The following is a 205752-nucleotide window of genomic DNA, read 5'->3' as shown; positions in this document are numbered from 1 at the left end:
GAGAAAAACAGAGACAGAGACAAACAGAGGAGAGGCAGACACAGGGAGACAGAGAGAGAAAGAGAGAGATACAGAGAGAGACAGAGACAAAGAGACTGAGGAGAGATATACAGAGAGAGAGACAGAGGAGAGAAAGAGACAGAGACAAAGGAGAGAGACAGAAAGAGAGAGAGATCATGTGCGAACTCACTCCCAGAATAGCACCAGCAGAAAAGATGGTCAAAGAAGACTGCCAACCAGAATTCCTCGCGGTCCTGAGAAACTTGGTCACTTATAGATGAGGAAACAATAGCCTCGCTTTCTGCAAGTCTGAGTGAAGTGACTTTTCAAGGTCCAGGGGCTCCTCTGCGCTCCTCCTGACGCTCTACCAACTTCACCACCAATGTGTGTGTGCTTTTTGTTTTGTTTTTAATTATGTGTTTGTCTAGGTGAGTGCAGGTATCCCCAGAGGCCAGAGGCATCCGATCCCTTGAAGCTGGTTACCTCGGTTGTGAGCCACCCAACGTGGGTGCTTGGAGCTGAACTCTGTCTTCTGCAGGGGCAGTAAGCTCTCTTAGTGCTGAGCCATCTCCAGCCTGGTGTCTGCTCTCTGGGCTCTAAATTCATTTCTCCTCAGGCCGCACCTCAACCCCACCAGGAGCACCCTGTTAACATCGTTGTTTTGCAAAGGAGAAAACTAAAGCCAGACACACGAATCAGCTGGTCAATAAGCCGTACCAATTGCTTTTTACTCTACTTTTTCCATCCTCCGTCTACCTATCTCTTTCAAAATGCAAATTCATGAGGCTTCCTTCTATCCTCCACACAGCCCTCCGTTCCTAGTATTGACATTTGTAAGTGTAAACTCTAAGTCTACCCTTCAATGAGTAGGGATCAAAGTGTGGCTTTGGGGGCTGGAGAGCTGGCTCAACAGCTAAGAGTACTTGCAGAGGACCAGGGGACTTGATTCCCAGGACTTGCATGGTGGTGGCTAGCAGCAGTCTGTGACTCCCGTTCCAGGTGAACTGACACCCTCTTTTGGCCTCCAGGGGCAGCAGGTGCACACGTGGTACACACACCTACATGTAGGTAATATATTCATACACATGAAAAATTAAATAAACCAATCTTTTAAAGGTAGTTGTTCAAAGCCCCTAGGAGTTAGTCTGCATCTGCCTGGTTACCTCAGTGGGAGAAGCTAATGGTTAATGTCGTTTTTGTTATTTTTGCCCCAAGGAGATAGGAAATGGGCTATTTTTGCAGACACAGTCAAAACAACCTGGCATCAGTAATGTTTACTTTTATCATGGCAACCACCCAAGTGACCATCCAAACTAGGCTCAGCATGGAAAGAGAGGGCATTTGCATGCCTACAGTTTGTACATTGTGCTGGTTAGGTTGTTTCTTGTTTGTTTCGTCAACTTGACATAGCTAGAGTCCTCTGGTAAGAGGGACCCTCACCCAAAAACATGCTTCCATCATATTGGCCCGTATGCAAGTACACAGGGCATTTTGTTATCTTGATATGCAAGTGGCGAGCTCACTGTGGGTGTAGTCAGCCCTGGGCAGGTGTATAAGAAAGCCCTACAGAACAAGCCAATAAGTAGCATTCTTCCGTGGTATGAGCTTCAGTTCCTGCCTCCAGGTTCCTGCTCTGTTCTCCCTCAGTAAACAGTAAGTGATATGCTTCAACAACCTATTTCATCCCCCAGGTTGCTTTTGGTTATGGTGTCTTATCATCATGACAGAGCCCTAACCAAGTCACTTGTCCATCCAGGTCTTTTCCACTGTACTATAATGGTTCGGTTAGTAACAAAGCAGCAAATTGCTCACCAATTTGTGACTCGGGTTACAAACTCGATCCTGTTCACATCCCTGCCCCACAGCCAAAATACATCACTGGAATGCACTAAGTGCTCGGTGATTTTGAATGGGTGGGGAAACATTACAGAGTAACATGGCAGTTTATTTGTGATCAAGCCAAACAAACGAGATCTTTGCCAGCCCAACTTCAAAGGTGGCCCAGGGCTTCCCAGCAAGTTGTCACTGTAAGTAGCCAAAGTCCCAGGATGGTCCCAGCCAGGGTGATTGCCAGCATCACAGAGTGTTGTGGGTGGTGATAAGGCAGGCACAGGCTGACCAACATGAGAAAGATGAGACCACAGGAGATGGGTGGATCCCCAGAAAGAGAGAAAGAGGAGGAAGGAGGAAAGTGGGGAGGTGACCTAAATCATTGGAAAGGGGGTACAGGCTGGTGGGGGGTTAAAAATCAAAGCCAGGTTTCTGTAAATAGTTCTGGAAGATGCACAGATGAAGACTGACTCCTTTCACATGAGGAGCTGGGGCTTGAGAGACGGCTCAGCCACTAAGAGCACATCCTGCCCTTGTAGAGGAGGCACGTTTAGGTCTGAGCACCCTAGTAGGATAGCTCACAACCACCTGTGACTCCAGCTCCAGGGGATCCAACGCTCTCTTCTGGGCTCCACAGGCACCTGCTATCACGTACACACACACACACACACACACACACACACACACACACACACACACATATACACATTGCACACTTAAAAATAAATTTTTTAAAATAAAAAGAAGAACCAAAGGCTGAGAACTCTAAGGTCTACAGAAGGGATAGTAGGAAAGAGAATAAAGGGGACAGGGCTCTCTCTGGTGCAGGAGCCATCAAGCAATCTCCCAACATGCTGGGGCCTTCCTATCCCCTCCTTGTGCATTGATGGTGGGTGGACGTCATCATCTGTACTGGGAGGGAGCGGGAGTTCTGACAATACTGTCTTAGCTGCCGTTGTTTTCCATCCATGGTAGTAGCCATGTGTGCCTAAGTCCTGCCCTAACTGCCGCATAGGTGTGCAGAAAATTCTAGATGCTTGCATAAATGACTTTCCTTTTCTTAGGATCAGTTTCTTAACTGAATCGCCTTCTCTCATAACCTCCAGGCCTCTGCTTGGTGAAGTCTTAGGGTGGGATCTGTTTCTCTAGCAAAGTCTTAAGAAGAAAAGATTGTCTTTGTAAAGACCAAGAACCGAATCACTCACCAGACACCAGAGCACACAACAGGGGAGTCCAGGGCATGCGAGGCCTGCTGGTATTTGTGCCTCTTCACTTTTGAGTCCCTGAAGAATCCCTTTCTTCCTTTTATTGGACTGTGACAACATCCCAAAGTCCTGGCACATTCTCCTCTTCTGAATGCCACAGAGACCAAATGTTCACAATAGGAAAGGACACATTTCCAGCCCTGGGCAAGAGTACTGAAATACAAAGCCCCTTTACATAAGCAGAATAAGTAACAGCTATATTGACCGGCCTCTGAAAGGCAGGGAGCAGGGCCCAGAGATAAGGAAGGCAGACCGAGAGGAACCCAATTCCCAGACAACTGGCTCCCTCAGATCCTCAGGCTTTATAAGCCCGTCTAGACATGGGTTGGACCTGCTGCTGACCTACTCTAGGGGACAGAAACTCATTGAAGCAATGCTGTGACCTCACAGCTAGCCCCGTAAACAAATGGTGCATTCATCAAGCTAATCTGCACTGTTTGGGTTTGAGTGTGCCATGTTCTGCATGGACCGCAGTGTCTGCATCTTGGTCCCCAGGCAGTGGCTTTGCTTTTATGAGACTGTGTAACCTTTAGGAAGTGGGGTCTGATTGAAGGAAGTGGATCACGACAGGCAGGCCTTTGAGCATTGTAGCCTGACCAGACTTCTGGTCCCATTCTTTTGCCTCCTTTTTGGCCAAGCTGTGAACAGCTGCTCTGTCACAAGCTCCTTCGGACGTAGACTAAGCCACTCCTGTCACCATGCTTTCTGTGCCTTGATGGACAGAAATCCCCTGAAACTGTGAACCAAAGTGAGTTCCTTCTCCCTTAGGTTGCTTCTGTCACAGGAACGAGAGAAGTTACTGATCAAATAGTAGTTACTGGGCCCTGAACATACAGAGACAGGAAAAGGAGCCCCTTCTTTCTAGGGTTTCCTTAAATAATGGGGAGAGAGCACTTAGGAAAGAAATGTTGGCTAGGACTCACACAGTGCTACATGAAGAGAAACACGTTGGTGCGTTGGATACTTTTGAACATGGCAGGGTAAGGAAGATGCTACTATGTGTCCCTTCTCTGCAGGTGAAGAAATGGAATGGCAGCTGGCAGAGTGTAATTATTCCGGGTAAAGCTAGCCTTGTGGAGCTGGGTGGGAATGCAGCCCATCGCAGCTCCTAGCCATGTGGGCGGCCAGGTGCCGGGGACGCAGCCCTGCCGCTCTTATTACTACAGCAGAGTGACTTGCCGGTGGTACCAACACTAGGAAGTGGTGCAACCCAGCTCCGACCTGCGGCTAGATGGCTCCAGAGTCTGTGACGTTGGCAACTCGCCTTCTGCTCCAGGATAAAGGGCAGATTTGAGGCATGCTTGAGTCCAGAGAAGCAGGGAAAAGATGCCCTGGGAGGTGGCCCATGGGCCGGCCCTGAAGAGTGAGAAGGTACAGAAAAGAGCACGCTGGAGGAGAGGGGAAAGAGAGGCTAGTGGGGCTGGGAAGTACATGGTTCTAGGGAACACAGAAAGCCCTGAGGGAGTGACTTTGTTGGGACCATTTGGAGTCCTGGCCTCCAGCTGCTCTTCCCTGCTAGAGATCTTTACTTTCCTTCTGATTTGAGTTACTGAAAGCTGTGTCAAAGTTGTTTACCAGCTCTGCTTCACGAGCACGTGTTGCCTTGCACTTGAGGATCAGAGGATAAGGTTTTCACTTGTTGGCCCACCTGACTGTTGGGTTTATAAGACTCCGTGAGCTTCTTACCAGTGACTAGAGGTCCGTATCTCCGTCTCTCTGTCTGTGTGTATTTGTGTGTTTCAACCTCCAGCCTCTTGCCCGAAGTTTGTGAACTGTATGGTAGCGCATAGAGCTCAGACAAGCGTTGTGTGCTGCAGACTTCCTGAGTGAATGTGTGTTTTTAACATAGGCACAAACGTGTCAAGGACCCTAGAGCCTCAGACTTGGAAGGATGGCAAAGCCTTCCTTTGGGGACAGCGTGAGTGTTAACAGTGTGTGCAGAAAACTCTCCCCTAGCTTCCTCCTCCCTGGAGATTTACAGTCTGAAGACTGCTCCCCCACAGAGATCATGCTACCAAGATTAGCTCAGCCTGTCCCTTTGATCTAGCTGCACACCATAAACCTGGCCTCCTTGTTTATCTGTGTGCAATAGGCCTGCCTCTCTGTTCAGCTCTATAAAACCATTGTGTGGCCTTCTTTCCAGGGCACCGTGCTTTCTCCGGCAGAGAACCCACAGCATCTGATCCTAGCTTTCTGTGTCTTTCTGTCTGTCGTTTCTTCCCTTATAGCTCCTACTCGGGTCAAGTCCCTGAGACTGTGCATGGACATGGCTTAGGGTTGTCAATTTAACTATAACTGTAGGGCAGAGGGACTGTCCAGAGAGGAAATAGAATATAAAGGTCCCCAGAGGGAGTCTCAAACTTTGATGGGATTGCACTTGCACTGAGAAAGACGCAAACTGTTGGTACCATTTGGAGTCCTGGCCTCCAGCTGCTCTTCCCTGCTAGAGATCTTTACTTTTCTTCTGATTTGAGTTACTGAAAGCTGTGTCAAAGTTGTTTACCAGCTCTGCTTCATGAGCATGTGTTGCCTTGGCCTTGAGGATCAGAGGATAAGGTTTTCACCTGTCGGCACATTTGACTGTTGAGTATATAAGCCTTCAGAGTGCTATTGAATAAAGAGCTTCTTACCAGTGACTAGAGGTCCATGTCTCTGTGTGCCTTTGTGTGTTTCAACCTCCAGCCCCTTGCCCGAAGCTCGCTAACTGTATGGTAATGCATAGAGCACAGACAGGCGTTGTGTGCTGCAGCGGAGGCCACAGGGAGCATCGTGAAGTGATGCAGAGACGTTTTGAGCTGCGAGGCCTGTAGCAGTCAAAACTCTAAAAGTTCACAGAATTTAGCAGCCAAAAGCCGAGGTTTTGTTAATTGTAGGTCACCCTAGTGGGTAGCAACTACTATATCATGGGGAAAAAACCAGTTGAAATGAAATAAATGAGGGCCTGGGGTGCAGCTCAGTTGGTAGAAAACCGTGTTCATCTAGCATGCACGAAGCCCCAGATTTAGTCCCAGCGCTGAATAAGCCAGATGCAATGACTCACATCTAGTCTTGGCACTTGGAAGGGAGAGGCAGGAATGTCACTAGTTCGAGGTCATCCTCTATACATACTGAGTTAGGAGTCAACCTGGGCTACATGAGACCCTGTCCCAATATAATAAACCTCAGATTCTAGAAGAACATGTTAGTCCAACCTTTTCCAGTAGCCCCTACTATGGGATTGTAACAGAAACCCTGGATGCAGAGGTAGACAAAGGCATCCTGGTGACTGTCTTTAAAAGGAAACAGGCTCAGACCAGACAGTGGTGGCCCATGCCTTTAATCTCAGCATTCGGGAGGCAGAAGCAAGCAGGTCTCTGTGGGTTTGAGGCTAGCCTGGTCTACAAAGTGAGCTCCAGGACAGTCTGTTACACAGAGAAATCCTATCTTGAAGAAAAAGAGAAAGAGACTCCACCCAGCCAGTGTCACAGATAATAAAGGCAGCAAGAGGCCTACAGGTGAGAAATGCTGGGATTAGGGCTTTACCGAGCCATGTGGCACAAAGCCCACACGTGTCCTTAAGCTATGGGAGAGATCTGCCTTAAAGCTGCTCAGCTGGTGACTATTTGGATGAATTAATATGTGAGCCATTCCTGTAATTCAACCTATACCGGAACTGAAATAGTTAATCTAGTAAGGAAGTGAGCTCTCCACCTTGCTTTTGAAATCGGGTTTCCCATAACCCTGGAGCGTGCTGATTCGGCTAGTCTGACTGTTCCAGAGATCCTCCTGTCCCCACCTCCGCAACACTGGAATTGCAGGCATGCACTACTATGCCAGACTTTTTTTTATATGGGTTCTGGGGCATTGAACTAGGGCCTTCATGACTATGCAATAAACTTTACAGACTGAGCCATCTCCCCAGCCCAGGAATTTTTCCCCCTGCAAATATTTTCATGAAGAACACCTGCTGCAGCCATGATCTCAGGCCTGCTAATTAAGAAGCCCATGTCAGGAGAACCCAGGAGGGAGTGGAAGTTGGAGGAGGAGAGGGGAGTGGAGGATGGAGGAGGGGAGGGTGAAGATGAGAGGATGGAAGAGGGGAGGGAAGGGTGAGAATGGGAGGATGAAGGAGGGTAGGGAGGGGAGGGTGGGGGGATGATGAATTGGGGGGAGATGCAAGTGAAGGTGCAGTCTTGGGTGACAATCTACATTCAACCCGACCCCATGGGTAGCTCTGGAATAAATGGCACCTCAGAACTAGTCCTTCCTCAATACTGGGTATTCCCATACTGGTCCACCATTGACTCGGGCTCCTAGAGACATGGAGAGTATGGAGGAGATGCATGAATTCACAGAAAAACCCTCTGGAGGTCACAAGAGCAGAGAAGTTACCATCAAAGGACACAGAAGCTGGGAACGAAACACTCAGAACCAGTTAGAAAGGAATGATGAGCTTTGAGTGGGGTGGTGCCTTCTATATCTCTATTAGCGCTATCTAGAAACCCAGTGGACAATATGAAAGAGCTGGGGAGAGAACGTTTAATTCAGAAGAAGCAAGATTGAAAAGTTAAAGAGGCTACAGCAAAGTGCAAAATCTTATGAAACAAAATCTTGGGTCCCAGGCTTGAGACCACAGTCAACAACAACACAGGAGAGCCAGCTGCAAAGCATTGTGGGCTAAGACCCCTGCGAGACCCGGCATGATGGCAAACACCTGTAATCTCAGCACTTTGGGGTGGAGGCAGGTGGGTCAGGGGTTTGACATCATCCTCCACTACACAGCAACTTGGAGTTTGTCTCAACAAAGTCAAACAAAGGTACGGTGAAGTTCAGTTTGCCGCACAGTTTCGGAGTAGCTCGTCCCTCTGTGGTCCAGAAAACCTGATAAACTAGAAAGGCAAGAGTCCCCGGTGTGGTGCTGACCCAGCCATGCCTGGAACTCGGCCTTCAGGTTATGATGCTGTGGCTCAAAGGCACATAGAACCCCGGAGTGATTTCAGAAGAACATGGACCGCATGTAATGGGATGTGTGAGTGAAGAAACTGGCGATTTTGTCCGGAGAAGAAAAAGGGTTAAACAACCTCCACAGTCAGGGTAAGAGGAGAAAAGAGAGGTTGGGAAGGTGGGGGTGGGAGGCATGGTTAGTCCCAGGATGGGACTGGGACTTTAACAGTGGTCCCCAAGCCAACTGAATAATAGCAAAGTCACCTGGCGTCCTGCTAATAGAACATGTGTGCTCCTTGACTACAGACATCCTGACTCTGTCAGCACACAGAAATCAATGCCCAAAAAGCCCTCTGAGTTTTTCCTTAGGCATTCTCCATCATTTGTAGAGTATTGCCGGGATCTAGACAGCTGGAGACATCGATTGCATCAAGAACCAGAGAGGGCTCAGCCTCAGGGAGACAACGAGACAGAACGGATACAGTCACTCTTTTCAACTTCTTGACACCCATCGTCCCAAAGCTGTAGGACTCTAGGGCTCAGGTCAGAACAACAACATCAGCTGTTTATCTACTTTTTCCTTCGGGTTTGTTGTTTGTTTGCTTTAACCTGTGTTTGTTTAGTGTGCAGGTCAGAGGACAACCAAAGGAGTCCGTGTGGGTCCCAGTGATCAAACTCAGTTCATCAGTCTTGACGGCCAAGTGCCTTTAGCAGCTGAGCCATGTCCCTGGCCCTCGCTGATTCATTTATTCACTGTGGGAGGTGGGCTATGTGTGCGTTTGTGCACAGGTGTTAAGGCCTGTGCTCAACCTTAGGTCATTTTCTACCTTGTTTGAGACAAGGTCTCTCACTGAACCTGCAATTTGCCAGTTTAGCTGGCCTAGCTGGCCAGGGCTCCTGCCTCAGAGGCCTTCCCTGCATGGCACCATGTGGCTGGTCTGCTTGTTCAAGAAGCCCTTCACTGGCTGAGCATCTCCCTGGCCTCAGAGCACCACCAAACAGGAAGCTTCCCCTCAGTCCAGAGCCAAACTCACGCAGGGTTCTGTTTTTGCCGTTGTTTGCTCTGTTTGGGGGATAGGGTCTTACGCAACCAAGGCTGGCTTTGAATTCCTGGTCTTCCTCCCTCTGCCTGCCCAGTGCTGGGTTTACAGGTGTGTGGACCACCGTGCTCGGCTGATGCAGGTTTCTCTCAGCCCCACCACTCGTTAACTAGAGTCCGGATCGTCACCACCACTCTCCAAGTCTTAATCTTCTCTGTGAGATGACAGTCCTCTTGATGCGCCACTGAACTGATACCATCTAATATAAGCTATGTCAGACTGTGCCGCAGCCCTGTGAAGTCCTTGTGAGGAAACTAGGAGAGCCAGCTCATTTCGTGGGCAGCACTGAGCGTGAAGGAGAACAGAATGACTCTTTAGATTTGGAGTGATTTTTTTTTTTTAAGCAAAAATACTGAGTGTTCCATGTCGGTGCCAATGGACGGCACTTGGGAAAGACTATTATAGGCACTTACTTTTCCAGTCTGCTTTGCTGTAGTAAAGAGCTCTCTATGCAGAAAATATATTTGCTCTCAGCCTGTGAGAAGAGAACCAAAATAACTTCAAAACACAGAGGCATTCATCTTTTTATCCGAAGAAGACCAGCAATAGTCCTTAGTGTTATTATTTTCTGCTTTTCAGTTCCTTATGAATTTACAGAGGCAGGCTTGTATTAAAGCTGTGAGGCAGGTGTAAAACTCACTACAGAGCGTGGGGTATGAACAGACGTTTCCTGTTTGATTTCTTCTGCCTTGGATACCCACCAGGCAGCTCCCTTTTCTACCTGAAGGGCTTTCTGAGGTGCCAGTTGTCACTGTGTGTGTGTCATGAGGGTTGTTCACAGCACAGGACTATGAGCTGGCAAGGGATTACACCCTGACATGCTGTACCCTAATGTGGGGCTGTGTCCACCAAAGGAAAGGATGCCATTTCTACCCACACAAAGCCATGTGAGCTGGTGGGTGCTCTACCCTGAATGTTGAGGGTCTCTTATTTGTTTAGCATGATCCTTCTCTCAAAAATATTGTTGCTGTCAAAGCTTTCCCACCTTGATTGACAAGGACTCCTGTTCTCTGTTCACCAGTCATGATCCCAGGGGCCATTCTTGCTCCCTCCTTGCACTCTCTCACACCCAATATTCGATGTCTGCCTCTACCTTAAGTAGAATCTAAGTACTTTCCATCACCAGGTCTTAAGCTACTATCACCTTGCCTCTTGATCCTCCAAGGATCCTCTTGAAAGATCCCTTCTGTCCTTAGCAGTGGAGTGTTCATAGCACAGGTCTCAGCTGCCCTTTTTATCCACACTACTCTGCTTAGCTCTGTAATGGCTTCCCAGGTCTTCAGACAGAGGCCCAAGTCTTGTACATTTGACCGACAACTTAAAGACCCTATCAGAAGAAGTGGGCCCCACAATAGTACCTGGTACACAATCACACCCAGAAGTCATTCCTGAATGAGTGAGTGGTCCTTCATCATACTCCTGGGGTTGTGAGCATGTCCAAGTCGGCCCTTCAGGATGCTAAATGCTCTGGGCAGCACTGTAGAGGCCTTGGAAGAAGTCTACCTCTGGTCCCAACCTCCCTCCGACCTGGCCATTCGGCCTCCCACATTCTGCAGCCAGTCGCCTCATCCCCTCCTCTTCACAGACAAATGTTGCCTGCCTTAGGAATTTATAAAACCAAAGGAAAGCTAGACATGGTAATAATCCCAGGGGCTGAGGCAGCAGCCCTAAGAACTCAAGGCCAGCCTAGTCTCCATAATGAGTTCCAGGCCAGTAAGGACCACATAGTAAGATTCTGTCTTGAAAAACAGTTGAATTATAACTCTATGAAAAACTCTGAAGTACAGGAACAGAAAGTCCTAGAAAAAGAGGAGGGGTAGAGAAAATCTGAAAAGGCCACCCCAATTGTGTGGGGACTGTCCACACTCTCGCACATCTATGCCCTCCTGTATCTCCACGGCTCTCTTCGCCTAAGTGTACACCTTTGATGTCAGGCACTAATCCCACATCAGTGCAGACATCTGTGTGGTCCTGAGTCTCTGGCATCAGTCACAGGTGTCAGTCCCACAAGCCCTGCTTATCTGCAACCTTGGGGCAGGGATGGGAGGGAAGAGGGGAGGCTGCGTGCTGTTGCTAAACCAACAAACACAGGCGTCTGGTCCTATCAGCACCCATCAGCTGGGGTCATATCACCAGGATCTCTCTTGGTGACTGCTCGGCTCCCTGATGCAGCTAAGAGAGCAGGAAGACACCCCAGGCAGTGGTTACTGAGGTCCACTGGGGTAGATTGGATATGGATCCGTGCCTCTCGGTGGTGGTGGGAAACGACCATGGCAGTATACCTCAGCTGCCTGGATTTAGAGAAGATGGAGTTCAGCTGAAATGGGAGGGACCAGCATGTAAGCCGTGTCCCATGACAGCCTACTCCATCAAGCCGAAATGGGGAGTCTGAGATTAAACAGCTGCGAGCTGACAGGTGGCTGAGTCCAGCCACAGGGAGTCCCGAAGAGAGGTCACCCAGCACAGGGTGAGCTGACAGAGTACCTTGGCCATCCTGAGAAGGGGCTCTATCCAGATGGCCTTTACAAGGAGCTGAGCATCTGTCCCTCCTTGGTAACAGGTTCCTGAATTCAAGATTGCCCTGAAGAAAGGACCTGATATTGGGTGAGGCGGTTCCCTCCAGTCCAGGATAGTTTGTGGGAGCCCCTGATATCCTCCACTCCTTGCAGCTAAGAATGAAGAGGACCTAGGCAGTGCCTTGTGGCCTCTGCAACTGAACCCTCACACAGTTCCTCCCTCTATGGCTGTGATGGTCTTTGCTGAAGGGCCCCTTCCTCCCCTCCCATCACTGCTGCTGAAGTGCATCTCCCAGCATGCCATTGTTTCTGTTTGTCTATCTCCTTTACGACAGGAATGCCGTATGCTTCTGTTACACGAAACAAATAGCAAGAAATGAACACAATGTGCTAAATAAGAGGTCCCCCTGCATCAGACTATGAGTTCAAATACTGTGACTACTCATTTATAAAAGTAATCAATCACTTTTCTTCCTTGATCCTCAGTGTCTCAATCTGTAAGATGAGAGGTGGTCATTCTTGCCTTTTAGGGTTATTAGGGTAGAGTAAACGGTGCCAAAAAGATGCCCAGTCGGTACTGGGTAAGGTGAGAGGTTGTTTCCTGTGCCCTTTACTCAACTGTAATCGACAAAGATGTGATTATTCGGTAACCGGAGAGAATGTAGGGATAAAGAGTCAAAGAGGAAGCAATGGAGGCATTCTGGGAAAGCCTTGTCTCTGAGAGGTGTGGAGCATTGGAGGTAAATGAGACCAGAAACTCTGGAGCCTGAGATGGGAGGGAGGAAGTTGAGGGGAAGAACATGACCGAGCTTAAGCCGTGTCTCAGAGCCTGTGTCCTATTTCAGAGCGGCCCAGCTTCGGTCTACCCTCTGTGACTTAGTGTCTTGTCACAAACATCTCCGCACACACTGTCTTGACTGTGTTTATCTCCCCCAGCAACATTCTCCATGGACAAGCAGCAGGGCATATCATAAATACCAGGCGTTTCCTCCCTCTCGGTGAGATCTCAGGACAATGTATTTATCGCTGGCTCATCATATGGGCCACAACACATGCTACAGAAGATAGGAAACAGTCTGTATTAACAGGGAACTGGGGAGCCTGGCTCTCTGGCATCCTGTCTCCCATGGGCTGGGCCAGGCCGGATACCCCACAGCGAGCCCACTTCCGGTTGCCTCCATTCCCCTCCCTCAGCAAAATTGTTCAGTGCTTTCCTGTCCTGGCTAGAGAGGGACCTTTGTCCTGTCTGCATCTACATTGGGGTGAAAGGGGAAGGTGTGTCGGACTGAGGGTTCCTCCTCCACTACTGTTCTCGCAATTTCAGCACCGCCTCCCTAGCAGGACTGTGAGTCACAGAGTCCATATTCAGACAGTGGGTTTTATGTTAGGTTATTTTGTTTAAAACCCAAAGGAATCAAGCAGTTGTAAATGTGCCATGAGTTAAAACTTAAAAGGCTAGTAGCGTTTGTTTTGAATACTTGACTAAGCTCATCTCAGCTGGCTCAGTACACTGTGGTGACTGGGCGATTTGAAATGGGCATCAGAACACAGCCTCACTTTGATCAACTAACCTAACTTACATCACCTTGTAGAGCTATACAGTCTTGCATTCATTCCTTTCGCTAGCCACCCTTTCACCTGCTAGCTCAGCGTGCATCCTTTTATTGTGACTTTTCACTGGCCAAGTGTTCTAGGGCTGTAGGAAATGCAGGAGTATTAAGAGTCATCCCTTGCCTTGGAGAAGCATGAGGGAGTAGTAGGAAAGAGAGGTGGGGCGGCCTGAAAGGGTTGGTGACTTGGAGACCTCACCCTGCAGTAGGGACAGAGACGGAGCTGGCCTAATACTCATATATACACATGGTGTCCACAGTTGTCCTGAATTTCACCGTTAAATTTTATCCTGAAGGCCCTGGGAAGTTCCTGATGCCTTTTAAGGAGAATAGTTCTACAAGACCAGACAATGAATAGCTTCTCTAGACTGTTACACAAATAAGGGGGCACAGGATAAAGGCTATGGCTTTCCTTACTCAGGTGTCTGCTTCGGATGAATGCATAGACTACTTGAAAGAAGTTCAACAAATCATCCTTCACGACTAAATGCAAGATGTTTCAGAATAGCAGAGATAAGTGGGGGCAGGGGAAGAGAATTGGGACCTTTTGAAGTCTAGAAAAAGTTTGGGAAACCCAAAATGGGAATCCAAGCAAAAAGGAAGCATGGGATGGAGAAATGACTGACAACATCCTGTCATTGAGGTTGTGCAAATTCAAACCACAGAAAGATAGCTTCATACATATGACAAAATAAAGAAAACCCTTCACTTTTCCTGTGCTGCCAGCAGGGAGCAGAGTATAAAGTGGCGCAACTGCTTTGGGGAATATCAGTTCCTCAGATGGATAAATATAGACAGAGCACTGGCCTAACATATCACTCCCAAGCATACAAACAAGAGAAATAAAAGTGCATGTCCACTCAAAAGTCTAGCCACCGGCACCCACAGCATTATTCATAGTAGTTAAAAAGTAAAGACAGGGCTGAGCGGGCACCTCAGCCCTTAAATGTGCTTGCTTGCTTTACAAGCACGAGGACCTAAGTTCAATCCCCAGAACCCATGTGAAAAAGCCAGGCATTATGGTGTGAGCTTGTCACAAGCACGAGGACCTAAGTTCAATCCCCAGAACCCATGTGAAAAAGCCAGGCATTATGGTGAGAGCTTGTCACAAGCACGAGGACCTAAGTTCAATCCCCAGAACCCATGTGAAAAAGCCAGGCATTATGGTGAGAGCTTGTCATCCTGGCACTGGGAGACTAAGACAAGCAAGTCTCCAGGGTCCCTCGTCCGTCAGCTAAGCCTACTTGGTGAGGACTGATGGGGGAAGAGTCTTCTGTTGTGTGTTAATTTCATTGGTTAAATAAAGAGACTGCCTTGGCCCTTTAATAGGACAGAGAATTAGGTAGGCAGAGTAGTCAGAACAGAATGCTGGGAGAAAGAAGCCGAGTCAGTCAGTCACCATGATTCTCCCACCCGACACAGACGCAGGTTAAGATCTTTTCTGGTAAGCCATACTTCGTGGTGCTACACAGATTATTAAATATGGGTTAAGGCAAGATGTGAGAATTAGCCAATAAGAGGCTGGAACTAATGGGCCAGGCAGTGTTTAAAAGAGTAGTTTCCGTGTAATTATTTCTGGTAAAGCTAGCCGGGTGGTGGGATGCAGCCCACCGCTCCATTACTACAGAGGACCAGACTAGTGAGAGACCTTGTCCCATGCCCCACCACCCCCAATTTACCAGAGACATGACAGCCGAGGTTGTCTTCTGGCCTCCACACACATGGGTTTACTCATTTCCCAACCCCATGTAAGTAAAGGCAACCCAGATGCCCATCAGCTAATAAATGGGTGAAATGTGGCCAACAGCCCAGGTGATTGATCTGACTGATGTCTTCTGAGCACCCCAATAACAAAGGCAAGAAGGCAGAAGAAAGGAAAGAGCCCATGTAAATAGCAGGGGTTGTGTTGCTCAGGGCATCTGTGGGTCCCCTATAGAAAGTTTCCCATATTATCTCATTATGTGCTATATATGTTTATGTGCATGTTAACATATAACAATACGTACATTGTGCTGCATCCTCCCTGTGAAGGCGATGCTCTCATAAACTTCAGCTTCCAGGTGGGAAAACTGACGTCTAGAAAGATTACATAATTAGCCTATGGTCTGACAACCGAAAAGGATGGAGTAGAAACATAAACCAGGCTGCTGACCACACTTATCCGTGGAGGTGATGCTGCCTCCCTGAGGGTCAGGACCGAAGACAGGTGCAGGTGGAGGTCATGAGCTGTTGCTGCCTTGGGAGGGGCCCTCGTGGCTGTGGTCTCAGCGAGGGCGAACTGGTTCTATGAGTGTGGCAATGGCATGCAGAACTGCGCATGGATGGAGGAATCTGTGGTTATGACTCAGGGCTTTTGGAGATGGGCTCATTTACACCTTGGCTCGTTTACAGCTTGATGCATTCCAAGGTGTGGAGGAAGTGAGGCTGGACAAAGTATGGCAGTTGCCTGTGGGGCTTTGACAACCAAGGCGGGTTGCATATAATCCTGGGTGGTGGAATGTAGACATAGTCCGTGTCTGGAAATCCTATGAATTTCAGAGAGATGAGCATGCCCAACACATGTCTCTGGGGGATTCCTGCCACCTACCAGCCCAACGTGGCGAGGAGCAGACTCCAGAGGAGCAAAATAGTTTGTCAGTGGTTTCCAAACTTTCTGTTATGGATAGTGCCTCTCAGCAACACTACGAACAGTGTTTAATATACAATTGTATGTTAAAGAGTAATTAACCTATTTTCAACATTTCCATTAATCAAGGAGATTTACAACAGGCAATCAGAGCCTCTGCTGGGTGGAGTACCAGTTCTCCCTGGCTGGAATGCTGTGAGCCCTAAACTAAGAAACAGCCACCTCACTGGCCAACGCAGCTCCCTGTGGGAGCCATGTGGTCTCTTCCTGTGAGTTTTTCAGAGTAATAGAATGTCTTCGGGTCCCTGTGGACACATCTCCAGGCCCTGAGGAGTGCCTGGGTCCTGTGCCGGAAGTCACCGTCCTCATTCTGTCCTCTGTGGTAAGGGACGGCACGGTAGGAAGCAGTGCAGAGTGCAAGCGGCTGGGGCTGGGGCTGGGGCTGGGGCTGAGGCTGAGGCCGAGGCCAGCGCTTGGGCCGCTGGAGGATGGAATGGCAATAGCAGAGGAGGAGACAGTGCTGAGATTGCGCACGCTTCTCTCTCTGGCTTTCTCAAAAGTTGTTCAGCATGTGGGGTTTTGTTTTTTCAAAAAAGGCAATCCAACAGGTGTGGAGGCTACGCTACAATAAGTATAACGTGAACCGGTTTTGTGTTTTTAACTTTTCTAATAGCCATTTTTTCCTTTTCTTTTATTCCATTGAAACTAGGACCTCATTCACGCTAGGCAAGTGCTCTACCACTGAGGTGTATCCACTCCCCTTTTAGCCACAGTTGCGAGAGAGAGAGAGAGAGAGAGAGAGAGAGAGAGAGAGAGAGAGAGAGAGAGAGAGAGAAAGAGAGAGAAAGAAAGAGAGAGAGAGAGAACCAGGTGTGGTGTTTAATGCCTTTAAGCCCTGCACTTGGGAGGCAGAAGCAGACAGGTTTCTGTGTTCAAGGCCAGCCTGGTCTACTGTGCTTGGACCTTTTCTCTCCTGCCTGCCAGCTCCTGAATAACCACACGGAGACTTCTTGTTGACTATAAAACCTTGGCCAATAGCTTAGGTTTGTTTTTAACTAGTTCTTATAACTTAACCCATATCTTTTAATTTACATTCCTTTACACGGTTCAGTTACCTTTACTTTGTAAAGCCCATGTTGCTTGCTCTGCATCCCTGGCATCTTCTCACAACTTCGCCCTTCTTCTTCCCAGCATCCTCTGTGCCCAGAAATCCTGCCTAGCACCTGGCCGTTCTGCTCTTTATTAAACCAAAGTGAATAACATGTTTTCACAGGGTAGAAAAAAGATTATTCCACAATAGTCTACATAGTGAATTCCAGGATTACATAGAGAGATCCTGTTTTAAACATTTCATTTCATTTTTAAAGTTTATTACTTGGGGGACTGGAGAGCTGGCTCAGTGTTCAAGAGCACTGACTATTTTGGCAGATAACCTAGGTTCAAATATTAGCAAGTATAGAGGCCACATAGAAGCCACAAACAGACAACAGTCTACAAATCCTGTTCCAAGAAACCTCTCACCTCCATGGCTGCTACATGCACACCGTGCACATGCCTATACATATACTCAGGCAAGCACACAGACACGTATAGTAACTAAATATTTAATAAAATAGAATTTTTATTTGCATATGTGGAGGGGTACGCGCATGTGAGTACAGGTACCCCTAAAGCTGGAGTTGTGAGCTGCTCAACACGGGTGCTTGGAACTGAACTCAGCCCTGCAAGAGCAGCAAGCATCCTTAACATGCCCTCTACCACTGAGCTGTTCTCCCAACAGCCCTTTTAGCCCATTTTGGAGAAAAAAAAAACAAGCAAAAATGAATTATACTAGTATATTTTATTTAATCTGTACACCCAAACAGTATAATTTCATCATTGACATCCATGTCACAGTTAATGCTACAATAGTAAAGACTAAGGTTTGGAGGTCCACTTTGGATGAGCCCACCATCTGTTGTGACTAGCTCTACCCAGAGTGCTCAGGAGCCATGGTGATTAGTGGTTACACAGCTAGTCAGAGGAGGGTCTTCAGTTGAGGGCATCTTGGGACCATCTCCAGACTCCAGGCCAGCGCTGGCCCTGCTGTAGTACAAACCATGCTTTGTTTCAACCCAAAGATACCCTTAAAAGGTCTTCCAGTGCCGGGCAGTGGTGGCATGCACCTTTAATCTCAGCACTCGGGAGGCAGAGACAGGCAGATTTCTGTAAGTTCGAGGCCAGCCTGACTGCAGAGTGAGTTCCAGGGCAGGCTCCAAAGCTACACAGAGAAACCCTGTCTTGAGAAAAACAAACAATAACAATAAAAGGCTTCCCAGCCTGTGACCTATTTCCCAGCACAGTTGCCTGGGACTGGACCCTACCGAGTCTACAAGGTTTCAGGAACCTAAACTCTATTTAGTTAGATGGGTTCCCAGCTTTCTTGACCTTTGAACTTTCTCTTACCACATCTCCCTCCTAGTCTTTACCAAGTGGCCAGTTCAGTGGCTATTTTCTGGTTATGCTGACTGGGATTTAGAACAAGGCTAATTGCAGGAGAAGCTGAGAAGCCATGAGAGAAAGGCCTCCCAGAGCAAGCTCCCTACAATGCCCCAGTCTCTGGTTCAAGTCCTCTGCCTGTGGGCTCTGGGAGAGACTCCTCAAACTGCAGAGCAAGCTCCCCTTGGCACTCACTGCAATCTGTGTTTTCAGATGTTTGCAGCCAACTGATCCTGACAGCCCCAGCTCACCTTGAGGCCTGGGCCACCTTCCTGGGTTCAGATTGGGCTGGAGCCTGTGCCTTATCTCTGTGGTTGCTTCTAGATGGCAATGCCACCATTTTGTCACAAAGGCCCATTAGCATTTTAAGACAAATGGTCTAGGGACAAGGGTCAACAATAGATGCAGTCACATGCTCTGGGCTTTGGGGTCCTCCTGTGTCCTCTGTCTAGCAGAGAGGACTGGTGGCCCCTGTGACCCTATGTCCTGTCCATTTCATATCCTGTTTCTCTTGCTGGAAGCTCCAAGCTGCCCATAAATTTCTCCCAGTGCCCAGGTGACATTGCATGGTTCCTTCCTGTCCAGCTCACACCAATTTGCCAGGTGTGTGTGTAGCTGTTCGGTTCTTCTCTCTGCTTGGTTCTGTTGTGGAATATTGTTTTAAGATGTGTTACATTTGTTTATGCTCTGGAACATTTGTTTTAATGATGCAAAGATGTGTTGCATTCTTTTATGTTGCATTTGTTTAACTCTGTGAAGCTGGGTTACTATACCTGATAGTATACTAAAGAGCTGAATGGCCAATAGCGAGGCAGGAGAAAGGATAGGTGGGGCTGGCAGCCAGAGAGAATAAATAGAAGGAGAAAAGGAGAGAAAAAGAGAAGAGGAGGAGCACACCAGGGGCCAATCATCCAGCTACACAGTGAGCCTTGGAGTAAGAGAGAAAGGAAGATTACAGAAGGAAGGGGGGAAATAAAGCCCAGAGGCAAAGGTATATTTTAAGATAAGAAAAGCTGGCTAGAAACAAGCCAAACTAAGGCCAGATGTTTATAAGTAAGCAAAGTCTTCTTATGCAATTATTTAGGAGCCAGGTGGCAGACCCCTCAAAGAGCAGAGAACAAAGAGCCATAGTGCTAAGAATAAAAACAACAACATTTTGGCGTTCCAACATGGGGCTAGGGTAAAAGAAAATCCAACAACAGGGAATCTGACACCTAGCTCCCTTCCTGGATGGTCGGCCTCTTGGCAGCAGAGACAGGGTTCGTTGCCAATTCTCTACTCTGGTTTCTTCTCATCTGTTTTCTTCCTGTGTCTAGAAAGTAAGGGAGGTGGTGTGTCAGGAGAATAAGGCATAGGGAGGTGGCATGTCAGGAGAACGAGGCATAAGAGGGGGCATCTTATAAGAGCAGGGAAGTTGGTGGGAGCACTGGAGACCCCTCCCCACCAGGGTCACATGAAAGGGACAGAGCATGGATCTCCAAATGCAGAGAAGGTAGGTGCTGCGCTAGTGACCTGTCATTTTCTTCTCCATGACTGCCCCTGGAGCATCTAGCCTTTCCCAGATCCCGGACCCATCTCCATGCTCTGGAATGTTCTCTTTCTTAATCAGCTGCCTCTAATTCTATCACATGACTGCCCCTGGAGCATCTAGCCTTTCCCAGATCCCAGACCCATCTCCATGCTCTGGAATGTTCTCTTTCTTAATCAGCTGCCTCTAATTCTATCACATGTGCCCCTATCCAGTCCTTCATTCCCAGGACCCAAGAACCTGGGAATCTCAGTAGGTGCCCTCCAGACTACACCTACATAGCAGGGCAGGAGGGAAGCAGAAAGGGGGTAAGAAAGAAGGAAATAGGGGATATTGTGCCAGATATTGAGAGCAAAGGATAGTATGTAGTTTCTGCTGAAGAAATGGCTGACAGTTAAGACCTCTCACTGCTTAAGTTCCATTCCCAGCACCCACAAAGCAGTTCTCAGCCATTTGTAACACCAGCTCCAAGGGATCTGATGCCCTCTTCTGGCCTCCCTAGGGAACTACACCTCAGGTGAGTGTACACACACACACACACACACACACACACACACACACACCATTAAAAACTAAATAAGAAAGGTAATATGCAGTCAAATTAAACACTAGGCCAGACATGGACAGTCCACTAGCAACTGAGTCTTAGCATGGTGCTGCCAGGGCAGGGCAGGAATGGTATCTCTGGGGAGAAAGTCGAGAGGGTTTGTGTTAATCGCTCCTTTTACTGTTATTGAAGAGTACCTTACAATAGCTACTTAAGGAAGATAAGGTTCATTTTGGCTCACAGTTTAAGGGCATACAGCTCATCGTGGTGGCAGGAGTCTGAGGAGGCTCGTCACATGTGTCCAGTGTCATGAAGGACAGCAATGAATGCTGGTACCAGCTCTGTCTCCTTTTTGCTCAGTCTGGTTCTGCGTCCAAAGAATGGTGTCCCGGGGCTGGAGAGATGGCTCAGTGGTTAAGAGCATTGCCTGCTCTTCCAAAGGTCCTGAGTTCAATTCCCGGCAACCACATGGTAGCTCACAACCATCTGGAGTGAGGTCTGGTGCCCTCTTCTGGCCTGCAGACATACACACAGACAGAATATTGTATACATAATAAATAAATAAATATTTTTTTAAGAAAAGAATGGTGTCCCCTACCTTCAAGATGTGTTTCCCAATTCATTCAGTCCTACCTGGAAGCATTTTCACAGACATGCACAAGAGTCTGTTTCCAGGGTGGCTGGAAAACACAGTGGGCAATGAAGAGGAGTCATCACAAAATGTGAGCGGACCAGCATCCTTCTCCCGAACTCCTCAGGGGAATCAGAGATACAAGTTCCTCTGCATGTGCCCCTGCTCGCACATCTGTGAGCCTGCTTGCACATCCTCAAGAGGGACTAAGTTCTCCAGGAATTAAAACCAACTCATGGAGATTTTGAAAAACGAATCTAAGAACAAACAAATGTTTCTTGCAGTCCTATGTGTTTCAGAAACTTCTCTTGACTCTGGGAAATTATATCTCGAGTCGGACATGTATGGTGTTTGTGATTGTTAATTAATCCAAGTCTAAGAGAAATAAACATTGAGGCACACTGTTCTGAGTGCTACCCAGCCCACTGCACCCTATGGTGCACTAATCAACTCTTCTTCCTAAAACTAAATAAACGACTATTGGATATTTATTTAAGAGACAAAACTTTAGATAAAAGGAAAGTCTGACTTCAGACAAGATTCATGTTCAAATACCAATTATGCAATTCTAGGTGTTATATTTATGTAAGTGGGCCAGTATAATAGCACATGCCTATAATTCAAGCTAGTTAAAAACCTGAGACAGGAGGATCACAAGTTTGAGTACTGCCTAACTATATAGCAAGTTGAAGGCCAAACCAGACAAGTTACCAAGATCTGCCTCAAAATATAAAATTATAAAAATAAAGAGTCAAGGATACACCTCAGTAATAGAGCACTCAGCACCAGATCTACCTCCACCCTCTGGCTCCACAAATAATCATCTCATGAATTAAATAATAAAAGGAATAGAAGTTGGCTTAGTGGTTAGGAGCACTCGTTGCTCTTGCAGAAGAGCTGGGATTTGGTTCCTAGCATCCACGTGGCAGCTCACAATCTTTAGTAACTCCAGTTCCTGACATTCAAGCCCCTTTCTGGCCTCTGCTGGCATTGCTCACACATGGTGCACACAAATAGATGCATGTAAAATACTAACAGAAAAATCTAAAAGATGGTTTTAAAAGTTCTCCCTCCTTCCCCCTTCTCTTTCCTCCTCCTCTTTTCTTTCCTGCTGGCCCTCCTCCTTTCCTCATCACCTCCTCCTCTCTGGTTTCTCCTTTCTTTCTTTCCTTCCTTTCTTTCTTTTTTTTTCTTTTTTCTTCTTTTTTGAGACAGGGTTTCTCTGTAGCTTTGGAGCCTGTCCTGGAACTAGTTCTTGTAGACCAGGCTGGCCTCGAACTCACAGAGACCCGCCTGCCTCTGCCTCCCGAGTGCTGGGATTAAAGACGTGTGCCACCACCGCCTGGCTTTCTTCCCTCTTTCTTCTTCCTGTGTCTTTCCTTTGAGATAAGCTCTCCTTCCGTAGCCCAGGCTGGCCTTGAAATCAAAAGTCTGCCTTAACCTCCTGAGTACTGTGACACCTTATCCAGCTCATAGAGGTCTTTTTCAATAAAGAGCCTCCACGAGGGAGGGAGAAGGTTTGATTAATGCCACCCACCCAGGAAGCAGGGTACAGTCACAGGTAATAACATGTACAGCTCAGAAACACACTGGGGACTTTTCAAAGGGAGCTCAGGGTGAAACTACAAGTCAAGCCGGCCCAAGGAAACAGATTAACCCGGGGAGCTGGAGAAAGAGGACTGGCCTAGAGAAGCAAGGGCTGTGACTCTGCTCACTGTGGATCAATTAGCAAACACAGATAGGAGAGCAGACGTCCACACCGTACCGCGATGGCCTTGGACAGAGGGCAGGGGTGAGTCCTGGGTGACAGACTGGGCACTGCAGATGCCTGATGAATGTGGAAGAATATTATTTCACATAGGATGACGCCTAGCTGAAGGGGAAAGTCCTTCCGTATTTGTGTTGCTTTTATTGGTTGATGAATAAAGCTGTTTCGGCCAATGGCTTAGCAGAGCAAAACCAGGTGGGCAACGCAAGAGAAATACAGAGAGTAGGCAGAGCCATGGAGATGCTGAAAGAGAAGGACACCAGAACCTTACCAATATGCTACAGCCTTGTGGCAATACATAGATGAATAGAAATGGGTTAATTTAAGATGTAAGAGTTAGTTAATAAGAAGCCTGAGCTAATAGGCCAAACAGTGTTGTAATTAATATAGTCTCTGTGTGATTATTCAGGTCTGGGCAACTGGGAAATAAGCGCAGTCTCCTTTACACCTGGCTAACTGTAGTACTGTCACCTTGAGAACTGGTCTCTGCTGAGACATGGTTGCCCCCACCCCCCAAAAGTCCCCATGACCCCAGCCTAGCCTGTCCCTTTTGGACCCCATTTCCAAACTCTAACTCTCCTCACCGCATCAGTACTTGGGGTTTTGAACCTCCACCCCATTGCCCATGTGAGAATTTTTTATCCCAAAATAATCACCCGGATTCAGCTTCCTCTTTTTTGCTAGGGAAATTTGCCTGTCGCTTCCTAATTGTCCTGATCAATCTGTCAGTGGTATAGTTTCCTGCCATCTTCATAGCCCTGACCCTTTTCTGATGGAAACCTTTTCCTATGTGGCCTTGGAAGTTGTCAGATCTGCCGTCTTCCTACAGGAGGGACTTGTAGAAAGTTCGGGAGCCTGGCAGAGGGTGTTTGGATTGGGAATGAGAGTGAACAGCCTGCTACATTCATCAGGCATCTACAGTGCCCAGTCTGTCACCCAGGACTCACCCTGCCCTCTGTCCAGGGCCATCGCGTTAAGGTGTGGACGTCTGCCCTCCTATGCATGTTTGCTAATTGACCCCTGGTGAGAAGAGTCACGGCCCATGCTTCTCTAGGCCAGTCCTCTTCCTCCAGCTTCCCAGGTTAACCTGAGAAAATAAAAGAGACAAACCCCTAATAGCTCTGTCCACTCTGCCCTTTGGATTCTGGGAAGCCTGATGTTGTGGTTTGACTGGCCTTGATTGGGATGAAAGACCTGAAACAGAAAACAGCCTTATTCTCTGCTTGCCTTTGGGTTGTACACCACGTAATACCTTCTGTGCTCCCTGCTGCCACCCAGTGGCTATTTTGACAAAGGTCAGCTGAGAAATTTAATTCAGGGGCTCTTAATAGTCGTCCATGGGACCAGCAGACTGGCTTAAATCCTCGAGATTATTCTGATGCACATTCAGAGTTTAGGAGAAGGCAAAAGGGCTTGCTGACAAGTCTCATGACCTGAGTTCAATTCCAGACCCACATAGTGGAAGGATAGCGCACCTTCCCACACAAGTGGTCCTCAGACCTCCACATAAGAACTCTGTCACGTGTGGATCCTCACACATGCCATGAACAAGTGTAATCTTAAAAAAAATTATGAAAAGAACTAAAACTCTTCAGTAGTTGTATAAAAGTACTCATCTCCTTTCCAGGGAAGACAAAACTTGAGAACGGTATTTAAGCCTCTAAAACAGTATAGCACCAGGAGTTGGGGAGATGGCTCCGTCCATGAGTACCTTGGGGAGAAGCATACAGACCAGAGTTCTGATCCAGAGCCCATATCAAAAGCTAGACACTGCAGCGCATATGTGTACCTCTGGCCTCCGCAGGCATGCACACCCACTCACACGCATGTGCACGCACAGGCATGACTTCCAATCTGTTTTCTAACTATCTTCAATCATCATTTACCCTAGGCTCTAAGGCAACTCAAAATGCCTGGGGTCCACCCTTCATCCCTGTGTTCACTTTCCCTAAAGTGAACTCATTGGAATGATGGTTATTTCAAAATAAAAGCCTCCAAGCCTTCACCTGTTGTCAGGCCCTCTCAGACACAGCGTCCTTTAGGAAGCCTTCTCTGATTGCCCTAGCAGACAATGGTCATTCCTGTTTTGAACCTCGCACTTCGTTTTTCAGTGCTTCAAATTTTAATTCTTCCTTAATGAGTTCTTAGTGGACTTTTCCGATCCAACGGAGCCTGAGGTCTGAGCCCTCCTCGTTTCAGCATTGGCTGATGCAAAGCAAGGACACAGCAATCTCTCTTTAAAGAAACTGTCAAACAGGGACACATGGCAAACGCTGGGATCAAAATCGTTAGAACAGAAAAGAGGAGCATGACGCGACCCTGGCAAATGAAACCGTGAAGGGTCTACAGCTCTCCTTGGGACTCTGCCTCTGACTGGTGAGGCCGCTTTCACAACACCCAGGAACTGCTCTAGCTCTACGAGAAGCCATTAGCGCCCTCTGCTGGCTATTGCATGTATTACACCAGAACTCGGTTTAACAGGTAACCCGGAAAGCCTTATGCCTCCATCCTGTTTTTTGTTGTTGTTGTTGTTGTTTCTGTTTTGCTTTGTTTTGTTTGTTTTTCGAGATCCATCTGCTTCTTAAAGAGCCCATGGGAAACCCTGGAGCCTGCAGAAAACTTGAGCGCCACAGCTACCATTGATGCTTAGTGATTACGGATTCTGTCTCCCACAGACTACACGGCTTTGATCCAAGCCTGTGGTCACGCAGCAGATGAGGCCACCACCGGACAGTAATTTACGCAGTTACCCTCCCCGTTAGTCTCCACCCTCCTTGCATTTTCTCTCTAGAGTCTCTTTGGTCTCAACACTGTGAACTTTGGGGGCAGAGATACCTCAGGTCTCATTTGAGACTTGGGGCAAGAGAGGAACTTGAAACAGCACGAGAGACTGTGTGCTGGAAGCTTTCATGCCAACTTGACACAAACTAGGGTCATCTGAGAGGAGGAAACCTTAACTGAGGAGCTGTCTCTTTAAGACCAGGCTGTAGGCAAGCCTGCAGGGCATTTTCTTGATTAGTGATTAATGTGGGCAGGTGGTCCCGGGTTCTATAAGAAAGCAGCTGAACAAGCCAGTAAGCAGCCTTCTCCGTGGTCTCTGTATCAGCCCCTACCTCCGGGTTCCTGCCCTTAACTGCCTTTCCTCCCCAAATTGGGGAGATGGGAAACGGCAGTGGATGAGCAAGAGGACTGGAGCTCCCAGAGGGAAGCAGAAGAGCGGGGGAGAGGAAGGTAAGTGGAAAGGCCAGTGGCTTGGGTTCACACATGGGGATTTGGCTTTTGCAGGCCTCGGCCTCTGCCACCTCACCCTTCTCAGAGGTACCCCCTTTGTGTCGCTGTTGCTACAGTCACTGGCAAAAGCAAACCCTGTGAACAGCCTTTCTTGAGGCCACTCCCTGGAGCATGAGTCCTGAGGCCTAGTTACTGCCGTCCTTTCGGTGAGCCGTCTAGCAAGCTTCCTGAGAGGCTCCAGGGGGAGACGTCAGCCGGAGGGTTCCCAGTCCCCAGACCCACACTTTCTCCTTTATCTTGTGAAAATCCTCTCAGGTCTTTCTGTTGCTGCTGGTGGTGAAAGTCTCAGGTAGCTCAGGCTGGCCTGGAATTCACTGTGTACCCAAAATGACCCTGAACACCTGACCCTCCTGCCTCTACCTCCCAAACACTCAGGTTACAGGAGTATGCCACTGACTGGCTACAATTGGCTTTACTTTTTTTGCTTTATTTTTTAACTTTTGTTTTTGTTTTGGGATTTTTGTTTGTTTTTCAAAACAAGTTGTTTTTTTTTTCTGTGTAACCCTGGCTGTCCTAGAACTCGCTCAGTAAAAGCTGTCCATGAACTCAGAGATCCGCCTGCCTCTGCCTCCCGAGCGCTGGGATTGAAGAAGGCATACGCCACCACTGCCCAGCTCGTTGTTTTTTCGAAGAGTTAGTTTATTTTATATATAAGAGTGTTGTGCCTACATGGGTGTATGTGCACCATGTGTGTGCAGGGCCTGTGGAGGCCAGAGTGGGTATTGGATCCCCTCGACCAGGAATTCTAGATGGTTCTGAGCTGCCGTGTGGGTGCTGAGAACTGAACCGGGCTCTGGAACAGCACCAGCGTTCTCACCTCCGGAGCCACCGCTCCAGCCCCTGCCTTTGCTTTTTTATGGCCACCCAGGAACTCTGAGGACATGAAAAGGTTAGGTTGGAAGACATAGAAACTAAAAACATTTGGGCCTCATTTTTCACTTCTGGGAGACTTATTTTTCACTGTTTAACGTATTGTGGTATTTACATGTTCTATGAGATGCCACTTAAAAATTACACAGACCTAATGTATAAAATTAAAAGATAGAGAATAGAAAAATCATACTTTATAAAATATACCTCCATTGGGGCTGGAGAGATGACTCAGCGCTTAAGCGCACTGACTACTCTTCCAAAGGTCCTGAGTTCAATTCCCAGCACCCATATGGTGGCTCACAACCATCTGCAATGAGATTTGGTGCCCTCTTCTAGCCTGCAGACATATATGCAGGCAAAACACTGTATACATATTAAATAAATCTAAAAATATATACCTTCACAACAGCACATAAAGGAAACTGTCGCATGTGGTGGGGGCTTTGTCAAGGAAGTGTCTCAGTGAGGTTGTGTCTACGTTGGGTTGGCCTATGTCTGTGAGGGACTGTCTGAATTAACTGATGTGGGAAGACCAGACCAGTGTGGGTGGCACCATTCCCTAGGCATGGAGTCCTAAACCGTGGAAGAGTCAAGAAATGGAGCTGATATGAAACATGTGATGTATGCATTTATTCTCCCTGCATGACGTGAGTGGCTGTTTGGAATTCCCATCTTGACTTCCTCACAATAGTGGATTATAACCTAGAATCGTAAGCTGAAAAATCCCATTCTTTCCTAAGTTTCTTTTTATCACGGTGTCCCATGATGGCAACCGGAATGACAGGTAGACATCCTGACCAAAGAGCCGAGTAGAGGGAACAAAGAGTCTGTCCGTGTGTGTGTGTGTGTGTGAGTGAGTGTGAGTGACAGAGAGAGAACAGCTTGTAGGAATTGGTTCTCTCCTACCATGTGGGTCCTGTGGACCACACTCAGGTCAGGAGATTTGGCAGCAAGTGCCTTTCCCAGCTGAGCCGTTTCCCTGGCTCTTTTGTGTTGTTTGCCACAGCGTGCTCACTTCTGCTCTGATCCTCACTACCCCGTTCCTCCTGCTTTGGGCTTTGCTTTGCTCTCTGAGTGTCGTTATTAGGCTGCTATTCCCATGCTCTAATTTAGGCACAATTACTATAAACTTCCTCTACTACTGTCTACTTACCCAGAAATTTTGCTACACCATATTTCATTTTAATTTATTTCAAGAAAATTAAAATTTTTTTTTGTTTCTTCATTGACCCAATGGTAATTTTGGGAGTATATTTAATTTCCCCGTATTTACAAAATTTCTGCTATTTGTCTTCTTCATTTTTCTAGTTTTTCTCATTGTGCTCATAGAAATAGGCCTGGTATGATTTTTTTGAATTTGTTGAGAGTTGGGATGTAGTCTGAGACTGTTGCATGGGTTGAGGTAAAGAATGTAAATCCTGGGGCTGGGGAGATGGCTCGATGGTTAAGAATACCTGTTGATCTGATCTTGCGGAGACCTGGAGTTTAGTTCCCAGCACCCACATCCAGCAGCTCACAACCAGCTGTAACTACAGCTCCAGGAGATCCTAGGCCATCTTTTGGCTTCTGTTGGCAATGAGCTCATGTGCACATTCAAACACACACACGGATATACTTAAAAGAAGGGATATATTTTATTTTTAATTTTATGTATTTTTATTTTTATTTTATGTGCATTGGTGTTTTTCCTGCATGTATATCTTCATGATAGTGTTGGGTCCCCTGGAACTAGAGTTACAGAGAGTTGTGAGCTGCCATGTGGGTGCTGGGAATTAAACCTGGGTCCTCTGGAAGGGCAGCCAGTGTTCCTAACCTCTGAGCCATCTCTCTATCCCCCAAATAAATCATTTCTAAATATGGAAATTCTGAAGTTGTTGGTCGAATTGTCTGTAAATCACTGGTCGATCCACTTGTTCTATTGCCTAGTCTGTGTATTTATTTACTTGGTCTGCAGAGCTCCATTGGTAAACGTGGAGTGTTGAATTACCTGTTGTTGTATTAGAGCCTCTGCCCAGATGTAATGACGTTTGCTGTATAGAATCCAGGGCTTCAGAACTACATGCATTTGTCTGTTGTCTCCTCTTCTGTTTTCTGTCCTGCCCGATTCCCACAATCGTTAAGTCCCAAAGAAATCACACAGAGGTCTACATTAACTATAAACTGATTGGACCATTAGCTCAGGCTTCTTATTAACTTTTATATTAGCCCATTATTCTTGTCTGTTAGCCACATGGCTTGGTACCTTTTTTTTTTTCTGTGAGGTAGTCACATCTTGCTTCTTCTGTGGATGAATCAGGACTGCAGAGGAATGGGCTTCCTCCTTCCCAGAATTTTCTTGTTCTCCTTGATCTGCCTCTACTTCCTGTCTGCTTGTCCTGCCTATACTTCCTACCTGGCTGCTGGCCAATCAATGTCTATTTTCCCCCTTGTCAAACTGATCCCTTCATCGCTACATAGAGGGCCTCTTTGTCTTTTTTTTTTTTCAACAGCTTTTTACTTAGTCTGTGTTGTCTGATAAAAAAACAGAGCTGCCATGGTTCACTTTGGGTTTTCTTTTCCATGTCCCATCCTTTCTGACCCTGCACTTTTAGTTCGTCTTTCACAGTGAAACAAGTTTCTTGTAGGTAACATATAGGTGGGTTTTGGTTCCTAAATCTATTTAGTTGTTCTATATCTTTGGATCAGGAATTTTAATCCGTGTACCTCCAAGATTAATATGTTTTTGTTTCTGCAAATTTGATTGTCTGCTGGTTGTTTTGTAGATTTTTTTCACGCTATTACATTTTTGTGGTTTGGATTATATTATATAGATATTACATATTTTGTCTTTGTAGGGATGCGGGTTGATCCCTTTCTCTTCGAGTCGCAAATGTGCTTTGCCTGTCAGTTTCAATCTTTCAAGGCCTGCTATAACCATTTCTTATAGGATGAACCTAATGATGATTAACTCCACATTTTTGCTTGCTTTGGAAAGTCATTATTTCTGTTTGTACCTGGATCATACTTGATTTGGAACCCCCAGTTTCTGGAGTGCAGGTCCATGCCGCCTTCCCCAGCTTAGCAACTGTCAAGAAAATGAACTAAAACCCTTACTTAGAAGTTCTCAGTGATCTGCTGTAACAGTGTTATGGTACCTATTTCTGTCTGCCTCGTATTTGGAGCCCAAAAAGTCTGTTCCTGAGGTTGAAGCAAAGTCACTGGGACTCTTAATGTGCTAGAAGCAAGCTCTAGATATACACTCAAAAGCACACACCCCCCACACCAGAGATGACTGGGGGAGGCTTCCAGCCTCCATATCACTGGCTCTTACAAGTGATGAAAGCCCTGATAGTTATCCTGGATGTGCTTGACCTTTTCACATGACCTTGAGGAGGTCACTGGACTTTAGTAAGCACCAAAGAATTCAGAAGCAATGAAGCACAGAGACGTAAGATAACAGGGTGTTCTGTTGTCCAGATAGGAAATGTTTAGACCACAAACACACTTCTATGTCTCAACTAAAACTATATGTTTAAAATACCATAAGGAAAAAAGATAACAGGTTGTTTTGGAGTCTAGGAGACTGTGGAGCGACTGATTCCTCTATAGCCCAGTTTCAGAACGTGAATGACTAAGGAGCTATCCCTGTGTAAATCAGGAACCCGCATTCAGGGGTCTACACCATTCTTATACCAAAGGAGGGGAGTGCAGACAGGGTGCGGGTGACAGCAGAACCATCTTCTAGTTTCTTAGAAACCAAGAGAATCTTCTCTGGATAGAGAAGTCAGGGACGTGAGGGGCCAAGAGTCCCAGAGCGAGCTTGGCTGGTTTCACAGAGCTCTTCCCTGACTTCAGGGAACTTGTACCTGTCTCCGAAGATTTGCAGGATGCATGTCCAATAATGGAAAGGGACAGATGAAACATAAGGTAGTCTAAGTCACCAAGCTAAAACCAAGCTGACCAAAGAGCTGGGTTGGCCATTTTATCAGCCAGTCCCCTCAAACAGGCTTCATGTTTATCTCACTGTCCAAGCCCTTTCCTAGAAAACAAGTCTGGCCTAGACAGGCCAAACAGAACATAGTGAGTAAGGCAGGCTGGGAGCATGCAGGGGTGCAGGGAGGGGGTTTGCAGAGAGAAAAGCAGGCTTATCTGCCTTATACTCAAAACCCTCAGGCTCCAAATACAGACTTCCATCCAGAGGTCAGGGGCTAGAGGTCTCAGACAAACCACCCAGCCTTTTTGCGTAGGGAAGACAGCAGAGCCACTTAGGAAGGACAAGGAGCACAGGCCCCGTACAGGGATGTTCTAGGCTGCTAAGAGCAACAGATCTGCAATTTCACCCCCTGTGTTTGCCTCGGGCAAACTTTCCCTCTGCTCCCGTTCCCTGGCACCTGAAAGGAAATCTAGGCTTTGCCTAACTGAAGCTCCGTCCCTGCTAAGAGAGTTTAGCTGTCCATAAAGAATCATTCCCAGGCTGGAAATGCATCTCACTTGGTAGAGCATTTGTCCACCATGCAAACCTACCATGCATGAGATGCTGGCTTCTATCTAGTGTCTCATAAAAACAGGACATCACGGCATATATCTATAATCCTAGCACCTGGGAAGTAGAGGTAGGAGGGTCAGAAGTTCAAGGTCATCCTTGGCTATCTTGTAAGTCCAAGACCAGCCTGGGCTGCCTGAGACCCTGGCTGGAAAAAAAAAAGTTAGTCTCACTGCCCCCCAATACTACGGTGGTAAAGCTGATCAGACTGTAGGGATTCTTTCTACTTTGTGAGTCACGGGAGAGGGCACCTGTCACTTCCCAAAGCTCTGCACACAATGCTCTCTTCCACAGCACACTACACGGAGGCCAGAATCCTATTCCCACAGGTGGAGTCTTACTCCCACTGGGAAAGGCTGAGGGCAGAAGCATCATCTCCCAAGATGAGCTGCCACGGGCACTCCACAGTCTCATGATTCCTCTGTGCCATCCTGTGTCAGGATTCAGCCATCCTCTGGACAGGACAGTCCCGCCTACTCAGGCAGTTAGAGCTCCCCCACATGACTCCTCCCCCAGCTTGGCAGAGGCTCTGCAGCCTGCAGCGAAAGGCTTGATGGTGACCTCAGTGGGCACAGAGTGATCTGTGCTTGCTTCAGTTTGCAAGTGGAGTTGTGAATGTCAGGTTGTCACATCATTGGCACTGTCCTAAGACAGCCGCTCTAGTGATACACTGTTAAGTTCTACAAGAGCCGCCCACACTCAGGGACATGCAGATGTCGCCTAAATACCACCAGTGAGACAATACAGAGTCCAGTGGCAAGCCAGAGTAGCCCTGTCGCCTGGATTCAGACTGAGAGAAACCAGGTTAAGGCTTCAGCGGGGAATATTCCAATAAAATGATAACTCTGAGGACTGCAGCTGCCAACCGCTCCAGACCTCTAGTTAGAACATCTAAACAACGGGTCAAAGGGTCATTGTGATCTCTGGCGGCCCCTGGTGGCTGTGCTAAGTGGAAGCAGTTTGCCGGTGGTTTAAGGGTGCAGGGGCCGTTAAAGGCAGGTGGATTATTAGGGCTTGGGAGCCCCTACCACAGGAATGACGCGAATGGCCCCTGTCTTCCTGGGTCAGTGATGTTGGTAGATGAGCAGAGTGTTCTCCAGAGCCTGACCCAGACCTAGTCCTAAGTGTCCACATCATGCCCCGTGCCTTTGGCAAGGTTGTGTGCCTGTCTAGGTCATCTCCCTTGCCCCCCACCACCACCACCAAGACACACTCCAGGGTGGATGTAGGTGAGCTGGCACAGAATGGCAGGGAAGCCAGGTACACACCAGTCCCTGCACAGCACACAGACTTGGGGAAAGCTGGGTGCTGAGCAGAGGGCTTAGCGAACCAAAAGGAAAGAGGCATTCAGCATGACATAACCATCACGAATGACCGTGCCTAACTTCTATCTGCACCACTTTTTAATTACACGGTAGGTAAGCGCCCAGGAGCCCCCACTGGTTGTTTAGCACTGACTGCCCCCTGCTGGCAGGTTCTATAGGTGCACGGCTGCTGCTTGCAGCAAAATGCACACCTTGTCCAAGATCAGGATTCCTGACTTCCCAGAGCCTCTATCATTCTCATAAAAGGGCTGTGTTTACTCAGCAATGCTCTAGGCATCCTGGCAAGTTGTTGACCGCCTGTGATGAGACCAAGTAGATAGAGTCTGCCTGTGGGAAACCTGTGCCCTCGCTGCTTACAGTAGCTGTCACGTTGATTGGCTTTCAGAACATCTTCCTTCATCTCTATAAATCCAGGACACATGTTTGTTCTTTTTCTCTCTCTTCCCCTCCCTCCGTCTGACCCTCCCTCCTTCCCCCTTCTTTCCCCTCCTTCCCCCTCCCTCCCTCATTGTTCTTGCTGAAGACTTAGGCCAGGTCTTGGGTCAACAAACAGGAAAGTTGGCGGACTTTAGCTCGGCGTGTTTAGCTAGTCTGAGAACAGGGGCCAGGTGTGTTGCCTCTTCTGGAAGGCCAGGCATTTCTAGATTGGGAACTCTTAAGCCCCAAAAATGAACTTGCTATTAAGTTGGGGTTTTGTTTTGTTTTAATTAGAGAAAAAAAATCTAATGAGCTTTCCAAGAGAAACAGGACTTAGCGGCAATATCCACAAGGTCAAGGGTGGAATGTTAAGAATGTGGAGGGCCGGCAAGGCAGGACTTCACTCAGTCTGGGCTCCCTGAAAGTGGTCCTCCTGACAGCTCAGGGACAGGAGTCACAGACTCTCACTCCTGCCAGGGGATGCCGAGAGGAGGCAGATAAAGAGGTCTGTCTGTATCCAACCTGTAAGTTAGATGCTGGTGGGAAGATTTTCTTTACAAATTATAAAACTATGCCTCAATATCTGCCTTTGCAACAAATCAGATAAAACTTATGCAGAGGCTTTAGGAGCTTGCATCATGCAAACATCTCACATTTGGGGTTGCTCCTGCTTTGAATGAGGGGAAGCAGTGCCTGCAGACCAGCAAGGAAGACACGTTTATATAGATAGGGACATGATGTGGGATGTCCTTCTGTATATGTGTTGCTCTTGTTGGTTAATGAATAAAGTTGCTTTGGCCTATGGCAGGGCAGAATATAGCCAGGATGGAAGATATATATATATATGAGAGAGAGAGAGAGAGAGAGAGAGAGAGAGTGAGAGAGAGAGAGAGAGAAGACAAAGTCAATGAGATGCCATGTAGATGCCAAAGGAGAAAGATGCTGGGGCACCAGAACCTTACCAGGAGGCCACAGCCTCGTGGCAATACTCAGATTAATAGAAATGGGCTAATTTAAGACATAAGAGTTAGCCAGGACTATGCCTAAGCTATTAGCCAAGCAGTGTTGTCATTAATATAGTTTCTGTGTGATGATTCGGGTCTGGCCGGCCGGGAAACAAGAGAGCAGTCCCCTTCTACAGGGACGGCACCAGGACCAGCTATGATGTAATAGGGCTGGTTGTCTGAAGGACAACCTCAGAGCGCAAGCAGTATTGAAGATTCGGGAATGACACTGAGGAATCCAGAGAGCCAAGGCTACCTTTAGAAAATAAAGTACAATGGACAGGTGGGTCACCCAAAGCTCACGGAGCACACCCAAGATTGCTACAGATAAAGAAACACCCAGAGTTCCACCCACAGACCCTCCAAACCTCAGGAAGCTGGAGCCTAGAGAGAAGTTCCCTGAAGTCAGGGTGGGGGGACAGAGTTGACATGGTGACCTGTGGAAGTCCCTTCTAGGGAGAAGTGGCTCTAGCTCCATGTGAAATGGAGGCGTGCGGGGGCGGGCAAGAGGGAGCATGCAAACTGATTGCAGGGGAGCCAGCCACCTGTAGGGAAGGGAGTATCTGATTCTCCATGGTCAAGCTGTAGTAATTTCCCTTTGTGATTTTTCTGGAATGAACTCTGGAGAGCTCAGAGCATATCACAGTCACGCGGTCACCCATGGCCAATGTCTCACCAACATGCACTGCCGACCACCCCACAGCCTCCTGGCTCACAAAGTAGTTCTGGGGTTGGACCACCGCTGCAGTTCCCAGCATTTACATGGGTAGTTTCTTGCTGGCTTGTAACTCACTAACGTGACTCTCCTGGCTGGCCAGCAAAGCTGCCAAGATCCACGCATCCCCAGCTCCCCGGGGGTTACCCGTGTGTGCCACCACGCTTGCCTTTTTCCATGTGTATTCTGGGGCTCTAACTCAGGTCCTCATATTTGCACAGCAAGTGAGTGAGCCACACAACATCCAAACGCCACAGAAATCAAGGGATGGAAAATAATACAAGAGCCAAGGTTCCTGTCGGGTGACAGTTTATTGAAAGGAAATCTTGCTTTATCCAGGAAATTACTTGCATAGAGGTAGCCGTGATAAGAGTGTCTCTTCCCCATGACAACACGTAGTAACGAAACCTTACTGAAAAACAAAAGCCCCATTGAGTATACCAATTGTCATGGCGGAATGACACACGGAAGCAGGAAAAAATTATAAAAGCCATACAGTGATTGTCTCCTCAGCATTGCATTTGGCAACATGTGTTCACACACAATATTTTTAAGCTAGCTAAAGAAAATCCTCTTGAGCAGGATTAGTTCTTAAAGCAATAAACGGAAAAGCACGTATACATAAGAAACAGAGGAATGGTGACCGGGTCAGGCTGAGAAGGACCTAGGACCCGATTCCTTACCTTGTCCCAGGATGCATCTGTCAAGATCACAGAGAAGAGAGCAGCTTGGGACTTGTGACGATCTCTCTAAACTCAGTTCAGTGTTGTGCCACCACACACAGCCCATTTGCTGCCCGCTCCAGTATAGTACAGGAGACCACGCACCTGACCCTGGCTAGCCTCCCTGTTTTGGGGGTGTTTCCAATGGTGGCTTCTGTTCTCTTTCCAGGGGCCGTTTTTCCTTTATTTCCCATGGCTACCAGAAAGACCTGACTGTAATGAGGGCTGGCTGATTTTTGTCAAGCCCCAAAACAAACACCCCTACCTCAACGACTTGACTTTTCTTACCTGAATCTCTGGGGTAAGCAGGCTGTGGCATTTCTAGGCTTATTGCAAGTATGTAATGAAAGCATGAGGAAATTTCAGGAGCCAAAGAATTCCTGTGAGTTCTGGGGGACCAGCCAAGCAGCTGCAGGCTGTCAAGTTCCCAAGAGGACAGAGGACACAAAGGCTGGGTATAACGGGTTCAGCCTGCAAGTCAATCTATCACCCACTCCTTTCTGGATTCCAGGAGGCCAGAGGTTTGTTGTTGTTTGAGACAGGGTCTCCTATGGACTCCTATATCCCAGGCTGGCCTGGAACTGAATGTGTATCCAAGGATGACCTTGAACTCTTTGTTCTCCTGCCTCCACTTCCTGAGTGTTGGGATTACAGGCACATGGCACCATATCTTATTTATAGAGTTGGGGATTAAACACGGGGCTTCATGCAAGCTAGGCAAGCGGTGTTCCAGTTGAGCTACAGCCCCAGCCCGACAGGCAGACGTTTTACTTCCTGACACTGTGTTTCTAGTGCCACAGTCCGTGCCTGACACACTTTGATGGGCAGGGTATATCTGTTAAATGGAGGAATTACTGAAAAGGGAAACCTCTCCATGCCTAGCTGTGTCGAGGGTGAAAGTGACCCTCATGAGGTGTAATAGAATTTGGTTCTCCAGTAGCAAATGCTCCTCCTTCAGTTCCTTCCACTTTAAATCTGTTGGGTGACCTCTGTGACCTGCACTGGGCAGGTCATGGCAACCTGGTCTCCAGGAGTCCCCATATCGGGAAGCTTGGAGACCCTGCTTCAACATCTGTCACCTCTGTCTTACACACATAGCCGACTTACAAGGTTCTTTTCACTGTCACGATTTGAGGTGATATAGGTAGGTAGGCCAGGAGATGTGCAGGGATACCCAGCATCCTCCCAAGGTCACCTTGGCATCATGCACTTGCTCTAGGATCTCATTCACGTCACCTCATTCCTGGAAACACCCTTCAGATTGCAAGTACCCCCAATTCTTTCCTTCTTCCCATCATTCCAAGCTCCAGCTCAATACAACTCCCCCCACCCCCTTCATGCACATCCTCCAGCTTTCAAGAACTTCTCTGTATTCCTTCTTACACCAGCCACACACCCACGTCTTCCTGTGTTCCTTTCCCTATGAACTTCCTGGATGCCTCCCACCTAAGCCCATAAACCTCATCTCACAGCCCCTCCTACTCCTCCAAATCCAGGCCTGTGTGAGCATCGCTTGCAGGCCTGCCATGGAGGAAAAGGGCCAATGAGACGTACCAACGGGACTCCTGTCCTTTGAGAAGCACAGCACTTGTTAAAGATCTCATCTGCATCCCCACTTTACCTGCTTGAAAGAAACTGGGAAGTGGGAAGTGCTCCGAGCCTGGTTTAGAGAAAATAAGCAAGCAGGGACACAGACTCCGCCCTCGGCAAAAGGCCCCGCCCCACCATCAATGAGCAGATTTCCCACACAACCCAGGGCTAACTAACTTTCCACTGCCTGACCCCTCTGATTTCCAGAGTAGCCTTCACTCTTTCCCCGTGCCTCTGCTTTGTAATACTTGAGATTGGGTAGCTTTATATTTTAAATCCATATGGATGTGTGAACTTTGCAAAGATGTCACACTGCAAAGGCTCTGGAACATTCTAAAGTAGAACAGCAGCAGTCCTTGCGAAGGTCTGGTTTAAAATATGTACAGTCTATACACTTCATCCCTACACGTGGCTATCTCATTACAGCTAGCATTTTGGAACCTTTCTCGGGGCAGCAGAAGGGGTGACAGCAGACAGCGGTGCACAGCAGGGCTTCGTCTTAGCTGCGTTTTTCCAAGATGTCCCCATTAGGTCATTTTAAACTTCGACAGCTCCCTATCTAAGACCCAAGGTCCCTCAGGCACACAGAGGCCCTGGGAAGGAATGTGAGGAGAGTCTGACGTCATCCACAAGTCCCCTCTTGTGCCTTCTGCTCTGGATGGCTGCAGTGGGATCAACAGGCCTGGAAGCGGGCTCAGATCTGGCTGGTGATGGGGCTGTCTTTGGGAAAGGAATAGCTCAGTGGCGCTTCATAGAGGCTTCCCCCATCACTGCTGAGGTCGTCGTCGTCCGAGTCATCCAGGACTTTACTGGGCAGCGTCTTGAGTCTGCAGAAGCACAAAGGAGATGGTTCTTGACCCTGGCTAGGGCTTGTCTCTGATTTGGAGATGGGGGAAGAGGGTCGTTGGACTCCTAACTTCCACCCCACTACACACATATCCATGAATTTGCCTGCACCAGGTGTTTCTCTTAGCAACAGGGGCGAACTGTCTGTTACTTCTGATCAATGTTGGGGTGGGGAGACACAAAGCTGATGTCTCCTTTTGCCTAGCTCCAATATGGCTGGTCGGGGTGCTTCTGATTCACTCTGAATCTCACACACTTCTGATTTCTGAGACAGGGTCTTATGCCGCCCATGTTGGCCTCAAGCTAAGTATGCAGCCAACAATGGCCTTAAAGCTTGGATCCTCTTGCCTCTGCCTCTTAAGTGCTAAGATCCCAGGCATGTGTTAGCACACCTAGTTTGTGGGCTGCAAGGGTGGCAACCCAGGGCCTTCTGTATGGGAGACAGGCGCTCTATCAGCTGAGCAACATCCTCATACAATAACATCTTAATGGTTTATCCAAACATTATCTTTTGCCCATGAAGTCCTTACCACTAACCTTGGGGTCAGTTCTCAGTCCATGGTAGGATTTTCAGTGAGCTGGAGCCATCTGTCACCCTGTGAGAGCTACCTGAATCGGCAGCATAGAACCCCAGCCATAGGCAGCCTCCCCCAAAGGCTGGTGTTCTGGGTGAGCATGAACTCACACTTACCCCTCACCATGACAACCCCCACACTGGTCCTGGGAAAACACCCCTCTAACCTCATCCTTCAGTTTCCCCTTAGGAAGGTATAAATGAGAACTTACTCTCCATCAGATAGGAGATGCCCCTCCATGGTAGCGATACCCTGACCTGTTCTGTGCCCTGGCATGAGGATGGCTTATGTTAGGCCATACTGAACATGTAGGGTGATTCAAGTAGACACAGCCATTTTCACCTCAAGGACAGGATGACCCCAGAGGGCGACCACGGAAAACTGGCTTGAGGCCGTAGGAGAAAGCACATTCTGAAGGCACTCTATCCGTGTCAGGGGAGCTAAGGACTTTGGGGGGCTGCCACCTCTCCCCACCTTAAGCCCTTCTTCATAGAGTTGAGCTGCCCCTGCAGCTGCTCGTTCACGCCTATCTGGTCCTCCAGCTCCCGCTGTAGCTTCTTCTTCGCGCTCTCCAGTCTGTCGATCTCCTCTTCAGCCTCCTCCACCTGGCGCTTCATGGCTTTCAGGCGTAAGCTCAGCTGTGTGAGTGAGGAAAGACGGAGGTTGAGTGTTGGCGCTGGAAAAGTCAGAGCAGGCGAGGCCACGGACCCGGCTACAGTTCCAAGTACCCTGTCTCACTGGAAAAGGGGGAGCATCCTGTGGGATGAGTGGAGCAGGGACGTGGTACACTCCTGCCACCTGCCCCAGCCTGGGACAGAGACTCTCACCTGAGAGAAGGCAGAGCCTCTCTCACCTGGTCTTTCTGGTCAGTCAGTGACAGATGCTCGTCATCCACCTGCATCACCAGCTCCTTCACCTTCCTCTCCAGCCTTCGGTTGTTGAGCTGCAGGTTGGCCCGATCCCTGGAAGCAGAGAAAGCAGAATAGAACACCACCTCTTATTCTTGGCCCCACAGGAAGCTCAGACTGGAAGGAGGAGATGGGACTCCCCAGACATAGGAGCCTAGTCAGCTCAGGGTCAGAGAAAAACAGCTATATGGGAAGAAAGAGCTGCTAGGATCATGGGAGGAGAAAGGGGGCCCCAAGAAGGGCAAGACTCTCCCAGGGTTGGAGGGCCGGAATTCAGACATGTTCTGAGTTCCTCTATTGCTGAGCTTAACTTTTGAAGCAAAGAGCCACAGTTGGGGTCTGTGCCAGTCAGACCTAGAAAATCACTTCGTTTAATAGGATGCAGACAGACGGTAGCCGATAGTGACCCACCCCCAAGTTTCAGTCCAGGCACAGTGCACATCCCAGGCCACCTTATCGCTCACGTTGCTGGAGCTCAATGTTTCCATCTGAGAAACGGAAGCGACTGCAAGGCTGGTCTTGGTTCTACCTTTCAGGGGTGCTGAAAACATGGGAGGAGACGACCCCCCCAAAACCTACCAGCCCTAATTATGACCAGTACCTGCCTGGCCCCTTCCCTGTCCAGGCTGGGCTCACCTCTCCTCACTCTCTAGTCGGTCCTCCAGCTCTGCGATCCTGGCTTCCATCTGCACCACCAGGCCCTCTTTACTGGACCTGTAGGAACCTTCCAGGTGGACAATCCGGCTCTTTAAGTCTTTGTTCTGAAATCAGACAGGGGCCTGTGAGGGATTTGGTTGGACAGGCTCTTCGGGCAGAGAAGCATATCGAGCCGAGTCAGGAATTTGGTCAGTGCCTAGGCACCAGGGGAATCCCAGAGATTGTACCCAGAAACAGATTTGAACTCAGGTCTTAGCTGATCAAAAGAGAGACTCTAAGACGTTGCCTTATGAGCCTGGATGTAAGGGCTGGCATGTGTCAAGACCCATGGGCATGAAGAGATGGGCATCCCTTTTCAATTTTCTCAGGGACAGACTGACAGAAACAGTGTGTGAAAAACTGATCTTATTGATCCTTCTCAGCACCCCCCCCTTTTTTTAATGGGATGATTATTTTCCATCCCCTTTACACTGGACTTGGACCCTCCCATGTTAATGACTTTCTCATTATTGATTATAGTGAGTCATTTAAAAATATTATCTTTTGATGCTGAATCCTCCCTACTTGTGGCCAGTTTCTCAGTGAGTCACCTTGTTGGCTAGGAGTCTCACTGAGTCGGAGCCTTCTGTCAAGGAACGGCTGATGTTGTGGGTGAGCCTGAACTTCATCCTGTCCCTCACTTCAATGTCCCACATGCTGACCCTGGGGTAGGAGAAGCCTCTACCGCATTCCCATAGGAGAGTACTAGGAGCGGGAGGCAGGATCTCATGGAATGGCTGTCCTCACCTGTCTCTCTAGGGAAATCTTGTCACACTCCAAGTCTTGCTTGGCAGCTTTCTCCTGAAGTAGCTCGCTTCTCATCTGCTCCATCTACAACAAGCAGAGCAAAAGACACAGGGTTAAAACTTGGTTCTATTCTTTGTACTGGCATGGTTTTTATGAAGGAGGCCTATGCAGGGGTACCCACCGTGCTGCTTGCTCTAGGGTATAAGACCTTTTCCTTAGATACTCTTGATCTTTGGTTGTAATAATAGTTAACTAAAAATAACAATAGTCACTGTAGCCACACCTGCTATTATATACTGAATTGTTCTCTTTCCATATTTATCATGTGGGTTCCAGGAATGGAGACCCACAAGATTTATTTGTCAGCTCTGCCTGATCTGAGGAATGTAGGGACAGTCCTTTATCTGCACCACGGATTGGCAGCTGCTCAAGCCCCAACTCCATGGCGGCTCCTCTGTGCCTCTCTGCAAGCCCATGTGCGCTGCACAGTCTTGTAGCTACCCTCAGGATCCACTGATGTCTACCACAGCACAGAGACACTGCTGACATGAAAGATGAAGGCACCACCACAGGCTAGACCACCACAAACAATATTTCATAGAATATAGCCCCAAATTTCCAAGTCTGAAGAGATTCAAGATGTTCAAAGTATCCCAACTAGATTCACTCAAAACAGATATAAAACCAAGGTTATTATAGACAACATGCCACAAATGTAAGGCAAAGATGGAATCATAACAGTAGCTAGAAGAAAGTGTCAAGTCACCTAGACTGGGGGTCTACTGATCTTAAGGCGCATTTCTCGACAGAAACCTTACAGGCTAGAGACCATATTCAAAATACTGAAAGAAGTAACACGTAGACACCTAGTACTATGCCCACAAGTTAGTCTTAATAACTGAAAGAAAGGGCTGGAGAGATGGCTCAGCGGTTAAGAGCACTGCCTGCTCTTCCAGACGTCATTAGTTCAATTCCCAGCAACCACATGGTGGCTCACAACCATCTGTAATGAGGTCTGGTGTCCTCATCTGGCCTACAAGCATACAGATAGAACACTGTATACATAATAAATAAATCTTTTAAATAATTTTAAAAAATAACTGAAAGAAGCCGGGCGATGGTGGCGCACGCCTTTAATCCCAGCACTCGGGAGGCAGAGGCAGGCGGATCTCTGTGAGTTCGAGACCAGTCTGGTCTACAGAGCTAGTTCCAGGACAGGCTCCAAAGCCACAGAGAAACCCTGTCTCGAAAAACCAAAAAAAAAAAAAAAAATAACTGAAAGAAAAAGTATTTCCCAGATAAGCAGAAACAGAATTCAACTAAACCAGATCAGTCCTACAAGAAATATTCATGGAGGCCGACACTAGAAAAGATAACAGTAATTCTGAAAACCATCTATAAAACCCAGGAGAAGAACAGATACACAAAAGAGAAAGGGAATCTAACATACACAGATGAGAAAAACAAATCACAAAAATAATAAAAGACATAGGAAAGAACAAATACATATAAAATAAGCAGAATATAGTTGAAAGATGGGAATGTATATTTATCAATAACAGCCTCAAATGTGAATGTGATAAATTCATGAATCAAAAGATTAGTCAAATGGAAAGAGAAATAAAATCCAACTGTACGTTGCCCACAAGAAACTGACTTCACTGGTAGAGACATAAAGAACTGAGATGAGATTTATGATGCAATTAAACATGAAGCAACCAAGTGGCCAGCCCTAAAAATGTACACATGCATGTAACATTAAATGGATTTGTGTATGCATACACTTAATAATTAGAGGAAACACAAAAGTAGAAGAACAATGTGGGGCTGGATAATGATAATAGGAGATTGAGGATGATCAAAGCACATACACGTGTGAAATATCACAAAATCCATTAGTTTGTACATTTAATACATGATATAAAAATGAAGCAGATTTTAAATGAAGTGTTAATGAAGACCCAGTTCAGCAAGATCTAACCACTGTGAACACATATATACCCAACATGTAGACCCAAATACTATTAGATCCAAAGAGATCTCTCAGACAAAAGCAGTAGATCATCCAAATGAAAAAAAATCAAACATCTGAGTTGGGCCATGCTACCTAGAGAAGGGACCTGGGGTAGTCTGAATGGAACTGACCCCCAAAAGCTCACAGAGAGTGGTACTATTAGGAGGTGTGGCTTTGTTGAAGTAGACATGGTGTTGGAGTGGAGGCAGGCTTTGAGGGCTTATATGTATGCTCAAGCCGCTCCCAGTGTCTCAGTTCATTTCTTGTTGCCTTTAAATCAAGTTGTAGAACTCTCAGCTCCATCTCCAGCGCCATGTCTGCCTGCATGCTGTCTTCTTCCTGCCATGACATTGGCCTAAACATCTGAACTGTAAGTGAGACGCCCCAATTAAATGTCTTCCTTTCTGAGAGTTACTGTGGTCACCACAGTGTCTCTTCACAGCAATAGAGACCCTAAGGCAGGACAACAGGAACCTTTACTGAGCAATTCACCAGCAGCCACAGGATATATATTTGTGGATACCCTCTAGGGCAGTGGCTCTTACCCTTCCTATTGCTGCTTTAGTACAGTTTCCCCATGTTGTTGTAACCTCCAACCATAAAATTTGTTGCTACTTCATAACTATAATTTGCTACTGTTATGAATCATAATGTAAATATCTGATTTTGAGAACCACATAGGAGGTCTCAAGAGACCGAAAGTTTTGAAATTAGTTTTGTGTCTTCTTAGAGGTTGTGGTGGTTTGAATGAAAATAGCCTCATAGGCTCTTAGGGAGTGGCACTATTGGGAGTTATAGCCTTGTTGGAGGAAGTGTGTCACTGGAGTTGAGCTTTGGTGTTTCAGATGCTCAAGTCAAAACCCAGTGTCACTCTCTCTTCCTGTTGCCTGACCATCCAGACATGGAACTCTCAGCTTCTCTCCAGTACCATGTCTGTCTGCCTGCCACCATGCTTCCCACCATGCTGACAATGGTCTAAGCCTCTAAACTGTAAGCAAGCCCTAATTGAATGTTTTTCTTTATAGGAGTTGCCATGGTCATGATCTCTATTTACAGCAATAAAACCCTAATCTAAGACAAATGATAATGGAATAAAATTACAAACCAAGAAAGAGAATGGAAAGTATACAAAGAAATTAAATAACAACACCCCTAAATAATTCATGGTAACCAAAAACATTGAAAAGAAATTTCTTAAAATTTTATAAATGAAAAATAAGCCAAACCAAAATCTGTAGACTAATAGAAAAGGGGTACTGAATGTAAGTTTATAGTAATAAATGCATACATTAAAAGAGATCCTAAGCCAGGCAGTGGTGGTGCACGCCTTTAATCCCAGCACTTGGGAGGCAGAGGCAGGTGGATCTTTGTGAGTTTGAGGTCAGCCTGGTCTACAAGAACTAGTTCCAGGACAGCTAGATCTATTACACAGAGAAACCTTTGTCTCAAAACCCCAGGCCCCCAAAGTGGTTCCTAACCTGGGTAGGGTTGCACAGGCCATCCCAGCGCTGGGAGGTGGAGGCAGGAAAACCAAAAGTTGAAGGCCATTGTTAGCTTGGGCTGCATAAGAAACCAGATAAACAATGGGGCAGGAGAGGGAGGCTGCTCAGTAGTTAGGACTCCGGGCATCTGTGTCAGGCAGGTCGCAAACCCTTGCAGCTTCAGTTCCAGGGGATCTAATACACCACTACCACCGCCCCCCCCCAACCTCTATGGGCACCTGCACACAATCTTTAAATAAATTGGATCTTAACCTAACGATGCACTTCAAAGGCAGAAAGCAACACCAAAGCCTAAATTAGCAGGAGGAAAATAAGATCAGAAACAAGATTGACAAACCTGGGCCTGGGAGATGACTGGGCAGGTAAAGGTGATTGCCATCAATCCTGACAAGTTCCATGTCTGGACCCACATGGTGGAAGGAGATAACTGACTTCCACACACATGCCACAGCACCCACAACCTCACCCACAATAAGTTAAAATAATACAAATGGCCAATAATTTTTTTAAATTGACAAACCCATAAGGCTAAAGAGATGGCTCAGCAGTTAAGAGCACTGGCTCTTCTTGCAGAGGACTGGGTTTGGTTCCCAGCACCCACACAGCACCTCACAATCATCTGTTAACTCCAGTGCCTGGGGATCTGATGCCCTCTACTGAGTTCTGTGGGCATTACTCATATACACAGGCAAAATACTCATACACATAAAATAAGTCTTAAGGTTTATCAATTCTTTTCTATTTTTCTTAACTAGATTAACTGAGAAAAAGAGATGATTCAAGTAAATCAGTTGTGAAAAAAGAAACATCACACAAATACAAACGATCATAGCTCATCATGAATAATTATATAATAAAACATTTAAAAAAAACCTAGAGGAAAAGAAACCTGGAAAAGACCTAAAATTCTTAAACACATAAAAACTGAATCAGGAAGAAATAGAAAATCTAAACTGGGGCTGGATAGATGGCTCAGCAGTTAAGAGCTCAGGCTGCTCTTCCAGAGGATCCGGGTTCAATTCCCAGCACCCACATGGCAGTTCACAACTGTCTATAACTCCAGTTCCAGGGTACATGATACCCTCATATAGATATACATACAGGCAAACACTAATGCACATCAACAAAAACTTTTTTAAAAGATTTTTAAAAATGAAAAAAATCTAAACTAGTAATGAAGAATAAGATGGAACAAAACACAAGGGAAATAGCTTAAAGCAGAAACATTTCCCATCTAAAAACATCTGGGCTTTATGGCTTTTTACTGTATTCTACAAAAACAAGATCTTCATGAAGGCAGCATTACATAACAAAGCCAGGCAAAGATATAACCTCTAAAACATCTCTAATATCTACAGAACATGAGGCAAAAATTCCCCATTGAATATCAGCGGACTGAACTCAATGGCACATCACAAAGCTCACATACCATAGTGGGATACACACAAAGGAAGCAAGACATGGCAGCAAGTGCAAAGCAGTAAACATGACAGAACACACAGAATGATTAGCCAAAGACCACGTGATCAACCAGACAGGACACACTGGTGGATAAAGATGATGTCTACAGACAGGGACAAAACATTTGATAAGGTTCAGTCTGCCTTTGTCAACGGAGGACCTGGAGTTCAATTTGCTAACTGAAATAGGACAGTGCAGAAAGACAAACACAATGCTATCACTTTTGTGGCGATTAGGGGATCTGTAGAACTGAATGGAAGACTGATCAGAATCTGAGAAGGATGCTGGGCGAAGGGGATAGAAAACTCAATAGGGGACGTGAAAACCACAAAAATACAGTCCCTATTTCTGCTTCTTCCTTGGCATAACAAGGTAACTTTTCATTTTAAAAGAGAGAACATCATTGGCTGGGCATTGGTAGCACACACCTTTAATCCCAGAACTCAGGAAGCAGAGGCGAGCGGATCTCTGAGTTTGAGGCCAGTCCGGTCTACAGAGGTAGTTCCAGAACAGCCAGGGCTACACAGAGAAACCCTACCTCAAAAACCAAAACAGAAAAAGGAGAGAGAGCATTAAGTTGGGTGGATTAGGAAAGTGGGAGAGGAACTGGGAAGAGTTGAGGAAGGGGAGTGAATATTATCAAAATATACTGTATGAATTTTCTCAGGATAAATAAAATTAAAAAAGGAAACTATAAAGTTAGGAAGCTCTGTGGGGGTGAAATACGTTACATACATATATAAAATTCTCAAAGAATAAATAGTATTGCATTAAAAATGACTAGTTGTTGAAGAGATGCTAGTACTTATTGCCCTAACTAGAAAATAACCCACTTGTACACCCGTTCAGTGACCACAATGTACCCTATGAAGGTATTCAAAGATTAAGACACAAACAAAACACCCAAGTCCAGTTCCCTTAGGCCATCCTTGTCCTGAGCAAGGTAAAAATGCCAACAACGCAAGGGCCAAGCAGAGAACATGGGACACTCCAGTGGCCACTTCCGCCCACTTAGCCCAGAGCCCTCAAGAGTCACATGCTACTGGAAGGCCCTGGGCTCACTCCTGTGACTGCTGGGTAATGAATGCAGACTCACACCCTGCTCTGGGACACAGGGTGCCAGGTGTGCCTCCGTGGGGAAACCATACTGCTCACACCCTGGGGCACAGACCTGCACCTGAGGGACACTGTGGGAAGGAGCTCCATAGACAAGCAGCCTGGCCCAGCTTCTCCTCCCCGCTGGGCCCTCGCTCACAGAAAGGGGGCTGCAGGTTCCTATACCAGAGCAAATCAGCCCACAAGGGTCCTTTCCAGTTGTCTGGAACAGCAGGTGTTGGTGACTGCCCTATCCTTTTAGGACGCTGTTCAGGAAGCCTTCCCAGGAAGCCAGAGAATCTCGCCTTATCCTGAAGAAAAGGGAAATGAGTCCCCCAAATGAAGGGAGGCAGAAGACCCAGATGTAGTCAAGAAATCAAGTTGTTGTGAGGTTTGAGGCCGACAACAGCAGAACCAATAAAACCACAACAAAGCACAACCGTGCAGGGAACTAGATGGGTAACTGGCATGGCCTCTTCCTGCAACCGTGCAGGGAACTGGATGGGTAACTGGCATGGCCCTGCTCCAGTCATGAACCGTGTCTGAGCCTGTTAGACCTTCTGGAAACTCCCAGGCAGGTGCCATCACCTGCTTTTCTGATGGGAGAGTCAGGACCGTGTCTGGATCAGATTTGGATGGAAGCAGCTTGGGGCGTTTACTCTTGGGCTTCTGACAAAAATCCCTCAGTTCTTGATGTATGGGAAAACCCTACAGAAAGCAGAGTGTTGGCGGGGAGTTCTGCAGAGTTCCAAAGGAAGCGTCCACAGGGGAGTGAGGGGAGAGAGCGTGGAGGACATGGAGGACCGTCACATCACAGTGCTGGATCCCGGCTGTGGGTGTAGGAGCATTGTGTCGTTACAGCAGCAGCCACTGGCCTCAGCCAGGGCACCTCCTAGAAAACAGAGCTCCCATACGGCAGAGCTCTAAGGTGGGGGTGGGTGGAGCAGGGGAGGGCAGGGATGGGGACTTCGGGGAGGCAGGGCCAGACACAGACATCTCTGAAGGTCTCTGCAAGTTCAAGCCCTCCCTGGAGAGTTCTGGGGAAATGAAAAACAAAAACAAAATGGCAACTCTTCATGCCCCACTGCGTCCCCTCAAGAGAAGGCTATTAAAATGGAAGTAAAATAAATCAGAAGAACAGGAAAGAATAAAACACAGCCATAAAAAGCTCAACAGTGACAGTAGCCAGGCAGGCGATGTTTCTTGAGTCTTGGAAAGCACAAAGATTCCTCTCCATGCTTCCAAAGCACAGCCTGACATTAGACTCTAAAATAAATCCACCCTGGGGAGCCTCAAGGAGTTCTGCCTGGCAGAAGGAGAGGTGGCAAGAGGAATGGTTTCACCACAAACTCTGAGGTTCAACTCAGCACCCAGATCTTCAGAACTGGGCCCGAGGCCCGAGGTCACGTTCTCACCCTTGTTCGGCCCCGGGGAAGTCAGGGTGAGGCTGCAGAAATACTTCATGTTCGCTTGTGTTTTACCTGCTGTTTACCCTTCAGTTCTGTTGAACGGACCGAGCCAAATGCTGCAGTCAAATTAAAACTTACAGGAACATAGGCAACAGCCTATGGCAGCTGGACTGAATGAAAGCTGACCATGGAGCATTTTGACAGGAAACCACAGAGCCGATTCTAGCAGCCTGCAGCGTTAGGATACACATGACTCGAGCTAGTTCAGGTAGAAGCTGTAGCCTTTTGGGCTACTGAAAAGCCAGAGATGTTTACAATTGCTAATAATAGTACCCTCCTGACTTGGGTTTCTCAATGAGCTGTGAAGAGGTGGTCAAGCCTATGCTCTTGGACTGGTATTAAATTATATCCTGAGAATTATCATCAGTCAACTCGCACAGTGGAGTTTTGGGTAGCTGGTACGGTAAGATGCAGTTCTGAGTCTGAAGTCGCTTTAAAAGAGGAAACCCCACTTTGATCTCCTACTTTCCTCCTGAAAGGAGGCTATTTAGAGTCTCGTTTACTGGTTCCTATGTCCCCAGGTACTGAGGAGCAGGTGCAAGCCAGCCACAAAGGAGCAATTTCTGAAAGTGACTGTCTCATGCCTCCAGGTTTGCTCACTGCGATTTGTCTGGCAGTTTCCAAGGCAACCTTGTGAGCCGTTGCAAAGATGGTGATGCTACCTCATCTTTGAAGGTGGTTATTTCCCCCTGCCTGGCAGCTGTGGCATGGCATGAGTCAACTTACCACTGTGTTGGGTCATCCTGGCTGAGGGGATGTCTTTGACTGCCCAGCCTTGCTATGTGCACTGAGCTCCTAATAGTGGTATACATAGCAATGCTCACTGAGCCAGGATACCAGCCTACGCAGCACATTTAAAACTCAACAGGCTAGACTTCTTTCTACCTGAGCCCTTTATACAAATGAGAATCAAAAGAGGCAGAGGTCAAAATAGCCCTTGGGGATCTTAAGTGCTATTATCATAATTATTGTTGTTGTTATCACTTGAGATAAGGTCTCCAGTAGCCCAGGCTGGCCTCAAACTTGTTACGTAACCAAGAAAGGCCATGAACTCCTTGCCCTCACCTCTCACCCACACTGGGATGACCAGTGTACACCACTATATCCAGTTATGAGGTGCTGGGGAATGAACTCGGGGCTATGTGGGTGCTGAGCAAGAACCTTTCCAACTAAGCCACATCCCCAACCCGTGTAATGTTACTCTTAACTTGAGGACCTTTAGAATCTGATTCAAGGATGGAGCCAAACTGTGACCCTACCTCTTACAAGTTATGAGACTGTAGGCAGTGACTATACCTTCCAAGTCCCAAAACAGCCAAGAAAGCATGCAAGGAAATCCTGAAAAATCCTCAGTGTGGTTGGCAGGAGTCATGGAAGGAAATGTTTAGTTTGGTTGTATGGCACTGGGGATTGAATCTGGGGCCTCCCGCATGCTAGGGAAGTGGAGCAGCATGGGGCTGCATCCCCGGTCCTCTTATTCGGAGACAGAATTTCACTAGTAATCTGCCCAGGCTCACCTTGCACTCACTCTGAAGCTCAGGCAGGCCTTGAATTATAACCCTCCTGCCTCAGCTACCTGAGTTAGCTGGATTTTTAGGTCTCTCCTACTGGGCCTGGCAGAGAAACAGAGTTCTGAAGAAAGAAAGGTAAAAAGGCTTGTCTGGGATTTCAAGACACAAGCCAAAGCCTGTTAACACAGTGAGCTCCTCAGCCGCTCTCCTGGAGCTTACATGAAGGCAGGTGGAAGCCTTTCTGTTTTGTGATGAGAAAGTGGACAGACACTCCTCCCCCATTATAAACACGGCGTTCTACCAAAGGGAACCTATTCCGTCTTGGCATCAGCCATGTTTGGAAGTCAGTACAAGCCTCAAAAAGTGTGGCTTTATCTTGATTAGGATTCTCTGAGTATCTACTATCCTGAGGATATACGGAAGAAAACCCCCAGAATCAGAAGGTAAATGATGGGTAAAGTATAAAAACATAGGTAAGTATCAGCACACACACTGAGCAAAACCAGAGGCATAGGATAGAGTGTTCTCACAGCTGCCTTCTCTGGCCCTGGGAGCAGCCCAGTTAAGGTCTTCTCGGCCTTGACTTACCCCCAGCTCTGACACCGACCTTCTGAAACACTGTGCTTCACTGTCTGCCGAACAACGTCCCCTACCTCCCATTGCCTTGAGGATACAACCATTCAAAAGCCTGGGTCTGTTTCTCCAGACGCGCCTCCTCTGCTTTCCTCATGGAACCTGAACTGTGTGCGAGCATTCATGGTTTCGTATCTCACGCTTACCTGCCAATCCGCTCTAGCTCAGATGCCACACCTACTTGGCTGAGCTACTCTAGGCCAGATCATTCCTTCAAAGCTGACTCTGGCCTTTGTGGCCGGTCCCTCACTGGCCACTGGAGTGCTTCACTTGGTATTTAGTATCTGCGCTATTTTATTGTTGGTTATCCGCTTGTTAAATGTTCATCTCCAGAACCAGGCATGCAGCTGTGTTTGCTGTATTTTGCAGGCTCTGGTAGTTAAAACGCTGTCTTAGGAAAAGGAACCTTGAGCCTGCCTCTACAGCTAGCTTCCACACAACTCCAGCCAAAGTCCTTTATGGCTCTGAGCCTCAAACCGTTCATCCATTACACAGTCAAGGAGATTTGACCTCTGATGTCCTTGTGAGACCTAAGGTCCTGTAAGAGGGTTACAGTCCCTTTTATCTAGCCTGTTTCCTTAAGACCTAATCACTGGGACTAGGGAAACATCGGGGATATACTAGAAGGAAGGAGTTAGAAGAACTTAGAAATAATGAGTTTTAAGTAGAGAACAGAAAACTTTAATTTTTTAAAGAAAGCAAGAGTTAAAAAAAAAAAAAAACTTTTTCCATGCTTTCTCTTTTCAGTGCCTAAGAGCAGTTTGCTGGAAATCCAGGGTAAACACTGTTCAAGATTCAAGGTGACAGGTACCACTTTCTGTCATTTAGTCACCAGCCCTTGCTCGGGGTATCAGGATGTCAGAACTAACAAGGGAGATGAGAGAGTTCAGCTTTTAAGTGTCTCTTGGCTGTGAGAATGGCAGGCAGCCACCAGCCAGGGCCTGTCTATACCCAAAGCCCTCTAACATGGCCTTTATTTTAAAGACAGAAAAACCAACCTTGCTTCAACCTCTACTTTGAGAAAAATGCTTGTTGGTGAGGCAAGGAGCATTCCTTTAAATGTCCCTCTCAAATCAGGAGACATGAAAGGCCAGAATCTATGGATATCACTCAGCAGCTATGGTGGCACACACTTATAACCCCAGCACTGAGGCAGGAGGATAGAGAGTTTGAGGCTAGTCTGGGTGTCATAGCAAGACCCTATCACTGACAACCATGGAAGGAAGGAGAAGCACGCGTCTATCTTGGGGCAGCTGTTCTGTTTTTCATCAGTCTCTACATCAGTGTGAACCTGATTGATTGTCATCAGTCTCTGCATCAGTGTGAACCTGATTGTCATCAGTCTCTACACCAGTGTGAACCTGATTGTCATCGGTCTCTACACCAGTGTGAACCTGATTGTCATCGGTCTCTACATCAGTGTGAACCTGACTGTCATCAGTCTCTGCATCAGTGTGAACCTGACTGTCATCAGTCTCTGCACCAGTGTGAACCTGATTGTCATCAGTCTCTACATCAGTGTGAACTGCTTGTCATCAGTCTCTGCATCAGTGTGAACCTGATTGTCATCAGTCTCTGCATCAGTGTGAACCTGACTGTCATCAGTCTCTGCACCAGTGTGAACCTGATTGTCATCAGTCTCTACATCAGTGTGAACCTGATTGATTGTCATCAGTCTCTCCATCAGTGTGAACCTGATTGTCATCGGTCTCTACACCAGTGTGAACCTGATTGTCATCAGTCTCTGCATCAGTGTGAACCTGATTGTCATCAGTCTCTGCACCAGTGTGAACCTGATTGTCATCAGTCTCTGCATCAGTGTGAACCTGATTGTCATCAGTCTCTACAGCAGTGTGAACCTGATTGTCATCAGTCTCTGCATCAGTGTGAACCTGATTGTCATCAGTCTCTGCATCAGTGTGAACCTGATTGTCATCAGTCTCTCCATCAGTGTGAACCTGATTGTCATCAGTCTCTACACCAGTGTGAACCTGATTGTCATCAGTCTCTGCATCAGTGTGAACCTGATTGTCATCAGTCTCTACAGCAGTGTGAACCTGATTGTCATCAGTCTCTACACCAGTGTGAACCTGATTGTCATCAGTCTCTACACCAGTGTGAACCTGATTGTCATCAGTCTCTGCATCAGTGTGAACCTGATTGTCATCAGTCTCTACAGCAGTGTGAACCTGATTGTCATCAGTCTCTACACCAGTGTGAACCTGATTGTCATCAGTCTCTACACCAGTGTGAACCTGACTGTCATCAGTCTCTGCATCAGTGTGAACCTGATTGTCATCAGTCTCTACACCAGTGTGAACCTGATTGTCATCAGTCTCTGCATCAGTGTGAACCTGATTGTCATCAGTCTCTACATCAGTGTGAACCTGATTGTCATCAGTCTCTACATCAGTGTGAACCTGATTGTCATCAGTCTCTCCATCAGTGTGAACCTGATTGTCACTCTTTCCGTCGACAGCAAACATGGGCCTTGCTCTCTCCCTTACCGAAATGGTAGAGGAGGACAAAGGACTAACAGTGGCAGGCTGGAGTGGGGAGCTTCAGAACCTCCTTCATAAATAGGTTCATCTTGCTTCTGTTCATATGTAAGAAATGGTCTCATGTAGCCCAGGCTGGTCTAGAACTCAATAGTGGACAAGGATGGATGACCTTGAACTTCTGATCTTCCTGCCCTGCTTTCTTGGATACTGCCATGCATTACCAAGCCAGTTCATACAGTGCTGGGGGTTGAGCCCAGGGCTTGGGCCATGATGGGCAAGTACTCTCTACCAGCTGAACATCTCTCGCCTCGGCCTCATTTTCCTAGACTCAATGATCTGGGAATTTCCCAAAGTTCCACAGGAGGCTGCACAGGAACAGGCCTGGGACCACCTACAGAGTGTCCTTCCCAGCAGCCCCCAGGCTAGTGTCCTCATCTTCTTCCTGTCTGGACCTCAAGTTCTTGACTCAGTGGAAATTTTCCACACTGACCACTGAGGCGAGCAGTCACATCCCCATGACTATGTTCAGCAAGAGGCAAAGACCAAAGGCATTCTCGGACCAGATAGCTCATGGTCCGGGAGCGGCTGAGCAATGGAGGCACTATGTTCTGGTTCAGCAAGCTTGTGGTTTGTTTTGGGGTGTGAATCGTGGAACTGGAAACTGGTTTTAACTGCCTGGATATTGACAAGGTGACAAGGTGACACTTCTCACCATTCCTCCCCCTGTGCTTACGGTCACAAGGAAGGCTGACAGAACAAACCCAAGGCACTCCTGTCATTAGCCACGCTTAGCAGGTTCTGGAATGCCCCGGGGCAATACAGATCCTTAGCCAAACTGCAGGAACACCTAACAGAAGAGCTGTGAGTCCGGGAAGAACTTTGGGAAGCCAATGTCAAGGTTGAGGTTAGGGTTAGTCCCTCTCTAAACCTCTACTGCTTGGGCTTCTGAATGCTGTCTCACCATCAGTAGGGCTTAGGGACCAGAACTAGCCTGGCTTAGAAGTGTCTGCACTGGACCACCCCATAGCCCTGAGTACCAGGCTTCCCAAGGACGCCGGCCCACATCATAAGGGTGGGCGGCAAAGAAGCCAGAGAATACCTCAGCCTCAGGTCTGAGCCAGGGCTGCCAGCCCAGCGAGGCCAGCATTTCACCCCAAGCCTCCAGCCTAGTCACCCTGACAATGCTAAGCCCTGGGCCTGCTGTAGCTAATACAGCACTTTCTGCAATCACTGTTGAAAATCTCTGTTGTGTTACTAATTCCTTCCCTCCTTGGCTTGTTATGGTAAAGATTCCCGAATCTCCCATCGTGATCTCTGTGGCAAGAGTGTTTCCTCCTGGCTCTAACCAAATCCCCAGGTTCAGCCTCTCACATTCTCCCCGACAGCTCCCTCATACCTGCTCCCTGCTCCACGTGATCCTCTCAGACAGCAAATCAGCGCTGGTTCTTTCTTCTTCCAGTTCCATCTCCAGCTGGGACACCTTGTCCTGAGAAAGGGGAACAAACAGGTTCTTCACTTACACAGGGTTAGGAGCAAGAGGGGAGCCCAAGGAAGGAAACCCTAAGGGCAAATGACAGCTGATTATGTTAGGACTTGGGAACATAGGACATTTCTTTCTTTCCCCCTTTCCTTCCCTGTCTTCCTTCCTAAAGGATTCATTGCGATCTGTATGGCAAGAGCATTTCTCATGTATCCCAGGTTAGCCTTGAACTCCTGATCTTCCTGCAGCTACCTCCCAAGTGCTGGCACTACAAGAGTGCCTGTTTGTTGGGTGCTAGAGATTGAACCCAGAGCTTTATTTACGCTGTGCAAGTACTCTACCAGCTGAGCTACACTTCCACCTCCAGCCCTTATACATATAGTTCTTATTCTGTCCAAAGCAAGTATTTTTTGTTGTTGTTGTTGTTTTTCTTTTTTTGTTTTTTGATTTTTCAAGACAGGGTTTCTCTGGAGCTTTGAAGCTTGTCCTGGAGCTAGCTCTTGTAGACCAGGCTGGCCTCGAACTCACAGAGATCCGCCTGCCTCTGCCTCCCGAGTGCTGGGATTAAAGGTGTGCGCCATTGCCCAGCTCAAAGCAAGTATTTTAAAAACATGTATTTTGTTGCTTTTGTGATACAATTGGGCATGTAGAACATCTATAAAAGGAGGAAAGGTATTACCCTAAGCCCCAGTGTTTTAATTGTGTTGGTATGTATTATATTAGTATCTTAAACAGGTCCTCTTAAAGTCAACATATAGTCTGAGAAGCCACCCCGGGACATTCCTGCAAATGCTTCATGCTCAAGAGGCTTGCTCCTGTGAGCACAGACACACAATTCCTGCCTGCCTCTTCTCTACAGTCCCAAATCTACACGGGATTGAACAGGACAGTGGTGGTCTATCCTGGTAAATTCACCATCACAGAGGACTAACAATCTGTTCCTCTGGTCTCTCTTCGATATCCCTGGCAGCTAAGTGAAAAGCATTTCAAAGTAGTTTCATGGATGAAAGAAAGAGGCTCCCCACTCAGAGTGCTCCGACCCTGGTGGCTGGGAGACTGAGCTTGTGCTTCTTGTCTCCAGTAGGTTTGTCATAGGTCTGGGTAAACTTGGAGCCACAGATGCTTTTTTTATGTATATTTCTAAAAGATTTTTTCATTCTTGTTTATTTTATGTCGATCATGTATGTGTACCACATGCATGCAATGCCTGTGGAGGCCAGAAGAGGGCGTTAGTTTTCCTTGGACTAGAAATTACAGGTGGATTGTGAGCTGTCATGTGGGTCCTCTGGAAGAGCTGCCTCCCACTCTTAACCACTGTGCCACGTCTCTAACCCCAACTGATGCTTTTTAAAAAGCCAACACTTTGGAGTTTTCAAAGGCAGCACTTATATCTAAGTGTGATCTATGCCACTGCCAGAATTGATTGACAACTGAGAACGGCTCTGTAAACAACAAAAACGAAATGCTCAGAACTTGTGTGCACGATGAACTGTCAGTGAAGAAGCAGCCTTGTTGGGGAGTGATCAAACCCTCCAGGGAGGACCAGCAAGACAGCCGAACAGGTAAAAGCACTTATTACAAATCCCGAGACTAGAATTCAAACTCCACAGAGTCCACATGAAAAAGAAGAGGACTGACTCAACAAAGCTGTCCTCTGTCCCCAACACTCATACCGTGGCATGCGCTGGCATGCACATACACACAATAATAAATAAGATAAGATAATGTCAAAACCTATAAAGAAACCTAAAAGCTCTCTCCTGGGAGCAGAAACTAACTCAGGACCTGGCTGGCCCTGCCTGAAGTTACGGATCCATCCAGGTCACTCAGAAATCACAAAATATCCATGGAGCTTCAGCCACCTAGGACTGAAATGTAAAAAATTCATTGTGGGTGAGCTCGAGACCTGAGAACTGGTTAAGTTTCGGTGAAGGAATGGGAAAGGCATGTAGCATAGCAACATGGCCCTGGCCTCTTAGAGCAACTCCCCTCAGGCGCCTTTCATGGTGGTAGGACCTCCAGAAGCCATCACTGCTGAACAAGTGGAGAAATACTCTCAGTGGTGTTTAGCTGCACTGCTGCTTCGGGACCTGAGGTGACCCAGAGGACATGCCTTGTTAGTAAGAACATTCTGGACTCAAAGATGATATAACCACCAATCTGATTTCAGCTAAAATCACTTATGTTTAAGAGATCTATGTTTTATTTTTAGTTCGGTGTCTATGCATGTGAGTGCAGGTGCCAGAGGAGGCCAGCAGAGGGCACCTATTGGATTTCATGGAGTTGGAGTGGCAGGAAGCAGTGAACCACTCAACATCAGTGCTGGGAATTGAACCTGAACCTTCTGCAAGAGTGGTGTGTGCACTAAACTGCTGAGCCATCTTTCCAGAGCCCTAAAGTCACTTCTTAGGTTCTTTTTTCTTGCTTCCAGTCCGTATTGTCCAGACAACATATGAGGTCTAAGCCAGAGCTCAGTATACCAAAGCTCCTTGTTCACTACTTGATACCATAGGTAAGCGGACTGCGGAGGTCAGTGTCAGGTGTCTTCCTCAATCGCTATCTTATTTTTTGGAGACAGAGGTCTCTTATTGGCCTGGGGCTCACCAAGTAGGGTAGACTTACTGGCCAACCCCCGGGATCCTCCTGTCTGTCTGCCTGGCCCTGGGATGTACCCTGACATGATGAGCTTTTGACATGTATGCTAGGAATCTGAACAGAGGTCCTCTGCTTATATAGCATACACTTCACCAATGGAGCTGTCTCCCTAGCCCAGCCAGCTGCTTTTAACCAGGGTATCGAGGCCCTAGAGCAATCCATTTCTAGTTAACTAGGTGGACCTTGGCTTATCTGAAAGTGACCCCCTAAAGAGATCAGAAAGAAAATACTAGAAAAATACAGCAGCCCCATAAACAAAACAGTAAAAGCCCCATCAGGCTACTCTAGTCTCTGAGCGAGGCCCATCTAATAAAATCTCCACGGGTTCAAACTTCACTTCCTAAATACAAACTGTGAAGCGCCCTGGAGCTCTGAAAAAGCGATTTCTGTTTATTTGCAAAGCTGAATGAGGAATTCATTGATTTTGAGCCTAAGCCAACTCTCACTGGCCTTGAGCGCCATGCCTGTCTTTTATCAAAACCCTCACAATGTTAATGTCGCCCCCCAAAGTCTGAGGCTTATTTTTCAGTCTCTCTCTTATTCTCTAAATTCTGCTTGTAGTGGGGGCACACATCTGTTTCTGGTTTAGGGTCAATTCTTCTCTTACAAATTATTCCTGTTTAGCAATCCAGGTTCTTCCCATCATCTCAGAGGACCATGGACACTGAGGTTCTGGTATTTTATTTATATGGTTTTGCCTTTTTTCCTCAAGGATTATGTATTAGGGTTATGAATACTCACCCTCAACTGGTGTCTGCTCTGAGAAGTCTCAGAAAGAGCAATGAATTGGACCATAGTTTGCTGATAGCTCTGGCAATGATACATAGGCACACAGAGAAAGATGGGCCAGGAAAAAGGACTGTGTGGTTTGGGGTGGGTGGTTTGGAATCTAAGGCACAGTGTGGATCCTGACTGGCCAGTCAGCAGTCTTGTAGCCTCCCGTAGGGGCATCATTGCTGAAGGGACCCAGCGCTAATAGCTAAGTACCATCTTTGGGGAGCGACTTATATCTTCTTCAAAGCAATGACTAAATTCTTCTTCAAAGCCAGTAGACTAAATTACACCCTTCACTCCTTCCAGCTCTGACACACAACAAGATGATAAACCACCTCCCCACAACAGAAAAGATCTTAAAATGTCAAGCTAGAAAGAGTAAAAAACCCAAGACATCCCACAGAGGAAACATTCCCCGGTGGCCCAGACATGTTCTCCACAGCCCAGCTCCTGCCTTGTACCCACACACCTCCATCTGCTTGATGAGCCGGCTGCGGTCATCCTTGAGGTGACTCTTGGCCTCCAGTTCGTACTCCAGATCCTTCAGCGACTGCTCCAGAAGCTTCCGTTTCGTGAGCGCTTCGTCCTCAGCCCGCTGGTAGTCCCGCAACTCTTCCTCCTTGAGGCGCAACTGGAAGGAGAGGGTGTTGGGACGTTCCGTGGGTGTGGAAGTGGCAGCGATTGAACCACAGTTTGCTGGTAACTCTGCCCATGACAAATAACACACGCCTGCATACATGTCTGCATACCAGGTGGATGCCCGGCTCGAGACCAGGAAACAGAGTGCACAGGCCCACCCCGAAGCAAAGAGGAGCAAATTCCACCTCTCTCCAGGCTTCAGCTTTCCATTTTATAAAATAAACAGTAATTATTGTAAACAGTAAATTATTAAGTTATAAAGTCAACTGATTAGATGTTGACTATCTCAATTACACAGAACACATAAAAAGTCAGAGTATGAACAAGCATTGGGATGTTTTGTATTAGGTATTAACACGTTTGTATGGATGAATGTGCCATTAGGTGCATTGAAGGTCATGGTCAAAAGCACTTATTTGAAAGTCACTGAAGTAGCTAAGTGTTCTTGTATTGGAATTGTCTCAAGGGAGGTTTAAAGGTTTAAAATAAAAACTAAATTAATGGTCTCTAAGCAACCAGCAGGCATAAAATCCGAGAACATAATCACATTCATTAGGCAACAGTCATTGCTGTGTAGAAAATGATCGGCGATCACTGCAGTGCTCCTTTCATCCACAAGGTGGCGCTCATCTAATAGTTTTGAGGAATGGACAACAGTTTGAGTCTTAAGAGCCAGCACCTCGGTGCAGCGGAGGGGGGGGGCGTACCTCAAACTCCCCACTCCCGTGGGCTGACTCAATGAGGCTCAACTCTGACTCTTTGGTTGCCAATATCAAACCCTCCTGGAGATTGGAGAATCCACAGTGCTGAGCATAGAACATCACCGAGGTTTATTCCTTCAGCGAGTTCACAGAAAATCCACAAAACACCATGCTAATGTAGGAAGACCTGGGGAGGTTGGACGCATTGTATTCTGTTGGAGGCTGACAGAACACCAGCCATTTCCAGCATAGGTCGACTTGGAAGAAGACAACCGCTGGACACAGGCCCTAGGCTGGCTTGGGTGGTGATGGTGAGCGAGACTGAGCGACATCACAGGAACCGTCATCCAGAGAATGGAACGGGCGCTCTGGGTGCGGAGGTTTGAAACATGGCCGAGGAGCACTAAACCACTCCAGGGCTCAATGTCCTCATCACAACATAGGGATAATATCATTTGAGACCCGGAAGGTAACCCAAAAATAAAAATCAGAAAGAATGCCAATCAAATATACAGCCCAGATTTCCTTCTTGGCATCCTCTGCCACGCCTCTCCTGATACTTAGCATGCCCCTCCCCCTCCTTCCACCAGTAGGGTCTGTCTCCTACAGCAGTAGGGCCCTCCAGGGAGTGGGACAGGCAAGAGGAGAGAACAGCTAGCACAGGCTGAGCATACCTCGCCACACACACACACACCCCAGTTCAAAACTGCAAGGCCGGAGAGACAGCTCAGTGGTTAAGAGTACTGGCTACTCTTCCAGGGAGTTGGCGGTCAGAACCCACGTGGCAGCCCACAGCCATCTGTAACTCCAGTTCCATGGGATCTGATACCTTCTCCTGATACCCCTGGGCACCAGGCACATATGTGTATACCTATATACATGCAGGCTAAATAATTATAGACATAAATCACAAAAAAGCCAAATATCAAATACTCCAGATCCAAAACTAAAAGACATTTTTTTTTTTTTTTGGTTTTTCGAGACAGGGTTTCTCTGCAGCTTTGGTTCCTGTCCTGGAACTAGCTCTTGTAGACCAGGCTGGCCTCGAACTCCCAGAGATCCACCTGCCTCTGCCTCCCGAGTGCTAGGATTAAAGGCGTGCGCCATCACCGCCTGGCCCTAAAAGACATTTTTGATTGTGGAATTTTTTTAAATTGGAAATGACAAGAAAAATCTACACAAATATTCCAAAATCTCTGAAAGCAGATATACTTCTAGTACCAAGTCTGTCAGATAAGGAACACTCGCTCCACTGAGCGTTTAAAAGCAAACTTGCCCTGAACTGAAAGTAAGCAAGGCAGTCCTAAATGGGACATCTGCATCCCCCCTCCCAGGTTTAGGGACCTCACAGAAGAGGAGACAGAAAAAATGGAGGAGCCAGAGGAAGGGGTGGAGTGCTGGGGAACATTGTCACAAGCATGATGTGGTCACTACACTCAGCAGCTGGGATTAACCTGCACAAGACAGACCCACTAACATTCCATCAGAGAGCTGGGGGGGGGGGGCTCACACAGCCCCACCTCTCCATGGCTGCTGGGGGGGGCTCACACAGCCCCACCTCTCCATGGCTGGGGGGGGGCTCACACAGCCCCACCTCTCCATGGCTGGGGGGGGGGCTCACACAGCCCCACCTCTCCATGGCTGTGGGGAGGGCTCACACAGCCCCACCTCTCCATGGCTGGGGGCGGGGCTCACACAGCCTCACCTCTCCATGGCTGGGGGGGGGGGCTCACACAGCCCCACCTCTCCATGGCTGGGGGGGGGACACCTTCTTCAGTGGTGGAGCCACTGTGAAGTTGCCCATGTGCCTGTAAACTACTCCTCGCCATGTTCCTAAAAGCAACCCTAAACTGACAGGGACACACAGACGTGAACGTAGAGGGAGGGCCAGGTGAGAAGAGCAGGGGAGCAGCAGGAAGGAGGAGACAAAGGGTTGGGGGTGACTCAGATCAGAAGACATCAGACACATGTGAAATGTCAGGAGACCCATTGCCGTATATAATAGTATCTGCCAATGGGGATGAAGGGAAGCAAGTAACTTTTGAACCTGTCAGTGCTACCTTTAAGTAGTTAGGCAGGACTTAGAAGATGAAGTAAAGATGGTGAACTTTAGGCCTTACTTCCTAAAGACCACCCTCATCAGAACCTCAGTGTCTCACGTCGCCGGCAGAACGGTAGCCAGCAGCAAACTGCTCTCAGGCAAAGGCAGCCAGTACCCAGCTCTGTGCAAACCCATAGCCATACTCAACTAAAGAGTCACTCGGGGAGAGGAGCAGTGAACAGAGATAAACGAGCCATTCAAGGGTCCAGAGGGATCTTGACTCCCTAATTCACTTCTGCTTTACAGGTTCTGACTTCAGTATCAGAGGGGTGGCATCTGCCTCCTTTTCCTTCAGAGAGATGAGAAATCTCTGCCATTCAAATACAAAACTATCTTTAAGGGCCACACCAATAGAAAACTTGAGAAAGCACACCCTTTCTAAAAAGGAAAAGGAAGGGGCTGGAGAGATGGCTCAGTGGTTAGGAGCACTGGCTGCTCTTCCAGAGGTCCAGAATTCCCAGTAACCACATGGTGGCTCACAACCATTTATAATGGATCTGATGCCTTTTTCTGGCATGCGGATAGAGCACTCACACACATATTTTTTAAAAAACAGAAATAAATACACACATATATATGCTTTTTTAAAAATATTATATGTATATTTATGTGTATATGTGCATGTACACAAGCATGCAGGTGTCTAAGTTGACCAGCAGAGGGCACTGATCTCTGGGACCTAGACTGATAGGATAGGTGGTTGTGAGCCTCCTGATATGGGTGCTGAGAAGTAAACTCCAGTCCTTTGCAAGAGTAGCAAGTACTCTTAACTGCTAAACCATCTCCCCAGTCCCACTGTGCTCTTTCTCTCTCTTTTAAATAGAGAGGCCTGGTCTCCGTCTGGCCTTACCTAATCTCTGCGGTCTTCTGCTTCTTTGTCTCAAGAATCTTCATGTTTCCTTCTCCCCCAAAGTATCTAGCCTGACAACCTTTACACAAATAGCCGTGTGGATCCCTGTGCAGGGTCACAGTGACACTGTGGTCTCTTGAAGTTAAAACAGACCAGGTTATTTGCTGTGTTCTGGCAAATGTTGACCCCAGCACCCAACTGCTATAAAAATGAAAATATGTTTTTTTTTTTCATAGCAAAGGGTACTGTGATGTCAGTGTGCCTGTTCCAACTTTCTCGGAGTCCTGTATCTTGTAACCCAAGGCAGAGGGAATCTGCTATCAGGATCCTTTCGAAGTGTCTGAAATATGTCATAAATATCCATTGTTCTTCGATGGGTTCAGTACTGACTCAGGGCAAACCTTCTTTTGATCATCAAAGAAATTAAAAGCTTTTTTGATTTGTTCTGTTTTAAAGAAAACTTGTTTTCCTGTGGAATCTGCGGGCTCCTCACACTGTGTGTGTGCAGGGGGAAGCCTTGGGAAAGAGAGAAGCCTGTATCGAATGTCCGGGATCTTGGGGCCTTCACTATATCACTTCATGCATTATCTCCATCAATAAGCCACTAATGTAGAAAGAAGAAAACTGAGACAGCTTGTTCAGGGCCATTCAGTCGGCACAGGCTAGAATCACAGCCAGGTGTGGTGGCTCACACCTGTAATCCTAGCACACGGGAACATGGGGCAGGAGAACTGCCATGAAAGACAGACAGACACGCAGAAAGAAACAGGCAAGCCTCCAGCTTACTGTGAAAATAAGAACACCCAACCCTTCCCCATTAATTTTCCCTCCCCAGGTCAAGAATGCAAGATTTGCATTTCTTGGCTCCATCATTATCATCATCATCATCATCCAGCCATGGCCATCCTAGAACTTGCTTTGAAGACCAGGTTGGCCCCAAACTTAGAGATCCACCTGCCTCTGCCTCCCAAGTGCTGATATTAAAGGTGTGAGCCACCACCACCCAGTTTGTTCTAGTCTTATTCTTTTTTTTTTCCCCAAGATAAGGTTTCTCTGTGTAGCCATGGCTGTCCTGGAACTCACTCTGCAGACCAGGCTGTTCTCGAACTTACAGAGATCCACTTGCCTCTGCCTCTCTACTGCTGAGATTAAAGGCATGCACCACCACTGCCCAGCCTATTATTTTTAGGTATAAAACCAAAAATGTTTTTAGGGCAGCCAAGATGGCTCACAGGTAGGTGCTTGAGGCACAGGCCTGGCAATCAGAGTTTGATCCCCGAACCCTGTAAAGACAGAAGGAGGGAACCCATTCCACAAAGTTGTCCCCTCACCCTGTAAAGACAGAAGGAGGGAAGCCATTCCACAAAGTTGTCCCCTCACCCTGTAAAGATAGAAGGAGGGAACCCATTCCACAAAGTTGTCCCCTCACCCTGTAAAGACAGAAGGAGGGAACCCATTCCACAAAGTTGTCCCCTGAGCTCCACACACTGACTCTGGCACTCAACCTCACATACACATCATACACCACAATGATAAATAATAATGATTGACGATGAACAAAATAGTATGCTTTAATTATCTCAGCATTCACAGATTCCTAAGACGCGGAGACTGAACCAAGTCTAGGCAAGCACTCTACCATTGAGCCACATGCCTGGTCCCTAAGAACATCTGTTAGTCTATTTTGCTGTGGCTATCACGTTCTTATCTACCTGACCACCCCAATAAAAGTCAAAAGATGATTAGCAAGACTGGAGATGGAGATGGCTCAGTAGTTAAGAGCACTTGTTGCTCAATAATGATGGCCAGAGTTTGATCCTAGCGCCTACACCTAAGGTCAGATAGCTCACAACACTGGCAGATCCAGCTCCAAAAGTTCCAGCGCCCTCTTCTGGCCTCCATGGGTACTCGTACATACATGTATGCAAACACGCAGACACATACACATGGAAAAACACATTCACACATAAATAATTAAATCTTTTTAGAAAATGATTGTTAAAAGAATCTAGTCATCCCCTGCCATCTTGTTCTAGGAATAAAGGAGGACCTAGAGGTGGATGACATGTTTGGACACAGATGGAGACAACATTCTTGCTCCATAAAAGGTGGCTCATCTTTTCAGGCAGAAAACTTTGGATGGAAGTTTTGGCCAGAACGTGGCCCAATTAAAGGTGTGTCTGTTTCGCTTCTGAGCCAGTGGGAGTTTTGTGTCTTAGATGCCACCTGCTTGTAATCGCTAGCGAATGGAGAATAAAGCAAGCCCCAAAGCTGCCCTAAGAATATCTCCCTCCCTGCCCAGCCCCAGCAACAGAAGCCTCGCATTCTCAAGAAGAGATAAAGGAGAAGATTACCCGGCAGGCATTACCTCATCTTGCATTTTCACAGCTGCCAATCTGGCCTTTTCCACCTCCAGGCTTTTCTCCTTCAGTTGAGTCTGCATTTCCGCAAGCTCCCGGCGGTTCTTCTCCTTATACTCACCCAGCTGCCTCTGCAGCTCCAAAGAGGATGTGCGTGAGGCCTCGGCGATATCCGCCATCTGAAGGAAATGGGGTAGCCTGAACAGGTCCTGCCATGCCGGAGTCCCTCCAACAAGGAGAGCATCTCCTCTGCTCCCTACCTTTGACGCTTCCTCTAAGGCCACCAAGCGCCAGACCCTGAGCTGCCTGGGTCTGACTAACCCTGCCATGGTGACTGGACACAAAGTCCTGAGGTCACAGCTTTGCTTTCCACCAACCAGTATGACTGAGCTACATCCCTAACCACTAAAGGCCTTGGCACTGTCTTTTTGGGAAACACTGAAATCATATCTACCTTCCAGAGTTTAGACAAAACCCAAGCATAGAATTCTAGTCAGAGCTAAACAAGTCACTAGCAAAATGCCTTGCACCAGTAGGTGTCAGAAAACGGCAGCCTTCTAGATACATTCCTAGACGGAAGGGAGCTGGCAGCCTCGTGCCTTTCCCTGTGTTTTGGGGCAGAGGTGAGCTGAGGGCTTTAGAAACTGCCTTTGGCGTTCCTAGATATGTCAGAGAGAGAGACAAATATGCAGACTCTGCCCAGAGGCCTCAACTGCAGCTCAGTGAACGCTGGTTAAGTGTGTCCACACTAGGCCATCTGTTTATTGTTACCAGGTGACCAGGTGCTCAGAGCCCTGAGGCTTTCAGCCTTTATTTTTTTTAGACAAGTTTCTCGGTATCTGGAATTTTCAACAAGTCCAAAGAATGGCTGCAGGGGTTCTGCAATGCCCAGGTGCATCTGTACTTGGGGAAACTGAGGGTTTCCAGAGCCTTCCCGGGAGAAAGTGCTTGGAATCTCCTGGGCCGGCTTGACCCTTGCTCTACCCTCCCAGCCCCTCACCTCCTTCTGCAGCTTCTCGATGGTCTTGTCCAGGTGCCATCGCTCGCTCTCCATCTCGTTCTTCAGCTTCCTCAGCTGCTCCTTCTGCTCAGTCTCTTCCTGGAGTTTCTCTAACAGCTCCTTCTGCTCCTGGGTGGTCTGGGTCAGCTCTCTCTGGAGACAGTAGGGAAAATACAATGCTGTCACCTGCCTTCCTGGCGTCCTCTCCCGCGGGTGGCAAGGGGGGACTTCACAGTCACACCTCAAAAGCAATGAAACCTGTTACCTCTGCAAAGGGGAAAGAATCAAGGGGATCAGGGACCAAAGAAACAAAAAGGAGACAGAGAGAGAGACAGACAGAGAGAGAGAGAGAGAGAGAGAGAGAGAGAGAGAGAGAGAGAGAGAGAGAGAGAGAGAGAACCTCCACAGGAATAGAGCTGGAAGAATACCATACGGGAATTCATCAGCAGCCACCATGGCTGGTGGGGTTCAGGTTAGACCCTTATAGCTGAATGTTTGCTCTCAAAACAGGGCAATGATACCGTAAGACCAGCCTAAACCAACTCAACAAGCACTCTACCAGCTGAGCTCAGTCTCCAGCCTAGTACAGGAAGACTTCAAGACAGGGTTTCTCTGTGCAGTCCTGGAACTCTGCTTGTAGACCAGGCTGGCCTCGAACTCACAGACATCCTCCTGCCTCTGCCTCCTGAGTGCTGGGATTAAAGGTGTGGCCACCATCGCCTCAGGGTAATTCACATCTTTGAGATCACTTTCCTTAGAGTTTCTCCACAGGATAGAATCAGCCTCACTGGGTGGTGACAACCCCTTCCATCTTCCTTCTTCTCTCCCTCCTCTCCCTTCTCCTCCCCAGACCAGAAAGTAAACTCCAAACAGAAACCCCAACTGCCCTGTGCCCTGTCTGTCTGTCTGTCTGTCTCCCTCCCTGTCTCTCTCCTTCCTTCCTTCCTTCCTTCCTTCCTTCCTTCCTTCCTTCCTTCCTTTCTTTCTTTCTTTCTTTCTTTCTTTCTTTCTTTCTTTCTTTCTTTCTTTCAGTGAATTCCCTTTCAATACCCCATCATGGGTCAGGGAGGAGGCTCACTAGGTCCCACCCTCCTTGAGGAACTAAAGGCAGTTAATGGTTGCCGGCCTGGGAGGGAGTTATTTTCTCCAGTGGTGTAGTTGCCTGTAAGCTGCCCACACTTAGTGAATAACCCCTCCCCCATTCTCACACAAGCAACGTTAATTAAACTCAGGTTGAAGGGAGACATGATAGTAAGCAAGGGTCACCAGGCATGGGAGGGAAGCATAAGAAAGTGAGAGGCAGAGACTATGACCATGATCCACTGTACATAGGTGTGAAACTGTCAGAGAAAATTGTGTTAAATTCAACCAAATGCATTTTCAGTGACAATATGATAGAATAATGCAATTGAAGCTATTAATAAAAGAAAACTATGAATTCATGGGCACCAACAAATACAAGGGTCTAGCAATGGGTCCCTGTAAAAGCCTTCAGCAGCCAGCTCAGCTCCACCTCTGGAGCCCCCATGACCTCACTCCTTCCCTTAGATCCCGATCCAGACTCTCTGGATCAGCGGACATGCCGATTCCCACGTCACAGCCTCCCATGGCTCACATGCTACATCTCACTCTACACCAAGGCCCTTCTTCCTTGCCAGGGAAGCACCTCAGCGTCACCCACCCTGGGTCTGGACCCCAGCGGCCCATCCAGCATATGCGGATTTCTCAGACCGTCATTGCAGCTGCTTATTCTGGTATCGAATAGATTTTCTGTCTGTGACACTTACTACAATTAACACCTGAAAATGCCATAAGATATCTCATACCTTGGGGGCCTGTAACCCTTGTGGTGAAGGGGTAGAGACCAGGAGGATCCTGGAGGAGGGGAGGCTCACTGGCCAGCAGTTTAAGCTGAAAGGGGAGCTACAGGATCAATGAGAGACGGGAGACGCTGTCTCAAATGAGATGGAGAGCAATAGAGGAAGACATCCCAATATCAACGCCTGGCTTCCACAGATGCCTGCGGGGTCCTGTATGCATGTGTGCATGCACACACTCAGTGGTCCCAAGCATGCTTCTTTGGGGGTGAAGCTGAGACACATTTTTGCAGCAGTGACTTCCAGATTCTAGAACATATTCCTTAGGTAAGCGAGGAGGCAGAACATTATTCTAGGCGCCATTTCTAAATTGTGGGACATTTTAAGATGATCCGGAATAACCCTCACATTCAAGCTTATGGATTTCAATCTGTTCCCCAAACTGTGATTCCAGTAGAGAGGTTGAGAATTTGCATTCCGTGTAAGAGGTGCCACACTCTTGTTTCTTGAGTCTAACGTAAGAGGTAGTCAAATAAGTATTAATTTTCTTTTTTCAAATATTTGTTTTATCCTTAAAGGAAGGCACTCGGGGCTCATCCTCGGTTCCTCGCCCCTCCTGTCCTAGTGGGCTTTTGCATATTGAGACAGAAGGGGAAAACGCTGTTGCTTCCATGGCTGGCTCATAGCTACTGGGCTTCAAGGCCTCTGAGAAGCCACCTTCTTCCTGTCCTTTATCCAGGAGTCAAAGGCTCTGCAGCCAGTATTAGATAATGGTCCCCAGCTCAAGGCTGCCACCAACTGTTGTGTCTTCGAACGACCCACCTGGTGATCCCCCAGCCGCCTGCATGTGAAAATTTTGTTCACTATCAGTCAGTGGGTTTGTATCGTTAGCCTTAGAGGCATCATCTCTGTGGCGATGAAGTACCTCACTCAGCACTGTCCCCAAGAAGGTGAAAGCTGCAAAGGGGACCCAGGGAAGCTGGTTCAGGGGTGAAGTGCTCACTGTACAAGCATGAGAAACTGAGATCAGATCCCAGCACCCAGGCAAACGCCGGGCATGGTGATGTCCGAGTGTGAATCCTGCTCAACACCAAAGGGGATAACTGTTGAAGAGAACTAGCCTCGTGTGGTGAGAGCTCTGAACCATGCCTCCAAGTATGACTCTTACCCTGTATGCATCTGACCCTGAAGACTAGTGGGTTCCCACTGCAAAACTTTAACAGTCTTGAGCCTGAGCCGGCCTGTCAGCCCTCACCTTCCCTGAAACTCTCCCCAGGGACATTTAGGCAGCATTTCAAAGGGTGAAGACACACCAGGGTCACGCTGAGGCTGTTGTGCAAAAGCCAATTTACAACTTTAGTGCTGGCTTTGACTGCAGTGGAGTTCAAATAGTCTTCTTGACATCCAAACGGGAAAATCTCATATTCTAGGAACCTTCTGGGTTTGAAGAGAGATAGCTATCTGGTCTCAAGGAAATGACTTCTTCCTGCTCCTTTTAATAGCCGCCTTGAAGGACCGCACATGTGCCCAGAGGAGACAGGAAATTGGCTTCTGTGGAGAGGCGACTCCTTGCCGCCTTGGGGACAGGTTCAGCCTGCTTTCACACACTGTTTGTATTTTATCTCTGCAAAACTGTCAAAAACTTTCCCACCAAGGACAAGGCCTTCTCAACCTCCACATGGTGATGTTTGGATCAGAGAGCTCACAGCTGTGGAGCTGGCCTGTTTTTTAGGATGCTCACCGGCTATCCTGGCACCACTCACCAGCATCTCCCCAGTGTGACAATTAGCGCGTGTCCAGATATCACCAGCTGCCCCTACTTCCAAGTCACTAGTCCAGATGAATAGCTCAGGGTGGCTACATAGGTGGAAGGCATTCCCTGGAAGGACAGGCCCAGTGGCCACGTCTACCTACAAGGATGAGGAAGGCAAGCCTTGGGGGCTTTACCTGCACACGCTCCAGCTCCTTCTCCAGCGCCCTTCGGGCAGAGGTGGCTTCCTTTTCTTCCTGTCTGGCATGCACAAGGGCTCCCTCTAGCTGCTGGACTTCACTCTATAATGAGACAGATGGGTCAAGAACCACAGGGACACACTCTGAAGATGACTGTGATTGCAGTGTACCTGTTGTAGGACCGAGATAAACAGCTGGGCTCTTGGGTGTGTGCCTCTCTGCAGTCCCATTTCCAGCCACATGTGGCCTTCGGGGTTACCTTGGTGATTTCTTTATCTTTATTACAAACACCCAAGTTTTATCCCCAGAGATTCAGAAACTCCAGCAGGGGATAGACTGGGTCAAGGCATTGCTGTAAAGGTGTGCAGGTGACCTGATGGGCACCCAGTGTGTCTCTCCCCTTCCACTGCTGTTACTTCCCGCCTCTTTCCTTAACAGCTTCCAAAGCTCTGGTAAAGCAGATAACTGGCTTGCTAAAATCTCCAAAATTATCAGCTACGTGCTAAAGAAAGGATGTGTTTATCGAGACAGACTAATGTGGTGTGAAGATGGCCTCCTCAGGTGTTCAGAGGTCCCCACAGAGCCTCAGAAAGATGTCTAATGTCTGACGCAGGAGTCCCTGGGTACTGTGCAACCCAGGCCCCTGATTCCCACCCTGGTTTTATTATTCCTGTTCCCACCATTCCAAAAGATGCTTGCAGGTCACCTGGACATCCCAAATCAATCCCGGCAGTTCCATCCCCGACCCTGAAATCACCACAGGAGAGAGGGGTACAGGCTGCCACACTCTGGCCAAGACCCAAGGAGCCTCACCTCGCACTTGTGGAGCGTCTCCTTTGTGTGGGCCTCATCGCCTTTCACATTCTCCATCTGCTTCTGCAGCTGGGCCAGTCTGTGCTCCAGCTCCGCAATCCTCCCCTGCAGCTTCTCGTTCTCCTCCTTCAGCGCTTTCTCACGCAGGTCAGCCCCTGCCTGGTTCTGCTCTGTCAAGTGGCTCCTGCTGGCCAGGACCTCCACATTCTAAGAACAAAGAACAAAGGAGTAAGTGTTCACAGGTGCTCCCCAACTCCTGTGGGAAGCTGGTGTCTGAAAAGTACCGCAGCTGGAACCTCCTGGCATTTGTCTGCCATCCCAAGGACAGGAGGACGAGGCAGAATGATTGGAAGTTCCAGGCTGGCCCGGGATACTTGATGAGTTTGAAGCTAGCCCTGTCTCAGAATATACTTTTTTAAAAGGTGGAGATATAGATTCATGGCAGTAGACAACTTGAGGTGTTTGGGGGACTCATTTCTTTCTACTCCACCTGCAGACAGGGTTTCTCTGTGTAACAGTCCTGGCTGTCCTGGAACTACCCTTGTAGACCAGGCTGGCCTTGAACTCACAGAGATCCTCCGGCCTCTAACTTCTGAGTGCTGAGACTAAAGGCGTGCGACACCACCACCCAGCTACAGGACTCATTTCAACACCCAGTATTGAGGGGGAAAGTGCTAACTAGCAGGGGAAGAAGACAGGGTGAATGACAACCTGGAGGTTACTGCTGCCTGCCGTCTGCTCTTAAATGAGATGTGGGCCAGGGTAGAGCTGTGTGTGTGTGGGGGGGGGGGGAATTAATGCAAAGATGAAGGGTCATAAGAGCATAACCACACCCACTCATTGGAAGATTATTGGACGGCCTCCATAGAATGCTTGCCAGCCCTTGCCTGTGGCTCAGCCCTTTTCTAGCTCTCTATCTTGCTATTCTCATCCAACCTGAAAGATGGGAAAAATGGGTAGGCTGGGGGCACAACAGCTGTTAGTAGATCGCTGGCCTAACGTGCATGAAGTCCTGGGTTTGGTATCTAGCACCACATCTACTGGGTGTGGTAGTCACACTCTTTAGCACTAGGGTGGTACAAACAAGAGAAAGGAGGGCAAGGTCATCCTCTGCTACATAGTGAATTTGAGGCTAGCCTGGGCTACGCAAGACCTTCTCACAAACAATAGCAAATGAAGACAGCACCCCTTCACAACATGAACTCAAACTGGGTCAGGGACCCAAATTCTAGAATTGAAAACATTAAAGCTCTCAGAAGACACAGGAGTGCATACCTGTGATTTTAGTTTAGGCAAAGGTTCCTCAGCTACAGTACCAGAGGCACAGATGACAAGAGGACAGATTGACTTCTGTGTGTGTGAGTGTATGCCTGCATATAGTATGTGTGCCACATGTGTGAAGTACCCACGGCATCCAGAAGAGGGCATTATATCCCCCAGGATTGGAGATACAGGTAGTTGTGAGCCTGTAACTCACCATGTGAGTAGTTCATGAGATGTAAGAAACTTTTAATACTGGGGATACCACCAGGATGATAAGATGGCCCACAGAATAAAAGAAAATACTTACAAATCAGATCATATGAAAATATGTAAAGAATTCTTCACCTTCATAATAAAAAGATAAACCACCGTTATTTGGAATAGGGTCTCTCACATAGTTCTGGCTATCCTGGAACTCGCTCTGTAGAGCAGGCTGGCCTCAAACTCACAGAGATCCACCCACCTTTACCTCCCAAGAGCTGGAATTGAAGGCGTGCTCCTCAATGCCCACAAACCACCCATTCTTGATGAGGGCAATGGATAGAAATAGATTTGTTTCCAAAGAAGACCCAGGAATGGGCATGGGAAGAGCTGGTCAGTACTGTCAGCCACCAGGGAAGGACAAATCAGGGTCACAGTCACACACACGTACTGCTAGGGAGGATAAGGAAAAACAAAAACCCTCGCACAATGCTGAGAAAATTCAAAATTGTGTAGCCATGTAGGAAAGTTGTCAGCTCCTCCAAACAATGTTAAACCAAATTTCCTCATGGCTAGCTACTTCACTTTTTTCTATATGCCTAAGAGAAATAAAAACATCCAAATATATGTGGGGGGGGGGTAAATAAAATGTGGTACAGTCATACAAAGGACTATTATCAGGTCATAAAAAGAAATGAAATACCAATGAATGCTACAACAGAAAACATGATACCAAGTGGAGGCTCCCAGCAAGATGAGGAACTAGGGATCCCTGAGAGATTGCCCTCGGGAATGGTGAGGGTGAATTGAAGATGGGTACGTGTCTATGTGTTTTTTCATCCCCAGACTCTTGCTAGATACCGGTTCCAGGTGGTGCAGGCGCCACAGGAGGCAGAGTTGAGATCAGGAACTAGGGACTCTCTGAGGGACGCCCTCCGGAAGACTGGCCAGCAGGAAAGTAATAAAGAGGAGGCGGGAGGGTGAATTAAAGGCCTCAAAAAGATGGAATGTGCACAGAGAATCGGGAGTGCAGAGAGACATTTGATTCTGGGGAGTGCTAAGAAAGATGTCTAGATTTCAAAATGTGGATCTAAGGATTTGTTACTTTGGAAAAGGGGTTCTGCTTTTGTTTCCATAGAAGATGAGGACCTATGGAATCCTTCTAGATTAATGTGGTTTGGTGGACCAAGACCCCCCCCCCCGAAAGGTTGCTATGATGACCCTCAAAAAATTACTTTGCCCTATAAACATCAGGAAGTAGTTTAGAGAGAACAATGCCCAAATTCCCTAAATGATTGTTTACTGGAGACTGTGGGGCTGAGGGGGACACTGTTAGTGGTGGTGGTCTCCGGCTCTGCACGCCCAAGAGTTTGCTACACAAGCAGCAGGCTTTTCTGCACAGTAGCCTCTGAAGGTCCCCAGCCCACTTGCCAGCCTGGCTCCCAGCAGTGGCAGGAGGCGGTGCCTGTTCTTGTGGAGCCACCGCAGCCAGCAGGATTTGCTGAAGGAAGCAGAAGCAGGAGGAGTTCGGGGCCAGCATTTATGACTGTTACTGATGAGCTGAGCCATGCTGCCGAGAGAGACTGGGATCACCCTGACTGTAGTGGCCGCTACTCTCACTGCGGCAGCCTCCTCTGTGGCAGCTGGAACTGCCATCAGCCAGACGGCTGCTGTGGCTAACTTGTACAGTGACTATGTTCACCAGGGCATTTTCCAACGTATTGCTATCATATTTGTGCCATGTCCTGGGCCAGTCCAGAACCTTGGTCTAATTATATAGAAAAGGGGGAGCACGAGACCCTGAGGAGTTTCTGATGGCAGGGGAGTGATTTCTGGTGGGATTACAGCTGAGAGTTAGGGCATGGCCATTAGTCAAGGAGACCCTATATAAGCTGCCCTGGAAGACAATAAAGGGGGCATTCTTGGTGTTGTGTGTGTGTGTGTGTTTCAATCTCTAGTCCCTTGCCCGACTCACAAATCATACCATAGCATGTAGTGTCTAGAGCAAACGTTGTGCTGCAGCCAAGTGAAAGACGCTATATTGATGCTGAAGGAAATGTCTAGAATAATAAATCTAAAGATAGAGAAAAATAGCTTAATGGTTGGTCAGGGCTAGAGGAAGAGCTGGGGAAGAGGTGGGGAGGGTCTGCTAATAGACATGCATTTTCATTTGAGATTAATGAAAACATGTTGAATACAGTAATGGTTACACAATCGTGCAAATATGCTCTAAACTACAGAGTTGTACATTATGTAAATTATAGATTATAGCTGTCTTTTCTTTTTCTTTTAGATTGACTAACACAGGGAAGACCTGGAGTCAGAGTAGAGATGATGGACAAAGGCTGTTTGCCTACCCCTGAGCACAGGTCTAGCTGTTTTAAAGATTTTTTATTTAATGAGTGTATGTCTGTGTATCACATGCAGGTAGTGCTTGAAGAGGTCAGGAGAGGGCACTTGATCCCCTGGAGTTACAGGTGGCTGTGAACTGCCATGTGGGTGCTGGGAACCAAACTAGGTCCTCTGCAAGAGCAGCAAGTGCTCTTAGCCATCTCTCCAGCCCAGGGTACAAGGTTTGCAGAAGCAGGAGGAGGGGAGCCCTGAGGCCTGCCCAAACCATTTGGTGAAGGAAAGAACACTTATACATGTGGCCAGCAGGTTTTTATTACCCCAGAAGTCTCGGGAAAAGGAAGGACAGTGGAAACCAGGCCTGTTTTAACCTTGATTTTGACAAACACACCCAGGCTTACTTAGAGAAGGGCACTTGGTCTGTAAGTTCATAGCTGGCAGGATCACCCCAGTCTGAGCCTCCACAGTGGCACAGGCTGAGTTTGGCTCTGGGGAAGCATGTGTATATCCTGACACTTAGTACTGTTTTGATTATTTGCAAAGTGCTAATTTGCCTTTCTCTGTGTTCACAGTGTGGTAAACCACATTGTGTTTACAAATAGCTTAACATTTAACATGAGCCTTGGCCGGCAAATGGCTCCAGAAAGCTCCTCTGGCCCCTGTTCCCCCACCACCCCTACTTTACTATTTTATAAAAAGACCATAAAACAAACTTTCCTTTTCCTGGAACCATACCTAATTCTACAACAGTCCTGGCATCTAAAAACAAACAAACCCCATACCCTTTCGTTCAAGGCAAGTGACGCACGAAGGCTCTTTTACACGAGAGCCAAGCAAAAAAAGTTGGTGTAGGAAGGCTCTCCAAGGCCTCCCTCTCCCAAATGCCCCCACTCCCACATCATCTTTTCCAGGTTCTTAGTGATGTCTGGGTCCGGTTCATGTGGCAAAGACGTCAGAGCTGGCAAAGGCCTGTTGACCCAGAAGGTCATGGTACAGACACGGAAGCCATATTTATAGTGCTGGGGCCATTTCCGTGACTCACTGGTCTTACTTCCTGGATGTCACGGTAAGGTTAGAGAGACCATAGCACCAGAAAGAAGAAGCTGTGAGATGAACATCCAAAGACGATGCTTATGATTCACAGAGCTGGGCTTGTCACAGCCTATCAACTCTATCACTCCACCGGGCAGTCACACAACAAAAATCCACTCCAACTCCCTGCCATCCAGCAACTTCAAATCCCTACACTGTATCATGGTCACAAAGCGAATGGGCTGTTTTCTACTATTGCTTTCCAAGCCTGGACCATGGCTAAAAGTTGCATTAAGATAATTTTTCCATCTATCAGACAACCAAGGTAAACGTTTTGGTAACAGCATTTGGGCAGAGTCAGAAAACATGGCTGGTAGGGTGAAAAACTGGCTCAAGGGCCTAGAAGGCTGTGCGGTAGTAGCCATTGAAGTTACAGGGCATGTTCCCTTTGCACAGCAACTTTCGCCTTGAACCACAGCCTACACATACGTAAAATGGTAAAAACAAAATGAGCCTAATGGCCAGGTGTGGTACACTCCTTTAATCCTAACACTGGGAAAACAAGGGAATCTCTGTGAGTCTGAGGCCAGCCTGGTCTACGTAGTGAGTGCCAGCCCAGTCAGGGCTACAAAGTGAGACGATGTAAAACAAAACAAGACAAAATGAGGCGCTGCACCATAAAAGCCTGCAATCGTGCTAAATGTCATTCAGTGTTGCGTCAGTTCAATGTCGCCACGCAGTGGGGGGGATAAGGGGGTAAGCGTGAAAAGCAAACAAGGCGCAGAATACGCCATCTAGCCGGTCTGTGAACAAGCTAGGTGGCGATGTGTCTACTAGGCTTCACTATGACCTGGTGGTTTTGATTGGCTGTGAGGAAGGGGAGTGGGGCTGTGGGAAACGTGGAGGCAAGCTTATCCATCGCAAACTCTTATAACATTTTCATCCTGAACCACAGGCATTCAACATGGACTCGCATTTATAAAATAAACGTGTGTATTCTTTTCAAAGTTCAACCCTTTTGACCACAGGCACCCGGAGGACAATCAGGCAAGTTCTCACCTCCTCCAGCCTGCGGAAACCTTTCTCCCGGCCTGTTCACAGGCCCTTCTGCACAGGGAGAGATAGCGGAGCCCAGCGGCAGCTGAACAAACAAAGCAAAGGCCGCTCTCTCACGTTGGTTTACACAGTGAAGAAACTGCTTCTCACCACCAAGAGTCAGGAGGGCGAACAGGCACAGGCAGCCCCGCACTTTGCAATGGCATGAATGGTCCTGCAGCATTGACACAAACCAACGTGGAGGTGTAGGAGCCCGTGGTGCACTGCAGAGAGAAAGCCCGGGGGCTGTGGACGGCAGATCTCCAGGCTCAGGTTTCTCCTTTACAAATCTCGCCTTTCCCGCTGTGACATTTAACTCTCTGCCGAGGCACTTGGGGTGGGAGATGGGAGCGCAAGTGCACAGGGGTGCATCTGGAAGCCAGAGATCAACCTCGTTGTCATTCCTCAGGCACTATTTTTTCCTTTTGAGACAGGGTTTCATATTATCCTGGAACTCACCACGTAGGACAGACTAGCCGGCCAGCCAGTCCCAGAGATCTGCCTGTCTCCATCTCCCAGGCACTAGAATTAGAAGTGCCGGACGCCACACCCAGAATTTTCACTTTGGCTCTGTGGATCAAATTCACGTCCAAGTGCGTGCTTGCCAGGCAAATCATCTCCCCAGCCCACCGCGTACCTGTTTATATTAACAATCATGGATGTTTGGCATCCAAGGAACATTCAACTCGAACCTCATGGTTTTGCCAAGCACCCTCTCCCTCACCCACTTATCACAGCAAAGCACAGCCCAGCTGCAGAATGGGATTCCCACCTTTGCTTGGGAAAATGCCTGATGGGGGGGGGGGGGAGAGAGATCACATACTACTGCAAATAGGCAGCAGAGCTTAGTCCCGGCTCCTCCAGAGGATGTGTTATTATTAGCAGCCCAACGATACCTGTATGTGCTTCCCTAGAGAAGAAGTTCACCTGGCTCACACACTGTAGTTTATCAACCTTAGCTTCAAGCCATAGCTAGCCATGTCCACCAGTCACAAATCAAATCAAATCTTCTTAGATGTATTTATTTATTTTGATTGTGTGTATTGGTGTGTGCATGTACCATGTCAGGAGTACGAAGGTCAGAAGGACAACTTGTAGGAGTCAATGCTCTCAGTTCCAGGAATGGAATTCGGGATCTTAGTCTTAGTGGCAAGAGCCCTAACCCACGGACACCTTGCTGGTCCCTCAAACCTATACTTTAAAAAAACAAAAGATTTTATTTGTATGTATGTATGTGTGTGTGCATGTGCGCGCGCGCGTGTGCGTGCATGCGTGTGTGTGTGTGCCCATGCATGCACTCATGTTAGTGCAGACTTAACCCTTAGAGCAGTGGTTCTCAACCTCTGGGTTGCAACCCCTTTGGGGTCACATATCAGATATCCTGAATATCAGATATTCTCCACTACATTTCATAACAGCAAAATCACAGTAACAAAATAATTTTATGGTGGGGGGGGTCACCACAATGTGAGGAACTGTATTAAAGGGTCACAGTATTAGGAAGGTTGAGAACCACCACCTATGAGCTACACTCAGAAGCACTTGTGAATGTCGGTGCTAGGAACAGAACTCTGGTCCTCTGGGAGGTTAAGCAAGCACTCTTAACCCCCAAGCCATTTCTCCAGCTCCCAAACCTACACTTCTTGGAAGAAATAACAATGGAGATGTTCCTCTCGCCTTTCCAGAGCAACTATGTGCAGAGCAGGAACAAGCCTATCGTCTTTAACGGGCAGGTCAGGTTTCCTGGCCAGCTCATCCATTAAAACTGTAAACTCGTTATCCAGTATGTTGTCTGGGAAACTGACGGCGACTAAGGAGCAAGCCGCGTATTTTAATGCGCAGAACTGCTGGATTTACACACTTTTCAAATCCTTCCCTTTCAACCATGTGCTCTAGTTACTCATTTAAAAGGTGGTAGCAGAGGTGAGGGGTGGAGAGTTGGGGGAGGTGTGCAAATATCACGACACAGAAAGACCAAACCCCAGTCTCTGTCCATGTCCCCATGCGTTGAAAATAATGACCGCTGGCAAAGGCCACGCTTTCCCGAGTTAATCTGTGCTTGAGAATCTCCCTGGCCCCAGAAACAGTAGGATGTGTTCATTTACGGCAAGCCCCAAACTCCTGCACAGCACACCAATGGCTATGTCTTGAGTGTCCTGCTTAGCTGGGGGGCTGACCACCCTTTCCTTCCAGAGCTCAGGCCTGACATCTTGGCCAGCCTTATTCTTGATGGCCCACAGGCTACAGTGCAGAGTCTTTCCGGCTTTACTAATTAACAGGGCTTCTGCCACAGCCAGCTTTTGTTTCCTTTCTGTCTCACTTTCTGCTGAATGTGGGCAAACAGCTGAGGCGTGGAGGCCAGGGGTAGAATGCTGGCTTGTCAGTTCCGTGCCACTGGCCACCCCACACTCCAGTGTGGAGGCTGCAAGAGCTGGGCTGAGAGGCACCCAGCTGCCCCCTCCCAACCCTCCCGCCCCCCAGAGTTCACCTGCTTTGGGAGGTTGCTGTCTCTTCTCCACTCAGCTGCATGGCTGCTCTCCTTGGCCCAATGACAGCCGGGACCGATAATAGATCCCTTTATCACTCTAAGATGTAGGAAGTCACACCCCTTATACTATCTTCAGGGTTCCACCAAAGTGACAGTGAGCTATTTAGGTACATAAAAAGCTTGTTTTACTCCTAAGGCTCTCTCCACCCCTCTTCCTAGCTCTCTGCAGATTTCACAGTCATTGGTCTCTGGCTTATGGTGGTTTGAGTTCTCATGAGCATAGGAGTCACCTATATAAGCTCATTCTCTCTCAAGGTCTAGAGCAGGGCCTGAGATGCTGTCTCTAACAAGTCCTGGGTCAGACTGGTGACACCCCATCTCATTGTCCTCTCCTGCCCTCCAGCTGTGTGTGAGTCCCAGTTTAACTTGAAATCTCCCAGTCAAGTCCTTTATGCTTGTAAAATCTCAGAGTTTTAAGGAAGAGCTGATTCCAAAGCCAAGAACCCCGAGCTCCTCTTAAGTTTCCTTTTGTTAGATGTGGCTTCTAGTCCATACTCTGCTATCCTTTCCATGATGACTCTGGGTAATTCTTGAGCTTACATCTGCTTCAGTTTCCTCTGCAACATACGAGGCCCATCTAGCTAGTTTTGGTGTCCCTGCCACTTCTGATAGCCTAAAGAACCTAGAAGGAACTGGAGGAAATCGGGCAGTATCAGACAATCGTGCAGCCGAATTTGGACTTCAAAGGCTTTCATTCCTGCCATGTCACGGTCACATGTTATTTCCACCCTCTGCCAGGTCTCAGAGTCCTTGCCACAACACCCAGAGCAGAAGACAGCAGGCAACTTCTTGCCACTAAAGCAGAATAAAGTCACCAGTTCATTTTCCCCCTCCTGTTACTAATTCACCATACCTCAGGCTAAACAGACAAAGCTTCCAGAAGAAAAAAAATGCATTTCCATTCTGTGCATTTGTTGCTGAAGTGGTCACTTTCCTGCATACAGAACCTCCTAAAAGATACTTCCTGCCCCCTCTTTATCCTGCTTAGTTATCTTGGTTTTTTTATTCCTATAGTAACACAGTGAATATGAAGCTTAAAACTGTAAGCGGTCTCCTGGGACTGGCAAGATAGTCCAGTGGGTGGAAGCGTCAACAACCTGAGCTCAATCCTAGATCCTATGCAAAAGGGGAAGGAAAGAACCAGTTCCGCAAGGTTATCCTCTGACATCCATGACACACACCATGACTCATATACAACCCCACATACATCATAAACACACATGTACACACAACGATAAACGAATATATATACACACGCGCATACATAACACATTTCCTTCATAATTTCCTTGTAAAATAAATAAGCCATGTTTTACTATAAGAGGTTAAGAAGCCACAAGATCCAACCTCATAGAGGCCCATAATTCTGACACAGATCCAGACAAAAACCCCAGTACTAAAATCCTAATATTTGGGCTGGAGAGATGGCTTAGCAGTAAGCACCGGTTGTTCTTACAAAGAACTCAGGTTTGGCTCTCAGAACCCACAGGGAGGCTTACAGCTGTCTGTGACTCCAGTTTCAATTGATGCTGTTTTCTGCAGGAACTGCAGGCATGTGTTACACATATATTCACGCAGGCAAACACACATATGCTATATATATATGTATCTCAACACTTGGTCCCAGAGAGTGCTTGACACAGGCTGTCATTTAAACCACATAATAAACATATTCAGATACTGACAATAAGTCAGTATAACATATAATAAGTGAGTAAGTATAACTCTTATAAAATCTCTCTCAACCAAATAGGGAAAACACTGATTTTCCCCAAAGGCTGTGTGCTCATGTTAAATTTCCAGAGGAGAAACCCCATAGAGAGGTAGGTTGATGACTGACTGAGGCTGGGGAGTGGAGAGATGGACAGTGAAAGATGCTTCAGCATTAAGCTGGGGGTGTAGCATTGGGTGCTCTCATTGTGAAGTGTGGCCTTGAGTGCTCTCATCGTGAACAAAAACCCTGAGCTATCCATTTTCAATTAGTTAAAATGGTTGGGTCTGTGTCATATGAAGGGCATCTCAATAAAAACAAGGGAAGGGAGCATGCCATGTTTTGGTGTGGTCTCTGAAGGATCTAACTCAGGTCCCCAGGCCTGCAGACAACGCACTTTATTAGCTAAGCTCTCTCCTCTGCTCCCAGATTTAATTTTTTAACATCTCCTCTTTAAAAAGAAACACTTGCCAAATGTGCTCCAGTTTCTCTGGGTTCTCTCAGTTTCCTGAAGACAGAGAGAGCCTCACGACATATTTATGAGACAATACCTTCCTAAGCTAACCTTATGACCAGCACCTGGAACATCTGTTTAGAGACTCCAACATCCCCCACTGTTAGCTTCAAGGAACTGCCTGCGGAAGAGACTCCGCCCAGACAACGCCACGCTCCTGAGCTTGCGTCAGAGGGAAAAAGCCAAGGGTAGCAGCAGGAAAATAAAACAGGGTTAGACTCCTTGTTGAGATTAACTTCGTCACTGACAGCCACGGGACCTTACAAAAGGTCACAAAGCAGCTTGCTGTCGGCGACCAGGCTGGACAAGTTGAACAGGATTTTTGAAGTGGCTAAGCAAGCACACTGTCCCCACACTGATGTGGACACCCCTCCAAAATAAACTGAAGGTTCAGCCTGGGACCACACAGGTCTCCAAAGCCACACTTTCCACGTCTTCCTTCCTGATAGAACTTGTTACTTGGGAAAGGGCAGCTTCTGCCTTCCTATTCTGTTGCTATCAGATGTCCACAGAGGCTGAGGATCAACTCAAAGTGGTAGGAACCTTGGAACTTTAAAAATTTTAAATGCAGGGCTGGGATTGTAGCTCAGTTAGTAGAGTGCCTGTCTAACATGCACAAGCTCTGGGTTCCACGCCCAGGAGTTCATAAACTCGGGATAGTGGTGCATGCCTTTAATCCCATCAGACTCTGCATAGCGGTGCAAGCTGGAGGAAGAGGATCAGAAGCTGAAGGTCAGCTTGGGCAACGAGAGTACTTCCTCCACCCCTAAAACAATCAAACAAAAACACTAAAACTAAAACCTCACATTAAGAGCTCTCGAACAAATGGCCTCACATTTCGTAGGAGGGGTTCTTAGCATCCTCAAATGGGATCAAATGACCATTCAGAAAATTGCCAAATTGTCTTTTTACCTCCAAGGCTACAACTGGGGAAAGGAACTGACTGAAGTCATCTTGGGAATCAGGAGGCTAGACCAAGGCTGTTAGCAATCAAGCTTGCAGGTTGAGTCCTACAACCCTGGGGTTAACACACATCACAAGAGTGACATTTACTTATTTCCTCCTTTAGTTTAAAGTGGCTGTTCCCCTGAAGAAAAGAGAAAGCAGCCGGTACCAAGCCTAAAGAGGTTCTCTGACCCCCTTGCAAGCCAGCCTTCAGTGGGGCCACAGCCAGCTCCCGCTGAGGTGCCTGGAAAGCCGGGGCGGCAGTAGAAATCTCCTGGCCCAGGTGAGGCCACCTGCTCTCTCTGAGGTTTTTGTCTACATATCAATGCCTCGGAGTCACAGTCTGGTTTCCTTAAGAACACAGGTGGCATTCTTTTCCCCACACAGACCAGGAGAAATGAAAGGTAAGAGTGCCAAATGTCAAACCACTAGCCGCTGTGTAAACAGCCGCAGTGTCCAGGAAGGAATTACTGCGCACACCGCATGCTCCAGAGCGTGAATCACAGACTTCCTTCAGGCAGGGCCTGGAAGTTGGCAGGTGACTCTCTGGCTTCTGGCCCTGTGAATCAACTGTTCTCACCCAGGCCATAGGTATGATTCTCATCCTGCCCCTTTGTTCCTCCGTGGGGAACAAAATGCCACCTTTGCCCCTCAGAAGAGCTTGGAAAGGCAGGCGGGGTGGAGTGACAGCCCATTGAGAACACCCAGGCTCGCTCTCGCTCTCGTGTGGCTCTGCCAGGCCTTCCTAGGGCACTTCCCCAGGTTACTCTGCAGAAAGAAGCAGCCTTGGATGTTGATCAAAGAGACCCATGGACACGCTAACTCCACCACTATTTCCAGTTCTTTCCAGCCTTCCAGCTGCCTGTAAATCCTTATTCCCTGTCCTCTTGAACTAACGGGTGACCATGGGATTAGCTTTGGCCCAGAACATAAAAGCGAGCCTGAGGGACTCAGTAGCATGCTTGCTGTCCAAATAAGAGGACCAGAGTTTGATCCCCCAAATCAAATTAATTTTAACTGATTGATCCCCCATCAGTTAAAATAAAGGGAAGGAAGCCAGGGCTGGAAAGATGGCTCCATGATTAAGGAAGACTTGTGGCTCTTCCAGAGGACATGAGTTCTGTTCCCGGCACTTCCATCAGGAGGCTCACAACCGTGTGTAATTCTAGCTCCAGGGGATCTTCTGGCCTGTGAGAGCACCTCCATTTATATACGAGTTTGTGTGTGCACATGCGTGCGTGCGCCGCACACACACACACACACACACACAAATAAGCAAAGTAGATGAAGTAAGGTTTAAAAAACTAATAGCTGACGAGGAAGGATGGGCAAAGGGACACGTGGAACATTAAAGGGGGACTGGTGGAGCGGCTACCCCAGGGCCTAGGGTTACTAGTGTGGTGAGGGAAAGGTGAGTCACTAAAACACACTTTATTTCCGAATACCAGAGTGATATCTACTAACCTGTATACTAACCTAATAAAAACAGTCTTAAAAATCAACTCAAAAATGTCAAAGCTGGATATGATGTGAGGCTTCTAACCCTAATCCCAGTACTGGGAAAGTGGAGTCAGGAAAATCTCTGGGACTCACTGGGGGCTCACTGACTGGCAAAGCAGCTGCTGAGCTCCAGGCCAGCGAGTCTCGAATGAAAAAAGAGGATAGTGCCCAAGGAATTCAAGTTTAGCCTCTGGCCTCCATACACCTGCATTCACACACATACCCACATACACATACACACACAATCCACACATACATGCATGAACACATATACAATCACATACAGTATCCCCTGCACACATACATGCATATACACACAGTCTCATTCATACATGTACTTCCATACACATCCCACACTCACTTCTCATGCATACATATGCCCACACTCTTGTACATATCTGATCTCTGCTGTAGTGGCAGGGAGTGTTGCACTAATGGGTTTTTGGAGTCTGTACCAGAGTATGGTGCATACTGCTTCTCATTTGTTTGTGTGTGGGTATGTGTGTTGGAGGTAGGTAGGGGTGTGTGTGTGTGTACGCGTGCATGTGTGCACACACGTGTGTGTGTGGTACATATAAAGTTGCTCTAATGAGCAAGAGAGCTCCTCCTACACCCACCTTGATACACACTGGGAAAGTGGCAAGAGCAAGAAGTGTTTCTCAGTTGAACTACCGAGACGTGGGGCCAGTTACTACCACAGGGTGGTCTAGCTTATTGAGCCATGCCAAGACCTTCTGCTCCCAGGCTCAGCCTGCCTGTCCCAGGTTGACGGAGAATAAAACTGAAGTCCATTCCACTTCCTCCCCAGGAGCTGGAGGGACGTGACAAGGAGAGCGCATGGGCATCTGGAGTCATGCTTGGGTTCAAAGCCTGGTGTTTAACAGAGCCACATGACTCAGAACTAGTCAGTTATCCGTCACTGGGACACCACTCTGAAGAGGCGATGACATCACCTGCCGGCAGAGTCCTGAGAGCATGCGCTGCCACGGGCTTTAACTATGAAGTAATGCACAGCTGTGCAGCGCACGGCATGTGAACAGCGGCGGTTACGGCTGCCCCCACTGCTGACATGCACAGCTGCGGGAAACCAGGCTTTTCTCACTCTGTGTAACCAGAAGTAACGTCTGTTCTCAGAGTGGATCCATATGGTCCATGGTAGCATCCGTGGCGACACCCAGAATCTGACCAGGCAGAGGAGGCTGCTTAGCAAGCACACACCCTACTGTTCGAGTCTGTCCTAGCCAGCCCTCGAACACTCCAGGGCCAGTGAAGCATGGCGGGACCAGATTGTGATGACCCTCTGCCTTAGGTTCATCTGACAGGGGTCCTCTGTGACATTCCACACCACATCACTGCACCATGTGGAGCTGAACACCACATAACACATAACATCAGAACCCCTCATAGCAGCCCAGAAGGTAAGCTATGGCTGGAGAAGACCTCTTAGATATCATATACAGGGACCTAGCCCATCCCCGAAGCCAGTTGGTGGGATATTCCTTATTTAAGTAAGCTTGACCTGACTTCCTATTGAAGACTAAGAGCCTGGCAGCCCCCCTCAGTCAAAGCTTTGATAATGGCTGTGTGACAGTGGGGTTTTGAGGAGAAAGAGACCAAAGAGGATCATCTTCCCTTCACCACAGAATCCCTGGTCACAGAATCTATGGTCAAAGTGTAAAAGCCATTCAACCTGAGTCCTGAAGTGGCAACTTAACAAGGGCTGTCTCTGCCCTGTGGCCTCCCAAGCATGCCTCTGGAGGTGGCCTCAAGGAACACTGGAGGCTCAGTGAGACCCCTTATCCCTGGTCCTGGGTGGCCCCTGAGACTTTGTACAATCACAGAATGTGAGAGAAGGGACTTGAAGCGAGGATGTCAGTGCCCACCATGGAATAGCTATCTCTACATGCTGAAAACCGGTTTAATAACACAGAGAACCATTCTCAAGGACCATAAACTCACACGAGAAAATGAAACATGGACCAGCGAGACGGCTGGGCGTGTTCAGGCATTACTGCCAAGCCTGACAACCAGAGTTCCATTGCTGGGACCAATATGGTGGAAGAAGAGAACCGATCCTCCAACCTCCACATGTGTGCTGTGGGGTGTGAGCAAACACGAATGCACACACACACACACACACACACACACAAAAATCATACATTTTTCAAAAAATTTCAACGTGGTCCCCACAGTCTAACGGTCTCAAGGTCATGGTTGATGATAGAGAAATGGTTATCAACATGGCTGTGGTAATGAATGTCATTTCTCCCCATGATCTCAAAGGGAGTGGCACTATGAGAGGCATGGCTTTGTTTAGGTGGGTATGGCCTTGTTGGACAAAGTATGTTACTGTTGGAGAAGGCTTTGAGGTTTCCTATACTCAGGATACCCTACAGTGTCTCATTCGACTTCCTGTTGCCAACAAGATGTAGGACTCTCAGCTACTTCTCCAGTATCATGTCTGCCTACATATCGCCATGACCTCCTCACCCCCTACCCCACCATGATAATGAACTGACTCTGAAACTCTAAACAAGCCACCATAGTTAAATGCTTTTCTTTATAAGAGTTGCCATGGTCATGGTGTCTCTTCACGGCAACAGAAGCCCTAACTAAGACAATGGCAGATAAAGGTTATTCCCTCTCTCTGACCTACCAAAGTTTCTATGTATGCAGGTAAGTCAAGCCAGATCTAGAGAGCCATGCATTCATCCCAAAGTCAGAGAATGTCAGTTATCTGGGCTGCCTAATTTCTCAAGTTCAAGCCCTAATTGGAATGTCTAATATGCGCCTACATTCTGCCATATCTCTGACAGATGAACAGCTACTTGGCCTCTGCTTCAAGGTGCTGGACATACAGACAACCTTTGAAAACAAACTTTCTCGTTTCTGTCCCTCTCTGCCATAGAAACGTCCTCGTGCTGAGCCAACCTCTGCATCCCTACTGTGCCACTGGGAACCAGGAAGGATGGTTCAAACATTAGAAGCCACCCTGAGTCCCCTCCAGCCTCTCCACCACACTGTCTCTATGCTAAGCTTTCAAGGTGCCTTTCCCTTCACCAGCATGCGGTACTAAGTAATTCTCAAAGTGTAGAGCTTGAGCCTGCCAGCTCTATAAAACTTAGGCACTGAGGCAGGAGACTCACAAGTTCAAGGTCTGCTTGAGCTACTCAGCGACTTCAAGACCAGCCAGGAGCCTTAGGGAGACTCAGCCAAAATAAACAAACAAAAAACAACCCAACAACCATCTATCCCCAAATCAAAACAATTGAAAGGGCCTGGTTTGTCATCCCGACTGCCAACTAACTCTCACGAGACAATCTTTCCATCAATAAAACAGTCCAATCCCTCAGAGGCATAAGTGAGGCCAAAATCAAATTTGGAGCTTGAACTGAAGTCCAAACTAAAAGCTACAACTACCTCTAGACAGGTAGACTTCTGTGAGAAATCCTGCAGGAGCCGTGGGGACATTCAAGATGTCACTACAGCATCTCACCACTATTCCCAATCCCCCTTTGACTCCCAGGCTATTCTCCCCTCCTTCCTTGACCTTCAAGACCCCTTTGGCTGTCACATCCTTTTTATAGAGCTCCTGCAAGTCCCAACACAGTTAAGTCCCTTTACAGTTAAGTTGAATTTGACTCCCAAGGACAAATAAGATGCCATCCTTGCCCCTGAAATCCCGCTACACCTTTTCCCTCCTTATACGACCTTCATCAACCACGGCACCCTGTGTTAGGGAGTCTGAATGAGGGTGCTAGCTCCCTACATGCCCAGGATGAGCTGCTGAGTGTACTACCCAGGACAAAGCTTTAAGTCAGGCACAATGCTCAGGCCACTGCCTGAAGCTCCAAATATGCCATAAAGAGAGGTATATTACAAGCTATTATTAGTCTCTGTTTTCCCCTTCATGTGTGGGTGTATGTATGTAGTATACACATATCTATGCACATGTGTGTGCAGGGGGCATTCATCCGTGTGTGTATGAGGAAGCCAGGACAGGTAATCAGATTTCTTCTATTATTCTTTGTCTCATTCCCTTGAGACAGGAGTTCTCATTGAACTTGAGACACTGTGTTCTGTCTGGGCTGGCCAGCCAGAGCTCCTAGGATCCCCTCTCTCTACCCCCAACACTTGAGTTATGGGTATGCATGGTCATGTTCACCTTGTATGTAAGTGCTGGGGACTTAAACTCAGGTCTTCATGCTTAGACAGTACATCTTTGCTTTTGAGAAAGGAAATGAAGGCCCTGAGAGATTAAATCACTTTACTTCATCAGTTGCCAAACTGACCAGCAAAGACAACCCCAGGCAGCCTGACCAAATGTCAACAAAACAGAAACTAGACCAGGGCAAGGGCGGAATCTGATGACATCCACGCACACTGACCACTCATGGTCTAGGTTTAGGGAATTAATTATTGTGACAGAAGTCTATAAGGGTCTATCTAGATGCATCATCTTCATCCAGCAAACACATTCCCTTACCATGCTTTGTGTATGTGCGCATGTGTACCTGTCTGTCTGTCTGTCTATGTGAAGCATTACTTTTGTTATTTGTTTGCTTTGTTTTGTTAGGAGTGCTCATGGGTACACAGAGGACCACCTCGGCTGTCACTGCTCAGAAGCCACCCACTTTATCTTTGAGGGATCTCTTACTAATCTGGGACTTGCTGATTCTAGTAGGCTGGCTGCTCAGAGAACCCCAAAGATCCTCCTGTCTCTATCTTCCTGGCACTGCAATTTTAAGCAAACACCACCACACCTGAGGTTTTACATGAGTGCTGGGATCAAACTCGGGTCCTTATATTTTCAGGCAAGCACTTCATTGGCTGAGCTATCACTAGCCCTGTGTCTATTATTTTTTTGAGACAGGGTTTGTCTTAGCTGGGGTTTCTATTGCTGCAACGAAGCACCATGACCAAAAGGACTTGGGGAGAAAAGGATTTATTTGGCTTCCACTTCCACATTGTAATCCATCCTTGAAGGAAGCCAGGACAGGAATTCAAACAGGGCAGGATTCCAGACACAGGAACTGATGCAGAGGCCATGGAGGGGTGCTGCTTACTGCTGCCCCTGGCTTACTCAGCCTGCTTTCTATAGAACCAGGACCACTAGCCCAGGGATGGCACCACCCACAATGGGCTCGGCCCTCCTCCCATCAAACACTAATTAAGTAAATGTACTATAGGCTTGCTTACCACTTGATCTTATGGAGACATTTTCTTAACTAAGGTTCCCTCTTCTCAGAAGACTTTAGCTTGTGTCAGGTTGACATAAAACTATACAACACAGGGTCTCATATAGCCTGCCTTGAACTCCCAATTCTCCGGTCTCTGCCTCCCACGTGCTGGGATGACCGGCATGTAGGCTCCACTGTGCTCGGTTAAGAAACACTCTTCTTGCTGTGTCATGGGCTAAATCTACCTTTGCTAAGCAGGGCTGAGAACCTAGCCTCAATTTGTAATACTGTCCTGATGAGAAAACTCTTTCAGCTTCTAAACACCCTCTATAAAAATAGACTTCACCCCTGAATGGAGGTATCAATTAGCAGATCCCTTCATTAGGGGGCTGTTTACCTTCTCATTGCTAATCAGTATCCCCCACACGCTGCAGAGGCTCTTGTGCCTGACTGTGCTGTCACCTCAGAAAGGAGGCCTGAATTTCAGAGGAATGTGTGAATTGAACACCCTGCACTGTTTTTTCCCCTCACGCACTTCCTTTCCTTAGAGACTTCTGGCAAATCAGTAGCTCACTAGGAAGCTTAAGGTCTTAACTGACACGTGATTGCCCCAGCTAATGGCTCCACAGCTTTCAGAGACAGCAGAGTTTACAACTTACAAAGACTCACTCATTTTCTAGATGAGCCAGTCAGGGTCTAGGGAGGAAATGGCTTGTTCAGAGTGATACAGGGGAAATTTAAGCTACACTGAGGTCTTAAATGCCTTACCTCCAACTTCATTCTTGTATCAGGTGAGGTTGGGTGTTGCGGGAGGTCCTCCCACTCCTCCAGCCTATCGCCGCTGAGATACCAGCCCCTTGGCGCGTGGTCTCTCTCCTTTTAAAAAAGCGGCCACTTCCCTCTCCTCTCTCTCTTCACTTCCTGCTCCGCCGGCGACTAGACTCCTGGTTGCGTTGCGTAGAGGGCCGTTGCCTGGGACAGTGATCTGTAAGTTTTTTCCCCTTTAAATAAATATCACCCTATTAATCATAATCCCACATTGGTGTGGCATTGTTTGTGACTTACGCCTTCATTTTGGCGCCCAACGTTTGGTTTTAGAACCTCTCCCGGCTCGCAGCCGCGAGTTCGGCTTGGCGGCCGGAAGTTCGGCTTGGCGGCCGCAAGTTCGGCTTGGCGGGCGCTTGTTCAGCTTGGCGGGAGCCCTTGCTTCCTCAGCCGCTGCCTGTGGATTTAAACTCCACAGGCCCGCGTAGTCTCTGCCCACCTGGTTTGCTCTTTTCTGAGTCGTTTTTAAATCTCCCTTGCAAGCACAGCTCTTAAGTGGCGCGAACCAGAGCACGCGGTTGCTGAAAGCTGCAACCCCTCAGGGTGACTCTGTCACGTGGAGGCATAAGCGGCTTCCAGGTTGCTCTTCTCTACCCCTGGATTCTGGTTTCTGGTTCCATCTCTGGAATTGATTTAATTACATTTACTTTGTTGAGCAACTTACATTTTCCAGTTTTTAACAAATACTAGGCGGACTCTGAAACAGGACCGTGTTTTCGTCGAGACTTGGCAACAGCGCCACCTGCTGGATAATAGGTAATATGGCAGTTCCCGTTTCCAACGCGAATTTTACTGTTCTGGTTACCAATACAATGGGTTATATCATGCAAGGTTTATATGACTATGGGGATAACTTAATTTACTGGTTACTAGGTTTTAGTATTCTTTTGCATATTCTATCATTTAGGAAGATCATGGCACTCCTAAGAACCATACAATCTTTACTAGAAACTCATGCAGGTCAGGAGATTAAGGATTCAAAAGAGACAATAATAAAAAGACTTGAAATGATTGAGGAAATGATTGGAGCTGGTGAACAGAGTAATAAGGCACAAGGACAGGATACAATGCCAACACCAGCTATTAGAACTGGCTTACCAAAGGTTTTAGCAGCATACCCTATACTTAATTCTGACAAAGCGTCAACTTCTAAAGGCTCAAAGGGAGTCAGAGAAGCTAGATGGACGCCAATAGCAATGAATGATCTAAAAGAAATTAAGCAAGCTATTGTTAATTTTGGCTTGCACTCTGCATACGTAAAGGAAATGATAAGGACTTGGGCTTCTAATGCTAGAGCTACCCCCCATGATTTCCATCAGTTAGTGTCTGCAGTTTTAGATAATGGACCTTCCTTGATGTTTGGAATTTATTTCAGAGAAGAATCCAAACATATGGAACAGCAAGGAAGAGCAAAAGGTATTGAGGTTTCCCAAGACCAAATTCTTGGTGCAGGAGAATATGCTGATCCACAGGTCCAAGCTCTTTATGATGATGAAGTACTGTGTCTATGTCACCAAGCAGCTTTAAATGCTTGGAATAGGATACAAGATCCAGCAAAAAGGGTTGAATCATATACCAGAATTAGGCAGGGACAGAGAGAACCCTTTATTGACTTTTTGCAAAGATTAATTAAGGCTCTGGACATAGGGGTAACAGACCCAGAAGCTAGACGAATACTTCTTGAATCTCTAGCTTTTGAGAATGCAAACATAGAATGCAAAAAGATAATTGGGCCTTTAAAGTCTAGATCAGCACCTATGGATGAATGGATTCAGCATACGATGAATGTTGAGACGTTTAGCTATAACGATGAATCTTGGGTAGGAGAAGCGATTTCCACAGCAATGAGGAGACATCAAACTGCCAGGTGTTTTAATTGTGGTAAATTAGGACATCTGAAAAGGGATTGCAGGCACAGAATTTCTAGGAATATTATCTCCTCTGGGAATGACAAAGATAGGAGACCTAGGCCTTCAGGTATATGTAGGAGATGCGGTAAAGGCCGACATTGGTCCAATGAATGCAGGTCAACAACAGACAAACAAGGCAACCCAATACCGTCGGGAAACTCCTTGAGGGGCCTCTCGCAGGCCCCCAAGCCAACAGTGGCCCAGTCATTCCCAGTCACAGTGGAGAACGTGCCTCACCAAGAAAATTAAAAGCTCCAATTTCTGCTGTAAAAAGTAATACTGGTCTAAATGATGAATTACGTGTGGAGGATGAGTCAAAAAACCCAGTAGGACAGAGTAAACGTATATTTTGGCAGACTTCTATTAATGATCAAAGACCAAAGCTAAGAGTCTGTATAAATGGCACTTTTATTGAAGGCTTATTAGACACAGGTGCGGATGTAAGTATCATTACCCCAGAATCTTGGCATCCGAATTGGCCTCTTCAAGAGGTAGATGTTCAGTTCCTGGGAATTGGAACCCTATCTCGTGTAAAACAAAGCACAAGATGGGTTGAATGCATAGGGCCCGAAGGGCAAATAGGAAGACTAAGGCCATATATAGCCAATATTGCCATAAATTTATGGGGCCGTGACCTGCTACAGCAATGGAATACCCAGATTAACATTCCTGTAGTTCCAGGAACTCATAATTCTGGGAAGTATATGATGAGGTATTATGGAAAAAGGTCACTAGCCATTCAGGCTGTACAAGAACATACAGCAAATACCAAACCTTTAGAGGTACCAACAGCCCTACCTTTAAAATGGCTAACTGAGAAGCCAATATGGATCAAACAGTGGCCTCTAGCTGAAGATAAACTACAGGCATTGGAACAGTTGGTGCAGGAGCAACTAGATGCTCACCACATTGAAGAATCAACCAGCCCTTGGAATTCTCCTGTGTTTGTTGTAAAAAAGAAATCTGGTAAATGGAGAATGGTGACAGATCTAAGAGCTGTCAACAAAGTAATTCAACCTATGGGCTCACTACAATCTGGAATTCCGTTGCCTTCTCTGTTACCAAAAGGATGGCCTCTTATAGTTATTGATTTGAAAGATTGTTTTTTCACTATACCGTTACAAGAAAAGGATAGAGAAAAATTTGCCTTCACAGTGCCTACTTATAATAATTCTCAGCCCAATAGGAGATATCAATGGACTGTCCTCCCACAGGGTATGCTCAATAGTCCTACACTGTGCCAATATTTTGTAAGTAAGCCATTGGAAATAATTCGTAAACAATTCCCCAAGTCCATCATTTATCATTACATGGATGACATCTTGTTATCTGATTCAAATAAAGATACTTTAGAAAGGATGTTTGAAGAAGTAAAGAAAGTCTTGCCTAGGTGGGGATTACAAATTGCCCCTGAAAAGATTCAAAGAGGAAATTCTATTAATTACCTAGGTTACAGAATAGGGTTAGAGAAAATTAAAACGCAAAAGGCACAAATTAGGAGAGACCGGTTAAAGACTCTTAATGACTTCCAAAGATTGTTAGGAGACATTTCCAGTCTACAACCAGCTGTTGGGATAACACCTGATCTAATAGTTCATTTAAACAAAACCTTAGATGGTGATAAAGATTTGAATAGTCCAAGAGAACTGACAGCTGAAGCAGAAAAGGAACTGACAATGATTGAGGAAAAATTACAGGAGGCACATGTGGATAGGGTGAACCCAAATCTTAGCTGCATCCTAGTCATATTGCCTTCCAGAATTTCTCCTACAGGGATTCTAATGCAGAGGGAAGATATTATTTTAGAGTGGATATTTATACCTAATAAACCAAGTAAAAAATTAAAAACTTATGTGGAAAAAGTCTCTGAATTAATTATAAAAGGTAAGCTGAGACTTCGTCAACTAGCAGGTATAGACCCAGCAGAAATTATAGTGCCTTTTACTACTGAAGAAATAAAAAAGTTATGGGAAGACAATGAACCGTGGCAAAGAGCTTGTGCTAATTTTTTGGGAGAAATTAATAGCAACTATCCCAAAAGTGGTAGACTTAATCTCATAAAAAGAACTTCTTGGATTCTTCCTAGAATTGTACGTGATGCTCCAATAACTGGAGCCCGTACTTTCTATACTGATGCAAATAAATCAGGGAAAGCAGGTTACAAGTCAGATGAATTGAGTAAGGTGGAACAAAGCCCTTATAATTCTGTCCAGAAGGCAGAATTATATGCCATTCTTATGGTGCTAAGGGATTTTAAAGAACCTCTTAATATAGTTACAGATTCACAATATGCAGAAAGAGTTATCTTGCATATTGAGACAGCTGAATTTATACCAGATGACACAGAGTTGACTTCATTGTTTATCCAGGTACAAGACATAATCAGGAACAGGCTTTGTCCGATGTACATAACACACATCCGGTCCCATACAGGTCTGCCTGGTCCTCTAGCCCAAGGCAATGCTGAGATTGATCAATTATTGATTGGAAGTGTGTTGCAGGCCTCAGAATTTCATAAGAAGCATCATGTCAATAGTAAAGGCCTAAAGAAAGAATTTTTCATTACTTGGCAACAAGCTAAGGACATTATAAAGAGATGTCCTACTTGTTCTTTCTATAATCAAACACTGTTGCCTGCAGGGAGTAACCCAAAGGGCACTAAGAGAAATGAAATCTGGCAGATGGATGTGTTCCACTTTATGGAATTTGGTAAATTAAAATATGTACACCACACCATAGACACGTATTCAGGTTTTCAATGGGCTACTGCCCTGAGCTCAGAAAAGGCTGATTCAGTAATCACACATTTATTGGAAGTTATGGCCATCATGGGTATACCTGCGCAAATAAAGACAGATAATGGTCCAGCATATGTATCTAAGAAAATGAAACGCTTTTTTGATTATTATAATATAAAACACATTACAGGTATACCAAATAATCCTACAGGTCAGGCAGTTATAGAAAGATCAAATCGTACTATAAAGGATATGCTGAACAAACAGAAAGGGACCGAAAATACCCCCAGAAATAGATTACATAATGCTTTATTAACCTTGAATTTTCTTAACGCTAATGAGAAAGGAACGACAGCAGCAGAGAGACATTGGATAATGGAAAAGTCTGCTGAACTAAATCAACCGATTTATTTCAAAGATGTGCTGACCTCTCAGTGGAAGCCAGGAGATGTGCTACGTTGGGGAAGGGGTTTTGCTCTTGTTTCCACAGGAGAAGAAAAATTGTGGATACCATCAAAATTAATAAAGTTTCGATTTGAAGAAGAGAAACCTCTTGGAAAGGAGAAATGACAACTCATCCACAATGATGATATTCATACAGGAGGTAAGAAAAACATATAGAATGGGGGCAGGGTTCTGTTCTTATCTCCACAGGAAAACACTCATCTTTGAGAAATTCAAGGGACCCTGGATGTTTGGATACTGACAGATGGAAAAATACCTGCCCGATAGGAAATATCAAGAAAACTGAATGGGTTGTGTAAGTAATATTAAACCATATTTCTAAATTTATAAAGCTGGTTTTGAAGTTGGACTCTGGCTCAGTCCCTCTCCAATTCCAAGCCTGTTAGTAAGAGAAAAACCCAGAGTTTCTGGAGTTTCTGTCTCATGTCAAGAGCCATGATGTGGGACAGAAAGAAATATGAGTTTAGAAAACATCTTTGCTTTTCTTCATATCTATCATACTTTTCATTGAATATATCTATCATGTCTTTCATTGAATATATATATATATATATGTCTATATGATTAATGCTTAAGTTTTTCATAATGAACAATGAGTTTTTCCTGAAGTGACATTTGAAGTTTCCAGGAAGAAGATGGGGCCCCATAACAACAACTCCACCTGGTTGATATGACGTCATGATACTGATAGCACTACTACAAGACCTGCTTCGGGTACCAGCTGCACAAGACAGTTCCAACTTGGTTAGCTGAAATGGTGCACATCTTATACAACATTTTGGCCAGACCTGCACAAAATATTCAGAGACTATTGGCAATTTTAAAAGACATTGATCTTGAAATTTAACCATCATTTTACTTTCACAGGATCCCCCAGAAAGAACGTCGCCCCTATGACAGCTGGAAGTAATTTTAGAGGACGACGTCCCCTCTCCCAGTAAAGTTTGCCCTTGGGTTTAGGGACATCATTTAGGGGTTGATTATAATTAGTATACGATTGAGGGTTGGGGGAGGAATTTTATAAGCTCAGGGATCATTTTGAAAAAAAAAAAAAGAGGGATGATGGGATAATAGATTTGTAATTGTGAGTTACTGTTGTTAGACAAATATATTGATATAGATTCTTGTATATTGATACAAAGTTAAATTGTATTGACTATTGTATGCATTCATGTTTCTACCTTTGTTTAAAACATTTTTTATGTATTGACATATATTGTATTGATATATATATTGTATATATTTACCATATTGCAGTGTACATTTCTACCTCTGATTAAGATACTTATATAATGTTTGTGTATTGATATATATTTACCTACTGCAATGTATATTTGTACATTGTTTATATTTGGAGGTCATTGTCCTCATTTGTTTCACAGTCGTTTATTGTCTTAGTCTTTAAGTTAGATAGATATTGAGAATTATATAGACTAATAGTCATCTAAGTTTGTCATTTATAATTAGACTAATCAGGTTCTTTAGATATATAGAGATTATACTCAGTATAGATAGATAATCTTCAACTTCTTCAAAGAGCTGTAGAAAATGGCCTTTAATCTAACTCAGAGTTTTGTGGTAGTGAGACACAATTGCTCCTGGCAACACCACTCTATTCCCGAGAGAATGTTGAGCACCAAAGACACTCCACCTGGAGCCTTTCCTTTTGGCAGAACTGGCCTTGGGGCAAAGAAATGCCCATACCTCAACCACTGACAAAGATACAGAGCATGCATCAATGGATAAAACAGGGCTGTCTTATCCTGCCAAGACAGGGTAAGATAGTTTTGAAAGTTGCTTGCCTTTGAAAATGGTGTGTCAGTTATGTTAGGCCTTAGCCAAAGTTGGTTGCTTCAACGCTGCTAATGTGACTTTGGGTGATTGCCTAGGTAGCTAGTTGTCTCTGTGATTTGATGCATGTTTTGGAAGTTGTTTTACTGAACTTCCTAATTACCCAGGTAACATTATTTCCCTTCTCAGATCTTTGATGGGGTTGAAGACTATATAAATGTAGTTACTTTCTCTCATGACTTGGCCAAGTTATTTATTATACAAGACCTAAGCTAGTTAGAATAGGATATTTGTACTTATTGTATATAATTTCATAGTAGGTTTAGAACTCTCTTATTTAAACAGAAGGGGGAGGTGTTGCGGGAGGTCCTCCCACTCCTCCAGCCTATCGCCGCTGAGATACCAGCCCCTTGGCGCGTGGTCTCTCTCCTTTTAAAAAAGCGGCCACTTCCCTCTCCTCTCTCTCTTCACTTCCTGCTCCGCCGGCGACTAGACTCCTGGTTGCGTTGCGTAGAGGGCCGTTGCCTGGGACAGTGATCTGTAAGTTTTTTCCCCTTTAAATAAATATCACCCTATTAATCATAATCCCACATTGGTGTGGCATTGTTTGTGACTTACGCCTTCAGTTGGGGGCATGGGGCTGTCCTGCTCCCTCGCCCTCTGGTGAAAGTTCCTTCTCTACCATCAGTACCATTACCTGAGAACCCAGGCTCCATTAACAGATCCCAGAAACACAACAATATTCTTTTTTGTCTTTTGTTTTTGAAACAAGGTCACATGTAATCCAGGCTGGTCTTGAACTTGCTATGTAACCCAGGATGACCTTAAACTTCCTACTCTCCTGCTTCTCTCTGCTCAGTGATGGGATTACAGGTATGGGCCACCACGCCTAGTTTATGTTGTGCTAGGAACTGAACCCAGGGCTTCCTACATACTTGGGCAAGCACTCTACCAACTGAGCTACAGTCTCACAGCAGAGATTGACCACCAATGGGAATGGGAGTAAAGAAAAACACATAATGCTCCCTTCTCAACATGAAAGAGGCATGTGTCTGTGTACAGACTCACACCACACACACACACACACACACACACACACACACACACACACAACCATCTCTAGCTTCCCACTGCCCAGTTCTAATAAGCACACCAGCACTGATCTTTTAGAACAATACTGGAATTAAATATCTACCATGACAAGCTTAGCTCTAAGCCAGGGGTCACTCTTAGCATATATCAAGTAGAATTGAAACAGCAACTAGTTTGGCCTCTAAAGCCGTCCTAAATTAACTCCAGCCCTGTTCACTCTAACATTGTCTACCTACTCACCCAAACATTTCCCAGTCTTCAGTTCAAACCTTGTATCAAATGCAGCCTATCTATTCAGTCTACCAGGCTCATTTTCAACTGCAGATCTTGGTAGTAACCCCTGTGGAAAGTACCTAAGAATTATATAACAGATTTCCCCAGAAGTGTTTCATAGACCACAGGTACTGTGGAAGATTCTTTGGGGGAAAAACATTTGCCAGGGCTCAGAGCACTTGCTACTCTTTCAGAGTACCCAGGTTCAGTTCTCCAGCACCTACATGGCAACTTGCAGCTCCCTGTAATTTCAGTTCCAGGGACTGTGATGCCCTCTTCTGGCCTCCATGGGCACTGCATGCATGTGGTGCACATACACACATATAGGCAAACATTCATACACATAAATAATTCTTTAACAATGCTTGTGATCCAGGCAATGGTGGCACAAATCCTTAATCCCAGCACTCAGGAGAGCAGAGGCAGGTGGATCTCTGAGTTTAAGGATAGCCTGATCTACAGAGTGAGCTCCAAACAGCCAGGACTATACAGAGAACCCCTGCCTCAACTCCCAACAAAAGTCTGTGATAAGTTTGTATAATTCTGAAAAATTCTCATGCTGGAATTCTTCCTTAGAAAATGAAACCTAACCATGGCCCATGTGTTAACAGCTTCGAGAGCCTAGAAACAAACAAAGAAAAAATCCTTTAACACTATTCCAGGAGCTGTCAACATCATCTGAGATTACCTTCGCTACCTCCATGACAGTTTGAGCTACCAACATTCTCTTCTTCCTAGACAAAATTGTGAGCTCCCTTCTGGTTACCCTCCAAGCCTCTTTTGCCCTCTATAATCCATCCCCACACAGTAGAGCAAGGGATGTTTTAGAATTTTTATTTATTTATTATTACTAATGTGGTAGGTTGATTGAGAATGCCCCCACTGGCTAACAGATTTGAACACTAGATTCCTCAACTGAGGCACTGTTGGGGTGTGTGGCTTTGCTGGAGGAAATATGTCACTGAGGGTGGGCTTTGAGAGTGTATATCCTCCCTCACCCTGCTACTAGCCCACCCTCTCAGCTTCCTGTCTGTGGTTGAAGACATGATCTCTCAACTTCCTGCTCAAGTGCCCACTGCCATGCCCCCCCTGCCATTATGGAAGCTTCCTCTGGCATCATAAACCCAAATAAACTCTTCTACAGGTTGTTTTGGTTATGGCATCTTATTGCAGAAAAAAACAACTAATAACTATTATACACTATGTGTGCATGTGTTGTGTAAGTGTGGGCACATAAACCACAGTGTGCACATAGAAATCAGAGGACAGCTCTGCAGAGTCATTTTCCTCCTCTTTTATGTGGGTTCCAGAGACTGAACTCAAATCATCAGGCTTGCATAGAATTCCTACCTGCTGAGCCGTCTCACCGGCCTAGGAGATGATTTTTAACCAAAAGCCTCAGCTATTTCACCAGCATCCCCATGCTCTCAAGATAAGGACTTTACTTCCCTCTATCCACGGGCCCTCAATGACCCACTTCCCTGTTCCGCCCTCATCACCTCCACTCTTGCTCATCACTCACGCTGTCTTCCGCTCACTCTTCTGTCATTGCCTTTTTAAAGTCTCTGGCACATCACACTTGTTGTTACCACAGGGACTCTGCACACCTGCCTGGAGGATTCTGTCACCTTCCCTACCTCATTAGCTCCTGTCCGGCCCATTGTCATCTCAAGGAGACAACCCCTGATCGTTCAGACTGGGTAAAACCCGACCTCTCTCTTCCATGATGCTGTCACGACTTCTGTGAACGTCCTTCATGTATGTTCCCCCAATACTCAGCCTTTGAAGACAGATACGCTTGTCAATGTTGACTCATTAGTCTGGACCCACAGAAACACTTAAAAAACAACAGACAAGCAAGCAAATAAGCAACTATGAAACTGCTGTGCTGGTCTCTGTAGCTGAGAAACTGTGGTGGGAAAAATCCACCACCGTGGAGGTGCGTTCCCCAGGGGTTGGGCAGCAGGCAAGGAGCCTTCTCTCTGTTTAGGGGAGTTGAGTCAGGCAGGCACAGGAGGTGGTGTAGGCTGATAAGAACGGCATTTGTTAAATACAGGAGCCTGAGAAAGCCAGCTCCTTCATTTTCATTCTGCTGTGTACTTAGTTCACCGCTGTCTCTCCTCCCCAATGGCAGGGAACACACTGCGCTGGTGGATATTGTCAACCTGACAGGATCCAGACCCACGTAGGAGATAGGAATGTCTGGGAGAGAGTTTCCAGATTGGGTTAGCTGAGGTAGGAAAGCCATTCTAACTGTAGGTGGTACCGTTGCTTGGGTTGGGGGGTCATCAGCTGAATGAAATGAGAAAATGCATGGCACCAGTGTCCGGTGTTCCCCGCTTCCTAACTGGACGCAATGCGACCAGCTGCCTCACACCACCGCCACCAGGTCTTCCCTGCCATGATGGATCACTCAACCTGCAAGCTCAAACACGCCTTTCCTTCCTTAAGTCGCCTTTGCCAGCATGTCCTTGTGGCCACAAGAAAACTAACTAGTTCAATCCCACGCGTGTTCTTTCTGGCATTGTGCTGATGGAACCCTAGAAGTAACCTTGACTGTGAGGCACCTCTCTCTTCCCTGAGGCTTCTTCTCACCAGGGAAGGTCACCATCTCCATGCATACCTGTGCACTGACCCACATCTTCATTGCCTGGCATACATGCTTGACTGGCCGTGACCTTAAGATTAAAGCTGTCACCCATGTGAGAAGCTGGAGATGTAGCTCGGTTGGTAAAGCGCCTGCCTAGTGTGCACACAAGGCTCTCAGGAGATGGAGGCATGAGACTCACAAGTTAGAAGCCACCTGTGGCTACAGAGGGCATTCTAGGCCAACCTGGGCTACATGATATGAGGGTCTATGTTCCCCGTCCCCGTGTGTGGACCACCCTTGTATCCGTCCGTGCCTGTAGGACCTCCCCATTTCTACAACCTGAAGACCTTTTTAAAACCCACTCTGATTGGCTGCTGTCCCCAATCTGTTTTCTATTTAAGACACCCAACAAGCCTAGGGTTAAGAGGGTCACGTCTCTCGTGACCTCTTTGTGTAGGCCTTTGTTTGCTCGATCAAAGTCTAAGCTTGTGACTGTGGCTTCATTCTTTTTCCCCGTCTGAAAAAGGAAGACAGATGTATGCCAGACTCTTCTCCTAGAGTGTTTGAACCAAGAGGAACCTGTCAGGCTCCCATCATCCCCGCCTCCCGCTGCCCCCTCCAGCCCAAATAAGCCTGTTCTTTGTTCCACAAAGCAAACAGCCAGTTCCGCCTGCCAGAGCAGACAAGGTGAATACACACACACACACACACACACACACACACGCACGCACGCACGCACGCACGCACGCACGCACGGAGGGAGGCCTCTTGCCAAAAGCATGCTTTCCTGCTGGACTGTTGTCACCAGTGCCCTTTGCTTCAAGTTACCAGATGCACCAGGCACTCACAGGGCATGGTCAGATGACCCTCAGGCCTGTGCTGGCTTGGAAAATCACTTACAAGCCTCTGTTTCTAATGTCACCCCCACACCAGTGGGATGTGGGCTCAAGGGGTGGCAGAGGGTTTAAGGGGAGGCAGAAGTCACAGGACTTCCTGTTCTGGGGACCGGGTATGTTGTTCTATTCTGTTTGCTGCGTCCGGAGAACGTCCCACTCCCCCAACCCTCTCAGACCTGAAAAGCATGGAAGTTACAGAACATCCGCTGCATGGGGCCTCATTCTCCCCTCCTCTCTGACCCCTGGGGCACCTACACACGGGTGACTAGAGTGTTAGGCACACACTGCCAGGCATCTTTGTGTTTGTATGTATAGATGTGTGGGAGTAAATGTGTGTATGTGCACATACATGAACATGTGTGCACCCGTGTGGAGGTCCGAAGACAGGCTCAGTGTTGTTTCTCAGACACCATCTACCTTTGTTTCTAAAGACAGGCCCTCTTACTGATCTGGAAGTCACCAAACAGCTATGTTGACTGGCCAAGTGAGCCCCAGGGACCCATCTGTCCTCACCTCCCCGACTCTGGGATTACAGCAATGCTTCACACACCATGCTGTGTGTGTGTGTGTGTGTGTGTTGGGGGTGTTTCTCAGGATTGTTTGATCTCAGGAAATATTTTACTGATCTCCCCAGCCCTTGCCAACTATCTTAAATATACTATCCTGCTTTTTATCCTCAGGGAACCCTGGTGGAATGGGCTCTGTTAGATTCTCTCTCAGGAAAGAAGCAATCCTAAGTGAGCTGCTACAAACCAGATAGCCAAGATTCAAGCTGGGTCTACTCTGTCACGGAGCGCTGGCTTCTCACACACTGTGAGTCGCCAGACACAATGCAACACTAAATTCCGTGCCGATTACACAAGACGACTGGCCTCCTTCTTGAAGGCTGTTAACAATTCTTCTCTGTAGCCGACTTGGGCTAAGGGAGAGGGCCCTGCTCCCCCTAAATGTTAGCACAGCTCTCAACCGCTGATACAACTGTTGGATACTGTAATCATTTCCTTGCAGAGAGTCACATTTGGCTTTCAAGACTTGACAAAGAAGAAAAGAGAAAGCTGTCCGCCTTGTGTTTTTATTGAACACGCTGCTTCTTGAGCCCATCCAGATGCTCTCTAGAACGGCTTTCTTCCTGGGCTCTTCCTCTGTTTATCTTATCATGGCTCCCCAGAGTTCAGGAGGCCGTGCTCTCCACTGTCCTCCCACTGTCCTCCTCCTTATCAGTTCTGCTTTAACAAGCAATGCTTATCTGCCCTGCTAAGACATTCCTGGACTTCTGGGAGAAAAATGCCTTCATGTTTCTCATCAATTAGTCCCCTAATGTGTGTTCAAACAGCTATGCTTTCATATGAAAATGTATGCTTCCCAATTCTCCCACCTCCACATGGCCTCCGAGGTTAAGATGGATCTCAGGCAGTGTCTTAGTTAGAGTTTCTATCGCTGCGATAAAACACCATGACCAAAAGCAAGTTGGGAGGAGAACAGGGTTTATTTAGTTCATACTTCCACATTGTAGTCCATTATTAAAGGAAGTTAGGGCAGGAACCTGGAGACAGGAGATGATGCAGAGACCATGGAGGGGTGCTGCTTACTGGCTGGCCCATAATGACTTGTCACCCTGCTTCCTCATCGAACCCAGGACCACCAGTTCAGGGATGGCACCACCCACCATGGGCTCGGCCCGCCCTCATTACTGACTAATTTAAAAAATACCCTACAGCCAAACTTATGAAGCCATTTTCTCAGTAGAAGTTCCCTCTCTTCAGATAACTCTCGTTTGTGTCAAGCTGAAATAAAACTATCCATCACGGACAGTAATATGTCATTGTAGGCACCGTCATCAATCCTGGGAATGTATGCTGGTCATTACCCAAATCCTAGCAACCTCCCAGGGTAAGTAAACTGGTCCAGTGCTTTCTCTGGCTTGGGTTTTCATTTGGTGTTGTGATGTTTGAGGGACTGGATCCAGGGGCCTCCCACATATAACAGCAAGGGCTCTACCCCTGAGGGACAGCCCTAGCCCTTTCCTGGAAGTTCCTGGGGTTTTGAGCCACCTCCCTCAGCGGTTCTCCCTCACCATGTAAAACCTGAGAAGAGAAGGTGGCTGTGCTTTTGTATTCCCTGACAGACTGAGTCCGGGGATGACCACTTCTCCCCCCAACCCCATGCTTCCTGGGTCAAACAGGCAAAGGCAACCTGTTTCTGAGAGTCGTCCCAGGTATAAAAACAGAAGTTCAGGTTTTACAAGAGGTTGGACTTGAAAGAAGCAAGCCCAAAAAACTCAACCCAGAAGGGACGCCTTTTGCGCAGGAAGGTAAGGCACCCTGGAGGGATGAGGCACAGCAGTGGTTTCTGCATCTCACAGCCCTTATGGAAGCCGGTGATGACACCAACCCCGCCTGGAAGGCCTGGCAAATGACCAGACTGAGACGGCAGGGAGGAGATGAAACCATGTAAGTGCCGACAGCTGACGGGAGTCATGCGTGCAAGTTATTTCACAGAGGGAGCAGGAGACCCTTCCTACAGAAACTACTGGAAACACTCCTGGCTCAAGGACCCAGAGGAACTGGCTGGATTGCGTGTGCTTGATTCCCCACCCTCCAGGGCCTCTGGAAGGAAATGCAATCTATGGAAGGAAGACTTGCCTTCCAGCCACACGGAGAGGTAAGGGCAGCTGCCGCCACACAAAGAATAGGGGTTAAGGCTCTAAAGAAGCAAAGGAAAGCTATGCCACGCGGAGAGGGAGAGGAGCTACCTCCTGGCTTTTGCATTTAGCATTTTATAGGAAGCACATGGGGCTATTCTGAGGGGTGGTAAACACGCCAGGGGCTGAGCTCATGCCTAGACAACTCAAGTTTCCAGGGAACACCCTTGGCCAAGATCTGTGGGGTGGGATGCCAGCTGAAGACTGTGCGCCATCGCACGTGGCTGGAGTTCAGGAATGAAGAGGGGTGCGTGGGCCAGTTGTAATGGGATGGAAAAGGCTAAGCAGCCGCTTGCATTTAGGCGAGGGTGAAGAAATAGAACCATTTAACCAAAAGAGAAGGAACAGAAAGTTCACAGGAGTAGATCCTCCCAACACCCCGACCCCGAATAAAACCTGCTCCTCTTTGTGCTTTCGCGTGACCTGTTCCCATTTTAACAGCTTAAGGACACAGGAGTGGTATGTTCTCAGAGACCGCGGGAAGGGAGTGAGACACTGACTCCAGGTGCAGGGGGCAACAAGCAAGCAAGGGCAGCGGCAGAGGTGGGCTCTGTCACACCCAGGAATGTAAGAGAACCATAGCAGGGCCTAGAGACCTGAAGAAGGGAGAAAGAATTCCACACCTCTGTTCGCTACGAATAAGGCTACTGGGGGGGAGGGGCATTCCGCCTTCCCACTACCTCCATCGCCCTCACACACTATCCAGTTACGAACACTCATTGGATGACTATCGCTTCCAAGCAATGTGTCTCTAGATGGGGCTGTAAATGTGCAATTTTGAAATGGAAAAAGCACAGACATGTGGGAATGATGGGCCCTGGAACCGCCACCCTCGCTTCAGAGAGTTGGCTTTTGAAGGCCCATTCAGTGTTTGCACACAGCTCTAAGCGATGGTGTTCACTCCACAGTCCCAATGACTGCGGGCTGCCATGGTGGCATGTGACCGACCCCTACCCAGACGCATGGCAGAGAAATCTAGGTCTCCATTAGCTTCTTAGCTTGGACAGGTGACAGGTATATAGTAAATACCGGCTATCTGCTGAACAGCCCTGGGAGTTTACCAAGTACCAACCATAAGCATGGCTGCTGGAACAAAGATTAGAACTGCAGATCGTGGCACCCCATTAAATCCACTAAGTGGTACCTTGGAGGCACCTAAACCCTGGCAGCATGCTTGTTTATGCACAAATGCTCCTGCCAGAGAATGAGGCTTCCGGGTTCCTTCGAAACTATGTGAGACTACGGTTCTCATACTAAATCCCTGGGGGGAAAAAAGGCAGAGAAGGCTCGGTGGGTAAAGGCACTGGCCAGAGTCTTATGGCCAGAGTAAGTGATTCCTAAGACCCACACGGGAGAGGAAAATACCAGCTCCTATAACTCTGCTCTTCACCACGTATGTGCTGTATGTGACATGTGCACACACATATACACACTAAATAAAAGGTTTTCTGTAATAAAGACTATAAAGGGAAGCAGCAGGCGTCTCTTAATCTTGTTTGGTTTAACGTGTAGGGTTTTTTTTTAAATCCATGATCCACCCTCTGGGATCACTTTGAATCTTGGTGTGCCATTTTATATTTGGACTGTCTCCACCTGCTTTGGGTCTCCTGCAGCCTTGATGAGTCTGCTTTTTATATCTTTATGTTATGAAAAACAAGTTAAGAGAACAGGGCTCAGTGTCCAGTCACACATCACAGGGAAATTTCTTCCACATCCGTCCGTCGCCCCCATCTCCTTCCCTAGCGACTCTGTCAGAGCGAGGAGAACATAGTTTTTGAACAGTTTTCAATAGACTCTCCTGACTTTTATGGGCCATCTGTTCTTTGGGTCTTACTTGAATTATTTATATGTTAAAAGAAGGAATAGTACGATATAGAACGTTATTCCTTCTAATATCATAATACACATGAAATCATGAGCTTATTGCTAGACACATTAGACTGAGACCTGGGAGGATGGCTTGGTTGCTAAAGTGCTTGCTGCACAAGCTTGAGGGCCTGAGTTCAAATCCCCATCACCCACAAAGAAAGCCAGGAGTGCTGGGATACCTCTGTAAACCCAGGACTGGAGCTGGGGAAGCAGAGACAGGAGGATCGATCCTAGGCAGCCAGCTAGTCTACACCGAGACTTCCATGTTAAGTGAAAGACCTTGTCTCACAAAATAAGGTGGAGGGGCTGGAGACATGGCTCAGCAGTTAAGAGCATTCGCCAGAGGAGTACACAGATTAGGTATCTCACAGCCATCTTTAACTCCAGTTCTAGCAGATCCAACTCTTCCTGGTTTTAGTAAGCACCTACACTTGGTGGGTGCTAACTTACACACACTCATGCTATACTTAAAAATAATTTTTTAATAAAGTAAGATGGATGCAGATTAAGTAAGACTGACAGCATCAACTTCTGACCTCTGACTTCTTTGTGTACATGTTTTCTCTCTCTCTGACATTATATATGTATATATATATATACATACATATATATATATATATATATATATATATATATATATATATATATATATATATATATCCCCTTGCCTTGCTACTAATGTCAGCCCTGACTTCAGCTGCTCTCAGCGCTCTGGACTGACTCCTGTGTCTAGGCAGGGCATCACCCGACACTTTCCCACAAGGACGTAGAATTTGGAAGTGAAACGGCTGCACACAGTGGCAGTTCGACTCTCTGGGACAACAATTTGCTTTCCTCTGGTGCCATGGGTGCCTCAAGCACATGGAGATGACATGGGATCCCAGCATCTTCCTGCACTCCTCTGCTCGTAGGGACCCACACCCTGAGACCAGAAGGAGAACCGGATGTACTTCTAAAACGTACACGTCCAGCAAAGCTTTCCTTCCCTGGGCTAAATGGTTTGAGTTTGGCTTCTGTTTGTCTATAAACAAGAGAAGCCATGACCATGATTTCTGTTGTACTGTGGTTGCCAGGAGCGGTACTAATTTCTAGTTACCTTCAGAGTCTTTGGACTAATGGCTGATCTATATTTTGTCCTTACTAGATTACAAATTGAGCCTATTGCATGCAATTTGCTTTCCAAGATCTTTCATAATTATGAAATATATTTTTATTGCAACACATGTTTTGTGAGCAGCTTCAGATTCAACCTATTAAAAACACCAATGTACTAAACAGTCATAAAATCCATCCCTCCGAATGGAAACTGACATTCCTTGGTCTCTGCACTGTACTGCCTGATGGGGCTGCAGTGTCATTCTGAAATATATGTGACACACGAGGGAGCAATCAAGTCAGGGCACCTCATCTTTTCAGTCTCGTTTTCTGAGGCTGTGGGGTAGATGGGATTCTTCAACCTGACCCATGCGGAGAGTGCTCTGCTGGATGCTGGTCTCCAGGTCCACCTTCATCAGGCTAAGGAACCCAAGGCTGGTTATGAACCATATTCTCTAAACTAGTCCCCATTAAATGAGGATTCCAAAGACCAGGAGCCTCTCACGAGGCTAGAGGTACCAGAAAGCAGACGATGGGAAGCAGAGAAGGGAAGGCTGGGCCAAATCCCACTCCAGACAGATAATTTTACAACACTTCTGCTGGCATCATTTCACGGTGGGCTCATGCAGACAGAGCAGGCACCTCCCATTTTTAACACATCAAGGCATTCATTTCATGCCCGCTTGGTGTTTCTATAACAAAATACTTGAGGTCAGATACTTTTTAAAGGAAAGGTTGGCTTAGCTCATAGCTGCCTTTCGACATCCAAGACTGCCTTGTAAGCATTGGCTTCTGTTGGGGCCTCTCTGGAGACAGCATCACAGAGAAGGAGCATGTGCAAGAGAGTCAGAAGGCCACAGAGCCAGAGAGAAAGCAAGAGACTTGGAGGGGCCAGGATCTTCTTTAGGATCAACTCTTGCCCATGCCCACTGGGGCTGGCCAAACTCTAACACTCCAGCCCAGCCCCTCTCTGATTCTTGGTGCCCATCCTTAGTGCCCTCTCAAGCTCAGCACACTCAATATGGACAAAATGGTAGTCACCATCACCCCACTGCTCGCTCCATGGGTAGCCTCTGCAGCCAGTGTGAAGGATAAAGGTCACACCTATGATGATCACAGGAACTTCAGCTAACACTACAGTCGTGAGGAATGAGACAGGAGAGTGAACAGATATGCTACAGAGACAAAACCAACCAGACCTCCAATAAGAATCACTCATGTCTTGCCAAACAGTTCAAGTCCTGGCTTTTTGTTGTTTGTTTTTTTTTTTTTAAAACAAGGTTTCTCTATGTAGCCCTGGCTGTCCTGCAACCCTACCTGTAGACCAGGTTGGTCTCAAACTCACAGATATTGCCTCTCCCTGCCTTCTGAATGCTCGGATTAAAGGCGTCCGTCACCACACCAGGCTGTCTCACACAGGCTCGCTCTCCACCTTGGTCATCGGTTGGCTTCTTCTTCCTTTTGGTCCGCAGAGTCCTCCCCAACCTCCTGGGCTGCTGTCATCCCCATGGTCATTTAGAGAAACAGTCACTGGACCCCAAAATTATTTTCCCTGTTTCTGATAGATAACCGAACATCAAATAACGTCAAATTATTTGGCTGAGTCTATTATCCTGAGCCCTGGGATAGCTGAAGGAGCGCAGGCATGACTCAGAGGCAGAAGGTAGAGGGCTGATTCCAGGAGGTCACCATCCCATTCTCTGAGTCACCCAGGACTCTGGTTCTGACTCTTCCTATTGCTTCCAGCCCCCTGACTCAGCTGCTCATGAATTCCTGGATTCTTAACCCTCCTGGCTCTGACCTACTTTGCAAACTTCCTTTGGCAGACCTTCCATTTTCTTTCTTTCCTTTTTTTCTCTAGAAGGCAAAACCTTGACTATAAGGTGTGCTCAATGAAACTGGGACAGCAGGGGCTCACAGAGGGCTAAACTCTTAAACTCTGGACATGCTTCCTGACTGAAGGGCCTGGGGACATTTTACATGTTCATTTAAAAGAGCTTCTATATATTGGGAGGGAGGGAAAATACATGACCAAATATGAACTTTTCTTCACCCTAGGTGCTCACACATTGAGCAGGTTGCTCTTTTCGTAATTCTCTTCTTATTGCTTTGTTTTGTATTTTTTAATAAATAATATAAGACAGGAAGACTGCCCATATTATGAGTAGGAAAACTATTATCAGCAAATATGACATATTTTCAATCAATTTCTCTTATCATGAAATATAGATGGATTGAGAAGCCACAAAAAAGGTGCAGCCCCACTTCCTACATGGGGAACAGAATCTGTCCAGATAGTAAAGACATCTCTGCCAAATGGAGAAAAAGAAAACCCTTATTTCTATCACTGAAGTAGACCCACAATTAGTGTTTTCTAAATCCACCCCCCCCCCTTTTTTTTTTAGCAAAATCCACATTGTTTTCAAGAGCTCAGGAAATTTTAATCAACATAAACTCAATGTTGAACGGAAAAACAAATCTCAATAAATGTTATTTAAAAATTGAAATCATATGTTCTATGGCTAAAATATAACCAGACTAGAAATAGAAAAACGCACCCAAACATTTAGAAATTATTTCTTCAGTTGCTCGGAGCTAGGAACCACAGAGGGCGGAGAACATGTGGCATTTGTCTCTCTCGGTCTAGGTTACCTCACTCAATCTGATTTTTTCCTAGTTCCATCCATTTACCTGCAAAGTTCATGACTTCGTTTTTCTTTACAGCTGAATAGTATCCCATAGTGTAAAGACAGCGTGTTTTCATTCATCTGTCTGTTGAAGGGCATGTAGTAGGTTTCACCTCCCTCATTGTGAACTCAGCAGCAATGAGCAGGACTGAGCAAGTATCTATGGAGCAGGATGTCGAGTCCTTTGGGCAAATGCCAAGGAGCAGTATTGCTGGGTCACACCACAGATTTCTTTCCAGCTGTTTTAGAATTCTCCACACTGATTTCCAGAGCAGCTGCTCCAGTTTGCATTGACAGAGAACAAATGAGTGCTCCCCTTTCCCACATCCTCCTCAGCAGCTGTTGTCAATGTTTCCCCGGCCATTCTGACAGAGGATGATGAAATCGCAAAGCAGTTTTATTATGCCTTTCCACAGTCGCTCAGGAGGCTGAGCACTTTCTGAGATACCTCTTAGCCATTGTGATTTGTTCTCTTTAACTAACCCAAGGGTCAAATGGCAGATGCTTCATGGACAAGAATTGAAATACATCTACCTGAATAAAAATTACAGTGTACAATACTAAATGTTATTAGCAAAGAGGAAATGTTTCGATTTAATATTCTAATGAACCTGAAAGGGGAAGAAAAATATAAACTCAAAGCAATCAAAAAAGGAACTAATGAAGATATGTGCAGAAAAACAATCAGGGAAGATCCATGAAACAAAAAGGGAACCCTTTAAAATATCAGTGGGAGGGGCTAGAGAGGTCATGCTGTGAGGAGAGCTTGTTGCTCTTGCAGGGGACCTGAGTTTGGTTCCCAGCACCCACATTAGGCAGCTCACAACCACCTGTAATTCCAGTTCCAGGAGATCTGATGCCCTCTGGCTCTGGGGGTACCTGCACATACACATAATCCACATACATATGCCCAGACACACATGCACACACACACACACATAAAAAATAAGGACTGGAAAGATGGCTCGGCAGTTGAGAACACTTGCTCTTCCAAAGCAGATTTTGGTTCAATTCTCAGCACCTATATAGCAGCTAACAACCATCTGTAATTCCAGTTCTAAGAAACTGGATGCCCTATTCTGACCCCCTTGGGTTCCTACATGCATGTGATACACATATTCTCATTCAAGATCACACAATACGCATATACAAAATAAATATTTTTGAAATAATAACAACTAAATAAAAATATAAGCTCAAATGATGAAAGGAGATAGAAGCCAAAGGAACACCTAGCATATGGAGAGGTATTCTCTCTAGTGGACTGGAAGAATCAACATGGTAGACAAGCCAGTTCCTTCTGGATTGGGCATAGAGATAAGAGACAATTTCTATCAAGAACTTAGTAACTTTTTTTTTAGCTATTTACTACATTTTTTTTACCAGTTATGTGAAAAGATAAAGTACCAAATTTTTGAGGAAAAATCAAAATAGAAGGAATCCACCTACTAGAATGAGGACAACAGTAATCAGGACTACGGTATTTGCAAGAGATGGAAACAGATCAGAGAACCCAGAAACAGGTCCACACAAATACACTGTCCAACTCATGGGGATAAATCTTCTAAAGCATTCACTATCAAAGAATAAGTAGCTTTTCAGGAAATAGTGCCAGAGGAATTAGAAGTCACAGCAAAATCCACAAACCTTCACCTCTTATAAAACTTAGCTCAAAAAGAGCCATGAACTGTTCATGCATGTGTGCCATGTCAGGTGCATGCAGGCAGCTGCAGAAGCCGGGTAGCATCAGACCCCCTGGAGCTGGAGCTGCAGGCAGTGGTGAGCTGGTGTGGGTGCTGAAAATGAACGCTGCAAGAACAGCAAGTGCTCCTAATCACTTCCAGCTGCACCATCTCTCCAGCCCCTGAACTGGGGTGTAAAGTTAAGGAGAAAATCTTTGGGATATAAGTAGGCAAAGAGTTCTAAGGACATTAGAATCACAATCTAGAAAGACATATTAATAAATTATATAGTAAATTATACTCTACATGACTTCACTCTTCAAAGACACTTCAGGGGAAGGAAAGATTAAAAGCACACTATTGGCTGGGGAAAATATTTGTAAGCAAGGGTGGGATCTGGTCTATTTAATTTCTTTGATGTCTTTCTAATGTTTTTTTTCCCCCTTAAATTCCTACCCCGAGGCTAGAAGACACAGCTACAAGGCATCAGACCAGCGATTCTCAACCTGTGGATTGTAACCCCTTTGGCAACTCCCTCTCCAAAAATATTTACATTACGATTCACAACAGTAGCAAAATTACAGTTAGGAAGTAGCCATGAAAATTTTATGGTTGGGGTCACCACACACGAGGAACTGTATTAAAGGGTCGCAGCATTAGGAAGGTCGAGAACCACTTCATTGGACCAAAGCCCTTTTCTCTATAGGCCAATAAATTGTGTGTTTAATAGAGAGACTCTTAAAACAAGAGCCACAAAGATTACCCATCTGAGGGGGCAAAGGTTCGTTTGTCCTCTTCTAGGTCCTTATGCCTGGAGCTTTCCTTTGAAACCTTTATCCAATAGCAGCACATTCCAATCTCAGAACAAACTGCCCATCCAAGCTCAGTAGCATTTCTGAAGAAGTCCCACCAGGCAGGCCATGAGCACAGGCCTTGTTCTCCTTCTTTGCTGCCCTCTCGCACCTTCCAAGCATATCTTTCTGTCCCTGGCTCTCTAAGTATTTGGTTCCAACCCCAAACTCCTGTCTTTTACCTCCTGGTGCTACCAGCTTTTGAGCTAGCTACCACACCTGCTACCCTCTGCACCACTTCTCCCTCTGGCCTCCCTCTACCTCATCACCCCCGTTAGAGCCAACTGTGTCCAGTTCCCCCACCCGCTCTTTTCCCATGTTCACGTATGTGTGTGCCCTGTGTCTGTATGTGTGTGGGTTCACAGGCACTGAGCCTGACATCCAGAATCTTCCTGACTAGCTCTGCCCCTCGCCCAGTAAGCAGGTGTTTCAGTTGAACACAGAGCCTACAGATTTGGTACCAGCTAATCTCACTGGCCAGCTTGCTGCTCTGGGGAGCCCCTGTTGCCTTTCAAGGCTGGAGTTACACACAGACCTCCACTCCCATCCAGTATTTGGATGGGTGCTAGGAATCTGAACACTGGTCCTCAGGTTATAAGGCAAGGGCTTTAACCACTGGGCCAGTTCCCCAGCCCTCCCCACTATTTCTGATGCCATTCCTGCCGCCGAGGACTGTATGACTACAGCCATCTTCCTGGCAGCTCCGTCTTCCTCTCCCACATCTCCCCTTTGGTAGCTACTCTCTTCCACTGCCTTACCCAGCGGCCTCTCCTCTTGGGTTAACTGCCTTCTCCCTAAGCACATGTATGGAGCATGTACACATATGCGTGTATATAGAACACGCACACATGTATGTATATGGAGCATGTACACACACTGGTAGATGAAAGTCTCGGTAATCTCGAAAAAGCAACAAGATTGGGAAACACTTTCTTGAGGCCCAAAGAAAGGAGAGGGGCTACAAAGTGCTCCTGTTTCTGAGACAAATAAGTGTGACCCCAACAGGATAACTGAGGTGACTTCCTAATCAGGTAAGGTCAGCATCCCCCTTTAGCAGTCCAAGCCCTACATCACACTATGGGTGGAGACCGCACTGGACCTCAGGCATTGCAGAGAAGGAGATGACCGATGTCTATAATGAAAGGGTCACTTCCAGCTAACACACCTTCTGGAAGCAGCAGCTCTGTGGACATTACACCAGGAAGGGTCATCAGCTGAAACTCCAGGTCAATGTTCAGAACTGCTAGAAGAAACCAAGGGTTCAAAGCACAAGGAGCACACAGCTCAGTAGATAGAGTGCTGGCCCGGGATCCCCAGAGCACACCCAAGTGCCCGAATCAGGCAGGTTACCTGAATTCTAGCTTCAGAGAACAGACACAGAGCATCCCAGGAGCAAGCCGTCTGGGGAGACTAGCTTTAAAATCGATTGAGATCCCCTGTTTCAACAAAGTGGAAGAGGGATGGAGAATGATTGCCAACATGAACCTCGGGCTTCCACACATACCCACATCTACACCCATATACCACACACACCAAACGCATGTGTCCTGAGTTCAAGTCTCAGTCCAGCACAAACCAGGTATGGTGGTGCATGTACGTAATCACAGCTCACAGAAAGTAGAGGCAGGGAGATCAGAGGTTCAAGGTTATACTCAGCTACAAGGTTAGACTCAGTGAGATGAGGCAAGTGAGGGAGGGAAGGAGAGAGAAAGAAGAGGAAATAAAAGGAAAAGAAATATGTATTTAAAAATAAAAGGGTCACTGAAACAAAGGAACCTTGTCGCCTACATGTCCCAGGCCCAAATGCTATTATCCTGCCTATCATACAGATGTCTTTATCACTGTGCCTCTGTGATCCTGCCTCGGGGAGCAGCTCCACGCAAGCTAGGCTCTGAGTTTGTGTGACATCTCTGGACATTGGACACAATGAGGAAACCACCCCGACTGCCAGATGCAAACAGGACTGGATGGGTATATAAAAACATCCAATGTAATCTCAGGACATAAACAAGAAGTTCTTTCTGGGCCAGCGTCATGTTAGTTAAACACCAGGCCAGACTCCCAGATCTCACCAGCCTTTGTCAAGGTCATTACCAGTGGTCACAGTGGGCAGGAGTAAATCATTAACTCTGGATCTCCACCGAGACAGGCTCCGGCCACAGAGATCCCCTACCTGCCTGCTCTGGTTTCTGACTCACACAGGAAGCACAACATCCAGGGTGATGGGGGCTTACATCCAGTCTGACTAAGACAGAAGCAGGAAGCAGCCCTGAGTGGGGCCCTTGAGGACGCTAGATACCAGTGTGGGAAGAAGAAAGCACAGAGGATGGGCAGGGTCTCAACACTGAAGGGGTCTCAGGAACCAAGTACCAAAGGAACACGGAACTCACTCACCCAAGGTCATGGGCTTAGAGAAATGGAAGACTAGACAAGGTAGAAGTCTTTGCAGACTGGAGAGCAGGTGAAGGCTGAAAGCATACGGTTCCTTTAAGTAGGACACATGCTAGACTCAAGGTCACAGTTATAAGTCCACCTGCCTCAGAAGACTTTCCTGTGAGGGCTTCACTGAATCAGCCCACCGCCAGTTTTCCAGTGCTTTGTTTCTCACTAGAAAGAATGGACTCAGTGTCTCCCACCTCAGCTCGCCACCTCTTGGCCTTCCCTACACTGTCATCTCCCCAGCTGTGCCTGCTCAAGCAGCTGTCTCCAGGTTCTAGGACATTCTGGGGTGGAAAGACCGAGGTTCAATGTTGTTCTACGCCCCATCTGCCCAGATGTGCTCAGATCCTCTTCAGCGCCACCTCTGCTGGTCCTGTCATCTATTTGCTTGACTTCTCTGTTCTCAGTTTTGTAGAAAGAAGTCTTTGAAGCACGCCCAGGCTTTTTCCTCCCACTAAGTATAAACGGACTCAGAGTTTCCCTAAAGCCAGACACAGACAGGATTTCTTCCCTCTAGACCACACACTTGAGAAACATGAACAGAAATTTACCAAATAAAATAAAGGAAGGGAAATGTTCAAAGGCAAAAATATGTGTGCTTGGCCCTGTTCTCTCCACAGCATCTGTATCCCCAAGGAAAAGACCCATCCACTGCTCTGGAATTTCCTGAGGAAAGGAACACTCCCCTGCCCCTCCCACTCCCACTCACTGGCCGACTGCAAGGCCCAACTTAACTTTATTCACTGCTCTGGAAGCTTTTGCAGTCCCCCTGGGAAACTGAGGCAGGACAGAAAAACAGAAAATTTGGGGAACTTGAGAAGGCATGATAGCCCTGGTTGGAACAAGAATTCCAACACAATGAGCAACCACGGAAAGGCCTTTCTCCCTTCCAGATGTGAACCTTCAGGCTTTGAAGATGCTCACAAGAAACCCCATGTCTGAGGAAAGAGCAGGCACTAAACTCGTTGTGCGACTCCGGTGGCCCTGGTTTCACCTCATCAGATTATAATTTCATGCAAGCCTTCTCCAGAGACACCTCACTCATCCCAGCCATCAAAGGCGAAGGAAAGGCCCCAGAGATGAACCTACTACCACTGCTTTGCTAAATGGCTGTGGTACAAGAAAAAAATATCACCTCCTAACCTCTAGCCCTGTAACCACAGATGAGCGCAGCGCTCAGACCACATCAGAGAAGTTTCTCAACACAGTGGAGAGCAATTAATACAGCAGCTTCCAGGTGGTCGAAGTGCAGAGATGTGTCTGTGGGATGCTCGGCCACAAACCGGACGATGACACCACACCCTCCCTAGGCTCAGGGACCCTGTGGAAGAGTGGGTGGAATGATGGCAAGAGAGGGAAGTTGAAGGGGACCAAAACAAAACAGCATCTTGGGGACACAGCAGGACTCACGAAGTTAGAGCAGCTGCGGCCGCCTGCACATGATGAAGCCAGTCAGCATTTCCCCCACCCTCAGCTGAAGAGCTGTTGAGAGCTGATGGTTTTCTTTGAGGGTGTGGCCCCTGGTAGGTCAACCATGCTCCAGTGGATGGCCTAGAGCAATGAGTTCATGGACAGCACAAACTGGACTTGGTGGGTTATTTAGAAGAGAATTAAGAAGGAGGCCAAGAAGTGGGGGCTGAAAATTATCAAAACATATCCATGTATGAAATTCCCAAACTAGTAACAAAGTATTATTTTTAAAAGAGGGAAAAAGGTTTCTCTTTAGAAACTCACCAATACAGTGTACATGTGAATGTGTATATATATGTATATGTGTGTATACACATACACACGCACACACACATGGTTAATGCAAGACAACTGTGACTCTCCCCTCAGGAGCCCACATTAGCATGAGCCTTACTCTCTGAGTGCCTCCTTCTCTTAGCTTCAGGCGCGTATTAAGAACATCTCCAATAGTCTCCAGCTCTGCTTTATCTTATTGGCTGAACTGTTTTCAGCATCAAAGCCAAAGCAGAGGACCCTGAAAGATCCGGGGCACCTCTGGCTGCTGTGGGTAACAGCGTGGGGCTGGCTCTGTCCAGTCACCAATGACGCAACAAACAACAACTCGACCTCTGATCTGTCTTTTTGAAACTAAGCGACAGTGGCTCAAACAAGTTCCTTGTTCGGAGGTGACCAGGGCGGGCAGAAGGACTTTTCCACCGTGTGTGACGGTGACTTGTTCTTACCTCACATTTCCAGAATCCTGAACACATGACTCACTCTGCACTTCAAAACCCACTAAAGCACATCGAATCACTTCCCGGGGCAGCTACTTACCGCGGTAATGATTGCCGCCGAAATCCACCCACCACTGATAATGCACTTAACGTTATCTGCCAGAACTGGGGAGAGGGCTTAGTGCATGAGAACACTTGCTAAGCAAGCAAGAGGAACTGAGTTCAAATCTCCAGATCCTATATAAGAAGTCAGGCATGGCTCTCTGCATGCCTGGAGCCCTAGTACTGGGAAGGGCAGAGTCAGGAGGATTACTGGGACTTGCTGGTTGCCAGACTGTCTCAAGAGAATAAAGCCAGTGTAATAGAGCAGAATACCCAGTGTCCTCTGGGGTTGGCACACACAAGCACCTCTATACATCCACTACACACATTCACATGTAAATGCACACTCATACACACATGCACATACATACACATTCGCACACATACATACATACACAGACAATCTTTTGGATAAATACATAAATATAAACAAAATCATAACTGTCAAGGATAAGTCAAAATGTCGTAGTAATTATCTACTGTTTCATAACTGATTTTTCTCAAAATCCAGCCCAAACAATGACCATTTGTCACCATCTTGAGTTTCTGAGGTAACGGAAGTGGTGTAGTTGGATGGTGCTGGCCCAGAGTTTCCAATGAGACAGGAGCCAGCATGTCAGCCAGGTTGAGCCTCGTGACACAGGCCTATCGTTCCAGCTACTCAAGAGGCTCAGGTGGGAAGACTGAAAGTTCAAAGCCAGCTCAGGCTGCAGAGTGGGCTCAATGCCTGGCTGTGCGACTTAGTGAGACCCTGTCTCAAAAAGAAAGGAGGGGGTGCCAAGGATGTGACTCGGTGGTAGAGCACCTGCTCAGCATACACAAGGCCCTGGGTTAAGTCTGTGGTATTCTCCCACCCACCACAAAAGGGGGTGGGAGTGCTGACCAGAGCTAGAGGCCCCGCCTCCAAGATGCTAGTCACATGACTGCTGACAGGTGACCTCAGTCTCTTACAGTTTGGGTCTTTTCACACACTGTTTGAATAGTCTTGAAACATAGAAACTGACTTCACAGAGTGAGAGAGCAAAGAGAAACCAAGGGGAAAAGCCAACATGTTCTCCAAGATCTACTAGGAAGCCACTGTTCTTCCTATAACATTCTACTGGTTACCCAGAATAGCCCTTAATGTGAAAGGGGGCTCCAAAGGGCGAGATCACCAAAGTACAGCTATTGGAGACCAGCCTAGAAGTGGGATCCCATGAGGCCATCTGTAGCCTGATTTTCTCTGCTGTTATAGACATTCCTAGGTCCAGGTTGCTTCCCACATAATGGGTTTAGAGTGTATGACAGGTTCCATTTTCCTCCTAAAATGATCAAAGAATGATGCCAAATTCTTTCACCGAATAGAAACCTAATTAATGATCTTGGCAAGGCTTCAGGAAAACATTGACCAGGCAGGGTTTAGAGGGTCAGAGAGAGCATAAGGCAGATTAAGCAAGCTTTCTGATAAAGTTTCTCCCTCCCAGATGTTAAGGATTCCACGGCGATACTGTTCGGATGACTGTGGCTGTCGTTGGTTATTTAAACAGCCCTCTCTCTTGCAGCAGTGCCTCGTCCCTGTGGTGTGGCCATTTCCACACCTGGAAACATGTTTGCAAGAGTGGTCATGGCTTCTTCCTCACTCACGCTCCTGGATTCCAGGTAGTATTTGTGATAGCTTATCCCACACTGGGAACCTTTAGAATATTGGAAGGATTTAAATACAGATCCACTGGGGATGTAGTTCAGCAGGTAGAGGGTCAGCCTAGCTATACCAGAAGGCCGGGGTTCAGTCCCCAACAGCACCTCAAATGGAGTGGGGGATTACACAGGCCTGCAGTCCCAGCTGCTCTGGAGATGGAAGCTGGAGGATCAGGACTTCCACATAGAGACATTACAACAGACTTAACAGACGCTAAGTAAACAAGAACTCGCCTCCATGAGCCTTCACCACCTCCATGAGCCTTCACTGCCTCCATGAGCCTTCAACACCTCCATGAGCCTTCACCACCTCTACGAGCCTTCATCACCCCCGTACCAAAGCTGCCCCTTCATGCTTGAACCCTACCAACCCTCACACACTCACGTACATGTTACAAAGTCAGCACGACTATTATCACAAGAGTGGAGCCTCCTAAGCAGAATGGAACCCTCCCTGGTTCTGATTAGAGAGGAACCAGATAATAATCCTACTAAAAACAGCTGGTGAGACTCCTGCAGGCCTCTGTGAGGGGTGGCATCCATGCCTCAACACTGTCACCAGGAAAGACAGAACAGGTTCCACTGCTCCAAATGTACCCAAATCCACCACGAGTCTTGGCCTCTCTCTGTCTCTCTCTCTCCTCCCTCTCTTTCCTTCTCTCTCCCTCCTCCTACCCCTTCTCTCCTTTCTCTCTCTTATCTCCCCTTCCTCCTCATTCTCATCTCCTTTCCCTCCCTCTCCCTCCTCAGTTTAGTCTCTCTCTCTCTTTCTCTCCCTCTCTCTCTCCCTCCCATCTCCCATATTTAGTGGTCTCTAATGTTTTCCACTAGCTATAAGAAAGGAGTAGAGAAGCACCCTAGGACCTGGATGACCTGGCCCCTTCTCCATCTTACCCCAGACTTTCCACTGCCTGCAGTCCAGCCTCATAGACTTCAACAGGCGTCCTAACAGCCCACACTCCCTCCTCAGGCCAGCCTTTGCACATGCCAGTTTCTTTGGTGGAATCATCCTGTAATGATGGAGGAGGGTCATCTTTCTATCTGTTGTTTCATTGGTTAAATAAAGAAACTGCCTTGGACCTTTAATAGGACATAAAATTAGGTAGGCAGAGTAAACAGAACAGAATGCTGGGAAAAATAAGCAGAGTCAAGGAGTCGCCATGATTCTCCTACCAGACACAGACGCAGATTAAGATCTTTCCTGGTAAGACACCTCGTGGTGTTACAGGGATATTAGAAATGGGTTAGATCAATATGTAAGAGCTAACCAATAAGAGGCTGGAACTAATGGGCCAGGCAGTGTTTAAAAGAATACAGTTTCCGTGTAATTATTTCGGGGCATAAGCTAGCCATGTGGGCGGCCGGGTGCCGGGGACGCAGCCCCGCCAATCTTATTACAACACTGTAATTTCTGATTTTCATCCACTTAACTCCTGTTCTGCCCTTTAGATCCCCATCATTTTTCCTCTGGACATTTTCCTTCCTCCCCTCCATCAGCTGCAAAGCACTTGCTACAGTGGAATTACATATTTATGTGTATGGTTTATAATCATGGCTTCCTCACCATTTTAGTTCCGTTTATCCCTACAACCCAGCAGTGTCTAGAACAAATTAATGATTTTAAGTGGATTATTAATTGAACAGATACAATCCCCATGGTTAGAAACCGATGTGAACTTTTTAACATCAAGCCAGCTGTGTTGGGCAGTCCTCATCTCCTCGCCCCTCCCCACCACAGAGGAGAAGCAGGCAAACACTCGCCCGCCCACCCAGAAAGCACAAGGCTAAAATGAGGAACAAACCACGTGGTTTTGAGACCAGGCTGCTCTGTTCTTCTGAGGCCACTCGGATCTTGACCTCTTTCTCCATCTAATGACGTCTCCACGCTTTCTCTTCACGCTGCATATGAATTTGTTACGGTTTTCTGGGTCAGCTGAAGGCTGTGTATCCTGAGAGCCCTGTTCCCAGGACCCCACTGGAACTGCTGTAAAATGTCAGCTGACTCGAGCCACATTCATGAGGCTGCAGTACAGTCACTAGAAGTGATCAAATGTCCCACCTGCAACTGGACAGGTCCTCTTGATGAAAACACTTCCTCGACTATTCTTCTTGCACCATAACACCAAGCCAGCATCGCTCCCCCCATACACACACAGTAGCAGCAGTGAACCCCCAGGGTCTCAACAGCAACCCAGAGGACAGCCCTTTCTCTGTCACTTAGACATCCTCAGAAACACTTCTTTCTATGAGAGCCCACCTCATACAATCTTACCTGGGACAAGAAACTAGTTGAGTTTTGAATCTTTATTGTTTCTCTTTGACACAAATTCTCATTTAGCCCAATCTGACCTCAACTCATTACAAAGCCAAGGATGACCTTGAATTCACAATCCCCTGCTTCCACCTCCTATGGAGGTTTATGCATGGGGTTTATGCAGTACTGGGGGTTAACCCCAGGGTTCTATGCATGCTAGGCAAACACTCCACCAACTAATCTACATCCCCAGGAACTAAATTAATTTTTTTCCATAATAAAATCTATCTTATTTCCCGACTAATACATTTTCTTCATCATATGCTTAGATGGTTTAAACTTTTGGTGACTTTTGCTGCAACTGTTTCGCTGAAGGAACTGAGCACACAACACAGACTCAGAGCATGCTAATGTCCAAAAGCTCTTGAAGCGAGGACAATTCATGTTTATTTCTACTTTCTAAGATTTGATCCAGTGACACACTTCGGGTGTCAATTCACAGATGGACCCTCTGTTTCTGGAACTTTGATAAGAGTAGTCCTCCTGTCTTGCTCCCCTAACCAGCTAAGATCACAGCAGCAGCACTTACAATGTCGAGGTCATTTTCTCTGCACGTTCTCCTTCCCACAAGAGCACAGAAGATCCTCAAACTCGAGACCACGGCTTGCTGCCTCAGTCTTGGGAACCGGCATCATGCTGGCACATAAAACACACCCAGATATTTGACAGATGAACCAGTACCTCAGAGGAGGACATGGGGCCAAAGATGGCTCAGCGGAGGAAGTGCTTGCTGAACGAGCATGAGGACTTGGGTTTGACCCCCAGCACCCACACAGCGGCTGGACACAGTCATCTATATCTGTAACCTTGGCAGTAAGGGGGCAGGCACAGGAGGCCAACAAGCCCCGGAAAAAATAGTCGCCTCTGAGTATAGTAAGAGACTGCCGCAAATAAATAAACAAACAAACAAATAAATAAATAAATAAATAAGTATTAAAGTGATAGAGGAAGATACTAAGACACTAGGCTTCGTCCTGCACTGGCAATCACACCGGTACCCACACAAGAGACCCACATCTGGGGTGTCCTTACATGGTCTTCTACTTGGTCTTCTACAACCCACAACATATGACCTGGGCAGCTTAGTCAACATACTGGGGCAACACGCAGGGACCCTGTTTACTGAGCTATGTCAATGAGCAGATTCTGAAAGTTCCTTGTGATGGGCATCAACATCAGTGTATACAGTAAGACAGTGGTTACCCAGGACCAGAGCCACAGAACAAGGCCTTTAAAGCCCATGCAGGTGCCTTATCTATGTACTTTTGTAATCAACACAAGAGACAGAAAACCAGTATAATTATCCAAAGATTCAGAGAGAAAGAGAGTGAGAACACTGGAGAATATTTGTTTAGACCGGGTCTTAATATGTAGTATCGGCTGTCCTGAAACCCACTATGTAGACCAGGCTGGCCTAGACTCAGTGCTCCCGCCTCCCACGTGCTGGGACTAAGGGCATGCACCACCACGCTCAGTTTGCCAAAGATGGTTTTGAACATGAGTCTTGCCCTCCTCCTTTGGCTAAGGGCTGCTCCTGTGTCTCTCTAGGCCAGCGGTTCTCAGCCTTCCTAACGCTACGACCCTTTAGTACAGTTCCTCACACTGGGGTGACCCCAACCGTAACAGTATTTCATTGCAACTTCACAACTGTAATTTTGCTACTGTGATGAATTGTCATATAAATATCTGATATGCAGGATAACTGACACGTGACTCCTGTGGAAGGGTCACTCGACTCCCAAAGGGGTCACGACCCAGGTTGAGAACCACTGCTTCAGGTGCTCCTGCATCTGCAAAGAGCCGGTTTTCTCTTGCAGGCACCTGTTAGGAAACCCCACAGCAAATCCACTGCTCAAGAACTGGCATTCAACATAAGCTGATTTTTTTTTCGAAGTTAAAAGCAAAGGGAATTAGTTCTCATGGTTCCCGCTGGCTAACCTGGCTGTCTTGGAAAAGGAAGCAAGGAGAATTTTATACTCAACTACAGTCATATCTGAAGGGATTTCCCACGTGACCCTTGGCTGGCCTGCTGCTTTGAAAGAGCCTGCTCAGAGACTGGTAGGAGAGAGGGAAAGGAAGCATTGAGAAGCAATACGGAAATGGGCACAAGAGTACGCCGAAGCCTGGGGATCCACCCGCCTCCTCCTCCCCAGCAGTGGGGTCAGAAGCACAAGCCGCCATGCTTTTCCGTCGCTGAGATCACCTAGGATCCACGAACGTACAAGGCAAGCACTTTACTGACTGATAGATCCCCCCAGTCTTCCCGTCCCGCAGCTGCAGCACACAACTCTTTATTACAGAAAATTCAAACATTACACAAGCAGAGAGACTACCCTAAGCATCTCTTACAGACCCACTACCCAGCTTCAGTTCTTCCTAACACATAGCTGATTGTTCACCCACATCCCACTCATTCATCCCCCAGATGAACTAAAGTACAGTCAATAAAAGTAGATAGAAGCCGTGCGGTGGTGGCGCATGCCTTTAATCCCAGCACTCGGGAGGCAGAGGCAGGCGGATCTCTGTGAGTTCGAGGCCAGCCTGGCCTACAAGAGCTAGTTCCAGGACAGGCTCTAAAACTACAGTGAAACCCTGTCTCAAAAAAAAAAAGTAGATAGATAGATAGATAGATAGATAGATAGATAGATAGATAGATAGATAGATAGATAGATAGGGATGAATAGATAGATAGATAGATAGATAGATAGATAGATAGATAGATAGATAGATAGATAGAAGATATTTTAAATACTTTTTCTGAAAGTACATCCCAGCTGGGTGGTAGTGGCGCACACCTTCAATCCCAGAACTTGGGAGGCAGAGGCAGGTGGATCTGAGTTTGAGGGCAGCCTCTACAGAGCTAGTTCCAGGACAAGGAGGGCTGTTACACAGTCTGTCTCAAAAAAGCCAAAAATAAAAAGTACAACCCAGACAACCTCCTAATTTGTCCATGAACTCTGTGATGTATTTCTTTAAAATAAGCAGAATGTACTGATGTATTTTCTGTCAACTTGATATAAGCTAGGGTCATCTGGGAAGAAGGGACCTCAAACAAGGAAATGCTTCCATCAGATTTCCTGTACACAAGTTTGTGGGCCACTTTTTCGGTGACTACTTGGTAGAGAGCCCAGGCCACTGTAGATGACGCCATTCCTGGGCAGTGGTCCTGGATCATATGGGAAAGGTAGCTGAGCGGTGTTCCTCCAGGGTCTCTGCAGCAGCTCCTCTCTCTAGGCCCCTACCTTGAGTTCCTGCCCTGGCTTCCCTCAATGGTGGACTGTGATCAGGGCATAAGAGCCAGGTACACCCTTTCCTCCCCAAGCTGCTTTTGGTCATGATCTTTATTACCGCAAAAGAAGCTAGGACAGAGAATCATGACAACACCTCTGCTGTGGTTGGAATATGAGATCTCCCCTGCAGGCTTGTTTGGTATAGCCCAGACCAGCAGCTGACGGCACTATCTGGGGAGGTCGAGAAGGCACAGAAGTCAGGTACTGAGAGCAGGTCCTTAGAAGTATCTAGTATGTGACTCCGCCCTGTCTCCTCCTCTTGTCTGCCGTGATGTGAAGAAGTTCATCTGTCACTCATCCATTCCACAGCTGCAATGTTCTACAAGTACATGGGGCCCAGAATGCATGGACCAAACCACAATAGCTCTTTCCTCTTAAGTATACAAAAACAATGGGCGTAAGTACTGGGTGTAAGTCATTAACACCATCATTGCTACCTCCACGACTATTTGAACTACTTCTTACGACTATGAATACGGAGACCTCATTTAAACAGTTCTGGTGATTTCAGCCATGCTGTGCTTTTGGTGGTTGGTTCCACTGAACTGGGATCCAAACCCAGTCCTTGCATTGGAACGGCCCCTACCTCTTAAGTCACTCTTAACTTGTACCCTCTGCCACTTCTCCTAGTCCCAGCCCAGACACACACCTCCCTTTCCACATTCATTATTGATGCTCTGCTCAGTACAAGTACATCCTCGGCCTTCATGGCCCTGTGTCTGAACACCATTCAGATTCCAACGTAGACACTGACCTATTGTGAAATTTACTCAACTGCCACCTTCTCCCTGGCTTCCCAGCACAAGCTCTGGGCCTCACACCATCTTCTATAGCACTGTCTCCACCTTACCCAGAAGGTAACTCCTTTCTAAAGTCGGCCTGAGTGTTACCTGTCTCAACTCCAGCCTCCTAGTAGGATAAATTTGCAGTCTTCCCAGAAACAAGCATCATGGCCTGCCCTTGGCAAATGTTCAGCAAATAAATATTCATCTTGTTTTTAAAAACAATTTAAACAAGGGCTGCGGGAATGACTCGGAGGTGAAGAGCGCTTGTCATTCCTGCAGAGGACCCAGGTAGGAGTCCTAACACCCACATGGCAGCTCATAACCACCCATAACTCCAGTTCCTGATGTCCTCTTCTGACCTCTATGGGCACACAGACAGGCACATGGTACACATACATACATGTAGGAAAAACACTCATAAAATAAATAAATCTTTAAAATGTCAATATAAAGATCAAATTCCCTACTTAAAAAATAGTATAAATGAAAACAGCAGGGAAGCCGAGGACAGTCTCACTAGCTCAGTCCTCCTCCTGCTCCTCATCCATTTCCCTGAATCCCTGCTATGTGTTAAGCATTCAGAGTCTATGACCAAAAAAATCATATCTCCAGACACAAAAATAAAATCATCTTTTTACCAGCTTCAAAGCACCTAAATCACTTAGATGCTGAGTTAGTCAAGATGAGCTACTAACATGGTCATGCTAGCAGACAAGATTTGTTTTCATAAGGAATGATCTTTCTCCATAAACGGAACCCCCAAACAGTTCAATGCCACTTTAGGGTAGTCAGGGGCTGACCTTTCCCTTAGGGGGTCCATCCCTCTAGCCCACAGTTTAACCTGGGGGGGGGGATGTCCAGTGGAGAACAAGGTGGCAGGAAAGATAATGCCAAGAATTAAATCTCCAACAATGCCAGCTCTCTGAATACTGTGAAGACCAAGAGGCAACAGAGAAAGTGTTTGTGTGTGTGTGTGCACATCTGTGGAGCACGGAAGCCAGATGTCAAGCTCAGGAACTAACTACCTTGTCTTTTGAGAGAGGGTCTTCCATTGGTCTTCATCTCACCATGTAGATTGCCTTCTTGGCTTGGAAGCCCCAGGGATCTATTTCTACCCTACCAGCACTGGGAGTCCAAGCACACACTACCATGCCCAGCTTTTTCACATGGGTTTGAAAAGCAAGTAAGTCTTCATTCTTGCACAGTGAGCATTTTACATTCTGAGCTATCTCTCCAGCCCCTGAGAGTCTCTGGGGAGAGAGCTGGATTTGAGTTGACCCTATGCCTCAAGAAAATTTAAGATACTGCTTCCCTTCTGCATTTTCATTGGAGAGGGAAAGAGTTAGAGACAAGAAAGAAAAGACAAGCCGGGCGATGGTGGTGCACGCCTTTAATCCCAGCACTCGGGAGGCAGAGGCAGGCGGATCTCTGTGAGTTCGAGACCAGCCTGGTCTACCGAGCTAGTTCCAGGACAGGCTCCAAAGCCACAGAGAAACCCTGTCTCGAAAAACCAAAAAAAAAAAAAGAAAAAAAGAAAAGAAAAGAAAAAGAAAGAAAAGACAATACCATCACCAGGGGACACTCTCCATTGTAATCCCACGATGGCAGTGACTCATATCCCCCTGACAGTGCCCTGGATCCAACCATTGCACCAAATTGAAGTAGAGGCATTTCCTTCTTAAAGATGGAAAAAAACTATAAAGGAAACTGTGAGGAAATCGGGAGGCAAAGTCCTGGGTCGTCCTTAGAAGACTGAAAGGAAGCCCTTGGTAATCACCTACGCAGACCCCTCTGCATCACAAGGACCAGGAACCTCCCAAGGGAGGTCCGGCTCACTCTGTTGAGCCAGGAAACCCCCCACATGACCAAGGCATTGGTGAATTCCTGTCTGCTGAGCCTCATGGCTGTTTGTGTCTATGGAAAAAGGAAAAAGATTACCAAGGATCTGTTTGGAATATCAGTAAAAGATTCTTAATGTAATTCGCCAGTTTTCACCAAGTGTTCCAGTAACTTAAGACATTCTGTGCCTGGGCTCAAGCCGGATAGGGTGCCTGGTTCTTGGCAGCATAAAACAGCCTTTTAGAGATTTTTGGCTTGAGGCAGTGGCAAAAGTTAGAAAAAAAAAAAAAACAATGGGAGGAGGTTGAGCTCGCTCCTAAGACCATCCAAGGAAATGAACGCTGTCATGCAATTCACTTCCTTATAGAAATGTCAGCTTTTAGCCACCGGCTGGGATGACGAGGCCTTCCTTTGGGGCAGACAAAGATTGAATGCTAGTGAACAAATTTGAGAGATGCTCTTTACCAGATTAAAAGGTTCTATTTCATCCCTTCGTATCCAAACACTTAATAGAATATTCTTACATATCTCCTCTGTAATAGCATGTTATAAATAATGTAACAGAAAGATATTACCTGTTACTAAGTTTACATTTAATAGAAGGGGGCTAGGAGCAGGCAAGATGGCTCAGTGGGTAAGGGCAGGGCACATGCAGCCAAGCCTGAGGACCTAAGTTCTATCCTAGAGACAGAAGAGAGAGAGAACTACCTCCCAGAGGCTGTCCTCTGGCCGCCACACTCTTGTCATGGCAGACATCAACCCCCCCCCACACACACACAAATAGATGGCATACATCTCAAGAAGAAAGGATTGTCACATTTGTTCAGCGGACACTTTTAGAAGCAAAATCACCAAGGAATGCAAACATACTCATAATCCTCTTTCAGAGACCGCAGAGGCATTCACACGGCGATGGAACCCTCACCCAGGTCTCCTTCACTGCCACTGGGGAAACCCGGGGGAGGCCAGCAGCTAGGACATGACCCAAGCTGGAGGGAGTTCGCCCTCCGCCATCTCTGACTCTCAAGACACTACAGCTGTCTTCACCGTCGCTTTCGGGTACCGTGCTGAGCTCAGGGATTAGAACTGCGTACTGTTGACCTGCAGACCTGCAGATGGGTTATGCTTGGGTTGTATGTCCTTTGATATTGGAGGTGGGGAATGTTTTTGGGGCGGAGGAGGTGTTGTTGCTTTTAAGCAACACTTAAAAGTCTGAACATCTTACATCAACATGCAGATATCCAACTCATCCTTGCTTTCTTCCCCCCCCCCCTTTTTTTTTTGAGACAGAGTTTCTCTGTAGCTTTGGAGCCTGTCCTGGAACTAGCTCTTGTAGACCAGGCTGGCCTCAAACTCACAGAGATCTGCCTACTTCTGCCTCCTGAGTGCTGGGATCAAAGGAGTGAGCCACCACCGCCTGGCCCCAACTCATCTTTAAAAGTTGAAATGGGAGAACCTACTGTTGCCGGTTCCTAAATGAATACAGCCTCCACCCGTATTATAAATACCTGCCTTTCTACCCGTGGACGAGCACAGCTCCCACCGCTCATCAAAGGAGCTTCTTTGTGCAGCAGGTGGAAGCTACCCAGGGGTCCATAACTAGTCAGAAGGCAGAGAATAAGTCACTGCATCCCAGCTCCAGTCAGGACATCTGTAACAACACCGTGACTCCTAAGGCTCGGGAACATGTTGGGGGTGGGGCACAGAGAGACTGTGAAAGCTGAGGGCTGTGAGATGGTGCCTTCTCAACAGGATGAGGAAGCTGCGCCCATGAACTCTCGGCAATAAGGTTACCTGCACCAGACAACAGCAGTCAATATACCACCGTGGAAGGGCACAGTTTAACAAGGTCCTGTTCCTGGAGGAAAAGCTACAGACCATTAACAGCTACTAGGTGGGGAGGATCAGCTTTCTCCAGAAACAGCCTCCTAACAGATTTCCCTGTCCCAAGTGGTCAGCCATAAACACAGGGACATAGGGCAACACTAACTGAACTCAGTATGCTGTGTGTATGCATACACATGTACCAATAATAGTTACAGGAAAGGAGCTCATGGAATCAGGAGGAGATGATCAGGGGGACACAGGACAAGCTGGAGGGGGGAAGAGGAGTAGAAATTATGTCCATAGCGTACGCTCAGGTATAAAAGTCTCAAAAAAGTAAAAATAAACTAAAAAGCTGAGACTTAACAGCATGGACCCAGCCTTCTGTCAGAAATCACTTCGCCGCTAGAGCAGAGGGCACGCTCTCCAGCTTGCGACACCCCCATCAGCCTCTCCTCACAGTTCCACTCACTGATGCTTCCCGTTTGGCCTCAGAAGCACTTGAGTCTGCTGCTCCTCATCTCAACAGAAAGAAAAGGTCTAGATAAAAACAGCCCTGTGCATAAGGAAACAGGCAAAAGCAGGGCATGATGGGAAGCCAGGGGTCAGTAAAAACCCAAAGGTGTGACTCACCCCTAGGTGTATATTTCAGGGTGGGAGAACGGGATGGGGACAAGGTCACAGAGGTAGCGAGGACAGTTCACGGGTGAGATGATCGGGGGAGGGCTGGGAAGTGGCAGGCAGCTGTTCTGAAGTAATAGGACAGTTTTCCTGAGAAGGGACATGCCACCTACCACGTAAACAATCTGAGCTTAAGTCTGGGACAATGGAGTGCCAGACAAATATTTAAGCAAAGACCAACTGGAAATTATTGCTTTCTGGGGAAAGATATTGGTGGTGATATAGAATATGGTCTGGGGCAAGGAGCTCAGGCTAGCCCACAGAAGGTGTGGAAGCATGCTCCTTTAGATCAGCTCCCTGCATTCTCTGGTGGAGATGACAAGTCTCAACCAACTTACCCTGTCTTTATTTCACAGACTGACATGAGGTCCCCTGGTTATCTTTTCTAAATATTTGTTTTATTTTATGTGTATGAATGTTTTGTCTTTATGTATGTGCACCAAATACATGCCTGATGCCTTTGGAGGTCAGAAGGGGTCACTGGACTCCCCAGGAATGGAGTAATGGATGACTGTGAGCCACCATGTGGGGGCTGAGAATCAAACTCAGGTCGTCTATAAGATCAATAATTGTTCTAAACCACTGAGCCATATCTCCATCCCCTAGTTATTTATGAATTAGTGTAAAAAAAGAAATTCAGTGAGCAGAAAAGTCACAATGCAATAAACAGCCTAGGTCTCTGTGGTGATCCCCAGCTCTACACAACAGAGATATATCCCTCCACCCGCGCGGTTCCCTTCCCCACGTACACTCTGTGCCAGCAGACCTAGAAGTTTCCATTCCACATGTGGTTCGTCTTCTAGTGAAACAGCTACGAACACAAGCCCAAACACTGCTCCCCAAGCACCGTCCAGGAGCCTCCCAGCATAGTTCACGTTAAACGTGTGCTCTGATGCAAGCTCTAAAGGTGATAAAGAAACAGCGTGTCCACGGGTCCGTGTGTCCGTGTCTGCATATCCATCTCTACCCGCTGAGCTAACAGCATGCGATAGTCAACAGCCAGGATACTGGGCTATTGTCCAGATACAAAGACACACAAAATACAGATATTTCCCCTCAACTCAGGGATGACTAAGTCAGTTCTACCTGTCCCCCTCAATTTAAGTCAAATCTAAAGGATGGGGGTGGCAGGGCAAACCAACAAGAGGCCCTTGAAGTATCTCAAAGTTATAATAACGCCCCCTCCCCTCCCCACCGCCCCCCAACAGTCAGTTTCCCAGACTTTCCTGTTGTAACAACAAACAAACTTATCTTTCTCTTCTTGTCTTTAGCAATTATCATGACATCATTGAAAATCAGTGAACCGCCCGCCTCAGGGCTTAGCGGGGTGGGCGGGAACTGCCACTGTCACCATTGTAGACTAAACGGTATGAAATTCCCCTCTCCAGCACTTTCACCCTTCGTTTGAGACACTGGAAAATGAACACTCCAAAATTCTCCTTCCCTAAAGATGGCATGGTATTCCAAAGCATTTTCCCTTCACCACCCAACGGGCACCCTGCACCCAAACACTTCCAACACAATTTACAATCTATTTATAAGAGCCAAGAATTCAATTAAGAGGAAAACTTATCTTGGAAGAGTTGGGGCCATTTGGCCAATTAGCCCTTTTCCAGCTATGCTGAGAAAAGAACATGAATTATCTAATGGAAGACTGAACGAAGCCCAAAGGGAGCAGCTGGGATGGGATAAAGGGTTCCAGAAATCTAGGTCTTGTCTGCAATTCTGTGCATGAGAAAAGTCACACAGCGCCTTAAGTGTTGAGCCTTGAGGATACCACCAGGAGGGTCCAGCTCTCTACTCTACAAAGCCTGCAGAAACTGAGTCTACTCAAGGCCTTAAAAATCTCACCTCTTGCAAAAAGCACTTAAATCTTTACCGATGTCCAAGCTTACAGGCTAAAAAGAACAGAAGCTAAAGCATCAAGCTATTCCTTGTCAAAAAGCCCATCACCATCGTCAGAGACAAAGCCAAGGGGAGTTGGCATGGGAGAGTGGGCACAGCCTCTCATCTGGTCACATCTGACACCCTCTATGGATGGCAAGCTCACCTTGGTTGCCTCCTCCACGCTCTCCCTGAGGGCCTGCAGCTCAGCATCGTACTGTTCCTTCAGCCTGTCCATCTCCTGGTCATGGCTGGAAACCTCCTCCTTCAAGGCACCCTTCAAGGCAGTCAGTTCACGCTCCCGCTTTCTCAAGAGATCTTCCTGCTCCTCTTTGGCGAGGAGCAGATCCTGAAGGTCCCGTTTGGCCTGCAGGAGCTCCTAGAGGCGAAATACAACCGCAGAGGTGAGGAACAGACATCTTAACCAGTGGCCCAGCATTTGCCCTTCAAGACTGGCCATCAGGTTTACCACTCCCTAGTCCTGCCCACTCTCTCCTTCCCATGCCACACACCTTTTGAGACAATTTGTGCTTCTCAGAGGCCCTTATTCCCCTTGGGGCTTCCTGACTTAGTTTCTTTAAGATTTATTGTGTCTGGGCTCACTGTCATGGCTTTGGGAGAAAGTCATTTCTTGTTTGGTTTTTTCTTTTGCTTGACAGGTTCTCACGTAGCCTAGGCTGGCCCCAAACTTGCTACAAAGCTAAGGACATCCCTGACCTTCTGCATCCACCTTCATTTAAGTGCTGGATTAGAGCCATGCACCAATACCAACTGGTTGATGGTGTTTCTAGGGCTTGAACCCGAGGCCTCAGACATGCTAGGCAAACAGTCTACCCAATGAGCACCCCCCGCCAGACATGTTTTTTGCAACTCATTTCCCATCTGAGCCATGGCCCAGCATCCTGCTATATAGAGACCTTACGTACTACTGCGCCCGGCAGCTGAGCTGACTTACTGCCTCGTCTGCTACCCAGCCCTCAGGATTCTGCACACAGTTCAACTCTCTCCATGCTCCTAGTGCTCAGGACAACCTTGTTCCTCTCTCTCTTGCCTGAGGACAGCATGACATTCACATTTTGCCCTCCTGCACTGTCAAGAGCTCACAAAGAGTCACAAAACTGGGGCCAAAGGTTCCATTTCAAACCACATTCCCCAAGCCCAAGGGCATCTGGCTGAACAGGAGCAAGTCCTGCCACAGGACTTTTGTCCTGGATCCCTCGGTAGCCAGGACTTCCCACACCTTGGATCCTCACTGTGCAGCAGGCTTTGCCTCCACCCGAAGCCCTCACCACTGAAGTAGTGCCAGCTGCCCTGTGTGTTCAGGCCCACTTCCTTCCCATTTCCTGGAATCTCGGCTAAATGTCTTCAAAGCATGACCATGGTTCACAGGTTCACACCTCTCAATCGCCATCTGCCATGTGGCTTCTCTGGCTCCCCTACCAAGACAAGAGCATGCGGTGTCCTCCTCTTCCAGTTTTATTTCTGTTGCTGTGCTAATATCCTACCCAGAGCCACTTAGAAGAGGGGAAGGAGGGAAAAGGAGGAGGAGGAGGAGGAGGAGGAGGAGGAGGAGGAGGAGGAGGAGGAGGAGGAGGAGAGGTTGATTGACTTACGATTCCCAGTTACAGCCCATCAATGAGAGAAAGGCAAGAAGGCAGGAAAATCAAATTAACTAGTCATATCAGTCAACAGCAGAGAGAAATGAATGCCCCTCCCACGCATGCTGTCTGCTTGTTTGCTTGCTTTCTCAGTTAGCTTTCTTCATTATTATGCAATTCAGGGCCCAGCCCATGAACCTGTGCTGCCTAATCCACGGTGGGTCTTCCCACCTCAATTAAAACTCAAGGTAATCCCCCATAGACACGCCTGCAGGACAACCTGACCTAGACGATTTCTCTGTCGAGATCTTTCCCAGGTCACGCTAAGTGTGTCACAGTGACAGCTGAAGTTAGCCACCTCACTCCCTCTCTCCCTGTTCCTGGTCCTTCTCTGGTACCATTTCCTGACTCCTCCCGGAGGCTCCCTCTTGCTGGAAATCGCCAGACAGCACAGTCCTCCCCCGGACTCACTTTCTCTACAATGACCATGCCCACTTCTCTCCTTCTAAAAGCTAAGACAGCCCTAAGAATCGAAGTTGGCATTCTTTATTTTCCTTTGTCAAACTCCTTGACCTTTTTTTCCAATATTTGTTTTTGTTTGTTTTTAATTGCCTCAATCTTTTCCTGACACCAGCACCCCGGTGACCTGACGGCCCTGAGCATCACCTGTTCCACACAGACCTGAGGTTAAACATGGTTACAGCTTAGGTGGCCCCACCATGAGCCTTCCTCTCCATGCCCTTTCCTTGGCTCTGGCAGCAGTACCACAGGTTCCCAAAGCGCCTAGTGCAGGGCAGCAACTGGGACTTCCCTTGCCCCTGACCTTCACAGGCAGAAAATCAGTCCGATAACAGCTAGGCCCTTCCGCTCCTCTGTCCAGGTTAGCCCCTTGCTATAAGCACCCACCTGACTGCACAGCCAGGTGCCCAGAAGGAAGCAGGCTCTGAGGTGCCTCCTCCTTCCCTCCCTGCCCACTCTCTCCACCTATGGAAACACAGTGTGGCCTCCTCTGAGCAGTCTTCCCGAGACCCCCTCTGGAAGAGTCATTCCCATCCTCCCTCTCACCGTCTGCCCTTTCAACTCTGCAATCTACGTGTTGTGAGTTTTCTTCGTGCTTGTTTTGTTTCAGGCAAGGGTTTATGTATCCCAGGCTGGCCTCAAACTCCCAACACAGAGTGGCCTTGTACTCTGATCCTCCTGCCTCAGCCTCCTGGGTGCTGGAATTAAAGGCACGTGCTACCACAGCTGTTTTATACAGCGCGGGGTGGAAGCCAGGGATTTTGTGCACATCAGCAAACACTCTATCAACTGAACCACCACCCCCGCCTGTGCTCTTTCTTATATATTTATATAAGGTATCTTTATATGTGTATATGTTTCTTATATCCTTAGTGGGAGAGAGAAAAGCTTCTAGAAAAGATAGAGATCTGAGTTTTGACATTTTTTTGACTGGATCAAGCGTACTAGTAGCACCGTCTATTCTGGGAGTGAATAAGTCACCCTGTTCCTTAGGGCGGAACCTCAAGAGGTCAGGATTCTACCAGCTCTCGCTTCTCCCGGCCTTCTGAGTACAAACACACCCTAGTCCAGTCTCCTTAGCCACTAGGGATTCAGAGCAATAGCTGCTGCTGGACACCGAGATCTCTGAGAGCACAGGCTACTTGCCATTCAAGAGGTGTGTCACTGCTGGGGGAAGAGAAACCCTTAGCTCGCTTATTTTAAATTAATGGTGTGTGTGTGTGTGTGTGTCAGGGGTGCTGTGGCAATGAGACTCTGTGGAGTCAGTTCTCCCCTTCCATCTTTACAAGAACTCAGGGCAGCAGGCTACCCAGCGAGTGCCTTCACCCACTCACTGAGCCACATCATCGACCCTAAATTATTTTTTAGCATACAAAGTAATGAGTTTAAAAACAACCAACAAGGGAAGTCTTTCCTTTCCTCCAAGATGAGCAGATAAGACAAACAGGTGGGAGATCCCCAGACAGACCAAACTCTAGCCCTGCCAGAACCAGAACGCCCCCAGCAGGCACCTAAGAGCTCCCAAGAAGCCTGGAGACCCATCCCTGAGGCCAAAGAATTCCTGTCCTAACCACCTGGGTGTCCCTGCCCATCTCTTTCTGAAGAGGAGCAGAACTCACCCATCCTTGTTGCCATTGGCAACCACTCTAGGACTTGATGGCGCCTGCTGCCAGCAACTTCAGAGCAGCCCTTCCTGCTTTCATTCTCACGCAGTTTTCAGTTGTCTTTAGATAGAGGCAGTTCCTCTCCCCCGCCCTTATCTCCTGTAGGATGTGTCTGTGTTTGTGCTGCTGCCAAGGCGTGTCAAGAATCGAGGATTTTTCAGTCCATTCTACACTGACAGGGTGTTATCTGTGGCTCAGGCTGTCGCTTAAGTGGGCCACGCTGCATGAATCCAATCAGATTACACCTTGCCACATCACAGCAGTATCCAGAAGGGAGACCAACAGGCACATAGGGTTTCCAACTTCACATCAATAGGAGGTTTAATCATATCAAACGAAGAGAGGAGAAAGTAGGAAAACTTCACACTATAAACAAGCCTACAGCAGAAAGACAAGCTCCCCTGGAGACTATCTATCATCAGGGAAAACAAGGAGAAACAGAATCACTGATTTCCAAACCTTCATGTAGTCAAGATAGGCCACATGCGACAAGGAACCAGCCAATCCACAGCTAGTGTGGCCCGGGAGACAGGGGACGACTCAGCAGGTAGGATGGGTGTCAGTTCCCAGGCCTAAGAACAGAATCTGGTCCTCGGGACCCATGTGGTAGAAGCCGAGGACTGACTCCCACAAGTTGTCGTGCTCTGATGTTCATGCAGCATGACAAGGGCACCTCATATCCATGTCCACAAAATAAACAAACAATGCAATAAAAAATTTAAATAAGACAAAACAAAACAAAAAAAACTCTAGTGCATATGGGGAGCAGGCGAGGGAAGATCTAGAAGGTTAATTGTGCTTGGCGCTTTCTGCATGAGAATGATACTATTTCTAAAGATCCAAACAAACGACTATTCAAAGAGACCAGGACCCATTCATAAATGAGGAAGTCGGAGTTCTGAGATGCTGACATACCCCCAACATCACACATGGGGATGTGTATGGGGAGCTGGATCACGGTATAAAGCACTTGCCTTGCTACCACCAGGACCCTAGATCAATTCCCAGAACACAGGTGATTAAAAAGAAAAAAATGTCAGGCGTGGTGGCAGGTATTCCTGGGGATCCCTGGCCAGACACCTTGCTAGCCTGCTTGGCAAGTTCTAGGTTTATCTCAGATACCAAGGTAGGACTAACATTTGAGAAACAATTAAGGTTTTCCTCTAGAACCCACATGTTATATACATACACACACAATTACACACACACACTAAAAAAATGTTTTTAAGTTGTTTTAATTAAAAAAAAAATATGTAGTTCTCAGATCCTGGGGATGTAGTTCTATCCTCAGCCTCACAAAAAGCAAACAAACTAAAAAAAAAAAAAATGGGCAAGGTAGACAGTACACATCTACAATCCCAGCATGTAGGCGGTGAAGAAGGCAGGAGAACCAAAACTTCAAGGCCACCCTTGGCTACCTCGTGAGTTAGAGAGTTTGAGTCTGAACTACAAAAGAAAGAGTTAACTTTACCATAAAGAAAAAAAAAGTTTACAGACCCAAGAATTCAACAAATAATAAATCTTTCCCATTGTTCATCAATTCTCAGCCTAAGCAAACAAATATTCTCTAATATGCTTTCCTTTAAACTATCTTCTTTTTTTTTACCCCCCCCCTCTTCCCCCCTAAACTATCTTCTTAAACACAGTCTCAGTATATAGCTCTGGCCACTCTGGGACTCCCTATGTAGACCAGGCTACCCTCTCACTCACAAAGATCCACCTGCCTCTAGGTCTGGCTCCCCCACCCCCACACATGTTATTTTGCAGATTCCATGTAGAAAAACGGGGTGCTATTTAACAAAAAGTAATGAATCTCTGGATTGGGATGGAGCCAGGGCCACAGCATGTCTGTCCCTGGCAGGCACAAGGCCTCGGCTTCAGTTTCCAGCACCTTGGTAAGAAGAGAGGTTTCATGATAAATCTGAACTGAGAGATACACGGGCTCACGGAGCATCCGGGCGTCAACCGTTTTCAAGCACTCAAAAGCTTATAGATTCAATGTCCACTGTGTTTTAAGAGTCAGTTCTCGGGGGCTGGAGAGATGGCTCAGAGGTTAAGAGAGCACTGGCTGCTCTTCCAGAGGTCCTGAGTTCAATTCCCAGCAACCACATGGTGGCTCATAACCATCTGTAATGAGATCTGGTGCCCTCTTCTGGCGTGCGGGCATATGTGGAGGCAGAATGCCGTATACAAAATAAATAAATAAATCTTTAAAAAAAAAAAGTCAGTTCTCAGGCAAAAGCCACAGAAAACTTGGCCCCAGCTCTAATCTGTTATCAAATTTCTCCCGGCTACTTCTTATTAAGATGCAAAGAATGACTTGAAAGTGACTAGGAGCTGGGATCTTCCTTTTACTGCTGTGCAAAGTGTAGATTATATTGTGAAACATTGCAGGAAAGACAAAGGAACACAGTGAGGGACTTCCCGGGGCAAAGCACGTCATTGGCATAATTGCTAACAACCCGCTCCACCTCCTCCTTCTGCAGATTACACAGTGTGTCAGGAGAGTGACGCACTAGGACCCCAACTGCAGCATGTTTAAGAAGAGGTGTGCTCTGCCCCCATCGCGGCTGTGGCCTGAACACACACCAAAGCCAGAGTCCACGTGCTCATCCCCCACCAATGCACACAAACCCGCAAAGCTATCACCACGTCAGGTTCAGGAGTTAAGGATGTGGGTTGGGGGTGAGGCTCAGATGGTAGAGATCATTTATGAAGCCCAGGGCTTAATCCTCTGCACAGCGTAAACTGGGAATGGAGGGACCCACCAGCAAGCCCTGCACTTGGGAGGTGGAAACAGGAGGATCAGAAAGAAGCACAAGGTCATTCTCAGCTACGTAGCAAGTCTGAGTCAAGTCTCAGCTACATGAGGCCCTACCTCAAAAAATAAAATAATAAAGTAAAACAAAATAAAATAGCATGTAGTTCATCTTAGAATTACTTCATTTTAGAAAATATGGTAACTTACTCTGTCATTCAGAAGTATGCTGCACTTGAAATGGGGGAAGCAGCAAAGATGACAGACTGCACTTGACTGTGTTAAAGGAAAATGTGCAATACTAGCACAGAGAGAGCAGAGGATGAATACAGTCCAGAGCACAGCAGTGTGAACTACACACCCCAGAGCACAGCAGCGCAGACTCCACAACCCAGGGCACGGCCACGCAGACTACACAACCCAGGGCACGGCCACGCAGACTACACAACCCAGGGCACGGACACGCAGACTACACAACCCAGGGCACGGCCACGCAGACTACACAACCCAGGGCACGGACACGCAGACTACAGATCCAGGGCACGGCCACGCAGACTACACAACCCAGGGCACGGCCACGCAGACTACAGATCCAGGGCACGGCCACGCAGACTACAGATCCAGGGCACGGCCACGCAGACTACACAACCCAGGGCACGGCCACGCAGACTACAGATCCAGGGCATGGCTGCACAGACTACAGAAACATCTCTGTCCTCTGAAAGCCTAAGTTCTCCACTGACATCATTTCTGGGAATTTTATCCTTAGGGAAAATTTTGTTTTAGGGAGAGGTTCATGTCGCCCAGGCTGGCCTTGAACTCCCTAGATTAATTGTACAGAGACTCAGAGATAATAAGAGTTGTGTGTTCAGACTCATTGCATGTATATCATAGAAACCATAAACGTGTTAGTTACTACAATGGTATTGTAACTATTCAGAAAGTTCCCTCAAAAAAAAAAAAAGAGTAAAACATAATCCTACCTGTAATTTACTTCAAAATAGTTCAGACACATAAAAAATAAATAGATGAGCAGAAAAATTAATGTAGGAATATGAGAAAACACTGAGAACTCCTTGATCTGTGTTGAGAACTGATAAGTGCTAATATACTATTCTCCATGTGTGAGTGTGTGAGTACAGAAGTGTGAGCACGTATGTGTCTATGAGAGCATCTGTGAGTGTGTAAGAGCGTGAGTTTATGAGTGTGGTGTATGAGTATGAGCGTGTGTGTGTGAGAGTGTGTGTTTATATATATGTGAGTGTGTGTAAGTGTGGGGGGTGAGTCAGGGGTACAGGGCAGACGTCCCCTCTGATGTCGTTCCTCAGATCCCACCTACCTTGTTTTTTGACACAGGGTCTCTGGGCTAGGGGCTCACTGGATGGCCAGCACACCCTGGGACCTGTCCATCTCTCCTCCCACACTAGGGTTACGAGTCCAGCTGTTTATTTTTGTACATGGGTTCTAGGGATTAACCTCAGTTCCCCATATCCCCGGGCCCTATCATACTATTCTTCCTATTGTTCACAATGATCAAGACAATGATGGCCTCACAGAACCTAAATGCAGAAACCGGTGGAACAAACACACACAACAGAAAGCGGCTGTCTAGCATCCACCCCTGAAGCCCATCCTCCCGGGCAGGCAACAGCTGACCTCCAGCCCCTTACCTCGATCAAGGCTCCCTTCTCCCTGTCCTCGGACCGCTTGGTACTGTCTAGTTCGTCATGCATTTCTGATAGTTGGTCCTGCAGGTCTCGGATCTCTGTCTGGTGCTGTTCCCGCTCCATCTTTACCTGGAACAGCCTAATGGGGGACAGGGCGTGGTCCATCAGAGAGGCCCCTGGGATCCTCAGTCCTCACTTTCGGGCTGTCACATGGTCACCTGCAGCCTCAAGAAGCCCCCTCAGGACTTTGTTCTAATTTGGTCAAGATATTAGATGAGAACTCAAACCAACAAAATGGGACAGATTTGTAGGGACGTTCTCTACCAGAAAGAGATCACAAAGTACTAGAATTTGGACATAAAACATAAGGCAATGTCTAAAACCAAAGAAAACCAAAACTATAAAATAGGAGAACCATCAAGTTAATATCTGCAGTCAATCCTGATTGTTAGTTTGATTAAACTGAGATGCACCTAGCAAAATCCATCCCTGGGTAAATTTGCAAAGCTGTTTCCAGAAAGGAAACCAGACCTTGATTTTAGATTCCTTTGCCACTAAGTTTCACAGGCTAAAGCATCAGGGGAGGCCTTGGAGTTACTTTTCTTGTCTATGGGCTGAGCAGAAGTCTAAGTATCCACCACAGAGATCAACCCATTCTGGAGAAAGCAATCAGGCTGGGAGACTGTGGACCCCACAGGCTAACGTACTTTGGAGACCAGACCCAGGCTTCTGCAAACCATAGTCTTAGCTGTCAGGCTCAAGATTCCCACCTTAGTCATTACACATCACCCCTCAGGGCCCCTGCTTCACACTCGCCTGCCAGAAGATCCCCTGTTGGGGCTGAAGTTTTACAAGGCACACTCAGGGTACACAAAGGATTTAAATAATTATTAACCGCCCAGGTATAGCTCCAGCTGCACAATTTTGTAAGAAGTGAGGAGAAAAGAAAGGTGAGTGGCCTTGATAAACACTTGGAGGGCTAGGAGGTATGAAAAGGACTGAGGGTTCTAGCCACCTATGACTCAGGAATTCAGGCAGGGCAGGGGCTCCAGCCAGGCACTCACTCTTCCAAGTTCCTCCGCAGCTCGCCTTCACTGTCCTCCAGCCGGCGCCGCAGGGCGGCCATCTCCTCCACCTGGCTCTGGTGCCGGCCTCGCAGCTCTTCTAAGTCCTCTCTCATCCTCTCTCTCTCCTCCTTGGTGTTCTGATGGTTCTAATGGGAATCAGTATGATTCTAAGATACCTGTGTTGTCGCTCAGTATGGAAGCCCCTCCCCTACCGTGTTGCCCAGGCTAACAGCAAACTGGCTATGAAGCCGAAGATGGTCTGGAACTCCTGGTCTTCTTGCCTTCACCTCCCGAGCACTCAAAGGACAGGGGTGCACAACCTTGCCTGGGTTATGAAGTGCGGGGGCTGGAACCCCAGGTGAGCTACAGTCCCAGCCCAGAAGACCACTTGTAAACACTAATGAATTCCATGTACCATTTCTTCATTATTAAATGACTTAATCAAACCATGTACTTAAGGTTCAAAAGTTCCAGAAAGAATATGAAATATTTGTATTTAGTGAATTGAACACTTTTAAAAGACAAACACAAACACAGCTAGACCTCATGTTGCTGTTTCTATTACTTCAGTCTAAACGCTGCATACAGTGGCAATATACTTAGTTTCCCACGGGTTTGCCTGTCTCTAACAGTATTTCTCTTGCTCAAAGCAAACCATTTCTATGTGCTCCAGTTGCTTTAAAAAATTCTTTGGCCAGCAGCCACCAAATTCAAAGGAATGTGTTCGGGGATGACAGGAATGTTTCTTTTAGAGAGGAAGTTTTTTTGGACTTTTACCTCACCTGGACATCCTAATGTGTTCTAAAAATCCTGTATCATCCAAGACAGAAACGGGAAAAATATGAGAGCCTGATACCTTGGTCTCTAGCTGCAGTTGCCTCTGTAGTTCAGACACTTCTAAGATCAATTTGTTCTTCTGCTCCAATAGGTCTTTGATATCAGAGGAAAAATTCGAAGCCTGCAATTAATTACAAAGATATCCTCAGTTAAATGCTTGAGATGCTTTGCCTGAATTCTCCTCCCCCACGGTAACACGGGGATGTAACAGACGCATCACAGCCCAGACGGTGTAAGACCCAGTCACGCGGAACCCTCCCTCGCCCCGAGTTAACGGTGCCGCTCCCTCACCATTTATGTTACATTTTTCACCGTAGTTCGGGGACTATTTCACCAGATTCCCACAGTGACTCACTCTTGAGGAAGGTGGTAGATTTACTGGATACCTTTCAAACATAGTATGAAATAATAAGGTACTAAAGCTAGAACAAGTGTCTACCTGTTTGGGTGTGCATGCGGAAAACCAAGGATAACCTCGGGTGTTGTTTCTGAGGTACCTTAAAAAAAAGATAAAAGCTCACTGGCCTGGGGCTGGCCAGTGAGCCTTGGGATCTTCCTTTCCCTGCCCTCCCAGTAATGGAATTTGGGGGTCAGGGGATAGTTAGGTGGAGAGCAACTGAAGAAAGCATCCAATATAGAACCCTGGCTTCTACATGCATCATGCATGAGCACACACATGAATAAGCACACACAAACACAAACACACATACATAGATATCCCTCTGGCCCCCCACCCCATTCACCCCCAACCCTGTCAATACAAGGCTCACTACCAAGAGCAAATCCCAGAGTGACCCGTGGGACTGAGATGCTAATTGTGTGTCAATGTCTACCCTCGCTAACAAACGTACCAGAGGATCACGGTAGAATAAGGGAAATCCCTATCCTTTCTACTCAGTTCTGCTCTGAGCTTAGAATAGCTCTAAATACATCCAGTTTATCAGGCGTGGGCTGTAACTCAGTACTACGTAAAATTGCCTAGTACAAGTGAGGCCCAGTGCTCAATCAATCAATCAATCAATGACCACAAAACAAAACCAACCAACAAGAATAATTTATTACTTTAATTCAAGAGGGAAAAGAGCCCAATAAAGGAGAAAAGCAACTCTTGTTGAACCAAGAAGCATCTGAGGAATTAGACATCATAAGCAAAAGGCCAGTCTTGGGATAAGGGTATTAGGAGGTAAGAACCCACAGGAAAAGCTACTTTAAGAAACGATAACAAAACAAAACAAAACAAAACACCCTTTTGGTTTCTGAGATGATTCTTACACTGTATTCTAAGCAAAACAAGATTCCAAAAGTTCACCAGAAACCTAGTGTCTAAGAGGCAAGGAAGCCAACCAAACGCTACAAGTTGTGCTGACCTGGGGGGTGCAGGAGTCCTAACTCAGAATAAGTGACATCCTCACGTTCATCTGAGATCTGAGAAGGGAGCATAGTCACGCTATGGGAATGAAGGTAAAACCCTAACGAAACCCACCCTGGCAAAGCCTAGAACAACAGCATGATGGTGACCCACCGTTGACTTAGCTCTCAGGAGAAAACTCCACCCTTCGGTAGAAGGTAAGACGATCTGCTACAAATGCAAGTTGTCATCCACTACCCAGCATTCAGTTAGAAAATCCTGGGTGTCTAAAGCAGCAGGGAAAAATCTGACTAATCATAGAGAGAGAAGACACAGCAGGAGTGAAATGGCCGGGGCAGAGAAGTTAGATGGGAAGGGGTCAAAAGAGCTATGGACAATAGTCTTTAAAATATAGAAAACTATGAACAAAATGGATTTAAAAAATGATGGTTTCCCAAAGGCAGAGTCTAGAAACACGGTCAAATGGGCATTAGAGTGTCAGCACAATGCTTGAAGCTGAAGAACTCATTAGGTGCCTCTTAAAAGACTGGTTCCCTAGGGGCTGGGGACTTAGCTCAACAGTTAATGCTTGTGTGGGCAAGCTTAGATTCCCAGAACCTGCACAGGTGCCAGGTCAGTGTGGTGGCTCACCTGTGATCCCCAGAACCCACACAGGTGCTGGGTCAGTGTGGGGGCTCACCTGTGATCCTAGCCTGGAACAAGCTAACTGGTAAAATGAGCTGTATCAGTGAGTTCTGGGTTTGATTGTGGTTGAAGAGGACTGCAGAAAGATTCTCTCCATCAGCTTCAGGCCTCCACACACATACGCCCATGTGCACACACACACCACAAATGCATACATGAGAAGAAAAGGAATATTCTCAAAGAACAAAGGGGGTGTTTTCGGGACATTTTAAAAAAAAAAATCAAACCTTTAATCTTAAAAAAAAAAGATAGAGCTAACAAACAAAATTAATGAATTTTAAACATTAAGAGAAAAGTGCACACCTTCAATCCCAGCACTCCTGAGGCAGAGGCAGGCCAGTCTCTTGAGTTCAAGGCCAGCCTGGTCTATAAAATGAGTTCCAGGACAGCCAGAGCTGTTATAGAAAGATGAGAGAGACAAAAGTCCTTGTTTTTCTCTCCCCTCCCCTGGCTTTTCTTAAAGAGTTGTTGTTGTTGTTGTTGTTATTATCATGTGTATGATGCACATGTGTGCAAGTATGTGCAAGTGCATACAGAGACCACAGATGTCTGATCCCATGGAGCTAGAATTGCAGTGTGAACCACATGATGTGGATGCTAAGCACGAAGCTCAGGTCCTCAACAAGAGCCCACTCTTAACCTATAGGATTTAAGGGATAAAGTCAGAAGGCAGACATTACCGGATTTCAGAGCCTAAAGATATAGTATAGATCTGTCTGGAACTGATACAGCAGAAGAGACATAGAATTCAGACGGCAGAATGGAGGGTCCTAGTGTGTGGGTCTTGTGTGCACCACTAGTAGGAGAGTTAATGGTTCCACCACTTCCTGAAGCCAGTCTCAGTACGCACAGTAAAACTTCTGCCTGATGTTTGACCTGGAAGTTCACACCTGCTTATATGCCAGAGAAATGAGTGTGTGTCCATTAAAAAAAAAAGTAAGTGAACAATAATGTTTAATGTCCACTGTAGCTTTCCATTAAGAGTCCCAAGCTGAGCCGGGCGGTGGTGGCGTACGCCTTTAATCCCAGCACTCGGGAGACAGAGGCAGGTGGGTCTTTGTGAGTTCGAGACCAGCCTGGTCTACAAGAGTTAGTTCCAGGACAGACTCCAAAACCATGGAGAAACCCTGTCTCGAAAAACCAAAAAAAAAAAAAACAAAAACAAAAAAGAGTCCCAAGCTGAAAATGTCACCAGAAATACACTAGTACACACACAGATCAATATGTAATAAAAAATAGTTACTGATCAGTATAATATTAATGAACTTCACTGACACAATGTTGAAGACATAAAGCTGGAGAGACAGCAATCAAGTGAGTCTTTATATGAAATTTAAGTAAAACTAACCGAGGTGATGGGTGTCACCATACGATTACCTCAAGAAAGAAGGGACGTGACTGACAGGGAAAGAACATTCAGGAAACTTCTGGGTGAAGGGAGCACCCTGTCTGTGACCTGAGTAGGATTTGCACAGATGCAAATCTGAGATGAAAATACAGAGAACTACACAGCAATGATTCCCAAGATTTACTTTCAGTTGGACCCCAATAAACCAGTATAAAAGTATTTGTTGATGAAACACCTGTTGTGTGACGTTCTTTAGGAACCTGCGTGTCTGAGCAGCCAGTCCTTCCATATCCTAACCTCCCTCCCCCAATTGTCCCAATTGCTCCCAATTGTCAAGCAGGCTTTCCTGTCCCACCCTCAGCCTAGGCCTGTCAGCAAGTGCAAATAAATACATTTGGGTCAAAGGGGCTTTCTCCTTTCAGTGGTGGTGTTCCCAGCGAGAAGAGGGGCCAGATTAAACAGTCCGTGAGGAGGTATGGCGTCTGATCGGAGTGCGACTATCAAGGGCTCTTGTTTCTTTTCTACTGTGGAAGTGATAACAGGATGAAACTCTCAAGAGGACTTGGCTAAAGTCCTACAGCTAAGTGGTGAGGCGAAGCGATAAAAGCAGAAATCTAAGCTATAAGAGGCAGAGTCAAGACTCACAAGTGGCTGGTCCAGGTGTGGGCTGTGTGTCGTAAACCTAGAAGAGGCAGATACTTCTCACGGACGGTGGGACGGGACAAGAGCGCCACAGCGAAAGCACGGGAGTGCCAGGTTTTCCAGTGGAATGAAGGCAGTCCCTCTCTGAGCTAAGTCTAACTCAGCGCGACAGATCACACACAAAAGAGGGAACGAGGAAGGAAGGGAGAGAGGCAACAGGAGAGAAAAACAGGGAGGAGAAACAAAAGAAAAACAAAAACAAAACTCTATCTGCTTTGCAGTTCCCAAGATGGTCTCGGTCCATAACGAAAACACTCTAACATTCTCCCCTAGGGAATCACTCAGCATACTCCCCAAAGATAAAACTCCAAATTTTTGCCAGCAAAGGATCAGATTCAGAACATAAGAAGGAGAGAGGGGGACACTGTGTGTGTGTACCAGAGATCTCATCCTGTCTTCCTCGAACCAGCAGGGCTTCTTAACTGATCTCTCTCTAATCTTACCTCTCTCTGAAAGCAGCAAAAGGAATGAGCTTTTGCAATACAACAGCCTTTGTGTCTGTCGCCAGGAGAGCACTTGCCAGGCACGCGTGACGCCCTGGGTTCCACACAAATGGCTGTGGTAGTGCACGCTGTAATCCCAGCACTCGTGAGCTGGAGGCAAGAGAATCACGAGTTCAAGGCCAGCTTTAGCTACATGAGATCCTGTCTTAAAAGAAAATAAAAACGTCTTTTCTGGTAGCCTAGAAGGAAACGTCCTGTCTAGCTTTCCCCACATCCTAGTTTGGGTAGCAACTACATAAAATTACTTCAAGAAACATAAACACAGGAAAGTCACAATTCTTAATATTGCCTGTGCCATTCTTCCAACCCAGACTTCCCCGCCTCCCTGCCTCCTTCACAAAGAACGCTTTGACTTTAGACATCTTATTTGCAGAAGGGACACGCTGGCTTCCTCAGTTCCGGCTGACTGCTCCAAGCCCGTAATCCATAATGACAATCTTAATATCAAGTCCAAAGGCTGTGTCCTCCTCAGAGCATGCAAGTAAATAAAATGCAAGAGGAGTAGTTGTGATTTAAATTTAAAGCCTTATCAAAAAATATTAATGTTAAGAAATAAGAGAGATTCAATACCGGTACACTCGAGAGGCACAGGCAGACAGATCTGTGAGTTTGCAGTCAGCCTGGTCTACATGGTGAGACCCTGTCTCCAAACAAGAACTATCAGAGAGGAGGACTGGGTGTGAAAAACAACTAAAATTCATTATATATATATGTGTATATTAAATTGCCAACAAATTTTTTTAATGGAAAGAAGAATTAGGTACAGCTCCTGAGAGCTGTGTATAGCAAATTGTAGTTTTAAGTTCCCAAGTCAGAATCACGGTCCTGTATTACTCATACATACACACACATACATACATACATACATACACACACACACCCACACGCGCGCGCATGCACACGTACACACACGCACACAAACACACACACTGTCCACCACAACCATCACTCACAGCACAGCCATGGGCATGTTGAGTGCTTGCACACACACCCCCTCCACCACAGCCTGCACACTCACAGCACAGTCACGGGCATGCTGAGTGCTTGCACACATGTGCACACTTGCACACACACCCCCTCCACCACAGCCTGCACAGCACAGTCATGGGCATGCTGAGTACTAGAGCTCTTCTAGCTGATCACTCAGCTGACTCCTAACGTTCTCTGTGTTTCTTAAGCAGGTCATGCCTCCTCCAAGATGGTTGGCTCTAGAAGTATTTCAGATTTGGGGTTATTATTTTGGGATTGTAATACCTACATGGATATAAGGAGATATTTTATCAACACAAGTAGAAATGCAAAATTCACTTAAATGGCATAAATTTCTAGTACACAGAGCCCAGAGGTGATCTGATACAATGATTTTTAACAACTTTCTCATGAAAAGAAGTTTGTGTTCGTGTCCCTGCGTGTGGTCAGGTATTGAATTTTCCACACGAACCGTGTCAACACTAAAGAAGTTTGGGGTTTTAGGGTATTTGGGATTAGGATGTTTAACCTGTGTTTACTGCCAGACTGTCCTTCTGAGGCACTGCTTGCTCCTTGAGGAGACATCCCACTTTCTGCTGTCAAAAGCAGCTAAAGAAACCGGTCCCTCCCCCATGGTTCTCAGTAAATCCGCTCTACAGGACACAAAACTACAACTCACTTGGTTATTTCCTTGTGCACTCCCTGCTGCTCGAGACTTTAAAGTCTGGATTTTCTCAAAGACCAGGTTGACTTTCCTTTTGGTGGCATCCTCGTTGTCTGTGCTTCTGGAAAACAGCAGCAAAGAAACCATTCAGGGACGAAGCCATCGGCCTCAAGATGTCCTGAACGTCCTTACGCTCACAGCGAAAGCCCTTGGAGAGAAACTGCGAGCGGTCTGAGGGAATTAAGGCTACAGAAAAACCAGGGTTTGATGGGCAGGGTGGAAGCACAGCACCACTCAGTTTTGGGCAGAGATGCCCATTCCCAAATATCTGAGCGTGGCAGACACACGATCTGAATCAAGCAGGGTGAAAATACAGTAAGCTGTTGCTTGACTCAGTGCTCATATTTGTCCCAAAGGGAATTAAACACGCCCACTCGTGCTTTTAAGTCTCAAGCTAGAAAGATGTTCGAGGATTCTTAACTTATGGCCTCTGTTTAAGAAAAAGAAGCCCCGGTGCCAAGACCGTCCAACAGCAGCCCTTTTGTGTCTGCTTCCACGGTTAAACAGATCATCTTACCACACCCCTGGCAATTAAGGGATTTAAAATAAAATTCCTCAAACAGGCACCTACTATTAACTTCGGTCTTACCTGTCTCTCAACAAGTCAAGTGAGAAAGAAAGGAAAGAAAGGGGGAAGGTGGGAGTAGAGGGAGAAGGGGGAGGGAGGGAGGGAGGGAGGGAGGGAGGGAGGGAGGGAGGGAGGGAGGGAGAGAGAGAGAGAGAGAGAGAGAGAGAGAGAGAGAGAGATCAGAGAAGGGGAAGGAGAGGAAAAGGAGAGGGGGAAGCGGGGAGAGGAGGAAAGGAAAAGAATTTTAAAAACCACAATCTTCTACCTTAATTTTACAGGGTGAAGCCCTTCACAAGCAGTATTAAAAACTCTGGGGTGACTTTTAAGCTCCTGTGTTGTATTTTGAACCCCCTTTGTGAGCCCTGTAGGGCTGACAAGCCAATCATAAATCACAGCACACCGACACCCAGTGTTGACAGCCGCTCGTCTCAGGTGGCTGACTTTCATTCACGTCTAACTTGGACGCCTCTGCTTTCTTCTAACCATTCCATAAGAGGCTGGGACAGAAACTTCAGATTCCTGCTCCAGAACTGCCACATGGTTGGTACGGAGGCAAAGAACCCAAGTGGTTGGAACTGAGTGTCCAAGATGGGCAGGGCAAACGTGGCTCTCAGGTGCCTCCCGCATGCTTGACCATCACGGAAGCCTGGGCTTGGGCCAGGCCTCTCTCTCTCAGAGAAAGGAGGAGCTTCTTCTAATAAGGGATGATGGAGGCAGCTGGGGCAGGGAAGGCCTCAAGGTGGGGCGGCCCCAGCTCAGCGCTGACCGGAAGACCTCCCCATCCCTGACCTTGTTCTGATGCAGTAACGGTCTTCTTTAAAACATTGATTTAAGGCAGGGGAGAGATGCAGTGAGTGAAAGGCCAAGTGTGGATCCCAGAACACACAAAAGCTGGGCACAGTGGCACACATCCATAGCCCCAGGGTATGGAGACAGAGACAGGCAGACCAGGGGCTTGCTGACGAGCCAGGCTAGCTGAGAAGTGGGAGCTCCAGCTCAGTGAAGAAGGTGGAGGGTGACGGAGAAGGATACCTGGCTTTGACCTCTGACCCCCACATGAGCAAGGATGTCAAGTACACCTGTACACACATGTGCACATACATGTGTTTCTCCTGGACATGCGCATGCACAAATATAAACTCTGTGTGTTTTTAACTGACTTACAAAGAATGTCCTCCCCTATCCCCTCTACCTAGTTGGCAACTGCATCCAGAGACGAACCCTCGGCTGGCTCAGGTAGGACAGGAAAGAACAGTTAAGTACAAAGCCTCAGAAACAAGTCAAGAGCCCCACCAGGAATGGCAAAGACTTTGTTCCGTAAGGACCACATACCCTTCTTTGAGGTAATTGTAAAGGATCTGCTTGGCTGTCTCCTCGTTGGTTTGCTGCGTGAGCTCCTGCTGGCCCTTTAAGAGATCTGGTGTGGCCTGGAACATAATGAAGTATGTTATTAGACCAAGAGGGTGACACTCTCGGGAAGATGGCAACAACCTTGAAGGAGTGGCTTCTAGCACACTCCTTTCCAAAACCAATCCGTCTGGCCAGCCTCATCATCCTGACATCCGTAAGCTCTGGACCCTTGGCCAAGTGTCTTCTCATCCCCCTGCGCTTCCTCAGTACATGAAGATTAATAGCAAGGCTTCACACAGCTGGTGCAATGCAATCACAGCATAACACCGGGAACTTACCAGCCTTATCACTGTTTTTATGATTGTTATGATTGCTTTTAACTGTGACCATCAAAACACTCCATGTGCCACTTAGACTCTATCACTTTGCAATTAACCTAAATGAAGGTTAACCCAGTTTCTCAGACCGGAAACCAACCTAGCCATAACCCAATTTCAGGAATAAAAGTATATGGATGTAAACCTAACCTCCGAATCTGTGGGTTGACACTCATTCTGTAGGCGTGAAGACTTCACACCCGTGAAGAGAAATGGAGACTCTGTCACGTACTATTTGACAGGGAAGTTTACAGGAGCTGGGAGCACGATTCCAGCACCCATGAAAAAGTGAGGCACTGCACACGCCCATCATCCCAGCACTGGGGAGGTGGAGACAAGGAGCACGTAGACAGTGTGGCTCCATCAGTGAGCTCGGGGTCCAGGGAGAGACCCCATCTCAAAAAGTAAGGTAGAGAGCAACAGAGGAAGCCACTGGATGGCAGCCCATGCCCTCCCCCCACAAATGCACTGGGCACCTACGTGCACCTAAATGCAAACATGCACTTTCACACATCAAATCACCAAGCGTTCCGTTACAGATTAAAGACTTAGGACACTCATTCCTAGGGTGCGTTGCTCAGGCCACTTTGAAAGGGAAAAACACAAGTGTTACCTGTGTATTAGAGTTGGAAGGAAATGTCTTCACGGAAATTTTCTTGGCACCAGAATCAGGTGTGGCAGCCACAGCCCGGTTCTGTAACATCAACGTGGCGGTGGCTATTTTGATTTCTTCCTCTTTTTTATTCTGTGCTGGAAGGGAGCTTTCCTGGCTTCCTTTGTTCAGAACTTTCCCATCTTTGTTCTGCAGGGGAGCCTTGGGGTGGGCACCCTGGGTGGCACCCTGCAGTTTTGCAAGGGTGCAGCTTGGGCTGTGTTTCCCACGCTGCTCCGGGGCCTGCGACCTCTGTGGGAAGACCTGGGATGGCCGGAGGAGGTGTTCGCTAGACTTGCCCAGGTTCCTGCTGAACTCGGTGAGGTATTCTGTATTTCCCTGGAGACCAAACGGAAAAGCACTATCTACGCTTCGAGATCTTTTCCTGTCCTCCGGATTGATCCTGTTTCTCTTCCCAGACCTTCCTCTTCTCTGATGCCCGGGCTTTTGGTCAAATTTTTCAATTAACTGGTCCACACCAGGAATAGAGCAGGTGTCGATATCCCGGCCAGTCCCTGGCAAGAAGGGGATATACCTTCGGTTTTCATGGCGGTTGACATTGTCAGCATGGATGGCACATTCCTGATCATCAAGTAAAAATCTGTACAAGGAAGTGGCTGAGGTGGGAGTCGTGGATGACGAAGATGACCTCCGGGACCGAGCTCCGTCCAGGATGGGTCCTGCGGAATCTTGTCGCCGGAAGGGTAGTACATCTGGCCTACTTTTCTTGGTTTCGGAGAAGACCTGTGGGCTGGGAGCAGTTGGCGATTTCCGTCGAGGGGAAAGGGCCTCCTCTCCCACCCCCTCCTTGGCGCACCTCTGAACATTCACGCACACTGAGGTCTGCTTTTGAGGGTCTTCTATGACCACGGAGCTGCAGAGACGGATTGCTGTCGCGTTGGTCTTGGCTAGATCTTCCAAAGTGGGGCTGTTGGGCTGGGAACCGCAAGGTTTGGAAAAGCAATTCCGAGGCTTCTTGTAGTTGGTCCCTTCCTCCGGTGCGTTTCTTGGCCAGGGGCTCTCCGGAGGATGATGCTTTTTTGAGCTTGCCTCATTCTTTTCCGGGTCATAGGGTTGCAGGAGCTCTGGGTGCCTCTGAAAGTTGAGCACATGGGGAAGTTTTGTGGGCCCGTCTTTGCGTTCTACAACTCCATTCCTGCCCTCATGGAGGGAAGCCTGCTTCTGGTTTCTTATCGGGCTGGTTGGCAGGTATGGGTTTTCTGGAAGCTGCAGCTCCTCTGGACTGTTCTCCTTCAACATGCTCCCGTTGCTGGGATGTAAGGACAGATTATTTATCACTGAAGATGGGAATGCTGGCCCGTTTTCTGGAAAAGGTGTACCTGTTAGACAGCGTTCGGTGTTATTCAGGACTATGTAGGGGTGGCCATCAATTCCCTGGACCCTGATGCTGACACCATAGGAGCCTGCCTTTGAGGGCTGGGAATTCCTTGGCTTCGGGGGGTCATCACTGGCGAGTCTCAGGTGGACCCCATATTCCTGCTGAACGTGTTGGTATTCACCAAAATACAGCTCCATGACTCACTGTCCCGGCTGGCAGGAGGAAAGAGGATGTTATGTTAGAATCACATCTGTTTAGGCAAAGGTGAGGATAAGAGGAGGGGGAAATGGTTCACAGACATCTGGACATGCTAAACAGCAAAGGGACTCCAGAACCCACGGCTGAGTACTGTGCTTCCCCGCACTCCTTTCTGGATGTCCTTGAGCCTGTGTGCTGGCTGGCTTGCCAACACTGGCTGCAGTCCTGGCCCGAGGGCAGTCTCTGGTGTAATGACCTGGCCTCCAACATAGCCCTGCTCTGGTTTCCAGCTATTCTGGTCATTTTTTTTCTCCCTTAGTAGGTTTCCTCACACTTTGTGCTATTTATTTTTAACCAAGAGAGTGTTCTGGCTGCCAGCAATTAAGAACGAGGTACTTTTCCATGAAAACTGAGGCTTACCTTTAGTCTTCCCTTCCTCTGCCAATTTCCCTCCCAAAACACTATCAGCCTTTTTTTTTTTTTAGTACATATCTGGCTTTAAAATCTTTCACATCTCGCTGAACATAGCAGATAATGAGGACTACTGAGAACTCAAGAACAATGACAATGGGTTTTTGATCCTACTGCACGTACTGGCTTTGTGGGAGCCTAGGCAGTTTGGATGCTCACCTTACTAGACCTGGTTGGAGGTGGGTGGTCCTTGGACTTCCCACAGGGCAGGGAACCCTGATTGCTCTTCGGGCTGACGAGGGAGGGGGACTTGACTGGGGGAGGGGGAGGGAAATGGGAGGCGGTGGCGGGGAGGAGGCAGAAATCTCTAATAAATAAATAAATAGAATACTAAAAAAAAATTTAAAATATTTCACATTTATTTATTTTGTGTATATGTGTGTGTGTGAGAAAAGCCAACTCAACTGGCCACCCCAGCTACAATGAAGTCTTTCAAACTGTGTGTGCCACAGTAAGCACATGACCAGAAGACAATACGCAGGAGTCAGTTCTTAGCTTCTACTATTATACCCCAAAATTCGAACTCGGGTCATCAGGCTTTACAGCAAGCACCCTCACCCACTGAGCAATCTAGCTGTCTGCCTCTATTAATTTTTTTTCTTGAGACAAAGTCTTATATATCCCCAGCTAAATCAAACTTGCCAAGAATGACCTTCAACTCTGATCCCCCTGCCTCCACTTCCTGAGCTCTCAGATTGTGAGGTTTGTCACCATGCCTGGTTTACACAGTGCTGGCAAGCAAACCTAAGACTTCATGCATGCTAAGCAAGTACTTTAGCAACTGGGCTATATCCCAGTTTCCCTGGCTTTGGGATCTTTAATACTATCCAAATACAATGTTTAAGACATGTCTTACTCCAAGGAATTGTTTGTGAAATTAACAATGAGAATAAATGATGGAGTTTTTAAAAATATTTTTTCATATCAAAAAGTTCACCTGGCATATTCATCTGAAAAGTGTTCCTGAGGGTCCAGGGTTGGAGTTCAGAGGTGTGGGGGGGGGGGGGGGAGATAAGACTCAAAATCTTTATTTTGTGATGGGTCTTAATACCTCACAAAGAATCACTGCCTCCAGGAGACCACTTCCTAAATATAACCCCAGCAGCACAGACACTGAGAGAAACAATTAATAAATGTGACCTCCTAAAACTGAAAAGCTTCTGTAAAGCAAAGGATATGATCAACAAGACAAAATGACAGCCTATAGAATGGGAAAAGATCTTCACTAACCCCATATCAGACAAAGGTCTGATCTCCAAAATATACAAAGAACTCAGAAATTGGTAATCAAAAGAACAAATAACCCAATAAGAAAATGGAGTACAGGGGCTGGAGAGATGGCTCAGTGGTTAAGAGCACTGGCTGCTCTTCCAGAGGTCCTGAGTTCAATTCCCAGCAACCACATGATGGCTCACAGCCATCTGTAATGAGATCTGGCGTCCTCTTCTGGCATGCGGGCATACATGGAGGCAGAATGTTGTATAGATAATAAATAAATAAAATCTTTAAAAAAAAAAAAAGAAAAGAAAATGGAGTATAGACCTAAACAGAGAACTCTCAACAGAGGAATCTAAAATGGCTGAAAGACACTTAAGGAAATGTTCAACATCTTTAGTCATCAGAGAAATGAAAATCAAAACACATCTGAGATTCCATCCTATACCTGTAAGAATGGCCAAGATAAAAAACATTGATGACAGCTTATGCTGGGGATGTTGTGGGGTAAAAGGAACACTTTTGCATTGTTGGTGGGAATGCAAGCTGGTACAGACCGTTTTGAGATCAGTATGGCAATTTCTCAGAAAATTAGGAAACAACCTTCCTCAAGACCAAGTAATACCACTTTTGGGTATATATCCAAAGGATGCTCAACTGTGCCACAAGGACATGTGCTCAGCTATGTTCATAGCAGCTTTGTCATAGCCAGAATCTGGAAAGAACCTAAATGCCCCTCAACTGAAGAATGGATAAGGAAAATGTAGTACACTTACACAATGGAGTACTACACAACACACACACACACACACACACAAAACCCAACAATATCTTAAAATTTGCAGGCAAATGGATGGAGCTAGAAAACATTTTGAGTGAGGTGACCCAGACCCAGAAAGACAATTATCATATGTACTCACTCATAAATGATTTTTTAAACATAAAGCAAAGAAAACCAGTGTACAAATCACAATCCCAGAGAACCTAGACAACGAGTGTAATGGTCTCTCCTGTCTCTTTAAGAGACAAGCCCAGCCCACTTCCTCCCTGATATGAGGAAGATCTGAAGCAGGCAGATCTTCCTTCCTGCTTGCAGCCTGAGTCTCTTCTTTTTCCATCTCTCCCCCAAAGAGGCACTTCTGCCTCGCTCCATTCTCCCCACTTCTCCCCTCCCCCCTTCTGTTTCTCTCTCTCTCTCTCTCTCTCTCTCTCTCTCTCTCTCTCTGCATGGCATGCCTATCCATCTGTCTCTTGCCCACCACATGGTTCCCTGCCTGGGACCAGCCACCCCCAGAGACCTGCAGCATGGTCTCGTGGCATGCCCATCTGTTTGTCTCTCCTCATGGCCTGCTGCAGCCTCTTGGGGAACTGTGCTGTCCCTACCTGGGACTGGCTGTTCACTGCCTGCTGCCACATGGCCTACTGCTATTGCTTGGGGACCTGCAGCATTTCTGCCGCTGCAACCACCAGGGATCCTGCAGCATTTTAATTAATCCATACTCTAAGGAAGACATACATGAATCTAATCTACATGGGAAAGAAAAAGAAAAAGACAAGATCTTCTGAGTAAATTGGGAGCATGGGGACCTTGGGAGAGGGTTGAAGGGAAGTGGGGGGGGGGGGGCAGAGGAAAATGTGGAGCTCAATAAAATCAATTATATATATATACACACACACACACACGTGTGTGTGTGTGTGTGTGTATGTATTCAAAATAGAAAGAAAAAAAGAAAAAAACTTACAGACTGGAAAAACAATAAATAGAAATACATACTGGAATAAAGACCAAAAAATATTTAAAAAGTGGTAAATTAAGAAAAAAAAGAATTGCTGCCTCCTCCTGTGCCAGGTATGGCTACCCATGCCAGATGCCTGCAGAACTGACCTGAAACAGGACAAGCACCATGCTATTGCAGAGTGCCCCAAACAAAAACCACCCCGAGAAACTGCAGCAGCCACAGAGACCCCCACGAGTCCTGCAACTACCCCTTCCCAGCGTCTTCTTGAGTCTTCCTTTCTATTCTGCAGTCAACTCCGGTATTGAATTTCCCAAGAAAGCTGTTTGTTACAAGCAGAGTATCAAGTACATGTTCACAAAGCTTTGCAAAGGGACATCATTCCCTTATCCAATTGTGCTCCCTTCTATATTCAGTTTGTGCCACTGAAATATACACGAATATTCTAGTTGTTTCTTAAAAAAAACTAATTAGTTCTTGGGACTGGAGAGATATCGGAGTGATGAAGAACCTGTACAACCCTTACAGAGGACCTGAGTTCCAATCCCAGCAACCACGTGGACAGGCTCACAACCACCTGTAACTCGAGATGGAGGGGGCCCCACACCCTCTTCTGGACTCTGAGAAAACTGCACTCACGTGTGTGCAGACACATGCACATACCTCTTCCTGAGAAAAGCCAACTCAACTGGCCACCCCAGCTACAAGGAAAGGATGGAAAATGAAATCTTTCAAACTGAGCACTGGCACGCACTGCTGGGCTGCACAGGCATGTCTCCTGGCGTCAGAAGACCAATGGAGGGCGCAGCAGCAGTCAAATCCCCTCGGTCCGTACATGGCTTGTTCCAGGCCCATTTGCTCTCCCTGACGCTGCTGCAGTCTTGCAGAGGTGCAGGGAGAAGCCAGTCCCATCTCCAGGGTGCTGAGAACCTCTGAGGGCTGTCCCCTCCAGTTCTTCAAGTCCTTAAGTGAGTCCCTGGATTTTGGTCCTTCTCCCCCTCCCCTCTTCAGTCGTCCAGGGCTGCATCTCACAGCCAGTCACCTCGCACGATGCTGCAGGCAAACGGCGCTTCATTCTGCTAGTACAGTGACTAGGATCAAACTCATGGCATCAGGCTTGACAGCAAGTAACTACCTATAGAGCCATCTTGCCAGCTCTGGATTGATAATTTTAGTGATAATTGACCATTTCAAAATTAGTAGCATATGCTAATTACACACAGCGGGCTTCTTTATAACGTTCTCATGCATGCATATGTTTTCCCATATTCACCCATATTACCCTCGCATGTCTCCCTGTCCCTGAAGCCAGGGACCTCTTCCCCGTGTGTGAGTGAGTGAGTGTGTGTGTGTGTGTGTGTGTGTGTGTGTGTGTGTGTGAGTGTGTGTGTGTGTGTGTGTGTGTGTGTGTGTGTGTGTCCCAATAGTGGGCTGGGAGTGGGGAGGGCAGGAAGACTGTATTCTAAAGACAGGTGATCTTGCCTTGGATGATGGACAGTACCAAACTCACCGGTCACATCTTGACCCCCTACTCAGCAGCATCATGGGATTTTCTTTCTGTTTTTAAAAGCCCATTCCTGATCTTTTGTGGGCAGTGCTGGGGACCAAACCCAGGGCCTACCAGGTGCTAAGTCAACACTTGACACTGAGGATATGTCAGCCCTGGGTTTGTTTGGGTTTTTTTTTTTCTTTAAGAGCCTTTATATAAACAAAGCCATCCACTGGGGCTCTGTTTACTAAATGGAGTTTCTTTTTATTCACCAGTAATCTCTCCTTATGCTGGCTTTTCAATGGAAATATTTCTTCTGATATTTATTAATGAGAAGTTCAAGTAGGGTTTTAAGAGTCCTTTGCCACAGTTACTGCAATTAACACTACTTACATTTCAGTCTTTGAATATGGCCACCATGGTTTATTCCAATCCAAGCTCCAGGCTGGTGAAGCAATCCACATAATCTGAATTTCATAAACCAGCCGCAATTCACATTTCCTTGACAACAAACCTCAACCCGATATTTTCTCAAAATGACATTTCTCAGCTGAGTGAATGTAGATTTCCTATCCAATCAAAGCATAAACACTGAATTAATGAGTGAATCCGAGAGCAGCCGTTCTCCACTTCAGGGCACCAGGCCTGTTGTAAGATCCTAGCACACATCACAGACACATTTGATCCATCAGGCAGTCCCACCAAGGGCTTACATAATTTGGCAGTGAACGTTGATCAATTGCCAGGATGCAGCATTGTAGCACTTTGGCAATACAAGTAGTGTTTTGGAGTGGAAATGGGGCTTTCTGAAAAGGCTGCTAAGTGATGGTAATTGCTGTAGTGAGTGAACTCAATGGGTATGTGTGTGGGAACAAAGACTCAACTCTGCACAGAGCACAAAAACCATGCCAGACGGAGATGTGTCCTCTCTCTGGGCCATCACACATGATCAGGGAGCATGATTAGTCACGTAAAGCTGGTGTGTGTCCCTACTTCTCCTCTCTAACTCCCAGTGGCCTTGCCAGGCACACCAGAGGACATCCTGGCTCCCAAGGAAAGGCAGCCATACCATCGTCAATCTTACTGCAGCTTCCTCTCCTGGGACAGCGATGCCCTAGCATTCTGCTTGGTGCCTGCCATCAGGGCTCAGGGCACTCGTTTGATTTGGGTGGATAATCACGCTTTGCCATACGAGTTATTTAAAAGAGCAACAAGAAGGGAGGTGGACAGCTGGTGAACCTCAGCACATCTTTGATCAAGTCCAGGAAGTGAAAAGTGAGCCGTGAGCCTAAAGGGAATCTCCCCTGAGTGTGATGCAGTGGCTGTCTCAGTCAGAGGGAAGCCACTGGCAGGCTAAGAAGGAATAAGTTAAAACTTCAAAAGGCAACATGGTTACTCCTAAAGGACATGCCTGAAGGGCGGTGGGAAGGCCAGGATTCTGGGGGGGGATTAGCCACACTAGAACCTCCACTTGATGTAAGGGAGGCTGAGGAGATGGCCCGTCACACAGCATGAGGACCTGAATTCCACACTCAGAATTCATTAAAACATTAGCTCAGAACATAAAAAAAAAAATCCCAGTGCTGGGGAGGCAGAGGCAAATGCAGACCTGGAGTGTGCTGGCCAGAATTGGTAAAGCCAGTGAGAGACCTGAGGTGAAACAAAAGGTGGGTGGCACCTGAGGAACCATACCCAAGGTTATCCCTAACCTCCATATGGATGCGCACACACACACATGCACGCGCGCACACACACACACACACACACACACACACACACACACACACACACACACACAGAACCACCACTAAAATTGAAAAATAAAAGCGAGCCACCAGAAGCCTGAGATGAACAATGTGCAGAGCTACGTCCCATGTCCCCAGATCGGAGAGAATGCCACAGTCTTCCCTGAACCAAGCATTGTGTCCCATGGGCACTTCCTGCAAAGACAGGAAGCTGTCAAAAGTTCCATGATTCCCAAGGCAGCTTCCTGACACCCAGGAAAGTCTTTAAAACTCCCTGGGGAATCACAGGAAAAAATGAAGGTAAGGTCTGAAAAGGAGAGTTCAAGGGGCTTGAATTTTAAATACTTTTAGTTATTTTTCACTTTTGAGCATCTGTGTGTGTCTGTGGGTTCATACACTTGAGGGCAGGTGCCCTTGGAATTGGGAGAGCATCAGATCCCCTGGAGCTGGAGTTACAGGAAGGCAGTTATCATCTGCCTGAGGTGGGTGCCAGGGACAGAATGCAAGTCCTCTGCAGGAGCAGCTCTTAATAGCCTAGTCACCTCTCAAGCCCCAGTTATTTTATTTCGGGGGTAGGGGTACGAATCACTGTATCTTTAGTTCTGAGTGCCACAGCTCTCTGTCAAACAACCTCATTCAAAAGAAATGGCACAAAAGAAGGAAAGTGGTCGTGAGACAGATCCTTTTAACAGGGCTGGAGACCATAGCAACTCGACCAGGGCTCTCAAGATCAGGGTCACCTGGACGAACCCATACAACCTATGCCTGGGCTATGGTGAGTTGAGGATTCCCCTCTGCCCAAAGGATGCTCACTTGCACCTTTCTGCGTGGATGGGTCTCTGGCTGACCTATCTGACTTCTCTATCTTGGTAGCATACGGATGACCTCTCTGTTCGTGGCATTTTATGTTCCCATATAGAATTTTAAAATCTAGAGGCTATGTGCTGGAGAGAGGGCTCAGTGGTTAAGAGTACACGTTGCTCTTGTAAAAGAACTGAGTTCGGCTCCTGGCATGTATATGGCTGCTCACAAGCTGTCTGTAACTCCAGATCCAGAGAATCCAGTGCCCTCTTTTGGTCTTCATGGCACTGTATGCATGCGGTACATAGGCATACATGCAGGCAACACCCAGATACATAAAATAAAATAAATCTTCCCCAAAAGTCTGAGCTGAGAAGAGAATATCAAAGGTCACGTGCCATGCCTGCACTTCCAGTGCACACCCACCCACTGAGGCCTCCTGTTTTCAGGCGCTGGAAAAACATAGAATTCATGCGCAAAATAATACTTAAGGTCTGTCCACATCTTGACCCTTGAGACGATTTCTAAAAGCTTCAAAAGTAGAGCCAAGATGCAGAGAAGGCCAGCAGTGGCCTGGAGACGGGACTCGGTTGGTAGAGTGCTCACTTAACACGAACAGAGGCCTGGGTTTGATCCTCAGCACCACACAAACCCAGAGATGGTGATTCCTGCTGTCACCCTAGCATTGGCAGGCGGAGGCAAGAGAATCAAAAGCTGAAGCCCCTGGTTACATAGCAAGTTTGAGGCCAACCTGGGCCGTGTGAGAGGCCAGTTTCAAAAACAACAACAAATAAAAAACAGAAGGGGGTGTTGCTGGAGAGATGGCTCAGCAGCTGAGAGTGCTGGCTGCTCTTCCAGAGGACCTGGGTTCAAGTCTCAGGACCCACATATGATGGCTTACAACCATGTGTAATGGTTGACACTCTCTTTTGGCCTCTGGCTCGCTCGCTCGCTCTCTCTCTCTCTCTCTCTCTCTCTCTCTCTCTCTCCACACACACACACACACACACACACACACACACACACTAAATCTTTTAAAGGGTAAATAAATGTATTTTTTAAAACAACAGAAAGACACAGCTGGGAGAGAGAAGGAAGCACAAGAGTGGTGGGACCTATTTCTAACTCAGGGAACAAAGTCACATCCCAGGGGGGTACACACGTCACCTCCCCGAGTGTCTTCTTATCTCTAAGGTCAGGCTAGCAAGGAAGACTTTATTATGAAAAATGAGACAGCTGAGTCATGTACAGTGCCTGCTAAATGAAACAGCTCAAATTTGGAAACAAACAACAACAACAAACCAACACTGTATTTACGGCCACAAGAACACTGGTGTTGCTCATGTTTTTAAGTACATAGGAGGCAAAAACTTCCACTCTTGACCATACGACACCAACCATTCTAAAATAATTTATTAACTAATTAAGAAAACAGAGGGCAGGGAATCTAAAGTACAATGCTATGTCCACAGATGAGCTTTTATAAACATTGCCGACTGAATAAACGGAGCTCCTCACGGCGCCCTGGGCACAGCCAAGGTCTTAGGCAGACAGCAGCTCCTGCCATCGGGGCTTCGATCTCTCATGGGGAGCCCAAGGCAGAAACACAATAAAAGGGTAAAGAAGCACCCCAAATCTCCAAGCCCAAATCTGGCTTCTGAAGCTTCCTGGTCAGGGTAGACACAAAATAAAACCTGCTGGCCAGCTCTGACATACCTAAATTTACACTCAAGACAAACAGTCAAGAAAAAAAAAACCCACTTCCTAAAATCGCATGGAGTCTTCTCAGATTTCTTTCTTGTCCCGAGTAACATGAGGTCAGCTCAGCATGGAGAAGCTGTTCAAAGGCAGATATAGCTTCACTGTGCCTGCCTGAGGACTGCCACTAACCACGGCACCAAGGATCATGAGGGAGGGACATCCTGCAGATAACTGCTTGTCTACACTATGAGGCCTGACCTGGATTATGGCCTATACTTTCTTTCCTTCCTTCTCCCTTCCTCTCCTTTTTTCCCTCCCTCCCTCTTTCCCTTCTTCTCTCATTTGGTCTTATGTAGCCCAGGATGGTCTGGAACTCACTCCACAGCTACTAAGACTGACCTTGAGTCTCCTGCCTCTGCCTCCTGGGTGTTGTGCATCATCAAGAAAGAGTTTACAAGGTGCAGAGGGTGGAACCCGGGGCTTCAGGCACTCCAGGCAAGCTCTATCGACTCAGCTACATCCTCAGCCGGGGACTTTGTCAGTGCGTTCACCTGTGAAAAGCCCACTCTCTCCCCGGGTCTCACCTACGGGGGCAGCTTCCGACTGATGTCAGACATCAGCACTCAGCTCCGAGGAGCTCAGCACAGGCCCAGCGGCAACAGCTCCTCTGGCAGGCAATTCTGTACCTCCAAACCACACTTTAAGCTTTTTCAGACACGCTCATTGCGGCTACATGGCAGACAGGAGGCAGGATCCCTCCTTTATATCCTTTGGGCCAGACCCTTGGAGCACTAGCGTGGACAATATTTTCACCGCCTAAGAGATATACAAGTTCTGTTAGGTTGGTCATTTCCTCCAGGGTCTCACGCGCAAGTCAGGAGCAGCCTTAGGACTTACATGAGATCATCACTGGGTCTTCCCGTGTCCCTGTCTCCCACTGTGTATCTGGTATAATTATCCTCACCTAGTCACCGGAGGACCCTGGACCAGCACACATCCCTGCATCCCTCACTATATCTCTGTGCCCACGGAGGCATCTCATCTGGCAGAGCTCAGAGGGGATATCACACAACTGTGCCTTGCTGCTTGCCACGTGTCCTGCCCCAGGTACCGTGTCTCATAGAGAGTGCACTGAGGGAATAAATGAATGGGGAGCAGAGGAATCACTGTCCACACGCACAGGTGAGTTCCTTTACATTTAAATGGCTGATGGGGAGGGCTGGGAGATGGCTCAGTGAGAATGAGGAGCTGGGTTTGAATCCCCAGCACCCAAGTGAAAAGTGGGGCATGGCCACATGACCCTATAACCCTAGCATTGGGTATGGGGCAGCCTCTGGGGGCTTGCCATCCTGCCAGCCTAGCAGAAACAGTGAGCTTCTGGTTTGCTGAGAGAGTCTGTCTCAAGGCAAGAACAATCAAGGAAGACACTTGGCATTCTCCTCTGAACTACACACAAATGACAACTTCTGCACACTCGTGTTTGCAACATGCAGGTATGTGTGTACACATGCATGCACACACACACAGAGAGAAACATAGATGCACAGAAACAGATGCTTTTTTAAAAAGTTTTCCATAAGGGGCTAGGGAGAAGGTTCAATGGGTAAAGAACTTGCTATGAAATCTTGAGGACCTAACTCCAGATCTCCAGCACCTTTTCCCTCCCTAAATGACCAGGTAAACACCCGAAACTCCAGTGCTGGAGAGGCAAAGGCACACCAGTCAGCCAACCTAGCCAAGTTCAGTGCAATCTGGAGCAGAGATTGAGGAAGTTGGCCAGTGTCAACACTGGGCTTCCTCGCGCACATTCCCACACATGCCTGCATGCAAACACACGCTGACTGTCACAGCTCATCTTCTCGCAGGAACCCCCAGGCAGATGCTGATCCCTACCTTAAAACACTAGAACAAGACCCATAGTCCCACTGTGATGTTGCTTCCCACGAATGACCTCTGGGCCACAAGGTATGCGTGTTCTAAGACAGGGAACAGGCCCCAGGATCATCAAGCCTGAATTGTTGGAGATGCATCAACAATGTGCAGTTCATGACAAATGGACAAGCCATTTACAGGAATCTACCCCAGGAAGCCTTCTGCAAGTGAATCCTATGCTTGAGCCTCCCCCTCCCTGGCAGTGAGCTTCCGGAAGAGTCCCAGGGAACCCACGAGGCATCCTCCATCCACTCGAGTCCCCATCACAGAATGGCTGTGGGGATCTGCATTATGAGCAAATGCGGCCAAACAGTTACAAAACAGAGCTGCTGGGAGGTGCTCCTGGGGTGCAGCCTCCCCAACTCTCTGCCACCCCCCTCTGTCTCCACATCACAAACCAACAAGTCTCCAGCCTGTCTCAATCTGTTGGGTACAAGTGCCAAGTGAGCTGTGATATAAATGAGGGGCACCTTAATATCATCCTAGTAAAGATGTTAAATAAATAAATAAATAAAACAGAAGGAGCGGAGCATGGTGGCTCATGCCTGTCATCCCAGAACTTGGGAAGCAGAGGTAGGAAGATCGTGAATTCCAGGCCAGCCTGCAATACATAGTACAGGCTACATAGAGAGCTGCCATCTCAAAGCAAGACAAAATGGGTAAAAGAAAAATAGAACATAGCCCTATTTTAAAACAAGATGAAAATAAAGTTCCTAAAACAGAAACTTAGCAGATTCACATGCATACAAACGCAAGCTGTCTGTTGTTCAAGGTGGCTATTATCTATATAGTTGGTGACAGTGGGTCCTCATGCTGTGGTAAAACTTTCCAACCTAGAATTCTCCTAAGTGACTGAGAAAGGATTATTACCCAAACCCCGACTCTGAAGCCACCTGGCCATGCTAAAGCTTATTCTCAACAGCTTTCAGGGACAAACTGGCTGTCCCTGGAAACATCCTGGAGCAGCTTCTCCTTCCTGAAGTCCTTGCACCCAAGCCCAGCCTCACTTCAGCTCCAGGCTCTCCCATGCCAGGGTTGCATGTGGCTGGGCCTTCAATAAATTACACCTGGCAGGGGATGTGTAATGCAAACGCGTGTTCGCGTGAAATGTACGCAGGAAGGGGACCATGCGTCTCCTTTCAATTTCCAAGCACCAAAGCCCTTCTTTGGTCTCTCAAGAGCCGAGGGCACAGTTTAGAATTTGGAAGCTGCTCTATGCCCTCCCTGCCCGGGAGTCAGGATATGTAATAAAGTCTTTATTGTGTACAGACGCCTAAACAAGGAAGTTTCCCTAGGCACCATGTTTTCAATAAGAAAAACTTAAGTCAATAATCCAAATGAGTTGACATTTTTGCTGCACAGAAATTCTGTGCACAGAAGTTCCGATACTCTTGATACTTTAACCTCTTGGGTGTGGGTGGACTTAAAAATGTTACCGTGCATTCGTTCATTCATTTGTGGAGCTAAGAATTGAGCCCAGGACTTGGTGGGGGCTGAGGCCAAGCACATACTCTAGCATGGAGCTGCACTCCCAGCTGGCAAAATTTCAAAACCTACTCCATATATCTGAATTTTGTTAAAAATACCGTTGTGGTTTGAATGAAAAGTGTCTCCCACAGGCACCTGTAACTGAACACTTGTTCCTTGTTGAGGGCATTGTTAAAAACCTTTAGAAAGTGTGCCTTGCTGGAAGAGGATATGTCACTGGGGGCTTGCGTGTGTGTGTGTGTGTGTGTGTGTGTGTGTGTGTGTGTGTGTGTGTCTGCATACATGTGTGCATGCATGCGTGTGTGTGAGTGTGTATGTGTGTGTGAGTGTCTGCATACATGTGTGCATGCATGACACACATGTCATGCGTGTGTGTGAGTGTGTGTGTGTGTGTGTGTGTAGACATCAGAGGACAGCCTAGGCGTTGGCCCTCACCATTTGTTCTCCTGGCTAGTTGGCCAGTATACCTATGGGGTTCTCCTGTCTCTGCCTCCCAGCCTCCCTTCTCCATTTTCATTTCCTTTTTCATTGTTGTTCTTTTTGGGTTTGGGTTTGGTTTTTGAGACAGGTTTTTTTGTGTGTGTATTCCTGGCTGTCCTGGAACTTCCTCTGTAGATCAAACTGCAGCAAACTCACAGAGAACCACCTCTGCCTCCCAAGTTCTGAGGTTAAAGGCATGCGCCACCACTACCTAGCTCTTTCCTTTTTCTTACTTTTCTTTTTTTTTAGACAGGGTCTTACAATGTAGCCATGGCTGGCCTGAAACTCATTATGTAGACCATGCTGGTCTCAAACTCTCAAACTCACAGAGACTCACCTGCCTCTGCACCCGAAGTGCTGGCATTAAAGGCATGTGGAGCTGGCACCCATTCCCATCTCTCACTGGGATTATGGACTATCACACTTCACATCCAGTTTTTAGGTGGCTTCTGAGGATCTGAACTTAGGCCTCCTCTGTAAAAGCCTCTCTCCAGCCCTCTACCCTTTCTTGATTCCACTGGACCCTCACAAGGCATAAAGGCCTCATCCAAGTATTTCATCCACTTTGGTTCTCTCGACAGCTCATAGTTAAACTATTATAACCTTATGATATTTTATAAACACACAAACCATACTGAATTATGACACTGCAGCCCGGCAGCAGCCAGAGGTCATTATCTCTTTCAGGTTTGCTGATGCTGCGATTGTACATCACCACTAGGAAGCTGGTCCTAGGAGCCTGCTACCATGCTGGCCAGCCTTTTGTGACAGATACTGAGGTTCTGAGGCCCTTGTCCCACAGAACTTACATGGTGGGAGGGAAGGAAAGAGTAAATGTGGACTCAGACATTGTGGGAAGTGCTCTGAAGGAAACAAAGCCGCTGGAGGCAGTGGTGGAGAGAAGGACCACGGTATGAGAGAGGCGGGAAGGCTGCTCTGAGAGTGGAACTTTTGGCCCGAAGGAGACTGTAAGCCTTTCAGGGAGCACCAAACAGGGACTGAAGCTTGCAGGGAAACACACATACACACACACACACACACACACACGCCAGTTAAAGACTCTACAAGGCTGATTGGTAGATTAGTACTTGTAATTACTGAGAGTTGGAATGTTGCAGATTCAGATCCAAATTATCTCAGGCAATCTTTAGCTCCCTTAATAAGCATCCATGGTCCACCCGCTTGTCTGACAACTGTCATGTGACTTTTAGTGCATGTTAGTACACCATTGCTTCCAAGCGTCATTAAAAACAGTTTCTGAGACTGCAACAGAGCTCTCCCTCTCCACTTTGCTGCAACCCGCAGACCTGATGTTCCCAGAGTACTTTACAAGCATCCTGCTTTTTCTGTAGTTATAAATACTACATGGGGCTGGAGAAATGGCTCAGCAGTTAAGAGCACTGACTGCTCTTCCAGAGTTCATGAGTTCAATTCCCAGCAACCCATGGTGGCTCACAAACCATTTATAATGGGGTCTTATGCCCTCTTCTGGCATGCAGGTGTACATGCAAATAGAGTACTCACACACATAAAGAAAAAAAATTAAATAAATAAATAAATAAATAAATAAATAAATAAATAAATAAATAAATGCCGCATGAAAGTGTCACCACATTAAACTATGGGGGCAACCTGAGTCCATATTCTTAGGTCATGGTCACTCATATTTTGCTCCAGAATAAATAATCTATTCCCTTTGAGATTAGAGCCATGTTTTCATGTCAACAAGAAACTCAGACACTCAATGAAGTGGCTTGGTCCTAGGTGGGGCTGGGAGAGCCTCTCAAGACTCCAGGGTTTGCCAAAGTTGGAGAAAACACCACCAGTAAGGCTCCAGGCGCTATAGAAACCCAGGCCCTGAGCAAGTACAACTTGGGAGTCAGGTCAAGGCAAAGCTGCGGTGTTCTGCTGCATAGCGTGCTCTGAGGACACTGGGGTGTGTTACAACACTGGGGATGTGGCTCCGTGAGGAGAGTGCTTGCCTAGCATGCAGGAGGCCATGACACGGATCCCAGCACTGCGCTAAATAAATGTGGCGGTAGAGGTTTGCAGTATCTGTGCTGGGGATGCTGGGGACACTCGGGACACTCGGGAAGTAGTGCAGGATGATCAGAAATTCAAGGTCATGCTTAGCCACAGACTGAGTTTAAGGCCATCCTGGAGTGTGTGTGACTCTATTCCAACAGAGAAAAAGAAAGCTGACCTGTGGAACCAGCAACCTTCCCTGCCCATACTCTCCCGCCACCCCAGGATTGCAACCTCTGCCAGACCCATCTTCTGTCCCCAGCCTAGAGTACGAATATCAGACACAGCCTGGTGCTCGATGGCAGAGAACAGAGTGGGGTTAGTATTAGCTGGACAGAGTGCTGCTTTCCTTCTTCCTTCTGGCAGCTCACTGTTGGGCTGAATGGCTGCCAAAGGTGTAAGGGTATAGCGAGCCCAGCTACTGGGCACGGTGGGGATTTAACAAAGAGCGACAATGTCCACATAGGGAAATCCTTCCTTGCCTTGGGAGTGCCAGGAAAGACATCGATGAGATAATCCAAACATGCAAAACAAAGTCACTCTTGTGTCTCTCCTCTCCAGAACACACTGCCCATCCTCCACCTCACTCCTTCTCAAGCAGGTAGATGACAGTCTACAAATGAAATGTCCAGAGGCTAACACACCCGAGCTTCCCCCTAGATGAGCCGGTTTCTAGCTCCCAGTTCCATGTTTTGAGAGTCCAAACTTCTGCTCAGGGATGCTCTCTCCATCCCTGTCATGATGTCTCTCCCATCAGTCATGTAACCATAGCAACTTTAGTCTATCCTCCACCCTCTCAGCCTAACACGGGGTCCCTTGTCTGTGCCTTACGGCTGTCAATCTAAATAATGGAATCCTTCAGATTGCAATAACAGTGAAATTAACTCCTAAATTTGCTCGCTATGACCCTTGGTGCCTTTGCTCTGAACATTAACCCACTCAAAACTGCAACGTCCAAAACACCCCTCTGGACACTAGCCCAGTGGAACATTAACACGCACCTCAGATGGGCGGCTGATGTGCACAGAAACCTGAGGGAGAGTTGCATGTCTGTGGTCTGTGTTTTTTTCCCTAGGGGATAATTTATACACGTTTTTGTATGAAAACCAAAATATCTTTTAGGTGTCCGGCGCATCTCTTCGATGGCAGCTTCCTGGCCTCAACTGTAGAAACCATGCTTTGGAGTCTTAGACTAAAGTGCCCCGTGCCCTAACTGTCCTGCCGGCAACAGGAAACAGACATTCTTACCAAAACAGGTGTCAAGTTATGAAATAGAACAGGCAAAGTTTAAAAAAAAAATCACTGCAAAGAAAGGAAAAGGAGGGGGGGAACACCCGAAGAGGAAAAGGACAAAGCTCAAAAGGAGACAAAGAAAGGGAATCCCTGCTTAGGCATTGGGACTGGAGAGATGGCTCAATGGGGAGGGCACTGGCTGCTCTTGCAGAGGACCCAGGTTCTGTTCCCAGCCCCACGTTCGTCTGTGATGTATGCAGAGCAAGGAAGGAGAAAGATGGAGGCGAATTACATGGAGAGGATACTCATTAAGCCTGCGTGACCACAGGATGACAGAAAATGCTGGTGGGGTGTAATTGGACTCGGTATAAGAGGTGACCGTGTTAAAACATCCCTTAATAAGCACTGGCCTGGCTTCCCTGACCCAAATGTGTCTCCTTCCCTGTGCAGAGGCCCCAACCAGCTCCTCCCCTCTCGTGATAACTTCCTTCTTAGTGACCTCAGAGTCACTGGGGGTGTCCCTGTCTCAGTCAACTTGGACGGCCACTTATTAAAACCAGCTGCCATCACCAATTCCCCAGAGCTCAGGCCACCTCCACCCCTGCTGGAATGTGAATCCAGCAGCATCAGAGACCCAAGCCACCTAACTGACACATGCAAAGTCTATCAACCAACAACACAGGTCCCCACGCCCACCAGAGCCCTGCCAAGTTTCTAGGGCACGCCTTCCAACATTGTTCCTCAGAGTAACTACAGTTCTACATTTATAAGTTTTTCAATTTTTACTTAATGTCTACCTCCCTCACCAAAATAAAAAAAAAAGAAAAATACACCGAGCAGACGCCGTACTGTTTTGTGAACGAGAGACACCCATCAATCTAAGGCCTCCCCCTCTAAATGAGAAAATGGGACAGTTCAATTTTGAGTAACCAGTGCAGAATTTGCCTCCAGAGCCACTTTGCCCATAGGTGTCTGATGCAAAACATGCCAGTAATCATCACTAATTATTAATAATTAGTAATACAGTCATAAATCATACTGACCATTTACCATGTGTCAAGGGTGATGCCAAACAATATATATATTATTTACAATATTTTCCTGTGCTTTACAGTTAGGTATCATGTAATTTGCCATTACTTCTCAGATGAAGCAACTAAGTAAGGTTCAGAGAGAGGGGTTCAATCACTTGCCTAAGGTCACCTAGCAGCTGTGACAGAGCCAAAGGTCACATACACCCATCTGCCTCCAGAGCCCAACTATACAACAGCCAAAGGCATCTTGGTTAAGGGCCTGGACTTTTTCCAGCATTCATGACCCTGCCCAACAGTCTGATCCCAGGAAAGCCACACAATCAACAAATGGTCAAGAGAGCTTTTGGAATTCATCTGGAGTGTAGGTTGTTGTTAGGGGGCGGGTGCAGAGAATTATAAAAACAAAACAGGGGCAGGGGGTGTTGCTGGTGTTGCATCTGCCGAGAAACCAGCCATTGGGCATATATCAAAGACATACCAGGAACAAGGATGATGCGAGTTCCCAGGTCACCTTGATCCCATGTGACCTGGGGGTCTTTCTCAGATTCACAGCAGATGGGAGGAGGAATCTGTGGGCTCCCACAGCAAGGAGGCTCCTGGAAGAGCAGAGCTAGGAAGCTGAGAGAAGGCTGGCTGACCTGAGAGGAACAGCAGAATATTAAGAGCCATGTAGAACTTTGAGGAGAAAATGAGAATTTTCCTGATGGCCACGAAGAAGTGGAGCGTTGCAGCCCTCAACCACTCTGGAAACAGAAGCATCTCCCATCTCAGGAAGCAACAGGATCAGGCAAGTCACCACCCACACCTTCTGTCCCATAAGAAGGAAAGGGTGGGGGCCATGGATATAGCTCAGTTGGAGGAATATTTGCCTAGCACACACAAGTGCCCACCATCCCCATAAACTGGGCATCATAGCACACACCTAACACTCACAGGGTGAAGACAGGAGGATGTGTTCACAAGTTCAAAGCCAGCCTGGAGAACCCCACCTCATAATAAAGCTTAAAAGTGGGGGGCCTAGCCTTTGGACATATACCAAAGATATGTACACACCCAACAGTCAGGACAAGACAAGTTCCCAGGCCACTTTGATCCCATGTGGGCCTGGGAGTCTCAAATTGCCAGCAGATGGGAAGGGAAACTATAGGTTCCTCTCACATTCCAACAGATGAGCTTGGAAGTCCTCCATGCTGGTCTCCCAAGAAAGACCAAGCACATAGAGAACAGGATGGCCACTTCATGGGACCATTATGGGATGGAATGAGGTCATGACTGAGGAAGCATTTTATCAGCTGTCATTCATTAGAAAAACAGGAGGCACCAGCCTGTTCCTGCAGTCATTGTAAATCCAGTCTCTGCTATTCTCTCTCTCTCTCTCTCTCTCTCTCTCTCTCTCTCTCTCTCTCTCCTCTCCTCTCCTCTCCTCTCCTCTCCTCTCCTCTCCTCTCCTCTCCCCTCTTTCCCTCCTCTTTCTCTTAGTTTCAGAGAGCTGGTAGACTCAGCACAATGGCTCCAGAGCAGGGATTGAGCTCCCTATGCAAGGCAGGACTCTGAGGGACTGGCCTGGGCTCCCTTTCTCAGAGGACCACCCATGCTGTGGAGCTCGATTTCTCAAACCCAACATCTGGTTTTCTGTGGACAGTTATCAAAAACCCACTCCCTGGAGGTCTATCTGGGTAATGGAGGAATTTGGAAAGTAGGAACAGGAACTGTGCCCTCAAAGTGGCCCAGAGGTGACTGGGAAGGCATCAGTGAAAAACAGGGAAAGGAGCATTTCCAGCTTATGGCTACATAGTCAGCCTTATCTTTCTCAGTTCCTCGTGGCTACTTGAGGAAGTACTTGGTCCCCACCACCATCTTCAAAGTGAGAAGGGAACCGCCTCCCTGACCTTGCTTCCATCACAAACCCACCTCTTCTGGCTCCGCCTCTCCTGCCTCCCTCCTCCCCTTATAAAGATCCCCATGAACACATTGGGCCGAGCAAGTCAGGTCCTTCTCCAGGCTCGAAGTTGTTCACGTAGTTGCACCCCCTTTGCCTTACAAGGAATCATCACAGGTTCCAGGATCGGGCAGGACATGAGCATCTTTGAGGAGTCATTGTCCTCACAGGAGGACAAGCAAACCATGTTTTTTTTCTGTGGCTTCTTAATTTTTCTATTTAAAATGACATAGAGGAACCAGACATGGCAGCAGAGGTCTGTGAAACCAGCACTTGGGAAGCTGAGGCAGAAAGCTCAACCTGAGCTAATAGTCACACCTTGTCTCAAAGAACAAACAAATAAAAGGGGCATACATGATCATAACTACAGTCACTAGACGTCATCGTCAAGGAGAGCTGTGACCTCTGTAAACACCAGGTCTAGATTTGGCAGGGCAGGAATATGAACCACACAGTAGGTTCTCCTTGAATCAAGGATCTCTCTGATCCATGCCAAAGACACATGCATCCCTCAAGGATACAGCTTCAGAGGCACATCCTGCAGAGGACACGACGGTCCCGTGAGCCAGGTGGCCCCTACTGACCAGGGTCACACATCCTCACTCCTGATGGAAGGAAAGCCACTGCCTGGGTGATTTCAGAAATGCCAAGAGAAAGCGCTGGTGCTGAGGGAGGGAACAAGATAAACTCCCATCAAATGCCAGAGGGGCTGTCACGTGAAAAGGAGATTAAATCTATTCTGGGTTCCTAGAGCAGGGACAATTCCACACAGACCTGCCTGACCTACGTGCCCCAGGATAGCAATGAATGCAGCTCAACACAAAATTCCAAACTTGCTTAAAACATCATGAGAGCTGGAGAGATGCTCAGCAGTTAAAAGCTGTTCTCTAGAGGACCCAGGTTTGATTCTCAGCACTCACATGGAGGCTCACAACCATCTGTAACTCCAGTTTCAGGGAATCCAACATCCTTTTCTGCCCTCCACAGGCACTGAACATACATAGTGCATATACATACATACTGGCAAAAAAAAAAACCCACACGCAGAAACAAAAGTCTCAAAAAATATTTTTTAAACCATTATGATAACTGGTTTCTGTAACTCAATTGTACAGTTGTGAAAGATAAATATAAGTTGTGAAATTGTAGGTGACAATGGCCTGTTGTAACGTGAAAAGGCTGGACATACCTGTAAGAGAAGAAAGCAAGCCTTCTAACAGAGACGCCCAAAGAGAAGACAGGCTATCTTAGGAGACAGCCGTTGTGGAATTTTTAACTGGCCAATATGTGTTGCATTTGTTTATGTTGCAGAATATTTGTTTTAACTATGTAAAAATGTGTCACAATTGTTTAATTATGTAAAGATGTGTTGCTGTTTTACCTTGCCTGCCTAAGGCGCCTGATTGGTCTAATAAAAAGCTGACTAGCCAATAGTGAGGGAGGAGGTACAGGCAGGCCTTCTGGTCAGAATAAGTAGGAGGAGGAATTTAGACTTGAGGAAGAAAGAAAAAGAGACGACAGGAAGATACCTGGGACCGGCCAGCCAGCCGGACGTGGAGGAAGCAGGGAAGTAGGACACACAGAATGAGAAAGGTCAGAAACCCTGAGGCAAAACATAGAAACAGGTTAGATTAATTTAAAAGAGCTAGTGAGACAAGCCTAAGCTAAGGCAGACCATCGGAATTATTAATAAGTCTCCGCATCTTTATTGGGGAGCTGATAGGCAGTCATTCCAACTACAGACAGCAAATGTTCCTCATTGGATGTGGCTACGCAGTCCCAGACACACGAGATGGGACTCTAGTCTTAGTGAGGACAAGAATCGGAGACCAGGTTCCAACCCTGATCCCTTTACATGCACAAAACCCTCCAGATAATCGCATGAAGGAGCTCAGGACAGAAGGAAAGGGAGGCAGGACACTGAGGAGCAAGCTTTCTTCAGATCTTTCCCAACCTTACCTGCACAGCCAGCTGGGAGATTAACCTCTTCACTGGCAGACTTCGCTCCCGCCTGCCCCTGGGAGAAGGTGGTTTGGGTCCACTGCCTATAGACTTCCAGCCTGGACCAGAGAACCAGTGATACACTCAAGAATGAGTTCAGGCCCATCATTGGCACCTGTTTCATTCCCAGACAAGCTCTCAAACCATCAGCAGCTGGTTGCCCTCCTAGAGGAAAGAAATCAGCCCAAGCCAGTCCCCAAAGGAAACCAGGGAGTGTCGTACAAACGTCTACACACACACTATTGGGACAGTCAACACTGATCGGGTAACTGAAAACATAGAGACAGGAGCTTGGCTGGAATTTTCCAAGGAGCGTTTGAGGCACTTGGTTTAGAAAACTTTTCAGAACTGCAAGGGCAGCAGGAAATTGCATGGGGTGCTTGCTACAAAGTGTTCAGAAACCCCGTACAGAAGAGACCCAAAGGTCAATGAAAATTGCACGATTTTAACTCCAACATTTAGAGACAGAGGCAATCAGATCTCTGTGAGTTCGAAGCCAGCCTGTTCTACACAGTGAGTTCTAGACCAGTCGGGGAAACTCTGTAGAACCCGCCCCACAGAGGGGGATGGGAGGAAATGTGGAAGAAATGTCCCCACGGCTAACTGCAAGTTCCCTGCTTATAGGGACAACCAAATACTCTAATAGGTGGCAGAGGGGACAGACGGGAACATTGTTATAGTCTGTATTATGAAGACTCACTTGAACTTCATATTACAGAAAGGAATGTGCATACACACATTATTATCAGCTTCACACACACACACACACACACACACACACACACACACACTTACTTTTAAATGTTGGCTTGTTCTGCATTAACCCTCTCCCAGAGCACATGCCCCTGCAAGAAGACAAGACGGTGTGAGCAGAAAGTAACTTGACTCAAGAGTTCAAGTGCCTAAGTCCAGTCAGCCACAGAACAAGGGAAGAGAGCAAAAGATAATAGCAACAACAAAAGAAAGATATCACAGGTCTCGGAAAAACGGACAAGCACCTGACCAGAGGGGCAGGACTGAGCTCCAGAAAGAATGTCTTTGTCCATCCCCTTCTCCCTATATTATCAACTGGCTAGAGACAGCTGGAACAGGGCCTTCTAGGATATCAAGCCATTGTCCTCTCAGATAGCGTAACTCCCCAGTACAGAGAGTGCCGTACAGTTTTAAGATTCAACCCCTTCCTCTGTTGACTGGCTTCTGAAGCGGTGAGGAGCATGGAGTGAATTCTGCATAGAGCTTTACAGGTCTGAGAAAAGTCTGAACAAGAGCAGGGGCAACTAGCAGAGAGCCCTGGAAGCTCCATCCCCAGACGGCTCAGGCAGAACTCTAGATCCTAGAGGGAATGAGCCTGTATTCCAAAAGGGGAGACTTGGATGGTGGCTCTGGCAGCAGAGTCCCTCAGGTGACACTCAGAACTCCCAAACTGATACTGGAAAGTCGCCGGTGCCACTATTCAACTCAGTCTCTCTCTCGCTCTCTCTCTCTCTCTCTCTCTCTCTCTCTCTCTCTCGTGTGTGTGTGTGTGTGTGTGTGTGTGTGTGTGTCTGCCTACAGAGGCCAGAAGAGGGCATCGATCTCCTTCATCACACCGACATGCTTAACTGTATACACACGTGCACACACAGGCATATACCACACACAAAGAGAAGAACGCAAATTTATCATTTTAGTAAAGGCAGAAAGTAGCTAAGGCAGGTATGGTGAGCACTGGTAGACAACAGTTCTGGGCCAATTCCACCATCCTTGCTTATCCACCGTTACTAAAGCAGGTTCCCTCCTAAGCATGGTCCTCAAGCTGCAAACGGAAAACCCTCCACTAAGCCACAGCACAGCTTACTAGAGGCACTTAGAGCTCACTCTGAGTCCTGAACCACCCTGTAAATATCAAATGCTTTCCCGTGCTGATGGCTGGGGCCTCTAACCTTCCGAGAGGGAGGGACCCATAGCCTCCAGCCAAGCCCCAAACAGACAGGTCTAAATGCAAAACACTGCCCCGAGAAGCACTTTACAGGGAACTCTCAGTTCATGACTTCTTCCTAGCTGTTTGGGCTTTCAAACCAAACTTGGTTTTTGTTGGACCTATTTCTCTGCATTTTTCTCATTAGGAAAACAACTCCCTGGTTTAGGCTCAATTGAGAACACACAGCCCCACCTACGCGTTATCTGAGTGGCTTCCAAATGTCTGAAACCCTCACAGACCAGGGCCAATTTTAACAATTTCTGCCAGTGTATACGTGTGCATGCAAGAGCTCACAATGTAGATGTGCTGGGTGAGGTGCACACGTGTATGCAAATGAACATGCATGTGTGCACGTGCATGTAGAGGCCAAAGGTCAACCTCAGGCATCATTTCTCAAGAGCCACTTTTTAAGACAGCATCATCTTTAGCCCAGCACTCAGGGGGCAGAGGCAGGCAGATCTCTGTGAGTTTGAGGCCAGCCTGGTCTACAGAGAGAGTTCCAGGACATCCACAGCTACACAGAGAAACCCTGTCTCAAAAAAAAAAAAAAAAAAAAAAAAAAAGACAGAATCTCTCACTGGCTGGAGCTTACCCATTAGCCTAGTCCCAGGGCTCTGCCATGGTCTCCAAGCTCACATCACCGCACCTGGCCTTTTAAGATCAAATGTGGGTCCTCTTAGCACCGTGCCAGCTGGGCCATCTCGCCAGCTCAACCTTCTTTTTCCTTTCTTTTTTTCTTTAAGATTTATTTTTATTTTACATGTTTTGAGAGTGTGTATGTGTGTGCCCCATGTGTATGTCGTGCCTAAGGAAATCAGAAGAGGGCGTCAGAGCTGCCGGGAGCCCAACTCAAGTCCTCTGCAATGAATACACACAGGACCAGGGCAAGGAGTCAAGTCAACTGTGAGCGAGGCATAGTGTCACGCACCTTTACCGCCAGCACTACAGAGGATGAGGCAGGAAGACCTCAAGTTCGAGGCCAACCTGGGCAACACAGTGAGGTCAACCTGGGCTGCACAATGAGTCTGAGGCCAGCCTGGGCTGTGTAGTGAGATCCTGTCTCAAAACAAATAGATCAGTAAAATAAGTAAACAACTTTGAAGGCATCTAAGACGGTCTCTCAGCAATTCCTCTGCTGCCTGAGGCAAGGGAGATGGGGAAAGGACGTTAGTACCCGGTAACTGCACTCTGGGAAGATGCCTCACACAGTAGCAGAGTAATGGACCCTGTGATCCCAAAGAGAACCACCAGCCTGGGTACGCTGAAGACCAGACAGCCTTGAGGTGCTGTCTATCAAAGAAAATAACTTCAGTTTATGAACGTGGGTGTCTACCAGGCCTCAGGGGAACCTAACTCTGCCCGCCTCCAAAAAGTAAACATAGCAGGGTGTGGCTCACCCTGCAACACTGGTGGGTATGACTTCAGCTTAGGGAGGGCTGCTCTCTTCCTGAAGATTCTACTCTGTGTGATTTTTCTCAGGAAACAGACACAGAGTAGATCACGGAAACCCTTAGCTTCTGCCCTGCCCTCATCTCAATGTCCTATGAAGGCACCAAACAGAATAATGTCTTAAAATACTTCCAGACTAGAAGCAAACTGTCTGAACCAGTATTTTTAACTTACCAACTTTAAATAACAAGAGGGAATACTTTGGTTTGGGCAGCAAAAAGACTAGTTATTCTTTTTTCTATTTTATTGCATTTGTGCATTTGGGGGAGGGAAGAGTATTTGGTAGATGGGCTTCAGCGATCACATGACCTAAGGAGTGTGTGTGGAGGTCAGAGGACAACTCGGAGGACCTGGTTCTGTCCCTCTGTTATACGGGTCCCGAGGATTGTCAGGTTAGCAGGCATGGCAAGTGCCTTTACCCCCATCTCAACTCTGTTATTCTAATAAGCTTTCTGATTGGAAAAAAAAAATCACAGCCACAATGGGACTGACTTTTTTCAAAATTCTCGGTAAACATGTTTGGAATAATAAGAACAAAAGCAATTGGGGAAAGCGAAGCAGATGAAGCGGAGAGGTCTCTGCTCAGCATATTTGTTAAACACAAACAAAGAAAAAGCCATCCAAACATTAGGTCGCCGTGAGTGCGATCAAGTCAGACAAGACGTCTAGTGTCTTAATTCCTCATGTACACAGCCAGCGGCTCAGGAAAGCCACCTCCAGAGAGCAGAGGCTAGTGGCTGATGGCCACCTCCAGCCATCAAAAAACCCAGCCGTTCTCCATTCCATCCGCCATCAGAAAGCAAGAAGCCTTCTCCACACCCTAGGCATGGCCCAGAAATAATACAATAGCCATAGATCATATATTTAACTAGCCCAGAAAACATCAGGCTACTGTGTTTGTGAGCACTCGGTGTTTTGATAAATGAGTAAATGTAAACAAAGTAAATATTTTGCAAAAGCAAACAGGCAACTGAGGTCATGCAGTCCTCAGGGCTCTGAACTGAAGGAGCACTCCTGAGAGAGTCTGAGGACTCCCCCCTCGCTCCGGCTACTTCAGCTCCCTTGGGTTCTCAGAACACACTAGCAATTCTCTAGTCCTGTTACTGAGAGTCTTTAAAGTCCCGGCCCTTCCTCTGAACAGCCGAGTGGCCAGGCCAGCTGCAGATCTCAGCTCATTGTTGCTTTTCAGAGAAACTCTCCCAACAGCTCAGCAGCTCGTAGGAAAAGCCTTTCTGATAAGGTAGGGCCCAGTCCTCCAGACCACCTAATCTGGCCATATTGTTCTTTCGGCCCTTATCAAGCAAGATAGGCCTTATCTGCTGGTCTGTTTATTGTGTCTCCTCCACTACCAGTCGAGATATCAGGATGGAGCCTTTTGTGAGCTGGATCTTCAGGGTTAAAATAGGGCCTGGCACACGGCGGGCAGTGAGGAAATGTCTTGTATACACGTGTACATGAATAAATGAATGAATCAATCAATCAATCAGTCAATAGCATTTGTATTAAAAGTTGTATCTCCCAAAGAGTTTTCCAGAAGGTTCAGCCCATTCATGCTCCCACTGCCGGAGCTCAATGTGGGAAAGAGCGGCAGGTTACAAAGGACAAAGGTAAAAAATCCACAGGGACAAGACAGGCTGGCCAGAGCAGGAAGTTCTTACCCGAGGGCAGACACGGAAAGGACCACAATTCCCAAACTAAGAGTAGCACCTTGGAGTTGGAGAGATGGCTCAATGGTTAAGAACACCAACTGTTCTTCCAAAGGAGGACCTGGGTTCAATTCCCAGCACCCACATGGAAGCTCACAACAGTCTGTAACTCCAAGATGACACCCTCACACAGCAAAACACCAATGCACATCAAAAAAAAAAAGAGTAGCATCTCATGGTGACCCAGTCGATATGAGAAATCAGATACAGTATGCCAGCCAGAGGTGAGAGATAGCATCCCTATGGACAGTAAGATGGGTGACCTGGAAGGGACCATGACCTTGACACTAAGACTGTACACAGCACCTACGGGGGGGGGGGGATTTGGTGAGGGCTTGGGAAGAAGGGAAAGGGTCACCTTACCTCCAGGAAATGTCACCCACCCCACGAATATTCATAATAACCTGACTTCATTAGTATTCACGCAGAACCACTGTGCGGCTACAGGACCTCTTGGATTCTGGGTGCTCCAATCTTTCCTTTCCACCCTGCTGAGGTCTCTCCAGAGAGAACTAGGAGGCTCTATGCTTGTAGGGCTACTAGCTATTGGAAATCAGGTACCTCTGAGTGGCTTGAGGGGGTCACTCCACGGCCTCCCTGTTGGGAGGAAATGTGTTCTCCCTCTTTGCTTTCTTAGTGCCCTTGAAAGCTGAAGTGACCAGAGAGAAGTCAGATTAAAGTCTTTCAGGCCAATCGCCCGAGGCTGAGAAACCACAGCCAGGGGCTGGAAAGCACTCAACAAAACTACCAGGGACAGCATTTTTATATGAAAATGCACCCTTTGCAAAAAGCACCTGATATAAGGGCCCATGTTTCTCAATAAGCTCCCTCAGGGTGCCAATTCCTGCAGCTTTTCATAGAAACTTGGTTTCAGAAAATCCATGACAGTTTCACCAGGTTTATTAAAACAGCATTCTTTATGAGAAAATGTCTTACATACTACTAAAAAAAAAAAAGGGGGGTGGGGGGGCTCACCAACCATAAATCCCCTAAGAGGCCGCAGTTGTGTGCCAGAGGGCAGCGGGGAAAAGTGCTCAGCTCCAGCGTTTCCAAAGACACAAGACTGGGCTTTTCCAGAGTTAGTAGAGAACAGACCGCGAGAGCTAAGTCATTTTCCTGGAAATACCACAAGGCTTCCAGGTCCCTGGACTTCAGAGCCCAGTTAATGAGAACAAGAGCCCAGGAGGCCTTGAGTAAGGGCCATGGGGCAGAGGCGTTTCTAACAGCCTAAATCAACACCTCAAATTGCAAGGGAAGCCACAGCTGCCCACAGAGCACTGGCCCAGGGCACTCCCTAGGCAGCAATCATACTGAGGTGTCTCTGGGAACAAGGAGTGTGGGAAGTCTCTTCCTGCATGGGTTAAGGGGCGGTCCCTGGTTTCCCTGGCAGCACAGGCCTCTTCTAAAGCCAGAGGCCACCTTCCACTCCAGAGGTGTCAAGCCAGGTCAGGGAGGGGCTGCCTCTCTAGACTTGGAGAATGGTACCTGAGGCGTTCTCTAGGATGTTTCTGTCCTCCACAGCATCACCTCTGTTTAGACTGTTTGCCAGCTTGCCTCCAGCCAGTCAGATGCTGCCTTTCAAGGGTTGGGGAGCTCTATAATGGCTTCCAGGAACAAATGCTCCAGCCACTGAGGTTTGGCCATGGAATTCACTTTTCTCCACTAAAACCCTACAGCTCGGGCCCTGCTGGAGATTCTCAGGACTGCACCATGGAGCAGGCCTTCTGATCCTCAAAGTCAACGAAACCTGTCTTGAAATAAATACCCAAGCATCCGCAAACAGTTCTTTCCCCAGGTTTTGATTTATGGGCTTGGGAATTTTTTTTAACCTCTATCTCATCAAAGGAGGCTTTACACAGTTGAGAGAAAGTGTTTTAAACATACTGTAATGCTTGCAAAAACAATATCATTTTCTTAGCACCGAAGTCCTGGCCTAAACGTTAGCAGGAAACCACCCCCCTAGAAGAAGGTCCGGCCCACTGAGAAAGTACAGCATGAGTCAGGGACAGACTGGTCCCGCCAAGCCCACCATGACGGCCGCCCCCGAGAGACAGACCCCCTCCATCCTTCTAGCAATCAAAGCTCCTTTATAGGCACTTTCTAAACACTCCCCTGGCTCCCTGGAAGGCGCTGTGGAAAGAACAGCTCTGTGATCCGCAGCTTCAATCTGACATCATTGGAAACACCTCCTTCCCTCTTCAGGAGAGCTGGAAAAGTACCCACCTCCCCGTTTTCCGTCTGAAATAAGGCATGCATGGATGCATGGGTGGATGCATGGGTGGATGCGTGCAGCAGGAGTCTCGGGTGCCTGCAGCCCACTGCCTTCTCACAGTATTTGAATCTGCATCTCAAAGACCTATCCAGAGGAGAAAATGTGTTGGGGGGGGGGGGTTGGTTAGGACAGGAAAGTCAGAAGTCCCTAGCAGTGGCTTCATCTAAGACAAAAAGGGCATAGGTCACACAGCAGCAGAAGCCTTTAAGCTCCACCAGCACCATTTGGTATTCAACTCTTCAAAGGCTTGCAAGTACTTCCTATGTACAAATCAGGAACCAGGGGGAGAGTATAAAGAATTCTGGGAAATGAGCATGGTGGGAGGGGGAAGCAGTGAGGTTTCATCAACGGAGAACTCTGCTCTCTCCACTCTTAAGACAAACCCAAGAGGCTAAAAGCAACAAGACACAGAAAAAAGCCAACATGGTAACTCTTCCTTCTTTAGGAGCCAGGGTATCACTACGCAGCCCTTGCTGGTCTCGAACTCAGATCCGCCTGCCTCTGCCTTCCCCAGTGCCGGGACTAAAGCGTGCATCATCATCATCACGCCTGGTGTACTATTTCTTTTTCTGCTTTCTCACCCACAGGATTTTTACTGGCCAAAATAAGTAGGGTGTTTAAAAAAAAAGTGAAACACGGTTTAAATTCTCAAACCACAAGTGACTTGGATTTCAGTCAATAATGCCACAACACCACCATTTATTTAGCTATAATTAGAATTTTAGGGTTAAATTCTTTGTTTTTAGTTTTGTATTATATATCTGTTTACTTGCAGGTGCGGTGTGTGTGCGCGTGTGCGTGTGTGTGTATACTCAGCAGCACCACGGCACATATGTAGATGTCAAAGACAACCTGAAAGAGTCAGCTCTTTCCTTCTACCTTGTGGGTTTCAGAGGTCCCCTCTGTGGTCATCAAGCTTAGTGGCAAATACCTCTGCCTGCTCTACCTGCTGTACCTTACAATCATATCTAATGTCGAACAACAAAAGCTTAGGTTCAACACACCTGAAGGGAAAGAGGCGACTGTTCCCAGCAGGAGGCTTGCACCCTCTGGACTGCTCTCCACTCCAGGTGCCTTGTGAGCACCCGGGGTGGGTTAACACAGCGAGGGTTAAGACGGCAGGGATGTGGGGTGGGTTAACACAGCGGGGCTGTGTGCTTCTGCAACTGGCCAAGCAACCTGCCAGTCCAGCCTGAGTAAACAGTTCACACCCTATGCCCCCAGCATGCTTAGTTTTCAGGGCTGGAAGTTTCCAAACATGCTGTCTGCCTAATGGCTGTTGAGCAGATGCCCCTTCCACATGCTCTGGTCTCTCCTCTGGGAGTGTGAGCACGCAGCCCTCACACTGGGGCGGGGTGAGGGCACAGTCAGCGAGACTTCCTGCCCTCTTTCCCTCTTCCTCCAAAGAGACGGAGAAAATGTAAAAGGAGGGAAATCCTGATGTCACCAGGTCTTTACTCCTAAACTTTCCATTCATTGTTTTCTGATTTCATTATATATGGATTGAAAATATCCCCTTTTCACTGAACATCAGAATTGAAGGAAAAGAAACAAAGGCAAAGGAAAAACTGTACATAAACATAAATAAATGCTTGGGGAATGGTTCCATAGTAACTGCCAATAGTAAAATTAAAAATGGTCTTGAATTTTCATCTCATTTTTTTATATTCAAAATATTTCTGTGCAATAAGCATCTATTGTTTGTTTCTTTTTTTCTTCTTCTTTTTTGGTTTTTCAAGACAGAGTTTCTTTGTTTAGCTTTGGAGCCTGTCCTGGAACTCACTCTGTAGACCAGGCTGGCCTTGAACTCAGAGATCCATTTGCCTCTACCTCCTGAGTGCTGGGATTAAAGGCGTGCGTCACCACCACCTGGCACTTTCTGTCTCTGTCTCTCTGTCTCTGTCTCTGTCTCTCTCTCTCTCTCTCTCTCTCTCTCTCTCTCTCTCTCTCTCTCTTTCTCTCTCTGAGACAGGGTTTCTCTGTATAACCTTAGCTGTCCTGGTACTCTATTGACTAGACTGGCCTTGATCCACCTACCTCTGCTGAGTCTGACCTCGAATTAATCCACAGAGATCTGCCTGCCTCTGCTTTCTGAATGTGGGATTAAAAGGCTGCACCACCATGCCTGGGTGCATCTATTGTTTCTTGTTGGGATGGGAATACAAGTCAGTTGTTCAAGTGTTTTCCTAGTGCACACTGGGTTCAGTCCCCATAGACTGATTCCCCAACTGCAAACTAAACAGAAACAAAATAAGGGAGGGGAAGATGGCTCAACAGGTAAAAGCACTGACCACCAAGCCCAGTGATGACCTGAGTTCAATACCCAGGCCCCACACGATGGAAGGAGAGAACCAACTCTTGCTAGTTGTCTTCTGACCTCCACAGCCATGCTATTATACACATAAAATAAATAAGTACATACAAAAAGCCTTTTAAAGGGGCTGGAGAGATGGCTCAGCTGTTAAGAGCATTGCCTGCTCTTCCAAAGGTCCTGAGTTCAATTCCCAGCAACCACATGGTGGCTCACAACCATCTGTAATAAGGTCTGGTGCCCTCTTCTGGCCTGCAGGCATACACACAGATAGAATATTGTATACATAATAAATAAATAAATATATTTTTTAAAAAAGACTTTCAAATAAAGTCAGACACTAAATGGTACATGCTTTATGAATCATTTTTTATAAAGTTCAAATAGTAAAAACTTACATATGGTAAAAACACTGGCTACTATTGAAGAATGATAACTGAGACAAAGCAAGAGCAAACCTGTACAAGACTCTGTATCCTTATGACTGATGTATTTCACTTTAAAAAATAAAATAAAATCTTGGGTTGAGCCACAACTGTCCCTGCTTAAGGGCTGTGTGGCCTTGAGCCGATTCCTTCAACATCTAACCTAAACGAGGATACACACATCACCTGCTTCATGGAGATGGTGAGAATGAAGTCCAGTGATGTCTATGCAGTCACACTTAACACAGGACCCGGTTCCAGGTAGAGCTCAGTGCTTGGCGTCAGCAGCTGCAGCAAACACCCTACTGCTGTTTTAACTGGCGTCAGGCTCCAAGCTTTGAGCCCTTAATCTTGTTGCAAAACCATCGCTACAGTTCCTGTTCTTATCTGTTTCTCAGGCCAGAAGCCGAGCGGGTGGCCTAGGGAGTCCAGAAGCATAGGACCCCAACTTCATCTCAAGAAGGGCGCGACACACTGCGGATGCAGCCTCTGAGGTCACAGCGAAAGGAAGCTGGCCAGAGTGGCCCCACCAGGATTAATCACCCACTGAAGAGAAAGAATGACTACAGGCTCTAAAAGCAGTAGCTGGTTTTTGCAGGAGAAAGGATATTTTATTCTGGTGGAATAATTCATTTGGAATGGAGGAGTCGCAAGGGAACTGAACCAGTTCATCTTTCTTCCCTAAGGAAGGCGAGGAGACAGCCAGCCCTCTGTTAGAAGTGTTTCGGTGTTGACTGGCTGAATTTACTGCCCTTTCATGTATCCGAGATTTATACTCAGTTTGCGAAGCATATGCCTGTGGGTGAAATAACTTTAGATGCTGGTCATGCGGTAAAGGATTCAGATTAGCTCAGATCACTGAAACACCATAAACACGTCCTCCAGTTTGTGAGGTCAGCCTGCAGATTGAACGTGACTCATTCTGACCAGCCTTTGCTTTAACGAATGCAGACGTCCGTGAGTTCAAACCCAGCCCCACCGCTTACCAGCTGTATTACCTTGGCAAAGTACTGAATCTCTCTGTGCCTCAGTTTCCTGAGATGGACTGACAAGACAATGACGTCATTACAAGAAGATAAATTGGAACCCATCAAGCACTTGTAGGTATTAGCTTGTTTTGGTCTTACGACAGTTTCTGATTATGGTACAGAATTCATCTGAAATGACACACTCCAATCACCACAAACTTGGAGGACATAGTACAGACTGTCTGAAAGCCAGGAGGTAATTTTACTAAAATTACATCAAGGGAGCATGAACATCATGTTACATATGCATGTGCACAGACACACACAGGAAATTTAAATGTAAATCAAGTCAACTTTAGAATACAATATAGGAATGAGTTCAGAGTCTGTGCATCTCAATCCAATGCCCCTAAAAGATGAGAAACAATATTCTAATTTCAAATATGTCTAAGGATATGTATGTGTATGTATTTATGTATTATGTATGTATATATAACTCATACATGCACGTGTGTGCACACACACACACATACACATTTGTGAATGCAGTTGGGCTTCCTTTCAGCCTGCAGCAGAGAAGGCTCAATAAAATTGTACATTTTCCTTCCTTTGTAAATGTTGAAAGCTTTTAATTTTGTTCCAAAGGAAATGGCTGTAGCAAAGTTCAATGACATCAGACACCATCCTTGTCTGGGCGGTGTGGGTATCCAGTGGCCGTTATAGAAGGGCTTAAGGCTAAAACCCAGGAGTATGTAAACTACGAGCAACATCATGGAGCATCCCTAAAGCATGCTTCCTTCTGGTTTACCAGAAGCAACTCAGAAAGTCAGCCCCGAGCAAGGGACTGATGAACAGCACAACTCAATGGTCTCTCTCCTACCCCGTGACCCACCGGCCCAGAAAAGCCCTCCCATTGCTCACACGCCTCCATGTCCCATGTGGGAGACTCAAGCTTAGGCTGCTGCATGTGCAACTCTGTCTTCACACTGACAGGCACGTTCACACTTTTCTACAGACATTGACCAATGACACCGAAGATTCCTATCTCACTGACTGTTATTGGCGGTTCTACTCTTGTTACCAAAGCAGTACAATCAAGACAGCATTTTCTGTGGTACTGGTCCAGGGTATCCAAGAGGGCAGAGGCAGGCAGATTTCTGTGAATTTGAGGCCAGCCTGATAGAGCAAGTTCTAGGCCAGGCAAGGCTACAATAAGTGAGACCATGTCTCAAAAGAGAAAGACACGCAGACTTCTGAAAGCCACATACTCCAAACCACACCACACTGTAAGCCACCTCCTTCACTACACCCTTTCCCGTAAATCCCGGCTTTATTCTGCAGACCTTGTCACCACAGGTCTCAGTGTGGGACGGATGAACAGAAAGCTCCACCCTCAGATTGGTTCCCAGCAATGGACTGGTCTGAGAGCTCAGTGCAAAAGCAGAAATGACAACTGAGTTTTATCGGCGAGATAGATTTCCAGCAGGCCCTATTTTCTTGCTGAGCTGAGCTGGCAGGTTGGGCCGTACACTTCATAAAGTTTGCTTTGGGTCTTGACCTCAACATCCGTTCATTCTTCAAATGTGTCTCACTCTGGGCCAGCCAGGTACTGGGGGAGGTTTTAAAAATAAATACAAACTTATTTCACGGCTGGGCTTTCCCCTTTTACATTAACCAGACACAGCTAAAGGCACTTCTGTCCTGCACGAGGTCAAGTTTCCGACTGTCCTAGCCAGGATTTTCTCTTGCCTCTCCTTAAGATCCCCTCCCCCACCTTACTCATCCCAAACTTGGTTACCTAGGTACAGTGGATAAATGCCATGGCAATACTTAAAAGTACAGCTGAATTCCCTCAAGTAACGCCCACGTGTTAAATATAAAGCATTTAAAAAAAAAAACCCTAAACAGGGCGGTGGTGCACACCCTTAATCCCAGCACTCAGGAGGCAGAGGCAGGTGAAGCTCTGAGTTCGTTCAAGGCCAGCCTGGTCCACAGAGTGAATTCCAGGACAGCCAGGGCTGCTATACAGTAAAACCTTGTCTCAGACGGGGAGAAAAAAACCCATAGTCCAGCTCCAACGTCTGTGTTTAACGAGTGAACGGGAAGGACATTTTCTCTCTGCCATTCTCTAAAGGACAATTTGTGAGAACAGGCCTGTTCCCTCCCAGTGTCTGTTTCCACTCAGAGAGCTGGGAGGCTCGCGCACTAAAGAGCCTTGAAGCCCTTTGAACAAGGCCTGGGCAAAGTTCACAGTCCTCAGGGTGTTGGAAACTTAACAGACAGATCAAGCATAGTTTTCCCATGTTTCCTCCAGAAGCCAGATGTGACCCCCACCATGTCCTAAAGACGTCACAAGCCCAACAGGTAGGAAAGCAAAGAAAAGTTTCTCCCGGCCCCATCTCCAAATGTCTGTAAGTACATTGCACACAGGCCTCAGAATGGTGGGGAGGGGACACCAGGACTCAGTCCTGGGCAGTGCAGAGCCAGCTCTGCCTGGCTGGACCTCCGCAGCCCCCCACCTCCACCCGCAGCCTGTGAAGACTCCCTGGGGTTCTCCGGCACTCCCATCCTGGCCCACCACCAGAAGGGTGTCCAGACAACACCAGCAAAAACAAAAAAACAAAAAGTTAGGCTGCAGCACACGGTGCTTGAGAGCCTGGCTCCCCTCCGCCCCCCAGCATCCCCTCCCCAGGATAGTCTCAAGTGCTGGTGAACGTGAAGCAGTCAGCAGCCTGCTGTGTCTCGCTCACCTCTCCTGAACCAAAGCAAAAGACAGCCTCCCCAATTTTCACAGCCCCAGCAGCCAGGCAAGGGCCCAAAGCCCAGACTCCCAGAGCTGACCTGCTCTCCTGACTGCCTTTTAAAACTTCATTCAGTTGAAGCCCTCACCCTGGGACTCAAAAGGGGGTGAGGGAAAGGGGACAGCCGCCCTTCCTAGGTAAGCTTCCGGCTCCATACAGTCTCTCCAGAGAGCTAGTCTTGCATTTCTATGTAGCTTCAGGCTTCTCCAAGGCAGAAATCCTCTACCAGAGGCTGTTGCAACCTCTACCCACCACACACACACATTCCCAGCCCCCCAGGACACCACACACACACACACACACACACACACACACACTTCCCAACCCCCCACCTCCCGGCCTCAGGTCTGGGTCAAAGACAAAACTACAAATCCGGCAGGCCTCTGCCTGAAGTCGAAAGCAAAGGATATTATTAAAGGCACAGGTTAAGGATCCCTCACTCTGCAGCTCCTCATTTAGAAGCCCTCAGTGGCATGCAGTGTAAACACGTCCCAGTGCTTTAAAACGAAGGGAGGTTTCTATTAAATGACTTCATTGAGGGCCACTTCTGGCGGAAAGCTTTTAAAGTGAGGAATAAAGGGGGCCTGGCGGGTGTCTCCCAGACACTTGTTTGGAAAACCTGCCATGCTGTCACGGGAAATTAAGCACAACGGGGGGCAGGGTCCCCATGTGTGTTCCTGCAGTGTGATCTCCAGCAGAAATAAAACACCCAAGGAAGCCTATTCCTGGGCACGCCAGGAGCCTAGCAAGAGTATGTCAAGGGTCACTGGAAGCATGGGGTGGGAAAAGTGGGAAATTTAAGGCTGATAGCCAAAGGGGATCCAAAGAGATGATTAAAGATGGGCACTTTAAAACTCGAAACAGGACGTGACTGGAGAAAAACAGATAAGGACACTCTACAAAGACACTGGGAAAGAGGGCTAGGAGGCCTTTAATCCCAGCTCTTGGGGTACAGAGGCAAGCTTCGTCTACATAGTGAGCCAGTCAGGGCTATGTGGTAAAACTTTGTCCACCCCCAGTGCTCACCCCCATCCCCAAAAGGAGCTTTGACCCCTGTGTCAGTAAAGGCTCCAGACGCAGAAGGCAAGGAACTGCAGGAAATACGCCGCAGCTGAGAGATATACGGAATAAGCATCCAGAATAACCATTTCTATAGAGGCAGAGAGAAGACCCAGGGGCACAGGGTGGCAGGGAAAAGGTAATACAGGTTTCTGTTTGGGGACACGGAAAGTCATAGAATCAGATAGTAAATATGGCTGCCCAACACTGAATGCACTCCATCCCACTGAAATGCTATTTTCACACTGTATTTTACCAAATAAACCAACCAAAAAATTAAAATTAAAAAAACAAAACAAAACAACAACAAAAACCACCTCCCAGGGACTAGAGAGATGGCTCCGTTGGTTCCAAGCACTAGCTGCTCTTGCAGAGCACCCAGGGTCAGTTCCCAGAAGCCACAGGGCCTGTCACAACTATCTGTAATGCCAGTTCCAGGAAATCAGACTCCGTCTTCTGGTTTCCACAGGTACTCCACACACACAGTACACATGCACACTTTCAGGCGAACACTCTTAAAGACATATATATGTTGGGAGACTCCCAAACCAGAAGCAGTCCCTCCCTTTCCTGAATACCAATATAATACACACACCTCAGACCAGAGTAAAATGGATGGTCTACTACCAACTCAGTTACCGAGCCAGGCTTCTGTCTTCACTCTGTTCTTCCCCAGGGGGACTTAAACCTCATACCAATCTTCAGGGAGGAGTCACCATTTTCACGAATGAGGAAACTGAGGCACAAGAGGTCACACAACAAAGCCAGGGATAGCCACAGGCGACACTGTTAGAGTAGTCAAGCAACTTACTGCCCTCTTCACACTTCCGACCCCCGGACTGCACTGCCTGCAGATCCACAGTCGTCTGCGCATGTTTGCTGGCAGAACAACAGACTTACCACCCGGAATGAGACCCAGGTACTCTTCAGCTGCTGCCTCGCCACCTGGCATTGCCTACGGATGCACGTGCTCATGCATGAAGTACAGCTTCCAAAACACCTGCAGACGGGGGTGCCCGTTGGCTGGGAGTTTGGCTCGCTAGCAGAGTGCTTATATAGCATGTATAAGGGCTCTCGGTTTAATCGCCAGCACAACAACAACAACAACAATAATAATAATAATTCGGCTCACCACACTAGGTTCTAGTCCATATGGTGGGTACGTCGAGGCAGGAACCCACAGCATCACATCCACAGTCAAGAGCTGAGAAAAAAATAAACGTGGGAATCCTCGCTTGCTCTCACTGCTCTAACACAGTTAGGACCCTCTGCCTAGAGAATGGTGTGGCCCACAATGGGCTGGGTCTTCTACGGTCATGAAGAAGCAAAACAATCCCCAACAGGCGAATTTGATCTAGATAATTCCTCGTGGATGCTCACTTCTCAGGTGAGTCTAAGTTGTGTCAATTTGACCGTTAAAACTAACCAACAAAATGAGACAAGCTGGGGATAGACACACACACACACACACACACACACACAGAGAGAGAGAGAGAGAGAGAGAGAGAGAGAGAGAGAGAGAGAGAGAGAGAGAGAGAGAGAGAGAGAGAGAGAGAGCGCTTTTTATGCTGGTAGCCAGTCCCAGGCCCCTCCACCTGGTGACTTCCTCCAGGGCTGAGTCTAACTACCTGGAGGTTAAGGGGTTTCACTGCTAAAAGCAGGGTTATTTAGATGTAAATAGTGCAAGCAATTACAAATGAAGTTAAAGAGGGCTTAGTAGAGAGTAAATTGGCTATTCCCAGTTGGGAACACCTGCCAGCCAACCAGAAACAACCAATAAAAAGTGAAATTCTACTTCGGAAAGCAGGGAAGTCTATCAATTACTAGAAACTCCCTTTGCCCAGAGATGGTAAATTGAGCTAACACCTCAAAGGAGCAAGGCTCAGCCCCACCGTTCTCTACAACCAATTGTCCTCAGAACTGAAGGAGGGGGCAGCATCACTGACCTCCAGCGGCTGCCTGGACTCTGCTCCACTCACTGTGCCTGCTTCTGCCTAGCGAGGAGAAGTAGGCTCAGAGCCCCACATTACAGATGGGGAAGCAAACGCCAGATGAAGAGGACTCAGCCAGAACCACACTCCTGATGACTGACAAAGAGGCTTTCAAAGCAACTACTCGAGACCAGCAAGCTTTTAGCCCATAGTAAATGAGGACCCACATCCTAAGATTTAAGCAACTCTTGATTAAGAGTACGTTAATAAAAAAAAAATAAAATAAAAAACTGACCTGGCGGTGGTAGCACATGCCTTTAATCCTAGCACTCAGAAGGCAGAGGCAAGTGGATCTCTATGAGTTCAAGGCCAGCCTGATCTACACAGCAAGAGCTGTTACACAGAGAAACCCTGTCTTAAAAAAAAAAAAAAAAAGATGGAAAGAAAAAGGAAGGACGGAAGGAAGGAACTTGTGCCGTTCTCCTTCTCTCTCTCATCCTCTCTCTCTCTTTCTCTCATATCCTACCCTGCTGCCTCACACCCAGAAACGGTGACTCAGGCCTTCAGGGAGAGGTACCCATGCCTTGAGAAGGCCAGTCCCACATAATAAGCTAAAAGCAAAGTCTACTAGCCCAGCCCCAACTCTCCACCACCTCCCCACTTCCCAAAGCTTACCCAGGAAAGCAGGAAAGTTTAGGACTAAGCTGGTCTGAACACATCCTAGACAAAAATATCTACGTCCTAAACCAAAAATTCATAAACAAAGGAGATCAGAAGTTTGGTCAATGTCACCTATGGTCCCCAAGTAAGTATCCCCCACCCAATTCGTTTACTTTATTTTACATGTATGAGTACTTGACTTACATGTATGTTTGTGTATCACATGTGCCTGTTACCCTTGAATGTTAGAGGAAGGCACTGGATCCGCTGGAACTGGAGCTGTGGATGGTTGTGAGCTACAATGTGGGTGCTGGGAACTGAACCTGGGTTCTCTGTAAGGGCAGCAAGTGCTCTCAACCACTGAGCTATTTCTCCAGTCCAGCTCCTCTAACTCTCAGCCTTCAACAGCAATCGCAGCTCTGAGTCAGACCCCCAACCCCCATGCTTCTGAGACTTGACTGGGACAGGGAGGGACATCTCCACTTTCCAGCTGCAGCTGTGTGGTTCTGACGGAGCATAAAGGTCTCACGAGCAAACACTGCAGAGAATCAAACCTTTACAACAAACTTTCTCAGCCTCCTTCTAAAAGCTAGCAATAGGGCTAGGGAGTTGGGCTCTGTTGGTTAGGGGTCTCTAACATGCAGGGGCTCCACCTGCCAACACAGCACAAACCAGGCATGGTGATGCATATCCATCTGTGGTCCCAGCACCTGGGAAGTAGAGGCAGGAGGAAGAGAAATTCAAAGATATATTCTGCTACATAGTGAATCTGAGGGAGCCTGAGCTACATGAGAACCTGTCACAATAACAACAGTATTGGTCTTACAGATAACAAAAAACTACAAAATAATGCCCTGAACCATCAGTACTTTACCTAAGGTAAGCAAAATCACTGTGGTTGTGTTTGGGTGGAAGTTCCAGCTCAAGCCCCCTCCCCTGGAAGTTGCCTCAGTCCAGACCCCACCTCCAAGAAAGCCTACCAAAGGATGACCCCTCCCCAGAGATGCTCAAGACCACTCCCACAGGGTATTTAAACAGCACCCCAGAGAACAAGCACCTGGTTTTCCGGCCTTCCTTCCCGGTCTCCTTCCTGGGGGACTGGAAGGCTACCCAGGAATGTTGGTATCCATTAAACCTGGGCTTTCTCTAATTCGGTTTAATTTGGTCTGATTTGGATTATTGCGTCGGTGGAGAGGTTTATTGGGGCACAAAAACTTTTCAGATTGGACAGCAGGGAACAAACTCCATCCTATAAACAAAGACACAGCCAGGCATGGGCAGCCTACTCCAAGTTCAAAGACTATGCCCTGTGTTGTAATCCTGAGTTCTTAACTCCCTGTTGGCTCTCTAAGTCTTTCCGAGTGGGAATTCTGTGTGTGCCTGTGGTACTGCCCACAGTAGTGCCTACCACTCATCTTCACATCTGTCCTGGGCTCAGCGGTAACGACAGTTCTGTCGGCCCGAAGCCCCGACTACCTGCAAATTTAAGAGCTCAAGGTAATTACAGTGCGGTCGAATTCTGTTTAGGAAGACTTGGGCTGCGGACCTTCCCTGTACCCCAGAAAGCCCAGCACTCAAGTTTGTGTTTTACTCTTGCTGCATAACCAATGACTTCCAGAACCCAGAGGTTTGCAAAGCTTGAAGCAATGCAGGGACAGCGCCTCCCTCACCCAGACTGGGCATTCAGAGCCTTCCCAAACAGCCACATCAGCCAGCTCCTCTAAAACAAGAAAAGGACGCTGGGAAAATCGCCTGGACGGCAAGAACACCCTGGTCTTTGAGACGTTTACATCTTCCAGGAGGGAAATCAATAAATCCATCCAAACTCAAGGGGACTGTGCCATGGTGGAGGGGGGGCGGGGAGAGGGTGGTACTAAGAACACGCTGTCTTTTTTAAAAGATACACTTATTTTTATGTGCATGAGTATTTTGTTCGTGCGACGGTATGTACACCTCATGTGTGCCCCTCATGGGTGCAGTGCCCATAGAAACCAGAAGACTGCGTCAGAATCCCTGGAACTGGAGTTCCAGACGGTTGTGAGCTGGTGTGTGGGTGCTAGGACTCCAACCCGGGTCCTCTTCAAGAACAGTAAGTAATCCTCAACCATTAAGCTGTCCCCCCAGCCCCTGAAAACACCCTGTCTTAATCAGCTCTATTTAAGGGAGCACCTTGCAAGGAACTGAGCTCTGCAGTGAGGCCCCAGCACTTGCGAACCTCCCTCAGCCACAGCACAGGCACTGTGACCCCACGCCTGGAGTCTCTAGGGATGTCAGGGTTCAGAGCAGAGGACAAGAGGTGCTGAGTGGCAGCCTGGTACTTGGATATGATCAATGAACAAACAGTACTGGGCTGGGGAATGCTTTAGTTGGTAGGCTCGCCTGGCATACATGAAGCTCTGGGTTCAATTACCAGCACCGCATAAAGGGGCATAGTAGTTTCTGCTTATAAACCCAGGATTTGGGAGGTTCAGCCAGTAAGTTCAAGGTCATCCTAGCAACCTAGTAAGCTTGAAAGTAGTCTGGATGCAAAAACAAAAACATATTTTTGTTGTAGTTTAGAGACAGGGTTTAAGTTTCCCAACCTGGCCTTGATCTCAGCCCAGCAGCCTCCGGAATGGCTCGGATGACAAGCCTGTGCATAGTAACTCTTGCTGATAGGCCTGGCCTTCGTGATTATTCCGGTAACTGGGAGCTCGGGAGCCTATGAAGCACTACTTGGAAGACAGGAGTGAGCTACATGAGGCTTACAACCATCTCAGGAGCCCTGTCTTAAAGCAGCCATATGGGAGGAGGGTTGAGTTCAGAGGCAGGCTCCACCCTGAGAAGCTGGGGCTTTGATTCTACCCACACTGTCACTGATTCAAGGCCACTAAACTTCCATTACCAGCCACCAACGGCCAGATAGGCTGTTCTGTTCACACAAGTTTTCCAGCCCCCTAGAAACCCACCAGCACAATGTATCCACCAGAACCCAGCATCCTCTTTCTTTCCTCCTCCAGTCATGGATACCTGCCCCATGCCCCTCCCCCTCCTTCAGTCCCACAACTCACTCAGTTCAAATCTGGTGCAGAGTCCCAATGAAACAAGCTGGACCTTGAACCTCAGAAAATGTTTCTTATGACTTCCATATCCATGAACTGCAGGGGAATCAAGCCAGGCGAGGCTACTGCCCTACAGAGAACCCAGTTCACTGTAATCCAGTCTGCAGATCCCACTACCCGAACTCAGGCTCCGTAATGCAAGGCCTGTATCCTGCTGACCAAGAACTTGGCAGGTGGGACAGAGCTCTGCCCGCAGCAGTGGCTTTTTTAAAACGTTGCTCAATGAGTAACCAAAGGAAGAAATAAAAACAGCCGCCTCCCATGTGGCTAGGCAGTAAATCCCAGCACTTGGGAGGCTAAGGCAGGACAGGGTCTATCTCAGTCAGAGGAGAGCCTAGGCTACACAGAAAGACCCTACTCCTACCCCCCACACCCTACCTCTCAAAAAAAAAAAATTGAGAACATCGGCTTGGGAAGCAGGAAGGCAGGACATAAAGAACAAAGTAACGGAGCTTGTGATGGGCAAGGTCAGAAAACAACATGTAGGGATCTAGGGATAGGGTCTCTCCGTCCACCATGCAGGCTCCATGCATCAGTCAGGGCATCAGGCTTGGCAGCAAGCCCCTTTGCCAGCTGAGCCATCTTAGCAGCCCCAGTGGGGACATTTGGCTGAACATCCCAACAAGCTTCCCACTTCCCCAAGACCACTCAGCCTTGGTGCCACCCCCATCAGCACCTCTCCTCTCCCCACCCCTGCCCCCCCTTTCTGGGTTCTCATGTCTTAACTTGTTTCCTCTTAAAAACGATGCCAAATGACAGAAGAATGTATGTGCTTGGGTGTCACCCAGTTTTCCATCCTCTTGAACTTTATTTTTCTCCTTAGGAGCCAGCTTCTCTTATATATATATATATATCTTTGCCCTTTAGCACCAGGGCCAAAGAGAGGGAGGAAGGAGGGAGGATGGGAGGGAGGGAGGCAGGCAGGGAGGGAGAGATCACTCAGCTGGGCCTTTTGAAAAGGTTAGCAGCATCTTTTAGATAAAGTTTCAGAGGGAAAGCTAAGAAACACTTTAAATTCCATCATTCCTCACTCCATCATCATGAGAAAGTAACTTAAGACACACACACACACACACAAAACGAAGTCATTATTCTAAGTGGCTGGTTATAACAGCCATCACAGCTCTCAGGACAGACCACAGGCCTCTTCTGGAAGCTGCACCCCTTCCCCTGGATGAAAGTACCCACTCATCCCATTTTTCTTCACTTGCTTCCTTCTGTTCACTACAACTGCTACCCCAGAGTGGCAAGTGTTGTAATAAACCTGCCTCTGGCCACACTGAGCTACACACAGGGTGGGGCCAGCCTGCATGCCCCGTCTCACAGGCAGCTGCCACTATCCAGTCTCGTCGTGCAGGTAACTGCTATTCAGGCACAGCTTTTCAGATACCAAGAGTATGACAGCATCTTTAGGTAAACCTTGGTCTCCGGCTGGAAAGGAGTTTACAACCAGTCATTTTGATGCGCTGGTACATGCTTATGCACACACGCACGCACGCACACACGCTCACGGGAGAATACTTTCTGTATGGTTCTGTTCCCCCAAGCACTCCGTAACCTCTACTCCTGAGCCAGGTGACACTCCCCAGTGGTCACACTTCTAGCAGCTGAGCACAGCAACAGGACAGGGAGGAGGGAAGAAAAGGGGAACAGACCAATGGGGCAAGACACTAGCATTTTTTATTGTTCAAAGTCGACGTCCTCTGACTCATGTGGGAAGCCAGAAGCAAACACAAACACCCTCCCCAGGGCATTCTTAAAGGGACTTCATTTTACTACTAAAAAGACAACACACAGGGCCAGAAGGCAAAACCTGATTTGTGGCCACATTGTAACACCAGAGAGAGTCACTCCAATACTTAACTTAGAATACCAGAGAGTGTTAACCTAGGGACAACCATGTTGATAAAACATATGTGACCCAAATCACTAGATTCTAACATAGACTCAGCGTTTCCTTTGTCCTATCATTTTTCAAACATCCTGACAGGTGACTGAGGAGATACCTCGGTTTTGCCATGTTACTGGAAGTGCTAATTCACTAACTCTGATATTATTCTAACAAGGAGATACACACGGTTGCTCCTGAGGACCGGAGCACACATCAAAATAAGTAACTCACAAATGCACACACGTGGACACAAGTGCCCTTCAGGATCTCGCCAACTTCGGGGAAAACTCTTGTTTATGCAAACGCCAATATTTCGACGCGCGCTGCGCTGGATTGTGGTGTGTGGCGTGTGTGTGTGTGTGTGTGTGTGTTTGTGCGTGCTCGCGCGCGCGAGAGCATTCCAGTAAGGAGGGGTCTACTACAGCTCACCAAATCCTACGTATTCTCCTCTGCTTTTCATCTGAGATCCTCTACAAACCACTTGGTTTTCCCTAGTAGGACAAGCCTATATTATAACCTTGACTCTGGCAAAGACTTGAAATTTTAACGCACCACACTTCAACCTCCTAGGTCGAAAGTGCCTCTGGAAATATTTACTGTAAACAGAGTTAGGAACAAAGGGAACTTTCCTTTTTTTTTTTTTTAAGGCACCACCTGCGGTCTAAGGTTGGCACGGGCCGTCCACAGGCCCCCCTGGTGGAGAGGTGGTTAAGGAGCCTGAGCGCCGCATGCAGATGGTTCTCCCCAAGAGAGCGCTCTGCGTTTCCCGGTTTCTAACCCAGCAGCAACCAGAGAGAGCCACGGGGCGGGGGAGGGGAGCACGTTTTAAATGTTCCCACCGGCGCACCCCAGACCCCTGGTATCGGGATGTAGTCAGGGGGTACGAAGGTGAGGGTCTTTTGTTTAGTTTTGTTTTTAAATCTCACCAGGTGTGTAGCCTCCAGGTCACCTTAAGAACTCCCACCGTATTTTGAGCGGGGTACTCGGTGTTGGAGGGCTCTTGGGGTGAAGGGGCACGCACGTAGAAAATACACAAAGTTCTTTTACAAATTCTCTGCCCAACACCACAGCCAGGCACCTGTCTAGAAGCCAAACGCTGATGCAACTTGGAAAAGTCCCTCAAAAGACAGAAAAAAAAAAAAAGTAAGGGCTTTCGGGGTGACCTGCCTGGACCATGCAGTGGGTCGCGGACCAGGACAGAGGAGCGACCACCAGCCTGTTCGGTTTAAGAAACGGTCTTAAAGAGCACGCTGAGATTAAACCCTGCCAGGAAGGACGAGGAGTGCGATGCTCTGTGTGGATTGCCCGCAGCTGTCACTAGAGCCCAGCACAGGTTCGCCACCAACTGTTCGGTGCGACTAGAGTGCAGTGAGCCGGGTAGGAGACAGGAGCACACCTCCAGCCCCGGCACTGCGGCGGCCACGCCGGGATCCGGGAACCAACGCTTAGGCTGAGCACTGCGCAAACCTGCAAGAGCCCGAGCCCCTCGCCGTCCGGGGCAGCACCTGGGCTCCGGCGGCCCGCGCACACCCTTCCCGCCCCGGCTCCGAGCTCACTTACCGCCTCCGTCTCCCGGGTCCTGCTCCGCTGCAGCCCGCAGACCCGGGCGGGAGAGCCGCGGCCGCAGGAGTCGCCTGGAGGCCGCGCCAGCCCCGCCCCGTCCTGCAGCCGCCCGCCCTCCCGGGAGGAGGAGCAGGCGGGTCTGCGTCCGGACCCTCCCAGGGACCCGGGACCCAGGCGAACCCAGGACTGAGGGCCCTAGCAGGCAAGCCGGGGTGCTCCCTGCCACTCTGCTCCATCTGCACCCTCGCCGGCACCTCTTCCCTTCCCTGCAGCCTCCCTCTCTCCTCTCTCCGCGCTCCTGTGTACCCCTCCAGTAAGCCTTCCCTATTTCGCAGTCCCACCCCATCCCAGATACGCTTCCCCCACCCTTCCACGCAGCCTTGTTCTCTTCACCTGGGAGCAAATCACACTGATGGAAAAGCACGGGAGTGACTCCAATAAGCTAAAGCTGGGCCCGTCTCTGAGGTCACCCAGCTGCTGGTGGCAGAACTGGCATTAGAAAACAGATCTCAGGTCCTAATTTAGTCCAGTCCCAGGGAAAGTGACTTTACATTGACAACTGCGACAGTCAGTGTGAAGCTTGTCATTTCCAAGCCTCAGTTTCCTCCGTTGTAAAGTGAACAGGACACCCACTCCACGGAAGAAAGGACTGCAGAAATGTCACGTGGCCTACGCTATTTTAATAAGTAAATGTTTGCTGACCTGCTGAATAAAACCAACGCTCAAAACATTCAGTCCCTCAAAATAGCGACGTGAAAAGATTCCAAAAGGTAACAGCAATTCTTGTAGGAAAAACACATGGCAGAAGGGGAAATACATAGTGGTTAAAAGTGCTCGTATTTACAGGGCTGGAGAGATGGCTCAGCAGTTAGGAGAACTTGCAGCTCTAGCAGAAGTTCCGGTTCAATTCCCAGCACCCACGTGGTGGCTCACAAACCTCTGTAACTCCAGTCCCAATGGATCTAGTGCCCTCTTCTGGCCTCCTCGGGTACTGCAGATGTGTAGAGCTCAGCCGTACATGCAGGCAAAACAACACAAATATTTTCGATTGATTTTTAAAAAGAACACAAAGGAAGCAGCCATCCTCCCTGGAGCCCTTTGAATTTACTTCTCAAAAACAGTGGGTCTAGTAGGCAGGCTCCACCCGTAGTCAACTACAGCCAAGAATGGTTATGAATGCAGGCTTCCTGCCCCTCCCCCAAAAGAAAGTAGTAACCCTGCTTAGAAGATTAAGCGTTTTGTGATTTTTGTCAAAAAATTAATAGCTTAGCTCTCGAGTCTGGACTTCGTAGGGGACAAAACTGCATAGACAGCGTTCTTGGGCGGGGCTGCTTGCCTGAGCGAAGGCTTCTGGGTTTGGGGTACATCTGGAACCTGGAATTAGGCAAATTAGCAAGGGAGGCTGTGCCGGAAGGTGGGAAAGGCATCAGATAGCACAGGCAGGGACGCAGGTTAATCACGCCGCAGACACCTCAAAATGCCTGCAATGGAACCTGCACCTACATGGGGCTAAACGCCAGGACTGGCAGAACCCTGCAGTACGGTGACCAGCCCAGCCAGGAGGAAGGCTACAGCCGGAAGCTGTGTGGGGAAAGACCTTCCCAAAGAGCTTCTCAAATTGGTGGCCAGATATGTGTCCTGAGGTAGCTCCAGAAACAGAAATAAGGACATGGAGAGAGGTTTCTAAAAAGATGTATTTATTTTATGTCTGTATGTATGTGCCTGAATATATGTATGTATATCATGCATGTGCAGTGTCCATAGGGGCCAGAAGAAGATGCTGGGTTCCCTGGGGCTGGAGTTATAGTTGGTTGAGCATCTGATGTGGGTGCTTTGGATCTGAACCCTAGCCCTCTGAAAAATCAGCAAGCGATTGATTATTTATGTATTCACTGTTTTTTCGAGACAGGGTTCTCTGTCCTGGTACTCACTCTATAGACCAGGCTGGCCTCAAACTCAGAGATCCACCTGCCTCTGCCTCCCCCATGCTGGGATTCAAAGTGTGCACCTCCACACCAGCTTGAAGAAAGTGCTTAGCCGCCGAATCTCTCCCCAGCTGGAGAGGGTGTTTCTGCGAGAGCTGCTGAATGTTTTGTAGAACTTTCATGGGAAATTCATGACCGACCGGCAGGCTGGTGGCTAGGGTGGGGGAGGGACACAACATATGAACTAGGTACTAGGAAAGGAGGGTGAAGTGCCCTCACTCAGGGCCAGGAAATGGAAGGCTCACCCAAGGAAGAAAAGGAGGGATAGTGAGAGGTGTCGGGGAACCCGGTGACTCTGAGAGAAACCAGGGCGAGTCGGAGGCTGGACCATTCGCCGCTCATCTATTCCTACCTAGACCGCTGAGAGCATCTGCAGAAAGTACCCGCTCAGCAAACATTTGATGGAGAAAGCAATTATCCAGCGTGCCCACCTCTTTCCCAACAGGTAGTCTGATGATAACCAAAATAAGGAGAGTGGGTGGGGAGGCAAGGAGGGAGGCAGAATCAGGATGGGCTCACAAAGCAGCAGCCCTGCACGCCTCTGCTCTTACTACAGACACTCAAACCCCGCCAGCCTGAAGGGAAGGCAAGCCTGTGCAAGCCAGCAATGCCTCTGATACTCTGAGCCACGCCTTCCCTAGCATCTTTCTTCAGTGGCTATCTATTTATTTTGTGGGACTTGGTGTATGTGTGTGTGTTGGTGGGGGAGGATGTCTGTGGCAGTAATTTGCCTAAAGCAAAACATTCAGGAGGAAGCGTAGATTAAAATCACCTCTTTCCTCTTCCAAGTTTTGTGAGCATGAAATGTGTAGTATCAAAATATTCAGATAACACCAGGTTAGCAAGAGCAACGTGACCTGCTGGAAGGGCCAGGGAAAGGAGGCTGCAGGCTAATGCACCTCCCTCGCCTATGCTCTGCAGACCTAGTGAATGGGGGTAGCAGGGAGCATGTAGGGCAACGTCTACTCCGGGGAAGCTGTGAAGAAGCACCTAGGGAGAAAGATGGGTCTGATGGGAGCCCTGGGAAGAGGTCTGTGTCTGGAGGCAGGAGGCTGCCTTAGTCTGAGTTGCCCTGGAAATGAACCTTTGAGACAGGGGTTGGAAGCAGGTGTTATATTTAGAAAAATGATGCCAGGAGGTAGGAGTGGGGAGAAAGAAGAGTGAGGTAGGGAACAAGGAAAGGCCAGCTTTAGGGTGTGCTCAGGGGATTGAGGCTGTGTGAAGTGGGGATCTGCCTGCACTGCCCACTAGATCTCCTGAGAAGCATGCTAAGAGGCCCCCAGAATTGGCTGCCAAAACCTCAGGGGGCTACAAGATCTCCACGTGACCCAAGGTAAGATGTTCCACGATCATTTTCCCCACTCTGGGCTACGCCCCTACTGCTAAAATTCCTTCCCAGAGGGAGACACAAACAATGTCTTTTCCTAAGGATCCAATGACAAGCCAAGTGAGGCTCAGTTCTGCTGATTGACTCTGGGGAGTCAGTTGAGTTTATTGGGCTTCCTTACAGAGCACAGGTGAGGGTTATTTACAGGGGTGCAGCCAGGCCTTCCACTATCACATCCAAGGGACGAGAACAGGAAGTTTATAGCACATGCCTATAATCTCTGTTCCTCAGGAGGTTGAGGCAGGATGGTCATTTGAGCACAGGTTTAAAGATAGCCTGAGCAATAGAGCAGGACTGTCTCCAAGCAAAACAAAAACCAGTCAAGTTTTGAACTATCATTCCAAAGTATCCTGGTCTAAAAGTAGTGTGAGGGTTGGGCTGGAAAGATGGCTCAGCAGGTAAGAGCACTTGCTGCTCTTCCAGAGAATCCAAGTTCAGTTCCACTCACAACCATGTATTACTTGTTTCAGAAGTTCCAATGCCCTCTTCTGGTCTCCATGGGAACTGCATGCATGTGGTGCACATACACACTTGCAGATCTTCCTTGGGTATTTAGCCACCTGAACACAGCAGGGATTCCGTATTTGTGACAAATAAATAAAAGACCCCTACTGGGCAGGTCACAATGGGAGAGGCGGGATCTAAAGAACAGAGATAGGTGCTAGGAAACTTTGGGAAAGCAGCTGTGTTTATGTCCTGTGGAAGGAGAGAGGTGAGGCTGCCCAGAGCACATCCTACAGGAGGCATATTCTCTGTAAATGTAGGGCATCCTTCTGAAAAAGTTCAGATCACTCTAAGAGGGATGGCATTTCTCAGTAGAAAGATAATCAAAGGAGGCTGGCTATAAAGTTTGACTCTGTGTGGCCTCTGCAGGACCAGCTCCACGGGGGACACAGATTTCCTGTACTGATAGTTCAAGCTCTCACAGTACAAGAGAACCAACAAAAGAGACTGGGAACATCAAGGGATTCGGCATGGTTGAACATTTTGCTGGTTGGTTGGTTGGTTGGGTACAAACAGAGCCTGTACTTCTAGAAGCTAGGCTTCCTGCCTTAGAGGCTGGAGAATAAAAGCAGGATGTCAACATTCAGCAAGCTGAAGGAAGTATGAACCTAAAAACAGTAGCTTCAGAGCCACCATCCTGGCCACTCCAGACCACACTTGCTATAAACATTACCCCACTGCACCTCCCAGTGCCAGCACTAACACACCAGGACCTGAGCCCACTTTCCTGTGCCTTAACCAAAGCCAGGATGGCTCAAATTCCAAGGTTAAAAACAAAAAGTTAAAGCAGTTAACAACGCTTTTGTATTCTCTGGGCCACATTAATGAACCATTCTTTGGGTTGAATTATTTGGTAACAAGCTGGTCTATGCAGACTATTCACCTGGGCAGTAAGTGGACGGAGACTCCCAAACCACAGTAAACATGTTTTTGGGTTTTGCCTGTGGCTTCTTTCAAGCAGGACTGCAAAGAACTTCTAGAACACACTTTTCTAAAATATGTCTAAAGCGAAAGGAGCCAGCTGGGCCATTCAGTGGCGAGGCTCAAAATAATGAAGAGTTTAATTTGCCTTCCGTAAGGCAGGCTCAGGGTTTCATGTAGCCCAGGCTGGCCTAAATCTTGCTTTATAGCCAAGAGTGACCTTTAACTTTTGAGCCTCCTGCCTCAAATAATCCAAGGGCTGGGATTATAGTGGCATGATTATACCTGGGATTATAGGCACGCATGATTACACCTGGAGCTATGGAACGTCAGGAATAGAACCAAGGACTTGGAGCTTGCCAGACAAGCACTCTCCCTCCCCACCTCAAGTCCACCCCATGGCCAGGTCCAAGTTCTCCCTGCAGACCTGAAGTGTAAGGGCTCTGACTCCATCTGCTCCGGAGTGAGCAGGACAGTGATGGTCGTGGGGATCATGACCACAGCAGGAAACTCGGATTTCTTGGGCAGTTTAAGGAACTTCACATCCAGTATCCAAACTGCTGAACAACTCCAGGAAACAGATGTTCTGTTCTGCTCTGTTCTGTTTTGTTTTGCTTTGCGTTAAGGACAGAAGCCAGGATGCACACACCCAGCAAGCACTAAGCTATGCCTCAGCCCACCACAGAGATGTTCTTATCTACCTCATTGGTGAGGGCTCTGAGGCTCAGAAGAATACACTCACCAAGATTACATCCCTGCCAAGAACTGGAGAAGCCAGGGGTTGAAAGCACCATCTACAGAGTCAGAGCTTCGCTGAGCAATTCCAGGACATCATCCTTCCTCATCTCACACCACACCTGCCTTCTCCTCCATCCTAAGCTCACAGATCAGAGGACCTCAGAGCCTCAGGAGTCTCAGGATGGCTGGGGTCATGTGATCTCCCTCTGTGTGCTTCAGGCTTGCAACCAGTGAGGACAGTGACGGCCTCCTGGGAGACCTGCCCTTCGACATCAGAACTGAACAGAGATCTGGCCCTCTGTGCACTGGTACGCCAGTCTTTCAGAGCCCCAGGTTCCCGTCTAAAAGTCAAGGGCACAGAAAATGACTTTCACCTTCCTTTTCTCTACCATGCAAGGTCAGGTCTTGTGCCAACGGGGTGAGGATAAGCCAGGGCATGAGAGTGTCTTTAGAAGTAACAGTGACAGCAGCCATGTTAAAAAAAACTCAGCCTGTTCTGATCTGGGTATGAGGTGTCCCCTCAAAGAGCTCAGTCTCCAAATGCAGTGCCTGTATCTCTAATACAGGGCTGTACTGTTGCTTTCTGTGACTGAGTCGAAGTCTGTGACCTCGTCAGTAGCTCAATCCAAGGATGAAATCACAACGGTGCTAATAAAGGAGGATGTGGCAACCCCAGGGCCAGACCCTGCTGGAGCAAGTAGGTCACGTGCTGGGGGGGGCAGTCTTGGAAGTTTCGCTTCATCCCAGCCCCTCCCCTGTTTCTCTCTGCTTCCTGGCCACCACGAGGTGAGCATCTCCACTCTGCCAGCCTCTACATGACACTGTCTCAGCACAGAACAGGAGAGCCAGCACGCCACGGGCTGAAACCATCAGCCAAAAGAAATCACCCTTCTTTTAGAGATGTATATCACAGCTGCAGTGAGCTTCCGCCAAATGGGCCAGGTGGGGGGAGAGCTGGGCGGTCCAGACCAGGATGCTGGAGCAGAGACACTGGAGGAGAGTGTCTGGCTCAACAACCCCAGTCACACATCTAAGAGGCGCAGGCGTTGTTTGAACACTTACTCCCCGGTTGGTGGCACTGTTTCGGAAAATTGCAAACCGTTTAGAAGTGGCTTTTCTCCTGGAGGAAGTGAGCCACTGAACAGGGGGTCTTGGGGTCACCTCCCAAGAGCTTGTATTAAGGGTGCACGCCACTGTGCCTGGTTATTTATTTTTAATTATGTGTATGCAGGAAGGGCTGTGTGTGTGTGTGTGTGTGTGTGTGCACGCGCGCGCGCAGGTGTATCTGTGTGCAAATGACCACAGAGGCCAAAGGTCTCTTGGATTCCTTTGGAGCTGGAGTTAACAGCTGTTTGTCAGCTGCCTGCACGGAGTGCTCGGAATCAAACTGGAGCCCTCGAAAGCAGCAAGCGCTCTCAAGCAATGAGTCTTCTCCCTACCCACAGGACCTTGAACTTTTATACTTAGGCCCCACTTCCTGTTCTCTTTCCGCTTCCTGATTCTGCTGATTAGGTTCTGTGTTTTGTTTATGTTTTGTTTCATCAAGTTGGCACAAGCTAGGGTCAAATAAGAAATGGGATCCTCAATAGTGACTGTCCAGGCAGTGAGATGTCTCTGTCATTTTTAGAGTGTTGTAAGTTGCTTATAATGTACTTCCTGTTTGCTTAGGTAATATTATATCCTCCTGGAGTCTTTGACGGAGTTGAAAAATAGATACATAATTATAGCTTTCCTTAGTTATGATGAAAGATAAAGTAGATATAAATATTGTAACTGTAGTTTTTGCTTGATATCTGTTTTGTCATATGTAATTTTACTATGTTAAAGTTAAAACCTTCCTTTTTATTTTAACAGAAAAGGGGAGGTGATGTGGGATTTCCCTTCTGGATACTGTGATTACCAATGATAAATAAAAGAACTACTTTGGGCCTATAGCAGAGCTATAGGGGAACAGAGCTAGGTGGGGAAAACTAAGCAGAATGCTGGGGAAAAGGAGGCAGAGTTAGAGAGAAGCCATGTATCACCACCAGAGACAGACACTGGAACTTTAGCTGGTAAGCCACAGCCATGTGTTAAATTAATATGTAAGAGTTAGCCAATAAGAAGCTAGAGCTAATGGGCCAAGCAGTGATTTAAACAATATGGTTTCTGTGTGTTTATTTTGGGGCTAAGCGGCCGAGAACAAAAAAAATGGCCCCTCCTACAACAGTGAATTAGAAGAACATAATATAGTAAACCAAATTTGGCCAGCCATCTCCATCTGGGGACCCTGCAGATCACATACCATCAATTTTAATTATATACCTGCTCAAAAGACAGAACATTACAGCAGGAATGGAGTCTCAGTGAGCTCGGAGAGCTAGGAAATAGCTGCCTTGTTGCAAGTTTAGGGTTTTGTATGCCAGCAGGGGACAAAGGACTTCCTTTTTGCTCTAAATTTTGTTTCCCTAAAACATTGTCTCCGAGTGGCAAGGAGTGATACAATGCAAAGAGTATTTCCCAAACAGCTTCTCTGTGGACTCCTGCAAGGGGCAGAGGGAAGATAATGTTACCACGTCCACATTTTTTTCTGCTTCAGCTGTGACTCTTGACTGAGAGGCACTTAATAAAATGGAGAGTGTGTAGAACATTGTGTTTTGATGTGTTTTGGGAGATGGCTCACACTACTGCTGCTCAACAATGCAGATGTGATTCCTGACCAGTTCCTTGGACCTGAGTATAAATAGGGTTTTGTGTT

The 205752-nt window shown here is 47.3% G+C and overlaps 1 protein-coding gene across 3 annotated transcripts; it reads right to left on the bottom strand.

Annotated features, from left to right (window-relative positions):
- Positions 1 to 35261: 35261 nt before the first annotated feature.
- On the bottom strand, positions 35262 to 197567 carry Cgnl1 (cingulin like 1). Of its 3 annotated transcripts, XM_075965307.1 has the most exons (20): positions 197478 to 197532; positions 157398 to 157573; positions 150518 to 152107; positions 149510 to 149604; positions 147565 to 147670; positions 141330 to 141431; positions 140471 to 140619; positions 139410 to 139545; positions 131367 to 131579; positions 70380 to 70586; positions 69564 to 69668; positions 65800 to 65952; positions 64808 to 64978; positions 58618 to 58779; positions 54636 to 54725; positions 41054 to 41137; positions 40247 to 40371; positions 39556 to 39664; positions 39177 to 39340; positions 35262 to 38108 (listed from the first exon to the last, which is right to left on the bottom strand). In XM_075965307.1, the coding sequence occupies exons 3-20, from the start codon at positions 152090 to 152092 to the stop codon at positions 37976 to 37978; spliced, it is 3879 nt and encodes a 1292-aa protein (XP_075821422.1). In that variant the 5' UTR covers positions 152093 to 152107; positions 157398 to 157573; positions 197478 to 197532; the 3' UTR covers positions 35262 to 37975. The 3 variants fall into 3 exon arrangements, with proteins under 3 accessions (XP_075821422.1, XP_075821421.1, XP_075821423.1); XM_075965306.1 differs by lacking the exon at positions 157398 to 157573 and having other exon boundaries at positions 197478 to 197567; XM_075965308.1 differs by lacking the exon at positions 157398 to 157573 and having other exon boundaries at positions 147565 to 147667; positions 197478 to 197567.
- Positions 197568 to 205752: the final 8185 nt, after the last annotated feature.

This window comes from Microtus pennsylvanicus, chromosome 3 (genome assembly GCF_037038515.1).
Source record: "Microtus pennsylvanicus isolate mMicPen1 chromosome 3, mMicPen1.hap1, whole genome shotgun sequence".
In the NCBI taxonomy this organism is placed as follows: Eukaryota; Metazoa; Chordata; class Mammalia; order Rodentia; family Cricetidae; genus Microtus; species Microtus pennsylvanicus.
This window is presented reverse-complemented; position numbering and strand designations above follow the sequence as displayed.

Excerpts from the sequence above, each read along its gene's own strand:
- Cgnl1 (XM_075965306.1), bottom strand. The coding sequence starts at position 152,092 with ATGGAGCTGTATTTTGGTGAATACCAACACGTTCAGCAGGAATATGGG. Across the intron at positions 139,546-140,470 it reads CTGCGGAGGAACTTGGAAGA|GCTGTTCCAGGTAAAGATGG; the intron begins GTGAGTGCCTGG and ends GTCCCCCATTAG. Across the intron at positions 54,726-58,617 it reads GGCTCATCAAGCAGATGGAG|GACAAGGTGTCCCAGCTGGA; the intron begins GTGTGTGGGTAC and ends CCCCTTTCTCAG.